Source organism: Mastigoproctus giganteus, chromosome 4 (genome assembly GCF_048544385.1).
Source record: "Mastigoproctus giganteus isolate SK-2022 chromosome 4, ASM4854438v1, whole genome shotgun sequence".
NCBI classification, from domain to species: domain Eukaryota; kingdom Metazoa; phylum Arthropoda; class Arachnida; order Uropygi; family Thelyphonidae; genus Mastigoproctus; species Mastigoproctus giganteus.
The window spans coordinates 71900456-72188813 of NC_143578.1; the positions used below are offsets into that span (position 1 = coordinate 71900456).

Sequence of the window (288358 nt, forward strand, 5' to 3'; positions counted from 1 at the left end):
CTTACTAGTATAGTATGAAATTCTCTTATTTGAATTTTTTATGAAACCAGTTATAATGTTAATATAATATTCAACATAAAAATTAACTATTTTATGAATAAAACAATATGTAATACTAATTCAAGTACTTTTAATAGTTGTATTTGGTAACGTACTTTTAATATGCTAATCTCAATAACAAATACATTTCCATAACTTCAATATTTCAACTGGTTTGAACAAAATTCTATATATTTACAATACCATACCGAAAATACACATTTAAATCCTTGCAATTTATTTTACATTACAAGAAACAGTTCTCTTCCTGTATACATATATCTACATGGTTATGTAGAGCTTGTAAATCATTGAAGCCTAGGTTGCACCTAGGACATAAAAGGGTGTTTTCTTCTGGAGACTGTGGATGGTGGACCTAGAAATAAAGGGATGGAGAAGAAAAAGTTAGGCTGGGAAATATATAATCTAAACTTACGAGATGTTATATGCATATTTTATTAATCAATTTATTGGGGGGAGGGGTGAAGGGCTTTGCCAGAAGCCCAAAATCAGCCAAACCATAAATAAATGAATATATTAAATCTCAACTGTTGAAAAAGTTCTAAATACACAATTGAAGCTCTTTATAGCGACCTTCTTTTTAACATCCCAACACATTATAACATCCTATGTGGTTGGAGCTAATTTCTCATTACCCTAATGCCATTTTACATTCATTCAGTATAATGACATTGAAAAAAAAAAATTCTCTATAACAAACATTACTTTCTGCCTCTTAATCTGAATTTTTAATTACAATATTTGCATTTAAAAATAATAGAACGCTTCAAATATACTGAAGTAATTTACGAGCTTGCAGCCTGACCTCAAGAAATCATCTGTTAAGATTCCCTCTGTCTTTTCTCATAGTGTAGTAATGAAATGAACATCTGCTAGAAGTTAATTTCATTAGTTATAGTGAATGTTTATCGATGTGGTTCCTAGAAAGCAGATAGCTTTTAATGGTGTGAAGAGTAAAATTACAATGCAAATCCATAAAGTTATTGTATAAGTATAGCTTCACTTTTGTGCTTGGGGTGACTTTTTAGTTTATCAAGGTTCTACTGTACTGCCTTCTCAGAATAACTTGGGGGGGGGGAAGAACATTTTTACTTGAAAATGAAAGTTATTCCAACAGTAAATTTGACTGGAGAAAAGATTTCTCATATCTGTTGTTTAAATCTGCACCCTTTCGTTGCATGTTGCACATCAAAATGAGAAAAGATACCATTGGAGTATAATTAACTTTTTTTTGAAACCTCTTAATTATCTCCCAGTCAAGTCATCCTGTGCAGTATTACAACTTACAGAGCCAGAGGTCATCCCTTTAATAATGACTTTTTATAACTGTAAGTAATTGGTAAAATCAGATGTGCTCAAACAGCATCAACTTGAAAGCCGAATGAGTTAAACTTTTTGTTGTCAGTAGCTACAATTTTTCATTGTTACATGCACCTAACTAGCTATCAAATCATATTAAGTGTAATATTACTGGAGTTCTGTTTTCACTTTCCATATTTTCTAAAATTCAAAAAACATTTATTCAAAATAAATATGAATTTATCATTACTTGTCATACATTTCTTTGCAAATTTCAAAAAAAAAGAAAAATTATTTTTTTAATTCTTAATGCAGAGTATTTAAGAATTAAAGAAATGATTCAAAATTATACCACTTGGCCATTAGTTAATGATATTCAGTTGTCACAAAATACAAACTGCATTACCAAGGAGAACCAGTTTGATTGTCCTTTTCAAACCAATAAAATTTGTCCCTAGCAAGTGTGGTCGACTTTCAGATCCAAAACAGCTCTGGGTGGGATTGCAAGCTCATGTATTGCAAGTAAATTTTTGACCAATGGTCTAAGGAGGCACCTCACATATAAGAATAAAAGTTAATAACAGAGAAATTTGAAACTTAATTTTTAAGTGCCAAGTGTCCCTTTGTTCATATCATACACTAGCAAACATTGCCAACTTCACAAGCAAAAAAGCTTCAATGTAAATTAGAAAGTATATATACCATTTGGAAATTTTTGAAAATGTCCCATGGTGATATCCTACACAGAGGAACAAAATTTAAAAGCTGAGTATTCTCTTATGCCACTAGTAAGCAGAATTTCCCATGATGGCAACTTGATTATACCATCCACCAGCAAATGCAGTCAACTTTCACACCTGGAAGCACCTCCAATGCAAATTAGAGTCAATGTATTCTTTGGTTAAAACCTAAATATTCTTTTGTTTCATTCAGTATATCACTTTGTCAAAAATCAGGTGTGTGACTGGCAGAATGGGTGCCAATGAGTTGCAGAAATTTGCTATGAAGTATATACTGCCAGAAGCTCACTGCACAAACCATGGCTGTAATGTATAGGAGGAGAAAGACAGATAAAATTCAATTTCAACATATTAACAGAATGTACTCCAAAAATAAATAAAATGTCTTTATTGAATAAACATACCAGTCCATAGAACAACATGAAAAACTGATTATTTGGCAGTCAACTATGATTGGACGGACAATGGCCATTGCAAAGAAAGCAACTTACTCCAATGAGCATAACTGTAAATAAAGCTGCTAAGTTTTGCAATATCACATTTTTCAACTTTACCAACTATTCTTGTTCTATTTTCCATCAACAAACAGAAATTGTTATTATTAGCATCAGTAGTGGCAAATGAAGCGAGAAAGCAAGCTCATATGTAAAAAAAAAAAAAAACAAACTTCCCATTTCATCTATCTATTCCCTACAATACAGTTGCAGACAAAAAAACTGCATCACTTATGAATTTTGCATTGTGGTTACAGAAATGTTCAAAATGCATTTGTTAGATGGTACGTATATCTCTGTGAATGAAATCCAATAAAAAGACTCCACCTGATATACCTAATTGCCATAAATACCTGCCAAAGGGTAAAATGCGTAATTAATGAAAATATGAGAAATCGCGCAAATGGCAATCATGACAACCAAACATACATTTTATTGCATTTACGTGTACAAACTGAAATGACAAGTTAAGGCAATAGTATTATGTACTGTAAATCAGCAAAATAAGTCCTCAATATTTTGTTGTTAATCAACTTCTGGATATATGGTTGCCCAATTTCATGGTACCACACTCTTAACAATGCTCTCTTGCAGCTGAATCTTACTTATTGACTTCTTCTGAGCAATTTTAGATGACATTATGTACCAATAATTTTCAATAGGGTTCAGTCTGGACTGTTGCCGGGCCAGTCCAACACTGTAATGCCAGCATTTCTGAGGTATGATTGCACCTTGAGGGAAAACAATGGTGTAAGCACGTTTTAAGCCTTGTGAGACAAGAAGACAAACTCCTCTTCATTAAATCTAAATAGCATAAACTTACCAATTTTGCTGTGTGGCAAGGTGCTGAGTCCTGTTGAAAATAAATGCAGTTTTGGATGTAGTAGTAGTGGCATGTGATGCAAGAAAGCAAATGTATGAGCTTATGCAGCATGAGCCAAAAAAAAAAAAAAAAATTCACACCATTCCCTCCAAATGCCTGTCCAGTTCCTCCTTAAATTTATTCAACCTATCAACTTTCACGACAGATGGAAGTTTGTTCCTGCAATTAACCACCCGCTGGCTAAAGGCAAATTTTCGCACATCTATTCTACCTCTGTCCTTTCTTAATATGAATTTATGCCCCCTTAGGTTCGTAATCTGAACAAGTGGAAGGATCCCATCAGAATTCAGCGTGCTGAACCCATTCAAGGCCTTATACACCTCAGTCAGATCACCGCGCAGGTGCCTAGTCTCCAGCCACTGCAATTTGCAGAACTTAAGCCTCTCTTGGTAAGAGGATCCCTTCATTCCCCTCACCAATCTTGTTGCCCTTCTCTGTACACGTTCAAGCAAATCTACATCCTTCCTAAAATGAGGCCTCCAGACCTGTACGCAGTACTCAAGGCGTGGCCTGACCATTGCCTTATACAGAGGGACAGTCACCTCCTTTTCCCTGCTAGCAAAATTCCTATATATCATTGACATAACCCCATGACCTGCCCTGGCAGCCTGTCTGCATTGCTCAGAAAACTTCATATCTGACTGCAAAATTACTCCCAGGTCTTTTTCATTTTCTACAACCTTAAGTGTAGTACCACACAGTTGGTACATTTCTCTGAGGTTACTTCTACCCATATGCAGTACTTTGCATTTGTCAAGGTTAAACTTCAGTTGCCACTTCTTAGCCCATCTGCCCAAATTATCTAGATCCTGTTGCAGTGCACACTGCCATTAACAACCCTGCCAACCTTTGTATCATCTGCAAACTTCAACATTAAGCCTGATATACCTTCATCAATATCATTGATAAATATACAAAACAACAGTGGACCCAACACCGAACCCTGTGGGACTCCACTAATAACATTAGTCCACGAAGAGCAGCACCCATTGATTACCACCCTCTGTCTTCTCCCACTTAACCATCCTTTTATCCATTGTAGCAACTTACCCTTAATACCATTCTGCTCCAATTTGTACAATACTCTTTCATGCATCTTACAGTGTCAAAAGCTTTCCTGAAATCCAAATATATGATATCAAAATTATTTTTTGCATCCAGTTCCTTTGAAACCACATCGTAATATCCTATCAAATTTTTCAGACAAGACTTTCCCTTAACAAAACCCCTGCTGTGTCTGAATTATTGCTGCAGTCTTGTCTAGATGATTCTGCAATGCATCTTTAACCAGTGACTCCATTATTTTACCCGGAACAGAAGTTAAACTAACTGGTCTGTAATTACTCATGTCCCCCTTCGATCCCCCTTTGTGAATTGGGGATACATTTGCACATCTCCAGTCCATGAGAACCACCCCTGAGTCCAAGGATGCTCTCATAATTATGGCTAAGGGTTTGCTTAGTTGCTTTGCTGCCTCCTTTAATATAACTGGATACATCCCATCCACCTCAGGTGCTTTTCTTATGTTTAACTTTAACAATTTCTCCTCCACTTTGCTCTCAGTTATTACAAAATCATTAAGTATCCTGCTACAATTTGATAACCTTCTGCCATTTTGAAACCTTAATAATTCCTCATATGTGAATGTAGATGCAAAATACTCATTCAGTTTGTTTGCTATCTGAGCAGGATCTTTTTTTTTTTTTTTTTGATTTGGTAGTTGTTGGCACATCGGCTTCTGTGGCCACATTGCACCTCCCAAGGTTTTTGCAGTACTTTGATCCAAGCCCAAGGCGGGAATCGAACCTGCGACCTTTGGGTTGCCGGGCAGGTACTTTACCCACTCGGCTAGCCCGGTCAGCCTGAGCAGGATCATCAACAGTCAAACCATCGATGTCAAGTGAACCAATCAGATTCATCCCCTTCCTTTTAGAGTTTATATAAGTAAAGAAATCCTTGCTGTTTTTCTTAGCATCTTTTGCCAAATATTTCTTGTAATCTGCCTTTGCCTGCCTAACATCCTTTGTGACCTGATTACAGACTAGCTTATATCTGCCATAGGCTTCTGAGTAGTTTAATAATTTATATGCATCCCATGCATTTTTCTTCTCTGTTACGAGTCTCATTAGTTCATTTGATAACGATTTAGGCCTAAACCTCGAACAATATTTCTTAATAGGTATGAAACTTCTAGTAGCATCCACGATTAATTCCTTGAATGCTTCCCACTTAGAATTTACTGTTGGTAACATCGTCAGTTGATCCCACTGTACAGAATTTAAAAACTTTATGAGACCACTGTACTCACCTTTACGGAAGCAAAAACCCTTTCCTTTACCCCTGATGGTAATTAAATCTTTAAGTAAATCCCACATCAGTACACTGTGATCACTGCCACCTAGTGGTTCCTTTATCTGCAAATTCTTAATATACAAATGATCACTGCTGATAACCAGATCAAGAGTATTACTCTCTCTCTCTCTCTCTCTCTCTGGTTGCCTCTCGAACATGCTACTGCAGAAAACAATCATCCAGTAAATCCACAAAAGTCTGACTAGTGTGTGAGTGACCAACCCACAAGTTCCTGCCAATATCTGGGAAGTTAAAATCCCCCATTATAAGACATTCTGATTTACTAGCCCACTCTATTTCTCTGTAAAAATGTTCATTGTACTCATTCGAGTCATTAGGCCTATAACACACTCCTACTCTTATTTTTGCTTTCACAGTGCACACCAAATGTCACACTTATGTCACACCAAACTGACTCGACAGTGCACTTCTTTTGATTTTATGTTTTTCTTAATTAACAGTATAACACCTCCTCCCTTTCTATCCTTTCTGTACACATTGTACTCCCCAAATTCCAGTTCTGCATTCCTTATACCTGTGTGACACCACGTCTCTATCCCAACCATATCCGCCTTTGATGTCTTGACCAACACTTCAAATTCATCAAATCTATTTACTATACTTCTAGCATTGGTATACATGCTCTTATTCCTATTCACCCTAACACATCCCATATACCCACCTATTTCACGATGACTGCCATCCATCCCTGAAACCCCCAACACCCCTCGCTCCAGGTCGCTACTTATTCTAATAGAAGTTGTGCAAGAATCGCCTTCACCTCTGCCTGCGGCTACTGTTAAACTATTAGTCCTTGTATCCCCTCCCCGAAGCTAGCAGTTTTCCAACCCACCTAACACTGCCTTGATAGCATCAGCAAATATTCTTGCACTCTTTCTATTTAAGTGTATCCCATCCCTGTAGAAGCAGTCTCTCCTGTTAACAAGTACAGACGAGGCTGAAAAAAATTCTATCCCTTGAGCCTTGCACAATCTTTCCAGGGCCGAATTGATCGACAATGCTTTCATCGTATACTCCCTTCTATCGTGTCTGGACAGAATTGCAGACACTTTCAAATTCAACCCTAATTCCCGGCTTTTTTTCAACAGTGACCTGTACTTGTTAAGTAATTCTGCCGGTCTCCTACTCTTAATATCATTAGTGCCAGTGTGTACAACTATATCACCTTTTGTGCCCTTAAAAGATGATATCCGCTCTAAAACATCATCAACCTTTACCCCTGGCAGACATACCCTGGTCCTGTTCCACCTATCCTTTTTACAAAGCATGTTCCCCGTTTCCCTGACAATAGAGTCACCAACAACTACTAGTAGTTCCTGTGGGCCCAGCGCATTCTGCCCTGGGGTTTGTTGCTGTGTCGCGTTGATGTGGTGTTGATGTGGGCAGCTCTGGTGTTGATGTGGGCAGCTGAGAGCCTGATAGGCCCCTCAATTTAGATCCTTTGAGGGCATCCAACCTGTCCTTCAAGCTCTCATATAGGCCCATAACAATGCTGAATTGTCGCCTGATTTCCTTACATCGCGCACACACAAAGACATCCCCCTACGGCAATATCATGTTCCGTTCCAGAGAGTTCTGCAAACATTTCACAAGTTGCACATTTTTTTAGGCTGTGATGCGTTGGAGAATCATCCCCCTCAGTTCTTCCCCGAGTCACAGCACTCCTGCCACTTTGTGCCCGTTGCTTTGCTGCTCTAGTTTGGGTCATGTTATTTTAAATTAATAAGATTAATAAAATGTCACTACTAGGGTATCTAATAGAAACAGTGATGCGTATTACACTATATAATTATATGTTAGAGCTACCTAGTTGCCTCAATTATTAGGGATCACCATGTCTGTCGTGATCCCTAATAACGAGTTTCAGGCACTCCGCCAAGATAGCAGTGTGGTTTCTGTATTCTCCGTTCCGTTAATAAACTTAATTCGCCCCACCCCATTTGCTTGTTTTGCATCCCCAGACCATCTGACCAGTGGGGAACTTTACAGTCAGTGTTATGCAGGTAGGATGGTATACCTCCGATTTGTCTTCTGACATATCTCTTCTGAACATCCAGGTTGAATTTCGATTTGTCAGAACAGATGACGATGTACCATGAAACATGCGTTTTAGCCCAAGCAAGTCGCTTCTTCCTAATTTGTTGGGTCAACAAAGGTAAACTAATTTAAGCTATCTTGGGACACCAGAGACCATCTCAAAGTCCAGTTTTAGATCAGGAACACTAGCGTGCCGATTATGAAGGCATAGCCTTTTAAAATTTTGATCTTGGGAAGGCATAGTCACTCTCTTACGGCCTGATCCAGGTCTTCTCTTCACATCACTGGTTTTGCGCTTTAATTTCAGCACCTGGGATACTGCTGACTGGTAGCAGCCTATTTTATCAGTGATAGCATGCATAGAAAGCCCTTCCTGGGACAGAGCAACATCTACACTTTTTTTTTCTTGGTGTCAGCTGAACATATGGAGCAATGCATGATACTAATACTAACTCCACAAAACATGATACTAATGAGCATGTATACCCTTCTAATGCCGTATTTATAGAGATGGCTGATGCAATACCTTGCAATTACTATTACTGTCTGATGCAATACCTTTGCTTTGTAACAAACAAAACGACTGTAATCAAACTATCTTATGTTTCACTACAAATGTTACTTTTTTTAAGGTGATGCAGTTTTTTTGTCCACCACTGTAGTGTCTAGTTCTTCCTTGAATTTATTTAAGCTATCAACTTCCACTACAACAAATAGAAGTTTGTTCCAGCAATCAACCACACGCTGGCTAAAGGGAAACTTCTGTACATCTATTCTGCAACTGTCCTACCTTAATTTAAATTTGCGCCTCCTCATGTGTGTAGTCTAAGAAAGAGGAAGAATCCCATCAGCACTGAGCTTGCTCAATTCATTCAAAGCCTTAAACACCTCAATCAGATCATTGTAGGTGCCTAGTCTCCAGACACTGCAATCTGCAGAACTGAAGCCTTTCTTGGGTAGAGCACTTCCTTTTAGGCTATACCGTTATGCTTGAAAGTTATAAGATAATTATAATATATAATAAAATTATCCAACTAATGCCAACCATATAAATACAGCATTGGAAGGGTATACATGCTCATTAGTATCCTGTTTTGTGGAGATGTAAGCATTGCTCCATATGTTCAGCTGACACCAAGAAAAAAAAAGTGTAGATGTAATTTGAACTTTTGAGCTACCTATTTACCACAATAAAAACACTACAATTCTCCTACCACTCACTCTATAATACTATAACAATGGTGGCAAAATTCAAACAATACAACGGTTCTATGTATATTAAGTAGTAAGTTACAAAATCGATAGCTAAATTTAAAAATAAACTAACAAACATGACTAGGACTATAAAGCTATTTATAGAATATGATTTAATATGGCAAATAGGTCAATAAAACAGCAAATTTTTTCCATTCCCATGGGCTGAAAATTCTTTCATTCATTCTGATTTTGATTTCTCATCTCACAATTCATTCTTTTTGTGTCTTTTTCACAACAAACAGAAATTATTTTTTATTATTATTATTTGTTAATACATATATTAAAATTTTTGACTGGTAAGAAAATAATTACTTGTGGGAACATGGCCCAAGCAGTGAACTCTGAATTCATCAAACATTACTGCCAGGTGTCCTTTCTCATCTGGTGTGGAGACACTGACTTCACGTCAAAAGGTGTTCACGTAAGACACTCAATCAAAAGCAACAAGACTGTAGGTAGCATGCAAGTAGTTTTACATTTTCTAACCATGGCTGAAGATCTCAAAAAAGATAATGTACAGTTATGTTATTATCCAATTTTTCTATTGTTTCTGTTGCTAAATTGAATAAATATCTGTTATTATAACAAGTATTTCTCTTACTTTGTTCAATTGACCTGCAAGATAGTATTAGAATATAATAATATCAGTAGTAGCAAATGATGCAAGAAAACAAACTTATAAAGCGTCAGTGAAAAAAAAAAAGAAAAAAAAACCTCACATCACCTGTCCATACCATTCAATAATTTGTCTTTTGTCTAGTTCTTCCTTCAGTTTATTCAGATATCCACTTCCACAACAACAGACAGAAGTTTGTTTAGCAATCAACCGTACCTGGCTGAAGGCAAAGTTCACACATCTATCCTGCAACCATCCTTCCTCAATTTGAATGTATTCTCTCAGCACTGAGCTTGCTCAGTCCATTCAAAGCTTTAAACACTTCAATAAGATCATCTTGCAGGTGCCTAGTCTCCACATGCTGCAATTTGAAGAACTGAAGCCTTTCTTGGTAAGACTACCCTTTTGTTCCCTTCACCAATCTCATTGCCCTTCTCCGCACCTATTCCAGCAGATCTATATCATTCCTAAAATGAGGCCTGCAGACCTGCATACAGTACTCAAGATGCGGCCTAACATGGCCTTATTAAAAGGGATAATCGCCATTTTTTATCCTTGCTAGCAAAGTTTCTGTATATCATTGACAAAACCCCATGAGCTATCTTGGCAGCCTGTCTGCACTGCTCAGAGAATTTCATGTCTAACTGCATAATCATCCCCAGGTCTTTTTCATTCTCCACTACCCTGAGTGATGTAACACATAGTTGGTATGTTAATCTGGGATTACTCCTACCCATATGCAGTATCTTGAATTTGTCAAAGTAAGAAACTTTAACTGCCATTTCTCAGTCCATTGGCCTGATTTTTCTAGATCTTGTTGCAGTAACTTACCTTGAATATCATTTGTAAATTCAGACATTAAACCTGATATATCTTCATCAATATCATTAATAAAAAAAGAAAAACAATGCTTTATGGCTTGAAATGCTGAAAGTTAATATGGAAAATATGCACTTTAGTCAAGGCTTAAATAAAACCGGCACTCACCTCATGATCTGTTTAGTTGCAGGAATTAAAAAAAAAAAGGGGGGGGGGGAGGCCTCAGATTAAAAACTATCATAAGTTAAAAATCTTGGGTTAAAAATTAAAATTAAGCTCAGAGGAGGAAGAGGTGCACTGCGTCAGACTCTAGTTGTCAATTTTAAAACGTAAAACTGTAAAGTTATAATTAAATGATAATAAGGCCAATAGTCGTGAACAATGAACTTTTGTTAAAAACATCTTCAGTTGGCACTAAGGCAATGAAGGACAGAGGAAAAAAACAAACAAGCAAATACCAACATTTTCATTCGCATTACCCCCTTTGTATAAAAAAAATCCGTTCTTTATAATCAAGTCTTTAATGCCTTAAAATATTGCCATTCACAATATGATTTTGATTTTTTTGATGTTTTTGAGTTAAAATACCTCACAGAAAAGTTTACAGCTAGGAAATATCCAGTCAAATTAATTCAACAAACTATTCTAGCAGTCCAGGATAAAATTCATAACCCTAACAATCCTGTTATAAAAAAGCCTAACATTTCAAATACTTGTGTTGTCCTCCCTTACCATTGTCAAATCGCCTGACGTTTACGTCAAGTCTTCACTAACACAGATATTTCCTTAATTTTCTCCACTTATAACAAATTAGGAACTCCCTTTAACAAATACAAAGAAACCCACATATACGACATGGAAGACATTAATAATGTAATTTATCTAGTCAATCAAATCAGATTGCAACGCGTGTTACATTAGGAATACTACCAACAAATTTGGATCATCTACTACTGCAAATACACATGCATACTACCATGTCAATAGTTTCTGAACACGTCAAGGAAACACCAAGCTCTCTCTCAACACGTGCATACTCACAACTATAACCCCTCAGTTGATGCTGCAATCTGCAATTACCATTATTAAATTAAATTCAAGCTACAAGCTCCTTCAATACAAAACTCTCATAATAGAATGGTGTCGGCTTAATAGTTTGGTGTTGACATCCTCAACACCAAACTTCCAGCTTCCCTTTCCCCAATTTGGAATCTTGCACACATTAAAATATCATGTATTCAGCAAAACATTTTAGGTACTTAAAGTTCACACTGATTCTCTGTCCTTCATTTCCTTAGTGCCAACTGAAGATGTTTTTAACGAAAGTCCATCGTTCACGACTATTGGCCTTATTCTCATTTAATCATAACTTTTATAGCTCTGATCAACTGAAGCTTTTGCTCTAAATTGTATTTTGGTTTCATATTTGTTCAGATCAAATCCTTTTATTGTTTGTTTGTTTGTTATTTGGGTTTTAGAAGCATTAGCAACTAAGGCCATATTTCTCCAGGATATGCAGTGGTCATTCCCTGACCTTTCCGCATCCTCCGTATTTGGTGGTGACGGGGCTCGAACCCCAGTCTAATCAAGAAGTGTGTGCTACGCATTGCTGCTCCTTCCCACCTGGCTACGGAGGCGCCTCAAATCCTTTTATAACAGTTAGCCATCAGAGGTAATATCATTCACAAAGAATTAAACTTACGGAATCAGGCTCTTCTCTCCTGTGACGATTATGCCTATAAAAAAAAAGAAAAACAAAATGATTTTAACATGATTTACATCATTTTTAAGTTAATAACAATGATATTTCATGATTTTTTTTTTTTAAGTTCCCAAATTATTGCATAATTTTGGAACTTTACAACAATTAATTGTTAGCAAGCACACAAAACTTCCTTTTTTTGTGGATCAAAGCATTAGAAAATGCACTACATGCAAAGAATCAACCAGAACAGACAAAAAATAATGGAGGGGTTTCAACAAATTTGATCCAGATCTAGAAGTGATCATACTAAACCAAAAAAAAAAAAAAAGTCTTCTATATACTGCGTGACCGTACACTACTGAAACTGATCCAATAACAGTAATAGGATTGATTAATTTTTTTGGCAGTTGCATTCTAAAGAATGCTTGTTTCTCATTGTCAATCAGAAAGATTAAGTGGCATGTGTCGCATTACATGGCAACCAAACTCCACATAATTTTGCACATAATTTACAATTTGGGTAGATTTGTCCTGGCTACATATAAAATTAAGGCTTTCTTTAACTTATATATAATTTAATTTTATAGCTCTGATCAACTAAAGCTTTTGCTCTAAATTTATTTCAATTTAGTCGGTTTGGTGAATAATAGCATAAATTGTATTTTGGTTTCATTTTTGTTCAGATGAAATCCTTTTATAACAGTCAATCATTTGTTGTCAAAGTATAATTCTCCACTCACCATATGAAAGTGAGCACTGCAGAGGATTTCCACAACATATAACATTGTTGCAATAACAAATAACATTTTAGGTGCTAAGCTACTGCAGGGGAAATTGCTCAGTGGTACAGAAGGTATTCCACATTACAGGTACACTATTTCTTAAGTGGGGTTTTTTTTTTAAAAAACAAAATACACAATACACGTTTTTTTTTTTTTATCTAATTCTGCATGCAGACTCGGTGAATTTTTTTTATATCATAATTCTGATGACAATCTTTCAGTTTAATTGCCAATCAAATTGTGTCAAACAGTCTGACTGAGAATTAAATCAGTCTGACTGACTTGGTTGCTCTCGACAAAATTTCAACTCTAGAATCAAAGTATTTGGAGTGACTTGGAATGAAACACCAAAAATAGATTTTCATTAGAAACTAAAAAATTGAAAACTAACTATACATTAAAAACTACTTTTAAATGAAAGAATGTTGGAAAACATATCAAATAGTAGTAGGATCATCAAAATTTAGATATACATTTAAGCAAACGAACAGTGTTGGCCCGCAATTTTCATTTTTGGTGTGTGTGTGTGTGTGTGTGTGATGGAGTCTCGGTAACCTACTAAGTATTAAAAATATGAAACAGCATATTATCACAGCCCAGGCACTCCTATGCTTATGACATCTGCATGCCCTTTAGTAGATGCCTTCAGCTGGCCCTGTAAATAAATTATTAAATTATCATTGTTCTTTTCTAAGTCATCTCCTCTTGGCCTTTACTACAAGTGTCTCTTCATCCCCATCGTCTGCTATGGTGGGGCTTCAGAATTCTTAATTCACTGGTCCAAAAATACCTTCTGCAGGCGCAGCAGTCCTTCCTTCTGTATACTTGCAGGGCATGTAGAACTGTTTCTACTGATGCCCTGCTTGTTATTAATGGTCGTCTCCCTATCTACCTGGAAATTATATTGCATTTCTTGTCTTACCATAGGAAATCTCTCTCTCCTGCCTCAGTGGGAGATTTTGCTAATAATTATGAGAACTCTACAAATGTTGATCTGGCCAGGCTTTCCAATCTTGCTTTGGAAGAGTGGCAACACTCTTGGGATGATTCCTCTCTCGGCAGAGTCACATACTCTTTCCTTCCTCGTGTTTTTATTAAAGATCAAAATTTTAACTGGCTTCAACTTGGGTTATTTCCCACTTTCTTAATCACGGGACATGGAATTAATTCTCTAACTAACTATACAAACTAATTAATTAATTAGTTTGTATAGTTTTAGACTTGTCCCCTCCCCTCTCTGCTCTTGTGGCTCTGAGGAGACGGTTGAACATATTGTCCTACATTGTAATTTATATGTGGATTTAAGACAACAATTGTCTATCTGTACAAATGTATATAATTTAGATGATTTTTGGTGCCTGGTTGAGTCGGCGGACTCTCTTTCTGCCTTCTCTTCTTTTGCTAATAGTGTCTTCCGGAGAAAAGCGGCTTTATCAAGGAATAACCCTTGATTTTGTTATTTGTTCTTAATATTTATATATATTATTGTATTCTTTTTTTCCTGAGACGAGTTTCTTCCTTGCCTAAATTACTTTGTGTTTTGGATGCAGAGTTTTTGCGTCTTTTCCTGGAGACTTGTTTCAGGTTTCGCCTGGCCGAGTGGGAGAGATGGACCTCCCCTCTCCCACTTCGAACTCTGTCCGGGCTGCCTGAAATGATTTTCTGTGAATTGTATGTATTTTGTAAATACTGTAATTATCTTGTTAATATCATGGTGCTTTTGTTTGATTTGCTGTTTGCTCTCAGAATTGAGAGTAACTGATTTTATTGTGTTTTTGAATCAGCAGTTGTTAATCTTAAATGTTTATATTGTACATTACTTGTGTAGTTAGCTCATTATTATGTTGAAGAGATAGTTTTTCTCTTCTTGCGTTGTCTGTTTGGCTCTGAGGAGTGGGATGGACCTCTCCCTGCTCCCTCAGATCCAACCTTCAGTTGGCTGTTCTGGTTGAGTGAGATGATTTTCCTCTCTAGACTGTTTTACTGCTTCTCTTGCTGCTTGTGTTTTGATTTAATTTTGTTTTCCTGCGGGGCTGATTATTTGTTGTATTTTTCTTTCTTGCCTGATTGCAGCTGCAATCAGTTGAGTTTTTGTTAGTACCGTATAGTTCTTGGTCTAGCATTTTTAGTTGTAAATGGGTTTTGGTTCTGAAGGGTGAGATGGACCTCTCCCCGCCTTCTCAGATCCAATTGCTTTGTTGGCTGACTGGTTGGAGGTGTTGTTCTCCTCCTCCAGTCTTGCCATTATTTTCTTTTCTACTGCCAGTTGCAGTGGAAATGTATAGTTTTAGCTTTTGTTCAGCCCTGCAGGTTGAGTTTTTTTTTTTTTTTTTTTTTTTTAATGCTTATCTATGCATTATTGTTAATACTACGTGTCTTGTTATTTGAAACAAGTTTTGTTTTTCGCAGCTTGTGGTAGCAGCTTTGCACTTGCTGATTATGTACATATGTATATAGATTAGATTACTTGTGCAGAGACATTTTCTCTGCATATTCATTAATTATTGTTTAATACTTAACTTATTATTTTGATTTGTTGTACTTAGATTTAAATTTAGAATTGCTTTTGATTTGGTTAACTAATTTATTTGTACAGTATTTATTGGTTTTGCCTTTGGCATATCTTTGCCATGGGTGAGTTCTGTTTGTCTCTTTGTGTTTTGTATATATGTTTCTGCATTTCTTCTGGTTGACTATTTCTGTTAATTTTTTGGTTGACTGGTTTTTCAGCTAAGATTTTAATTACTTATTTTGTAAATATTGTATATTTTACTCTCTGCTTATGCAGTGTAATTTGTTAATATGTTTACTGCTATGTTTCATATCGGTGACATAAGTATTTATTATTTATCTTAATTTATTCTTTTAAGTGGCTATCTAATAGCCACTTGTACATTACCTATGTTCTTTCCTTGAGACTTTTCTTTTTCCCCTTGTCGGTGCAGGTTGGGCTTCCTTCCTGGCTAGGAGAATCTTTCTTTCAAAATTACAAGCCTTGAGGCTTCAAAATTTTACCTCTTCAAGCTCTCTCGCTTGTTAGATTTTCCAACTAGTGTTTTCCTCTTTCCTATTTCTTCTTTTTCCCGAGAGAATGTTTTGCTCTCTTTTCTTCTTCTACTTTCTTTTCTCCTACTTTCTCCTCCCTATTCCTTATTTATTATAACTGGGATTCCACTTGTTGGAATCCCGGTTATAATAAATAGGAGTCGGGACGCAGGTAGCTTGCTCCCTGCCTCTCGGCTGCTAAGACTCCAGGGGCGGCAAACAACACACATATATACTTACACACACTTACACACACTTGCTGGCTATAAATAACCTACAGATGCTACAGTGGTATATAGGGGTAACCCTGGAGGCCGCAATCAATACAAGAATACCTTGTTCCCTTGTTCTTTTCTGAAGAGCTTTCCAATGCACTCTGTAATGTTATTCTTTATTTTAACATATAGGCTTTTAATATTTCCTCTTTAGACACATCCAAAAATAGAAACAGTGCACACTTGTTACCTGATTTTCCAAGGGCCATACTTCTTCAATGATACAGATCAAAAGACAAAACTATACTGAAGGAATATTAAAATTTACTAAAATTCACCATCATTCTATCAGAAATTTAAATTTCTAAAGTGTTTCTAATATCTAAAGGGTGATGCAGATAGTTAAGTGTTTGTAAGACTTATACACATAAGCACTTCATTTTGGGTTTGAAAAAAACATTTTGTGTGAAGCCAGAAAAACTTTAGAACAATACTGTAGAAAATATTAGGTATCATTATAAAAATTTGGGATGGACACCACTGTGACTGGGATTTGTTATAGAAGATTGTCTTGTATGCCATATCAGATTACTATAGTTAACAAATGTAAAAATCCATTCTCATGTTCTGTGGTCCAATAAATCTTAACTTATTTTTCACTCTAGCATTCCAGTGCTTTGAAAAAAAAAAAAAAATATATGAACTGTTGGAGTGAAGAGTGTTATTCTACATTTTTTTTTTCTCTAAATGTGTGATATATACAACCAAATTCATACAATTTAAACATATTCTTGGTATGATTATAAAAATAAGTAAATTACCAAGGTGCACTGTGATATTATTTTACTTCTTTTTTTTTTTCCTTCTCCCAGTGAGATATTTCACATTTTATGTATAAGCCTGTCAACATATACTACTACAAATGTGTAGTGGAAAAGAGATAACTTCACTGGATGTCAACTAGGATATTGTTAATTTAAAGAAATTTATAAAAAATCAAAATAAAACTGCCAAAAATTATGATTTCTGTCTTTAAATCTTCAATGGAGGCTAACAAAACAATATCAATTAAACTGAATAGACTTTCATGTTGTGGTCAAAGTAAGAGACCTGCTATACAAAGGAAGAAAGAAACAGTTAAGGCCACATGTTGGATGCTTTCTCTGGCTAGGAATCTGATTATGGGTACTGATAGGTTGGAATAGGGTTGAGGTCATCCTTGGACCGAATTACAAACTTAGCTGATTCTGACATTGCTGGCGTAGGAATTATTGCACCCTTTCTCTCTTGCTGCTCTGATGGGAAAGTCTTGGAGATCTGAACAGTTTTGTCTTATAGATTTGAAAGGGGAGGTCATTCTTATACCAGAAAACTGGCAGTACCAGAGTTTCTTTGTTCATCATTCTTGAACTGAATTAAGTTCAGTTCAAGAATGACATGAACACTACAAATGAGTTCCCAACCAGAGTGCAAATATCCAACACTACCTTGTGAAAAAAAAAAAAAAAACCATGCACGTTTGGTCAAATTTGATTGTTTTTTTTTTTTTTTTTTTTTTTTTTTTTTTTTTAACAGTATCACACATTTTGAATTTGTTTAGAATGGTCAGATGGTAAACCAGGCCTATTTATAGAGAAGTTCTGATTCAACTCATGGAAAAATTTTGTAATTAATGTCACCAGTTATTTGAAAATGGTGACTGGTTTTCTCCACAATAACAAAAGCACTCTCATTCAAGAAATTTTGTTGGGGGGGGGGCTCTCAAAATGAAGCTGAAAGGGTGAAGATAAGATAGCATTCCAATCTTATTAGAATTCCAATTTTGTTTTGCTATTGCAAAACAAAACTGGTTCACAGTTGAAGACTGTGATGCTCCCAGAAGGCAGGAACATTGACACACTGATATATATTGGGGGGGGGGAGAATCACTTATGACAATGTAATTGTGCTTTTTTTCCTTTTTTCTTTTTTAAGAAAAATAAAATTAGAAGTTTCTGAGCAGACCTCATATGTAACAAGTTAATGGAAATGCATGCAAAAATGCTGCTCAGTCCTGAAATTGCAGGAGGACAAAGTTAGAATACTAGTATTGCCAAAGAGGTTAATAATAGTTATTGAATCAGGAAACCAGAAAACTGTTTCTCATTTTAAGTAATCCTAGAACTAAAATACTTCTGTTGGCATCTGGTTAAAAATTTAACCATTACTAAACAGTTATAAGAGCCACAAAAATATACCTAGATCTTCTTATCCTATCTTGCTCTCCAGCAGATAAATCTCTAGGTGTCTGAGACTGTAACAGCTGTTTTGTTTGTATCCAAAGGCTTGCTACTTCAGCTTTCAATCTTTCCACTTCTCTTTCTGCAGCCACTCTAGAGGCCCGCTCTGCATTAAAGTCCAGTTTATATACTTCAACCTGAAGCCATATATATTTTAATTATTTAGGTAAAATTGCTAAATATTCATTAAAAATTGCAGTAATATCACAATACACAAAACTTAATATATTCAAAACAAAATCTCTTAATTCTTTAGTTTTAGAAAAATTATGAAAACCATATAGTGGAAATAATATACCTCCCAAATAAATTCCAGATTGTAATATCTGGATGATTTTATATCTTTCCTCCCACCCATATTTACAAACCAAGATTTCCATAAAAGGGAAAAAAAAATTTTTTTTTCTGAAATCAGTTTAGATTTTTATACACACACACAATCGGAACTCTCTTTAACGAACTTCCATATAGCAAATTTTTTTGATTTCCCCCTAGTCATTACATTGAAAATAGTTTCCATATAATGAAAAAAATTTACATATAACGAACAGATTTCGAGAGACCTCGGGGCACATTGTTCGCACCTCTGGCCTTTAAGCAATAGAGCTGATGCTCTAGAAAGCACAAATTAAGAGCTAAAGCATTCTGCAATTTAATGGTTCCCGTAAAATCTACACAACTGCCTCTACTGCACCAAGAAGTCATGCTGGTCAAGGATTATCTATGTGTCCATTGGCAAAGATTGAGGCATATTCCTGATGTGGATATTGGCTCTGGTCAACCTGTTTTCTACTGTAAGTACCATATTAAAGAATTAGAAGAGAGTGATTTTCCTTTATCCCAGAAATTAAGCTGTTGTTTTGCAGAAATGAGTCATCCACACTTTTCCAAAATTTCATTTGTCTCTTTTTTAAATGGGAAGTACAAGTGATCTCTAAATCAGTCTTGTTTTAGCTGTTGTGTAACTCTACAATTCCAAGGGGGAATCCTCGAGTGTAGTGGAAAAAATGGAAGTGCATTTAAAAAAAAAAAAAAAAAAAAAAAAAAAAAAAAAAGAAATCGCTTTAAAATTTGGTATCCCTGCTAGTAGCGTGTTAACCATTCTGAAAAACCATGTTTTGATTCTCAAACTGTTTGAGGAAACAGAACCCAGTCGGAAGTTTGCGAAATTATGCCCATATGAAAATGTAGATGAAGCAGTTTTTAAATGGGTGAAATTGATTTGAGACCAAAACATGCTGATATTAGGGGACATTAATAAAATAAAAGGCTATGGCGTATGCATAAAATATTCCAAGCCAGTTCTGGTTGGCTAGAAAATTTTTAAAAGCTTCCATGGCTTACTCGAAAAAGTTATTTCTAGTGAAATTGGAGTTGTAATTGAAGAAGACTGTACCCACTGGAAAGAAACACTTTTGAAAAAATTATGGAGGACTATGAGCCGAAAGACATCCAACACTGATGAGACAGGTCTATTTTTTAATTGTTTGCCAAACAAGACTTTCAAAGGTGATAAATGTTTAGGTGGTAAAAAGAGTAAGGAGAGAATTAGTGTTGGTTAGTGCAAATATGGCCGAAAAACTGAAGCTTTTGGTACTAGACAAAAGTAAACAACCCTGATGTTTCAAAGGAATAAAGTCGTTAGAGTTGGACTACAATTACAACAAAAAGATTTGGATGACAAGTGAAATTTTTGAACAGTAGATTTTAAAATCCGAGACAAAAGAAAACATAAAAATCACGTTAGTTGTCAACAACTGCCCTGCCCACCTTTGCTCGGTAATTTCAAAACTTACAAGTGTGAAGCTTGTTTTCTTCCTTCTGAATACTTTGTCTAAATTGCATCAAATGGGCATTATCAAGAATTTTAAAATGCACTACTGAAGGTGCACCTGAATATGAGAATAGAAACCAGCCAACCAATCTATAGATTCTGTTATAGATTTGCAGATGTGCATATCAGAGTTGACAAGCATGTGGAACCAAGAAGTGAAGGAAATAATGATTAAGAATTGTTTCATAAAAGCAGAATTTGCTAAAATGCAAATTTAATAATTTGATCAGTAAAGAAATTGTTCTTAATGAATTTTTAGGCATTGATAATGATATTGTAGCTGAAAATCCAAGTGACCCCAACATTTTGGAGAGTATTCAAAATTTTTATTCTATTAAATGGCGATTCTAATAACGAATGAAGGAGGAATATTATCCACAGGCTATAAAAATAAAGATCACAAATTTACACTTTATTACATTACCAATTAACAAAATTAAATGATATGTGAAAATCAGAAAAATATTTTCCACAGGTTGACAAAAACAAAAATAAATTTACGCTTACATACATAGCTTAATTAAAACTGTAATATGTACATACTAACTAGTTGATAATTCTGTTCACTGTTTTTTTTTTTACTGGTCGTAAAATTAAAAACAGTAAAAAAGATGAGCAATTAATAATAAAGAACACAGCATGCACAAATTGCAACTAACATGATATGCACAAGTGAAATACGGAGCAACAAGTTTATGAAACTTAAAAAGTAGAAATGAAGAGAAGATTCTGAATATATGTATTTTATATGATTGAAGATTTCATGGAAGGAGAAATACATTTCATCATAATAACGTAAAAATCCACAGAATTCCAGCTATCAGTATTATTGCAAATGCAATAAGATCGAGTTTACTACCCGTTTATAATAGATTGTACTAACAGAAAAGCCCAATAAACTGGAAACTGCAAATTGTTTTTATGGTAGTGGCCTTCAGAAATGTGCTTAATCCAAAATCAAATGCAGTAAATCTTGAAAATTTTATAATTTCAACAACTGTGTTGAAATATCTGTTCTGCCCACACACCACTGTATTGTTCTACACAGAACTGGATTATGTGGGCAAACACAGCCTGGTTCTTTGAGGTGGGGGAAGAGTAAAGGTTGACATAACAGTTATTGTTTCAATGGTTACTTTCATGGATCGCTTGGCTGTTCATTTAAACAAAATACATTGTTCACAGTTCAGCATACATTCAATAATAGGATCACCTGTGAGATAAGAAGCTGGTAAGCTGTTCTGGTGGCATCTTGGATTTTTAAGTGTATAGTAAATTCAACTTTTCATTTGATGCTATATAATCAAAAATGTATTAGCAATTTAGGCAGATTCATGGATAATGATATTTGTTTCAAAGATGAACATAAGCTCAAGCCTTAATGCAGAGTTTGTCCTTAGTCTTCACTGGGGGCAGAATGATCCCCATTATTGAAAATCAAATTCAGTAAAGTGTACAAAATTTGATTTGATTTCAAATATTGAACTGAAATATCCCTCTGCAATCCCATAGTATTGTGCTGTCTGAATTACTTTGGTTTCTTCAAAAATTATATTTTTTGTTGCAATCACCATATAGAAAATTGAGGTGGTTTATATCCAATAACAATAACAAAATACATTGTTGAGGATGTCACAGACATTCTCTCAGACATGCCAGACAAGCTGTACTGGCTTGTCTAAAACGCTGATGGAACTGATATTCGGGTGACATTCAAGTCAAGTAGACCCAATTTCGGTGAAGTCCGGACGGTCTGTGACAGCCAAACCCTTGCTTGCACCTTCACGATGGTGGGACTGTTAGTAATCCTGGGTATAACCTCCATGCACAAGCACACTGTGGGTGACCACCCAGGTATGAACCAACGTAAGCAGGGGTCAAGGTGTGGCGCTCACACCACATGGAGGAATGCCGCCCTTCTGTGTTACCAAGCAATACTAGGTGGTAGATGACTCTCATCAACCAGTGCAATACCACCACTTTGCTTATTGGAGGCTTGAAGTGGTGGCTGTTGTTATTGGGATTAACGACACAAGGGCTACTGAGGCCAAATTGTGTCTGTTCACAGTTTATTTACAGGCAACATATCGTTAGAGATGTTAAATTATATGCTCCTGTACAGGCCAATATATTTTAAATACATGAAAAGTTCTTGTATATCGGCTTCATTTCCTAATATATGAAATAAATTAGATGAGATGTTCAACGTTAAGAGTGACTGGAAAGTGTTTGATCGAATGGTTGAATATATGGGACACTCAACTAGAATATGACGAACCGTATGTTGCGTCTGACAGGATGCAACATACGGTTCGTCATATTCTAGTTGATGGGTACTCACCATACCCATCTCTTCCTGCTACTAGGAGAAAACCCACCTCAGTGTGTCCAATTCTGAGCCTTGCCAATACCACTTCTTCTCGTCTGTTTCATTCGAAGCTAGAGAACCACATATTTGGATCTTCTTTTATCTGGTAAAGTTTATTGTTAATGTTACCTTTCCAGATCTGTGACCATTTATCATAGCATGCTTTAAGAATGGCAGACTTATAGTCAGTGTAAGGAACCTGAAGATATTGTGAGAGCGCGCTTTGAGAATATTTAGCAGCACAGTCAGCACTTTCATTTCCAGGAATGCCAGAATGGCCAGGGATCCAGCAGAAACTGATCGACTGATTGGACACACTGCAGCAGAATAGCTGGGAATGAATCTGTTTCAAGATAGGATGAGAATATGAGAAATTCTTTATGGCAGGTGCCACTGTAGCCAGGTGGGCAGGAGCAGCAGTGTGTAGCAGAAGCTTCTTGATTAGACTGGTGTTCAAGCCCGTGACCACCAAATACGGAGGATGCAGAAAGGTCAGGGAATGACCACCGCATATCCCCAGAGCAATATGGCCTTAGTTGCTAATGCTCCTAAAAACCAAATAACAATAACAACAATTATGGCAGAAACAGCACTGAGGGAGTCGGTGTAAATTATGGCAGGTGAGATGGAGAGCTCAATAATCTTACTAAGCACTAACTTAATGGCATATAATTCAGCTGTGAAGACGCTGCAAGCTAGCAGTAGGGTGGCTGAAATCGTACATGAAGGAAAAACTGCAGCAACACCTACTATTTTGGCAGTTTTGGAACCATCAGTATAAATTTTATAGGCATAGTTGTTCATAGTAGCATGAACTGAGTAACTGTCTGATATTACAGGGTGGTATAATATTTTTCCCCCACTGGAGAAAGTGCACATCATGAGAGACAGACACACAAGTCCAAGGTGGAACAGGTCCTGAAAAATTTCATATATGAAAAATCTTCCATCATGCAGCATGACTGATGACTTTTTTGTTATGATGATCATGGCAAGATTCAATCTTCCTTACATTTCGAGGGTACAGCTCTAAAATGGTGTTTGCAGGCCGGCCACTAGTTAGTACACTGGACCAAACCTATTGGTAAGTCTTTAGGAGGCTTCCGGATCAGCTAGTCTATAATCTTGCTAACTCTACTCTGCCAGATAGTGACTGGAGGGAGTCCGAGTAGTCTGTATGCACAGGGGCATTGTTGAGGCCACGTTATGTCAAGGATCTGGGAACATGCTTTGTAAAAAAGATAGGTGGAACAGGACCAGGGTATGTCTGCCAGGGGCAAAGGTTGATGACGTTGTAGAGCGAATATCATCTTTTAAGGGCACAAAAGGTGATATAGTTGTACACGTTGGCACTAATAATATTAAGAGTAGGAGACCGGCAGAATTACTTAACAAGTACAGGTCACTGTTGAACAAAAGCCGAGGATTAGGGTTGAAATTGAAAGTGTCTGCAATTCTGCCCAGACACGATAGGAGGGAGTATATGATGAGAGCCTTGTCGATCAATTCGGCCCTGGAAAGATTGTGCAAGGCTCAAGGGGTAGAATTTTTTTCAGCCTGGACTGTACTTGTTAACAGGAGAGATTGCTTCTACAGGGATGGGATACACTTAAATAGAAAGGGTGCAAGAATATTTGCTGATGTTATCGAGGCAGTGTTAGGTGGGTCGGAAAACTGCTAGCTTGGGGGGAGACAAAGACCAATAGATTGACAGTAGCCACTGGCAGAGGCGAAAGAGATTCTTGCACTGCTTCTATTAGAATGAGCAGAAGCCTGAAAAACAAGATGCATGGTATTTCAGAGACTGCTGGGAGCCATTGCGGTACAAGTAAACACATGGGTTGTGTTAGGGTAGCTAAGAATAGAAACAGGTGCAGGTATACTTGCGTGTACACCAATGCTAGGAGTTTATAAATAAATTTGATGAATTTGAGGTATTGCTCAAAACATCAAAGGCAGATATTGTTGGGATATCAGAGACGTGGTGTCACACAGATATAAGGGATGAAGAACTGCAATTTGGGGAGTACAACGTCTACAGAAAGGATAGACAGGATAGGAAGGGGTTATGCTATTAGTTAAGAAACACATAAAAACCAAGGAAGTGAAGCCAGTCGACATCGCTGGACAGTGCAGTGTTGAGTCAGTTTGGTGTGACATAAGCATTGGGAGATCAAAATTGAGAGTAGGAGTGTGCTATAGGCCTCATGACTCTGATGAGTGTAATAAGGAACTGTACAGGGAAATAGAGTGGGCCAGTAAATCAGAGAGTCTTATAATGGGAGATTTTAATTTCCCAGATATTGACTGGAATTTGGGGGCTGGTTACTCACACACTAGCAGGGCTTTTGTGGATTTATTGGATGATTGTTTTCTACATCAGCATGTTCGGGAGGCAACTAGAGGGAGTAATACTCTTGATTTGATTATCAGCAGTGATTCTTCATGCATTAAGAATCTGCAATTAAATGAACCACTAGGTGGCAGTGATCACAGTGTGCTGAAGTGGGATTTACTGAAAGAGGTAACTACCATTAGGGGTAAAGGGAAGGGTTATTGCTTCCGTAAAGGCGACTACGATGGACTGAGACAGTATTTAAATTCTATACAGTGGGACCAACTGATGATGTTACCAACAGCAAATTCAAAATGGGAAGCATTCAAAGAACTTATCTTGGAAGCTACTAGGCTTTACATACCAACTAAGAAATATTGTTCAAGGTTTAGGCCAAAATGGATGTCAAATGAACTAATGAGGCATATGGCAGAGAAGAAAAATGCATGGGATACTTACAAATTAACACATGACACAGAAGCCTATGATAGATACAAGTTGATATGCAACCAAGTTACAAAGGAGGTTAGGCAGGCGAAGGCAGATTACGAGAAATCCTTGGCAAGGGATGCAAAGAAAAACAGCAAAGAGTTCTTTACTTATGTAAACTCTAGAAGGAAGGGGATGAATCAGATTGGTCCACTTGATATCGATGGGTCAACTGTTGATGATCCTACTCAGGTAGCTAACAAACTAAATGAATATTTTGCATCGACATTCACACATGAGTTATTCAGCAAGGGGAATGCCAGAGGTGTATTCAACTCTAGCAGTAAGCTACAGAATCTTGAAATAACTGGGAGTAAAGTGGAGGAGAAACTGTTGAAGATAAACACAAGAAAGGCACCCGGGGTGGATGGGATCTATCCAGTTATATTAAAGGAGGCAGCGAAGGAAGTAAGCAAACCCTTAGCCATAATTATGAGAGCTTCCTTGGACTCAGGGGAGGTACCCATAGACTGGAAATGTGCAAATGTGACCCCAATTCACAAAGGAGGATCAAAGGCTGACACAAGTAATTATAGACCTGTGAGCTTAACTTCTGTTCCAGGAAAATTAATGGAGGCACTGGTTAAAGAAGCACTGCAGGATCATTTAGACAAGACTTCAGTTATAGCTCAGACACAACATGGTTTTGTTAAGGGGAAGTCTTGCCTGACCAACTTGATTGGATACTATGATGCAGTCACAAAAGAACTGGATGCAGGGAATAACTTTGATATTATATACTTGGATCTTAGAAAGGCTTTTGATACTGTTGCACATGGAAGACTGCTACACAAATTGGAGCAGTGTGACATTGGAAGCAAATTGCTGCTATGGATAAAGTGGTGGTTGAGGGGGAGAAGACAGAGAGTGGTAATCAATGGACACTGCTCATCGTGGACTAATGTTATTAGTGGAGTCCCTCAGGGCTCAGTGTTGGGTCCATTATTGTTTTCTGTATTTATAAATGATATTGATGATGGTATATCAAGCTTAATGTCCAAGTTTGCAGATGATACAAAGGTTGGCAGGGTTGTCAAGGACACTACTGACACTATGCTGCTGCAACAGGATCCGGAAAGGTTGAGCAGATGGGCTGAGAGGTGGCAAATGAAGTTTAACATTGACAAATGTAAAGTACTACACATGGGAAACAGCAACCCCAGAGCAACGTATCAACTCTGTGGTACTACACTGACAGTGGTAGAGAATGAAAAGGACTTGGGGGTGATTGTGCAGGCAGATATGAAGTTCTCTGAGCAGTGCAGACGGGCTGCAAGAGTAGCTCATGGAGTATTGTCAATGATATACAGGAATTTTTCCAGCAGGGATAAGGAGGTGATTATTCCATTGTATAAGGCAATGGTCAGGCCACACCTAGAGTACTGTATACAGGTCTGGAGGCCTCATTTCAAGAAGGATGTAGAGCTGCTGGAAAGAGTACAGAGAAGGGCAACAAGATTAGTGAATGGAACAAAGGGGTGCTCTTACGAAGAAAGGCTTAAGTTTTGCAAATTACAGTGTCTGGAGACTAGGCACCAGCGAGGTGATCTGATAGAGGTGTATAAAGCCTTGAATGGTTTAAGCATGCTCAATGCTGATGGGATTCTTCCTCTAGCTCAGAAAAATCACCTGAGAGGGCATAAATTCAAATTGAGGAAAGACAGATGTAGGATAGACGTGCGGAAATTTGCCTTTAGCCAGCGGGTGGTTGGTTGGTGGAACAGACTGCCATCCCTTGTGGTGGAGGTTGATAGCCTAAATAAGTTTAAGGCTCAGCTGGACAGGTATTTTGAACGAACAGAGGGGTGAAGTGGAAGTGGGTTTTTTTTTTTTTTTTTTGGCTGATGCTGCATAAGCTTGCTTTCTTGCATCAAATGCCTCTACTAATGCTAATGCTAATATTCTTACCACGTGTACGCCATATCCAAAAATTTCATTACTTCATATAGCATGTCCCCCCCACTTTTTCTTATTATTGAATACACCATGAATTGTCAAACTAATAGAGTAAGCTTATCTGCAAAAAGATCTAAATCTCCCAAACACATCCTACTTCATTTCACACAAATATACATGGTCTCAATTCTAATCTCAACGATGTCCATTTCCACTTGCAGTCTGCCAAATCCCATGTACTTTTTCTGACAGAATCTCAGTTATCGGTTAATTCAACTACTGCTCATCTCGGTTGCCCAAATTATTCACTGTATGATTCCTTTCGCCACAAAGGTGGTACTTGTGCATATGTCCGTTCCGATATTCCCTGTCAGAGAATTGGTAATTTGGAATCTCCTTTTTCGATCTTCTCTGGCTTAAAATCTCTTTACCTCACTGTGTCAAATTCATCTGTTGCCTCTACCATTCTCCCAATTCCGCTAATCACTTGGAGCTCTTTGACTTTCTCTCTTTGCAACTTGACTTCCTCCAGTCCAACTTTCCTAACGGTGAGGTAATTTTTCTTGGTGATTTTAATGTTCACAACTCCAGCTGGCTTCTGTTTTCTAGTCACACCAACCGAGCACGTCGAGAGGCTGAGGCTTTTGCAATTTCTAATGACCTTGCACAGATTGTTCATTTACCTACAAGAATACTGGACAATCCTAACCACACAGCCAACACGTTTGATCTTTTTCTCACAAACAACCCTTCTAAGTACATGGTCGAAGTGAGCGGTCTTTTAGCCACCTCAGATCACAACTTGGTGATTGTCTCTTCTCCATTGTAGGCTTTATCTCATGGCTATTCCCAACCTCGTATTGTTTGGCATTACAAGAATGCAAAATGGGATGACCTGCGAGATTTCTTTTCTTCTTTTCCTTGGTCGGACTACTGTTTCAAAACTTCTGATGTCAATGTTTGCTCAGATCATGTCATGAAATTATTCTTCTAGGAATGGAATCCTTTATTCCACACTCACTTTAAAATCTCGTCCTTTATCTAAACCTTGGTTTTCCAATAAATGTGCTAAGGCTGTTCAAGAGAAGAATGTTGCATATCATAATTGGCTTGTTTCCAATTCTTCAGTTTCATTTTCTGCCCACACCAAAGCTCGCAACAATTGTAAAGCAGTTATTAATCAGTCCAAACTAGATTTTGAACAAGCTAAGAGCAGAAAACTTGCTTCTTGCCCTAATGGTAGCCGAGCATTCTGGTCTCTTGCCAAAGCTATTGGCCACAACTTTTGCCCCTCTCTGCTCCCACCTCTGTCAAAACCAGATGGTTCTGTTGTCACTTCAGCCAAGATAAAGCTAACCTGCTAGCATCCCATTTTTCTTCCAACTTGTGTATTAATGATCTTGGTAAAACACCTCCCACCATTCCCAACACACTCCATTCAATGCCTCCTGTGGTCTTCCGTCAAAAGGATGTCAGAAGGATTTTGACAAATCTCAATGCTAAGAAAGCTCCAGGTCCTGATGGTATTTTTTCCACTTGTTCTCAAAACCTGTGCTCCTGAACTTACTCCTGTTCTTTGCCGCATTTTTTTCACTTTCTTATTCCAAAGGTGTTTTTCCTTGTGCTTGGAAATTTGTTCATATCCAGCCAGTTCCTAAAAAAGGTGACAAGTCCCTCCCATCCAATTATCATCCCATTGCAATTACTGTTTTGTTTATTTGGTTTTTAGGAGCATTAGCAACTAAGGCCATATTGCTCCGAGGATATGCGTTGGTCATTCCCTGACAGTTCCGCACCTCTGTATTTGGAAGTCACGGGCTCGAACCCTGGTGTAATCAAGAAGCGTGTGCCACGCACTGCTGCTCCTGCCTACCTGGCTACGGAGGCGGCCTTGCAATTACTTCTACTCTTTCCAAACTAATGGAGAAATCAATTAACCACCAACTCTTAAACTACCTAGAAACCTTCCGTCTGATCAACGATCGCCAGTATGGATTCCGTCAGTGTCGATCCACTGGTGATATTCTGGCTTATGTTACCCATTTATGGACAAATTCAATGGAAAAGTTCGGTGAAACACAAGCAGTTGCTCTTGACATCTCAAAGGCTTTTGATCGTCTATGGCATAAAGGTCTTCTAAACAAGCTTCCATCTTATGGTTCGACAACTGTTTTTTGTAATTGGTTGTCCAGTTTTTTTCTCTGATCGCTCACTGAGAGTGATGGTAGATGGCTCTCTGTCTTCTAACTTCTCCACTAATGCTGGTGTCCCCCAAGGTTCAGTTCTTTCCCCCACTCTTTTCCTCTTGTATATTAATGACCTTCTTCCATTGACTGGAAATTCTATCCCTAGTTTTGCCGATGATAGCACATTACATTCCACTTTCCATTTTGAGAAAACATGTCCTGCTCAATCAGCTTCAACTTCTCGAAAATCTGCTACCAATTCCTTAAATTGCCAATCTTCAGGTAATTCTCCAGTGGGGCAAAGATAACTTAGTTGATTTCAATTCTTCTAAAACTCAGTCTTGTCATATCTCGCAAAAAGAATTCTTCTGCTCCTATGCTTATCTTTGGTGACACTCCGATTTCTACACAAAATGATATATCTCTTTTGGGGATTACCCTGACTTCTAATCTCTCTTGGCACAAGCACATTACCAATATTGCTTCCTCTGCAACTAAAAAACTTGGTTTTCTCTTTCGCTCTCGGCGTTTCTTTTCTTCCAAACAGCTGTTCACTCTGTACAAATCCGCCTAACCATGGAATATTGTTCCCACATCTGGGGCGGTGCCCCCAAAACCTCTCTCAGGCTTCTAGATTCCATTTTGAAGAGGGCAGTTAAGTTAATTAATGACTCCTCTCTAACAGAGTCTCTCCACTCTCTGTCTCATAGATGTACTGTTTCTGGTGCATGCAGATATTTCCACAGATACTTCCATGATACAGATATTTCCATGGGTGCTGTTCTTCTGAATTGGCTTCTATAAGTCCCACTCTCTCTCTTTCAAAACAGTCCAAACACGTGCCATCACCAGCCAACATCCATTTACTGTCCAACTTCAAACTCACAGAACCAACTTTTCATCTTCCCCGTTTATTCATTCAACTGACGTTCTTCCCAAATCTGGGGCGGTGTCCCCAAAACCTCTCTCAGGCTTCTAGATTCCATTCAGAATAGGGTAGTTAGGTTAATTAATGATTCCACTCTAACATACGTATTTCCTGAAAATTACAGTCTACAGAAATTGAAGTCTAATATCAACAAATATCTTCTTTCATCTTCTCAACCTCCAACCCAAGTATGGTACTAAGTACTATAGGTTCTAATACCTCTCGTGTTTGCGGTTTTCATATAAAAAAAAAAAAAAAAAAAAAAAAAACAAAACCACTCATATTGAAGACACTGAGTGGCACCAGATGAACATATCATTCGGTCTTGCAAAATCTGAATGACAAATGTCACTGTCCTAAACTATAAATATATTATATATTCTAGATGAGTTTAAAAATTCTGAGAAAGCATATCCAGATGCAAGAAGTGAAGTTGCAAATAAATTTTATCCATCTTCAAACAACTGGTTTTGATTTAATTACAGCTGTGATTTTTCTTAAATCTTTAATTACATATATTTCAACTTTAAAGGGTCACGTTTATAGATACTAATGGGAAGACCAAAAACTGTTTTCGTAAAGTATTTACAAAAGTGTGACAGAAAACTGATCTTCTGAGAATAACATAAATCATGTGAGAATTATTAATATGTACAATTAACCACTCTTTTACCACATGGAGTTTTTAATATATATTTTATTAAGCATAGCCTAAACTAATATATACAATAGTATTTGGGTGTCTTGCCCATCATCAAACCGTTCTGCTGACCGCCCTCAGACCTGAATAGAAAATGCAAAATGTAAAAGAGTGGTTAATTATACATATAATTCTTAATGGATAACAACCACATAACGTCCTTCCCCAACTATATTAAATCATGTGAGATTATTCTGATAAATCATTCAAATAATAGTTGATCAATGACATTCAAAATAAAATAAGAACTTAAGAACTTACTTCTTCCACTTCTAATTTAATTCCCAAGCTAAACAGAGAAGTTCTTGACAAAAGCAATGCTGATGCCTAAAGCACATACACACAAGATGCTGAAGAAAACTTAAGTGATTTAGTATCGTTCTCCAGCTATGTGCTTAAATAATTTTCAGGAACTTTTTGCAATATACAAACATGCATGACAAACTGTTGGAAAGGTTTCCAAACATGTTTGTTGCAACAAGACTGTACCTGACGTAGCTGAGTGGTCAGGAGCGAGAACGCATAGCACATGTTCCTTGAGTGGACCAGGGTTCAAGCCCATGACTACTAAATACAATAAATATTTGTATTGATGATTTATTGTAAATCTCTACTGACTTGGTTGTCATGCCGGAGTATAAACAGAAAATTTATTTACCTAATGCTACATAATTCCAACTGTGAAGCCAAAAGCTCAATTTCAAAGGTATTGCTTATAAAAAGCTTAAAGAGATGAAAAAGACAAGCCAAAATCTCTACACTGTTCTCATAAGAACAGGTCATTATGTTTGAATTTTTCAGGAACTGAATTTTCTACTGCAAAAGCTAGGAAAAGGACCACATAAATGTTAAGCTATATCTATGTTTCATTTATACAACTTCACATTTTTTAAAACATATTTTGATAATAAGCAGAGAGTTCATTATACTGTTTTTAGAAAATGCAAATATTAGTTTTAGTTATACAGTTCATGTATTTAAAGTATTTTGTTTTTAATATTTTCTGTTTAAACCCCTACTGTCATCACTACAAAAAGCATTATGTTTGTTTACTTTATGATAAATCTCAAAATTAAAATAATTCCATATAATCCAGGTCCACAAATTTGCATCCAGATCAGGCCCTGAGAGTGCTTAAATGAGTTCTGTTGATTCATTTAAAAAGCTTGGCAACTAAAGCCTGTCCACTGACAAGCACAGGCAAAGTTTGTGGTATTTTGTGGATATTCATATGATTAGCAGGTGATCAATGCACACAATACTTAAAAACCTCTATGTTATATGGATAAAATAACTGCATTCAATATTTAGAAAATTTCATTAACTAAATAAAAATTACTAAACTATCAATATGAAGCAAAGTCATTGAAACACCATGATTTATGACTTCACATTAGTTATAACTTCGTATTGTAAACATGTGCTTTGTTTGTAGACAGGGTTGCCTGAGTGTAACAGATGCAAATAATACACAACGGCACAATATGGCCTTAGTTGCTGAAGTGCCTAAATATGAACAAAAAGTACCGTGTATCATTATTTGAAAAAATAAATAAATAAAAAGATACCTGAGCATTAAGTATTGGGATATCCTCATTTTTCTGCTTCAAAGCAGAAATTTCTCCCTTCAAATGAGCAATTTCATTCTTTCTATCAGCTAGTTCTTCTTCTAATGTAACCAGGTTTGCAGTTACTACATCAAGCTTTTCCTGATTTTTCCGTTCTTCAATTTCTTTCAGAGCTTCTGTTTGTTGACTCTTAAAAATCAGATAACCAGTATAATCAGTGACTAGAATATTTACAAGTAGAAGATAGAGAATGCATTTGATTTGAAAAGAAAAGAGAACCTTTATTTGCAGGAAATTTTTCTCTCAAATAACAGTTTAATTTTGGCAATTAATTAAAAAGCGAAAAATTAAAACACATTATCAAACATTTATTTCTTTGCTGACTCAAATTTTCAGTTAGCAAAGTGCTCTTATGGGGTTGCCAGAGATCAGATTCCTCCACCCTTTCTCAGAACCAATAATTTCAGAAGGCTGCTATCTAAAATTTTATATTCCTCAGAAACACCTGATCCAAAAGGACAGATAACTTCCACTAAGTAGGAGTTGTAGTGAACTAATCAAGTTTCAGTCTTAAAGGTTTAATTTAAAAAAAATATATATTTAATTTCTGTTCAAGAATACTATGTACAATTTATAATAGATTCAAAAGACAGTCATGTATATTACTTGTTTCCATATTTTTTTATAATCACCTGTCTACAATTCTTGCTCTTAGTTGCATATTTTTGGTTTGCACTGCTACTTTGTTACAATTCATAACTATTCAAAAGATGTAAATCTCTCTCTATTTTGTTTGTTTCTCTCTCTCACTCACTCACTCTCTCTCTCTCTCTCTCTCTCTCTCTCTCTCTCTCTCTCTCTCTCTCTCTCTCTCTCTCTCTCTCTCTCATTTTTTATTTTTTTTTTTGTGAAAACATATTTGGCGGCACCTACTCAATTTCGGACTAAAGTAAAACCAATTTGTCACAAAAATGTGAAAAGGAAATGATGTAATGACATCACAAACTGAATGGCCTAACGGAGACGGTGATGTCACTAATGCAGATTCGGTCGAGTAAGCAGCGAGCGCAATCATAAAACATTACATCGTTCAGTACTACATATTTCGGACTGAAGAAAAACAACCGACTTCACTTCATGCAGTAAACAGTATATTAGCAGAAGCATACGATGCAAAAAAGCAAGCTTATACAGCATCAGCTGAAAAAAAAAATAATAAATAACTCCAATTTCACCCATTCACTAGCTCCAAAGAATTTATTTAAGCTATCAACTTCCACAGTGACAGATGGAAGTTTGTTCCAGCAATCAACTACCTGCTGGCTAAAGGCAAATTTCCACACATCTATTCTACAACTGTCTTTCCTCAATTTGAGTTTATGCCCTCTCAGGTTCGTAAATTGAGCAAGAGGAAGAATCTTATCAGCATTAAGCCTGCTTAAACCATTCAAGACCTTATACACCTCAATCAGATCACCTCGCAGGTGCCTAGTCTCTAGGTTCTGAAATTTGCAGAACTTAAGCCTTTCTTTGTAAATGCACCCCCTTTGTTCCCCTCACCAGTCTTGCTGCCCTTCTCTGTACTTGTTCTAGCAACTCTACCTAAAATGAGGCCACTAGACCTGTATGCAGTACTAAAGGCACATCTTGACCATTCCCTTATACAAAGGGATAATCACCTCCTTATCCCTGCTAGCAAAATTCCTGTATATCATTAACAAGATGCCATGACCTGTTCTGGCAGAATGTATGCACTGCTCAAAAAAAAATTTCATATATAACTGCATAATTACCCCCACGGCTTTTTCATTCTCCATTATCCTGAGTAGTACCACATCATTTCGTACATTACTCTGGGGTTACTGCTACATAGGCAGTACTTTGCATTTGTCAATGTTAAACTTAAGTGGTCACTTCTCAGTCAGTCTGCCCAACTTTTCTAGATCCTGTTACAGTAATATACTGTCATTAACAACACTGCCAACCTTTATATCATTTGAAAACTTCAACATTATGCCTGATATACCTTCATCAATATCACTGATAAATATACAAAACAACAATGGGCCTAACACTGAATCATAGGGACTCCACTAATAACATTAGTCCATGAAGTGCAGTGTCCATTGATTACCACTTTCTGTGTTCTCCAATCAACCATCCTTTTATCCATTGTAGCAACTTGCCCATAATGCCAAACTGCTCCAATCTGTACAGTAGTCTTCCATGTGCAACAGTATCAAAAGCTTTCCTGAAATCTAAGTACATGATATTAAAATTATTTTTTTCCTTCAGCTCTTTTGTGACCACATCACAGTATTCACATCAAACATTATATATATGTCTATGATGGTTTGTATTTGATTTGTATATATTGATTATGAAATAAGAACTTTTGTATTGTAAATATTTTATTAATCATTCAAAAATTTCCATAATTTCAACTGGAAGACAAGATATAATGGATTTATGATAACTAAAGTAAGAGACTTATACTTGTAATTGCAACGTATCTAAATGTCTCTGGAAAACAGCGCCAATTGAGGTACGTGATCTTATAGTTGAAATTGAGGGATTAGTTTTAGAGTCTTACGTTTCTTGCAGGAAAGTAATTAACGGCAATAATTACCTTCCTGTAGTAGTAACTGCAGGAAGTATGATTGTGACATCATACCATTCAACAAATGGCTAAAATCAAATGGGGATTTTAACTTCCCAGATATAGACTGCAACTTGTGGATTGGCTACTCACACACTAGCAAGACTTTTGTCAATTTATTGGATGATTGTTCTCTACAGCAGCATGTTAGAGAGTCAACCAGAGGGGTAATACTCTTGATCTGATTATCAGCAGTGATTATTCATGAAATAAGAACCTGCAAATAGAAGAACCACTAGGTGGCAGTGATTACAGTATACTAATATGTGGGATTTATTCAAAGATGTAACTATCATCAGGGGCAAATGGAAGGGTTTTTGCTTTCGTAAAGGTGACTACAGTCGTCTCAGACAGTTTATAAATTCTATATTGTGGGACCCACTGAAGATGTTACCAACAGCAAATTCTAAATGGGAAGCATTCAAGGAATTAATCTTGGAAGCTACTAGGCTTATCATACCAACTAAGAAATGCTGTTCGAGTTTAGGCCTAAATGGATGTCAGATGAACAAATGAGACTCGTGCAGCATAGAAAAATGATTAGGATGCATATAAATTATCAGAAGACACAGATGCCTATGATAGATATAAGATAGCCTATAATCAAGTCACAAAGAAATCTTTGGCAAAGGATGCAGAGAAAAACAGTAGACTTATTTACTTATGTAAACTCTAGAAGGAAGGGGATAATTCAGATTGGCCAACTTGATATCTACAGTTCGATTGTTGATGACAATTGAACGAGTATTTTGCATCTACATTCACACATGAGGAATTCTGTAAGGAAGTGGAGGCCAGAAGCTTATCAAACTATAACAAGGAGTTAACTGATTTTGTAATAACTGAGAGCAAAGTGGAGGAGAAATTACTGAAGTTAAACATAAGGAAGGCATCTGAGTTGGATGGGATCTATCCAATTATATTAAAAGAGATAGCAAAGGTAGTGAGCAGGCCCTTAGCCATGATTATGAGGACATCCTTGGACTCAGAGGAGGTCTCACAGACTGGAGAAGTGCAAATGCATCCCCAGTTCACAAAGGGGGATCAAAAAGTGATACGAGTAATTACAAACCTGTTAGTTTAACTGTTCTGGGGAAAATAATGGAGTCACTCTTTAAAAATGCACTGCAGGCTCATCTAGACTAGACTGCCATTATAGTTCAGACTTAGCATGGGTTTATTAAGGGGTAGTCTTGTGTGACCAATTTGATTGGATACTATGATGTGGTAACAAAGGAATTGGATGCAAAAAATTATTTTGATAACGTATACTTGGATTTTACGAAAGCTTTTAATACTGTTGCACATGGAAGACTACTATACAAGTTGGAGCACTGTGGTGTTAAAGGCAAGTTGCTACAATAGATAAAAGGATGGTTGAGTGGGAGAAGACAGAGTGGTAATCAATAGACACTGCTGTGTGGACTAATGTTATTAGTGGAGTCCCCCAGGATTCGTTGTTGGGATCCATTGTTGTTTTCTGTTTTTATCAATGATATTGATGAAGGTATATCAGGCTTAATGTCCAAGTTTGCAGACAATATGAAGGTTCGTAGGGTTCTTAATAACAGTAAGGACGGTTCACTACTGCAACAGGATCTAGAAAAGTTGAACAGATGGACTGAGAGCTGGCAACTGAAGTTTAATGACAAATGCAAAGTACTGCATATGGGTAGAAGTAACCCCAGATTAACATACCAATGTGCGAAACTACACAGGGTTGTAGAGAATGAAAAAGAACTGGGGGTAACTGTGCAGTCAGATATGAACTTTTCTGAGCAGATTAGACCAGTCTGCAAAAGTAGTTCATGGAGGCTTGTCAATGATATATAGGAATTTTGCTAGCAAGGATAAGGAGGTCATTATTCCCTTGTACAAGGCAATGGTCAGGCCACACCTTCAGTGTCTGGAGGTGTGGTCTGGAGGCTTTATTTTAGGAAGGATGTAGAGCTGCTGGAACGAGTACAGAGAAGGGCAACAAGATTGGTAAGGGGAACAAAGGGTTGCACTTACGAAAAAGGCTTAAGTTCTGCAAATTGCAGCATCTGGAGACTAGGCACCTGCAAGCTGATATGATTGAGATGTATAAGGCCTTGAATGGTTTGAGCAAGCTCAATGCTGATGGGATTCTTCCTCTTGCTCAGATTCCACACCTGAGGGGACATAAATTTAAACTCAGGAAAGAAAGTTGTAGAATAGATGTGCAGAAATTTTCCTTTAGCCAGCGAGTGGTTGATTGCCGTAACACACTCTTCCATCTGTCGTTGTGGAGGTTGACAGCTTAAATAAATTCAAGGCCGAACTAGACAAACTTGTGGATTGAATGGATGGGTGAAATGGGAGGGGATTTTTTTTTTTTTTTTTTTTGGCTGATGCTATATAAGCTTATATAAAGGCCTCCATAGCCAAGTGGTCAGGAGTAGGAGTGCAGAAACACATGCTCTTTGACTAGACTGGGGTTCAAGCCCCTGACTACTAAATACAGTTGATTTGCCGACCCGCACTGACCAGCGTGTAAATTATGGTCCATTTCCCTCAACATAAATTTTTGAGGAGGGTTGCATCCTGCAGTGGGTTGATAATGGCTGCAGATTTATATATTTTATATAAGCTTGCTTTCTTGCATCATATGCCTCTACTAATGCTAAAAATATATATAACTGAGTAATTAGGTTATTGGCTTGTATTTCGCTAACCTCTTCAAAGCCAAGGATGTTTTCAAATAAAATATCTTTCATACATATTTTACAATCACTCAGTTGAACTCACCAAATGCTATACTGGGCATAAGTATGAGGCCCACTCATATTTAATGTCCTGTATTGATCAAAGTATTCATTGTCTAATGGCCCCAGGAGTTCCCCCCATTTCCGCAGGTTTCAAGTATGATAGCCACTGATCAATACTGGAAATTAAACCAAGAGAGATGACTATTAATCTTCATACGAAAACAAACACCTGTCCATGCAGTTGATTTAGCAAATCTTGTCACCTCATCAGTAGTGGTAAGCATGAACAGAAAGAACTAAAATGAAGACAATCATAGATAATATCCTTTTATCCAGATTGGACACAACTATTTTTTGACTCAGGATAAACTAATCCCTATTAATAGTAGTTTTAGAGGCATGTGATGCAAGAAAGCAAGCATAAACTCATATGCTGCATAAGCATATGAGCTTATGCAGCATCAGCCAAAAAAAAAAAAAACATAACAATTAATTCACACAACCATTCCTTCTAAATGTTTGTCCAGTTCCTCCTTGAATTTATTTAAACTATCAACTTCCACAAAGACAGATGGAAGTTTGTTCCAGCAAATAACCACCCACTGGCTAAAGGCAAATTTCCGAACATCTATTCTACAATTGTCTTTCCTCAATTCAAATTTATGCCTCCTCAGGTGCAGAATCTGAGCAAGAGGATCCCATCAGCATTGAGCTTGTCCACACCATTCAAGGACTTATACACCTCAATCATATCAGCTCACAGGTGCCTAGTCTCCATAAGCTGCAATTTGCAGAACTTAAGGCTCTCTTGGTAAGAGGACCCCTTCGTTCCCCTCACCAATCACATTGCCCTTCTTTGTACTCGTTCTAGCAGCTCTACATCATTCCTAAAATGAAGCCTCCAGATCTGTATGCATTACTGAAGGTGTAGCCTGACCATCGCCTTATACAAGAGAATAATGAACTACTTTGCAGACTGTCTGCACTGCTCAGAAAACTTCATATCTGCCTGCACAATTTCTCCCCCCTCAGGTCTTTTTCATTCTCTACTACCTGAGTGTAGTACCGCACAATTGGTATGTTAATCTGGGGTTACTGCTACCCATATGCAGTACTTTGCATTTGTCATTAAACTTCAGTTGCCAGCTCTCAGTCCATATGCCCAACTTTTTTAGATCCTGTTGCAGTAGCATACCGTCTTTACTGTCATTAACATCCCTGCCAACCTTTGTATCATCTGCAAAATTGGACATTAAACCTAATATACTTTCATCGATATCATTAATAAATACACAAAACAACAATGGGCCCATCACCGAAACCTGGGGAACTCCACTAATAACATTAGTCCACGTAGAGCAGTTTCCATTTATAACCACTCTCTGCCAACTCCCACTCAGCCATCCCTTTATCCATTGCAGCAACTTGCCTTTAATGCCACTCCCATTTGTACAGCAGTCTCATTCCATGTGCAACAGTATCAAAAGCTTTCCTAAAACCCAAGTATATGATATTAAAATTATGTTTTGCATCAAGTTCCTTTGTGATCACATTGTAGTATCCAATCAAATTGGTCAGACAAGACTTCCCCATAACAAACCGAGGTGAAGTAATTGTATCGTGTCTAAAGGAAAAGGAATGCTGACAAGAGGTGTCTTATAAGTAACTACAGACCAGTCAGTCTGACTTCAGTGGTTGAGAAAATTTTGGAGGCGATGATTAAAAGTACAATCCAGGGACATTTAGATAGAAATAGCATTCTGAAGGACACAATATAGTTTTAAGGAAAAAATACATTTCACTAACCTGTTTAGCTATTTTGGCACAGGTAGATGTAGGGAATAATTTCAATACAGCTTGACTCAGTCTCTTGCAAAAGATCAATGGGATCATGGGCAAGATTCTAGGATGAATTGCATAATGGCTGCAGAGCAGAAGGTGGGTAATTAATGGATATTCTTCAGATTGGCATAACGTTAGAAGTGGTGTTTCCCCAAGGATCGGTTCTGATTTTTATAAATACATCAATGAGGAGACAGAGCATGATAAAAAATTTGCAGATGATGTAAAGATCTGGAGAGTGGTTAATGACCAGTGCCAAGTGGTGCTTCTTTGGGGACTTGACCAGGCTTCAAGGATGATCAGAAAAGTGACAGCTATGTTTTAATGTAGCAAGATGCAAAGTCTTGCACTTGGGGAATTGCAACACCAAACTAACTTATACACTTGGAGTTGAATTAAAATCAGAAAAGGAAGAAAGGGATCTGGCAGATATTAAGTTCTCTGAGCATTGTAGATACACAGCCAGAAAAGCCCAGTGTCCTACTGATGATTTATCAAATGGCAGCCTGTACAGACTGCCATAGTCACACTGCATAAGGCATTTGTAAGAACACATTTGGAATAACACATCCAAGTACAGAGACCTTACCTAAAAAAAGACATTGAACTTCTTAAAAGGATACAAAGAGGGGAATTTGTATGAGGAGAGATACTGATTATGAGGGTTACAGAAATTGGCAACCACGCAACTGAAAGTAGGGGGGCCTGATTGAGGTCTATAAGGCTCTCAGAAGTGATAGTAAAATGAATGAAGCTGAAATTTTCCCTGTTATAAAAGATATAAATTCAGATTGCACCAGAATCACAGGGAGAGGTTTAGACTGGATTGCAGGAAGTTTTCTTTTATCCAGCAAGTTGTTGTTGATTACTAAAAGAAGCTGCCTCCATTGGTAGTTGAGGCTGACAACTTTATCGAATTTTCTCTATTTTTCTACTTTTTTTTTTTTTAATATATTTTCTTTTTTTATGAATTTATTTATTTTTTCGTTACTTTTTGATTTATTTATTATTTTTATTAGTATTGTCTTTATTATTACTTGTTTAATTCATTTTATTATTTATTTATTTTTTTGGCTTATGCAGCAAAGCCTCTGCCTTCTCTGCACTATATGGTTAACAGCAAATACTAGCAGCAGACTTTTCAATTATCATTTATGGATTTTTAGAATGTTGAGCAACATCAAAGGAGTTACTCCTCAACATTCTGAAAATTATAGTACATTGGATACACTCTCAAATATAGGTGACAGTGAACATTTTAAGAATCCTAAGATCCTCCAAATCTCACACAGAGAGAGAGAGAGAGAGATTGCAGAAGCCTGGTCATCTAACAGCCAGGGTGCCAATGTCAATAGAAACATTGGCAGATTCACTGTCTCACCCCCAACTTCCTGAACTATCCCCCCAACCTCGGATGCTAACCAAGGGGGAATACACCTCAGTCCCATCTTGGTACTCTTCCCCACCCCTAACCCCTCCCCATTTCCAGGTCCCAAAGAATTTATGACAGACTTTCCAGACAGCTTATAGCCAGCCAACAAAACTAGCCCTGCCTATTCAATTCCCCATCCTACACAGATTAAAACAGATAGGTCAGGGCTAATCAGCTTTCTCTCAGGATCACAAACACAGTCTGTCTTCACTCCAGGAAATAGTAATTTTTGAGAATATACAGTTCCCACAGATGCTGACATGGACCAATTACAAATTTCTTCCTTTGTATAAAAGGTATGCAGCAGCCATTATCAATCCACTGCAGAATGGAAGCCGCCTCAAACAATTCACGTTGAGGGAAATGGACCATAATCTGCCACACTGGTCCAGTGAAGGTTGGCAGATCGACAGTATTTAGTAGTCGGGGCTTGTAGTCAAGTCTACTAAAAGAGTGTGTGTGTGCTACTGCACTCCTGCTCTAGACCACTCGGCTACAGAGGCCTTCTCTTCCTTTGTAGCCACTATCAAATCACTCTGTAAAGATGAATACATCATGTGAATAACCCCCCCCCCCCTCTAAAAACTGACAAAAGCACACTGTTGAAGACTAACATTTTAGCTGTAATATTCAATAATCTCCACCTCCAACCCAATTTACCATTTTCTATTTCAGGTTTTGTCAACATTTTACATAATTTATTTAGTTTATATTTATTTGGCCTGTACAGCAAAATAAATTATATTTTAATTCATGCAGAGTGGCTTGGCTGCAATGCAGAATGCTAGAGGAGCATTTACAAGGATTAAAACCTTCAGTTAAAAGCTGTTGCAAACATTGCAATTCTTGAATTTATATTTTAACTGCATCAGCAGTGTGCCTAGAAAAAGTTATAAATTCACTATATGTTTCAACTTTGGTATAGCTTAAAACAGTTCCATGCTCAGTCCAGTGCTTAAAGTATTATATCCCAAGGCATTTCTGTGCAATGTAGTAACTTTGTCCTGAAATCACTGCATCAGTTTTTTTTTTTTTTCACTATTATATATTTTAAATACATAATAATGTACTATTAATATGTATCACTGATACATATTAATGTACTGAAAACAGCAAAAGTTAATGTGCACAAAGCATATGCATGAGTACAGAGATAGAAAGTTAATCATATTATGATATTAGTTTAAGAAAGTGAATTTTAACCTGATTTTTGCAGTGGTAGTGTATATGGGCAAGATTTGGCTTGAAAGAATTTTCTTGAATGAAAATCAAGAAGGTGGAAGGGAGAAGTTCGACTAAAAATACCACACCAAAGGAGAGTAAAAACCTTCATTTTGATAATATTTGTTTGTAACATTTCTAGAACTGAATATTACTAATAAAAAAATTTATATGCACCATTATGTGAAAATTGTATTCCAAAAAAAAAATGGCCTCCATAGGGCAACAAAAGTAAATTTTAAGTCACTGCTGAAGGAGGTTTACCTTAAGCAAAGAAAACTAAGCCAAGTCATTAATGAAACTAATGACGACAAACAAGATTGTACAAAAACTGCTACTTACAACAGTTACACTGTTCAAGTGTCTATTATCAGTTTAACACATTGTATGTTCAAGCAAAATCTTTACAATAAGTAATTTCTTGTATGCAAAACAGTTTGTTTGTTTGTTTGTTTTTGGATTTTTATGGCACAAAAACAACTATGGTTATAATGTGGCATGTCACAATTAAAATTAAAAAGGTCGAGATTTTGGTAACCTTTAAAAATGTTACGTCATCAAAAAGTTATATTTTTACATCAGTATATAAAAATCAATATAGCAATAAAACAAACTATTTACATTATATGAGTGTATACATTATATGAGTGTTTTTAAAAAATTAAAAACTGCTGACATGTGGTCATTGTCAGATAAAATCTGACAGTGTATAAGGCTCAGCCAAATGATTAAAAAATGCACATTAAAATGTGCATTTCTAAAAATTGGAACACTTGGCAAAAATATGCTTAATGGGCAAAACAGTATCCCATGTACGCAAAATGGTGAATCCCTAGAGAATCATTTAGCATGTTGTGCATACATGCTAAATAATTAGAAGTGTGTGTGTGTGTGTGTGTGCACGCACATACTCATGCGTGCGTGCACGTGCAGCCTTTCTTTGATGTTTTTATCTTATAGCCTCTGTGAATTAAAAATGATTCACACATTTATTCTGTATAACATAACATTTTCATTTTTAAAAATAATACTATTCCCTTTTTTTCAGTAACAATGGTACCTTCCTTTCCTGATCTGTTCGATCCTGCTCCCACATTGAACTCAATTTCTGGTACTCAGCTCTCATTTTATCCAAATGATTCTTCAGTTCCAGAATACACTTTCTAAAATAAGAGAAAATGTGAGAATAAATAATTGATTTTATTGTTTTAATTTAAATTATTATTTATAAAATAATATTACATTAAATACCTTTCAATTTCAGATTGGCAGACAGTCTAAGCCTAATTTTGAAATAAGACAAAAATCTGAATTTAAGAGAACTTGCACATTTTTTTTTTTTTTTTTTAAACAAAAAACAGTTAACAGTACACAGAACAGCAGAATATATACCAAAACATATCAGAATATCCTATATAAAACTACACGTAACAATCCATTAGTTTTACTTAATATTATTTTATCAAAATCTTATAATTATGTTTCATAAACATATTTATGTACTTTCCTTGTAAAAGACTGTGGCTGGTTCAGTACACATGAGATTATTGCAGTCTTATAATTTTAGTAATCTGACTTAGAATACATAAATAGGCCTAGTTAAACATAAATCAGCCATTAAACTTATAGTTCATAAAGACTAGAATAAAAAAGATGATTAGACCACTCTAACAACTGGCACTGAAGAAAATGAGTTTGATCAAAAGATATCAAATATCATTCCAAAAGTTGATAACAAGACGTCAAACCCTCATTCATAATGAACTCGTGGTTAGTGATTAAAACCTGCCAAAGAAACAGTACCCTGACTATCTTAATTCAAGGTTGAGTAGCAGTGGGCCTTTGAATTTATTTTATTTTCTGATAGAATAAAAATTTTGCTTTCAGAATATATAATTCCAAGTTAACTATATTTTTTTCAAGATATAATTTTTTTAATATTTTTTTCAAGATATAAATTTTTTTTATATTTTTTTCAAGGTACAAAATTTATTTGTACAAACGAATAATTTTATGCAAGGAATTACACTCTGAATAAACGAATGCCATTTACTCAAAAACTTAAAAGCAGTCAGCTTGAGAGCACTTTTGTTTCATAACAAACAAAATATATTCAATCCTCTCAGTGTAAAATAGGTTTATTGCATATCCAAATTTTCTCAGCCATAGTGTTTTTCATCTGTACCTGTTAGTACTAATGATATTAAGAGAGTAGAATATCAGAGGATTTAATTAACAAGTACAGGGCAATGTTGAGAAAAAGTTGCAAATTAGGACTGAGGTTTGAAAAATTCTGCCTCATGACTATGCAAGGTAGAATGGGATAGAATTTTTCTCACCATGATGTGTGTGTGTTAATGGGAGACACCGTTTTTACAGGGATGAGATAGACTTAAATAGAAGGGATGTAAGAGCATTAGCTGATGTTATTGAGGAAGCTTTAAGTGGATCGAAAAATTACTAGCTAGGAGATACATGAATCAACAGCATCCACAAGCAGAAATGTTTCTCTTACACTTATTATACTGGAACATGCAATAATCTGGAAATTAAAGTGTCAGGATTTTCAAGGCTTGCTGGGGGTCCTCATGGAACCAGAAAATACATGGACTGCATTAGTTATAACCAAGAGTAAAAACAGGTGCATGAATACTTGTGTATAGACTAATGTTAGAATAATAGTAAATAAATTTTATGAATTTGAAGTGCCGATCAAGTCTTTAAACACAGGCATTATGGGAATATCTAAGAGTGGTGCCACTCAGATATAAAGAATTCAAATATGGAAGCACAAAATGCACAGAGAAGCAGCATATAAAATCTAAAGCAGTACATCCAGTTGACACAGGTGGCCAGTGCGATGTTGAGGCAGTTTGGCTTAAGCACTGGGAAACCAAAAATAATAGTAAGAATGTGGTGACGAGATGAAAAAAATTGTATACAGACATATAGAGCGGAACAGTAATCAGAATGTCTTATAATCGTAATAGTAGCATGTGATGCAAGAAAGCAAGCATATGAGCTTATGTAGCATCAGCCAAAAAAAATAATAATAATAAATTCACACAACCATTCCCTCTAGATGTTTGTCCAGTTCCTCCTTAAATTTATTTGACCTATCAACTTCCACAATGACAGATGGAAGTTTGTTCCAGCAATTAACCACCCGCTGGCTAAAGGCAAATGAACGAACATCTATTCTACATCTATCTTTCCTCAATTTGAATTTATGCCCCCTTAGGTTCGTAATCTGAACAAGTGAAAGAATCCCATCAGAATTCAGCGTGCTCAACCCATTCAAGGCCTTATACATCTGAATCAGATCACCTTGCAGGTGCATAGTCTCCAGCCGCTGCAATTTGAAGAACTTAAGCCTCTCTTGGTAAGGGGATCCCTTCATTCGAGGGATCCCCTTATCTGCGAAAGCAAAAATAAGAGTAGGAGTGCGTTATAGGCCTAATGACTCGAAGGAGTACAATGAACAATTGTACAGAGAAATAGAGTGGGCTAGTAAATCAAAATGTCTTATAATGGGGGATTTTAACTTCCCAGATATTGACTGGAACTTGTGGTTGGTCACTCGCACACTAGTAAGACTTTTGTAGATTTACTGGATGACTGTTTTCTGCAGCAGCATGTTCGAGAGGCAACCAGAGAGGGTAATACTCTTCATCTGGTTATCAGCAGTGATCATTCGTGTATTAAGAATTTGCAGATAAAGAAACCACTAGGTGGCAGTGATCACAGTGTACTGATGTGGGATTTACTTAAAGATATAATTACCATCAGGGGTAAAGGAAAGGGTTTTTGCTTTCATAAAGGTGAGTACAGTGGTCTCAGACAGTTTTTAAATTCTGTACAGTGGGATCAACTGACGATGTTACCAACAGTAAATTCTAAGTGGGAAGCATTCAAGGAATTAATCGTGGATGCTACTAAAAGTTTCATACCTATTAAGAAATATTGTTCAAGGTTTAGGCCTAAATGGTTATCAAATGAACTAATGACTCGTGGCAGAGAAGAAAAATGCATGAGATGCATATAAATTATCAAGTGACTCAGAAGCCTATGGCAGATATAAGCTAGTCTGTAATCACATCACAAAGAAGGTTAGGCAGGCGAAGGCAGATTACGAGAAATCTTTGGCAAAAGATGCTAAGAAAAACAGCAAGGATTTCTTTACTTATATAAACTCTAAAAGAAAGGGGATGAATCTCATTGGTCCACTTGATATCGATGGTTCGACTGTTGATGATCCTGCTCAGATAGCAAACAAACTGAATGAGTATTTTGCATCTACATTCACACACGAGGAGTTATTAAGGTTTAAAAATGGCGGAAGGTTATCAAATTGTAGCAGGGTGCTTAATGATTTTGTAATAACTGAGAGCAAAGTGGAGGAGAAATTGTTGAAGTTAAACATAAGAAAGGCACCTGGAGTGGATGGAATCTATCCAGTTATATTAAAGGAGGCGGCAAAGCAACTAAGCAAACCCTTAGCCATAATTATGAGAGCATTCTTGGACTCAGGGGAGGTCCCCATAGACTGGAGATGTGCAAATGTATGCACAATTCACAAAGGGGGGATCGAAGGGTGACACGAGTAATTACAGACCAGTTAGTTTAACTTCTGTTCCGGGTAAAATAATGGAGTCACTGGTTAAAGATGCATTGCAGGATCACCTAGACAAGACTGCAGCAATAATTCAGACACAGCATGGGTTTGTTATGGAAAAGTCTTGTCTGACAAATTTGATAGGATATTATGATGTGGTTACAAAGGAACTGGATGCAAAAAATAATTTTGATATCATATACTTGGATTTCAGGAAAGCGTTTGACACTGTTGCGCATGGAAGACAATTGTGCAAATTGGAGCAGAATGGTATTAAGGGTAAGTTGCTACAATGGATAAAAGGATGGTTGAGTGGGAGAAGACAGAAGGTGGTAATTAATTGGTGCTATTCTTCATGGACTAATGTTATTAGTGGAGTCCCACGGGTTCGGTGTTGGGTCCTCTGTTGTTTTGTATATTTATCAATGATATTGATGAAGGTATATCAGGTTTAGTGTCGAAATTTGCAGATGATACAAAGGTTGGCAGGGTTGTTAATGACAGTAATGGCAGTGTGCTACTGCAATAGGATCTAGATAATTTGGGCAGATGTGCTAAGAAGTGGCAACTGAAGTTTAACCTTGACAAATGCAAAGTACTGCATATGGGTAGAAGTAATCCCAGAGAAATGTACCAACTGTGTGGTACTACATTTAAGGTTGGTAGAAAATGAAAAAGACCTGGGAGTAATTGTGCAGTCAGATATGAAGTTTTCTGAGCAATGCCGACAGGCTGCCAGGGCAGGTCATGGGGTTTTGTCAATGATATATAGGAATTTTGCTAGCAGGGAAAAGGAGATGATTGTCCCTCTGTATAAGGCAATGGTCAGGCTACGCTTTGAGTATTGCATACAGGTCTGGAGGCTTCATTTTAGGAAGGATGTAGATTTGCTTGAGCGTGTACAGAGATGGGCAACAACATTGGTGAGGGGAACAGAGGGATCCTCTTACCAAGAGAGGCTTAAGTTTTGTAAATTTCAGTGGCTGGAGACTAGGCACCTGCGCAGTAATCTTATTGAGGTGTATAAGGCCTTAAATGGATTGAGCACACTGAATTCTGATGGGATCCTTCCACTTATTCAGATTACAAACCTAAGGGGGCATAAATTCAAATTAAGAAAAGACAGATGTAGAATAGATGTGCGGAAATTTGCCTTTAGCCAGCAGGTGGTTAATTGCTGGAACAAACTTCCATCTGTCGTTGTGGAAGTTGATAGGTTAAATAAATTTAAGGAGGAACTGGACAGGCATTTGGAGGGAATGGTGTGATTTTTTTTTTTTTTTTGGCTGATGCTGCATAAGCTCATACACTTGCTTTCTTGCATCACATGCCGCTACTACATGCAACAGTGTCAAAAGCTTTCCTGAAATCCAAGTATATGATATCAAAATTATTTTTTGCATCCAGTTCCTTTGTGACCACATCATAGTATTCAATCAAATTGGTCAGACAAGACTTCCCATGGCAAACCCATGCTGTGTCTAATTTATTATTGCTGTCTTGTCTAGATGATCCTGCAATGCTTCTTTAACCAGTGACTCCATTATTTTCCCTGGAAAATGGGATGATGACAGGGAAGGCATCATCCCCCTGGTGAGTGTGAAAAATAAACCTAAAGTGAGTGGGAGCCCTGAAGAAGGGTGGGATAGGGTGTGAATAAAAGTAAAAGGACAACAGGGGGGAAAAAAAAAAAAAAAAAAAAAAAAAGTAAAGGTGGTGAGATCGCGAGCATCTGTGGAAAAGTGCACTTGGGGTAGTGCAAGCAGGCAGGCACTAAGTGTTCAAAATAGTTGCATTCACTATGGATGTAGTCTTTGCCTTTGAAAGGTGCGCCGTTAGAAGGCTTCTTTGGATACAATAAGCTGATGTTCGTTTTGCATTGTTGTGATATCCAGTGCTTGCAGTAGGTTCAGTCTAAGGTCAAGATAGATTGGACAAATGTTCAGGATGTGGTGCTGCCAAGTTTCCTCATCCTCACAAGACAGCACACTTCCTGGATTCCCATATCATGCAATTTACTGTTAAAGGCTCCATGTCCTGTGTGGAGAAAAGTTGTCTGTAGGTTTGGATTCAGCCATGAAGTGGTTATCTTATTCATAAAAGTCAAGTTAGAAAAAAATGTCCTGGTAATTTCAACTTTAGGACTGACTGTAAAACCTGTCCTGCCACAGGCTGACAAGAGCCTCCCAGATATGTTTTTTCTCCCGACGGGTATCGATGCCTGTCTTGGTTCTGATATTGAAGATCTCTGCAGTTCAACTGTGTTTAACAGCATAAGAGTCCACAGTAGGCAACGTGGAGGTCGAGGGGAAATTTTCCTACTAGGACTTGAAGGGCAACAGTGGAAGTTGTCCAAGACACCACTGAAAGTTGAAGAAGGATGGTTCTGTGCATGCAAAGAAGTTGTTTAACTGCAGCGGTTTTATTTGTGTGATGGAACCAAACTGCCGCTCCGTATGTGCCAATAGGGATGAAAACAGCATCATACATCAAGTGACGACTCTGCCCTTAAAACCCCAATTGTTTCATATGCTGCTGGTATTTGGTATAGGAGGGCAAATATTGTTAGCATAAAAAATAAATTAAATTCCATACAGAGGGTGACATTAGCAATTAATCCAGTATGTAGGACGGTTGTGACGAATGCCCTTCAGGTGATAGCTGGGGTGTTAACCCTGGATTTGCATGTGTATAGAGAGGGATGGTGTATCATTTAAAGAGGGGTAGGGAAGTTAATAAATAATAATAAATTTCAGGATTATACTCCAACACGACAACCAAGTCAGTAGAGTTTACAATAAATCGTCAATACAAATATATTTATTGTATTTAGTAGTCACGGGCTTGAACCCCCGGTCCACTCAAAAAACGCGTGCTATGCACTCTCGCTTCTGACCACTTGGCTACGTCAGTTAGCTTTATGGGAATAACTTCTAATACATCTGTTAATATGAAAATTGAGACAAAAAGAATTTTAAATGAATTATATAATATATGGCAATGTAGGTGGAACGACAGTACGACTGGTCTAGTCACCAAATACTTTTTGCCAAAATTGAAGAAGATTGGAAACATGTATTATTAGATTGTAATCTGTATACTGAAGAAAGATCTCTGTTGTTTCAAACAGTTTTAATAAGTAATGTTAGTGAATTACACTTGTTTGTCTCAGATAGAGATATTTAATGCTTTTCAATGTTGTCTTAGTGTCTTTAGAAAAAGAAGACAATTGCTGCAAGCCACTCAGTAATATCTCACTCCCCTTTTTTTTTTCCTTGTACCCATAGTTTGGGTTTTTTTTTGTTTTTTTCAACCCATAATTTGCAGTTTTATTTTAATTTTAGTTATTTTTAATATTATTTTTTTTCTCTATATATAGATATATTTTTTATCTATATAAAAAGATATTAATTTATCTATATAAAAAGATATTAATTTATCTATTTTAATTAATTAATTTATTTATTATTTTATATATATACATACAGGAATCCCTCGATTAGCGCAATTAATTGGTTCCGCAAAAATGTCACGCTATACGAAATTGCGCTAATCGAAGTTAATAATCAATACAAAATAGCCTAATTCGTTCCAAGACCTACACAATATACCAATCAATATTTTTAAAAATTGTTTTTTTATGGCAATTTAATGTACAGCAGTATAAAAGCAAAGGATAATTATAAATATTTGCAGTACAGTAATCAAAAGTTTATTGTAATTAAAAAATTACAATATATAACTCACTTTATTTCTTTGTAAAATATTTCAAAAGGCAGATTTGCGCAGACTTTTTTCTTCCTTTCATCATAAATTTGCTTGTATGGATACACATCTTTTTCAATGTTCCTGTGAATTTGCATAATTCGCTCGATATCTGGGTTGCATCCATGATTAGTTGTTTCAAATTTTCAGCTGCGCAAAATATTCGTTCAAGTTCTTTTAATGTCAACTTCTTTTCTTGAAGATTTTCTTCCTTGCAAATTTCCACCTCATCATATGCTCATTGTTCATCAATATTAAAAAAATGTTCTTGTTTATACTCCGGCACAACCACCAGGTCAGTGAAGTTTACAATAAATCAATCAACACAAATGTTAATCGTATTTAGTAGTCACGGGCTTGAACCCCGGTCCACTCAAAGAGCATGTGCTACTGCACTCGCGCTCTTGACCACTCGGCTACGTCAGGCCTAGGAGGTCAGAATCACTTAATTGTTCTGAATGTGATTCCAGAAATTCGCAAACATCACTGTTGTTGATTTCATCAAAGCCTAGATCTCTTCCAATATTTGCTATTTCATCAATGGCAGTGTTGATATGAGTGAAACTACAGAAATCATTTGCACAATGTGGCAAAATATGCTTCCAAACTGTTCTCATATTGCTGGGTGTTACTTCAGACCATGACTGATTTTTATTATTTTTTTTTTATTTGGTAGTTGTTGGCGCATCGGCTTCTGTGGCCATAATGCACCTCCCAAGGTTTTTGCAGTACTTTGATCCAAGCCCGAGGCGGGATTCGAAACCACGACCTTTGGGTTGCTAGGCAGGCACTTTACCCACCCGGCTAGCCCGGTCGGCCCATGACTCATGAATATTGTCTATTGCTTTCCTGATGTAATTTCTCCAAAATTCAACTAAAGAAACTGCACCATCTCCAGTTGTTGCTTCAATTGCTTGCATAAACGTTCTTCGTAAATAATAGGCCTTAAAAGTAGCGATTATGCCTTGATCCATGGGCTGTAAAAGACTTGTTGTATTTGGAGGTAAAAAAATAACTTTCGCATTTTCACACAAATCAGAAAGTGCTGGTGTGTGGCCCTGGGCATTGTCTTTCTTTATTTTTTATTCTAACAATAATTAAAATTTTGAATGCAAAATTATTTTCTTCACAGTAGGCCTTAACTTTCGGACAAAAGTAGCTAGTGAACCACTCTTCAAATAAAGCTTTTGTGACCCAAGCTTTTCCATTAGAGTGCCAAACAACAGGTAGGCTTGCTTTATTAAAAACCTTTACCGAAAGATCTGGGAGTTTCATTTATATAGATAACCATGGGTTTTAATTTCAAATTGCTTTCTGCACTGCCTCCCAATAAAAGTGTTATTCTATCTTTTCTTTTTTTTGCTAGAAAGGTTTTTTTTTTGGCATTCGTTTCCAAAAAAAGGCCTGTTTCATCAACATTAAATATTTGTTGATCTGTGTAGCTGCCATCATCAACAACTTTCTTTAAAATTTCGGGATATTTCGTGGCTACATCTTTATCTGCACTTGCCACTTCTCTAGTCAATGCAACATTATGCAGTCCTGTTCTTTTCTTAAAACGTTCAAACCAGCCTTTACTGGCAGTGAAATTTTCTTCCGTTTCCGCTTCAATCACTTTTTCTTTCGAAGAACTTGCTTGAACATTTTCTTCAGTTACCCGCTCTACCCATGTTTTCTATTGTTAACTTTTCCTTTAACATTGCAAAAATACTCAAGGCTTTTGTTTTTATGGTCATTGTGCAGATTGGAATTCTTTTTTGATTGCAGTCTTCTATCCAAATGGCTAAAAGACATTCCATCTCAATCATCATAACACTTCTATTTCTTGTGGTTTGTGTGCGTGCTGATGATGAAGAAAGCTTACCTTTTTCCTTATATGCACTGGTTTTACTTAAAATCATCCAAACCATTGATTCAGGCATTCCAAGATGTCGAGAAATTTGTATTTTACTCTCACCACTTCAAATCTTTTTATGACTTCAATTTTTTCATCTAACATTATCACTTTTCTTTTCTTTTTAACAGAGGCACTATCAGATACACTTTTCCTTTTATCCATAGTTAATAATTACATAATATATAAAAATTTTAATAGAAATTAATGTAATTAATTAGTATGCACAGTAATTAATGGCGGGAGATACAGGGGAGTCTGCACATTAACACGCAATGCAAGAACAACTGAAAGCAACTGATCTGCATGTATGTAATAAATGCGGTGCGGCCGGTGTTGTCCTTCAAAGTGCATAATATTAGAAAATATTTCAATTGTTGTAATAATACATGTTTGAGATAATCCGTTTCCTTTTTATTTTCTTATGGTAGAAAAACAAACTAGCTTCACACACTGTATCTTGCATTTGTTTTTGTTTATTTCTCGATAATGCATCTCGATGGAAAAGGTATGACGTGACGCGATGTGAAATAAACAGTAACTCCCTTTTGTGAACAGAGCCGCACACTCACTAAGAAAACAAGCGATGTGTTTCTATAATGTCTCTAATGTTATGCATACTTTAGCAGTGTATTTACATTCGCAGCTTAGTACTGACTTTTGTAGCATCACCAGCTTCAGTTTCTTTAGGCGAAGCCAAAATACCGAATCGAAATTTTGATTCTTGCTAATCGAAAATTGGTAGCTAAATATAAACTGTGTTAATTTGAGTCTTGTGCTAATCAAGAGATTCCTGTGTGTGTGTGTGTGTGTGTACACATATATATATTTTATTTTTTTTTTTTTTTTGCTGGTACTCAGGATTGGGCACCCTGAGTACAGGATTTGCTGGTGTAAACTGGTATGGCACACCTGCCAGTGGATGCGGGACTTTGTGCTATAGCACAGACTATTGGAACAGGCCCGACTCCACATGCTGTCGAATGGGCGCCAGGAGACAGCTGCTACCTGGTGGCAAAATGGCCTGACACGGTAACACATACTACAGTATTGTAGTGTGTGTTAATAATATGTCAGGCCCACTGTACAGAGATTCTTCCTTCACAGAGACATTAGGTGGAGATAGACACATGCCTGGGGGCCGCCATAAACAGGGAACATAGAAAAAAAAAAGGGAACATACACACCCTTAAAACTCCAATCCCTTGTTGTAATTCTGGTGAGAAGAGCAGTGTACTTCTTCGCTTTTTCTCTGAGGTGTTGGACACACAGCATGAAAGTGAGCTTGTTATCCAAGATAATGCCAAGATGTTTTACAGAGTGGCAGTTTTGGAGAGACCTGTCTTGGAAGCGAATCATGAGAGGCCTGTGCACATGATTCGCTTCCAAGACAAGATGGTCATTTTCCTGTTTGAAAAATAACTCTGGAGATAGCAATATATCTCTGTAGAATAGATAGTTTCGCGTGCCCTCTGGATAACACTGGGCCATCAGACAGTCGAACACACCTTGGAAATTGATGAAAATTGCACATACATACTTGGAAGTAGAAGCATGGCATTCTGTAAGATGTTATTCAAGGCCTGGGCAGTGGAGCAGCCTTTCTTAAAACCAAACTGATGGATATTAGGCAACTTATCTGCAGGATATTGATGACTCAATCTGGTAATCAGGAGCCACTCCAGAACATTTATAAGATTTATAACTGGAATAAGAGAGTAAAAAGTCAACACAAGAAGCAGCAAGATTGGGAGCCCTGGTTCTAAGGACAAGAGGAAAAAAGCTATCAAGAAATGGAATCCAGCTAGTTTGCAATTTTCTAATGTCCTTCAGGACATTAGAAAATTGTCAGGAGACCACATGAGGCATTCAGTGGGCTATGTTATTATGATAGGAGATGATTTCTCAAGGCCATCAATTCAAGAATTAGAGGAAAAGCAGAGTGCTAACATGTTAGTTTCATTTTTAGATGAGGATGCAATACAATCTTCAGGATATAACAGAAGTGGCAGTATGAATAGACATGTTGTAGCCAATGATTTTGGAGAAGACTTGACTACCATTTGAATAAGAAGAAAGTTTCTATGCTTAGCCTGTTGAAAATCAAGTTTCGATTGATTAGCAATGATTTTTTACCACTATTGTGAGCTTTAGTGTAGGCAAAAAATGAAGCCAGAGATTTTGATACCAGTCCATTCCAATATGATATGCCCTTATCTGAAACAGCCTTAGAACATTTATTGTAAACTGAAGGTTTATATAAAGGATGACAGTTCAGAATGAAATGTGTTATACGGATTTCATTCCTAGAAGAATAATTTCACTGACATGATCTAAGCCAGCATTTCCCAAACAGTGTTCCGCAGAAGATTAGTGTTCCATGAGATGTGAACAAGTGTTCTGCGAAAAATCATAATTAATAATTAAAAAAATTAAAATAAATAAATTTTGCATATTTGTAGCGTACACCACTTTTGTATCATTATAATATTTAACAATATTTTTTGGTTATTAATATACTGGCCTAGACTAATAATCAAATAGGCCGCTGAACACTTTATTTGGGCGGGCTCTGCATAGAAGTAATGTTTGTTTGTTTGTTATTTGGGTTTTAGGAGCATTAGCATAGAAGTAATGACATCTATGAAAAAGTAGCAATGTTGTGATCTAGTATGCCATTCGTATGCGATTCAGCCTGGAGTACATGGGTTGAAGGAGAGGAGGAAGCGAACCAATATCATAACTAAACTCACTTCCTTGTACACATTTTTTTTATAATTATTAGTATTTTGAAATATTATTATTAAAATATGTGACCTTGGATTTGTGGTTGAAAAATGGAACTTTAAAACAAGAAGCAAAGTACAAAGGGTACTAGGAAAGTTTTGCAATATGACGCAACAATGAATCACAGGAAGCTGCTTGTTGCTGCATGTTGAGACATGTTCATACGTGCATAGTAGCCGCCGCGCCAAGTCGATGGGCTCAGTTATTCATTAGTAGTGAGAGTGTAAAGTGCTTGCGATGGCATCGTGGTCACGAAATGAGATGAGGACAGTTTTGCGGTATAATTTCGTGCGTGGTTTAACCATAGACCAGTGCTTAGAAGAAATGACTCTTGCACTAGATGATGATTGTCCACATCGTACAACGATATTCAGGTGGTATAGAGAATTCCAAAGGGGAAATTTCACTCTGGAGGATTCTGAGAGGCCGGGAAGGCCACGAACGTCAGTTACGGAGGAAAACGTTACTGCTGTGAGGAAAATGCTTGACGAAAACAGGCGAGTGACCTACCAACAGATAGAGGATACTTTGGGCCTAAATGCACCAGCAATTCGTTCGATTCTGCAAGATCATTTGCACGTGAAGAAACTTTGTTCTCTCTGGGTGCCGCATCAACTGACTGAAGAGCAGATGACACGATGTGTGACTTGGTGCCGGGAGATGTTAAAAAAAGTTTGATAAGGGACAATCTCGGTATGTGAACAACATCGTGACAGGTGACGAGACTTGGCTGTACTATTACGATCTGCCGACCAAGGCTCAAAACAAAGTTTGGGTCTTTGATGATGACGACACACCCGTAATTGTCAGAAAATCCCGATCTGTAAAGAAGAAAATGATAGCTGTAATTTTCAAATCAAGTGGAATTGTGGAACGTGTCGTTTTGGACACGCAGAAGACAGTCACAGCTAAGTGGTATACTGAACAATGCCTGCCTAAAGTCATTGGATCTATGAAGAACCTGCGGCCAAAGTCAAGAATGGACACCTGGTACCTCCATCACGATAATGCTCCAGCTCACCGTGCCAAAGCCTGCACCGAATATTTGACCACGACAGGACTGAAACTTCTCGAGCACCTTCCCTACAGTCCAGACCTTGCTCCCTGCGACTTTGCACTGTTCCCGCATGTGAAAATGAAGCTAAAAGGGAGGCGGTTTTCCAGTGATGAGGACCTTCTACGGGCTTGGGACAACGAGTGTGCTTTACTCCCTAGTGAAACTTGGCAGAACTGGTTTAAAGATTGGTTTCGGAGGATGGAGATGTGTATTGAATGTAGAGGAAATTACTTTGAAAAAATTAAATAAACAAAGCTGTATTGCAAAACTTTCCTAGTACCCTTTGTACTTCTAGTAGTGCAACTATGGTGGATGAAAACTAACAAAATATTGTCACACTTCAAAGTGAGGATGAACAATCGCAGCCTTTTGTTCCCCAAAAATCCATAGTGAAAAAACAGGAACCAACTAATAAAAGACCAAAACAAAAGTATAATGACAGTTATTTGAATTTTGGCTTTACATGTGTTGGAAATAGGGTGCTTAGAGGGGAACAGGCATTCTGTGTGTTATCAGACACTCAGTCTAAAACACTGATGGATCCAATATCTTTCTATTTCAAAAGATTTAGGAGAAGTCCGGTTGGCCTGCCTCCCTAAAATCCACTTATGCACACATTCTTAATGTTAAGCCCTGTTATGTCACTTAGGTGGCAATGAATGTGTAGAGTGGTTCTCTTCAAGATGCCTGGTCAGTGTGAAGAGGAAAAGACCAAATCCTCCAGCACATGACAGCATGATGAAACAAATGGCCCTCAGTCCACAGCGGCTTTCACTCCCCCTCTTACGGCAGCGAAAGGATCAGAGTGAAAGCAGAGTATGCTAAGAATCTCTGGGTACGACCAGGCTGCCATGCATGGAAACTGAACTTGGCCTGCTACAATGTAAGATCGCTCATCAGTGAAGACAGGATATTAGAGCTAGAAAAGGAATTAGAAAATGTGAATTGAAATATCATTGGTTTGGCTGAAACAAGAAGAAGAAGAAATGAATCACTTATAAGTTTATCAATTAGAAATCTGCTGTACACCAAGGGAAACAGTAAAAGGAGCGAAGGTGGAGTTGGCTTTCTGGTCCATAAAGATATAAAAAACAACATTTCGGAATTCAAAAGTACATCACCAAGGGTTTCAAGACTACTACTCAGGATTTCTAAGAGGTATAAGCTGATTTATACACCAACATCGAGCCATGATGATGAAGAGGTTGAAGAAATGTACACCGAAATTGAGAGTCTTCTAGATGAGCAGAAAACCCACTACACTATCATTATGGGGTACTTCAATGCTAAGGTTGGAAAGAAACAGAACAGTGCAGAAAGGGGAACTATAAGGAATTTTGGAATTGGTGAAAGAAATGAAAGAGGTGAAAGACTTGTGGAATTTGCAGAATCTCAAGGATTGTCAGTAATGAACACTTTTTCCAAGAAAAGGGTGAACAGAAAGTGGACATGGAAGAGCCCAAATGGATTAGCAACTAATGAAATCGACTTCATCCTCACTAACAGAAGACATATCATGAATGATGTTACCGTCCTGAACAAGATAAATGTTGGAAGTGATCACAGAATGGTAAGATGCACACTGACTGCACAAAGAAAAAACTGACTCGAGTAAATAATACGAAGGTCTTTGAGATAACAGAAGAGGAGAAAAAGTAGTTTGTACTGGAACTTAAGAACAAGTTTGAGCTTCTGCAGACGGCTCAGGACCAAGATATCGATGAGGAATGTTACAACTTTCTGAAAGTGATAAAGCCCAAGAAACCTATAGGTAAAAAGAAATCCAAAGAAGAAAAATTAGTGAAGAAACACTTGTCATGATGAACCAAAGACGACAAATGAAGACAAGATAAACACTGACAAGGAGAAAATTGACTATATTGTGTTATGCAAAGCCATTAGAAAGAGACTCAGAGAGGACATAAGAAGATTTAACACAAAAAAAGTAGAACAAGCATTAAGGAAAATGCAAAGGATTCAGCAGCCATGAGCAATAATACAGAAAGACAAATGATACTGAAACTGAAGAATAGCAATGGTGTACTTATAAACAGCAGAAAAGGCATAATTCAAATAGTAGAAGACTACTATAGAGAATTATACAAGGATCGAGGGAATGATGCCCGCAGTGGGGAAGATGGATCACAAATTAGTAACACATACAACATGCCCAATATCCTTCCTGATGAGGTAGAACATGCATTGAAGAAAATGAAGAATCAGAAAGCCCCGGGGGAAGATGACATTACTGTAGAGTTGTTAAAATTGGGAGAAGAGACATGGCACAAAAACTGGCAAGGCTCTTCACAAAGTGCATTAGAAAAGGTGTGATGCCTAAGCAGTGGAATAATGCAATCATAGTTTTGCTGCATAAGAAAGGAGATAAATCAGAAATTGGAAATTATAGACCAATTAGCTTGTTATCCCATATCTACAAGTTGTTCACAAGGGTCATTAATAACAGATTAGAAAGAATACTTGATGAGAATCAACCGAAAGAGCAAGCTGGCTTTAGGACAGGATTCTCAACTATGGATCACCTTCACGTAATATCACAGCTAATGGAGAAAGCAAATGAATATAAAACACCATTATGCCTGGCATTTGTGGATTATGAAAAGGCATTTGACTCCATACAGCATAAGGCAATGTTTCGGGCACTGGAAAGACAAGGCATAGATACTCCATATATTATGATTTTGAAGAAAATATATGAGAGTGCTACATCCTTTATTAGACTAGACAAAGACAGTAGCAAATTTAAAATCGAGAAAGGAGTTCGACAAGGAGACACAATATCTCCGAAGCTGTTTACTGCTGCCCTTGAGGAAGCTTTCAGAAGATTAGACTGGTCGCAGAAAGGAGTCAATGTGAACGGAGAGTACCTAAACCATTTACGATTTGCAGGTGACATTGTGGTCATAAGCCACGATCCCAAAGAATTAGAGGAAAATCTTAATCAGTTATGCACAGTTAGTAAGGATTTTGGACTAAAGATGAATATGGCTAAAACAAAAGTAATGATGAACAAGTATGCCACGGAAAGGGAAATAATGATTGAAGGAGCAGTAATTGAAAAGGTGGAGTCATATACTTATCTGGGACAAGTTATTAGCTGTAATAATGATAAATGGCTGGAAGTCAAGAGAAGAATAAATTTTGGATGGACAGCATTCAGGAAAATTTAGTCACATAGTTAGGAGCAATATTCCAATTTGTCTGAAATGTAAAATAATTAACCAATGTATACTCCCCACCATGATTTATGGAAGTGAAACTTGGGCACTCACCAAAAGAATGGAAGAGAAGCTGAGAACTATACAGCGAAGAATGGAACGAATTATACTGGGAATCAGACTATTAGATAAAAAGAAAAACACATGGATTTGGCAGCAAACTCAAGTAAAGGACATTCTTATCAAAACTAAAGAACTAAAATGGTCTTGGGCAGTACACATGGCTCGAAGACATGATGACAGATGGACTAAGAGAATAACAGAATGGTACCCATGAGGAGCTAAGAGAAAATCTGGAAGACAACAACAGAGATGGTCAGATGAAATTCATAAGATTGTGAGTAGTAAATGGATGGCCATTGCACAAAACAGAAGGAACTGGAAAGTTGCTGGAGAGGCCTTCATCCTGCAGTGGACTGAAAATGGCTGATGATGATGTGTTGGAAATAAAGATGCTCCTGATGCACAGTGCATCGTCTGTAATAAAATATTAGCAAACAGTTCTTTGGCCCCTACTAAACTTGTGTTTTGTAAGTGTTCCGTGACTATGTTGTGAGATGAAAAGTGTTCCGTGACTAAAAAAGCATGGGAAATGCTGATCTAAGCAAACACTGGATAACAATATCAATACTCCAAACAAGAAAAAGAGAAATAAAAAAATAAATAAACATATCATCCCATTTTGCATTCTTGTAATGGCAAATGACAAAGCTGAAAATGGCTATTGGGAAAAGGTGCCACTGGAGAGGAGATCATCACAAGTTGTGATCGGACATACCTCAGATATATGGACCTGAGGCCTCTCACAGACATTCTCTCAGGCATGACAATCTAAGGCTTGCTACATGTAAGTCTAAATAATGATGTAAATAAAATTGTGGTGACACTCGTGAGTCAAGTGAACCAAATTTCAGTGAAGTTTAGTTGTTCTGCAGCAACCAAATGCTCTACTTTCACCTTCATGATGGTGGGACTATTAATAACCCTAGGTATACCCACCTCATGGGCAAGTGCTGAAAGACTGCACCTAATATACTAGAGGCGACTACCCAGGTGTGAACCAACATAAGCAGCTGCAACATACAGAGGAAAGCTGCTCCTCTTTGAGAAACCAGGGAATGCTTAGTGGCAGATAACTCTCATCAACCAGTGTAATATGGTGAAACTCATTTTTAGTCTCCAGAGCAAATCTCCAGCATCTAATTCTCTTCCATTATGCAGTAATGACTGATGTCTTAAGGTTATGATGGGCACCATGGCAATATTCAATCTTCCTTTCATTTTGAGGGTACAGATCTAAAACAGTCCAGATACTATCTTCACAGGCCAGATACTATATAATCTTGCTGCCACTACTCTGCCAGCAAATTCGTGGATGGAGTCCAAGAATGTGTATGCAGGGGGAACATTGTTTAGACTACGTTATGTCAAGCATGCAGGGTATATACCTGCAAAAAAGTCCAAAACTCCCAAAAACTTTCTCATTCATTTCACAAATATACATGGTATCAGTTCTAATCTAAATGATGTCCATTTCCATCCACAGTCTGCCAAGCCCAACTTACTTTTTCTGACAGAATTCCAACCATTGATTGCCTCAACTACTGATCATCTCAGTTGTCCTAATTATTTTCTGTATAATTCCTTTCTTTTCAAAGGTTGGGCTTATGCATATTTCTGTTTCTGATATTCCCTTTCAAAGGCTAATTTGGAATCTCCACTGGCTTAAAATCTCTTTATCCCATTCTGTCAAATTTATCTATTGCATCTAAAGTTCTCCCAAATTCTCTTATCACTTGGAACTCTTTGACTTCTTTTTTTTTTTTTTTTGAAACAACTTTTTCCAGACCAACATTCCTACCAGCATTTTTCCTTGGTTTTGATTTTAATATTCAAAACTCCAGCTGGCTTATGTTTTCTAGTCACAGTGATCCAGCTGGTTTCGATGCTGAGGTTTTTTCAATTACTAATGATCTCATACAGATTGTTCATTTACATACCAGAATGCCGATAACTATACACCCAGCATCCTTGATTGTTTCTCATAAACAGCCCTTCAAATACATGGTCGAGGTGAGTGGTCTTCTAGGCACCTCAAATCAACTTGGTGATAGTCTCTTCTCCAATGAGCCTTTCTCTCATGGCCATCATGCCTTGCATTTGGAATGACAAATGTAAAATGGGATGGTCTGTGAGATTTATATTCTTCCTTTCCTTGGTTGGATTATGTTTTAAATCTGATATCAATGCTTGCTTAGATTGTGTTAGTGAAATTATTCTTGTAGGAATGAAATCCTTTATTCCACACTTTACCTCAAAATTGTGTCCTTTATCTAAACTTTGAGCTTTCCAATAAATGGCTACGGCTGTTCAAGAGAAGAATGTTGCATATCACAATTGATTTGCATCCAAATCACCAAGTTCAATTTCTGCCTACACTAAAGTTGCAACAACTATAAAGTAGTTATCAATGAATCCAAACTAGATTTTGAACAGCCTAAGAGTAGAAATCTTGCTTCTTTTCCAATTGGTAGTTCAGCATTCTGGTCTCTTGCCAAACTATTGATTGCAACTTTTTGTCCATCTATTATCCCACTTCTGTTAAAATTTAAATGTTTCTATTGCCTTCTCAGCTAAAGATAAAGCTGAGTTACTAGCAGTCTACTTTTTTTTCTAACTCTTGTATTGACAATCTTGGTAAACCACCTCCTATCATTCCCAGAACACTCCATTCAATGCTTCATGTGGTTTTCTGTCAAAGGGATGTTAGAAGAATTTTGATCAGTCTTGATGACAAGAAAGCACCAGGTCTTGATGCTATTTCTCCACTTGTTCTCAAAATCTGTGCTCCTGAGCTTACTCCTGTTCTGTGTCACCTTTTTAAACTTTTTCTAAGGTTTTTGACATAAAGATCTTATAAACATGCTCCAATCTTATGGATGGATTGCTGACTGTGTATCCAGTTCTCTCTTTCTCTCTCTCACAAGAGAAATCACATTAAGACAGTATAAATTCATAGCCTGCAGGATATATAGCCACCTTCTCCTGCACAAACTTTAATCTTCAGTTTCTGAGTCATATTGTGCCACAAAACAATCAACAGATGCCTCTCAACTCTCTTCTCAGGAAATTATCAGTTTATCACATATATTTAATTTTCATGAAAGATTTTGAGGGCACTGACAAATAAGTTACCTTCATACATGGAGATAAATCAATATCTCACACACACACACACACACACACACACACACACACACACACACACACACACACTTGACTTGATGTACTACTTTTGGTTGCCCAAATGGTACAAGAACTCTGGGAGAATAATGCCTCAAACCTTTTTTGCAGAGGCAGAAGAAGCCTCTGCAACTGTAAAATTTATAGGGTTCTTAAATTCCATTGCTGCACTCAGTTTGGAACAAATGTCAGCCTCGGGTACTAACAACATGACCCTCCCCAGCATCCAAATGAGAATCCGAGTATCCCCCAGAGAATAGTCACTGTGCCCATGTTGGGACATACACAGAATCCCTGGCACTTGGCAGGTTAAGATGGAGCCTACTCTTCTAGAGAAAGGAAACTATGAGCACCAGTTCAGCCATCTCTAACAATGATTTTGCAACCAGAATTAAGTGTCATCAGATTACAGCAATGTGCTGAAATGGTTATTCTTGATTTTCACAGCTGCACCTCGAAGCATCACTTAGGAGCAACTCAAACTAGACAGCTGAAGAGAACAGGGATGAGGGAAAACAACTGATTTATGCTGCATCTCACCTATGCACACTCAACATTCCTCAAAGGATTCCCATAACTTATATGGTTTCACATGCCTATCCCTAACCTATCTAAGAGTGAAGTAATCTATTGTATTCCCTGCCTGGATTGTAGGGTGGATTACATGATTACATGGTAGGGTGGATTACATGCCTCGTTAAAATTATGGATTTGACTCTGGCTAAGCATTTCAAGAGGACCAACAATAACACTACTCCAGATAATGCACAGGTGCTCTGAATTTCCCAAATTTTATTTTTATCATAGATGATGGCAGGAAAGCACTTTTTATAAAGATAAAACCAATGAATATTAATCAAGATGAGGGTGTGACTGATTTCACTCTTTTTTTTTTTTTTTTCCCCTATGTTTCACATTCCTCCATACTTTCTGCTGACATGTTTGACCCTCTGTTATGTGCTCCTGAGATTTTATTGGTTCTACCCTTAAACTTTTGATGATAAAGAGCTCAGCCCCTAGTTGAGAGACTTGAATGTTTTTTTATTTCTTTTTTAATTTTATCGCTATAAAATCGTAATCATAGGATTTTGTAGCAATAAAATCCTATCGCTATACCATATTTTATTGATATACTATATTTTATTTGTACATAATCATTGTCTACAAAGAGTTCTTGCAAGTTGGGGAATAAAAGGGAAGCATCTAAATATGCTGTATGAATGTTTATTTATTCCCATAATAACTTATATGGCAGGAGCATGGAGACACAGAGATAAGCTCTACTGAGTACCACTAAGGCAAACAGAACTTTGTCAAATGATTCCAGATTTGTTAGTGGCTAAAACGAATTTTGAATATGCTGTAAGGAAATAAATCATAGCAACACTAATGGGGGGAATAGAGGTGGGAGAGTTGGAGCATTACTATGCATCAGGATAGCTAGTAAAAAATTTCACAAAATATCTTTACATTATGCCAGGATTGCTGGAATAAAGCAGATCAGGAAAGAGGCACTTACAGATTCATCCTTAAGCTGATAGCATCAATCTTAAGAACAGGCCATAGTGTGTATTTAAGGCCAATGTGGTGACTTTAATAACTGGTCAAACTCAAGGATTCTTGCATTCCTCATATTGTAACTGTTGCACAGCGACCTGCTATTGAGCCCATACAACACGCTGTGCTCTTTGCATAATCTTTTACAGTTTTATCAGTGGAAGGTGGTTCGAAACCATTTTGTGTACATTTTAACCACAGTGGGGCATGAGACAAGCCATTTCAATATGGAAGCAACCAATGCACAAGCTCCCACCATCATGTCCTTTTGAAACTCTGCGATATCTTTAATACATCCCATAACTGTTACTTTATCAGTTTAACTTGTACAACTAGATGCAAATTACCACTGCAACAGCGCAGGAAGCTGTTCGGCTTTTCATATTGCAAGCTATGCAGCACAGTCCATTACAGATGGGGTGTTTATAATTCAGGGATCGCTGTGTGTATGCATGTGTTCACAAACGTTCTCCTATCAGGTCTCCCATTTTTTTTTTTTTTTTTAACTGGTGTTTTCAGTGATGCTTTTTTTTTTTTTCTGGCACCCACTGGTATAGCACTACTTTCAGTGGGTGTGAGATAATGGCCATCCACGGACAGTTAGATAGTAGACCTGGCTCCTTATATAGACACTGGAAAGCAGCTTTCCTGGTCATTGCTGCTTCCTTGTGACTAAGAAGCCAAAACAACACAACCTACATTATTCATACAAAAACAACATTTGGCTTCTTTTTTTAACACTTTTTCTGCAACACACACACACACACTTTTTTTTTTTTTTTTTTTCTTTTTTTACAGCCTGTTGTACCACAGAATATACAAGGCAGAGTTGAACTGTAGTTCCAGATGCTGCCTTACACCCCTTAGACATATACATACTTATAGTATGTATAGCAGTTTTATAAACTGCTAAACACTAAAATAAATAAAAAAAACTGCTACACACCACTATAATATGTATAGCGGTGTGTAGTAGTTTTTTTATTTATTATAAAATCTGCTGTTTGGTATAATTACTCTAAAATGAATATCCTATTATTATAACTCACCTATCTTCCTGTTTGGACACCTGCTCTTGATTTAAAAGAGCTTGTAAATTAATACTCTGATTCTGCATTTGCTGAATAGTTGCTTGATCAACTGCTTGTAGGTTTTCAAACTTCTCCTGATATTCCTTCACAGCTTCTTGTAAGCAGTCACATCTAAAACAAGTATAGGTCAAACTTTTAAACATAATGCTATAAATAAACAACCTTATTCAAATAGATGATTTGCATGAAGTTTAACCAACAGTTTTTAATAAACTTTCACAGGCACCTACAGATATAACAGGCAATGCTAGAAGAGGTTGGCGGGTGTTGTGTATAATTGTTTGTTATTTGGTTTTTAGGAGCATTAGCAACTAAGGCCATATTGCTCCAGGGATATGTGGTGGTCATTTCCTGACCTTTCCGCATCCTCTGTATTTGGTGGTCATGGGCTAGAACCCCGGTCTAATCAAGAAGCATGTGCTTCGCACTGCTGCTCTTGCCCACCTGGCTACGCAGGCACCGTTGTGTATAGTGTTAGTAAACATGGTATATATTTTATAATGGCAGTAAGAAACCTGTGAACATCCAGGTTATCTAGTGCTACTTGAAAATAAATTCTACCAATTAAATATTAAGAACATTAGCTCAAAACATACTTCCAAAAAAATTTAAAAATAAACAATATACCTTTTTCTTCTGAAAAAGGCCATTTCACAGAGTGATTCAAATAAAATAGATAACTGCTCTAATGAGTTTAGATTTGTAAAACTACATGTTTTGAGACAGCTGAGAATAAAATTACAAAAAAATAAACAAATAGTTGCTATACATTATAGTCCAATTTTTAGGAGTTCTTGTCGCTTAAAGTTAAAGCAACAGGAAAAAAGGTTATGTTATATGCATTTTTAGATGTGAATTATTAGATGTGGTCACAAACATGAAAAAAATAATAATTACCATATTTTTTCTGCTAAAACTTTTAGTTATTTGTTTATCTTTAAGCTCCAAGAAGACCTAGCAAAGTAGACTTAACACTGTAGCCAGTACTTATCTATTTATTTTATTATTTTTTTTCCCTTAAAGTTTCACTTCAGCTGTTTCGAAATTCTAGAGCAATGTAGTTTTATAAGTGCAAGCTCACTGGAGCTTACATTATCCATTTTTTATCTACACACACACACACACACACACACACACACACACACACACACACACACACACACACACACACACACTTTACGATCCTTTTTTTTTTTGAAGATTTATACATGTGTGTTTCGATACTTTTCAACACACATATCAGGCATTTTTCTCTAAAGAAAGAACTATATTCTTTTTTATTTTTGTATACCGAGATTTTTTTGAAAAATAAAATTACAAATAGGGGCCTATTATATGGAAAGAATATTATCAATTAAATAAGCCCATACAGTTAAAGGTATGATTAAAACAACAAAAATTAATCAAAATAAGAAACAATTAAAATGTGCTAGATGCTCAGAGTCCATAAAGCTAAACTGGAGTCCAACTTTTAAGCTTCATTTCTTTTGGCTTTCTAAAGATAAATTTTCCCTTGTGCGCAAAGCACAAATGCCGCCAAAAATCTTAGCATGGCCACAAATGCCAGTGAAATTTTATTTTGAGTTATGACCACCAAAAAAATATATTTTTGAAGAACCATGTTTTTTATTGTTTTTGTTAATAAAGAGGAATGCTATGTTTTTTTCTCACAATGATGTAAATAACTTCAGTGGTGTTCATGCCATACACTACTGGCAACTACATTCTAGAAATAAAAAGGACAGAACCAAAAAATATGAACAGCATATAACTTAGAATATATAACCTACAGTTTGTTTATTTTAAACATATGTGCCTCCAATGGTCATTCCAGGTACGCAAATGCTGGTAGACTTCTTACTACCTACTTGAATAAATCTGAATCAATCTAATGCAAAAAAACCTAGCATATAAGTTTGTGCAATGGCATCATGTCTACATGTAGCCAACTACTAAGTAGTTACAAAATGTTATCATTTAAGTATATCTCATATTGTGAATACCTTCGCAAGTTATCATGATATTGAACTACCTCAAATATGTAATGCTTCACCAATGGAGAAGACTACTGTTACTTATTCTTGGTGGATGCCACCACCCAGATGGAACCATTTCAGGACTTATTGGCTCTTCATCATTGGTTGGTATCCGCAACCTGAAAAGGTGCCGCCTGGCTGGTGGTATCTGCCAAGAATAAGTAACAATAGTCTTCTCCATTGGTGAAGCATTAATTATTCGAGGTAGTGCAATATCATGGTAACTCGTTGTGAAGGTATTCACAATATGAGATATACTTAAATGATGCCACTTGGTAACTACTAAATAGTTGGCTATGTGTAGACATGATGACATTACACAAACTTATACGTTAGTTATGTTCTTCATAATCTGAGGCTATTGCCCTAAAAGAATTATGTAATTTTAATTAGTGTACCAGGCATCTCTCATATTAGCATTAGCAAAGGCACATAATGCTAGAAAGCAAGCTTTCTAGCATTATACAGCATCAGCAAAAAAAAAAAAAAAAAAAAAAAACCACTTACCATTTCACTGATCCATTCATTCCAAATGTTTGTCTAGTTCTGCTTTGAATTTATTTAAGCTATCAACTTCCACAACAACAGATGGAAGTTTCTTCCAGCAATCAAGTGCCCACTGGCTAAAGGAAAGCTTCAACACATCAATTCTACAACTGTCTTTCCTCAATTTGAATCTATGCTCCCTCAAGTTTGTAATCTGAGCAAGAGGAAGAATCCCATCAGCATTGAGCCTGCTCAATCCATTTCATGGCCTTATACACCTCAATCAGATCGCCTCGCAGGTGCCTAGTCTCCAGAAATGGAAATTTGCAGAACCTAAGCCTTTCTTCATAAGAGCACACCTTTGTTCCCTTCACCAGTCTTGTTGCCCTTCTCTGTACTCGTTCTAGGAACTCTACATCCTTGCTAAAATGAGGCTTCCAGACCTGTACGCAGTACTCAATACTCAGGGTATGGCCCGATCATTGCTTTATGCAAGGAAATTATCACCTCCTTATCCCTTTTCGCAAAATTCCTGTATGTCATGACCTACTCTGGCTGCCTGTCTGCACTGCTCAGAAAACTTCATGTCTGACTACACAATTACCCCCAGGTCTCTTTCATTCTCCACTACCTTGAGTGTAACACCACCAAGTTGGTACATTTCTCTTGGGTTACTGCTACCCACATGCAGTACTTTACATTTGTCAATGTTAAACTTCAGTTGCCACTTCTCAGCCCATCTACCCAACTTTTCCAGATCATGTTGCAGCAGCATACTGTCATTAACAACCCTGCAAACCTCTGTATCATCTGCAAACTTGGCCATTAGGCCTGATATACCTTCATCAATATCACTGATAAATATACAAAACAACAATGGGCCCTGCACTGAACCCTGGGGGTCTCTGCTAATAATTAGCAGAGTCCCCCAGGGTTCGGTGCTCAGCCACGTAGAGCAGTGTCCACTGATTACCACCCTCTGTCTTCTCCCACTCAACCATCCTTTGTAGCAACTTGCCCTTATTGTCATACTGCTCCAATTTGTACAGTAGTCTTCCATGTGCAAAAGTATCAAAAGCTTTCCTGAAACCCAGGTATATGATATCAAAATTATTTTTTGCATCCAGTTCCTTTATGACCACATCACAGTATCCAATCAAATTGGTCAGACAAGACTTCCCCTTGACAAACCCATGCTTTGTCTGAATTATTACTGATGTCTTGTCTAGATGATCCTGCAATACTTCTTTAACCAGCGACTCCATTATTTTCCCTGGAACAGAAGTCAAACTAACAGGTCTGTAATTACTCGTGTCACCCTTTGTGAATTGGAGATACATTTGCACATCTCCAGTCTGTGGAGATTTCCCCCGAGTCCAAGGATGCTCTCATAATTATAGCTAAGGGTTTGCTTACTTCCTTTGCCACCTCCTTTAATATAACTGGATAGATCCCATCTAACTTAGGTGCCTTTCTTATGTTTAATTTCAACAGTTTCTCCTCCACTTTGCTCTCAGTTATTACAAAATAATTTAAATCCCTGTTAGAGTTTGATAAACATCTGGCCCTCTCATCCTTGAATAACTCTTCATGTATGAATGTAGATGCAAAATACTCATTTAGTTCAGCAGCTATCTAAGAATAATCATCTACAGTCAAACCACAGATATCAAGTGGACCATTCTGATTCATCCCCTTCCTTTTAGTGTTTATATAAGTAAAGAAATCTTTGCTGTTTTTCTTTGCATCCTTTGTCAAAGATTTTTCATAATCTGCCTTCGCTTACCTAACCTCCTTTATCACTTGATTAAAGACTAGCTTGGATCTACCATAGGCTCATTGTCAGCCTATGGTAGATCCAAGCTAGTCTTTAATCAAGTGATAAAGGAGGTTAAGTAAGCGAAGGCAGATTATGAAAAATCTTTGACAAAGGATGCAAAGAAAAACAGCAAAGATTTCTTTACTTATATAAACTCTAAAAGGAAGGGGATGAATCAGAATGGTCCACTTTATATCTGTGGTTTGACTGTAGATGATTATTCTTAGATAGCTGCTGAACTAAATGAGTATTTTGCATCTACATTCATACATGAAGAGTTATTCAAGGATGAGAGGGCCAGATGTTTATCAAACTCTAACATGGATTTAAATTATTTTGTAATAACTGAGAGCCTGACAATTTATGTGCATCCCATGCATTTTTCTTCTCTGCCACGAGTCTCGTTAGTTCTTCTGACATCCATTTGGGACTAAACCTAGAGCAGTATTTCTTAGTTGGAACAAAAAGCCTAGTAGCTTCCAAAATTACTTCCTTGAATGCTTCCCATTTAGAATTTGCTGTTGGCAACATCATCAGCCGGTCCCACTGTATAGAATCTAAAAAATCTGAAACCACTGTAGTTGCCTTTACGAAAGCAAAAACCCTTCCCTTTACCCCTGATATTAGCTACATATTTAAGTAAATCCCACATCAGTACTCTGTGATCACTGCTACCTAGTGGTTTCCTTTATCTGTAAATTCTTAATGCATGAATAATCATTGCTGATAATCAGATCAAGTGTTACTCTCTCTTGTTGCCTCTCCAATGCTGCTGTAGAAAACAAACATCCAATAAATCCACAAAAGCCTTGCTAGTGTGCTGGTGACCAACCCACAAGTTAGTCTATATCTGGGAAGTTAAAATCCCCCATTATGAGAAACACTGATTTACTGGTCCACTGTATTTCTCTGTATAATTGTTCTTTGTACTCATTCGAGTCATTAGGCCTATAACACACTCCTACTCTTATTTTTTCTTTTGCAGTGCTTATGTCACACCAAACTGACTCAACATTGCGCTGTCCATCTATGTCAACCGGATAAACTTCCTTCGATTTTGTGTTTTTTAACTAACAGCATACCCCTACCCCTTTCCTATCCTGTCTATACTTTCTATACACATTGTACTCCACAAATTCCAATTCTGCATCCCTTATATCTGATTGATTGGCACCACATCTCTTATATCCCAACAATATCTGCCTTGGATCTTAAGCAGCACTTCAAATTCATCAAATTTATTTACTATACTCCTAGCATTGGTGTACATGCAAGTATACATGCACCTGTTCTTACTCTTAGTTACTGTAACACAGCCCATGTATTTACTTGTTTCATGATTCCCAGCAGTTCAAGAATCATTTCCACCTCTGCCTGCAGATACTGTTAATCTATTAGTTTGTGAATACCCCCAAGCTAGAGGTTTTCCAACCCACCTAACATTGCCTCATAGCATCAGCAAATATTCTTGCACCCCTTCTATTTAAGTACATAAGTACACCCCTTCTATGTATCCCATCCTTGTAGAAGCAATCTCTTCTGTTAACAAGCACAGACTACACTGAGAAAAATATTGTGGAGTTATACTTCACAACCGGGTTGTCATGATTGCAACACCAGAGTACCTGCCTGCCCACTGACAAAGAGCCAATAAGCTTTGAAATGGTGCCGTCTGGGTGGTGGTATCCGCCCAGAATAAGTAACAGTAGTCTTCTTCATTGGTGAAGCATTACTTATAGTGAAATATCGTGGTAACTCAGTGTGAAGGTATTCAACATATGAGATATACTTAAATGATGCCATTTGTAACTACTTAGTAGTTGGCTACTTGTAGACAAGATTCCATTGCAGAAACTCATGTTAGTTAACTTCTTTGTAACCTGAGGCTATTGCCCTAAACAAATTATGTAAAAAAGGGGATTAATCTGATTGGTCCACTTGACATCAATGGTTCCACTGTTGATGATCCTGCTCAGATAGCAAACAAACTGAATGAGTATTTTGCATCTACATTCACATATGAGAAGTGAAGGTTTGAAAATGCCAGAAGGTTTTCAAATTGTAGCAGGGTGCTTAATGATTTTGTAATAACTGAGAGCAAAGTGGAGGAGAAATCGTTGAAGTTAAACATAAGAAAGGCACCCGGGGTGGATGAAATCTATCCAGTCATATTAAAGGAGGCGGCAAAGCAACTAAGCAAACCCTTAGCCATAATTATGAGAGCATCCTTGGACTCAGGGGAGAGTGCCTCCTTAGCCAGGTGGGAAGGAGCAGCAGTGCGTAGCACACGCTTCTTGATTAGACCAGGGTTCGAGCCTGTCACCACCAAATACGGAGGATGCTTGTTTTTGGTTTTTTTTTAGGAGCATTAGCAACTAAGGCCATATTGCTCCGAGAATATGCGGTGGTCATTCCTTGACCTTTCCACATCCTCCGTATTTGGTGGTGACGGGCTCGAACCCCGGTCTAATCAAGAAGCGACGGAGGATGCGGAAAGGTCATTCAGGGAATGACCACTGCATATCCCGGAGCAATATGGCCTTAGTTGCTAATGCTCCTAAAAACCAAATAACAAACAAACAAACAACTCAGAGGAGAGTTGATTTGCACATCCCCATGGACTGCAGATGTGCAAATGTATCCCCAATTCACAAAGGGGGATTTAAGGGTGACAAGTAATTACACACCAGTTAGTATAACTTCTGTTCCGGGTAAAATAATGGAGTCATTGGTTAAAGATGCATTGCAGGATCATCTAGACAAGACTGCAGCAATAATTCAGACACAGCAAGGGTTTGTTAAGGGAAAGTCTTGTCTGACAAATTTGATTGGTTATTATGATGTGGTTACAAAGGAACTGGATGCAAAAAATAATTTTGATATCATATACTTGGATTTCAGAAAAGCTTTTGACACTGTTGTGCATGGAAGACTACTATACAAATTGGAGCCGAATGGTATTAAGGGTAAATTGCTCCAATGGATAAAAGGATGGTTGAGTGGGAGAAAACAGAGTGGTAATCAATGGGTGCTGCTCTTCGTGGACTAATGTTATTAGTGGAGTCCCACAGGGTTCGGTGTTGGGTCCACTCTTGTTTTGTATATTTATCAATGATATTGATGAAGGTATATCAGGCTTAGTGTCGAAGTTTGCAGATGATACAAAGGTTGGCATGGTTGTTAATGACAGTAATGGCAGTGTGCTACTGCAAGAGGATCTAGAAAATTTAGGCAGATGGGCTGAGAAGTGGCAACTGAAGTTTAACCTTGACAAATGCAAAGTACTGCATATGGGTAGAAGTAACCCCAGAGAAACGTACCAACTGTGTGGTACTACACTTAAGGTGGTAGAAAATGAAAAAGACCTGGGAGTAATTGTGCAGTCAGATATGAAGTTTTCTGAGCAATGCAGACAGGCTGCCAGGACAGATCATGGGGTTTTGTCAATGATATATAGGAATTTTGCTAGCAGGGAAAAGGAGGCGATTGTCCCTCTGTATAAGGCAATGGTCAGGCTACATCTTGAGTACTGTGTACAGGTCTAGAGGCCTCATTTTAGGAAGGATGTAGATTTGTTTGAGCGTGTACAGAGAAGGGCAACAAGATTGGTGAGGGGAATGAACGGGCCCTCTTACCAAGAGAGGCTTAAGTTCTGCAGATTGCAGGGGCTGGAGACTAGGAACCTGTGAGGTGATCTGATTGAGGTGTATAAAGCCTTGAATGGGTTGAGCATGCTGAATTCTGATGGGATTCTTCCACTTGTTCAGATTACAAACCTAATGGGGCATAAATTCAAATTGAGGAAAGACAGAGGTAGAATAGATGTGTGGAAATTTGCCTTTAGCCAGCGGGTGGTTAATTGCTGGAACAAACTTCCATCTGTTGTTGTCGAAGTTGATAGGTTAAATAAATTTAAGGAGGAACTGGACAAACATTTAGAGGTATTTGTTTTGTAATTTTTTTTTTTGTCTAATGCTGCATAAGCTCATACACTTGCTTTCTTGCATCACATACCACTACTAATACTACTAATATTCTGTGGTAGGGCAGATCTGAGATTTGTACAGAGTGAGTGGCTGTTTAGAAGAAATGTAACACCAAGAACAAAAGATATGAGTGTGGTAATCTTCAAATCATTATGAAAACAAATCTGAAATATATTCAAGAAAAATGTAAACATTAGTCAAACATGAACATGTACTGAGAGGTAGCACTGAGGACAGACTACACTGGTTACCAAACTGTGCAGTGTGTCGTAGCACAACAAGGTGCCAGGACCTTGTTGTTCGATGACCTTGTTCAGTGTGCCAGAGGGTTAGAAAAAATGCCACTGAGTTAGTAGGCAATCACTCTTTAGGTGTCATGAATATCAAGCCCTTTAGCTCCTTTAGCTTTTGTCACTCAACTTGATGTTGTTATTTTGGTTTTTAGGAGCATTAGCAACTAAGGCCATATTGCTCCGGGGATATGCGGTGGTCATTCCCTGACCTTTCCACATCCTTCGTATTTGGTGGGAAAGGGCTCGAACCCAGTGCATAGCACACGCAAGAAGCGTGCGCTACGCACTGTTGCTCCTGCCCACCTGGCTACGGAGGTGCCACACACTCACTCAACTTGAGTGACAAAAGTTTTGGAATTGGGATAGAGTGCAAACATGACAATTATTGCTCCCCTCCTCCACTAGAGGAGGTGGGGAGCAATAATTGTCATGTTTGGTTAAGGAGATGACTGAATCACACACATATATAAGAAAAACATGAATTGTAAAATTTTAATATACAAATATAAAACTGTGCCATCTTAAATCAATGGTTTGGGAGGGATTACTATAACTGCTGGAAGAATGGCCTTAACAAATATCAGTTAAAAAAAAAAGATGAAGCTCCCATGTGTGTGTGTGTGTGTGTGTGTGTGTAACACCATACAAATAAATTAGAATGAGAGTTAAAAATAAAATAATGCCAGTAGTATGGCAAGCCAAGAGCGAAAATAGTCGAAATGACTATTTTCGCTCTTGTCTTGCCATACTGCTGGCATTATTTTATTTTTAACTCTCATTCTAATTTATTTGTATGGTTATATTTCAAGCATCATGTAGAGGAATATGCTCTTTGCTGCCTCTGATGTTTGCTGTACCTTTTTATTTTATTTTTTGTCATGAAAGATTCAGTTTCCAACTATTTTAAACATTATTCAAATATATATATATATATACATATATATAGTATATTGTATGTAGAAAGTGTGAAGAAGATTTTGGTTTAAACCTATTGAATATACGGTATACACTGTGAGCTCGACTAAAAGGATAATGAATGTAGGGATATATGGTATGAAAAAGAAGAAGAAATAGACAGGAAATTAAAAATAATTTGGCAATCAATGTTTCTTCCTTTTCGTACAGTCACATTCCACCCTCCGTGATGAATTAGCTTCTTAATACAATTATTCTTTACTATATATATATATATATATATATATATTTTTTTTTTTTTTTTTGAATACTCCATAGCCAATAAAATTCTAATATCTTAATAAAATAAAATCTAAACGAGAGTAAAATTTGGCTCATAGGCCATAACTGAGTACCATATTAGAAAACAATAATGAAACAATTTCGAAAATATTAAGCAAAATATTTTATTCAACTTATATAGGGCAGCACACAAAATACTGATACAGTTAAATGTTTCCTAAGAAACTCTATTCATTAATTGTTACAAACATTATGAATTTTCATGCTCAGATTGGATAACACTGTTAATTTACCACATATTCAACATGTCCTCCATTTTGACAAACAAGTTCCTGAAGGAATATACCAATATCTGCGTGATGGCAAATGCCTTCATCAATTTCATGATACATCTGAACAACTATGGCTCACAATCACACAAGGGTCAGGTTTCCTGTGGAACAACTTCACTTTCAAGAAAACACCAACGAAAAGTCACAAAAAGACCAAAAAAAAAAAGTGTGCAAAAAAACTAACACAACATCAGTTATATATGGTATAGCACCATATCACATAAACTACTTGATGTTCATAGGAAGCTTAGCACCCGTGACTTGTGGTAAAAAATTATGCAGGTACTGCTTGAAGAGGAGTCCAATTAAACTCCGACTCATTTTCAGAAAGTTTATACAGCGTGCTGTGATCGTGTGGAAACATTTTTATATCCAAATTAAGCTTTCATTGCACAAAATGTTGATATATTCGAAGTTCACAAGCTGCATTTTTGTAAACTTGATTATATGTAACCTGGAGAGTTTCAGTATTTTCTGGAGAAAAACATGGGCTGCATAAGGTTTTCATTCCTTTATACTTCTCTTTAGATTGCTGAGTTAAATTGAAGAAATGGGTTTCTTTCTGGTGTTAATGAGCTTAAAAAAAGGTCATTTGTGCCTTGTTTGATTGTGAGGCTTGACTTTTCTAAAATTTTACTTAAATACAGGATCTTACGGGATTCATGAGCACGTATAAGTTTCTAGTGGGGTAAAGTGCTGTGATTTATTGTTGATGTTTATAGCAAATTTTCCAGAAACTATGCAGACTACCACCAACTTTAAATAAAATTCAACTAATGGTTCAGAAACAGATGATAATATGAATGTGTCAGCATTTCATGTGCTGCCTTGTATGACTGACTAATTATTTTGAACTGACTAATTATTTTCCACTGGGGTAAAATTTCAATACTTCAAGACAGAACATGATTATACTGTATACATATTACCGTTCTTTATACTTCTGGATATAGGACGTTGATATCTGAAGCTGCTCCTGAAGTATGTGTAATTCTTCTTTGAAATTATCTTCTTGCTCCTCCACAGTACTAGTAAATTTATCCTGTTTTTGTAGCTGTTGGGATTCTGATGAACACAAAGAAGAAAGTAACTGCTGTTCAAGTTTCTTAATCACTGTATCCTTTTCTGCAACCTGATTTCTTAAATAGGCTACCTATTATAATTTTAAAACATATAACTCTTAATTTAAAAATGACTGTAATGTAACACTCTTATTTCACTTTAATTTATAAAATTTCAAGATGTTATATACAAAATGCAAATAATATTGCAATTTATTGTTTATAGTTTTTGAAAACGTTTCTAGAGACATTGCTACATAAATACAGCCAACCTGATCCCCTGCAAAAATTATTTATTGACAGACGTGTAATAAACTCCTAATTCTTACTGCATTCCAGGAGTACTGAGTGATTTTATTCTTCTAAAAATAGAGTAAGCCTTTACTTTAATGGACTATATAGGAGTAAGGCCTGTCCAGTAAATCCAATTGCCTGTTAAACTCAAAAGAAATAGTCACAAAGTTGCTAGAATGTTATGAAAAAGGGTTGACATAAAAAAAAAAAATTACACGCTGTAATACTGTATTTACTGTATGTAAATGCAGTAAAATACAGTGTTATGCAGTATGTGTGCTCTCACATATCCTTGCTAGAGGTTTGGATGACTCCCAGCCAACGTCTAACATGACAGACAGGGTACGAGGAAGGATGTCAGTTAAACTGTTGGTCTGCTGTATACTACTATAATGTAGGGGTGTTTGAGGTGTTTTATGTTTTTTTCCTTAATGTATCCAAAACTTAATATCTTGCCACAATTTCTATGCGTATTGCTGTTCAACAGTGTTATATGCAAGAATGTAAAGTGTAAAGTTATAATAAATATTAAAAACAAATGACCAACTAGCACTCAGAAACAGTAAATAAGATAAATAAAATTAAGTACTGACAAATTACAATGCAACTGTAAATTGCAATATTCAAGATAAACTTTCTTCACTCTGTAGCAAAGAACAAAAGTAGCTTCAACAAGCTTTCGCAAAAATGCATATTCATCAAGCTGAAGTACCAAAATGTTTATATTTCACAAACCTGACTAAAGTCAAAGATTGTTATGAATGTATCCTTGAATGTTGCTGAATTTTTTCCCTTTTAATTATTTTAAAGAAAAGCTAGGTATCATCATCACACCTACAATTCTATATAGAAAAGAGCATTCCACCAACCATGTTAAACCAAGCTGTACTGAGTAACATGCAATTTTAAATTATGAAAAATTACTTTTCTTCAGGAAACAAAGCATAATTTCTTCTCTGAACAGTTCATGAATTATTTTAAACACTTTGAAATTAATCATGCACACAACAGTTAAACAATCTTCTGATCACTGACACTTAACCTGAAAATAATACAAAAAAATCCAAAAGTAAAGACACAAACTCAATATTATAATAACACTTATATTCCATCCATAACTTCTAGAAGACCTCTCTTGTATTTTTTAGCATTCCAAATTTCTCCACACAACATATTCAGTTCTATCATATGCTTTAAAATTAGTGTGCTGTACTTATTTCAGGTGATATAAAAGCTCAGCTGTACACATATTTTAGACTGCTATTATGTGAGAATATGTAGTGAAATAATATTTGAAATTCTTATGTGTAAAAAGGGATAATTACAACAAAATGTTAATGTACTCAATTTAAGTTGCATTCAGAAAGCTTTGTAAACTTACATAGATATGCTTTGAGTACATGGCTGGCACACAACCCAGAATCTTCACAGATTTTTTATAGCTATAAAATAATAGTTATATGTTTTCCAATTAATATAATAGTTATAATTTTCCAAATAAAATAAATTAATGATGCAGATCTAAACCAAAGATCATACTAGAGCCATGTTAAAATTCCCACATACAGAAACTCCCCGACTTACGTAATACTCAACTTACACAAATTCAACTTTACGCAAGTTTTTTCCAGCCAGTGCAAACTGAAAAAAAAAAAAAAAAAAAAAAAAAAATGAAAACGTATTTTGCATCTGTAGGGATAAATGGAGGTATTGTGAAAATATTGTAATGTGAACCCAACAACACATCCAAGTCCTTGGAAGTTGAAAGTTTCGCTATATTACTAAGCTATTTATCTCTCTAAAAGGTCATATGGAAATTGCACTACAATTTCATTGTTATCATATGTTCTGTTATAAGAATCAATTTTGAATGCCTTTGTGATATTTTTCTAAAACACATTTCTGGAGGTAACTACCATAAAACAATAAAAACAATTTGCACTTTCTGGTTTATTGGGCTTTTCTGTTAGCACAATCTATTATAAACAGGTAGTAAACTCAATCTTATTGCATTTGCGATAATACCGATAACTGGAATTCTGTGGGTTTTTACGTTATGGTATTATGGTGAAACGAGTTCTCCTTCACTGAATCTTCAATCTTATAAAAAACAAATAAATTTTCAGAATCTTCTCTTCATTTCTATTTACTTATTACAATGGTGAAGGGAAAGGGACCAACGGAAAGCGCAATTGCTGGCAGTGCCAGGAAACGAAACAAAATTGATTTAGAAATGAAGATGAAAATGATTAAGAAGTACGAAGCAGGACAAAGTCTGTCATCTATTGCAAGGTCTCGCTGCTTCAACAGTGAATATTATTTTAAAGGACAGTGAGCATATAAAAGAACATGTCAAAGGATAAATGCAATTAAGATCAACAGTGATCACAAAATAGCGTTCAGGTGCTATATCTAAGATGGAAAAGCTATTAATAATATGAATAGAAAATCAGATTCAGAAGTGAGTGCCCCTGAGTCCAACGGCCATTCAAGCAAAAGCAAGAAGTACTTCTGAAGATATTAAGGATAAGTATGGCGAACCCCAAGCCAAATTTGTGGCAAGCAACAGGTGGTTTAACAGGTTCAAGCATCATGCTGGTTTCTAAAACATTAAAGTATGCGGTGAGTGAAGTCACCAGTGCCAATTCTGCAGCTGCAGAGAAATTGTGATGTGTTGGAAAAAATTATTGATGAAAGCGGCTATTCAATGCAGCAATTTTTTAACATTCACGAGACTGCTCTGTATTGGAAAAAAATTGCCAGATCGAACATACATTGCCAAAGAGGAAAATACAATGCCAGGTTTCAAGGCTTCAAAAGATAGGGCCATGCTCTTGCTTGAGGCTAATGCAGCGGGAGATTACAGATTAATACCACTGCTTGTGTACCATTCTGGAAATTCTCATGCATTAAAGGGCATCAATAAAGCCACCCTACCCGTGTTTCCGATCGAACCAGAGAGCGTGGTAACAATATCTCTCTTTGAGGATTGGTTTAAATGTTGCTTCATTCCCAAGTTTGAAAAATATTGTAAAGACAACTACATTCCTTTCAAGATTTTGCTTCTATTAGGTAATGCTGCTGGACATCCTACATATCTAGATGATTTCAATTCGAACATGAAAGTTATATTTCTACCACCAAAAATGACATCACTCATCCAACCCATGGATCAGGGTGTTATTTCGAATTTAAACGCATACTATTTACACATAACATTTGCTCAGGCATTGTCAGCAGTAGACAGAGAAAAATTTTACACTAAGAAACTAAGTTTCTTAGTGTAAAATTTAAACACTAAGAATGATAAGAAACTTTTGGAAATCTTACAATATTTACCACGCCATCTTAAACATTAATAAGGTCTGAGCAGAAATTACTAAAAGTTGTTTAAATCGCGCATAGAAGAAAATATGCCCATGGCACGGTAAAAGGCTTCGAAGGATTTGAAAAAGACGAATCATATAAAGAGGTTACAAACAAGATTGTAAAGGTTGCAGAGCTACTTCAGTTGGAGGTTGTTGCCAAAGATGTAGAGGAGTTAACAGAGGAAGAAGAGAAGGAATTATCTAACGAATAACTTACTGACTTGCAGGCAGCGATAGTGAAAGTAGAAAATGCTGACAAAGCTCAAGATGAACAAAATGAGGAGCCAATCACCAGAGAGATGACAATGGCATTTCATGAAATTGCATCGGAAATGGCAAGGTTTGAGAAGATAGATCCTGATAGCGAATGATTCTTAAAAGTTAAGAGGGGTGAATGATATGCTTGCTTGCTACAAAGAAATCTACGGTGAAAAGAAAAAAGCCACCATCCAGTCATCCATTAATATGTTCTTTCCTAAGGTTGAGCAGCTGACCCCTTCTAAATCTCCACAGCCCTCAATGTCCGCAGAGGCATACTTATCAGCTAAAGACCGATTCTCGCAATGATGCACGAGAGGTAAAACTTACTGACGCTAGGCCTGTCCCATCTCTTTTTTTTTTGTAATTTTATAATTTTGAAATTTTTCCTGCACATGAAATAAAAAATTGAACAAATACAATAAATGATTCTAATCACATGTTCGTTGAACATTTCTTTTTTGATTCAATCAATTCAGCTAGCACAGCTGCGAGTGCTGCACAAGCATGGGGGAAATTCCGACTTACGTAGAGTTCTGTGGAATGCAACCCATACATTAATTGGGAAGTGGCTGTAATTTAATATTTAAAAATATCTGTTAGATTTCTTGCATACCTGCAATGTTCATTTTACATAGCTTAATTTAAAGTGCCGTGGAATCATTACTAAGTTTACTGAACCAATTTAGAGAAATAATGCATTGCACTTACCAGTATTCAAAAGTGAAAATAGAATAAAATGCCATTTTAATAAATGAATGTTTTTAATATTAATTTTTTTTCTTTTTTTTCATTCTGAGGATTATATGTAGTGCAAATTCAGCAAACATTCCAAATGATTCTAGGACAATGGTAGTAGTGGCATGTGATATTTAACCTATCAACTTCCACAACGACAGGTGGAAGTTTGTTCCAGCAATTAACAACCCGCTGGCTAAAAGCAAATTTCCGCACATCTATTCTACATCTGTCTTTTCTTAATTTGAATTTATGCCCCCTTAGGTTCGTAATCTGAACAAGTGGAAGGATCCCATCAGAATTCAGCGTGCTCAATCCATTCAAGGCCTTTGGTTCTAGCATGATCTGAATTAGTTTCTTCAGAAAAAAGATACTTCACTCTATGATTATAAAATGTGAACATAACTTTTAATAAAATAAACTGGATATTACTCTAATGAGCTTATACTTATCAAGCACACAGTATTTTACAAATGCTTCAATGAGAATTTAGATATTTTTTTAGAAAACTAGGTGAATATATTAACACTCTCCATAAATTACAGCCTGCTTTTCCAGGTCTTTTTTTTTTTTTTTTTGTGTGTGTGACTTAACCCAGTGGTGGCAGGGCATTTCACAGGTGCCCGAAAAAATAATGTTCCCCATTAACCAATGATTAAAAATCTGAAATTTTTTCTTACTTCCTAAACTTTTATTGGAATAGTTTCTGAAGTGATTTTCATATGGTTTTCTTACAGAAATTGTGAGTGAGAGCATATCAGCCCTGATACCATTTTGACAACTATTGGGATTTTGCTTGAAGAATAGCATGGTACTGGACAAGCACCAATGCTGTGTTTTTATAAAGTTTCAGGTTATTGGTTTTCCTTTTCCACTTTGGGAGAGGAAACCAGATTTTGGCAACTATTTGGATTTTGCCACATTTTGGCACTATTTTGATTTTGTTTGAAGAATGGCATAGTACCGGACAAGTGCCGATTCTATGTTTGTTTAAGGTTTCAGGTTACTTGTTTTTCCTCTCCCACTAGGTCAAACATCTATTGTCTTACACTAGTTTTTTGAAAATTTTTTTTTTCTGTTTTCACAGCATGAAGATAACATGAAACCTAGTATTCTCTCAAAATGGCTGCTAATCTACAGCTATATAATTTCAAATTTCATACGCTGTGAAAAGCACCAAATTTGAAATAAGCCTGAAAAGGAAAGTAACTAATAGTATCAAATATACATAAGTTTTTTTTTTTTTAATAATATTTAATATATAATAAAGCAGAAATGTATGTGCATGCATAGTTTGAAATTTCTTGCACTTAAGTCTTTTAAATTAGAAAATGGAAGAGACTAAGAGATTCAGGCTTCTATTTTGTCTAATATGTTTTCGTGATTTTTAGCAAAATTAATTTTTTTGTTTTTTTGAAAATAAAAGATGTAAAACACAGCTTGTTTTTAAAATTTTAATATTTTTTTAACACTTAAAAAGTTACAAGCATTGCAATCCATTAATAAAAAATGAAATATCGGCACTTCATGCAAAATTCAAAAACAAATATATAGGGAGGTGCCACTATATGTTTTGCAAAAATTACAAAGAAAATAGGTACCTGTCACGTTCTGTGCCACCATTTTTGCTAAAAATAGAGGTGCCACCATTGCCAGGTTAAAGTTGAAAAAGCCAAATGTCTTATGTGGTTTGCTCTTTCTACCTGGGTGCAGAGCTAGGGACACCACTATGGGCATGGTCATAAACAAGAAAACAGCTGTTTTTCATAATGGATCAAAGAGGTTACTACAGAGTAGATCTGCAGGTAGTGGCTCTCTGCTCACTGGCCACACATTATAGCCTTTCTTTTTGTGACTTAAAGCTGAAAAAATCAAGTCAACAAGGTCCATGCTCTTTCTTCCTGGGTGCAGAACTAGAGACAGCACTACAGTCGGTCCTCGTATAACACGTGTTTACATTACACGAATTCGATCATACACGATTTATAAATAGGGGAATGTTATCTTATATAACACGAACCGAATTCGCTTATGCACGATTCGCCTTTGTGTTTACAAGAAATGGCAACCGAACGCGGAATCACCCCAACCGAACGCAACACGATAGGAATGAAGAAGATTCTGAAAATGTATTTATGCGTTTTATATCAGTGAAGGGGAAACACATTTCACCATAATAACGTAAAAACCCACACAATTCCAGCTATCGATAATTTGCAATTGCAATTAGATCGAGTTTACGACCAGTTTATAACAGATTCCACTAGCAGAAACGCAACTGGAAATTGTTTTTATTGTTTTATGGTAGTAACCCCTAGAAATGTGCTTTAGTAAAATGTGAGGTGTTAATAGTGTATCTCGGCCTTTACAGTGTTGTTTATTCAGTTGCTACACGCGCGCAGCTTTGTTTATGTGTATTAAGCGTGCCTCCTCGTTTTGTAATTGTGCTTTAAAAATGAGTAAAATACTTAAAAGGTGTGAAAAGGAAGCGTCCTGGCGAAGACACTGCAGATTCAGAGAGAAAAAGAAAACAATATCGATAAACAGAGGCGGACTGGATCAAAAATTCTTACCCGGGAAAATTTATAGTGGCCTCATACTACGGTTTATGGCCAAAATCACACCGGCCTCCGGCCCACCGGGATTTCCCGGATAAGGCTTATGGCCAGTCCGCCTCTGTCGATAGAGAAAAAATATGAAATTGTGAAACGCTTTGAGCGAAATGAAAGACCATGTGGTATTGCACGTGCTACAGACCTAAATGAGGCAACGCCGAGAATTACAAAGAATGCAGAGAAAATAAAAACAACTTTCATAGCGGGAACAACTCAAAGTATAATTAAAATCCATTAGATTAAGACACAAGAATTGGAAGAGATGGAACGGCTGTCTTTTCTATCTGTTTTTCGATTTTCTATCTGTTTGGATAGAAAATCAAACAAAAACAAGTTTGCTTACGATAGAAGCAAAAGCATTAGCAATATTTTATTACATAATAGTCGTAATAAAATACGTAAGCATTTTATTACGACTTACGTATTATAATTTTATTACGACTATTTTATTTAATATAATAAATTTACGAATAAAATACGTATTTTATTCGTAAAAAATACTTTAGTATTAAAAAATACTAAAAATACTTTATTATAATATAATAAAAAAATATTTTTTATTATTTATTATATTATAATAAAAAAATATTATATTATTTTTTATTACGTATTTTAATCGTTATAACGATTAAAATTACCCGATTATTTATTGTGTTTGGTAATGTTTTGGTTCCAAATGTGTGTTCAATCTTGGGTGGTCGGCACCTAACCCCACTTTTCCCATAGGGCCTGTTGTTTATATTGCACGATTTTGCATTGCACGAGGGTTTCTAGGAACACAACTATCGTGCTATACGAGGACAGACTGTATATGGTCACAAACAGCAAACAAGAAAACAATATCGATAAACAGAGGCGGACTGGATCAAAAATTCTTACCCGGGAAAATTTATAGTGGCCTCATACTACGGTTTATGGCCAAAATCACACCGGCCTCCGGCCCACCGGGATTTCCCGGATAAGGCTTATGGCCAGTCCGCCTCTGTCGATAGAGAAAAAATATGAAATTGTGAAACGCTTTGAGCGAAATGAAAGACCATGTGGTATTGCACGTGCTACAGACCTAAATGAGGCAACGCCGAGAATTACAAAGAATGCAGAGAAAATAAAAACAACTTTCATAGCGGGAACAACTCAAAGTATAATTAAAATCCATTAGATTAAGACACAAGAATTGGAAGAGATGGAACGGCTGTCTTTTCTATCTGTTTTTCGATTTTCTATCTGTTTGGATAGAAAATCAAACAAAAACAAGTTTGCTTACGATAGAAGCAAAAGCATTAGCAATATTTTATTACATAATAGTCGTAATAAAATACGTAAGCATTTTATTACGACTTACGTATTATAATTTTATTACGACTATTTTATTTAATATAATAAATTTACGAATAAAATACGTATTTTATTCGTAAAAAATACTTTAGTATTAAAAAATACTAAAAATACTTTATTATAATATAATAAAAAAATATTTTTTATTATTTATTATATTATAATAAAAAAATATTATATTATTTTTTATTACGTATTTTAATCGTTATAACGATTAAAATTACCCGATTATTTATTGTGTTTGGTAATGTTTTGGTTCCAAATGTGTGTTCAATCTTGGGTGGTCGGCACCTAACCCCACTTTTCCCATAGGGCCTGTTGTTTATATTGCACGATTTTGCATTGCACGAGGGTTTCTAGGAACACAACTATCGTGCTATACGAGGACAGACTGTATATGGTCACAAACAGCAAAACAGCTGTTTTTCAGAATACATCAAGAGGTTAATAGGAAACAGGTCTGATTGATGGTTATCTACCCACATGACACTGGGATCACGTGAATAGATTGCTGGTTGCATTTATGTGTTGGCCTTCTGGCTATTATTCTCAGTGACTGTTTCAGGTCAGAGGGCACCAGAGTGTAATGGGAGAAATTAGTCTCCTTCACTGCAGTTTATGCTAGGGCATGGGCTGTAAAATCCTTCTTTGAAATGTTGGCTGGTGCAACAATGGTTGATTTTCAGAATTCAAGGCTGTTGAACAGGTTAAAACAATGTAACTTCTGTTCCCCCCCCCCCCCCACACACACACCAAAAAAAAAAATTTCCACTCTGGTCTCTCTTTTGTGCTCATCAATTCAGAACCCCCAACTTATAAAACAAATGCCCTGGGAAAGGGGGGATACATGCCTTTCAAAATTTACTTCAATTTTCAATTACTAATAAAGATGTGTGTGTTGCAGAAGTGCCAGATATTATTTCATCCATCCTTGGATGCCTGGTTGATACAGAAAAGTTTACAAAAAAAGAGATGCTAAAATCAGATTACAAATACAGAAAATTCCTCCTATATTTTAAGGATGAACTAAAATTGGTAAAATAAAAATGGTTGATGTTGACAATCTAATCAAATTTAAGGGACAGCTGGATACCTTCAGGTGCTCAAAAGAAGGAACTTATTCTTTTGAGTACCTCATTTGCTTTTCTGGCTGATGCAGCAAAAGTCTGGCTTGCTTCAACTTATGGCTTTTATTAATAATAACAACACATGTGGAAAATCCTACTCCCTTCTCATAAGATCAGCTGACTACAACCGTAACTCAAGAGGGCTTTAAGAATTTGATGAGATTCAAACTCTCTCTCTCTCTCTCTCTCTCTCTCTCTCTCTCTCTCTCTCTCTCAATGAGTGCCATGTGATTTTCAAGCAGTGATGCATTGTTCAAATTTTTGTGAACATCACAATTTCAAATGCCTTTTACCAAATATTTCATCAATGAACAACTAGCAACCTTTAAGATTAGACCAGCAATATTATACAATACAGGCACTGTATGACTTAAGTTTCTGCATCACGCAAGTGTAGTTCCTGGAATTTAAGGCCTCTAGAAGAAAAAAAAAAAAAAATCTTTTAATAATTTTTTTTTTTCCCTTCTAGAGAAAACTTTTTAACCAGGTAAGTATAAATTCCACTATATGGTAGCCATGTGAAGGCTATGTGGTAGCCTTCACATGGCTACCACATAGATGTCTACCATGCAGATGTGGTAGACATCTGCATGGCTACCACAAGGGAAGGGCAAGACATCCAGCCCAAACAACTTGAAGTGCTTCCTGCATAACTGCACTAGTGACCACCCATGAAGGAAGAAAAAAGCCAAAGCACAAAGTGGAGCATCAAAATGAATATGTTCACCATGATGAGCATACCACAAAGTAATGAAGCTAGAGACCAACATGACAATGTAAAGGAAGAAACTGCACACAAAGTGGTTCAAACTGTTTAGGTCATCAAAGAGCAAATAACAGACCAGGGTCAGTAAACATGATAGCTCCTGCAATCTTGGAAAAAAAAAAAAAAAAATCAAGCAGTATGTGAGCAGCCAACTATAAAGAACAAAGAATACAAGCACAAAATCAGAACTGAAGAAGGAACACCAAGTATAAAAACAACAACCCAGAGCAGCCGAAGTAGAAACAAACGATGTCACAATATCCAGAATAGAAGAATGGAAGAAGGCCCTAGCAGAATTCCAGGGAATGGACCCCACAAAGACTTATAACATACTGAAGCTGAGACCCAACAGAATTCTGTGGAAAGTCACAGACTACCTCAATCAGGAAATGATTATATTACATATATTAACAACTTCATCCCAGATTTAGGTGGTCTGTGACTTTCCACAGGATTCTGTTGGGTCTTGATACTGGATTACAACACAACAACAAGGAAGTAACACTAAACACCATCTGCACAGTCATTTACTCTGCAGCTGTAGTCATTTACTCAGCCACCAGGATGAATGGAAGAAAAACCAGAGAACAGGAAACAAAATGCAAAGACAATGAACCACCAGCCTGGAAAAGAAAACTACAGCAGAAGATAGAAGAGATGAGTGAAGATAGGCCAACTGACACAGTACCAATGTGTTAACAGAAGTAAGAAGCTGACCAGAAAAGTGAATACCGTCCTCAAGAAAGACGACATCCATTGCAAACACGAGACCTATAATCAAAGAATTGAAGTATATGAGATCCTCAAGCAGAACCTCATTGCAATCAGTGAAAAATCATCTATATAGGACAGTTCTGAGAAGAAAACAGACAACTGGACATTTGATGAAAACCAGAGCCTTCTACAGAAACATTGGACAACAAAGGACACCAGATCCCCTGACCAGAAGGCACTCAAGGAGGTCTGAGGTAACCTGTGGAGCAGTAAAGTTAGCCATAATGGCTGTGCTCCCTGAACAGATCTAGAACAGAGGAAAATCAAGGATGTACAAGAGATTAAACAATGGGAGATCCAGGAGGAAGAAGTACAACAGTCAATCAGAAAGTCCCACAACAGGTGAACCCGAGGAATAGATAACATCCACAACTACTGGTATCCAAGAAGTTAAGTTGCGCACACACAGTCTGCTGCATGCCTTTTCTACAGATATTTCCATGGGTACTGTTCTGAATTTGGTTCTGTAATTCAGCTCTCTTCCAAACCAGTCAAAATGCTTTTATACTGTCCAACATCAAACTCACAGAACTAACTTTTCTTCTTCCTCATTTATTCCTTCAACTTCTGTTTTCTCAAAAAACCTTCCTTCGTACATATTTCTGGAAATTTACAATCTATAGAAATTCAAGCCTAATCTTAACAAGTACCTTCTTTCATCTTCTCAACCTTCAACTTATGCATGGTACAAATACTATAGGTTCTAATACTGCACGTGCTTGGGGCCATAAAAAAAATAGGGAGGGTATGGAACCAGCGTTATTTTGTTCTTGGCTAAAAACTGCTAAACTGCCAAAGCCACGTGGACTGTCACATTGTCGTGATACAGAAGCCAATCCTGAGTGCACCATTAGTCTGGATGTTTTCTCCTGACATCATCCCTCAAATGCCTTAGGATCCCCAATGTAGAATTCATGATTTCCAGTTTGGCCTGGTAGTAGGAACTTCCTCTTGACATTTGATTTGACCTACCTTGCCCTTTTTTTGGATACAGAGTTGAATGGACTTTTCCATTGGGAAGCCTGCTACTTTGTTTCTGGGCCATAACCATAAACCTAGCTTTACTCCTCTAATACCAGAGGATGAAAGTTTGTGTCCTTTCCAGCCTGTGCTTGCAGGTCTCGGCACACAGAAAGCCAGTTCTGTATCTGTTCATTACTGAGCCAGCAGGGCACAAATTTTTCAGATCAACCTCTTGTTTATATTTTTAGTCTGAAGCCATCAGCATGTACCGTACAATAGGCCTAGAATATCACAAATATTATTCATAAGCCATCTGTTCTCATGGATAACTTAATGAATTTTTTTAACGTTTTCATTAGTCCAACTTGACGGTGGATGACCCAAGCATTCAAAATCTTGAACAAAATTTTGGCCACCTTGGAAACTTGAATACCACTGACAAGTTTGTATTCTACCCACAGCATCATCACCAAATGCTTGTTTTGGCATTTTGTAAGTCGCCAAAGCTGTTTTCCTAATTTAATAACACAATGATGCAAGTTTGCCATTCCCCAACATCAACCTTCTTGCTCAGCTACAACAATCACAAGATACATTCAACAGGAACACATTTAAACATCAATGGCACAAAAGTACAATATTCTATTGGTGTGAAATACTCTACACTAACTCGCAATGAATTAGTTCAGTGGTATCTAATGGCACAATGCTATACTTCATGTGGTTAGCAATCTACACAGCCAGTCTGGAAACTTTTGGCTTTCATTTTGTATCATAGCATGCTGATCACCAATTCAATATTTTTGGAAAAAAAGGTAAGAATCAAAATGCTTTCTTGTCACTATTTTTGATATAGTGATAACAACAAATGGCAGCTAAACACAAGACAAAGATACAGAAGCCAGAAATTACAGAGTAACCTGAAAAGTAATTTCAAGTAGGATTTAATGTTATTCTCATGCATTTTTTTTTAATTCCACAATACTTATTACATTTCCCTTATGTGGTGGTGACTGAGGTGTATAAGGCCTTGAATGAGTTGAGCAAGCTGAAGGCTGATGGGATTCTTCCTCTTGTTCAGATTAAGAACCTAAGGGGGCACAGTTTCAAATTGAGGAAAGACAGTTGTAGAACAGATGTGTGGAAATTTGCCTTTAGCCAGTGGGTAGTTGATTGGTGGAACAGACTTCCATCTTTTGTTGTGGAAGTTGATAGCCTAAATAAATTTAAGGCTGAGCTGGACAGGCATTTGGAACGAATGGAGGGGTGAAATGGGAGAGGTTTTTTTTTTTTTTTAGCTGATGCTGCATAAGCTTGCTTTCTTGTGTCGTATTCCTCTACTAATACTACTAATATTCAATTTACAAGAGAAATATAAATGCTGTGTTGAAAAAAAATAATTTAAGATCTACTGAAATCTAATAAATATCACAAACAACTGCAAATTTCACAACACTCACTTCAGAAATATCAGTTTCTGCTTCAGCCAATTTAGGGGAGAAGGAACTTTCATGATCACTGTTTTTCTTACCAGGGTGGAAAATTAGTGTATAGCCTTGTTCAATATCTTCTAATATTACAGGAGAATCTTCTTTTTTAGGTACTTCCTTAAGGAGAACATAAATACATTAACTGTTATTTAGCAGAATTCAGTTTAATAGTTTTTAAGAAACCAGATTAAAAAAAAAACAAAGCCAACAAAACAAAGTTCATTAGAAATTAAGATACTATTAGACAAAGTCAATTAAATGCCTTTCAGCAATTTGCACATTTATTTTAACTTATGTAGGATTCTCTTCACAAAGAAAGAGAAGATCAGGAGTATTTATACAAGGTAGTATCAGGTTTCAGGACAATGTTTATTTAAATAAATATAATATTTACATATAATCACATCAAAATTATGATGTCTTCAATATCTTGACTAAGTATCCTCTTTTTCCAATGGTTATATAATTACAAAAAACTTTTCTAAAATCCTTTTCTGAAGGTTCATGGATTATATTTATTGCAACTGCCATAAATTCTGCTTCATCAGAAAACTGTCACATCCTTTTAATCCTTTCCAGTGAGTTTTCTGCTAATACCTGGCTAGAATTAGTTTCTTTGTGAAATTTTGAAAATTCATAAAAATGACAACTTTTTACATAAATGGTTTTAAATATTAATTTGTTCTTATTTTGACTTAGCTGCCCAACATTAGAGTGAAATTATTTCGAAAAATCAAATCAAAAAAGGTAAACAATGCAAAAAAAAAAAAAAAAAAAAAAATACAAATTTGAAAAAAACTTTAAATTATAAAAATATTGCTCAATTCTTCTTTAAATTTATTCAAATACCTACTCCCACAAAACTAGATGAAAGGTTGTTCAGACAATCAATTACTCTAAGGCCGAAGGCAAATTTCTGCCCATCTGAAAATTACTGATGGCAATTTCGTGACTGTTGTAGAATATGTATATTCTTTTTCAATTTAAATTTATGCTTTTATGTATCATCTGAGAAAGAACAAAGATACCATGAAAATTCAGTTTACTTAATCATTTTAAAGCCATTACAATTGACATTATAAACTCCTCTATAGTTTAAAAAAAAAGTAACATGCAAAACACAAATTTATACACTAATGCTGACAATCAATAGGCCTAAGCCAAATGTAAATATGCAAATTAATCTTGAAAACCAAATCATAATTAATAGAACTAATATAAGTAAATATATGAAATCGGTGATAATCAAGTTCATTAATGGTAAAATGCGAGAATAAGTTAAAACAATGAACAAAACATGGGGTGAATTACCCAAACTAAGGACAGAATACTGGGGCAGAAGAAACATAAATCAAAGAGGGGACACAAATAAAATGCAATGAATCATGTTATATCCATGTAAAAAGCAACTGACACAAAAACTAATGTGGTAATGTCTCTGAGATCATTGTGGTAAAAAGAAACTATTCATGCCATGACACTAATGCAAAAATTAGGAGTATACTTTGGCAAGGAACAGTTCTACTATCTGAGTAACAAGATACACTAACAATCAAATAATGACCCCCCGATCAAATCACTTTACAATGGATTCTCCATAATAAAATACCATTCACTATATGATATGTAGTAAGCACCAGTCATTGTGATTGTGTTTCCAAATTTAATTTTAATTCATTAAAGCCGATTCTAATAAGTGAAAATAGGAGGAATATTATCCACAGGCTATAAAAGTAAGGATATAAAGCACAAAATTACACTTTATTACCTTACCAATTAAGAAAATTAAATGATACATGAAAATCAACTAACTAATTGTTATTTCTGTTCACCCCGATTTTTTTTTTTTTTTTTGGGAGGAAGGGGGTTGTAAAATTTAATAAGGAATCAATAACAAAGAACACGGCACGCACAAATTGCAACTAACACAATAGTAGTTGCAAGTGAGAGCGAGAGCAAGATACGGAGTAACAAGTTTACAAAGCTTAAAAAATGAAGAGATGATTCTGAAAATATTTCTTTTTTTTTATATGATTGAAGATTTCATGGAAGGGAAAACACATTTCACCATAATAACGTAAAAACCCACAGAATTACAGCTATTATCACAAATGCAATAAGATAGAGTTTACTACCCATTTATATTAGCACTAACAGAAAAGCCCAATAAACTGGAAGCTGCAAATTGCTTTTATTGCTTATGGTAGTGACCTCAAGAAATATGCTTTAGAAAAAAATATCACAAAGGCATTCAAAATTGATTCTTATAACCAAACATATGATAACAAAAGTGTAGTGCTGTTATTTATTTGTTATTTGGTTTTTTTTTTAGGAGCATTAGCAACTAAGGCCATATTGCTCCGGGGATATGCGGTGGTCATTCCCTGACCTTTCCACATCCTCCGTATTTAGTGGTGACGGGCTCGAACCCCGGTTCAATCAAGAAGCGTGTGCTACGCACTGCTGCTCCTTCCCACCTGGCTACGGAGGCACCAAAGTGTAGTGCATTTCAATTAATGATCTGAAGCGGTTTTTAGAAATTTGATTCTATAAAGCGGCTAATTCTATTAACCAGTGCCTACTTATTTCACTTTATGATTGTCTCTGATCTATAATTATCAATTATCATTTTAAACAACATTTGGGGGGTGGGGGGTAATAAGTAAAAATGTGGCACCATCATCATTTTTTTTATCTTTTTTCTTTTTTAAATTTGTATCATGTTTTAATGTTTATTCTAGTGTATAAGACACACCACAATTTTATGGCAACTTTTTTTCAGATAAAAGGTGAGTGGTATATACAGGTGGTACGATATTTAGTATTCTATATAAAATACGATATTTAGTATTCTATATAAAACTAATACAATTTCCATTATAAAAACCACCTTTTAGAGAGATAAACTGTTTAGTTATATAGTGAAAATTTCAACTTCCAACATCTTGGAAGGAATTACTAAAAAACAATCTGTTATTGGGTTCACAATAAGATATTTTCATGATACAATGGTGTTTCTGGAATGGATTAATATCATAAAGCGAGGGTTCGCTGTATTTAAATAATATTTAATTGAAATAATTGTATATTTAAATTTAATTATCCAAATAATTTTAAAAAATAATAATAACACAATTCTGGAATTTGCAAATGCTGATATATCCTAAATAAGTGCTATTTATGGGTAACTATTTTATTTATTGTAAATGTGACACAACAAATAAAACTTACTTTGACAGATGTGAGGGTGTCTCCCCTTCACTTTGTCAATCCTAACTCTTACATTCGTTTCTTGGTATAATTACTCCTTTTTTCTACAAGTCTCATCATAACCATGTTAGTCTTTGTAGTAAAAATATTCAAAGGGTGCTCATTCGTGAAACCATTATACTATTTATCTTACAGAGCTTTGTTTATGCACACAATTGTTATAAGTTGGTGACTCAAAGCAGTAACCCTAGTAATTTTTTTCATCTTGTGCATTTTCAATTTGTGTTTCTTTAGTAAGCTGTTTTGTTTGTTTGTTATTTGGTTTTTAGGGGCATTAGCAACTAAGGCCATATTGCTCCGGGATATGCGGTGGTCATTCTCTGACCTTTCCGCATCCTCCGTATTTGGTGGTGACGGGCTCAAACCCCGGTCTAATCAAGACGCGTGTGCTACGCACTACTGCTCCTTCCCACCTGGCTACGGAGGCGCCTTTTAGTAAGCTAATACATCATTTACGTACATATCTTCATTGCAATAATATGGGGTTACATAGAGGACTAATGCAATACCCATAAAAGCAATAATGCTAGGGATTAAAAAAATATGATACAATAATTTTAAAAATATCCAATACAATATTATCATTAATTAAACATACAGATAAAAGTTAATCACATAAACAAATTGCAAGCTTTTAATTCTCAGAGGGTTTATTTATCCATGGACCATCCCATATCATGGGAGGTTGATTGATGTCAGCTGCATCAGGAAGTTGACATTACATGAATTTAATAATAACAAGCAAGATAAACACTGTTTTCACCTCATCATGACTCGAGTTTACAGAATAATGGCTGTTCTAGTATTTTTTTTTTTTTTTTTTTTTAAATGATGTTCCCCCTTCCAACTAGCAATTAACTTTTGACAGTAGTGTCAAATCATAAACAAATTTGTCAAAGGCAGCTCACTTACATATATTTAATTTGTCAGCAGAAGTGTGTGTTCAAAGATCGATTTGCATATTGTGCAGGCTGCAAGTCCTGGAATAACTTATGGAGGAAAGTGTGTTACCTACACCAGAGATTGTTAACTACCGCTTCAATTGAAGAGAACTTCAGAAAATTCCTACAGTTATTTAGAGAGGATAGGGGGATCAAACCCAATCCTCTCTAAATGAGAGGCAGATGATTCGTGCCAACCAAGATGCCACTGATAACAGTTAACAGAGGTGCCTTTGCTACTCCTACTGGTATGACGACATCTCCCGTCTTCCCCAACCTCATACGCTTGACACAGTCACAAAGGGTAGCCAGGAGAGCCAACCAACAGCTAGTTCCTCATCCACATGACCCCAGTGCTAAGCCAATTATATTCTAGTCAGGTCAACAACAACCACCTCAAACCTTAACACACCAATGAACAGCCACTTTCCTTTTGTGTCAATGTGGAGCAATCCAAAATGTACACCAGTACTGTTATGTTTGTTGTTAGTTATTTGGTTTTTAGGAGCATTAGCAACTAAGGCCATATTGCTCCGGGGATATGCGGTGGTCATTCCCTGACCTTTCCGCATCCTCCGTATTTGGTGGGCACGGGTTCGAAACCAGTCTAATCATGAAGCATGTGCTACGCACTGCTGCTCCTGCCCACCTGGCTACGGAGGCGCCCCACAGTACTGAAAGAAGTCTAACTATGTAAATCTGGTTTATTTTTAATTTAAACCACAAGGATGTCTGGAAAGGCCAGCCATAATAATGTATGGCCATTGTATTCATTAGGGTCTCAAAGTATGCAAACTAAAAGTACATGATCCTGCTCATATGTGAATGACCTGATTTATGCTTATGTTCATAACTCGTGATGTAGAAAACCCCAAGTTTATATCTGTAGATGTGCCTTTGAGTGGGTGTTTGTGCTTGACTGGCTTTGCTTGGTACCTTGTCTTGGCTGGGGCCCACTTTCCAGAATGTTTTTGGAAATACAGCCCTTTCTTATAGTCAGGAGGACCCTCAGGTCACCCCCCCCCCAGAACATAAAACTTTATCCAGAAAAATGGACTCCAACTCACCCACCTTTTCACATAACCTCCCTTCCTTCCTTTCCCCTCTCTTGTGGGGGTCTTTGGGAGTACCTTGTAAAGTTGCCTGATGAGGGAAAACCAAATCACCTTTGGCTCCTGGGAAGAAGTTTCCAACACTAATTAGCCCTTAATGTTCTCCCACCCCCACCTCTGGCAGCTACCGATGGTTATACCAGATGGCCCTCTCACTGGAGCTGGGATGGAACTGGTGGCTGCCCACCAAAACCAAAACTCCGCAAAAACAGACCTCCATTAGACCGAACCCACAATTTTATAGGTGATTACCTTGCCACTCCTGGTCTGGTAAAGACCCTGATGAGCTGGCTGTTTCTGCTGGACAGCAAGTCAGTATCTGTGGCTGGGGCAACACCCCCCCCCTCCATAACTGTTGTAACCTAAGCATGGGGGGGAAAAGTGTCCCACATTCTTATTCAGAAGGCTGTCACAAGTGAGAATTGAATGAATGTGAAAGAGGACATAAATGTCCCACTTACATACATGCATAAATATTCTCTCTGAACACAAGTCTAATAAAAAAAAAATAAATAAATTAAAAAAAATCTACAAATAGTATATTGGCGGACTAAGATTATATCTATTCACTGAATGAGGGCTCACGTGTGTAAAACTTGCAATGGCCAGTGAATGCTATGTGCAATGCTAACAAAAAAAAAAAAAAAAAAAAAGTAATTCAGATGCTATCTTGTTCTCTTGTATATTGTCTGCATGCATGAGCGAGAGAATGATGGGTGGATGCTAAATGTACCACCCCTTGTTCGTGCACCTGAATTTGTGAAAAAAAAAGTCATGTTGTGACCATCTGCACGGGTTAGGTATGATAGGTTAGCATGAGTATATTATAACCATGCGATGAACAGGTGTCCCCTTGGACCTACTGCAGTGAAGGAAAACTACCATGGAATGCTCCGCCACTGCCCACGTCATGCTAACTCACCTTGAGGGCATGTCATGGGATTCTGGCCAGTGTGGGTCTATAGTCTATTCACTGCTAGCCAAATAGCAACCACCTCCACATAGAGCACCCTGCCCTTATGACTTTTTTTTTTTTTTCTCTCCCATTCTTTTCCCATTTTTTTCTCTTGTCAAGGGCTCTTCCTCACCTCACCTTTCTCCTGGTTGGCTAGAGTTAGCTAAATGCTATCACTGCTCTTAACAGTCCACATTGAGGATGGGTTTCCTCTGCAAGGGTGCCCCTCTATTTTCTGTTAGAAGCCCCCCTATCATCCACCTCTTTACCTTTCCCTTTTATCCCTAAAACTGTTACCCCCATAGTCATTTCCAATAAAAAATTCTTCCCTTCCCCCAATCCTCCTTTGAGCTCTTCCTGCCTAGGCAATGCCAGAGTTTGCCCAGCTAGAGACTTATGTAACCCTACTGCCTGGCCCATCTCCACAAGGTAAAGAACAAGCAACAGCAGCACCTTGTTCTCCCAAGCACCCAACAGCAAAGAGGCCACATGAACAATGGACCAACACACCCCAACAGTAAACTACGCAGCCTAGACTATAATCTACATTTTTTTAAGCCTTTACATTTTTTTAAGTCTGCACTGCATCACAAAAGATCACTGCAGCGTTGGGGAAGGGGGGGCTGGAGTTGCAAAACCTGTAACACTATACGTATGTTCGTAGCTCATAAATATGGCTTGTTCATTTTATGATGGCAATTGGCAATGTGTGAGAAGGGAAAGGAAGGGAAGGAGGTGTCAAGGCAGATGCACACTATTCGTTGAGTTCAGATGAATGAAGATCTGTACTTGAACTAGATGATACTCTATGGATTAAGGTTGATAATGTGTCTTTTGCCTAACCATGGTCTTCCTAAAGGGGTGCAACCTTTATGAGAATGTACTCATCCTGATTGCACTTCATTTAAAATGTATGTACAATTTACAAATTCAGTTTATAGGGTTCATCTAGTTTCACCTTACAACAGTTTTCTAGAGGGAGAACATGCACCTTGAAACTACTGTATTATTCCAAATTTACGCATTCTTGTTATGTCTTCAAATACCAAATAAATACAGTTCTGAAAAGTTTAATGCATTTATTTTATTTCCCTTATTACATTTTATTTTTATATTTTCCATTCATGCAGTGAATTCCATCTACAAAAAAAACATCCTTATGGCTATTAGCATTAGTAGTGGCAAATGATGCATAGAAGCAAACTTGTACAGTAACAGCCAAAAAATAAATATAAAACCACACCTATACATGCCCTCTTGTTCCTGCTAATGCAGTTGGCAACAAGCCTTAGTTATTTTTCTTGGATTTGATCCTTCAATAACACATTCTTCCAGCTTGGTTTTGCTGGTTAATATGAGTAACTTCTGTTGAGCTCTTTGGCTGCTGGTAGATGGCTGTTCGTTGAACTCTGTCTTTTGGAGAATACCGGCGATGATCAATCTCTAGGATGTGATGCTTGTGCTTATCTGTGGACAGTGTCTCTTCATCAGTTACTTGTCCAGCTTGTGATGATCAGTCTCTAGGATGTGATGCTTGTGCTCATCTGTGGACAGTGTCTCGTCATTGGTTTCTGCTGTAGCCTACTTGCTAGGTTGCTGTACTGTAGCTGAGGGGGATGACCACTGCACAGTACAGTTGATTTGTAATGTGAATGTGAAATTTGTATTGTAAATAATTGTATACTGTACTATACTATATGTATGGCAGATTTGCCAGATATTTTTTTGGCTAGGGGCCACTTTACTCAATAAATGAAAAAAAAAAAAAAAAAAAAAAAATGAATCCCCTCTTAACAATGTGTTATTGTTCCTGAAATTAATTCAAACTATCCATTTTCACATCACCAGATGGAAGTTTCTTTGAACAATTACTTTCTGGCTTAAAGCAAATTTTCACACGTATCCTGCAATTATCCTTTATCAATTTATGTCCCCATCTGTTTCTTGTCTGAGAGAGAGAGAGAGAGAGAGAGAGAGAGAGAGAGAGAGAGAGAGAGAGAGAGAGAGAGAGAGAGAAGATGGCATCAGGATTTAGTTTAAATACCTTAACCATTCAACATGTCTCTTTGCAGGTGCCTACTTTCCAAATGGTGCAATTTGCAGAACTTCAGTCTTTCTTGGTAAGAGTATTCTTTCATGTCCATGACTAATTTAGTTGCTTTTCCCAGCATCCATCCCAATACATCACACCCTAAAATAAGGCATGCAAAACTGCATACAGCACTGAAAGCTTTGCCTAATGATTACCTTATATAGTGGGATAATTATCTCCTTGTCTCTGCTGGAAAAATTCCTGTATACCATTGACAGAACCCCCATGAGCTGTCCTAGCAGCAAACAGTGTATTATTCTGGAATTGTTGTTACCCATATGCAGTATCTTTCATTTATTAATGATAAACTCAACTGCCACTTCTCAGCCCATCTATTTAATTTTTCCATGTCGACTTCTGCAGTAGCCTTGATTCTTGTCACTAAAAATCCAGTCAACTTCGGTATCACCTGCAAATTCAGACAATAAGCTTGATATGCATTCATCAATACTGTTAATAAATAGCAAAAACAGGAGGGCAGCACTGAACTCTGAGGGACTCCACTAATAACTTTAGTCAGTATGAAGAGCAATGCTCATTTATTCTTTGCTTTTGTTAATATCAGAAGGAAAGAGATGAACCACACTGATCCATTAGATATGAATGGCATAATTATTGATGATCCTGTTCAGGTTGCTGACAACTAAATAAATAAGGCTGCATATATACTCACAAGTGAGTTTAGATGCAAAATACCAATATTTAACTGAGAGCTAAATGACTATGATAATTTAGAAAAAAGTGGAAGAAAAACTGTTGAGGCTAAAGGCTAATAAAATAACTGGGGCAAATGAAATCAATCCAATTTTATTAAAGGCAAAAGCAAAAGAGATAAGCAAACCTTTAGCCAGCATTATTATGAGAGCATCCTTGGATTTAGAGGAGATCACTACAGATTGGAGAGATGTACAAATGTCTCTCCTATTCACATGGGGGGGGGAAATCTAAGGGTGAAGTGATTAATTACACCTACCTTCTGTTCCAGCAAAACATAATGGAGTATATGGTTAAAAAAGAAATATGGTCATCTTGACAGGAACACAGTGAAGGCAATCCTAGCATGGATTTGTTAAAAGATCTTGTCTAATTTCATTAACTATTATGATACACTAATAAAGGAATAGATGAAAAAAATAATTTTGACATCACATACTTTTTTTTTTTTTTTTTTATGTGAACCCCAAACACGAGAGGTATTAGAACCTATAGTACTTAGTACCGTGCTTGGGTTGGAGGTTGAGAAAACGAAAAAAGATATTTGTTGACATTGAACTTGAACTTCTGTAGATTGTAATTTTCAGGAAATACGTATGAAGGAAGGTTGTTCCAGAAAATGGCAGTTGAAAGAATAAATGAGGAAGATGAAAAGCTGGTTCTGTGAGTTTGAAGTTGGACAGTAAACGGATGTTGGCTGGTGGTGGCACGTGTTCAGACTGTTTTGAAAGAGAGAGAGCGGGAATTATAGACGCCAATTGAGAAGAACAGTGCCCATGGAAGTATCTGTAGAAGAGGTATGCAGCAGAAACAGTATGTCTATGAGAAAGCGAGTGGAGAGACTCTGTTAGAGATGAATCATTAATTAACCTAACTGCCCTCTTCTGAATGGAATCAAGAAGCCTGAGAGAGGTTTTGGGGGCACCACCCCAGATGTGGGAACAATATTCCATGGCAGGGCAGATTTGCGATTTATACAGAGTGAGCAGCTGTTTGGAAGAAAAGTAAGGTGAGAGCGAAAGAGAAAACCAAGTTTTTTAGATGCAGAGGAAGCAATATTTGTAATGTGCTTGTGCCAAGAGAGATTAGAAGTCAGGGTAATCCCCAAAAGAGATATATCATTTTGCCTAGAAATCAGAGTGTCACTAAAGATAAGCAAAGGAGCAGAAGAATCCTTTTTGCGAGATATAAGACAAGACTGAGTTTTAGAAGGGTTGAAATCAACTAAGTTGTCTTTGCCCCACTGGAGAATTACCTGAAGATCGGCATTTAAGGAATCGGTAGCAGATTTTCGAGAAGTTGAAGCTGATTGAGCAGGACAAGGTTTCTCAAAATGGAAAGTGGAATGCAATGTGCTATCATCGGCAAAACTATGGATAGGATTTCCAGTCAATGGAAGAACCTATAGTGCTTAGTACCATGCATGGGTACTAAGGTTGAGATGATGAAAGAAGATAGTTGTTGACATTAGGCTTGAATTTCTCTAGGCTAATTTTCAGGAAATATATATGCAGGGGGACTGTTACAGAAAACAGAAGTTGAAGAAATAAATGAGGAAGAGAAAAAGTTGGTTCTGTGAGTTTGAATCTGGACAGTAAAAGAATGCTGACTAGTTGCAGTGCATTACTGAACTGGTATGGAAGAGAGAATGGGAATTATATATAAGCCAGTTCAGAAGAAAAGTGCAGTGGAAATTTCTAGAGAAAATGCATGCAGCAGAAAAAGAACATCTATGACATAGAGAGGGGTCATTAATTAACCTAACTAAACTGTTCTGAATGGAGTCTAGAAACCTGAGAAGGATTTTGGGGGAACCATCTCAGATGTGGGAGCAATATTCCATCATACCGCAGATTTGAGATTTGTACAGAGTAAGTAACTGTTTGGAAGAAAAGTAACACAAAGAGAGAAAGAGAAAACCCAATTTTTTAAATGCAGAGGAAGCAATACTGTGACATGCATATGACAAGAGAGATTACAAGTCAGGGCAATCCTGAATAGAAATTAGCAATCTTGTCTAGAAATCTGAGTGTCATCGAAGATGAGCACAGGGGTAGAAGAATTCTTTTAACAAGATATAAGACAACACTGAGACAGAACTTGAGTTAAGACAACACAGAGCGAAAGAGAAAACCCAGTTTTTTTAAATGCACAGGAAGCAATACTGTGACGTGCATATGCCAAGAGAGATTAGAAGTCAGATTAATTAGAAGTAATCCTGAATAGAAATTAGCAATCTTGTCTAGAAATCTGAGTGTCATCAAAGATAAGCACAGGGGCAGAAGAATTCTTTTTGTGAGATATAAGACAACACTGAGTTTTTGAAGGATTCAAATCAACTAAGTTATCTTTGCCCCACTGGAGAATTACATGGAGATCAGCATTTAAGGAATTGGTAGTGGATATGCAAGTTGAAGCTGTTCATGCATGGCAAGGCATTTTCTCAAACTGGAAGGCAGAACACAATATGCTTTCATCAGCATAACTATGGATAGGATTTCCAGCCAAAGGGAAGAATGTCATTAGCATACAAGAGGAAAAGAGTGGGAGAAAGAACTGAACCTTGGGGGACACCAGCATTAGTAGCAAAGAGCCATCTACCATCACCTATAGTCAGAGAGAAAACTGGATACCCAATTACAAAAAACAGTTGGCAAACCATAAGATGGAAGTTTATTTAAAGGACTTTATGCCAAACATGATCAAAAGCCTTTGAAATGTCAGGAGCAACTTCTTGAGTTTCACCAAACTTTTCCATTGAATTTGTCTACATATTGATATAACAAGACAGTATATCACCAGTGGATCCACACTGGTGGAATCTTACTGGTGATCATTGATCAGATGGAAAGTTTGTAGACAGTTTAGGAGTTGGTGGTTAATGTATTTCTCCATTACTTTAGAAAGAGTAGAAGTGCAATGGGATAATAACTGGATAGGAGGAATTTGTCACCCTTTTCAAGAACTGGCTGGATATGAGAATTTCCAAGCAGGAGAGAAGACAAATAGCATAAGAAACTGTAAAAAGTAGACAGGAGCACAGGTTTTGAGCACAAGTGGAAAAATACCATCAGGACCTGGTGCATTCTTGGGAATGACTATTCAAAATTCTTCTGACATCCTTTTGACGGAAGACCACAAGAGGCATTGGAATGTACTGGGAATGGTAGGAGATGGTTTACCAAGTTCATCAAAAACTGAATTAGAAGAAAAGTAGGCTGCTTGCAGGTCAGCTTTATCTTTAGCTGAGATGACAATAAAACCATTGGGTTTTAACAGAGGTGGGAGTAGAGATGGACAAATGTGACCAATAGCTTTGGCAAGAAACCAGAATGCCCAACTACATTTGGACAAGAAGCAAGTAAGTTTTCTACTCTTAGCATATTCAAAATCTAGTTTGGACTGATTAATAACTGCTTGTTAATTGTTGCAAGCTTTAGTGTAGGCAGAAAATGAACCCGGAGATTTGCAAACAAGCAAGTTACACAATGCATTATTCTTCTGTTGAACAGCTTTAGCACATTAATGGAAAAATCAACATTCAGATAAGGAATGAGATTTCAAGGTGGAGTGTGGAATAAACAATTTCATTCCTACAAGAATAATTTCACTGACATGATCTGAGTAAACATTGATATAAGATTTAAAACAGTAATCCAACCAAGGAAAAGAAAGCTTGCAGATTTTCATTCATTCTTGTAATGCCGAACCACATATGCCTTTTTCTCATGAACATTCCCAACATGAGTTTGAGAATGGCCATGAGAAAAAAAGATCCACTGGAGAAGAGAACATAACCAAGTTGTGATATGAGGTGCCTACAGGACCACTCACCTCAACTGTGGTGAAGTGAGTGATCCTCTACTTGTACTTGTTCCTGTACTTGAAACGGTTGTTTGTGAGAAAAAGATCAAGAGTGTTGGCTTTATGGTTGGGAATGTCAGGTATTCTGATAGATAAATGAACAATCTGTGTGAGGTCATTAGTAATTGCAAAAGACTCAGCATTTTGACTAGAAAACAGAAGCCGGCTGGAGTTGTGAATGTTAAAATGACCAAGGAAAATTACCTCACTGTTAGGAAAGTTGGATTAGAGAAAGTAAAATTTCAAAGCGGAAGTTAGAGTTCTAAGTGAATCGTGGATTTGGGAGAATGACAGAAGCAATAGATAAATCTGACAGAATGGGGTAGAGAGATTTTAAGCTTCAGATGATCAAAAATAGGAAATTTCAAATTACTGTTTCTGATAGGTAATATCAGAGTGGACATATGCACTGCCTTTGAAGCAAAAGGAATCATATAGCGAATAATTACGACAACTGAGATGAGCAGTGAATGAATCAACCCATAATTGGGATTCTTCAGCAAATGTATGTTGTTGTAGTAGTGGCATGTGATGCAAGAAAGCAAATGTATGAGCTTATGCAACATCAGCCAAAAAAAAAAAAAAATCACACCATTCCCTCCTAATGCCTGTCCAGTTCCTCCTTAAATTTATTCAACCTATCAACTTCCACAACAACAGATGGAAGTTTGTTCCAGCAATTAACCACCCACTGGCTAAAGGCAAATTTCCGCACATCTATTCTACATCTGTCCTTTCTTAATTTGAATTTATGCCCCCTCAGATTCGTAATCTGAACTAGTGGAAGGATCCCATCAGAATTCAGCGTGCTCAACCCATTCAAGGCCTTATACACCTCAATCAGATCACCGCACAGGTGCTAGTCTCCAGCCACTGCAATTTGCAGAACTTAAGCCTCTCTTGGTAAGAGGATCCCTACATTCCCCTCACCAATCTTGTTGCCCTTCTCTGTACACGCTCAAGTAAATCTACATCCTTCCTAAAATTAGGCCTCCAGACCTGTATGCAGTACTCAATGCATGGCCTGACCATTGCCTTATACAGAGGGACAATCACCTCCTTTTCCCTGCTAGCAAAATTCCTATATATCATTGACAAAACCCTATGACCTGCCCTGGCAGCCTGTCTGCATTGCTCAGAAAACTTCATATCTGACTGCACAATTACTCCCAGGTATTTTTCATTTTCTACAACCTTAAGTGTAGTACCACACAGTTGGTATGTTTCTCTGGGGTTACTTCTACCCATATGCAGTACTTTGCATTTGTCAAGGTTAAACTTCAGTTGCCACTTCTTAGCCCATCTGCCCAAATTATCTAGATCCTGTTGCAGTAGCACACTGCCATTACTGTCATTAACAACCCTGCCAACCTTTGTACTATCTGCAAACTTCGAAACTAAGCCTGATATACCTTCATCAATATCATTGATAAATATACAAAACAACAGCGGACCCAACACCGAACCCTTGTCTAGAAACCACAGGACTCCACTAATAATAACATTAACCCACGAAGAGCAGCATCCATTGATTACTACCCTCCGTCTTCTCCCACTTAACCATCCTTTTATCCATTGTAGCAACTTACCCTTAATACCATTCTGCTCCAATTTGTACAATAGTCTTTCATGCGCAACAGTGTCAAAAGCTTTCCTGAAATCCAAATATATGATATCAAAATTATTTTTTGCATCCAGTTCCTTTGTAACCACATCATAATATCCTATCAAATTTGTCAGACAAGACTTTCCCTTAACAAAACCCCTGCTGTGTCTGAATTATTGCTGCAGTCTTGTCTAGATGATCCTGCAATGCATCTTTAACCAGTGACTCCATTATTTTACCCGGAACAGAAGTTAAACTAACTGGTCTGTAATTACTCGTGTCACCCTTCGATCCCCCCTTTGTGAATTGGGGATACATTTGCACATCTCCAGTCCATGGGAACCTCCCTGGGTCCAAGGATGCTCTCATAATTATGGCTAAGGGTTTGTTTAGTTGCTTTGCCACCTCCTTTAATATAACTGGATAGATCCCATCCACCCCAGGTGCTTGTCTTATGTTTAACTTCATGTGAGGCATGGCAAACTGCAAGTGGAAATGGACTTAATGGAGACTGGAACTGAGACCACACATTTGTGAAATGAGGAAGCATTTGGAAGGTTTAGGTCTTTTCGTAGATAAGTTTGTCCTATTAGTTTGATTAATCATGATGTACTCAGTAGTAAACAAAGGTGGGGAGGGCATGTATATGACATACACACACAGCAAAAATATACCCAATAGATTAGTTCTGCTGGAATATGTAGCAGCCAGCCTGTGAACACTATTTTAGAGCAGTCCCTCAAAACGTAAGAAAGATTGGATCTCACCAGGATGCCATCACACCAAGACGGTCACCTCCAGTATACTAGGTGCCAAATTTCATGACTTGCACATGGGTATTATACACAGGGGTACTAATAGTCCCATCATTGTGAAGGGTGCAAGCAGAGGATTTGGTTGTAGCAGAACAAATGGACTTCTCCCAAATTCGATCCAATTGACTCGAGTGATATTTACTGGATATGTGTGTGATTTTATTCCAGACTACTCTAGTGTCCATGCTTCTAGTGATGTTACTGGCAAAAGATATCCAAGATATCTTTTGCCATCAAATGTTAGATATCCAAGATATCTAACATTTCTGACTGATATATATTTTTTTTTTTATTAAAATGTGAACAGTAGATACATTTTCAACAACAACTATTTACATTCTATGTACAAAGCAAAAAAAAAGGAAAGATAAAGAAAACTTTTTAGAATGAAATACAAACGTTTCAACATTTCAATTTCAGGAATTAAGAAAATAGTTTCTTGGTGATGGATCATTCTCATATTAAGTGTCACACGTTGAAGGTGATGGACTGTTCAGTGATGGTGAAGAAGTGACTGCCACTGTTCCATTCGCTGTTAAGATGATCCACAGTTTCTGGTTTTTTGCTGTGGAATTCGAGTAGAAGTCTGCTCTGCAACTTCCTCCGTAGGCTCCACTTCAGATGTTGCGCCGATGTGTCGACAGGAGGCACGTCGTCACTGCTTCTTGTGTGCTTCAAGTAGAAGTTGTAAATGACGGCCTTGGCCGCACTGAATAGGAAGTTGCAGGTGGCGTGTGCTGTCTGCTCAGAGTGAAGTAGGTACCAGTAGTCCTCCGGAGTGTGGGCGTGGTTGCAAGCAAGCTTTGCTGCATCCAAAGCGTATTTGACGAGTTTCTTGTTCACAGGGCATGCCAGGTATATGTGTTCCAGGGTACCTGGAGTGGCGCAGAAGAGGCAGTAGTTTGAGGAGCGTAACCTGAAGATTTGTAGCTTGACTGGGGTGGGAAGGATGTTGTGCCACAGTCTCCACTGGATGTCTGCACCCGATTTGGAACATTGTCTTGTATGGAAAGTTCCACTGAAAATTTGATGGTGGCTTGTGGAGAGGAGTGTAGGGACAGTGTAGAGAAAATCGTGGTTGTATGGCAGACATGATTAGCTGACAGACTTTTTTGGAGGGTGCAGGAGACAGAGGTACCGTGTTTTCTGGAGATGTGATGATGATGAAGGTTGGTGTAGGCGAGGATCCAGTGACATTTCTAATCCCTTTAGTTGTAGTGATGTCTGGAAGAGCTTGTATTATTGCTGATTTTAGATGTATGTGTTGCTGCTTTGCATTTATGGTTTTAATGGGCAAATCTTCTGATCCTTTCCATTCAAGGCTTTGTGTCAGGAGGTCGCCTATGGTTCTTATTCCTGCCCAGTTCTACATAGGGAAGAAGAGAATATCATCATTTGCAGGGTCTATTATTTTATTGTAGAAGAGCGGTTCTGAAAGTATTCCGGGAAGGGATGTTCTCTCAAGATTATGGTGAAGGTTTAGCTTTTTACAGCAGTATAGTGCGTCTTTATAAAACGGCAGTAGTCTGAGTGGTGCTGGTGCCATATCCATTCTCAATATTGTTGAAAGAGATAGTCCTCTAGTGGCTATCGCTAGTAGTTTATCCGTAGTGTCGGAATGTGGGTATTTTGTTTGCAGTGTCTTAAGAAGAAAGGTGATCCGGAATGCTGTGATTCTGTCGTCAAGAGAGACCAACCCTTGACCCCCATGAGTAAGTGGCTGGCTAAGTGTGGAGCAGGACATCCAGTTGGTTTTGTTCCAAAGGAAGCTTCGGACAGATGCCTGGATTTGGTGGAGGAAGTCAACAGGTGGAGTGAGAATTTTGAAGGTGTGCCAGAGAACGCTTGCCGCCATATGATTGACCACAAGCACTCTCCCTCTCAGCGAAGATGTGGCGCACACACTTCTCCATTTCACGAGTACTTTGTTGAAATGACTCAGTAATTCGGGCCAGTTCTTCTGAGAGAAAAGAAGGGTGTTGCCGAGGTACACACCTAGGTATTTCTGTCCCTCGCTGGACCATGTGCCTTGGATGGGGGAGTCGGTTCTAGTTTTCCAGTTGCCAGCCCACAAGCCGCTGGTCTTACAGTGGTTGAGTTTTGCGCCTGATGCTTGAGCATAGAGATCAAATTCAAATTCGCTCTCGTGGCGTATTGCAATTGTGACGTCATCTGCGAATGCTGAGTAGGTTATATTTAGGTGGGGTTCTGGTAGCAGCGTTCGTCGGGATTGTATACTGGTGGCAATTTTATTAAGGAATGGTTCTATGACAATTGCATAGAGTTGTCCAGAGAGTGGGCAGCCTTGTTTTATCCCTCTGGAATACGGAAAGTGGCAGGTGAGCTGGTTGTTGAGTTTCAGGCAGAATTCGACTTCCTTGTATAGCAGATGGATTGTTCCGATGATGTAAGGTCCATATCCAAAGGCTTTCAAGGTTTGAAATAGGTAGCTGTGTTCAATGCTGTCGAATGCCTTTTTCTGGTCAAGGCTAATTAGTGCTAGGAATTCTCTTTGGCTGTTTGCAGTGGAGAGGAGGTCTCGGATCAGATGTAGATTGTCGTGAATCGGATCTTCCAGGTACAGAGTATGTTTGTTGGTGATCGATGATATCGGGAGAGTGGCTTTTAATCTATTGGCGATGGCTTTGGAAATGATTTTACAGTCCGTATTCATTAAGGAAATCGGGCGCCAGTTTTGTAAATTGGTGCGATCCCTTTTCTTGGGAATCAGTCGAGCGACAGAGGTGGTGACCGAAGCTGGTAGTCCATGGGACTGAGCTTCTTCAAGCATTCGAAAGAGTAGCACTCCAAGTTGATCCCAAAACGTTTGGAAGAATTCAGAAGTCAGTCTGTCCAGACCTGGTGATTTATTTTTGGAAAGGGCTTTGCATGCTGCTGTTAGTTCTTGTAGGGTGATTTGTTTCTCCATACTGGCAGTGGTAGGGGTGCCTTCAGAATTGTGCCCATTCCTTATTTTACTCTTTTTTTTCTTTTTTGCCATACTGCATTCATCGTTTCACCAATGTTTGTACTGTTTACGATATTTATTGGAAACCTGTGGAATTGCAATATCTACTGTGGAGATTATGACTGATCTTACCATGTGTGCTTTGGGAAATTTCCCTTTATTGCCATTGTATTTTGTGGTACATCATTCTGTAATATTTTGCAAATGATTGGGTAGTTGCCACTGTCGTATGAATTACAGTCATTTGAGACTGACCAATCAAGAAGCAGAAAAAAGGTTGGTGAACAGATGACAAGGTCTATTGCTGAACTTGTTCCTGTCAGTAACTGCACATTCGTGTGAGCTCCTGTGTTTAAGAGTGTTAGATTTTGTTCACCTAAGAGTTTTTCAGTCACCTTTTCCCTTTTATCTAGGTGAAGAGATCCCTATAAAACGTGATGCCCATTGAAATCTCCAAGGAGGCAAAAAGAAGATGGCAACTGATTTGCTAGATCTTATAATTCTTGGTATACAAGGGAACAGTTTGGTGAAAGATAAAGAGAGACTACTGTAAGTGCAATTCCTGCCATGACTTGTGCTGCAACTGCTTCAAGGGATGTCTGGAACTGGATATGCCCAGAAGGAATTCAAAGATTTACCAGAATGGCTACCTCCGTGAGAGTCGTGTTTATCCCACCTTGTCTGTACATATTATAGTGCTTCATGTAATATTCATTTGTGGTGTTAGGTTAGTTTCTTGTAAACTAAGAAGAGGCAGGATTGTAAGCATGAAGATCTTTAACGTCACCAATATTGCTTCGGAGACCACAATTATTCTTTTTTGGGAAAGACTGACCGATCATCGGTGTCCATATTATCAGTTGCATGCAAGAATATCTTCACCTTGACCTTAATCATCTGCATCCATAAAATTAGTATTATACCATGCTTTTCGATCACTTTGAGGTTCTGGCCATTCATATTAAGGCTTCAGCACTTGACAAAATTATTAGCATAAGAAGAGGCATATGATGCAAGAAAACAAGCTCATGTAGCATCAGCCAAAAAAAAAAAAACTCCCACTTCACCCCTCCGTTCATTCAAAATACCTGTCCAGCTGAGCCTTAAATTTATTTAGGCTATCAACTTCCACAACAAGGTATGGAAGTCTGTTCCACCAACCAACTACCCGCTGGCTAAAGGCAAATTTTCGCACATCTCTCCTACATCTGTCTTTCCTCAATTTGAATTTATGCCCTCTCATGTGATTATTCTGAGCAAGAGGAAGAATCCCATCAGCATTGAGCATGCTCAAACCATTCAAGCTTTATACACCTCTATCAGATCACCTCGCCAGTGCCTAGTCTCCAGACATTGTAATTTGCAAAACTTAAGCCTTTCTTCGTAAGAGCAATCCTTTGTTCCATTCACTAATCTTGTTGCCCTTCTCTGTACTCGTTCCAGCAGCTCAACATCCTTCTTGAAATGAGGCCTCCAGACCTGTATACAGTACTCGAGGTGTGGCCTGACCATTGCCTTATACAAGGGAATAATCACCTCCTTATCCCTGCTAGAAAAATTCCTGTACAGTCGGTCCTCGTATAACATGTGTTTACATTACACGAATTCGATCATACACGATTTATAAATAGGGGAACGTTATCTTATATAACACGAACCGAATTCGCTTATGCACGATTCGCCTGTGTGTTTACAAGAAATGGCAGTCGAACGCGGAATCACCCCAAATAAATGCAACACGATAGGAATGAAGAAGATTCTGAAAATGTATTTATGTGATTTATATCAGTGAAGGGGAAACACATTTCACCATAATAACGTGAAAACCAACACAATTCCAGCTATCGATATAATCGCAAATGCAATTAGATGGAGTTTACTACCAGTTTATAACAGATTCCACTAGCAGAAACGAAACTGGAAATTGTTTTTATTGTTTTATGGTAGTAACCCCCAGAAATGTGCTTTAGTAAAATGTGGGGTGTTAATAATGTATCTCGGCCTTTACGGTGTTGTTTATTCAGTTGCTACATGCGCTCAGCTTTGTTTATGTGTATCAAGCGTGCCTCCTCGTTTTGTAATTGCGCTTTATTCCCTAAAAATTAGTAAAATACTTAAAAGGTGTGAAAAGGAAGTGTCCTGGTGAAGACACAAGCAAAACATCGATAAACAGAGGCGGACTGGATCAAAAATTCTTACCCGGGAAAATTTATAGTGGCCTCATACTACAGTTTATGGCCAAAATCACACCGGCCTCCGGCCCACCGGGATTTCCCGGGTAAGGCTTATGGCCAGTCCGCCTCTGTCGATAGAGAAAAAAATATGAAATTGTGAAACGCTTTGAGCGAAATGAAAGACCATGCGATATTGCACGTGCTACAGACCTAAATGAGGCAATGCCGAGAATTACAAAGAATGCGGAGAAAATAAAAACAACTTTCATAGCGGGAACAACTCAAAGTGTAATTAAAATCCATTAGATTAAAACACAAGAATTGGAAGAGATGGAGCGGCTGTCATCTGTTTGGATAGAAAATCAAACAAAAAACAAGTTTGCTTACGATAGAAGCAAAAGCATTAGCAATATTTTATTACGTAATAGTCGTAATAAAATACGTAAGCATTTTATTACGACTATTTTATTTAATATAATAAATTTTTTACGAATAAAATACGTATTTTATTCGTAAAAAATACTAAAAATACTTTATTATAATATAATAAATAATAAAAAATATTTATTTTTTATTATAATATAATAAAAAATATATTATATTTTTATTACGTATTTTAATCGTTATAAAATACGTAAGTATTTTATAACGATTAAAATTACCCGATTATTTATTGTGTTTGGTAATGTTTTGGTTCCAAATGTGTGTTCAAATGTGTGTTTGAACACACATAATCATTTGGAACGACCTAACACACATTTGGTTCCAAATGTGTGTTAGGTCGGCACCTAACCCCACTTTTCCCATAGGGCCTGTTGTTTATATTGCACGATTTTGCATTGCACGAGGGTTTCTAGGAACACAACTATCGTGCTATACGAGGACAGACTGTATATCATTGACAAGACACCATGATCTACTCTTGCAGCCTGTCTGCACTGGTCAGAGAACTTCATATCTGCCTGCACAATTACCCCCAGGTCCTTTTCATTCTCTACCACTGCAGTGTAATACCACAGAGTTGATACGTTGCTCTGGGGTTGCTGTTTCCCGTATGTAATACTTTACATTTATCAATGTTAAACTTCATTTGCCACCTCTCAGCCCATCTGCTCAACCTTTCCAGATCCTGTTGCAGCAGCATAACGTCAGTAGTGTCCTTAACAACCCTGCCAATCTTTGTATTGTCTGCAAACTTGGACATTTAGCTTGATATACCATCATCAATATTATTTATAAATACAGAAAACAATAATGGACCCAACACTGAACCCAGAGGGACTCCACTAATAACATTAATCCACGATGAGCAGTGTCCATTGATTACCACTTTGTCTTCTCCCCCCCCCAACCACTCCTTTATCCATAGCAGCACTTTGCCTCCAATGCCACACTGCTCCAATTTGTGCAGCAGTCTTCCATGTACAACAGTATCAAAAGCCTTTCTAAGATCCAAGTACATAATATCAAAGTTATTCCCTGCATCCAGTTCTTTTGTGACTGCATCATAGTAACTAATCAAATTGGTCAGGCAAGACTTCCCCTTAACAAAACCATGCTATGTCCGAGCTATAACTGAAGTCTTGTTAGATGATCCTGCAGTGCTTCTTTAACCAGTGCCTCCATTAATTTTCCTGGAACATAAGTTAAACTCACAGGTCTATAATTACTTGTCAGCCTTTGATCCTCCTTTTGAATTGGGGTCACATTTGCACATCTCCAGTCTATGGGTACCTCCCCTGAGTCCAAGGAAGCTCTCATAATTATGGCTAAGGGTTTGCTTACTTCCTTTGCTGCCTCCTTTAATATAACTGGATAGATCCCATCCACCCCAGGTGCCTTTCTTGTGTTTATCTTCAACAATTTCTCCTCCACTTTACTCTCAGTTATTACAAGATTATCTAGCTTACTGCCAGAGTTGAATACACCTCTGGCATTCCCCTCGCTGAATAACTCCTCATGTGTGAATGTCGATGCAAAATATTCATTTAGTTTGTTAGCTACCTCAGCAGGATCATCAACAGTTGAACTATCGATATCAAGTGGACCAATCTGATTCATCCCCTTCCTTCTAGAGTTTACATAAGTAAAGAACTCTTTGCTGTTTTTCTTTGCATCCCTTGCCAAAGATTTCTCGTAAACTGCCTTCGCCTGCCTAACCTCCTTTGTAACTTGGTTACAGATCACTTATATCTATCATAGGCTTCTGTGTCACATGTTAATTTATATGTATCCCATGCATTTTTCTTCTCTGCCATATGTCTCATTAGTTCATCTGACATCCATTTAGGTCTAAACCTTGAACAATATTTCTTAGTTGGTATGTAAAGCCTAGTAGCTTCCAAGATAAGTTCTTTGAATACTTCCCATTTTGAATTTGCTGTTGGTAACATCATCAGTTGGTCCCACTGTATAGAATTTAAATACTGTCTCAGACCATCGTAGTCGCCTTTACGAAAGCAATAACTCTTCCCTTTACCCCTGATGGTAGTTACCTCTTTGAGTAAATCCCACTTCAGCACACTGTGATCACTACCACCTAGTGGTTCCTTTATCTCCAGATTCTTAATGCATGAAAAATCACTACTGATAATCAAATCAAGAGTATTACTTTCTCTAGTTGCCTCCCGAACATGCTAATGTAGAAAACAATCATCCAGTAAATCCACAAAAGCTTTGCTAGTGTGCGAGTGACCAACTCACAAATTCCAGTCAATATCTGGGAAATTAAAATCCCCCATTATAAGACTCTCTGATTTACCGGCCCACTCTATTTCCCTGTACAGTTTCTTATTATACTCATCAGAGTCATTAGGCCTATAGCACACTCCTACTCTCAATTTTGATCTCCCAATTCTTATGTCACACCAAACTGACTAGACCCTTCACTGTCCAGCGATGTATGTCGACTGGCTTCACTTCCTTGGATTTTATGTGTTTCTTAACTAATAACATAACCCCTCCTCCCTTCCTATCCTTTCTGTAGACGTTGTACTCCCCAAATTCCAGTTCTGCATTCCTTATATCTGTGTGACACCAAGTCTCTGATATCTCAACAATATCTGCCTTTGATGCTCTGAGCAATACCTCAAATTCATCAAATTTATTTACCAAACTCCTAGCATTGGTGTACACCAAGTATACATGGACCTGTTCTTTTTCTTAGCTACCCTATCACAACCCATGTGTTTACTTGTACCGCAATGACTCCCAGCAGCCTCTGAAATATCATGCATCTTGTTTTCCAGGCTTCTGCTCATTCCAATAGAAGCAGTGCAAGAATCACTTTCACCTCTGCCAGTGGCTACTGTTAATCTATTAGTCCTTGTATCCTCCCCAAGCTAGCAGTTTTCCGACCCACCTAACACTGCCTCAATAGCATCAGCAAATATTCTTGCACCCTTTCTATTTAAGTGTATCCCATCCCTGTAGAAGCAGTCCCTTCTGTTAACAAGTACAGACCAGGCTGAAAAAAAATTCTACCCCTTGAGCCTTGCAGAATCTTTCCAGGGCCAAATTGATCGACAAGGCTCTCATCATATACTCCCTCCTATTGTGTCTGGGCAGAATTGCAGACACTTTCAAATTCAACCCTAATTCAGGGCTTTTTTTCAACAGTGACCTGTACCTGTTAAGTAATTCTGCCGGTCTCCTACTCTTAATATCATTTTTGCCAACATGTACAACTATATCACCTTTTGTGCCCTTAAAAGATGATATCCGCTCTACATCATCAACCTTTGCCCCTGGCAGACATTTATTTATGTCTGCCAGAAAGACATTATGGCATTTATTTGATCCAAGTTTTGTTTTTTTGGTTTGAAAAGGAACATTCATTCCCAATCTGCTATCGAGATGCTCTTAATTCTTTTGGTTTCTGTGTTACGTAGCTGCAGCAGCAGCTGCGTCAGTTTGTGTGGTGGACGATAGTGGAATCTGCTTTTTAGCTTTCTTACAAAACTGTGTACAGTCATATTTTTGAATTTGACTTTGTCTTTTACACTGGGTGCAGTCTTTGGGGAAAGTGATGTGGTCTCCTTTACAGTTGGAGCAACATGGATATTTCTTGTTGCATTTGTTATAGGAGTGTTCCTTCAAGCAACAGGTGGCACACACAGATATTCCTCTATATGCTGTTTATGAGTGGCTAAACGTCTAGTAGTTGTAACATCTAACTGGATTGGGAATATAAGGTTGTACTTGACAGTTTAGATATCCAGCTTTCACGGATTTTGGTGGAGTTGGGGTGTAAAGGCAGGTATGAGAGTGTGTGTTTGGACCAGTTCTTTTTTTTTTTTTTTTTTTTTTTAATAAGTATTCTCTTGATCTGTGTAACATTTTAGTCTTCAGTTCTTGTGCAATTTCTTACAGATCCCATCCTCTGAAGATGTCTTTTGAAGTATTCAGTGTAGCATGTGGAGTGACTTTAATGGGAATTACACAAGCACTGTCATTTTCAGAAATAGTCTGAATGTTGATGATGCATGGTTTTTACAAGCAGATTGCCAGATATTAAATGGTAAACCATTTTTGGAGAACCTGCTGCATGTTCCAGACATCTTTGTATAACAAAGGGAGACAGTCTGCTGATAAGCTGGTCTGTTAGTGAGTGTATGATCAGAAAGAATGAAAAAGCATTTTCATTCATCTTTTTCTTTTGCCAGTAGATGAATAAGAATCATCTATCTGCCAGTAGTGATGACTGATCCGCAAGTCCAGATGGAATCTTATCTACGAAGTCCATTGTTGCTCTGTTTAGCTCTGGAGGATAACTTTTTTCCTTTCTGGCTTCCAGCCCTGCCACGTGGAAGTAGGAGCAGTGCCAGTGATCAGAAGGAGAAAACAGCAGTACATTGCTAGCAGGAGTAGCAGTAACATTGCAGGTGGGTGTAGCCGTAACGTTGGAAGTGGTCAACAGTAACATTGTGAGTGGAGAAGGGTTTATAAAAGACTAGTACTTGTACTAAAAAGATACCAGTAAATCACACTTGGAAACTATCACTTGGGATTGTTATTACTGGACACTGCTCTTCTCGGATTAATATTATTAGTAAAATCTCTTAGGGTTCAGTGTAGAGCCTGATATCGTTTTCAGTATTGATTACTTATATCAATGAAGGAATATTAAGCTTAATGTATAAGTTAAAAACCCTGACAACCCAGTTTGTCAAGGTGGTTAATGACAGGAATCAAGACATGCTACTGCAACACGACCTGGAAAATTAGGCACATGAGCTTAGAAGTGGCAACTGACATTTAACACTGATGAATGCAAAATGCTAAATATGGGTAGCAGTAATCCAGAATAACAAAACAATTGGAAGATACCAACACTGTGTTACTCATTAGTAGACATGAATAACACAATGAAAAAGAAATGGTAATCATACATTTTCTGCCAGCAGGGACAAGGTCATATGGGTCCATACGCCTCATTCTAAGAAGGATGCAGATCTGTTGGAAAGAGTGCAGAAAAGAGCAACAAGATTAGTCAAGGGTACAAGAGGAAATTCTTATCAAGGAAGACTTCAGTTATGCAAATTGCAGCATCTGAAACTAAAATTTTGAGGATACCCAATTGAAGTGTTTAATGTGCGCTGTGCTTTTCTTTGTAAGGGCTGAGTATTTCTTACAAAGCATCAAAATGAATTTGTGTAGCTCGGACTAATATATATCTCCCAAGTTATACTCTTAAGTAGAGTCTGGCCAAGCAAAGATAACTTCAGTAGAAGGATACACAATGTGATACACTTTTTGGTTTCACCAATCTTGAAAACCAATGTTTTCAAGGTACATCAGTTCAAGTCAAATATCTTTATACATACAAGAGTTTGTGTATAGCTTCCCATACAATAACTTGACACACTGATAACATATTTCAACTCGTGCAAAGTTTACATGCACATTACACATCTGTAAACAGTATAGTTCTAAACATTCTTGGAAAGTACTGGTAATTTTCTGTCCCTGACAACTGCATATTAGAATCAAGCATTAGTTAAAAATTTCAAACTCTTATTCATGCATATTAATATTAAGTTCTAGCATGAATAACAGTTTGAAATTTTTCAAAAAAAATTAAAATTGAAACACCACCTTCACTGTTATTGAAAATTTTCACGAAAAGTGAAGGTGGTATTGAAATAAAGTTCCTAGACTGGCACAATAAAAAGAACACAAAGCATAGGAGCTCAAAAATGGTTTTATTTTTATTCAAAGAAATCACCACCTGGCTGAATGCACTTAATACACCATTCTAAAAGTTTCTGAAAAGAGTCACTGAAGGTGCCCACAGTTCAGTTTGGCAGTTTTTCTTTATATCCTCAACATCATCCTGAAATATCTTTCCTTTGACAGTAGTTTTCACCTTAGAAAAGAGGAAGAAGTCCGCTGGTCCTAGATCAGCAGAGAAGGGTGGATGGTTGATCTGTACAATGCCATGTTTCACCAGAAATGTCTTCACAACAAGTGTGGAATGGGTGGGGACACTGTTGTGCAACAAGAATTAGCTGCCTTTCTCTCAAAATTGTAGCCTCACCTGCTGGAAAATACACTTCAATAGTCTCTGAATCACCTGTACATAGAACACAGAATTAACTCGCTCGCTCTCTCCCGTCAGGCATAAATTCCTTGTGAATCACACCATCTGTTGAAAAACATGATCAGCATAGTCTTGATCTTGGACTTCTGTAAACAAAATTTTTTGGGCTTTGATGATGATTTTGAAGTCTACTGCATGCACTGACACTTCATCTCTCGGGGGCATACTGAAACACCTAACACTCACTTCCAGCGAAAATACAGTCACAGAAATTAGGATTTTCTTGACAAGTCTGAATGAAATATTCAGATGATGGTACTCTTTATTGCTTCTGCTCATTTGTGAGGCTGTGGTGCAAATTTTACACAGCCTTCCTTTACACTAAATCTCATGCAGAATTTGATGAATCATCTCATTTAATATATCCATTTCAATAGTCATCATTCTGAGGGTCAAACCACGATCTCTTGCAACAATTTCCCAAGCTTTTGCAACTCTGTTCTCATTTCGAGAGGTGACATGCCCACTTCTTGGGTCATCGTGAACATCCTTACATCCATCTTTGAACTGCTTATACCATTAAAACACACTGGTATGACTTAATGCTTCATCACCATAAAGGTTTTAAAATTTCATAGTTTCTGTTGCACATTTTCTCAGTTTAAAGAAAAATTTGATATTTGTTTGTTGCTCCATTGCAAAATTGTGACACAGAGTATTAATGCTACTAAAAAACTGGAGGTTATTTGCAACCTGTCAGCCTACTGAACGATCTCTGTATCAACCATGTGCCAGAGTAAGTTTGTACTACAACACACCACTTCAGTTTATTTTCAAACTCATTGAACATGGCCACAACAGTACCAGTCTTGGAACTTTATTGCCACACCTTGTGATTAGTTCATTACCTACTTTGTAATGCAATTACTTTTGCAAATAACATTTCTATGTATGAAGTTTACGACAAATACTATTAGTAGAAATACACATCTAATAAACTTAACATAGTTTGCAACTTTTTCTATATTAACATATGAACTGTCTCTTGATTTTTTAAGGAGTCCTTATGTGCTGGAATGTAATAACTAGATCATATGTATAGCTTAGCTTAATTTTCAGCACTCACCTATGTGCTGAAAATTAAGCTAAGCTATACATATGATCTACATATGAACTGTTTAACAAAGACTTTAAATGAACTGAGTAAACTAAATGCTTATGGCATCCTTACTCTTTTTCTCAGACAACACACACACAAGGGAACATAAATTTAAATTGAAAAAGGATGATTATAGGACATGTGTGAAAGTTCGTTTTCAAAAAAGGGTAATTGAAATTTACTCTCTTCAAAATGTTTTACAAACTGAACTCACTCAGTTGTGTAAAAGTAAAAATGTTCATTCAGATGTTCTAAAATTAAGCCATAATTTAGAACACAAGAGCAAATCAACTTCATAGAAATAGTTCAGTATTGGGATCAGGTGATATCTCAAACACATTCATTGTTTCTGAGTGGCAATGAGTAATCAACCTTTCTCCAGAGGTGCTGAAAAGCCCAGTATTGAATGGCTATTATTTTTAAGTGCTAAACAGATCTGACCAATGGGCAAGATCTGATGATACCAGAAGTACTATATGACAATACTTCTTGGTAACAGCCCTTCCCACATGCAGGACTAAAAATTAACCAAAAGTTCAACCTTTTGTTAGAAAGTACTGAAGATTTCAAGGAATGATTAACCATTTTATTCCTGGGAAAAGGAAATGGTTTTGTAACTGAGAGGTTTAATATCAATTAAGGACTTTTAAGTAGGTCCACCATGTACTTGCTTGCAAATTATATGCTTCATAAAAAGAAGAAAGATAAAAATAAGTATTTTATTATAAAATACTTATTTTTATCTTTCATGTTTTTAACTACTGTTATTAAAAAAATCTTCTGAAACAATTCTAAAAAATATACTAACTCCATGAATACTAGACAGGCAAGCCTGTAGTTCATTATTTATAGCTGTCAGTTCTTGTTTTTCAAGTTCTAATTGTTTGTAACCAGTATCTAGATTACTAAAGTCAGAGGTTAAATGAAACAGACTTTTTTCTAGATGAAGGCACATTGCTTCCTGCTGCTGAAGTTTTAAATCATTATCTTCTTTCTCCTTTTCTAACTCTTCTATTCTTTTAACAAGCCTTTCAGTTTTATCCTTCAAATTGTGACACTAAAATCAAGAGGGAAAAAAATAAGACAAATAAAAAAAGACTGAAGAGCAGTGTATACCAGGGTTACTATTATCAGTTATTATAAAATGTTACCTATCACAGTTCTCTTTTATGTACAAAAATGTACTTGGTAACTAAGTTCTAGGCTAAGTCTACAACTGATTATTACAATCAACAAGTTAAATAATTTTTACACAAAAAAAAACACAGTATAATTCAGCATAAGTTATATTACTGTATAAAAATTGGGTTCTGCTAGTACAGAGTACAGTTTATATATAGAATGCTTATATTTTAAGTACTGTAAATGATGAATACCATGTTAATATAAAACAACAAAAAAATATTATAATAAGGATATTTCTCCCTATTAGGCTGTTTGATTTTATTTAAACTTTACAAAGCATTAATAACAGCCTTAAAAAGGCATTCCAATTTTTCTTCAGAGATGAAATTAACTTAAGAAAAAATTTTTTTCAAAAACTCATAGGCAGGTACAGTTCTTCTAACAAAGATGTTTTGGTTTTTAGGAGCATTAGCAACCAAGGCCATATTGCTCCACGTTATGCGGTAGTCATTCCCTGACCTTTCCGCAACCTCCGTATTTGGTGGTGACGGGCTCGAACCCCAGTCTAATCAAGAAGTGTGTGCTACGCACTGCTGCTCCTTCCCACCTGGCTACGGAGGCGCCCTTCTAACAAAGAACAATTAAAGTAAAATCTAAAGTGTAAAAGGTTTCGGTTTTTATCTTTATCACACTCGAGAAATTTTGATTAGTATTCATTTCAAAAAACAAGATATAAACTAAGATGAGAATTAGTGCTGTTGAATCTGTAAGAATGTCCTCCACAAGGCTGATTATTTTATAAACTTGGAGTCAACTTAGTAGAGCGACAATTCACAACACAGGGAATCATTCTACTAAACCAGAGATTCACAAAGTATGGCACGCAGGCCATCTGCGGCCCATGAGCTTTTTGTATGTGTCCCACGTCCATTTTCTGATTTCATTTCCACCCAAATAATTCTCTCTCTCTCTCTCTCTCTCTCTCTCTATATATATATATATATATATATATATATATATATATATATATATATATGTGTATATTTGAATAATGACAAAAGTTAAAATAAAATAAATAAATAAATATTGAGCTTTCATTAGAGGCAGCGACAAGCAAATCCTCCATATGAAGCCAAGATATATTAATTTTAAAATATTGGATATATATATATAAAATTTTTTTTTTCTTGATAATTTTTATTTGCATATCATAAAATACATAAAATGAAATTATTATAAAATCAGTACTTGATTGCAGATCAGAAGCACATAAAAAAATTGTCAAAGTAATAAGCCATAAAAAGAGTGGATACTCCTATTTTGGTGCAACTCCACAGACCCCTGAATCAGCATTTGAAATAAAATAAAAAAAAAATATATATATATATATAGTCAGCAACTTAAATAAGTTCAAGGTAAAACTAGACAAACATTTGGAGTGAATGGATTGGTGAAATGGGTTATTCATTTTATTTTATTTATTTATTTTTTTTTGCTGATGCTATATAAGCTTGCTTTCTTGCATCATAAGTTGTCCAACAGCTTTGGAAAGAGACCAGAATGCTCTGCTACCAGTTGGACAAGCAAGTTTTCTACTCTTAGCCAGTTCAAAATCTAGTTTGGATTGATGAATAATAAACTACTTTACAATTGCAGCAAGCTTTAGTGTAAGCAGAAAATGAACCTGAGATTTCAATCACCAGAAAATAATATTTAGTGGTCACAACTTTTCCCCACTGATCAATGTGCCTAATGCATCTTTTGTTTTATAATTGAATTATAATGGATATCATTAAATGTTAACTATGTTTTCTATTAATGTTTAAAAAAATAAATAAATAAAATGACATTATTTAGGACACAAGTTAAATTTAAGTAATTTGCAAGTTATCACAAAAGCTGAAACCTGGAATTTAAGGCAGGACTGCTTTAGCATTGATGCTTACACAATACCATTAAATCATGAGGTTGGCTGGTTGGCTGATGTGAGTTCTAGTGGTGCATTAGCAACAAAGGCTATGATGTCCTAAAACGAGGTCAATATTTACTTTTGACATAGTGATGGAATTAGGTCACTATCAAAAGTGAAACGGTTAAAATCCAGCAAAACAAATATAAAAGGCAAATTTTAAATAAATGTAAACAACCATAGGGATTTTAAATAGTAAAAATTTGCTTACACATGATCAAAAAGTGCTTTAAGGGCTTAAGTCTTGGGCTGAAAAAGAATTAGACAACATACAAGTTTATGCAAAAGCAGCATATTAGTATGCAGCAATTCAAAAAAAGCTAAAAATGGCATCGTTTTAGTTACATCTCATATTATGAATACCTTCAGTACAAGTTGCCATGATATTGCACTACTTTGAATAGGTAATGCTTCACCAATAGAGAAAACTATTGTTACTTATTCTCGGCAGATACCACCACCCAGACGGTGGTATCCGCCAATGGGTAGGTACCCTCATTGCATCACCAGGGTACCTCCCCCCCACCACTGAAGAAGGGCCAAATAGCACTGAAACAGTGCCATCTGGGTGGTGGTGGTGGTATCCGCCAAGAATAAGTAACAATAGTCTTCTCCATTGGTGAAGCATTACTTATTTGAAGTAGTGCAATATCATGGCAACTCATTGTGAAGATATTCACAATATGAGATAACTAAAACGATGCTGTTTTTAGCTTTTTTTTAGAATATGCTGCTTTTGCACAAACTTGTATGTTACATGTTCATTGTTGAATAAAATCTAAACAAGTATATAAGGCTCAAGTCAGGTGGATAAAAATGGTGTAAAATAAACTGCATTCACTGTAGAAAGGGGACATTGTGATGAAATACACCACACAGTTAAAATGGTGTTACAGTTCTCACATAGGAGCATTATCAGCCCCTGGCAGAAATGATTGTGAAGATGACTATGCCCTATGTGAAGGTGAACAAAAACAACTTCCTCTCTATGGTTCCTGTACAGACTAGACTGACAAGTCTGTACAGACAAGACTAGACTGCCATAACTGATTACATGTTTAATCAGATATAACTTTATGACCTGTCCATTCCATGGTTCTTGCCCCTGGGAATGTAATTTATTATGTATTACTAGCCTGCAATCTTTATAGAGGAAATAACAAGCTCCAAACATTCTAGCATTGTGCTAATCTGGTTACAGAATCAGCCAAACCATTACCCCCTTATTCCAATGTGGTATGGGATCTAGGAGAAGCAGATATCAAGTGAGCTTTCAGAAAGAAAATGTAACACTGCCAAACTTGCACAAATACGGAGGATGCGGAAAGGTCAGGGAATGACCACTGCATATCCCGGAGCAATATGGCCTTAGTTGCTAATGCTCCTAAAACAAAAACCAAAGCCAAGCCAAACTTGCAACAGGACTGGATGGGAATTATATCACATAGCTAATAAAGCCTGTAATATGCTTAAAAATCAGTATACATACCCCACACCTTAGATAACTAAGTTTTAATGTAATCCAAGGCCAACTCTATAATGCACCACTTCTGTGTGCTGCATTCATGGGAAATTTTCCTGGATACAGTACTATCTAGTAAAATGATGGATCCCACAGATGATTCTAACCTTGAGCCATCAGTAAAGACAGGCAAGAAGTCAGGATATTCAGCTCAATGGGCAGCAGCATATGACTTGCAATGGACTTGCAGGTAGACAGAAAATGGAGTGCTGCCCTTTCCCAGTTTTAAAGGAGAAATTACATGATGATAAATAAGCATGTTAAGGCAGAAAGGATTGCCTTGGTGACTGGGCAAAATTGTTTACCATGATAATAAATGCTCTGAGTAGCTCTTGGATACGAATATTAAAGGAACAGTTGGCAATCTGAGAGATGTTAAAGAGATTTTCCTATCAAGGCTCAAAAACATGAGGTAATCTGGCAAGGATTTTAGTTTATAGGTATATTGTAATGACAACTGCTTTTGTTGAAGGAAAGAGGAGGTTCAGTAGCTTCAACATATAGACTCTCGACAGGAGATGTTCTAAATGCACCAGTTAGCAATACAGGGATAGCCTAATGGTGGATTGGGTCTAGCCATTGCAACATGCTGTTTCTGGCTGAGGTGTATACCTGGGACCCATAATCTAGTTTGGGCAAGTGCACAATAGATTCAGAGTAAAATGCAAGAATCTGCACCCAGTTATAAAATGATATGGTATACAGTAAGTTGCACTTATCTGCAGTTGACAGATATTATTATTATTAGCCATATGGTGCAAGGAAGTTTATGCTGCACCAGCCAAAAAAAAAAATTTCCCGCATTAACCTGAGAGAGAGAGAGAGAGAGATAGAAGGGAATCGCCAAGAATATGTTAGAGGAATGTCAACTTCAACAAACTACATTTTGTCCAAGGTGGTTGCATGCAAACAACCTTTTGAGATAAGAACCTGAAACCATTAGCCATTTCCCAGGATTTAAGACTCAACGGTTTGCTAAAATTGCCTCGGTGCATGACTGCGTAAAAATGCTAGTCATCAACAAAGAGACTACTGTTACAGCTGAAGGAAGCTGTTCAGTAATAGAATTTACTTTAAGAAAAAAAGTGTAACACTTAGAACTGATCCTTGGGGATTGATTGATTTAGCAGTTAGTGCCCTCCTCTTGGAACAGTGGCTGAGAGAGAGAGAGATTTTGGTTTTTTTTTTTAGGAGCATTAGCAACTAAGGCCATATTGCTCCGGGATATGCGGTGGTCATTCCCTGACCTTTCCGCATTCTCCGTATTTGGTGGTGACGGGCTCGAACCCCAGTCTAATCAAGAAGCGTGTGCTATGCACTGCTGCTGCTCCTTCCCACCTGGCTATGGAGGCTGAGAGAGAGAGAGAGAGAGAGAGAGAGAGAGAGAGAGAGAGAGAGAGAGAGAGAGAGACCTACATAAATTTGGAATGACAGCTTTGACAGGAAGTTTTTTAATAAAAATTGCAAGGTGCCTCCTCCCTAAGATAAAAGTTTCATGTCTTTTAAAATTCCAAATTTCCAAGCCATGCCATACACTTTTTCTATATCAATGAAAACTAAGAGATGCTCACATTTGAGGAAAACATCTTGGAGAGATGTTTCCAGTCTTATTACATGGTCGAGCATGGATCTTAATGTTCTTGTTTATACTCCGGCATGGCCACCAGGTCAGTAGAGTTTACAAAAAATCATCAATACAAACAATTAATTGTATTTAGCAGTCACAGGCTTGAACCCCGGTTCCCTCAAAGAGCACATGCTACTGCACTCTCGCTCCTGACCACTCAGCTACACCATTCAGAAGCCACACTCTGTCCTGGAAAGGAGATTATTAGCTTCTAAATACCACATAAGATAAGCACTGACCTTTCTTACCAGGACCTGCACAAGCAGCTGGTCGGAGCTGGATGGTAATTGTACAGGATTTATGGATACTTTCCTGGCATGGGAAGAGGATGATATCCTTATGTGAGGAGTCCAATAGCTAGCCTGCTGTAAAGAGACAGCAGGCCAGCCATTGATTCTGATGAAATATGGATGCTATTGGTCTGACAGCACTTGCCTTGGCAGGGACAGCCATTTTAAGTTCCCACATTGTAAATGGCTGGCTGTAAGCATTAGAGCACAGCTTTAATGGTTGCAGTTCCAATATTTGTTTCAGAGCCAGAAACTCTCAGGAGTATCATCTATTTGCAGGCACTTTAGCAAATGTTTCCCTGAGAGTATTAGCAATTACACTGGGTCTACAACTGCACATCCATTATGTTCTAGGATTGGCAAAGAACTTCATTTTCTGGGTTTTGTTCCAGACAAACTTAGATTTGTAAACCTGGTGGTCTGGGTAATTGAAGATGTGAAGCAGATCCAAGATTCCTTCTGACTCTTATGTCTGACATAATGCACTTTGGCATGGGCATATTTGAAGTCTATTAGATTATCTGTGATAAGCTATTGTTAAAATATCCTCCATGCTTTGTTTTGTGCCTTTCTTGCTACTGTGCATTCTGCATTTGACAATGATTTTCGAAATAGTGAAACTGAGTGGATGTCTTTGGAATTGCATTTGCTGCTGCTTGGACAACCCTTTCTGTGATGTACTTAGCTGCATCATTAATTGACTTATGACCGACTGTGACCTGCATCATTAATTGACTTATGACCGACTGTGACCTGCATCATTAATTGACTTATGACCGACTGATTGATTTATGACCGACGTTCAATTTTGCCCAATATTTAAAGGCATTCCAGTCAGTCTGATCAATCTTCCATTGCAAACCCCTGCCGGATGGGCTTCCATTAAACAGGGTGGATATCATGGGAAAGTGATTTCCTCCACAGAGATTTTATTCAACCTGCCATGTAAAAACAGGGAACAGAGAAGGGAAACAGATGGAAAGCTCAATGGCAGTAAACAAACAGGTAGGCATGATGACAAAGGAACCAGACCCCATACTTAGAAGGGTGAGGTCATTATTTTCAAGCATGCATGCTATAATCCAGCCCCTCCAACTGACATCTGCACTGCCCCCAAGACATTATTGTCCACTGAAGTCTCTTGGTAATAGAACAATGGATGGCAGCTGCTTTAATGTGATCATCAAAGTCTATCTGGCAGTGTCATTTCCAGATGGCAAAGAGATGGAACAAATAATTAGGGAGAACCCTATAGTGAGATGAGTTGTATTACCTCTGTGTTAGTGGTTAAGTGACGTAAGCTAAAAGGGGAGTATGGTTAACTACATGGGACTCCTCCACAGCCAGGTCCATTGCCAGTTTTGTGTTTTTAGATAACTGTACAATTATGAAGGGAAGGGTTCTCATTTTCCTTAAAATATATCTCCCGTAAGCAGAAACATGTTGGCTCATACTTATGCAGGAGCGGGCTTTGGTGTCTTCACTGTTTCAGCATAACCCACAGCAATCCCACTGTAAGAATTTGGATGTGGATATATTTAGATTTGATGGATCGTCTGTGGACTTCTGAGGGATTGGCTTTCTGTCTTGGGAAGTATGGATGTTGTCCTGTGTCCATATTTTCCTCTGCAAAGAACTCCAAAATTGTGTTCAGTTGCCACCTCATTCAGTATCCATTTTTTAGTTTTCATTATTTAGTTTTCTCAGAGGCTGTGCAGAAAGAGATATTGATATAGAAGTGGCTGAATGAGTATTTTTAACTGGCTTTTGAGAGCTCAATAAGTAGCGTGCAATGGGAGGAAAAGAGCACTTCCCTTCTAGAATAAGCAGGATAATCACCTTGAGTACAAATTTGCTCTCGTGGTCTTTTACATTGCACCAAGCATAGGCTGTTTTGTTCGGTGCAATGCAAAATGTCCATACTTTTTACATTTGCGAAATCACAGAGTTTAAGACATATGGCCTTACTGATACCCAGTCATTATCAAGTTAGGAGACAGTGTGGAGGTTAAATGTGAGGATGAGGTTTCTGGTTGCTCATCAGATGCACAAAAATTGTTTTTTACTACTGTCACTCCACCCCCATGACTTTAGTTTAGAACCGATATCCTCCTTCTCACAAACCTCAAAGAGGTTCCACTCTGAAATGACACCTTTTGATGAATTTAGTGTTTTGTGAGATCTCCCAATGATCATTATTTTTCCAATTGAAGTTGAGAGGAGTAGCTGCTCAAAGTGTTATTTTTTGTTTCAATCTTCATCATCATATATCATCTTGTCCCCAGAATGAAGCCTCCTCTTAACTGATATTGATCCTGCTAACCTCTCTAAACTCTTCTGTATGAAAAAGGGTGACATTTTTCCCAATCTTGAAGTAAGGCCTGAAACTGAAGTCATTTCAAGTTCCTGAAACTTGAAATAGTTCAAGGTCTCTTTGCTCTTCCACTCACAAAAGCCCAAAAAAGAAATGCTCGATACCTGGCAAGCAATAAATGAACTTATTAGGAGTTGGATGCCAAGGCTATGTAGGCATCACACTTGCACCTCTGCCAGCCTGAAACCTTTCACGCAGACCATGAATGGTACAATCAAGGCTGATCCTTACAAGTAAACCCACACTAGCCAACTGAACCTCGACAATTCATCCCAGTCCCGCCCCTTTATTGAAGTTGGACCCCCTCAACCATCAGGAACCCTGCTCCAAGTTTCTACAGGTTACAGCACATGGCAAACTTTTTTTTTTTTTTTTTTATGAAACCCCCAAACACGAGAGGTATTAGAACCTATAGTACTGTGATTGGGTTGGAGTTTGAGAAGATGAAAGAAGATATTTGTTGATATTAGACTTTAACTTCTGTGGACTGTAATTTTCAGGAAATACAGTATGAAGGAAGATTGTTCCAGAAAATGGCAATTGAATGAATAAACGACGAAGATGAAAAGTTGGTTCCGCGAGTCTGAAGATGGAAAATAAATGCAATTTGATTGCACTGTTCGGACTGTTTTGAAAGAGAGAGCGGGAATTATAGAAGCCAATGGGGCATTTTAACTTTCAAATATTGACTTACAACTTGAGTTACCCACTCACACACTAGCAAGAATTGTGGATTTATTGGATGACTGTTTTCTACAGCAGCATGTCAGAGAGGCAACAAGAGAGAGAGCAATACCCTTGATCTGATTATCAGCAGTGATCTTCAAGCACTAAGAATCTGCAGATAAAAGAACCACTAGGTGGCAGCAATAAGTGTACTTCTGTGGGATTTACTTACAGTGCCCATGGAAGTATCTGTAGAAAAGGCAAGCAGTAGAAACAGTACATCTATGAGACAGAGAGTGGAGAGACTCTGTTAGGGATGAGTCATTGATTAACCTAACTGCCCTCTTCTAAATGGAACCTAGAAGCCTGAGAGAGGTTTTGGGAGCACTGCCCAAGATGTGGAAACAATATTCCATGGTAGGGCAGTTTTGCAATTTGAAGAGAGTGAACAGCTGTTTGGAAGAAAAGTAATGCCGAGAGCAAAAGAGAAAACCAAGTTTTTTAGATGCAGAGGAAGCAATATTTGTAATGTGCCTGTGCCAAGAGAGATTAGAAGTCAGGGTAATCCCACAAAAGAGATATATCATCTTGTCCAGAAATTGAAGTGTCACCAAAGACAAGCATGGGAGCAAAAGAATCCTTTTTGTGAGATATAAGACAGGACTGAGTTTTAGAAGGATTGAAATCAACTAAGTTGTATTTGCCCCACTGGAGAATTACCTGGAGAACAGCATTTAAGGAATTGGTAGCAGATATTCGAGAAGTTGAAGCTGATTGAGCAAGGCAAGGATTCTCAAACTGGAAGGTGGAATGCAATGTACTATCACCAGCAAATCTATGGATAGGATTTCAGGTCAATGGAAGAAGACATTAATATACAAGAGGAAAAGAGTGAGGGAAAGAACTGAACTTTGTGGGGCACCAGCATCAGTGGAGAAGTTAGAAGACAGAGAGCTATCTACCATCACTCTCAGTGAGCGGTCAGACAGAAAAATGGATAACCAATTACAAAAAATAGTTGGCAAACCATAAGATGGAAGCTTGTTTAGAAGTCCTTTACGCCAAACATAATCGAATGCCTCTGAGATGTCAAGAGCAACTGCTTGTGTTTCACCAAACTTGTTCATTGAATTTGTCCATAAATGGGTAACAGAAGCCATAATATCGCCAATGAATCGACATTGACGGAATCCATACTGGCAATCATTGATCAGATGGAAGGTTTCTAGATAGTTTAAGAGTTGGCAGTTAATTGATTTCTCCATTACTTTAGAAAGAGTAAAAGTAATTGCAATGGGACAATAAATGGATGGGAGGGATTTCTCACCCTTTTTAAGAACTGGCTGGATATGAGCAAATTTCCAAGCAGAAGGAAAAACATCTTTGAAATAAGAAAGTGAAAAAAGGCAACAAAGAACAGGAGTAAGGTCAGGAGGAGCCAGTGAATGGGGTGTGTGCTAGGAATGGTGGGAGGTGTTTTACCAAGATGTTTAATACATGAGTTGGAAGAAAAATGGGATGCTATCAGGTCAGCTTTATCCTTGGGTGAAGTGACAATACAGCCATCTGGTTTTGACAGAGATGGGCAAAAGTTGTGGCCAATAACTGCTTTACAATTGTTGTGAACTCTGGTGTAAGCAGAAAATGAAACTGAAGAATTGGAAACAAGCCAATTATGACATGCAACATTCTTCTCTTGAACAGCCTTAACACATTTATTGGAAAACCAAGGTTTAGATAAAGGACAAGGTTTTAAGGTGGAATGTGGAATAAAGGATTCCATTCTTACAAGAATAATTTCTCTGACACGATCTGAGCAAATGCTGACATCAGAAGTTTTGAAACAGTAATCTTACGAAGGAAAAGAAGAAAAGAAATCTCGCAGGTCATCTCATTTTGCATTCTTGTAATGCCAAACAACACGAGGTTGGGAATAGCCACGAGATAAAGGCTCCATTGGAGAAGAGACAATCACCACTCACTTCAACCGTGTACTTAGAAGGGTCGTTGGTGAGAAAAAGGTCAAGCATGTTGGCTGTATGGTTAGGATTGTCCAGTATTCTGGTAAGTAAATGAACAATCTGTGCAAGGTCATTAATAATTGCAAAAGCCTCGGCATCTCGAACAGCTGGGTCTGTGTGACTAGAAAATGGAAGCCATCTGGAGTTGTGAACATTAAAATCACCAAGGAAAATTACCTCACTGTTACGAAAGTTGGACTGCAGAAAGTCAAGTTGCAAAGAGAGGAAGTCAAATAGTTCCATGTGATTAGTGGAGTTGGGAGAATGGTAGAGACAAGAGATGAATTTGACACAATGAGGTAGAGTGATTGTAAGCCAGAGAAGATTGAAAAGAGGAGATTTCAATTCAAATTACCAAGTCTCTGACAGGGAATATCAGAACAGACATATGTACAAGTACCACCTTTGATGCAAAAGGAGTCATACAGCGAATAATTTGGACAACTGAGATGAGCAGTGGTTGAATCAACCGATAACTGAGATTCTGTCAGAAAAAGTTCATGGGGTTTGGCAGACTGTAAGTTGAAATGGACATCATTGAGATTAGAACTGAGACCATGTATATTTGTGAAATGAACTAGGAAGTGTAACATGCTGGATTCCGAAATATTAGCCTTGCTATGGGTATTGGATCCCAGTGATGCTAATCTAGAGCACCAATAGCATCACCATACACAGGTGCTCATGTTGAGGGGAAATCATAAGGAGCACTATAAATTTACAAAAAAATATATTACTGAATAAAATCATTACAAAACAAACTTTTCCAATTAAAAATGATACAACCGTTTTATACCTGAGAGCAAGCTTGCAGAACATCGCACGTTTTGCCTTCTAATTCTGTTATTCTTTCCTGAAAGTTTTTATTTTCTTCTTCAAGAAGGGCAATCTTCTTATGAGATGCATCAATGATTTGTTTTTGATGGCTGTTTGTCTTGGACACTTGATCTTGCCATATTAACAAGGATTGTAACTGCTCTTTAATCTTCTGATTATTTTCTCTCATCGAATCTATAAAAACATTTAGATATACAATCCTAGCTTTCAATATTGTGTATTACTTATATATAAAAAAAAATTGAAATCCAACTTACTTTTAGTCAATGTTTTCATTCCAACCATGCCTTTCTACTGGTTCAATGTAGAAAAGCAATTAGATAAAGTCTAACTGAAGATTACTACTCATAGTGAATTGGTATCCTAAGTGAATAAAAGTCACGCAACATGCATAAAGTAAAAAAGTTACTCATATGGTAACAGAATGAATCCATTAATAGCTGAGAAACAAAAAATTTCCATGTAATTAAATAAACTTTTAAAAATATTACAACAGACTTTCAGAATAATGGCACCTTCGGGGATTCAAAGGTGCCATTATTTCGATTTTTCCGTTATATAGAAAGTTTTATTTTTAATGTATTTAATGCAGAAATAATGAGGCCAAATAAGAAATAGAGGGATTAAGAATGAAATTTTATTAACTGCACATAAAAAAAAAAAAGTTGGCAATTCAATGTTATATTCTGCCATTAATACACTTCTGTTTTTGCCCCGTCTATTTACTTGATTATATCAAGTTGTCTGTGTGGGTAGCAAAAGCACAGTGCTATTGTCACCATCCTCCCGCCAGGTAGAAAAGGCCCGAGTTTGAATCCCATCGATGATGCAAGGAACTTTTATAGGCTTTTTTCACTTCGTGGCTGAGGTGGATCTCGGGTGTAGATAGCAAGTTCCCCCCCCCCCATCACCACCACCATAATGCCTGCAGTAGCAATTTTGCAATGGTGAAACAACAATACCTAACCAGGTATGCCATTAAGAAGGTGCCTAAAAATTTAGAGGATCCAACAGTTGGTTTGGTGTGGACATTAAACAACACAGACAGTCTAAGTATCTTGTGTGGAGGGGACTCAACAGAATTTGTGGTTTTCTTTAAGTGTGCTCTGATAGCAATACAACCACAAAGTAAGATCATTACTTAAAAATATCAAGCATAGTGCATTCAATTTTTCCATCAAGGTGAGGTTTTTTGCTTGATTAACTGTCCATTCCTTGAATACCGTTCCTTATAAACACATTTAAGCATAGGCATTTTACTGAGTAGGAAATAAATAAAATATCTGATGCTCTATTTCATTGATAATTATAGCAGGCTTCTTCTACTTGCTAGTTTATTTAAAGGCATAGAAACAGTACAAGTGGAAATTTCCACTCGTACTGTTTTTTCACTTGTAGAAGCGAATTTCCACTTCTACTGATGCTTTATTGCAATATCCTAGCATTTAGACAATGTTAGATGTAAAATATACAAATCTATTATGATAATTATTTATTAAATTATTTAACTATATATTACAATAATGTGAATTGCCGTGCTAAATTAACAAAATAATATATTATCAATTTTAATATTGTACTAGGGGGCTTCGCCCACCGCCACAAACACACACACACTTTTCTATGCAATATGTAGAGGTATACGGAGTAAGTCAAATCTTTTCTATGTAAAAAACACGCCTGTCAAAATGCACTGGTCGATATCTAATCAGGAAATGACCTATGTAATTATTTACCTATACATTTGTAGTGCGGGGCATTCTCAAGGTCAAATAAACATCACGGTAAAACTCCAGAATGGTGTACACCTTCCAACATGGCGGCAAGCAAAACAGTGGGAAAGCAGTGATTAACAAGTTGTGACTCCCATATTTCGACAAACAGACAGGAACAAAGCAGTTATTGGCAGATGCCACTGCTTTCCCCGCTCATCCTGGGTTGATATGCCTGTAGGGTGTTTTTCCTCACATCTGCCACTGTTTTTAAATTTTCCCATTTTAAAACAGCAGGATGGAGAGATAAACACCCTGCCTAAGCTAAGCCGCCCCTCCTCGACGACACAAAACAGTCAGAAAAGGGAGGTGCCTTCACCTGTCAATTATCGCAGTCTTCCTCACTTTCATCGAACTACCTGCCTGTGTATACTATCCTGGACTTCAGCCAATATCACTATGTAATTACTTACCTGCGTTTACACAGTTCACTTAGGAAAAGGTCCTTTGCTTCGGGTTCCATAATGCATGAGGAATATTGTTGCATCCGAAAGAGCAGGACTAAAATATGTAACATAAATATTTACAAACTATACAAATATTTAAAATATTTACAAAATACTAAACCATAGTATTTACAAATATACAATATTCATTGATATACAAAAAACGTTACAATGGAACATCAAATATTAGACAGAGAATCACCAACCTCAAGTGCATGAGGTTGGTGAATGTCATGGAGGCAGTTGTCAATAATTAATTGCATTTGTAGTGACGTAATTGCCTCGTCCTCTTTTCCCATTGGCTCGAATAAATATCACTAGGAGGAAAACTTTTAATGATAGATAGATATTTAGTTCATAAAAGTAGCTTCACATGAAAACTGGGACAAATCAATATCACTGAAACCTTTTTAGGGACACTGGCACATTATGACCAAAACTAGGACAATCCCAGTTTGGGAGGAGGGAAAAAAAAAAAAGTCTCAGTTTTGGGCAAAAAGAAAATCAGGATGTCTGGTCACCCTAGCAATACCACAACCATTTATGCAAGCAGAACAATTTCTATCAAGGATTTGCCATGTAATTGTACTTTCCTATTACCTCTAACTGATAAAGAAAACAGATTTATATTAGTCACTGTAAACATGATACTTCACTGGGCACTGCTAATTCACATAGGCAATAAAACGGATGGCACTTACCTTGTGAAATAAACTGCATAATAGTTTAAATCAAACAGATATACCAAAGGTCACCTGTATATGCAAGACACCCTCTTACAGCCATTACAATAGGAAAGAGAAACAGATATTTTGCATCTGTATTCACACATGAGGAATTCTTTAGGGTGGTAGATACCAGAAGTTTATCAAAGTTACTTCCAAGAAAAGTACTTTTTCCAAAAGAGGACCTTAGCATGAAAGACTACAACCCCCCTTTTTCCTGCTGATGGAGTATACAGTGTCTTAAAACAATTGCCCCTTCCCAAAATAATTATTTTCCTAAGCCAGAGATCTGCTTCATTAATGACATTTCCCTCATCATCTCTGAGAAAACCATGAGATAACATTCAACATCAGTAATATTCACAATTGTGTATAGAATATTCATAAACAGCCCTTATAAACTATAGATCCTTAACCCTTTGCCTGTCCACATATATTTCGCATGTACTAAGCCGTACATTCGTTTGAAATAGTTACTTTTATCATGTTGCGTGGCTCTCTAGAGTAATTTTTTACGTATCTAGGGTACGTGTAACGGACCAAGGATATGCAAGGATGTGTGCATCCCATATGATGCACAGAGCTTACCCAGAAACATTTATTATCTGCGCGCTTTGTGCATCACATATGATGCATGTTAGAATTACCGCCGCCCCCCCACTTCTTTGTATTATATTCGCACCAAACTGTTAGAACACGTGCACAAGTGGTCCAGTGTTTGTTATTACCTCGCTGTAATAAGTTCTAAATATGAACCCTGCAATGTTTTATGGGAAAAGAAAACAACCGACTAGCGATAAAGAAAAATAGTTCTGAGGATGAGATTTTTTATGATGGCCAATGTTCTGACAATGGCAGTGAAGATGAATATGTACAGTCTAATGAAGAAAGTAACTCAATTCTTTCTCTTCTTCGGAGTCATCTGTAGATGAAAATGTATAGCCTAACCACAATAATCCACAAAATATGGCTACACAGGAAAGCAATTTTCAAGAATCACCAAGAATTAATTTCATGGGAAATTCTTGTTTGAAAATACATATTTCTCCAACCAATGGTGTCATGCAACCAATTGATGTTTTTGAGCAGTTTATCGACGAGGAAATTATAAAACTAATGATGATCGAAACAAATAAGTATGCACAGCAGCATTTAGCAAGATATCCTCTTCGACATACATCACGTGTGCAAAGATGGTCCGATGTAACAGAAGAAGAAATGAGATCATTTCTTGGCGTGATTTTTGCCACAGGCCTTATTAGGTATCCAAATCTAGAAAATTACTGGAAGAAAGATGAGTTTTATTATCATCCTTGTTTGCACAAAATTGGTACGAGCTATAACAGATTTACCTTGATTTTGAAAAACTGGCATGTTGCAGACAATCAAGCAGCGTTCCCAGGTGACAGGTTATATAAAATTTCTAATTTCACAAAACTCTTTATAAAAAAAAAGTCAAGAAGTTTATACCCCCGATGAAGAAATTTCCATCGATGAAACTATGATTTCCCACAGAGGCAGACTTCAGTTTCGTCAATATAACCCAGGAAAAGCCCATAAATACGGGATTAAATTATTCAAACTGTGTGAAATGATGGGTTATATATGGAATTTCTCAGTTTACTGCGGCCAAGGAATACCTTCTAATTTATTACCAGGTCTGGATCATTCCGGATCTGTAGTCGTATCCTTAGCTGAACCACTGCTGAATGAAGGCAGAATTTTGGTTGCAGACAACTGGTACAGTAGCATACCTTTAGCAACTTACCTGAAGAACAAAAATACAGATTATTGTGGAATCTTTAAAATCTAATAGAAAAGGGCTGCCCAATGAAGTAAAGTCAAAGAAATTAGAGAAAGGAAAAGTAGTAGGAATGGTAAATAACGATGGAATACGTGTTATGAAATATAAAGACAAGAAAGATATATATATGATTTCAACTTACCATGGTATAAATAAGAAAGCTGTTGAAAAAGGAAGAAATGCAGGAGAGGCTGTTGAAAAGAAAAACCGATAAGGAGAAACTATTTCAAAACCTGCAGTTATAAAAGAATATAACAGAATAAAAGGAGGAATTGATCTTTCAGATCAAATGATCTCATATTATAGTCCGGCCAGAAAGAGTGTAAAATGGTATCGAAAAGTCTTGTTTGAATGCTTAGAAATTTCTGTAGTGAATAGTTGGGTTATCTATAACAAGTTTTACTCAAATAAAACAATCCAGCTAGCAGCATTTTCAAAAGCTGTTACGATGTCTCTGCTGGGTATGGCCAAAAAAAAAATTTATTTTATTTTTTTTGTTAGTTGTTGGCACATCGGCTTCTGTGACCATAATGCACCTCCCAAAGTTTTTGCATTTTACTCTGATCCAAGCCCGAGGAGGGTTTAAACTCGTGACCTTTGGATTGCCAGGCAGGCACTTTACCCACCTGGCTAGCCCAGTCGGCATAGCCAAAAAAAGTTCTATAAATAAACCAATTAAAAAGGCCCACACATTACGAAACATACCAAGAAGAGAAGACGGAAAACTCGTTTGAAGAAGGTGTCGTTGTTACACAAAAATCATATTGAAGGAAAATCACAAAGAAGCAATGAAAAAATCTAAACAAATCTCAACAGAATGTGTCAAATGTGACAAAAAAAAACCATTTTGCCTACCTTGTTTCAATGAATACCATAAATAATATTATGTAGTGTATTGAATGAGAAATAAAAGCTACTTTATTTATATTTGTGTGTTTTTTATATATTTAGTAACTCCACCATATTATTTCAGATAATTCACATTCTTGCACTTTGTGAATCAGATGTGATGCACACTGAGTTGGAAGACAAACTATAACAGTTTAGATCGAAAAACTGAGTAAGTTTCAGACGTTTATCGAAAATTTATTGTATTTAAAACTCCAGTAAGTGTGTATCACATGCGATGCACAAGCGTATAGAAAATACGTTGTGCGTATCACATGTGATGCACAGGACAGGCAAAGGGTTAAGTCCTTATTTAAGGAGTTGATAATAAAATTAATTTAAATTCCTTAATAATAAAACTGTACTTGAAGTTCTTAAAATAAGGTCCTTAATAATAAAATTAAGTCCTTAATTTTTCACTCCAAAAACCTCAGATAGTCCAGAACTTCAATTACCGTGACTCTAGGATTTGGAACTAGACTTTTCTAGGCCAGACACATTCTAGGCAGAATGGCTAATATTATGGAAAAATATTATGGAAAAAAAACAACCACCCCAATATTTCCCCAACCCATCTACCCCAGCTTTTTTCCTGTCCTTACCAGCTTTTCCCAACACAGGTAAAAGCTGGTAAGGATTGGCAGGAAACAATGTAAAAACTTATTTAGAGTATATCAAAAACCCTACAATGGCAATAGCCCTCCTCCCAAGGTTAGCCATTCTGTCTAGAACGTGTCTGACCTAGAAAAAAGAGGGGGGGGAGGTAATCTCTCATGCTAAGATCCTCTTTTGGAATACTGATATATTATTATATACTATTGGTAGATTGACATGTGACTTCCTTGTCAGTTAGTATAGGTCAGTTTTACAGAAAAGTTAAAGGCCGCATAGGACTCCAAAAATAATGTGGGGAAAATGCTTTAGCCTACCACACCATTACTGCAACCACGTATTGAGCTCAACAACTCAAATTTTTGATAATGGGACCCATCTCTGTTTTATTCCCAAAAAAAAAAAAAAAAAAGAGACAGAGCATGTGAGTGTCTTAAACTCTTCAATACAGATACAATTAGATACCAACTAATGACATACATATCCACATATTACTCGAAGAATTTTGAGCTGCTGGGAATGGATAAGTTTTTGAACAATTTTGAGTTTTATTGATGTAATTAGCATATAAATCATATTCTATAAAAAGCTTTATAGTCCAGTCAGGTTTGTTAGTTTATTTTTAAATTTAACTAGAGATTTTGTAAATTACTACTTAATATATGTAGAATCTTTGTATTGGAGATTTTGTGCATATATCATATCTCGTAACTTTGTACCATAGTGCATGGTAGAGACTTAAATGTGGTAAATAGGTTTGAATCACGTATGTTGGTGTTAATAGTTAATTTTATTAGCTATTATAATTAACTGTAACTTTACAAGCATAATGGTAAAGTGTAAACGATAATGTAATACACATAACGTAAACTTGAAATGTTATATATCTTTTTAATAACTAATACTATTTTAGGGCAGAAAACCTCAAACTGACATTTGTTAGTGCATTTGCATCATTACTACATGGTTGAACTTTCTGGACAAACCAAAGTTTGTATATTGGCATCATTATTGTAATATCTCATATTGTGAAATTCTTCACAAGTTGCCCCCCTCCTCTTCAAATAAGTAATGCTTCCCCATTAGAGAAGAGTGCTGTTACTTATTTTCAATTGAACCCCCCACGACTTACACAGCACTATTTCGAAACTATTTGGATTCTTATCAGTGAGCAGGTAGGTAGCCAGTAGTACAAGTGTCGATAAACCAGTTGTGACTTATTTACACAATATGAGGCCACAAAAGCTGTGCTTCTTAGATTAACAATATTTTAGGGAACAAAGTCTCAAACTATGTAAAAGTCATACTAGTTTATGAATTTTACATAGTTTTACATAGTTTGAGGCTTTCTGCCATGAAAATTCAAATCTAGTTTGAATTTTCAAGCAGAAAGCTTTAAACATATTCTTTGTAGAATGCTCTTAGTTAAGAAGCACATAAAATCTAAGGCAATCATCCAGTTGACATGAGTGGCCAGTGCAATTTCGAGTCACTGGGGTGTGATCCAAGCATTGAGAAAACAAAAATGAGAGTAGGAGTGTACTATAGGCTAAATGACTGTGATGAGTAAAACAAAAAAAACTGTACAGAGAAATAGTAGACCACTAAATCAGAATGTCTCATAATGGGGCATTTTAACTTTCAAATATTGACAGAACTTGAGTTACCCACTCACACACTAGCAAGAATTGTGGATGACTGTTTTCTATAGCAGCATGTCAGAGAGGCAACAAGAGAGAGCAATACCTTGATCTGATTATCAGCAGTGATTCTTCAAGCACTAAGAATCTGCAGATAAAAAAACCACTAGGTGGCAGCAATAAGTGTACTTCTGTGGGATTTACTTAAAGATGTAACTACCATCAAGGGTAAAGGGAAGGGTTTTTGCTTTCATAAAGCAGGTGTAGTCTCAGACAGTTTTTAAATTCTACACAATGGGACCAACTAATGATTTTACCAACAACAAATTCTAAATGGGAAGCATTCGGGGAAATAATCACAGAAGCCACTAGTCTTTTCTTACCGACTAAGAAATACAGTGCAAGACATAGACCTAAATGGATGTTAGATAAACAACTGAGACACAGGGCAGAGAAGAAAAATGCATGGGATGCATACAAGTTATCAGGAGATACAGAAGCCTATGGTACATATAAATTAGTCTGTAATGAAGTGACAATGAAGGTTAGGCAAGCCAAGGCAGATTACGAGATGTCTCCCGCAAAGCATGCCAGAAAAAAGCGGCAAAACCTTCTTTACCTATAACTCTAGAAAAACAGCAAAACTCTAGAAAAACAGCAAAGAGTTCTTTACTTATGTAAACTCTAGAAAGAAGGGGATGAATCAGATTGGTCCACTTGATATTGATGGGTCAACTGTTGATGATCCTGCTCAGGTAGCTAACAAACTAAATGAATATTTTGCATCGACATTCACACATGAGGAGTTATTCAGCGAGGGGAATGCCAGAGGTGTATTCAACTCTAGCAGTAAGCTACAGAATCTTGACATAACTGGGAGTAAAGTGGAGGAGAAACTGTTGAAGATAAACACAAGAAAGGCACCCGGGGTGGATGGGATCTATCCAGTTATATTAAAGGAGGCAGCAAAGGAAGTAAGCAAACCCTTAGCCATAATTATGAGAGCTTCCTTGGACTCAGGGGAGGTACCCATAGACTGGAAATGTGCAAATGTGACCCCAATTCACAAAGGAGGATCAAAGGCTGACACAAGTAATTATAGACCTGTGGGCTTAACTTCTGTTCCAGGAAAATTAATGGAGACACTGGTTAAAGAAGCACTGCAGGATCATTTAGACAAGACTTCAGTTATAGCTCGGACACAGCACGGCTTTGTTAAGGGGAAGTCTTGCCTGACCAATTTGATTGGATACTATGATGCAGTCACAAAAGAACTGGATGCAGGGAATAGCTTTGATATTATGTACTTGGATCTTAGAAAGGCTTTTGATACTGTTGCACATGGAAGACTGCTACACAAATTGGAGCAGTGTGACATTGGAGGCAAATTGCTGCTATGGATAAAGGGGTGGTTGAGGGGGAGAAGACAGAGAGTGGTAATCAATGGACGCTGCTCATCGTGGACTAATGTTATTAGTGGAGTCCCTCAGGGCTCAGTGTTGGGTCCATTATTGTTTTCTGTATTTATAAATGATATTGATGATGGTATATCAAGCTTAATGTCCAAGTTTGCAGACGATACAAAGGTTGGCAGGGTTGTCAAGGACACTACTGACACTATGCTGCTGCAACAGGATCTGGAAAGGTTGAGCAGATGGGCTGAGAGGTGGCAAATGAAGTTTAACATTGACAAATGTAAAGTACTACACATGGGAAACAACAACCCCAGAGCAACGTATCAACTCTGTGGTACTACACTGACAGTGGTAGAGAATGAAAGGGACTTGGGGGTGGTTGTGCAGGCAGATATGAAGTTCTCTGAGCAGTGCAGACGGGCTGCAAGAGTAGCTCATGGAGTATTGTCAATGATATACAGGAATTTTTCCAGCAGGGATAAGGAGGTGATTATTCCCTTGTATAAGGCAATGGTCAGGCCACACCTAGAGTACTGTATACAGGTCTGGAGGCCTCATTTCAAGAAGGATGTAGAGCTGCTGGAACGAGTACAGAGAAGGGCAACAAGATTAGTGAATGGAACAAAGGGATGCTCTTACGAAGAAAGGCTTAAGTTTTGCAAATTACAGTGTCTGGAGACTAGGCACCAGCGAGGTGATCTGATAGAGGTGTATAAAGCCTTGAATAGTTTGAGCATGCTCAATGCTGATGGGATTCTTCCTCTAGCTCAGAATAATCACCTGAGAGGGCATAAATTCAAATTGAGGAAAGACAGATGTAGGATAGATGTGCGGAAATTTGCCTTTAGCCAGCGGGTGGTTGGTTGGTGGAACAGACTTCCATCCCTTGTAGTGGAGGTTGATAGCCTAAATAAGTTTAAGGCTCAGCTGGACAGGTATTTTGAACGAACAGAGGGGTGAAGTGGGTTTTTTTTTTTTGGCTGATGCTGCATAAGCTTGCTTTCTTGCATCAAATGCCTCTACTAATGCTAATGCTAATTAATAGTTAAAGGAAGAGGTTGAATTCCACTTTGTGTTAATGGTTTAAATGTTAATGATCCTGCTCAGGTTGCTGACAAGCTGAACAGGTATTTTGCATCTGTATTCACACATGAGGAATTCTTTAGGGTGGCGGATACCAGAAGTTTATCAAAGTCTAACAGACAGCTGAATGTTTTTTTTTGATAACTTACAGAGGAAAGTGGATGACAAATTGTTGAAGTCAAACATAAAAAAAGCACCTGGGAGTGGATGAGAACTATCTAATTATATTAAAGGATGCAGCAAAGGAGGAAAGTTAACCCTTAGCAATAATTATCAGTGCATCTTTATATTCAGGGGACTGCAGATCTGTAAATGCATCCCCAATTGACAAAGGCAATCTAGAGAGGGGTTCAGTTATACTTCAGTCACAGCATGGATTTGTTAAAGGGATATCTTGTCTGACCAATTTAATTGGATATTATGATGCAGTGACTAAGGAACTGAATGCAAAAAAAAAAAAAAAAAAAGGAATTTTGATATTTTACACTTGGATTTCAGGAAATCTTTTGAAATTGTTGCACATAAAAGACTGCTGTACGAATTGGAGCAGCATACATCAAGGGCAAGTTAATGCTCTGGATAAAGGAATGGTTGAGTGGGAGAAAACAGAGTGGTTATCAATGAGCACTGCTCTTTGTGGACTAATGTTATTAGGGGAGCCCTACAGAGTTCAGTGCTGTGCCATCATTGTTTTCTGTATTTAAAAATGATATTGATGAGGTATCAGGCTTAATGTCTAAGCTTGAAGAACATACAAAGATTGGCAAGATGGTTAATAACAGTAATAAAGGTATGCTGCAACAAGATCTAGAAAAATTAGGCAGATGGGCTAAGAAATGGCAATTGAAGTTTAACATTGACAAATGCAATGTATCCTAGTTCATTTCACAAATATACATGGTCTCAGTTCTAGTCTCAATGATGTCCATTTCCACGTACAGTCTGCCAAACCCCATGTACTTTTTCTGACAGAATCTCAGTTATCAGTTGATCCAACCACTGCTCATCTCAGTTGCCCAAATTATTTGCTGTATGATTCCTTTTACCTCAAAGGTGGCTTCTATAATTCCTGTTCTCTCTTTCAAAACAGTCCAAACAAGCCACCACCAGCCAACATCCATTTACTGTCCAACTTCAAACTCGCAGAACCAACTTTTCATCTTCGTTGTTTATTCATTCAACTGCTATTTTCTGAAACAACCTTCATACGTATTTCTTGAAAATTATTCTACAGAAGTTCAAGTCTAATATCAACAAATATCTTCTTTTGTCTTTCCAACCTATGCATGGTGCTAAGTACTATAGGTTCTAATACCTCTCATGTTTGGGGGTTTCATAAAAAAAAAAAAAAATTTCATACGGGTAGCAGTAATCCCCAAGTAACGTATCAACTGTGTGGTACTACACTCAGGTAGGTGGAAAAAGAAAAAAACCTGGGTATAATTGTGCCCATGAGGTTTTGGCAATGATATACAGAAATTTTGTAGCAGGGATATGGAAGTGATTATCCCTTTGTATAAAGCAATGGTCAGACCACATCTTGAGTACTGCATACAGGTCTAGAGACCTCATTTTAGGAAGGATGTAGGGTTCCTGGAACAGAAGAAGAACAATGAGATTGGTGAGGAGGAACAAAGGGATGCTGTTACCAAGAAAGGCCTCAGTTCTGCAAATTTCAGCATATGGAGACTAGGCACCTCTCCAAGGTGATCTGAATGACCTGAAAGTTGTTTAAGGCTTTGAACGGCTTGAGCAAACTCAATGCTGATGGGATTCTTCCTCTTGCTCAGACTGTGCATGAGAGGGCATAAATTCAAATTGAGGAAGGATTGCAGATGGTTGATTGCTGGACCAAGCTTCCAGCCATTGTTGTGGAAGTGAATAGTTTGAAAAAATTCAAGGAAGAACTAGACAAATTACTGGATGGGATGAATAGGTGATTTTTTTTTTTTTTTTTTTTTTGGCTAGTGCTGTACAAGCTTGCTTTCTTGCATCATTTTCCAATATTGATACTAATGCTAACTCTCCAAAACAAGTATTAGTATATTACACTTTCACATCTCTCTCTACAATAATCATCAGTTATCTAGCCAAGCAAGTTCCCAGAATGATTTTAATATACCTGGAGAAAATGAAGTCCGTTTTCTCCTGGTACTGAAAGCAGAACAGGATAATTTGAAAGAGCCAGATCAAAACATAGAGATGTGCTTATCCTCCCTGGAATTTTATTCATAAGAATAAAGAGTACAAAAATATTTATTAATAGTCTAAATTCAAACCTACAAGCTTTCGGTCATGAATTTATACAGTATGCGTGGTCATTAATCTGTTTTTCTCCTGAGAGGGGTGGGCAATATCTGTGAGTGGCAGTAATCGAATTAATATCATAAAGAACAGTATTTTTTTACTCAGGATATGGAAGTGGGATGGGATCATTCATCCCAAACTGGATATGCCATTGGGCCTATAGCAACAAGTGACTTCAGACTGAAGAACCACCAATCCATTCATTAAAAAAAATTATATTTGTATAACACTAACAACATTGACCCTTTCATGTACTGTTTCCATTTAATGTTGAATTTTAAAAAAAAACTTGGTTAAATTTTTTAGCTAGTTTCTTGCCATACACATCTTGTTTCCTTACTGCAAAGTACCACTAGAAGAATTTAATTATTCTCCAAACATGATTTTAGAGTTTCCCCATTTTGACTGTAGGCCAATAGTACTAAATCCAAGTAAAAGGATTGTGATGTAGAAGGAAGTTTAAAGAAAATGGCATGGTCAGAAACAGCTGTGAATGAAAATGAGCAGTCTGATGTAATAGTGTTCTAGTTCTGATGATTATTTTGCCCTTTAAGAGTAGAAAGCAGGGTGCTAATTTATCAAGTAAAGTTTCCAATAGATTAGAATATTTTAAATGAAGTTTGTTGTCTCATGAAAACTGCAACAATTTGTTTTTATCAGCAAAAAAAAAAAAAAAATCTTAAAATGTGAGTGTCAACACCTCAAACCCTGCTTACGTTGGTTTGCACCTGAGGTGTTGGGGGAAGTCACTTCCAATATACCAGGTGCCGAAACCAGGGGATTTGGATAATACATAATGATCACACTTTGCTGATCATACTGGTTTACTGGGCTTTTCTGTTAGCGCAATCCATTATAAACAGGTAGTAAACTCTATCTTATTGCATTTGTGATAATCCCGATAACTGTAATTGTGGGTTTTTACATTTGTTTTTTTATATGATTGAAATCTTCAATCATGTAAAAAACAAATTTTCAGAAACTTCTCTTCATTCCTATTTACATATTACAATGATGAAGGGAAAGAGACCAATGGAAAATGCAAGTGCTGGCAGGGCCAGGGAACGAAACAAAATTAATTTAGAAATGAAGATAAAAATGATTAAGAAGTATGAAGCAGGATAAAGTTTGTCATCTATTGCAAGGGAATTAGGTCTCACTGCTTCAACAGTGAATACTATTTTAAAGAACAGTGCAAGTATAAAAGAACGTGTCAAAGGATCAATGCACTTAAGATCAATACTGATCACAAAACAGCATTCAGGTGCTATATGATCTGTGCTTGTTGACAGGAGAGACTGCTTCTACAGGGATGGGGTACACTTAAATATAAAGGGTGCAAGAATATTTGCTGATGCTTTCGAGGCAATGTTAGGTGGTTGGAAAACTGCTAGCTTCGGGAGGATACACAGACTAAAAGTTTAACACTGGCTGCATGTAGAGGCAAAAGTGATTCTTGCTTGCACTGCTTCTATTAGAATGAGCAGCAGCCTGGAAAGCAAGGTAATGGAGATTTCCAGGACTGCTGGGAGTCAGAGTTGTATTCTGAAATGAAAAAATTGTAACAGATGTTTTTAGCAATTTATTTCCTTTTGCTTGTTTTTAATTAAGATGGAAGTTAACAATGATATGTTCTATAAATTGTAGTAGAATACAGTAATGAGTTATGACATTTCTGAACTGAAAGCGATTTGTGGGTTAAGAAAAAGTTAAGCAGTGGACTTAAAAAACATTACATTGTATACCTCAACATAGACAACTGGTTATATTGGAAACAGCAGATGGAATGGTCCAAACGTTCAGCAACCTTCGTGAAACTGGAGAATTCGAAAGATGGGTGTGGAAATAATGAAGCCGAAACGGACGCTATTCCGATGAAATCACAAAATAATGCTATTGATTGTAACGCTGAGCTTATTCTTCCTGAACAGTTGAATGAAGTAAGCAAAAATTGTTACGAAATTAAAAATGGCTCGATATCGAACGAAAGCGATGGTTTAACGAACGCTGGTGTTACAGGTAGGGTTAATGCTTCCTTTCCTTTTCTTGCTTACTTTGTTTATTTGCTGAGCCTGTTGCCATGAAATCCCGATTACTTTCTCCCCATAACCCAATTTTTAATCGACATACACGAAAATGTTAGTGACTTAGTATGCACATATTCAGACTTAATTGTGGTTGTTTTATCATATTTACCATTATTGTTCATTAGCTCTAATAGCCCTGCTACCCTTCCGTTTGTAAATTACTTTTGAATGGAATAGAAAAAAATAAACAAATTGGCATTGAAAACGATTCAATGTTTATTCACATTTTATATCCACATGAAAATGTAAAGAAGTTGTGATCAGGTCAAAGGAACAGTGAAAAAATGAAAGGGGCCGATATCCATATCGGCATATTACTTTTCTATATATTCACTGATTACAGAAAGTTCGTACCAACTGCAAACATTAAACAGTGACAAAGTTAGAATTTACATCAGTAGCAGCAGCTGATCTGGTTGACCAAGAAGAGCCTTTGGGAAAACCATCTGTGACCAAGTGCAAGATAAGGAAGCCATAAACTTTGGTAAATCAGAATATCACTGACATAACAGCATATCCTAAGTGAGCATGTGCACCTTTAAAAGGAAAGAGTACCTCTACAGTGTAATGTCTGTTAGACTCAGTTATAAAAAATTAACTTTTAGTGTTTTTCGTTGAATTGAAAATAGTTTTATTAATTATTATATACATAATGCAAGTAATTTACAAAAAAAGGAATGTATGTCTTGTTTGTAATTTCTTGTGTTGGATGCATTTTTCATTTATCTTCTATTATGCATCCCACTTCCTTCACTTACTAGTTTTTCATCTAGTTAACCTCTCTTGAAACTGTTTTCAGAAAAATATAGAGTGTATATTAGTTGTAATTTATATCGTCACTTCAGTAGCAAATGCAACTTCTGGGCCTCTTCTGAAAGATTCACAAATGCTCCACCACCATCACTCCTTTGTGCTCAGTAACAACTGTATCAAGATTGTCCAGGCCCCCTTCAGTGCTTAACCACTATGGCAAATCCAGCTGTGTGGTTTGATGCTCCTTCGCCCACCATTACAGATTCGGTAACTCTTGCCCATACCTCAAGAGTTCTTATCTGTTACCCCAACTGGACATTTTATCTAGATGTTCTGGGGACAGAAACGTTTCAAGTGAGCAGGTAGCTAATGCCAGGGAAGAGAGCCTAAAAAACTTTAAGGGTTGTGTTAGGGTTGTTAAATATACAAGAACGGTAAGTCTTAATTGTTTATATAGTATTGCTAGCAGTGTTGTCAATAAAATGAGCGAATTCGAACTGCTGGTTAAAACAAGCAACGCGGACATAACAGGGTTTACGGAAACGTGGTGCCACCCGGAAATAGGGGATGAGTTTCAGTATGGCTTGTATAATGTATTTAGGAAGGATAGGGTAGATAGAAGGGGTGGTGGGGTAATGCTTCTTATCAGAAGCAGCCTGAGTGCGACGATGGCTTTCCCGGATTCAGACGTTTCACATACTAGTATAGAATCTGTATGGTGTGAGATAGTTGGAAACCAAGGTATAATGCGAGTAGGAGTAATCTACAGACCAGATGATTGTGAAGATTTTGACGAAAGCCTCTACATGCAAATGGAATGGGCAAGTAAGCGTCAGTGTCTTATTATATTGGTGATATCATTTTGCCTCCAATTGATTGGAGTAAATGGGAAGGAAACTTGACATGGGGAACAATTTTCAAATCAACTAGATGACTGTTATTTGTATCAACATGTCAGGGAAAGTGCTAGAGAAAAGAATATCTTAGACCTCATCATCACCACCCATGAATCAGATGACATAACAGGGCTGACAGTAGAGGAACCAGTAGCAGGAAGTGATCACGGAGTTCTACATTGGATGATGAAGAGAGAGGTAGCAGTAGTAAAAGGCAAAGGAATGAGTTATAATTTCAGAAAAGGAAATTACAATGCCTTAAGGTGCTACATGGCCTCTATTAACTGGGTAGATATTGCACAGAGAATGAATACAATTGAACTGTGGTATGCTTTTAAAACATTAATCACAGTCGCCTTGAATGCGTATTTTCCATTAAATGTTGGATGAATAGTGAAGTTGCCACATTACTTGAGCAGAAAAAGGTGGCATGGAAAAGTTACAGAGCAATAAAAAGTACTGAAGCCTATAACAACTACAAGATGATCTGTAATAGAGCCACAGAAAAGGTTCAACAGGCAAAGGCAGTTTATGAGAAATCGCTAGCAAACAGAACAAAGAGGGGGGGGGGGGGGAATAAGGAATTCTTCACATGTATAAATGCTAAGAAGAGGAGGATAAACCAGGTCGGATCTTTACTTAAGGGAAAGGGGATAGTATTAAATACACCAGCTGCCGTTGCAGATTAACTGAACAGTTATTTTGCATCGATATTTACAGAATAAAAACCTTTTGTGGCAATGGGAAATTGTGGGAGCGAAGTTGAAAAATATGTAATTAATGATATTGAAATTTCCCAAGATTATTTAATGAAAAAACTTTCGAGCCTACATGCCAGTAAGGCTCCTGGAGTTGATGAAATATACCCTATAAGCTTAAGGGAGGCTGCAATTGAGTGCATTGGACCATTAAGGCTAATTATGCGAGCATCACTAGACTCTGGGGAGATTCCGTTGGATTGGAAAAGTGCCAATGTATCTCCCATACATAAGGGTGGTTCTAAGAGTGAAGTGGGAAATTATCGACCTGTCAGTCTGACTTCAGTGGTAGGGAAAATCATGGAGACAATGATCAAGGGTGGAATTCAGGATCATTTGGATAGAATTGAAATTCTCAAGGATACTCAGCATGGTTTTGTAAAGTGAAAATCATCTTTAACAAATCTAGTTCACTATTTTGAAAGGGTCACTCATGAGCTGGATTTAGGGAATAATTTCGACAGTGTTTATTTAGATTTCAGCAAAGCTTTTGACTCAGTCCAACATGAGCAGTTGCTTTATAAGCTGGAACAGGTTAGAATCACTGAGAAAATCCTTAGATGCATAGCAGGATGGCTTCAGGGCAGGAGGCAGTGGGTTGTGATAAATGGCTATTCCTCAGAATGGGTTGATGTAAGAAGTGGGGTTCCCCAAGGATCAGTATTAGGACCACTGTTGTTTTTAATTTTCATAAACGACATTGATGAAGGGATAGAGGGCGTGATGTCTAAATTTGCAGATGATGTTAAAATTGGTAGAGTAGTTAATGATCACTGTCAAGCTGAGCTTCTTCAGAGAGAAGGAGTGGTCAGAAAAATGGCAGGTATGCTTTAATTCAAAAAAGTGTAAGGTATTACACCTGGGAAACAGTAATCCCAAAATAACTTATTCACTTGGAGTTCAACTAAACCCAGTACTGGAGGAAAGGGACTTGGGTGTTACGATACGGTCAGACATGAAATTCTCTGAGCATTGTAAACAGGTTGCAAGGAAGGCCCATGGTGTCCTATCGATGATCTATCGAACTTTTGAAAGTAGAGATAGGGACGTGATAATTCCATTATATAAGGCTTTTGTTAGACCACACTTGGAATACTGTGTTCAAGTATGGAGACCGCACCTAAAGAAAGACATTGAGCTTCTTGAAAGAGTGCAAAGACGGGTAACTCGCCTGGTGAGATCGGCAAAAGGGCGTACTTATGAGGAAAGACTTCGAATATGTGGGTTGCAGAGTTTGGAAACTAGACACCTTAGAGGAGATTTGATTGAGGTGTTTAAGGCTCTGAGAGGCATCAGTAAAATGAATGAGGACAAAATTTTCAAGATTATAAATGATGCTAGAACTAGGGGACATAAATTCAAGTTACGGGGGGGAGATGTTTAGATTGGGCCACAGGAAGTTTTATTTTAGCCAGCGAGTTATAAATTACTGGAATAAGTTGCCTACATAGGTGGTAGAGGCTGACAGTTTGGGGAAATTCAAACGTCATCTGGATAATACCTTCGGGCGAGGGAAACACATAGGATGAGATGATAGGTTTAATTTCCTTTTCTTTTATTAATTATTAGGGGTTTTTTTTTTTTTTTTTGGTTGTGCAGCATAAGCCATAGGCTTTCTTGCACCATGCGGCCATTACTAATACTAATACTGGAACAAGTAAATACATGGGTTGTGTTAGGGTCACTAAGAGTAGAAACAGGTGCATGTATACCAATGCTAGGAGTATAGTTAATAAATTTGATGAGCTTGAAATACTAGTCAAGACATCAAAGGCATATATTGTTGGGATATCAGAGATGTGGTATCACACAGATATAAGCAGTGCAGAATTCGAATTTACAATGCATACAAAAAGAATAGACAGGACAGGAAGGGAGGAGGGGTTATGCTGTTAGTTAAGAAACAAAATCTAAAGAAGTGCATCCAATTGATGTTAGTGGACAATGCAATGTTGAGTCTGTTTGGTGTGACATATGCACTGGGAAAGTAAAAATGAGAGTGTGTGTGTGTTATAGGCCTAATGAATCTGATAAGTATAATGAGCAATTATGCAGAGAAATAGAGTAGGCCAGTAAATCAGAATGTCTTATAATGGGAGATGTAAACTTTCCAGATACTGACTGGAACTTGTAGATTTGGTCACTCGCACACTAGCAGGACTTTTGTGGATTTACTGGATGACTGTTTTCTACAGCAACATGTTCGAGGGGCAACCAGAGGGGGTAATACTCTTGATCTAATTATCAGCAGTCATTATTCATGCATTAAGAATTTGCAGATAAAGAAACCACTGGGTGAGAGTGATAACAATGTAATGATGTAGGAATTACTTAAAGATGTAACTACTATCAAGGCTAAAGGGAAGGGCTTTTGCTTTCATAAAGGCGATTACAGGGATCTCGGACAGTTTTTAAATTCTGTACATTGGGATCAACTGATGATGTTACCAATGTTGAATTCTAAATGGGAAGCCTTCAGGGACTTAATTTTGGAGGTTACTAAGCTTTTCATTCCAACTAAAAAATACTGTTCAAAAGGTTTAGGCCTAAATGGATGTCAGATGAATTAATGAGGCTCATAGCAGAGAAGAAAAATGTATAAGATGCATATAAAGTATCAGGTGACAGAGAAGCCTACGGCAGATATAAACTAGTCTATAATCAAGCCACAAAGGAGGTTAGGCAGGTGAAGGCAGATTACGAGAAATCTTTGGCAAAGGATGCAAAGAAAAACAGCAAAGAGTTCTTTACTTATGTAAACTCTAGAAGGAAATGGATGAATTGTATTGGACCACTTAACATAGATGGGTTGACTATTGATTATCATGCTCAGGTAGCTGATAAACAATGAGTATTTTGCATCTACATTCACACATGAGAAGTTATTCAATAAGGGGAGTGCTAGACATTTATCAAACTCTAACAGGGATTTAAATGATTTTGTAATAACTGAGAGCAAAGTGGAGGAGAAACTGTTGAACTTAAACATAAGAAAGGCACCTAGGGTAGATGGGATCTATCTAGTTATATTAAAGAAGGCAGCAAAGGAAGTAAGAAAATCCTTAGCCATAATGATGAGAGTTTCCTTGGATTCAGGGTAGGTCCCCATGGACTGAGGGTGTACAAATGTATCACCAATTCAAAAAGAGGGTTCAAAAGGTGACACAAGTCACTAAAAACCTGTTAGTTTAACTTGTGTTCTGGGGAAAATAATGGAATCACTGATTAAAGAAGCATTGCAGGATCATCTAGACAAGACAGCAGTAATAGTTAAAATACAGCATGGGTTTGTTAAAGAGAGGTTTTATCTGACCAATTTGATTGGATACTATGATGCAGTCACAAAGGAACTGAATGTCAAAAATAATTTGCATATCATATACTTGGATTTCAAGAAAGCTTTTGATACTGTTGCACATGGAAGTCTGCTGTACAAATTGGAGAGGTATGGCATTAAGGGTAAGTTGCTACAATGGATAAAGAGATTTGAGTGGGAGACGACAGAGAGTGGTAATCAATGGACACTGCCCTTTGTGGAAGTTTAACATTGACAAATGCAAACCCATACTGCATATGGGTAACAATAACCGAAGAGAAACGTACCTTGAAACAAATATGAAGTTTGCTGAGCAGTGCAGACGGGCTGGTCATGGCATCTTGTCAATTACATATAGGAATTTCACTTGTAGGAACAGGGAGGTGATTATCCCATTATACAAGGCAATAGTCAGGCCACACCTAGAAGTGCCTAGGAGGCCTCCGGACCTGTACACCTGGAGGTCTCATTTTAGGAAAGATGTAGAGTTGCTAAAACGAGTACAAAGAAGGGCAACAAGGTTCGTGAGGGGAACAAAGGGGTGCTGTTACCAAGAAAGGCTTAAGTTCTGCAAATTGCAGCTTCTGGAGACTAGACAACTGGAAGCTGATATGATTGAAGTGTATAAGGCCTTGAATGGTTTGAGCAAGCTCAATGCTGATGGGATTCTTCCTCTTGCTCAGATTCTGCACCTGAGGAGGCACAGATTCAAATTGAGGAAAGAAGTTGTAGAATAGATGTGCGGAAATTTGCCTTTAGCTAGTGGGTAGTTGATTGGTGGAACAGACTTTCATCTTTTGTTGTGGAAGTCGATAGCCTAAATAAATTTAAGGCTGAGCTGAACAGGCATTTGGAAAGAATGGAAGGGTGAAATGGTAGGGGTGCTTTTTTTTTTTTTTTTGGCTGATGCTGGATAAGCTTGTTTTCTTGCATTGTATGCCTCTACTAATGCTAATATTGAAGATGGAAAAACTAATAATAATATGAATGGAAAATCAGATTCAGAAGCGAGCGCTCCCAAGTCTAATGGCAATTCAAGCAAAAGAAACAAGTATTTATGAAGATATTAAAGATATCTTTTTTCCTAGTGTTGCCATTCATGGTGAGCAGATGTGCCTATTAGAACTCTTCATAGATACAGTACTAAAATATAGATAGGAGGGGATTACAGAAGTACAGCAGGATTTCAAAAGTTATTTAGTATATTGTAAAGTTTATTTTTAAAAGTTTTTTTTCTTTTCATGTAATAGTTTGATTTTTTTTAATATTATAAATATAATTATTTGAAAGTTTCTTTTATTAATAATTAGTAAATTTTATAATGGTTATTACAAGATCTGCCTTGAATTTCGTCAGAGGGTATCATGACTCATACGGAAATAGCCGATAGCGATTCTCGGGCGAGTAATGATTTTATCCCTTGCAGAACCTGTGGCATGTATTCCAAGGTCAAACCTAGTAGATAATCCTAGCTCAATTGGAGATTCTTTTCTTTGTCACCATTGTAAGGAGTGCACCAATCTTAAGTTACAATTTGGTGCATTGCTAGAACAATTTGAGTCATTCAAAAAATGGGTGTTTGCCCTCGAGAATAATGTAACTGGGAGCTCGTCAGGGACTCAAGACTAACAACATACCAAGTGATGCACTCCCAATTTGGACCCCAGAACAAAATAACCAGGCACAAACTACTCTGGTTCGAAAAGACTTAAGTTTTATTAGGGGACTCCATTGTCAGGGAAACCGGAAATATTTTTTGCAAAAAGGATAGGTGGACTAGAACCAGGGTATGTCTGCCAGGAGCAACTATTAATAATGTCACCAACAGATTGTCAGATTTTAAGGGGAGTAAAGAGAATGTTATTATTCATGTGAGGACTAATGATATTATGCATACACGATCTGACGATTTGTTAGACAAATATGCTGAAGAAATGCCACGAGTTAGGTCACAATGTCTGTGTCTGCAATTCTAACCAGGCATGACAGGAGGGATTATACACTGAAAGCCTTGTGGATTAACTCAAGACTTGAACTCTGCAAGGCTTTTGTGGGGAAATGTCTATTAGCTTGGCGCGCACTTGTAGGTAGAAGGAATCTGTTTTGTAGAGACGGGATACATTTAAACAAAGGTGGTGCAAAAGTTTTTGCACCACCTTTGTTTAAATGTATTTGTTGAGGATACATTAAAGGTTCAGGGAAACTGCTAGTTTGGGTGGACAAAAGTAATACAGATATGCATTTATATGATAATACGGGTCAAATTAACACTTGCACATACCTCAAGAGTTCTTGTTTGTTACTGCAACAGAACATATTAGCAAGGTGTTCTGAGGGCAGAAACATTTCAAATGAGCGAGCAGCTAATACCAGGGAAGCGAGCTTAAATAACTTTAAGGGGCGTGTCAGGGTAGTTAACTATACAAGAACACTAAGTCTTAATTGTTTGTACAGTAATGTCAGAAGTGTCGTAAATAAAATGAGTGAATTCGAACTGCTTGTTAGGACAAGTAACATTGACGTAATAATGCTTACGGAAATGTGGTGCCACCAGGAGATAGGGTATGATGAGTTTTGGTATGGTATGTACAATGTATTTAGGAAAGATGGGGAAGATAGAAGGGGTGGTGGGGTCATGCTTCTTATCAAAAGCAGCCTGAGTGTGATGAAAGCCTTCCCGGATTCAGATGTTTCGCATGCTAACATAGAATCTGTATGGTGTGAAATAGTCGGAAGCAAAGGTATAATAAGAGTGGGAGTAATCTACAGGCCAAGTGATGGTGAAGATTATAATGAGAACCTCTACATACAAATGGAATGGGCAAGTAAGCGTGAATGTCTTATTACGGTTTAATTTGCCTCTAACTGATTGGAGCAAATAGGTGGGAAACTCCACATTAGGGATAAAATTTTTAAATCAACTAGATGATTGCTATTTGTATCAACATGTCAGGGAAAGTACTAGGAAAAACAATACTCTAGACCTCATCATCACCCATGAACCAGATGACATAATAGGGCTGACAGTACAGAAACCAGTAGCAGGAAGTGATCACGGAGTTCTACAGTGGACGATGAAGAGAGAGAAAGGTACCAGTAGTTAAAGGCAAAGGAATGGGTTATAATTTCAGGAAAGGAAATTACAATGGCTTACGATGCTACACGGCCTCTATTAACTGGGTAGATATCTCACAGAGAGTGAATACAATTGAACAATGGTATATCTTTAAAAGATTAATCTCAGAAGCCTTGAATGCGTATATACCATTAAAAAAAAAATACTCCACGAGGAGGATTCCAAGTTGGATGAATAATGAAATTGCCAGATTACTTGAGCAGAAAAAGACAGCATGGAAAAGTTACAGAGCAATAAAAAGTACAGAAGTGTAATACAGCTACAAATTGATCTGTAATAATGCCACAGAAAAGGTTAGGCTGGCAAAGACAGATTATGAGAAATCGCTCGCAAAGAGAGCAAGGGTGGGGGGTAAGGAATTCTTCACATATATAAATGCAAAGGAAGAGAAGAACAAACCAGATTGAACCCTTATGTAATGGACGTGGGATAGTATTAAATACCTCAGTTAAAGTTGCAGATGAATTCAACAGACAGTTACTTTGCATCGATATTTACAGAAGAAAAACCCTTTAAGTCAATAAGAAATTAAGGGAGTGAAGTTGAAAAAATTGTAATTAATGATGTTGAAATTTCATGTTTATTTAATAAAAATAACTTTTGAGCCTACAGGCCAGTAACGTTCCTGGGGTTGATGGCATATACCCTATAATTTTAAGGGAGGTGGCAAGTGAGTATATTGAACCATTGAGGCTAATTATGTAAGCATCGCTGGACTCGGGAGTGATTCCGTTGGATTGGAAAAGTGCCAACGTGTCTCCAATACATAAGGGCGGTTCTAAGAGTGAAGTGGGAAATTACTGGCCAGTTAGTCTAACTTCAGTAGTAGGGAAAATCATGGAGACAATGATCAAAGTTAGAATTCAGGATCATTGAGATAGAAATAGAATTCTGAAGGATAGGATATTCAGCATGGTTTTGTAAGGAAAAATCATGTTAACTAATCACGTTTAGCTATTTTGACAGGGGTCACTCAAGAGCTTGTTTATTTGGATTTCAGCAAAGCTTTTGACTCAGTCCCACATGAGTAGTTAGTTTATAAGCTGGAACAGTTTGGATAACAGGGAAAATCCTTAGATGGATAGCTGGATGGCTTCAGGCAGGAGCCAGAGGGTTGTGATAAATGATTATTCCTCAGAATGGGTTGATGTAAGAAGTGGGGTTCCCCAAGGATCAGTATTAGGACCACTGTTGTTTTTGATTTTCATAAATGACATCAATGAAGGGATAGAGGGCATGATGTCTAAATTTGCAGATGATATAAAGATTGGTAGAGTAGTTAATGATCGCTGCCAAGCAGAGCTTCTTCAGAATGACCTAGATATATTTCAGGGATGGTCAGAAAAATGACAGCTATGCTTTAATCCAGCAAAGTGTAAGGTATTGCACCTGGGGAACAGTAACTCCAAAATAACTATTACACTTGATGGAGTTAAACTAAAGCCGGTATGGAGGAAAGGGACTTGGATGTTACGATATGGACTATAAGTTCTTTGAACATTGTATACAGGTTGCAAGGAAGGCCCATGGTGTCCTATCAATGATATATCAACAATTGCTAGTAGAGATAAGGATGTTATAATCCCATTGTATAAGGCTATTGTTAGCCTACACTTGGAATACTGTGTTCAGGTATGGAGACTACACCTAAAGAAAGACACTGTGCTTCTTGAAAGAGTCCAGAGACGGGTAACTTGCCTGGGTGAGATAGGCAAAAGGGCACCCATATGAGGAAAGACTTCGAATATGTGGGTTGCAGAGCTTGGAAACTAGACACCTTAGAGGAGACAAGATTGAGGGGTTTAAGGCTCTGGGAGGCATAAGCAAAATGAATGAGGATGAAATTTTCACAGGGGGCAGATGTTTAGACTGGATTACAGGAAGTTTTATTTTAGCCAGCAAGTTATAAATTACTGGAATAAATTGTATATATGGGTGGTAGAGGCTGACAGTTTGGGGAAATTTAAAGGTCACCTGTATAATTACCTCCTGGAGGAGGGAAAGGCTTAGGTTGTCCATTTCCTTTTCTCTTATTTATTAATTATTATTTATTTTTTTTTATTTTCTTCTTATCATTATTACTTTATTCTTATCATTTTATTTATTTTTTTGTTCTTTTATTATTATTGTTATTTATTTTTTTTGTTCTTTTATTATTATTGTTATTTATTTTTTTTAATTATTTATTTATTTTTATTTTGGCTGGTGCAGCATAAGCCATCAGCTTATTTGCACCATGTGGCCATTGCTAATACTAATAAGTATGGCAAACCCCAAGCCAAGTTTGTGGCAAGCAATGGGTGGTTTAATAGGTTCAAGCATCGCACTGGTTTCCAAAACATTAAAGTATGCGGTAAAGTCGCCAGTGCCGATTCTGCAACTACAGAAAAATTTTGTGATGTGTTAGAAAAAATTATTGATGAAGGCAGCTATTCAATGCAGCAAATTTTTAACGTTGACGTGACTGCTCTGTATTGGAAAGAAATGGCAGATCGAACATACATTGCCAAAAAGGAAAAGACAATGCCAGGTTTCAAGGCTTCAAAAGATAGGGCCACCCTCTTGCTTGGGGTTAATGCAGTGGGAGATTACAGATTAAAACCACTGCTTGTGTACCATTCTGGAAATCCTTGTGCATTTAAGGGCATGAATAAAGCCACCCTACCCATGCATTTCTGATTGAACCAAAGAGCATGGATAACAATATTTCTCTTTGAGGATTGGTTTAAATGCTGCTTCATTTCCGAGGTTGAAAAACATTGTAAAGACAATGACGTTGCTTCTATTAGATAATGCTCCTGGACATCCCATGCCCCTAGATGCACCATGATTTCAATTTGAACATGAAAGTCATATTTCTACTGCCAAACATGACATCACTCATCCAACCTATGGATCAGGGTGTTATTTTTAATTTAAAAGCATACTATTTACGCACAACATTTGCTCAGGCATTGTCTGCAGTAGACGGTGAGCAAAATTTTACATTAAGAGACTTTTGGAAATTTTTACTACATCTTAAACATTAATAAGGCCTGGGTGGAAATTACTAAAAAGTTGTTTAAATCGTGCATGGAAGAAAATATGCCCAGGCACGTAAAAGGCTTCAAAGGATTTGAAAAAGATGAATCATATGAAAAGGTTACAGATAAGATTGTAAAGGTTGCAGAGCTACTTCAGTTGGAGGTTGATGCCAAAGACGTGGAGAAGTTAATAGAGGAAGAAGAGAAGGAATTATCTAACGAATAACATATTGACTTGCAGGCAACAATAGTGAAAGAAGAAAATGCTGATGAAGCTCAAGATGAACCAAATGAAGAGCTGAGACACTTCATCACCAGAGAGATGGCATTTCATGAAATTGCATTGGCAATGGAGAGGTTTGAGAAGATGGATTCTGACAGCGAATGATTCTTAAAATTTAACAAAGGGGTGAATGATATGCTTGCTTGCTTGCTACAAAGAAATCTACGATGAAAAGAAAAAAGCCACCATCCAGTCATCCATTAATATGTTCTTTTGTAAGGTTGAGCAGCCGACCCCTTCTAAATGTCCACAGCCTTCAACCTCTGCAGCGATGTACTTATCAGCTGAAGACGTTGATTCTGGCAATGATGCTCGAGAGGTAAAACTTACTGACGTTTTGCTTGTCTCCTCTCTTTTTTTGTAATTTTTAAATTGCACGCTTTTGTAATTTTTCCTGCATGAGATAAAAAATTGAACAAATACAATAATTAATTCTATTCACACGTTCGAATATTTCTTGTTTGATTCAATCAATTCAGCAAACACAGTTGCGAGTGCTGCCCAAGCATTGGGGAAATTCTGACACTTAGAGTTCCATGGAACTCAACCCTTACATTAATTGGGGAGTGGCTGTACTTAACTTGGGATTAGAAATCTGCAGATATTGTTCTATGTGCTTTCCTTCACTTAAGATAACATTCTAAAAATGGAGGACTGCGTGCGATGCAGTTTCGCATAGCATGTCATTGAGGATGTTGGCTAAATGCTGTTTAATGGTTTCTTTCAAATCTGTATGCCGCCTCAGCAAACTCTGTCTTTCAGGTATAACCATAGCCAGAAACAACAGGGATTGAGATCTGTTGATCGGGCTGGCCAGAACTGCAGAAAGTCTCTAGAAATGATGCGATCATTTCTGAATGTTGAACGGAGTAGTTTCTCCACTTGTCAACCAAAGTGGGGAGGGGCACTATCTTGCAGGAACACTACGGTCTCCAATCATCGCAGAGCAGGAATAATGTGATCTCTTAGAAGAGCGCAGTACCGTGCACTAGTTACCTTACAGGGCCACGAGGTGTAGACTCTTCAAAGAAAAATGGTCCGATTATAAACTCCGCTGTGAATCCACACCATACTGTAACGTATAGACTTGGTAGTGGTCTTTCATGCACAGCAGATGGATGAGAAGTTTCCCATATTCGGCATTTTGTGCATTTACAGCCACATGAAGATTGAAATGTGCCTCATCAGACCACAAGGTCATTCAAGCCCATGTATCATCAAGTTCCATATGAGCCAGAAATCGTACAGCAAAGTCTATTCATTGTTACTCATCACAAGACTTTAGTTCTTGCACTACCTGAATCTTGTACAGGAACCAGCGTAAAATTATTCGAAGCACTTTATATACAGTAGACCAAGGAAGGTTCAAGTCTCTTGACACATCTCTGGCACTACTGACTGGTAGTGGTTTGCATTCTGACCTGGAGGCCATTGCAACCACCCAGAGAAACGTACCAACTATGTGGTACTACACTTAAGGTGGTAGAAAATGAAAAAGACCTGGGAGTAATTGTGCAGTCAGATATGAAGTTTTCTGAGCAATGCAGACAGGCTGCCAGGGCAAGTCATGGGGTTTTGTCAATGATATATAGGAATTTTGCTAGCAGGGAAAAGGCAGTGATTGTCCCTCTGTATAAGGCAATGATCAGGCCACGCCTTGAGTACTGCGTACAGGTCTGGAGGCCTCATTTTAGGAAGGATGTAGATTTGCTTGAGCATGTACAGAGAAGGGCAACAAGATTGGTGAGGGGAATGAAGGGATCCTCTTACCAAGCGAGGCTTAAGTTCTGAAAATTGCAGTGGCTGGAGACTAGAAACCTGTGAGGTGATCTGATTGAGGTATATGAGGCCTTGAATGGGTTGAGCATGCTGAATTCTGATGGGATTCTTCCACTTGTTCAGATTACGAATCTAAGGGGGCATAAAATCAAATTAAGGAAAGTCAGATAAGGTGGTAGATGACTTTCATCAACCAGTGAAATACCACCACTTTGCTTATTGGAGGCTTGAAGTCTCTAGAGCAAAGTTTCCAGCATCCCCCTCCCCCCATACTTCTCCTTCAACCCATGCATGGTACTAAGTACTACAGGTTTTGATACCTTTCGTGTTTGGGGTTTTCATAAAAAAAAAAAAAAGAATAGCTGTGCGGAAATTTGCGCTTTAGCCAGCGGGTGGTTAATTGCTGGAACAAACTTCCATCTGTCATTGTGGAAGTTGATAGGTAAATAAATTTAAGGAGAAACTGGAGAAGATTGTTTTGTACATTTTTTTTTTTTTTTTTGGCTGATGCTGCATAAGTTCATACACTTGCTTTCTTGCATCACATGCCACTACTACTACTACTTCATCCACTACCACCATTCCAATACATGGTCGTCCCCTGCCTGAAATTACACCTAACTCCCCTGTCAGTCACTTCAAATTTCTTTGTTGTTGTTGCTTGTTTGTTTGTTTGTTTGTTTGTTTGTTATTTGGATTTTAGGAGCATTAGCAACTAAGGCCATATTGCTCCGACAAATTTCTTTATTAGTTTTCGAAGCCTCACTGATGTCAACGGTCCTTTACGCAGACCTTTTAAGTTTCCGATATTCACGTAGTGCGGCATTAGCATTACTACTATTCTGGTAGAACAGTTTTACTAAAAGAGCACATTCTTTTTTTTGTAAGAGCCATAATGGTTATTGACAGTAGTGTTGGCCTTTCTGCTTTTATCTAACAGGATATCATTTGCATAAGCAGCATGTCTTGAAGTAAATGACAACTTTTATATATGTGCAGGGCCATTTTCCTGGTGGCAGAAATTTGAACTAATTTTTTTTTATTCTACAAATCTCTTCCCCATACCCTAAAATGACATACCCACCGATTTTCACAGCACTAACTGTAACCATTTTGACACTAGGGTCTCCTGAATAGGGAAACTTATTTTATAACCACCCAGTATAATAAAAAGAGACTAATATAAAGCCTGAATGGTAAAGATTTCTTTCTCCAAACTCTAAGACATGTTTTATTTTAGAGAAAATTCTGTATTCCTGCATATAGAGTTTTACATAAGGAGGATAAACATCTGTGATTGAAATCTTTACTATTGAAGATAACTTCTATAATAAATATAAATGCAACAAGGCATAATACTATAAGAGCTTAAAATACTATAGATACACCATAGAGCTCTTAAATGAAAACTACAAATGTAGTGTAAAGGCATCGTTTCAATTGTATCTCGTATTGTGATCATCCTACAATGAGTTTCCATGTATTGCATTACCTTGAATAAGCCACGCTTTACTAATAGAGAAGACTGTTGTTACTTATTATCGATGAGCACCATCACCCATTTCAAACCTTGTTGGCCTTTCATCAGTGGGCAGGCAGGTATTGCAATCACGACATCCCAGTTGTGAAGTTAATCCCACAATATGAGAGATGCCAGAAGGTTTATGTAATAATACTATAACAACATAATACACCTTCTGTGTATGTTATTATAGTATTATACTATTACATTTACATTATATGTATAATACTATTACATACACCTTCTGGCATCTCTCATATTGTGGGATTAACTTCACAACTGGGTTGTCATAATTGCAATACCAGGGTACCTGCCCACCCACAGATGAAAGGCCAACAAGCTTTGAAGCAGTGCCATCTGGGTGGTGATGCCCAACTGAATAAGTAACAATAGTCTTCTCCATTAATGAAGGGTTACTTATTCGAGGTAGTACTGGTTACTTAGTATCAGTAAGGGTATCCAATCCACATATTTCACAAGTTTTTGCAGCTCCGGCGAAGGCAAAGTTTTTAGCTATATTTAGTCACTTTATTGACTTAATTGTTATATTATTTTCTATAAGTAGCTTAAAGACCTAGTCAAGATCCTTGGTTTATAATGAATTTAGATAGCGAGATTTTGGAAGTTAATTAATATTTAAGTGTCCATAGATTTACCATTCGTAACTTGCCGCCATTGTTATACAATACAACGTTACATCTCGTACTAGACAGAGTTAGCTTAGTTCAGTATATAGTATTATCGATTAATCATTAAAATTTATTAATCTTGTTAAATTCATAATCAATTAAATTGTACTTTAACTAAATACATATAACGACTTAGATTTTACGAACATAACATTATTAATTAATACATAACTTGATACGGAAGTTATATAACGAAACTCCAAGATAATACTCGATACTGAAAAAAAAAATAAATAAATAAAAAAAAATACATATAGCGTTATAACTGCATTGGGATATAAGTTTAGGGTTATAATTTTGTACTGAAATTGAATCAAAATCATGACTCAGACCAGAGCAGCAAAGCAAAAGGCTCAAAGCTAATAGGGATGCTGTGGCTGGGGGGAGGGGGGGGCGGTTGTCCTTTGAATCACAGCCTTTTGAAATGTACTACTTGTTTGATTTTGGGGAGCAATCAGGAATGGGATATGATATTGCCAAGGGAATGTCTTTGTGGGTGTGTGTGTGTGTGTGTGTGTGTGTGTGTGTGTGTGTGTGTGTGTGTGTGTGTGTGTGTGTGTGTGTGTGTGTGTGTGACAACTCAGCACTGTTATGGGCCTATATGAGAGCTTGAAGGACAGGGTGGGTGCCTTCGAAGGACCTAAATTAAGGGGCACATCAAGCTCTCAGCTGCCCACATCAACACCACAGCTTGCACTTGAACATCATGTAACACGGCGGCAACCCTCAAGGTAGAACGCGCTGGTCCCACAGGAACTAGTAGTTGTCGGTGACTATTGTCAGGAAAATGGGGAACATACTGTGTAAAAAGAATAAGTGGAACAGGACCAGGGTATGTCTGCAAGGGACAAAGATTGATGACGTAGAGCAGATATCATCTTTTAAGTGCACAAAAGATGATATTGTTGTATACGTTGGCACTAATAAGAGTAGAAGACTGGCCAAATTACTTAACAAGTACAGGTCACTGTTGAAAAAAAGCCATGAATTAGGGTTGAAATTTAAATTGTTTGCAATTCTGCACAGACACGATAGGAGGGAGTATATGAAGAGAGCCTTGTCCATCAATTCGGCCCTGGAGAGATTGTGCAAGGCTCAAGGTGTAGAATTTTTCTCAGCCTAGTCTGTGCTTTTTAACAGGAGAGAATGCTTCTACAGGGATGGGATACATTTAAATAGAAAGGGTGCAAAAATATTTGCTGATGCTATCGAGCCAGGTGGGTCAGAAAATTGCTACCTTGGGGGGATACACGGTCTAATAGATTAACAGTAGCCGCTGGCAGAGATGAAAGTGATTCTTGCATTACTTCTATCAGAATGAGCAGTCATTCTGCTGATTGTGGTACAAGTAAACACATGGGATGTGTTAGGGTAGCTAAGAATAGGAACAGGTGCATGTACACCAATGCTAGGAGTTTGGTAAATAAATTTGATGAATTTGATGGTTGGTCAAAATAACCCCAGGGACTCAAATCTGGTAAGTATAGGCTTGGCACGCCCAGGGTCCTGAGCTGACTATCATCATTCTTCTCTTTCTTGGTGATATTCTCTCTCTCTCTCTCTCTCTCTCTCTCTCTCTCTCTCTCTCTCTCTCTCTCTCTCTCTCTCTCTCTCAAGGTAATTCAGAATTTTTTTTTTTTTTGGCTGGTGCATCATAAGCCTCAGGCTTCCTTGGACCATAGGGCTAATAATAATAATAAAATACATCAAAGGCAAATATTGTTGGGCTATCAGAGATGTGGTCTCACAAAGATATAAGGAATGCAGAACTGGAATTTGGGGAGTACAATGTGTACAGGAAGGATAGACAGGATAGGAAGGGAGGAGGGGTTATGCTTTTAGTTAAGAAACACAAAATCCAAGGAGGTACAGCCAGTGGACAATGATGGACAGTGCAGTGTGGAGTCAGTGTGGCGGGACATAAGCACTGGGAAATCAAAATTGAGAGTAGGAGTGTGTTATAGGCCTGATGACTCTGATGAGTATAATAAAAAACTGTACAGAGAAATAGAGTGGGCCAGTAAATCAGAGAGTCTTAATAATGAGGGATTTTAATTTCCCGGATATTGACTGGAATTTGTGGATTGGTCACTCACACACTAGCAGGGCTTTTGTGGATTTATTGGATGATTGTTTTCTACATCAGCATGTTCGAGAGGCAACTAGAGGGAGTAATACTCTTGATCTGATTATCAGTAGTGATTCTTCATGCATTAAGAATCTGCAGATAAAGAAACCACTGGGTGGCAGTGATCACAGTGTGCTCAAGTGGGATTTACTCAAAGAGGCAACTACCATCAGGGGTAAAGGGAAGGGTTTTTGCTTTTCTAAAGAACACTGTGGTGGTCTGAGACAGTATTTAAATTTTATACGGTGGGACCAACTGATGACGTTACCAACAGCAAATTCAAAATGGGAAGCATTCAAAGAATTAATCTTGGAAGCTACTAGCTTTACATACCAACTAAGAAATATTGTTCAAGGTTTAGGTCTAAATGGATGTTAGATGAACTAATGAGACATGTGACAGAGAAGAAAAATGCATGGGATACATATAAATTAATGGGTGACATGGAAGCCTATGATAGATATAAGCTGATCTGTAACCAAGTCACAAAGAAGGTTAGGCAGACAAAGGCACATTATGAGAAATCTTTGGCAAAGGATGCAAAGAAAAACAGCAAAGTGTTCTTTACCTATGTGAAATGTAGAAGGAAGGGGATGAATCACATTGGTCCACTGGATATCGATGGTTCAACTGTTGATGATCCTGTTCTGGTGGCTAACAAACTAAATGAGTATTTTGCATCTACGTTCATACATGAGAAGTTATTCAGGAAGGGGAATGCCAGAGGTGAACTAAACTCTGGCAGTGAGCTTATCTGCAAAAAGATTTAAACCTCCCAAACACTTCCTAATTCGTTTCACAAATACACTTGGTCTCAATTCTAATCTCAACGATGTCCATTTCCACTTGCAGTCTGCCAAACCCCATGTACTTTTTCTGAGAGAATCTCAGTTATCAGTTGATTCAACTACTGCTTATCTCAGTTGCCCAAATTATTCGCTGTATGATTCCTTTAGCCTCAAAGGTGGTGCTTGTGCATATGTCCTTTCCAATATTACCTGTCAGAGACTTGGTAATTTGGAATCTCCTCTTTTCAATCTTCTCTGCCTTAAAATCTCTCTACCTCATTGTGTCAAATTCAACTGTTTTCTCTACCATTCTCCCAACTCCACTAATCACTTGGAGCTCTTTGACTTCCTCTCTTTGCAACTTTTCTCCAGTCCAACTTTCCTAACAGTGAGATAATTTTCCTTGGTGATTTTAATGTTCACAACTCCAGCTGGCTTCCATTTTCTAGTCACACCGAACCAGCTGGTCAAGATGCTGAGGCTTTTGCAATTACTAATGACCTTGCACAGATTGTTCATTTACCTAAAAGGATACAGGACAATCATAACCATACAGCCAACACACTTGATCTTTTTCTCACAAACAACCCTTCTAAGTACACGGTCGAAATGAGAGGTCCTTTAGGCACCTCAGATCACAATTTGGTGATTGTGTCTTCTCCAATGGAGCCTTTATCTCATGGCTATTCCCAACTTCATATTGTTTGGCATTACACGAATGCAAAATGGGATGACCTGCGAGATTTCTTTTCTTCTTTTCCTTGGTCGGATTACTGTTCCAAAACTTCCGATGTCACTGTTCGCTCAGATTGTGTCAGTGAAATTATTCTTGCAGGAATGGAATCCTTTATCCCACACTCCACTTTAAAATCACGTCCTTTATCTAAACCTTGGTTTTCCAATAAATGTGCTAAGGCTGTTCAAGAGAAAAACGTTGCATATCATAATTGGCTTGTTTCTAATTCTTCAGTTTCATTTTCTGCCTACAACCATAGCTCGCAACAATTGTAAAGCAATTATTAATCAGTCTAAACTAGAATTTGAACAGGCTAAGAGTAGAAAACTTGCTTCTTGCCCTAACAGTAGCCGAGCATTCTGGTGTCTTGCCAAAGCTATTGACCGCAACTTTTGCCCATCTCTGCTCCCACCTCTGTCCAAACCAGATGGTTCTGTTGTCACTTCAGCCAAGAATAAAGCTGACCTGCTAGCATCCCATTTTTCTTCCAACTCATGTATTAATGATCTTGATAAAACACCTCCCACCATTGCCAAAACGCTCCATTCAATGCCTCCTGTGGGCTTCCGTCAAAAGGAAGTCAGAAGGATTTTGACAAATCTTGATGCTAAGACAACTCCAGGTCCCGATGGTATTTCTTTCAATGGAAAAGTTCAGTGAAACACAAGCAGTTGCTCTTGACATCTCAAAGGCTTTCGATCATGTTTGGCATGATAGAAACAAGCTTTGGCATCTTCTAAACAAGCTTTTATCTTATGGTTTGCCAAACTGTTTTTTGTAATTGGTTATCCAGTTTTCTCTCCGATTGCTCACTGAGGATGATGGTAGATGGTTCTTTGTCTTCTAACTTTTCCACTAATGCCCGTGTCCCCCATGGTTCAGTTCTTTTCCTCTTGTATATTAATGACCTTCTTCCATTGACTGGAAATCCTATCCGTAGTTTTGCCGATGATAGCACATTGCATTCCACCTTCCATTTTGAGAAAACTTGTCCTGCTCAATCAGCTTCAACTTTTCGGAAATCTACTATCAATTCCTTAAATGCCGATCTCCAGGTAATTCTCCAGTGTGACAAAGACAACTTAGTTGATTTCAATTCTTCTAAAACTCAGTCTTGTCTTATATCTCGCAAAAAGGATTCTTCTGCTCCTATGCTTATCTTTGGTGACACTCCGATTTCTAAGAAAAAATGATATATCTCTATTGGGATTTACCCTGACTTCTAATTTCTCTTGGCACAAGCACATTACAAATATTGCTACCTCTGCATCTAAAAAACTTGGTTCTTTTTCGCTCTTGGCAGTTCTTTTCTTCAAAACAGCTGTTCACTCTTTACAAATCGCAAATCCGCCCTACCATGGAATATTGTTCCCACATCTGGGGTGGTGCCCCCCAAAACCTCTCTCAGGCTTCTTGATTCCATTCAGAAGAGCGCAGTTAGGTTAATTAATGATTCATTTGTAACAGTCTCTCCAGTTGCTGTCTCATAGGCGTACTGTTTCTGCTGCATGCCTCTTCTACAGATATTTCCATGGGCACTGTTCTGAATTAGCTTCTATAATTCCCGCTCTCTCTCTCTCTCTTTCAAAACAGTCCAAACATGTGCCGCCACCAGCCAACATCCATTTACTGTCCAACTTCAAACTCACAGAACCAACTTTTCATCTTCCTCGTTTATTCATTCAACTGCCGTTTTCTGGAACAACCTTCCTTCATATGTATTTCCTGAAAATTATAGTCTACAGAAGTTCAAGTCCAATGTCAAAAAATATCTTTTCATCTTCTCAACCTCCAACCCAAGCACGGTACTAAGTACTATAGGTTCTAATACCTCTCGTGTTTGGGGTTTACGTTTAAAAAAAAAAAAGATTTTTTAATAACTAACAGGAAAGTGGAGGAGAAATTGAAGATAAACATAAGAAAGGCACCTGGGGTGGATGGAATCTATCCAGTTATATTAAAGGAGGGAGCAAAGGAATTAAGGAAACTCTTAGCCATAAGAGTTTCCTTATCAATAATTTTTTTTGGAAGAGTTTCCTTTAATCAATACTATCTTCAATTCTTCTTCCGTAATTAAACTTTCGATTTCCTGCTCCTCCACATATTCATCATTTAATTTCCTGATTTGTCTTTGTTCTCTACTATCCAAACTTATTTGATCTATAGGAAACAATGAGGAGAGCAAACCACGCATGGAGGACTCCCAGTCCCTCGTACTCTGATTTTCTATTTTAATAGTACTATAAACTTGATCAACTTTCATTCTATCAAATAATAATTTGTATGGTAATCCCCCATACATTCTTATTCATTTCCTCTTTTACATAGTTTCGCCATGCTTCTCTTCTCTTTTTGAATTCTACCAACATATTCCCGTCTCATTTGTTGGTATTGCCTCTTTAAATCCTCCATTTGTTCACTTATTCCTCTTCTCCGTACCCTCTGGAAATTGCTCCTAGCCCTGTTCATCCTCCTCATTACCGCTAATATCCCATTCCATCAAGGAACAACCCTTTTTAATTTTGTGCTCCTCCTCATAGACCTGAAGCAACTTTCATATATAATACTAACTATTTTCTCAGCCCTTTCTCCAGCCAGGCTGATATCTATTTCTTGTCTATTATCTCTAAGTCTTTTTGTAATCTCTTCTTCAAAACACTGCCAGTTCGCAGAACTCGTTGCAAACCTCTTTTCAAACTCTGTATTACATTCTACCCTCTCATCTCTAATCTCGAAACTGATACATCTATGATCGCTGGTAGTCCAGACCTCCCTAACCCTCCAACACCATATCTTATTCCACAAGACTTCTGTAGCTAATGTTAAATCTATATTAGATTCTCCTTGTATAGTACTGAAGGTAGAGATCTGGCCCAGCTCATTTACAATATTAAGTCTCTGACTTATCAACATTTCCTCTAATATCAGTCTCGCGACTTCCCCAAGTTGTTGAACTTGCATTTGAATCAATACCAATTACAATTTTCTTTCCTTGTAAGACATCTACCACTTTTTCAATATAGTTTAAATAAGGCTGCAGTTCACCACGGAACTGGCAGTACACACTTACCATATATATACGCTACCAATCTCACTCAAGATCTCAGCACAGACTCCATGAGTAAAACACAACTCATCAATTTGTGTTACCACACAGTCTGCATTTCTCACTATGACAGCAGCCTGACTGTTTACTCCAGACTGCACAATTTTATCAGTTATTTTATAACCTTTAACAAGGTTCCCAACCACGTTTGGCTCCTGAAGAAGGAGGACATCATAGTCTTTTTCGTCCATCCCATGACTTAACTGCAATGCAACATTATAGGATCTTTGCCCATTCACTTGCAGTACCTTTAGCGTTTTCATTTCTATTTCTCTCCTATCCATAATCTAATCTAGTCCTATATTGTTCATAATACTTCTTATATTCACTGCATTCCTTGCTTCTAATTGAATGGCAAAAATCCCTATTTTTTCGCTTACAATTAATACATATAGCACTTTCATTTTTCTTTTTACAATCTTTAAAAATGTGTCCCTCTTCTCCACAATGTCCACACTTGGTCTTCCCCTTACACTGATAAGCCACATGGCCATAAGATAACCATTTAAAACATTTTGGAATGAGGACAATATCCTTCACCCGAAATGAGGTCCACTGGCAATAGACTCTTCCTTTATTTATTAATAAATCTCTCAACTCCTTGGGCACTTCCAAAATCCAATTACTTCCTTTCTTACTTGAAGAAATAGACCTCACAATCACTTCCTTTTTAACCCTTTCCAAACTATATCCATGATCAAACAAATTTCTATCCCAAAGTTCTTGCATAAACTGTTCCTTCTGTATATCCTTATTCACATCATATACTATTATCTTTAAATCAGGTTTCTTTGGAACTTCGACTTTAAGACCAGACTTTTCCAACCTCTTATTATTCTGTAATTCACATAGATCACTCATAGAATCAACTTCAACCAATATTCCTCTATCTCTAATCTTTCTTGTACTCTTTACTTTAACTTTCTTCATTAAAGCTCTTATATCCTCATTCACCACTGCTTCAACTTGTTCACTCGTAGTATATATTTATCTGTATTCGCCTTAATGAAGGCAAATATAGTCTCACCCCCCTTTTTAACTTCCTTCACTTTTTCTCTTCCCTTCTCTAATACAGAAGCATAACTTTCAAATTGTTGTTCTTTATCCTGAATTAACTGTCTACAGTCTTTTACTCTAGATACCATTACTCAATTTTCCACAAACAATCTAATAGCTCTATCTTCCAATGAATCCCACATTGAAAGAATCTTGTTCATGGCAGCTCTAGTTACTTTATTTGCATCACAAAATAGAAATTTCTGGAGCCTAGTCCGTACTTGTCTTATTTCCAAAAACTTCTCACAAATATCTTTTCCTATACCCATATGTTCACTATCTCCATTATCTATCTCTTCATCTTCTACTCTTACCCTTTTCTGTGCCCTTCTTTCCTTATTCTCTTCTCCACCTTCCCCTTTTTCTTCACTTTCTATTCTCACTAGACTACCAATTGCCATCTTTAACTGTTCTTGAAACCTCATCTCCTCCAACTCTTCGTCATCCATCGCCAACAAATCCTCCTCGGATGAGGATTCCTCACTCCTTCTATGAGCCATAATAACTCAAACAATACAATTTTAATACTAAGCAATCAAACTTAGCAATCTAAATATTTAACTAGTTGGATTTATTCCAGGACTGGAAATTCTCCTGTCCCAAAAAACAAACACTGATTACTAAATTCCAAAGCACTCGGGTGCGTATATAGTAATTATTACCAGACCACACCTACAAAAATAATACAGTAAAACTTTTAAAATTCTACCAAAACACTGAAATTCACAACAGCCCAGACAATTGGAACTTGTCTACTATACTAAAAACATTTATTCATACACACTTATAGTGTCCACTTATCCTTATAATTCTCACTGTACAAATCTAGTTCTGACTCCACTTCGCCGACCAGGACTTGCCTGACTGCCCACCCCAGGCCACGTAGAGGCAGAAGCCTTGGCAATTGTATCTGACTGCTTCCTTGTAATTTTCTGCACTAAAAACAGTAAAAATATAAAACAGTCCTTGTATATCTCTCACTAATAGCACTTTATAGTTCACAAGAATCACAATCCAATATATACACTTGCCCTGGGGCGGTACTACACTGACAGTGGTAGAGAATGAAAAGGACCTGGGGGTAATTGTGCAGGCAGATATGAAGTTTTCTGAACAGTGCAAACAGTCTGCAAGAGTAGCTCATGGTGTCTTGTCAATGATATACAAGAATTTTTCTAGCAGGGATAAGGAGGTAATTATAATAATAAATAAATTTTCTGTTTATACTCCGGGATGACCAAATGATCAGAGGAGTTCACAAGATAAATAGAATACAAGAAACAGCACCGTATTCAGCAGTCATGGGCTTGAACCCCGGTCATTCAAGGCACGTGTACTTATGCACCCACGCGCCTGACCACTAGGCTATGGCGGCCTCTTACCATTGCCTTGTATAAGGCAATGGTCAGGCCACATCTTGAGTACTGTATACAGGTCTGGAGGCCTCATTTTAAGTAGGATGTAGAGCTGTTGGAATGAGTACAAAGAAGGGCAACAAGATTAGTGAATGGAACAAAGGGTTGCTCTTATGACTTAAGTTTTGCAGATTACAGTGTTTGGAGACTAGGCACCCGCGAGGTGATCTGAATGAGGTGTATAAAGCCTTGAATGGTTTGAGCATGCTCAATGCTGATGGGATTCTTCCTATTTCTCATATTGTGAATGCCTTCACGAGTTACCCCGATATTACACTACTTCCAGTAAGCAACATTTCACCAATGGAGAAGACTAATGTTACTTATTCTCAGATATCATTACCACCCCTGGGCGACGATATCTGCTGATAATCCAAAGTGTTGAATATGCAAAGTTCTCGAATAGGCAACACTTTGCCTATTCGAGAATCCAGTGGCGAAGCTTTGCTTATTCTAGGTAGTTCAATATCATGGCAACTTGTTGTGAAGGTATTCACAATATGGGTGACAGCAGCATGGTGCAAGGTGGTGAAAGTGCACTACCTTTGGATTTCAAAGTAATACACAATTTTTAATATTTTCATTAAATTATTGAAACATTAAAACAATACAAATTCTTTCTTTCAAAATACAAGTACTTTCTGCCACCAATCACGAAACGTTGGCTCAGCTGTACACATAAATCAGCCAAACTTAATTAAAATATTGCATGTACTTGAAAATTTGGTGAATAAAAAATTTATTCCCACATGCACCACCTTGCAAAATATCTTGCTGGCACACATGATTCACAATATGAGATATCACAAAAATGATGCCTTGTTCGATTAGTGAATTTTCCGTAGACTGAGGCTTTTGGTGCTAAAACCTTTTGGTACCAACATTTTGATATAACTGAAGTGACATATTGAAATTGTTTACATCGATATCCATAATTGGATAGTGTCGACCAAGTGCAGCACAGTGATGTAATTGCTGTTGAGTTCTCATTTTTCTGAACTGTTCTGAATACTTAGTGGATTGTTGCTCTGTCTTATCGTAACTTTTTAAGGTATTTTGAAACTCCAAAGGAGCTCACTTCTAACTTCGTAAAAATTAGTATTATTATCAATTTATTTCTCTGTTGAGGAGACACCCCGGGACAGCCATTGGCTAGAAGGGTGTGAGTTACATTCTGAGGTGTGAGTATTTGGTAATGAGTTTAATGAACAGAATGTTAAGCAATTAAAAATCTGCAGTTTAAAAATGTTTCCCATAGGCATAGTGAAATATTTATAAATTCTGAAATGGAACTTAAAAATGACCTTTAACTTATACATCTTTTCATTTTTATTTGTGTAGTTAATATTTCGTACCCTTAGGTCATTTTCCCTTCTAAGAAGTTTTCCCGCGTAAGAAGTTCTAAATCTAAAGTCCCTCGGAAAACTTCTTATCCGGGTTCTACTGTATATACCTGATTAATAGTGTCATTTGTTATTGCTACTGGGCACATAATCTCCCTCTCTTTCTGTCCAGAAAGAAAGTTACAGATCTAATAATTTTCCTTCTTTTTAAGGAACTGATATCACTTTCTTTCTTTTGACAGAGCTGAGTACTTCCAATCAACTTTTGAAGTACTGATAAAGTCCACTTTGTCAGCCATTTCTTCCAAACAAAATCGAGCAATTGCAATTGAACTAGTTCTAATATTCCTGGTTCACTATTTGACCATGCAAGATAAATTCATACAGAACAATCCCCTGCCAGTCAAAACCAAAAATGGAAAACTCCACTTTTCCAAAGCCCAAAAAGCAAGGCAATGTCTTGCTTTTTTTTGGGTTTTGGATATGTGGAGTCTTCCACTGAAAGGGCTAGGCCTCTGTTTCTAGGCGATCGCCACATACAATTCATCACCAGTAATGATGAAAGAAACGAAGTGTTGGTCAACAGCAGCACATTGGTGAAGATCCTGTTATATAAGAACTCACACTGTTCTGATTATCACTGTTAAAACTGACATGTCCCATAAGAAATACCAACTTCATGGACAGTTAAACTTCAAAAAAGTTAAACATTCTGATTAGATCGTTAACATAATTAATTGAACAAACATAATTAATTGAATCATTGGTTTTTGAAGATGAAGGGTAGTCAGAATGAGGATCATCTTCAACATAAACAGCTCTCTTTAAACTTTGCAAACCGTTGAAAAGTCTTAGAACAACATAGCATCTTCTCCAAAAGCTGTTTTTAACATTTTAGAGATTTCTATTGCACTTTTCCCTAATTTAACACACAAAATCTAATTTAGACTGACTACAGGTAAACAAGTAATTCATGCAATACTGTCTAGACGAGTCACTGAACACGGTGCTATAAGTCAACTCACCATGATGCCACAATTTCAAGGCAAAACCAGTCCCTGAAATTTTTGATCATGCCTCATAAACCCAAAAAAGGTAATTTATGATAAAAACATATAGATAGGCTAAAGACTTCAGTATCACGTCTTGAATCCAGACAACCAGATCACATCATTCTTCTTTATCAGCCATCAGATAAATCTTAATTTTCAAGGAGTTCAATTTCAGCCACCTTAAAGGACATCAGCAGTCAAGAAAGATGTCCAAACAAGTTGTTCTCCAGTATGTAACAGTGAAAATAAATTTTCACCCTCATTCATTTCACTTTCTAATACTTTCTCCTATCACTGTCTTATACACCTCAATCAGATCTACCCTAAGTTATCAAACTTTGCAGCTCACATATCTGAAGCCTTTCCACATACAGATGTCTCTCTGCTGATCTCACCAGGCATGCTGCTGTTCTTTGAACCTTCTAAAGAAGATCCATGTCTTTACTTTAGGTGATCTCCATTCTTGGAATAGAGTATTCCAAGGCAAGCTTTACAATTGCCTTATACAGTAGGAAGTCATCAATAGGACACCACAGGCCTTCCTTGCTACTTATCTACAATGTTTGGAGAACTTGCTATCTGAACATACAGCAACTCCCAAATCCCTTTCTTTCTTTCCCTATTATTTTTAACTCAGCTTTACCAGGTATCAAAATTTTCAGATGATGTAAAGGTTGGCCAAGTAGTTAATAATCAATACCAAGCAATGCTTCTTCGGGATGACTTGGAATGTCAGAAAGTAACAAAGTTTTATAAGTCACTCTGGGACTGTTAATTTCCCAAGTGTAAGACCTTGCATTTTGCTGCATTAAAACTTCTTTGCTAACTTTGTATAGTTGCCACTTTTCTATTAATTACGCTATCGATCTAGACATCATCTGAAAATTTTGACATCATTTCCCGTATCCCTTCACTGATGTCATTTAAGAATATCAAAAAAAAAAAAAACAAATGGTCTCAATACCGATCCTCGGGGAACCCAATATGGCAGTCCAATCTGAAGAATAACTATTAATCACAACTCTCTGCCTCCTACCCTGCAATCCATCTAAGGATTTTTCTTGTAAGGATTTTTCAGTAACCTCTAATGTGGGATGGAAACAAATACTATGCTAAAATACAACTAATGTTCAAATTATTCTCTATAACCAGCTCATGAGTGATTCTATTAAAATAGCTTATTAGGTTGATTAACATTGTTTTCTCTTTATAAAACCTTACAACAGTTCCTTCAGAACTCTATTTTTATTTAAATGATCCTGTACCACATTCCTGATCATTGATTCAATGATTTGCCCTAACACTGAAGTCAGAACTACCCATCAGTAGTTACCCACTTCACTCTTAGATTATATGGATGCAGGGAATAACTGATATTGTATACTTAGATCTTAGAAAGGCTTTTGATACTGTTGCACATGGAAGACTGCTGCACAAATTGGAGCAGTGTGGCATTGGAGGCAAATTGCTGCTATGGATAAAGGGGTGGTTAAGGGGGAGAAGACAGAGTGGTAATCAATGGACACTGCTCATCATGGACTAATGTTATTAGTGGAGTCCCTCAGGGTTCAGTGTTGGGTCCATTATTGTTTTCTGTATTTATAAATAATATTGATGATGGTATATCAAGCTTAATGTCCAAGTTTGCAGACAATACAAAGGTTGGCAGGGTTGTTAAGGACACTACTGACGCTATGCTGCTGCAACAGGATCTGGAAAGGTTGAGCAGATGGGCTGAGAGATGGCAAATGAAGTTTAACATTGACAGATGTAAAGTACTGCATATGAGAAACAGCAACCCCAGAGCAATGTATCAACTCTGTGGTACTACACTGACAGTGGTAGAGAATGAAAAGGACCTGGGGGTAATTGTGCAGGCAGATGTGAAGTTCTCTGAACAGTGTAGATGGGCTGCAAGAGTAGCTCATGGTGTCTTGTCAATGATATAAAGGAATTTTTCTAGCAGGGATAAGGAGGTGATTATTCCCTTGCATAAGGCAATGGTCAGGCCACACCTTGAGTACTGTATACGGGTCTGGAGGCCTCATTTCAAGAAGGATGTAGAGCTGCTGGAACGAGTACAGAGAAGGACAACAAGATTAGTGAATGGAACAAAGGGTTGCTCTTACGAAGAAAGGCTTAAGTTTTGCAAATTACAGTGTCTGGAGACTAGGCACCAGCGAGGGGATCTGATAGAGGTGTATAAAGCCTTGAATGGTTTGAGCATGCTCAATGCTGATGGGATTCTTCCTCTTGCTCAGAATAATCACCTGAGAGGGCATAAATTAAAACAGATGTAGGATAGATGTGCGGAAATTTGCCTTTAGCCAGCGGGTAGTTGGTTGGTGGAACAGACTTCCATCCCTTGTTGTGGAAGTTGATAGCCTAAATAAATTTAAGGCTCAGCTGGACAGGTATTTCGAACGAACGGAGGGGTGAAGTGGAAGTTTGTTTTTTTTTTTTTTTTTTTTTTGGCTGATGCTGCATAAGCTTGCTTTCTTGCATCATATGCCTCTACTAATGATAATATGGTAATAAATCCAGTTTCAATGCAATGAAACATTGCACATTCATTAACTTTTTACTTTATATAAATGACTGCCTCACAGAATAACAAAATTCTATTATAATGATATCTTGCAAAGTTTAAAATTTTAATACTTCATAAAGGCAATAAATATATACACACACTCAATAACCAGTCTATTAGGCACACCCAACAATCAAGGAATCGACCTCTGTCAGAGATTGTGCCAGGTGTCTATACCAACTAACATAAATGTGGTAGTCAGATACTGAAGACAAGAGTATGTGTATGAGCAATTCAGCAAAAAAAAAAAAAAAAAAAAAAATGGTGGTATGACACTCATCACCAGATGTGTCAGTGTAAATATCATGAATACTGCTACACTAGGATCATTGTTGCGGGCTCCGGTGTTTCCCTCCATACACTTCTCACCCACACACAAGCAGGCCCAGAGTGCATCAATAATGGTCCAACAACCCAGAAAATATCTAGCCAATGATTATGACTATGTACAGCTCAGTCTGAAAGGGCAATAAACAGTGAAAAGAATTGTGCACTCTTAAGAGATGGGCCATAATCAGGCAAATGACAGTGCAAATGAATAAAAGTGGTATACAGGGATATACTGGAATGCACAATGCATCCCTCTGTCACAGATAGAGTACAGCAACAGCAGATAACCTTACTATTCTGCTACTCTTGACAATAAAAAAAAAAAAAAAAAAAAAAGTAGCTATTGGACAGCTGGCACCAGAATATAGCCACTGGGCATCTGAGAAATGGAAAAAGGTCACCTGATCTTATGAATCTCAGTTGAAGCAATTCCACACTGACAGCAGAGGATCTGAACATAACAGCAGCACGACAATGGACTGATCCATGCCACATGCCAATGCTGCAAGCTGATTGCAAAAATGTGAAAGCGTTTTCATGGCACACAATAGGTCTCCTTATGCCAGTAGCTAGATATCAACTCCAGAGACTACTTCAACACTGTTACCAATCAAATGCATCCCTTCGTGCTCAGTTTATCCATCTGGTAATTGTTATTTTCGGCAGGTAATGCACAAAGTAATAAGGAATGGATCATTTTGGAAAGGAAAGTCACTGAAGAGCATAAGGGTGACTTTATCATACATATTTCACTGGTCCAATAACACAATGGATCTTAAACCAACTGAGTATCTGTGGAATAAAGTTGACAAATGTTTGCATGATTTCAGTGGCTAGAAGTCTTATGCAACTGAGACCCTCTGCTATCCAATCCAAGGGAGCTGCAGAATATAATCAGGTCAGAATGACAAAGTATTCCTGTGAAACATCTTCAACATGCAGAGTTGAACTGACATTCAGAAGCCACTCCCTAGTCCACAGCACCATTATGTGATCCTGCACTGAAAGGAGTACCGCTTACTATTAGGTTAGTGTACATAATAAACTGGTCACTCAGTTTATACACCTATATATAAATAAAACAATAAATAAATTTAGCAATCTGAGTGGAGGAAGCAAAAAAAAAAAAAAAAAAAATTTTTAAACATACCTCTTAGTTCTATATTTTCTTTTAGAAGCCCATGTATCCATTGTTGGAGATCTTCTGGTGATGAATCTGGTGTAGCACTCATTAAATTCAAGTGTAACTCATTTAAGTGACCATTGATATTTTCTATATGTGACTGTGGTTGAGAAAGCACCACAAATCCTGAAGACATATCATTTTGTTCTGGAGAGCAAAGTTTTGTTTCCTGAGATGACTCTTCAGAAGAAGTCATATTGACCATTGCAACACTTCCAATTCATTAATTTTATTTTAGCACAAGAAAAGCAGGCTCTACATTATTTATTGCATAATGGTCCTTTCCAAATATAAGGTTTTTTTTGGGAGATGACACAATTCCTGCATTAAAAAATATATTTTTTTAGTATTAGTAAAGGTTATATGGTGCAAGGAAGCCTAAAATAAAAAAAAAGACTAAAATAATAATAATAAATAAATAATAAAAGAAAATTAAATGGAGAACCTATGCTTTTCCCCTCCTCCCATACATGTTACATCCAGCTGACCTTTGAATTTCCCCAAACTATCAGCCTCTACCATCAGGGCTGGATTTAAACTTGTGGCCTTAAGCTATAACATGTACGAGGCCCCTTCTTTCTTACAGTTCACCCATAACAATATTAAAAAAGGGTTTTTTAAGAAGGAGCGAGGCCCCTTGTAACGTGAGGTCTTCAGCTGTAGCTTGTTTAGCTCATATGTAAATCTGGCCCCATGTGGATTCCAGTAATTTAGATGTTTTAGATGTTTCCACTCTAAACATCTCTCCCCATAACTTGAATTTATGGCCCCTAGCTCTAGAATCATTTATAACTGTGAAAATTTCATCCTCATTCATTTTACTGTTGTCTCTCAGAGCTTTAAACACCTCAATCAGTCTCCTCTAAGGTGGCTAGTTTTCAAGCTGTGCAACTGACATATTAGATGGTATCCTCATATAGACACCATTTGGCCGATCTCACCAGGCAAGTTACCAGTCTTTGGACCCTTTCAAGGAGCTCGAAGCATTTTTTTTTGGTGCAATCTCCATACATGAACACGGTATTCCAAGTGTGGTCTAACAATAGCCTTATATAACAGAATTATGACATCCTTATCTTTACTAGCAAATGTTCTATAAATCATCAATAGGACACCGTGGGCCTTCCTTGCAACCTGTCTACAATGCTCAGAGAACTTCATGTCTGACTGTATTGTAACTCCCAAGTCCCTTTTTCTTCCACTACTGACTTTAGGTCAACTCCACCAAGTGTATAAGTTATTTTGGGGTTACTGTTTCCCCAAGTGCAAGACCTTGCACATTGCTAGATTAAAGCATAGCTGCCACTTTTCTTGACCATCCCTAAAGCTATCTATCTAGGTAACTTTGAAGAAGCTCTGCTTGGCAGTGATCATTAACTATTCTACTAATCTCTACTACATTTGCAAATTTAGACATCACACCCTCTATACATTCATCAATGTCATTTAAGAAAATCAAAAACAACAGTGGTCCCAATACCGATCCTTGGGGAACCCCCATTTCTTACATCAACCCTGAGGAACAACCATTTATCACAACCTTCTGCCTCCTGCTATGCATTTAAGAATTTTCCCAGTGATTCCAACCTGTTTCAGCTTATTAAGTAACTGCTCATGTGGGACAGAGCCAAGTGCTTTGCTGAAATCTAAACAATGCCAAATTATTCCCTAAATCCAGCTCATGAGTGACCCTGTCTTTTTACCTAACCAGATTAGTTAAACATGATTTTCCCCTTTACAAACCCATGTTGAGTATCCTTCAGAATTCAATTTCTATCTAAATGATCCTGAATTCCACCCTTGATCATTACCTCCATGATTTTCCCTACTACTCAAGTTAGATTGATCAGTAATTTTCCACTTCACTCTTAGAATCGCCCTTAATTAGCCTCAATGGTTCAATGCACTCACCTGCTGCCTCCCTTAAAACTATAGGGTATATTCCATCAACTCCAGGAGCCTTACTTGCCTGTAGGCTCAAAAGTTTTTTATTAAATAAACATGTGAAATTTCAATATCATTAACTACATTTTTTCAACTTCACTTCCATAATTTCTCATTGACATACAGGGCTTTTCTTCTGTAAATATAGATGCAAAGTAACTGTTCAGTTCATCTGCAACATCAGCAATAACAACAATATTAGCCCATGTCCATTACATAAAGGTCTGATCTGGTTTGTCCTCTTCTTTGCATTTATATATGTGAAATATTCCTTATTCCCACTCTTTGCCAGCAATTTCTCATAATTTGCCTTTGCCAGCCTAACCTTTTCTGTGACGCTATTACAGATCAATTTGCAGCTGTTATAGGCTTCAATACCTTATATTACTCTGTAGCTTTTCCATGCCATCTTTTTCTGCTCAATAATCTGGCAACTACATTATTCCTCCAAATTGGATTCCTCCTCAGGGAGTATTTTTTTAATGGTATATACACATTCAAGACTTCTGTGATTAATGTTGTAAAGGTATACCATAATTTAACTGTATACACTCTCTGTGAGATATTTACCCAGTTAATAGACTGGGTAAATATCTCACAGAGAGTGAGATATTTACCCACAGAGAGTGAGATATTCACAGAGTGATATATTTACCCTGATTAAGGTGCTACACGGCACCTTAATCAGTCGTAACTTCCTTTCCTGAAATTATAACCCATTCCTTTGCCGTTAACTACTGCTACCTCTCTCTTCATCGTCCACCATAGAACTCTATGATCACTTCCAGATAGCTACTGGTTTCTGTAGTGTCAGCCCTACTGTTTCATCTGGTTCATGGGTGATGATCAAGTCTAAAATATTCTTTTCCCTAGCATGTTGATACAAATAACAATAACGATCTAGTTGATTTAAAAATTGTCCCCCGTGTAGAGTTTCCTTCCCATTTTCTCCAATCAGAGGCAAATTAAAATCACCCATAATAAGACATTCATGCTTACTTGCCCATTCCATTTGCAAGCAGAGGCTCTCATCATAATCTTCACGATCATCTGGCCTGTAAATTATTCCCCCTCTCATTATACCTTTGCTTTCAACTATCTCACATGCAGATCTATACTAGCATATGAAACGCCTGAATCTGGAAAAGCTTTCATTATATATATTCCATATCAATAGTTTAAAAAACACAGAGACAATACAGTACACCTGATTTGAAAATGAAAGAAAATATATATAAAAAATTTAGAATATTAGTAATAGTAGTGGCAAATGAAGCAAGAAAACATAAGCCAAAAAATAAAATAAAATAAAATTCCCATTATCCCTGCCCATCCTCTGTTTGTTTGTTATTTGGTTTTTAGGAGCATTAGCAACTAAGGCCATATTGCTCCGGGGAAATGCAGTGGTCATTCCCTGACCTTTCCGCATCCTCCGTATTTGGTGGTCATGGGCTCGAACCCTGGTCTAATCAAGAAGCGTGTGCTACACACTGCTGCTCCTTCCCGCTTGGCTACGGAGGTGCCTGCCCATCCTCTGTAATAGTTGTCTAGTTCTTTGAATATATTCAAACTACCCACATCTAAGATACCAGATGGAAATTTCTTCTAACAATCAACTACACACACAGAAGACAAATTTGCACACAATCTATCTTACAATCATCATTCTTCAATTCAAATTTATTCCCTCTCGTGTATAGTCTAAGCAAGAGGAAGGATGCCATTAGCATTGAACTTACTCAATCTATTTAGAGCCTTAAAAACCTCAATCAGATCCCCTCACAGGTGCCTAGTCTCCAGATTCTTCATTGATGTCATTTATACAACATGATAATCACTTCCTTATCCCTGATGGAAAAATTCCTGACATCATTGACAAAAGCCCCATGCATTGTACTGTCTGCACTGCTTAAAGAATTTCATAACTTGCTATAGAACTACCCCTGGTCTTTTTCATTCTCCACTACCCTGAGCATGGAATCGCACACTTGGTATGCTAATCTAGGATTACTGCTGCCCATATACAGTCCTCGCCAACATTAAACTTCAACTTCTCAGCCCATCAGCCTAATTTTTCTAGATCTTGTTACAGTCGAATACCATTAATTACACTGCCAACCTTTGTACATCCACAAATGCATAAGAAATCATTGACAGGACACCATGGGTCCTCCTTGCTATCTGTCTATAATGCTTGGAGAGCTTTATACCTGAACATATAGTAACTCCAAAATCCCTTTTTTCCCCTATTAATTGTAATTCAATCCTACCAAGTGTATAAGTCTTTCTGGGTTGTATTCAACCTGCAATATTTCCACCTTTCTGATAAGAAAATAGAAGAGGAAATGATAAACAAAAAAATGAAAATAATCCAGATATCCGGAAGGGCAGTTCACATATAACCCCCTCCAGACCCCAGAACCAGTTATGTCCAGAGTATGAGAGCAACGGTCAACGCAGATTTCTACTATACAAAAACCACTGGATCCAGGACTGAAAACTTGGCACCATTCTGGCTAATGGACTTAATCTCTCACCTATAAATTATCCATTTATCTTGAGTCCTTCATTATCCCAATTTACCTTTCAAAAAATTTCTTCAAAACAACAAAATTGCCTCTCTTGTCAGATGCCTTTTTCGATGTTGATTCGAATTTTATCATTGTTGACCCATATTGATGCAGTTGCCTTTTTATATATTGATTAGAGAATATTGATGTAAGCTCCATCTATACCTTGGTTAATCAGGGCGTTGTTTATTGTTTGTTTTGTGACACAGTTGAATGCTTCTTCATATTCGATGATGGCTATACATAATGGAAGGTTGTATTCATTGTGTCGCTCTATAACTTGCTGCACTGTTTGGATGTAATCCATTATACTAAAGCCACTTCTGAAACCTGCTTGTTCTTTGGGATGTGCTGCATCAAGTATTGTGCCTATTCTTCTTGAAATTATCTTTGCGGACACCCTGTAGACAACTGGCAATAGCCTTACTGGTTGGCAGTTTTTTTAAATTCTGCCCTGTCACCTTTGTGCAGTAGGATGGCTTCTGCATTTTTCCATACTACAGATACTTTAAGTAGAAGGCATTTTGACAATAGTTTGGTTAGAGATTTACATACCAGCTAGCAAGAAGCTATCAATATTCCATCAGACTTTATCAGGTCCTGCTGCTTTGCCATTTTTCATTGATTTTACAGCATCATCTACTTCTTTGGCCAAAATTTCTGATATGGCATCTGCATCCGATTTGGATCTAGTTGTCCTTTTTCCTTAAAATGATCTGAACAGAATCCTTCCACTCATTTTAGTATTTGTTGTTGGGTTTTTGTTGTTGTGCCATCCTCAAGCTTCAAAGTAAACATTCGGCTCTTGTGTGTAACCATTTTTCGTTTTTCTTTCTTTAGCACTTGATTTTCTCTAGTGTTCTTCTGAGATCAATGTTCAACTGGTGCATTTCTTCTTTTATACATTTTTTTATGGTATTGCACATTTCTACATATTTTATCTTGTTTCTTATGTTATCACTTTGCTTCATTTCTCGTCTCTTTTTCATCAGGGCAATTGTTTCTTTTGATTTTCTGGTTGGTTTTTCTTGTTTTACAGTAGGTGCAAGAGCATAGGCATTGTATACAATAGTCTCAATGACTTTGAAATAGCCGACTAGGCTAGTCAGGTGGGTAAAGTGCCTCCTTGCCTGGCAACCCAAAGGTCGCGGGTTCGAATCCCGCCTCGGGCTTGGATCAGAGTAAAATGCAAAAACTTTGGGAGATGCATTATGGCCACAGAAGCCGATGCGCCAACAATTAACAAAAAAGAAAAAAACTTTGTCATTATCAGTCAAAATATCTGTATCAGAAGGATTGTGCAGCACATGAAAACGATCAGACAGTTCAATGTCTTGATTTTTCGTTAGTTGGTTAGTATCAATCTCCTTCACTTTAGTTGACTTGACCAATTTTTCTTGTTCTTTCTTGCAATCAATTCAGTTTTTTTTCTGTCAGTCGCTGATGGTCGCTGCCAACATTAAAATGCTTCAGGACTGAGCAGTCAGTGAATACTGTTTTACTGTTTGTCAATATTAAGTCAATTTCACTAGTATTTCCAAGAGGGCTCTTTCATGTATCTTACATCTACATTCACAAATGAGGAATTCTGTAGGGAAGTGGAGGCCAGAAGCTCATCAAACTCTAACAGGGAGCTAAATGATTTTGTCATAACTCAGAAAAAAGTGGAGGAGAAATTACTGAAGTTAAACATAAGAAAGGCAACTGTGGTCGATGGGATCTATTCAGTTATAATAAAGGAGGCAGCAAAGGAAGTAAGCAAACCATTAGCCATAATTATGAGAGCATCCTTGGACTAAGGTGGGCCCAATGGATAGGACATGTGAAAATGTATCCCCAGTTCACAAAGCAAGTTCAAAGGGGGGGCGACACGTTAAAGAAGCATTGCACGATCATCTAGACAAAACTGCAGTTATAGTTCAGACACAAAATGGGTTTGTTAAGGAGAAGTCTTGTCTAACCAATCTGATTGGCTACTATGATGTGGTCGCAAAGGAATTGAATGGAAAAAATAATTTTGATATCATATACTTGGATTTAGGAAAGCTTTTGATACTGTTGCACATGGAAGACTGCTGTACAAATTGGAGCAGTTTGGTATAAAAGGCAAGTTGCTGCTATGGATAAAGGGATGGCTGAGTAAGAGAAGGCAGAGTGGTAATCAATGGACACTGCTCTTCGTAGAGTGGAGTATAAGTGGAGTCCACCAGGGTTCTGTATTGGGCCCATTCTTGTTTTTTGTATTTATCAAAGATATTGATGAAAGTAAATCAGGCTTAGTATCCAAATTTGCAGACAAATACAAAGGCTGGCAAGGTTGTTAATGACATTAACTGCAACAGGATCTACAAAAATTGGGCAGATGGGCTGAGAAGTGGCAATTGAAGTTTAATATTGACAAATGCAAAGTACTGCGCATGGGTAGCAGTAACCCCAGAGAAGTGGACCAACTGTGTGGTGGTACTACACTCAGGGTAGTGGAAAATGAAAAAGACCTGGGGGGTGATTGTGCAGGAAGATATGAAGTTTTCTGAGCAGTGCAAACGGGCTGCCAGAGCAGGTCATGGGGTATTGTCAATGAGGTATTGTCAATGATATACAGGAATTTTGCTAGCAGGGATAAGGAGGTGATTATCCCCTTGTATAAGGCATAGTCAGGCCACACCTTGAGTACTACATACAGGTCTGGAGGCCTCATTTTAGGAAGGATGTAGATCTGCTGGAATGAGTATAGAAAAGGGTGAGATTGGTGAGTGGAACAAAGGATTGCTCTTACAAAGAAAGGCTTAAGTTCTTCAAATTGCAGCTTCTGGAGATTAGGCTCCTGCGAGGTAATCTGAATGATGTGTATAAGGCCTTGAATGGATTGAGCAAGATCAATGCTGATGGGATTATTCCTCTTGCTCAGATTACAAACTGAGGAAAGACAGTTGTAGAATAGATGTGCAAAAATATGCCTTTAGCCTATGGGTGGTTGACAGTTGGAACAAACTTCCATCTGTCGTTGTGCAAGTTGAGGGCTTAAATAAACTCAAGACAGAACTAGACAAATGTTTGGAGAATGAATGGATGGGTGAAATGAGAAGCGTTTTTTTTTTTTTTTTTCATTTTTTTGGCTGATGCTGTATAAGCTTGCTTTCTTGCATCATATGCCTCTACTAATGCCCACTTTCGTTAGGCCTTTTTCTTGAAGGAGTTCATGACAAACAGATTTTGTTCCTCCACAAATTCAATTAGTATATTGCCTCTATCATCTCTTTTTCCAGTTCCATATGGGCCAAAAGATCTTTGTCCATTTTGGACCTTGCTAATCCTTGCATTGAAATCCCCCATTACAATTTTATAGTGGTAGTTGTCTCGCTTGTAATACACAATACATCTTCATAAAATTTGTCAACTTCATCATCACTACAGCTACTTGTAGGAGCATAAGCTTGAATAAAGCCTTGAATGGTTTGAGCATGCTCAATGCTGATGGGATTCTTCCTCTTGCTCAGAATAATCACCTGAGAGGGCATAAATTCAATTTGAGAAAAGACAGATGTAGGATAGACGTGAGGAAATTTGCCTTTAGCCAGCGGGTGGTTGGTTGGTGGAACAGACTTCCATCCCTTGTCGTGGAAGTTGATAGCCTAAATAAGTTTAAGGCTCAGCTGGACAGGTATTTCGAACGAACAGAGGGATGAAGTGGAAGTGGTTATTTTTTATTTATTTATTTATTTTTTTTTTTTTTTGGGCTGATGCTGCATAAGCTTGCTTTCTTGCATCAAATGCCTCTACTAATGCTAATCTGAAGAGAATAGTGACTATTTAGTTTAATAACATGGCAAGCAATCCTTTCAGTAATACTTTCTACTTTTTTCAGTTGAATCTGTTAGTCTTTTGATCAGGAACCAAATTCCACCACACCATGCATTATTTGTTCTTTTGTAGCACGGCCAATATCCATCGTCCAGTTTAACCAAATCTTCACCGTTTCTTTGAATCTCACATAAATCGATGATGTCCCAATTGATATTTTTCAGCTCTCGTAACAGTTCTTCTAGGTGGGAGTCTGTACCCATAGACTAAATGTTAAGTATTTCAATGTCTAAAGTCCAACGGCAGACATTGAGCCCAGTTATTTTTAGCACCCTATGCCATTGAGCTGGTTAGAGCCAGCCACAAGCATGTTCACCCAGTTCTGCTGAACAGAGCTCACACTCAAATGGTCTAAATAATATTTTCATCCACTTCTTTTTGCACATTTCTATCAATGAGCCTACTGCCGTCTTAATGTCTAGTTACCCATATTATCGCCACTCCAAGAGTGTGTGTGTGTGTTATGGAGGTTTATCGGCACATAAGCTGCTGTGGCTATAATGCGCCTAACACTCCAAGAGCACTTGCGCAGTTGACTTGAAAATTGCTAGAAGTAGAGAGTATACTTCTTTCTCAATGTGTATGTTACGTTTGATATCGAACATAGAATGTTATTTAAAAATGTAATTTTTATGTTATTCTCACTTTCAATAATATCTGTATTGTTTTTAACTTCTGGAGGTAAGAAAATAACCAACAGGACCTGCAAGTAATTCCTGAACAGGGCTCTGCAAGAAATTCTTGAACCCCACAAATTTTGGGGCCGGCCCTAGAGTTGGTCTTCCTGCTGTTGTAGGTAGTAGCTTGCAGGCCTCCAAGGAATAAGAGCCATTTATTTTGTTGTGAAGCCATGTTAAGGAAATGGACCATAAGCTACCACACTGGTCCAGTGGGCTATGATTTTGGATTGATTTAGTCTGGTGTCTTAGCTTTGATCTGTCCATCATAGGGCAACCCTGACAGGAGGTATATGCTCCCAATGGCATAGTTCTCAGCTTCACTGACACGCGCAAACACTCCAGCCATGATAAGGCATCTATCTATGGAAATGATATACTGTATATGCATATTTTTTTTTTAAATATTTATATAGAAAATATATATAAATAAAAATATATACACATTAGTAAAACATCATGCATTGGAATACTCCACGCACAATTCATTTTTTTTTTTTTTTTTTTTTTTACATTTTTCGTTACAATTGAATATGACCTTCAAAGCGAATTCAAAATGTCTTTATTGGGCAAGATTAATTGAAAATTCCTTTTGTTGTTTAAATTATTTAAATTGAAAGAAATTATAATGTCTGTTTATAAGCATGATTCTCCGTGTTTCCATTTTGTGATGTTTAGTCCTGCTTAAACCTTTCACAAGATTCAAGAAACTCAAATTATTTTTAAAATAAAAATGACTTGACAGTAAAAATAAGAGGCAATATAAGAATTCATGTAGCTTCATATTTATTTTAAATCAGTTTATAAAGTTATAATGGTGTAAAATTGTTTTATTTTTTTATAATGGCACATTTCCAAAAATTCACTGGTTTCAAATTTATAAAATAATTGATGCAAAGTCTCACTGGAATTATATGAAGTTGGAAGGTCTATCGTGTCCTTTCATCTGTTTCTGGAGTGAGTAAAATTTAAACAGCTTAGCTAATAGTTTTAATTATGCAGGCAAAGTTTTGTAGCATTAAACTGATTGAATTATCCATAGTCGGTAACGCGTCGCCTGGGGTACTCGGTTTTCTGCCTTCCCGACTACATCGCATTAAATCAAATTGCATTAAATTCTAGCGACTGGCGCAGGTGCTTAGGTCACGAACACCTCGTCTCAGCTCTGTAATTATCTTATGGAATCAAATTGTTTATTCGACAAAAAAAAAAAAAAAAAAAACTTGGTAAGAAAAAAAAATATTGAAATGAATGATACACTGAAGGCTGAATTGTTTTGATCAAAAAACTGAAACAGTCATTCATACTTACAGCTGCTTTCGACTAATTTAGCCATCAATAAAAATCAAAAACCAAAAATACGTCTAAGAGACGAATTGGAATGGAAGTTTCTTAATAAATAAAAAAATTTTCTGTTCCATTACACAAGTGACTGGGAGCACAAAATGTATCCGTATTCGCAATTTCAATGGTATTCAATCCGTATACACTGTAAACTACGAGTTTACCATCAGAGGACATTTCCAATGCAGGCACGTTTTAAATAAATAAAACACTAAATTTGAGGAGGTACACTATAATGAAAATAACAAGTAATTACCTTTTTCATTTTTTCTGATCAATTAAACTCGAAGCGAAACCATGCCAAAACAAAACACAGTTACCCACATATGAATCGCATGATGTACCAATAAAAACATTGCCAGCTCAACATATACTGTAATTCACACACCTGCGTTAACCACTGATGTCATTATGACGCTTACATTGCCAACTCAACATATACTGTATAATGTATTTTACACCCCTGCGTTAACCACTGACGTCATTATGACGCTAATATATAGCCAATTCAGTACACAGACAATAGAATACGTATTCTGGTAGGCCGTGCGCAACAGCATAGCCAATTATATACACAGTACTCTGGTAATAAGATGGATCATCGGTTAAATCCCAGTAAGACTAAATGGACAGTAGTTGGCCCCAAGAAGTATACAAATCTCACACTTATGGTGAATGGGACCATAAGTTATGTCTATTTAGGAAGGGAAATTAATGACAAAGGGGATGATTCTACTGAAATTTAAAGAAGAATTGAAATAGCAAGATCCGCCTTTTGAAAAATGAATGGTTTTATGTAATCTGCAATTGGATCTAAATCTTTGACTAAGGGTAATGGAATGCTACATCTGATCTACACTACTCTTATGGTTGCGCACCTGGACTAGACGCATTATAGCCTAAGCTGCTCTTGAGCCAATAGCTCTCAAACAACAATAACAACTTATGGTTGCGAGACTTCGACATTAAAGAAAGCAACAAGTAAGAAATTGGAGGCATTCGAGATGTACAGGAGAATATTACGTGTTCCATGGACACATGGCCGCGTTAACGCTACGGCGAAACAGGCCATGGCCTCACCCGAAGAGGGACGTCATTTTCAGTGTAAATATTTTCTCAAGTAGTGATAAAATTTTTTAATAATAATAATAAACCAAGTAAACGTGTAATATAAAAGCATAGTTAACCTTATATTGTTAAGTGATTAAATCTTATTCTTATACATAAATAGACATAACCGGTCCCATTTATTGTACAATAAATAAGTTAAAAGTTTTTATTAAAATTGTTTTTATTATTACTTTATGTTTCAAGTCAAAAAACATAAAACATTTTTGACCTCTTATTTTATATTTTTATCAAGGAACTATTCTTTACAATATAAATATAAAAACCTATGAAGTATTTATATTTATATATATATATATATTTCTACAAGAAACTTCTGGAAAACAAATTTCTTTCCAGCAGCTTACCTCCACTTTCATTTCAATAAATCTCTCCACATTTTATATTACAAAAAACTTAGTCAGCCACCCTATAGATATAAATAGTATATTATGAAGAAGTCATCCTTTCCTATCAGGCTGTGTAAATATGTACAGTATATATACCCCTTACCACTTTGGTGTCCTCACAGTCTGATAAATTTGTGCCCACCGATTCACTACACTAGAGGGGTATCTTTATTTTATTTTATGTTATATTTTTCTTAATGCTTACTTTACACATTAAAGGTTATAACTTTTAATAGAATATCTGGTAACCCTACTATCTTAAAACAACAGACTTAAACACTTGTAATTTGATCCCAGAACTTCGTCCAGGGTCCTATTAGACTTTACACATTAAAGGCCTACAGAGTGGCTACTAACATCGGTCGCAAGCGAGGAGTACCCTACCTCCTCGGGGTGTGGGCCGAGCAGGTTGCCTGGGTAAACAGTACACACCATTCCTCCCAATCGCGGCTACCTCCACTGCTTGGACTACTTGAATATTGGTACTAGAAAGAATGAAGGAAAGAGAGATGAATTTGGGACCACCTGTCTCAGGTCATTAAAGACCACCGCCCACACTCCTGCCAGCTTCTACAGGGGATGATAAGCCACATAACTCAGCCTCCGAGCACTTGAAAAAAAGCCGTGAAATAGGGTTGAATTTGAAAGTGTCTGCAATTCTGCCCAGAACGATAGGAGGGAGAATATGATGAGAGCCTTGTCGATCAATTCGGTCCTGGAAAGATTGTGCAAGGCTCAAGGGGTAGAATTTTTTTCAGCCTGGACTGTACTTGTTAACAGGAGAGATTGCTTCTACAGGGATGGGATACACTTAAATAGAAAGGGTGCAAGAATATTTGCTGATGCTATCGAGGCAGTGTTAGGTGGGTCGGAAAACTGATAGCTTGGGGGGGAGACAAAGACGAATAGATTAACAGTAGCCACTGACAGAGGTGAAAGGGATTCTGGCACTGCTTCTATTGGAATGAGCAGAAACCTAAAAAACAAGATACGGGATATTTCAGAGATTGCTGGGAGTCATTGCGGTACAAGTAAACACATGGGCTATGTTAGGGTAGCTAAGAATAGAAATAGGTGCATGTATAGTTGTGTGTACACCAATGCTAGCAGTTAGTAAATAAATTTGATGAATTTGAGGTATTGCTCAAAACATCAAAGGCAGATATTGTTGGGATATCAGAGACTTGGTGCCACACAGATATAAGGAATGCAGAACTGGAATTTGGGGAGTACAACATCTACAGATAGGATAGACTGGATAGGAAGGGAGGAGGAGTTATGCTATTAGTTAAGAAATACATAAAATCCAACGAAGTAAAGCCAGTGGACAGTGCAGTGTCGAGTCAGTTTGGTGTGACATAAGCATTGGGACACCAAAATTGAGAGTAGGAGTGTGCTATAGGCCTAATGACTCTGATGAGTATAATAAGAAACTGTACAGGGAAATAGAGTGGGCCAGTAAATCAGAGAGTCTTATAATGGGAGATTTTAATTTTCCAGATATTGACTGGAATTTGGGGACTGGTCACTCACACACTAGCAAGGCTTTTGTGGATTTATTGGATGATTATTTTCTACATAAGCATGTTCGGGAGGCAACTAGAGGGAGGAATACTCTCGATTTGATTATCAGCAGTGATTCTTCATGCATTAAGAATCTGCAGATAAATGAACCACTAGGTGGCAGTGATCACAGTGTGCTCAAGTGAGATTTACTCAAAGGGGTAAAGGGAAGGGTTATTGCTTTCGTAAAGGCAACTACGAGGACTGAGACAGTATTTAAATTCTATACAGTGGGACCAACTGATGATGTTACCAACAGCAAATGCAAAATGGGAAGCATTCAAAGAACTTATCTTGGAAGCTACTAGGCTTTACATACCAACTAAGAAATATTGTTCAAGGTTTAGGCCTAAATGGATGTCAGATGAACTAATGAGGCATATGGCAGAGAAGAAACATGCATGGATACATACAAATTAACACATGACACAGAAGTCTATGATAGATACAAGTTGATCTTTAACCAAGTTACCAAGGAGGTTAGGCAGGCGAAGGCAGATTACGAGAAATCTTTGGCAAGGGATGCAAAGAAAAACAGCAAAGAGTTCTTTACTTATGTAAACTCTAGAAGGAAGGGGATGAATCAGATTGGTCCACTTGATATCGATGGGTCAACTGTTGATGATCCTGCTCAGGTAGCTAACAAACTAAATGATTATTTTGCATCGACATTCACACATCAGGAGTTATGTAGCGAGGGGAAAGCCGCTCTAGCACTAAGCTAGAGAATCTTGTAATAACTGAGAGTAAATTGGAGGAGAAATTGTTGAAGATAAACACAAGAAAGGCACCTGGGGTGGATGGGATCTATCCAGTTATATTAAAGGAGGCAGCAGAGGAAGTAAGCAAACCCTTAGCCATAATTATGAGAGCTTCCTTGGGCTCAGGGGAAGTACCCACAGACTGGAAATGTGCAAATGTGACCCCAATTCACAAAGGAGGATCAAAGGCTGACACAAGTAATTATAGACCTGTGAGTTTAACTTATGTTCCAGGAAAATTAATGGAGGCACTAGTGAAAGAAGCACTGCAGGATCATTGAGACAAGACTTCACTTATAGCTCGGACACAGCATGGTTTTGTTAAGGGGAAGTCTTGCCTGACCAATTTGATTGGATACTATGATGCAGTCACAAAGGAACTAAATGCAGGGAATAACTTTGATATTATATACTTGGACCTTAGAAAGGCTTTTGATACTGTTGCACATGGAAGACTGCTGCACAAATTGAAGCAGTGTGGCATTGGAGGCAAATTGCTGCTGTGGATAAAGGGGTGGTTGAGGGGGAGAAGACAGAGAGTGGTAATCAATGGACACAGCTCATCGTGGACTAAAGTTATTAGTGGAGTCCCTCAGGGCTCAGTGGAGGGTCTATTATTGTTTTCTGTATTTATAAATGATATTGATGATGGTATGTCAAGCTTAATATCGAAGTTTGCAGACGATACAAAGGTAGGCAGGGTTGTCAAGGACACTACTGACACTATGCTGCTGCGACAGGATCTGGAAAGGTTGAGCAGATGGACTGAGAGGTGGCAAATGAAGTTTAACATTGACAAATGTAAAGTACTACACATGGGAAACAGCAACCCCAGAGCAACGTATCAACTCTGTGGTACTACACTGACAGTGGTAGAGAATGAAAGAGACCTCGGGGTGGTTTTGCAGGCAGATATGAAGTTCTCTGAGCAGTGCAGACGGGTGCAAGAGTAACTCATGGTGTATTGTCAATGATATATAGGAATTTTTCTAGCAGGGATAATGAGGTGATTATTCCCTTGTATAAGGCAATGGTCAGGCCACACCTTGAGTAATGTATACAGGTCTGGAGGCCTCATTTCAAGAAGGATGTAGAGCTGCTGGAACGAGTACAGAGAAGGGCAACAAGATTAGTGAATGGAACAAAGGGGTGCTCTTACGAAGAAAGGCTTAAATTTTGCAAATTACAGTGTCTGGAGGCTAGGCACCAGCGAGGTGATCTGATAGAGGTGTATGAGGCCTTGAATGGTTTGAGCATGCTCAATGCTGATGGGATTCTTCCTCTCGCTCAGAATAATCACCTGAGAGGGCATAAATTCAAATTGAGAAAAGACAGAAGTAGGATAGACGTGCGGAAATTTGCCTTTAGCCAGCGGGTGGTTGGTTGGTGGAACAGACTTCCATCCCTTGTCGTGGAAGTTGATAGCCTAAATAAGTTTAAGGCTCAGCTGGACAGGTATTTTGAACGAACAGAGGGGTGAAGTGGAAGTGGGTTTTTTTTTTTTTTTTTGGCTGATGCTGCATAAGCTTGCTTTCCTGCGTCAAATGCCTCTACTAATGCTAATGCTAATGCTACTTCCTGGGCCTGCAATTATTGTGAAAGAACTTTTACAACAAATGGAAGGGGTGGGCACATTAGGCCCACCCATCTTATTGAAGCCAATGTTGCAATCAATATCAGAAGGCTCAAAGCGAGAAGTTGTCCTGAAGACATTGTAATGTTAGCCCATGCGGTAGTTTCCATTTTCAAACATCAGGGCTGAAGAAGAATATTAATCAAAAACTTCAGATTAAGTTTCCACATTGAACAGTTGATGCGATAAAGGGAAGAAGGAAGATGGAGTCCTACATCAATTTGGTGCAAGGTATTCTATTGGGTAGTGACCTTGGACCATCAGGTGTCACTATAGACCCTGGACTAGCGGGATACTCTATTACTTTAGACAGTGCCCCTGGACCATTGGGGAGCACGTCTGTGACCTATCCTGGCTCACTAGTGGATCTAAGCCATCTTGAACTTAAGATATTGTTTGATTAAAGGCATTTGGTTTGTCGAAAAATTTGGTTTGATTAAAGGAATTTGGTTTTGCGTCAGATAAGAAGCGTTATCTGACGCAAAAGTATTGCATCAGATAACGCTTCTATTGCATCAGATAGGTATTGCAATCGGTATTAAATACGGCGTTGACAGGGTCATGGGTGTAGGTATGTTTTTGGCGCCTTTGGAAAATTCTTGGCTACGCGCCTTTTTTACGATAAATAGTAAAACCATCGTAAAAAGATGCGTAAATAAAAAAATTAACATTAAAAATAATAATAAGTACATTGTGACATTTGTTTAACGAACTTCTTTATACCAGATTTTTCAGTATAACGAATATTTTTTTGAATATTTTATTTTTTAATCAAACATTTAAATTAGTGTTTGTAGACCAAAAAAAAATTACTTTATGAGATTACGTGGTTAAGGCATTACGACAGACTTAACTGGGTGCGCATTATTCGCCCCTCTCGCCTTCGAGAAATTGAGGCAAGAGTGCTGTTGCTATGCACAGTGGTAGCTTCTTTGGCTTAGAAGATTACCATCGGCAACTTAGGGATCCTTAAAACCTATCCAACTTCCTGTCCCACATTTGATTGCATATTGCGGAGATGGGAGAAATCCCAGGTGCCGTCTGACACGAACATACCTTATTTGATTGCATACTATAATGTGATCACAAAGGAGCTGGAGGCAAAAAATAACGTTGATGTGATACACTTGGATTTCAAGAAAGCTTTTGATTCTGTTGCACTTGAGCGGGAGACGACAGAGAGTGGTAATCAATGGACACTGCTCTTCTTGGACAAATGTTATTAGTGGAGTTCCCCAGGATTCGGTATTGGGCCCAATCTTGTTTTTCTACATTTATCAATGATATTGATGAAAGTATATTAGGCTTAATGTACAAGTATGCAGTTAATACAAAGGACAGCAGAGTTGTTAAAGACAGTAATGGCAATGTGTTACTGCAACAGAATCCAGAAAATTTGGGCAGTAATCTGCACAATTACTTCAAACCTGGGGGTTATTGTGCAGTCAGATATGAAGATTTCGGAACAATCCAGACAGGTTGCAAGAGCAGATCATGAGGTTTTGTCAATGATATACAGGAATTTTGCTAGCAAAGAAAAGGAGGTGATTGTCCCTGTACATAAGACAATGGTCAGGCCATGCCTTCAGTACTGCGTACAGGTCTGGAGGCCTCATTTTAGGAAGTATGTAGAGCTGTTGGTGCAAGCACAGAGAAGAGCAACAAGATTGGTGAGGGGAACGAGGTGCGCTCTCTCTCTCTCTCTCTCTCTCTCTCTCTCTCTCTCTCCCCCTCGTACCAAGAAAGGCTCAAGTTTGCAAATTTATATTGCAGAACTTGAGCTTCTGGAGAGTGGACAATTGCGAGGGTGTGATCTGATTGAGGCGTATAAGGCTTTGAATGGGTTCAGCAGGCTTAATTCTGATGGGATTAAGTTCCTCCTACTGTTCAGATTTCGAGCGTCAGTGAGCATAAATTCAAATTGAAAAAGACAGTTATAGAATAAATGTGCGGTAATTTGCCTCAGCCAGCGGGTAGTTAATTGGTGGAACAGACTTCCATCTGTCGTTATGGAAGTTGATAGCTTAAATAAATTCAAGGAGGAACAGAACAAACTTTTAGAGGGAATGGATGTGTGAAATGGGTTTTCTTTTTTTTTTTTTTTTTTGGCTGATGCTACATGAAAAAAGAAAAAAAAACCAAACTATTATTTTTAGGCCACCCGAATAATTAAATTCATCTGCCGTGCTGTGTGCTGTGTCTTTTGTCTGTTAATTGCGTGTGTTTTATGGTCGATTTGTCTGTTTTGCTGGACAAAAAACCCAAGATTCTGGGGGGGGGGGGAGCCTCTTTGTTATCTACGCCTGAGACCGACTAATCAGCCACGGAGTGAAATGATGCTACATAAGCGTGCTTTCTTGTATCACATACCTATACAGAACAAAACTGAACACTATTGCATACCGAGAAATCTGAACACTACTACATACCGAGAAGTCGAGCTGGTCAACTACTTTCTATGTATCCATTGCCAGTGGGCAGATTAAAGGTATTCCACATTCGGACAATAGGCTCTGGTCGATCTTCTACTGTAAGCACCCTGTTAGTTTTAAGAGAGAATGACTTTCCTGTACCCCAATAAAGGGTGATCTGCTGTTTCGCTGAAGTGAATAACGACAATTTTCCATAAATTTCTTCCCTTTCTGTTTATATGGTCCTTGTAATTGAATATCCGAGTGTTCCCGATATTTGGTACAGTTAAAAAAAAATAATAATCATAAAAAATAAATAATTATAAATAATAATAATAATAATAATAATAGTGAATAACGACAATTTTCCATAAATTTCTTCTCTTTCTGTTTATATGGTCGTGGTAATTGAATATCCGAGTGTTCCCGATATTTGGTACAGTTAAAAAAAAAAATAATAATCATAATAATAAAATTCAAATTTAAGCCAGGTTTGTAAACAATTGGAATGTTTTTTCTTTTTTTTTTAATTTCCTCTTTATCAAGTCTTTCCACGCGATATGCGTTTCTTTTCTTTGGTGGCAGGTATAAAACTGATTGGTGTTTTGTTGTTTTGTTTAGCATTAGCATTAGTTGAGGCATATGATGCAAGAAAGCAAGCTTATACAGAATCAGCCAAAAAGAACCCTTCCCATTTCGCCCATCCATTCGCTCCAAATGTTTGTATAGTTTTGCCTTGGATTTATTTAAGCTGTCAACTTCTACAACGACAGATGGCAGTTGGTTCCAGCAAACAACTACCCGCTGGCTAAAGGCACATTTCCGCACATCTATTCTAGAACTGTCTTTCCTCAATTTGAATTTAAGACTTGTCACGTTCATAAATCAAAGCAAGATGGAGAATCCCATCAGCGCATTGGGCCTGCTCAAACCATTAAATGCTTTCTACACCTCGATCGGATCACCTCGCAGGTGCCTAGTCTGTAGACCCTGTAATTTGTATAATATAAGCTTTTCTTCGTAAGAGCAACCTTTTCTTCCATTCACTAATCTTGTTGCCCTGCTTTGTACTCTTTCTAGCAACTCTACATCCTTCCTAAAATGAGACCTCCAGACTTGGAATCGATACTCAAGGTGTGGCCTGACCAACTTCAGTGCTGTATACAGGGATCTGGAGTAGATTATCCCCATATATCATTATAAAAGGGGACTATTGCCTCCTTATCCCTGCTAGCAAAATTCCTGTATATAATTCAAAAGACACCATGAGCTACTGTTGCAGACCGTGTGCACTGCTCAGAAAACTTCATATCTCACTACACAATTATCCGCAGATCCTTTTCATTCTCTGCCACCCTGAGTGTAGTACCACACAGTTGATACGTTACTCTGGGGTTACTGTTTCCCATATGCAGTACTTTACATTTTCCAATGTTAAACTTCGGTTCAAACCTTTCCGCCCATCTGCTCAACTTTTCTAGATCCCGTTGCAGTAGCGTACTGTCGTTAGTGTCATTAGCAACCCTGCCAACCTTCATACTGTTTGCAAACTTAGACATTTAGCCTGACCTGATACTCCTTCATCAATATCATTAATAAATACATAAAACAACACTGAACCCTGGGGAGCGGACTGCACTAATAATATTAGTCCATGAAGAGCAGTGTCCATTGATTACAACTCTGTCTTCTCCCGCTCAACCATCCCTTTATACAAAACAACAATTTGCCTCGAATTCCACACTGCTCCAATTTGTTCAGGTGTCTTCCAGGTACAACAGTATCAAAAGCCTTTCTAAGATCCAAATATATCATATCAAAATTATTCTTTGCATCCAGTTCCTTTGTGACTACATCATAGTATCCAATCAAATTGGTCAGGCAAGACTTTCCCTTAAGAAAACCATGCTGTGTCCAAGCTATAATTGAAGTCTTGTCAAGATGATTGTACAGTGCTTCTTCACCAGTGCCTCCATTAATTTCCCTGGAGTAGAAATTAAACTAAAAAGTCTATAATTACTTTTGTCGCCCTTTGATAATCCTTTCTGAATTGGGGTTACATTTGCACATCCCTAGTCTATGGGTCCTCCTCTGAATCTAAGGAAGCTCTCATTATTATTATTATTATTAACCATATGGTGCAAGAAAGCCTGAGGCTTATGCTGCACCGGCCAAAAAACCAAATTCACTATTATCCTAAGAGAGAGAGAGAGAGAGAGAGAGAGAGAGAGAGAGAGAGAGAGGAATCACCAAGAGAGGGAAGAATGATGATATCCAGCTCAGGATCCTTGGTGTGCCAAGTCCATACTCACCAGATGTGAGCCCCTGGGGGTTATAAGTTTGTTTATTTCCTTTGCTGCCTCCTTCAATATAACTATACAGATCCGATCCACCCCCAGTGCCTTTCTTATGTTTACCTTCAACAATTTCCGCTCCACCTTGCTCTCAGTTATTACGAAATCATTTAGCTCATTGCCAGGGTTTAATACACCTCTGGCATTCTCCCTCCCAGAATAATTCCTGATTTGTAAATTTAGATACAAAATGCTGATTCAGTTTGTTAGCTACCTAAGCAGGATCATCAACAATTGAACCCTCGACATGAATTAGACCAATCTGATTCATCCCCTTCCTTCTAGAGTTTACATAAGTTACTCTTTTCATCTTTTGCCAAAGATTTCTCGTAATCTGCCTTTGCCTGCCTAACCTCTCTTTTGACTTGATTACAGACCAGCACATATCTACCATAGGCTTCTGTGTCACCAAATTAAAAATCACAATATTCACGATCATTTGTTTACATAGCACAAAAACAGTATATAGACATTTGTAACTTCAAACTTATTCAGTATCTCAGAACCTACACAGTTCTTGAATTGCGAAGTGCTGTGCATTCGAGCATGTACCGATGAAGCGGTCGCCTGATTGGTCCTTTAAAAATTTCGTTCTGGACGGCAAATAGATGTATGCTGCTATGCAGTATGTACTTGAATCGCCTTCTGTAAATACGTCATTTGGCAAAAATTAATTTGCTCCCCGCACTCTGCTCTCATCCTGATGCGACATCTAGAGGCGCCATTTCGTCAGCTAGCCTCGGGTGTTGAAATAGCTTGACACGGAAATAATAAGGTTTGTCAGTGACGCCCCTCTGATAACAGCGCCCTTGGCACCTGCTCCAATGCCAAGGCGTTCCTACACCACTGTTTCCAGTTAACGCGATCTTTATTTTTTATATGATAGTTGAAACAGATTTGAATCGCGCGTTAAGCTTACCGCGCGTCGGACGGGCAATAAACAAACGTCTGCCTGCTGCCCGCCTCAGTGTGTTCCATCAACCATCGGAAGAAGACGTGTTACTTGTTTGTCTCCCGGTAATAAAGTCAATGCCGTCTTGCATTTAAAAATTCTAATTTTTAAATGCAAGTCTGCATTGAAAATGTTACCGCGAAGGAGATAACGGTAAAAGAACTAGATGAAATCTTTCGTATCGCAGAGAACCTCAAACAAAAGGTTTGATGTTCTCTGCGATATTTATTTCGCCAGGGCCCAGAGAAGATTGTTGTCGGCTATCGGAAATTGATTGATGAAAAGAGAAAGTCAACACTGTTCAAATATTTCCGCAACAGTCATTTCTTCATTGTGTATTTTATATCAGAAGTTCCCAATCTTTCTAGGTTAACGGCGCCCTTAGTGTCTCAGTAATTTTTTTCACGGCACACCTAGACCAAAAGAAATACCTAACAGTTCCGTTTATTAAGTAGTTAGGTCCAAACAACTTAATAAGAAATGTTGAAACTGTGAACTACCTCAAGCTAATAGTTCGCACGGTGTCCGACAGATGTCGAGTATCGCTGTGCTTCCCTCGAAAATTTAAAATATTCCGCGGCGCACACTTAAGGAACCGCTGTTTTACGCAATAAACATTTAATTCCATAATTATTTTCATTATCTTTTTCATTGTATACTGTTAAAAAGTCATTCAAAAGGTATTTTTAAAATTCTTTCTGGACATTCGAGAATGTCAAAGACCAATAATAATTTTTCCTATTGATTATTATTTTCGATTAACGCCTTTCCGTTTTTTGCGACGCGCTCGCGGGACGAATTAATCGAAGCCCGCCTGTATTGTATTCAGAAATGCGTGCGCGTTTCTCCGCTTCTACCTTATGCTGCTACGCACGCGACTAAACTGACTGCTTTTGTTTCAATTCGGGCCCTTTCCTCACGAGCTATCGCCGAACCCTTGTCTTATCTATAAATGCCAACGAACATTTTCGGGTTTTTTCATTTTCATTCACTATAAATACAGTAGACTCTCGATTTTCCGGGATAGATGGTAAAAAAAAAAAAAAAAAAAAATTCCCAGATAATCGATTTCCCGTTTAATCCAAAAATACAGTGTATCTCTTACGACATACGTAAGAGATACGTTCCAGGACTTCTCACGTAAGTCGAGTTTTACGTAACTCGGGAATGACTAATAAAATATTGCTACTATATCTCTGATATGCCAAAATTACAAAAACCACATAATATCCTCAGAAGAATGAAGAAAAATAGTTATTTTTTTAAATTTGTTTAATTAAAAACTATTATTATTATTAGCTATATGGTGCAAGGCTATTTTGGCTGGTGCAGCATAAGCTTATGCTGCACAAGCCAAAAAAAAAAAAAAAAAATTCCCCAGTTACCCTAAGACAGAGGGGGGGGGGGAGAGAGAGAGAGAGACATAAGTAGAAGGAAATCACCAAGAAAGAGAAGAAAAGAGAAGAATGATGGTATCCAGGGTCCAGCTTGGACCCTGTGTGTGCCAAGCCCATACTCACCAGATGTGATTCCGTGGGGTTATTTGGGAACAGCGGTGAAGTAGCCTGAGTGGCACATAAGAAAAGAAAACATAAAAGGAAGAAAACACGCATGTTATTGTACTGTAAAAATTGATATGTATTTCGTAGCCTTGTTTATTATAGTTGACTTCATTGGTGCCGATCGCTTCACCACTTCTTGTATTGTCTTTCTCCTTTATTGTGTTCACCGTTGCCACTTACAAATCTGAATTCCGTGTGATACTTGTTAATGTTTGGCCATTTTCATACATCCTTATTATTTTAATTTTCTGATTGAACCTGATCATTTTCCTTTTCTTGATAGATTTACTAGTACCGTTGTCACTTATTCTCTTAGTGGGCACCATGATAACAGACAAAATTAAATTTTCTGAAAAGAACTTCACAGGGTTAAGGCGAAAACTCACTATTATCACCCCATGTGAGCTCACATTTTACTAAAGCCTATACTGCTGTCACTTATTCTGTTAGTCAGCACCATGATAATACACGTAGTTCTCGCTTTACGAGTTTTTTTAATTTTTCAAGTATCAGTTATCAACAAAATCGAAAATATGAACATTAATTGTAAAAAAAAGAATGTTAAACATTCATAAATACCGCATTCCAAACCACGTGCATAGCTATACAATACAGTGTTCCTCATTTTACGATATTAATGTTCCAGAGACACCATCGTATCGTTAAAATATCGTAATGTGCACGCAAGAACACTGTTTTTTGGTAATTCGTTTCAAGATTTCGAAAGTTGAAAATTTCGCTGTATAACTAAGCTATTTATCTCTCTAAAATGTCATATATGGCCTTAAGGTCACGAGCTGACCTTATGGCCATATAAAAGGTCGTGAGCGTGGTTTGTAAATTGTATTAGTTACCAATTCAAATCATTAAAATGCTAATCAATTTACACTTTCTTCGTTATCATATTTTCTGTTATAAGAATCAATTCTAAACGCTTTGTGATATTTTTCTAAAGCAGATTTCTGGGGGTCACTACCATAAAACAATTTGTGCTTTCCACTTTATTGGGCTTTTCTGTTACTGCAATCAATCATAAATAGGTAGTTTGTTTGTTATTTGGTTTTAGGAGCATTACAAACTAAGGCCATATTGCTCCGTGGATATGCTGTGGTCATTCCCTGACCTTTCCGCATCCTCCGTATTTGGTAGTCACGGGCTCGAACCCCAGTATAATCAAGAAGCGTGTGCTACGCACTGCTGTTCCTGCCCACCCGGCTACGGAGGAGCCTGATAAACGGGTAGTAAACTCGATCATCTTGCATTTGTGAAAATACCGATAGCTGGAATTTTGTGGTTTTTACATTATTATGGTGAAATGTTTCCCCTTTACTCTAATCTTCAATTGTATAAAAAACATTAATAAATCTTCAGAATCTTGTTACTCCATGCGAATTGTGTTAGTTGAAATTTATGTGCCGTTAAAAAATGCTTATGCATGCAATCGTGAAATTTTTAATTAAAAGGGAAGATTATCTTTGAAATAAACGCCTCTTGAAACATTTCTGTAGAAGACGACTCCTTGTGCAACAAACCAACCAGTGCCGAGCCAATAATGAGTGATCAACGAGTGTGCATTTTAGTCAATTTAGATGAAGAATAAACATTTTAACATTCGTATGTCGTAAATAATTTCTCTATATTATAATTTGCTTGATTTTACAGGCTACCTTTTTATTCCTTTCGATAAATCAATCATTGTTTAAACATAAACTAATTAGCTAAGTAATTTCATTGTTGAGAACGTAACCACTATTTTTAACCTTATGTTTTTGGGAAATAAATTCCCGCTTTATGAGTGTGCGCTAGGAACGGATTAACTCATAAAGTTGAGAACTACCCAATGTCAAAATTAAAGGCTCAATTCTGGAGGTCGCTGCCATAAAACAATAAAAGCAATTTGCACTTTCCGGGTTATTGGGCTTTTCTGTTAGCATATTATAAATGGGTATTAAACTTTTCTGTTAGCATATTATAAATGGGTAGTAAACTCGATCCCATTGCATTTGCGATAATACTGATAGCTGGAATTCTGTGGGTTTTTACATTATTATAGTGAAATGTGTCCCCTTCACTGAAATCTTCATTCATATAAAAAACGTAACGTAAGTCCGAAGCTACGTAAGTCGGGGACTTACTGTATCAAAATGCTCAGCAACCTACGTAAAAAGTATGGCGATAAATAAAAAACGAAAAAATTTACCATGCACTACCGCATGTCCAATGCAGTGCTTCCCTTTGTAAGATATGGAAACTTACAAAAATAATTTTTTTATAAAGACTTAGGAAGTTAGTTTTTTTAAAAGATTCTTGCTGCTAGTGGGATAAGATGGTAATATCATCTATATCACTAATAAGATTATTCAGTAAGAAATAAAGGCAGGGTCCGTGCTTTCAACTTCCGTTGTACTCGGGGATATAAAAAGAGGAATCTACGGCAAAGCATCATGGGGTCTGGTGCAAACAGGCGAATTAAGGTTTATGCGGGGTTGTAAACAGGAAGTGGGTTCTTGACCAGCATATAAGTTTCCAAAGATAGATGCTGTGGTCACTAGATGTGAGTTTCGTGGTTTTAGAACGCTACAGGGACAAGACATTAGAGAGAGGGCATTGTTGTTTTTTGGATAATTGGCTAACATCTAAGGGCACACATTATGGGAGTGGACCTGGTAAAATTGTAAAAAAGGGGAGTATTGGAACACGTGTTACTGGGTGGGCTGAGTAAGGGTTTTCCAACAAATGAAAGGAGAAGAAATCCGAGGATGAGCATAGGATTGGAAGGAGTGACTGGTAATAGGCATGGCGGACTCGGGAGTAAGACGAAGGAAGGGAGAACAAAAAGGGAGTGGAAGGGTTGGAAAGAGTCTGTCAGAGTTGAACAAGTGCTGACCAGTTTAAGTTGGAGTAGTTAGTTGAGAAAGGGTAGATAAGTTTAAAGTGTAATTAGTTGAGAAAGGATAGATAAGTTTTAAGATAGAAGAATTAGTGAGAGAGGCAGTTGAGTAAGTGGAGAGAATAACTTAAGATGTATTAGTCAGTCAGTTAGTAAATCCGTCAGTAAGTCAGTAGCAGACAGTATTTTTGAGTGAAAGGGATGGAGAAAAGTGCCATAGAGAAAAATTAAAATTGTTGGACAATAAAGGAAGCCCGACGTATTGTCAGTAAAGTGCAGAAGGCAATTAAAATAGTTGAGGAGGCAGAATACGGTAGAAGTTAGTTCATTGAAGGATCTCTCAAAAAGGATGATTGAGAAGAAATCAAATCCATTATCGAGTAACGAGATGTCTGATACCCAGGAGATAAATGGTGCTGAAGCCGATAAAGTCCAGAGCCAAGCAAAAGTGAACACAACCGTTCTAACAAGATGAAATGAATCGCTTTTAAGGAGCAAAGGTACTCGAAACCCAAAAACTCCTGTCAAACTCTCCAAGGGTTTGTGAGATGCGTTCCAGATGGAATGGACCTGCTATTCACCGCGAGACAGATGAAGGACATGCTGCAGAGCCCTTCAAGATAATTAAGTAAGTGATTAGTTCTCTTAAGTATTCTCATTCACACAAAAGAATGTAGATATCCTGATAGACAAATTGGTAGAACTTTTAAACAGAACACTGAGATAGGTATAAGAATTACTCAGTTGTAAGGGTAGGTTATTGTAGGATATGTGCTGAAGGACAATAACCAGAGCATGTTAATAAGTGTATAGAAGTCTTTTAGTTTATTCGAAGTAATTGATGCCTTGTTTATAATTGTTTGTTAGGCTACAATTAAATATGTTTTGGATGGGAATTAGAAGTGAGTGATACCTGTTAATAATCATTGTAATAAGTAAATGAATAAGTATTGAATTTTGGAAAGGAATTAGAGGGAATAAGAAAAACAATGGTAGCCCTCAAATGTTCAGGTTGTTATTTGTAAAAATTGGCAGTAGCATGATTACCTGTATTGAAGAAGGTTGTAAATTATAATCTCTTATAAAGGGGGAGGGGATAACAAATTTTTCAGAAATTAAGAGCATAGAAGTTTAATCTTATTTTGGAGTAAGAAATTGATTTGTAAAGGAGAGAGAATGTTAACAGATTTTTGAAAGTTATTTGAGCCCAGGTGTAAGGAAGAAGAAATATTATCAGTTCTTAAAAGGGGAATTTTGATTATGATATATATATATAAGTAGACGAGATTAGAATATTTTCTCATGTGTTTGAGTTTAATCAATTTGGTTTTGATGTATTCATGTAAATATGTACAATAAACTAAATTTTATATACAACTTTTGTGTATTTTTTGTTGTTCTGAGCACCAGCCTATCCGAAGGGCATTAAATACATCCAAAGAGCTTTTCCCCTTGAACCTAAAATTTTCTGTGAAGTTAATAGTCAGATGCGCAATTGAGGAGTTATTTAAAAGGGGAACTAACCAAAAGGATATATAAATATAATTAATAAATAATAAAGAATAAATCCCCGACCCCCATACCTTTATCTTATACAGTGTCGCATATGGTTTCGTCACCAACATTATAATGGTTCTTTAGAGAACGGATGCACCGTTTTCAAACTATTGAAAACGGTGCATCCGTTTGAAGTTTCAAGTTCAATTTCAAGTTTTTGTTCAATTGAAAGCACAACTTTTGCTAGAAGCTCGCCATAGCCAAGTGGTCATGTACGTGGGTGCATAACTACACGTGGCGTGAATGACACGGATTCAAGCCCGTGACTGCTGAATATGGTACTGTTTCTTGTATTATCTCTACCTTGACTTGGTGAACTCCTCTGCCCGTGTGGTCGTCCGGGAGTATAAACAGAAATTTTATTTATTTATTTATTATTATTTTGCCCATCATTTTGGCGATTTCTAAACAAAAAAAAAATAAATAAAATAAAAATAATAGTTACTATAAAAAAAAAAAATCCGACATAAATACAAAATTTGTATTTTTTGCGGTGCTACGGCACATAACAATCAACGCGACGCGCTAAAACAAACTAAGTAAAGTGGATTGTGGTTATTTGGGCCACCGGTTAATCGGGGCAGCCGTTTATTTGGGACAAATCTTAAAAAACAGAACCCAATCGAGAAAACAGCCAGGGTTTTATGAAAATGCAACCATTTTCACTTATGACGGGACGTTCATGAAGAGAACAAGTGCTCCATACTTTTGTGACTATGCTGTATATTTGGAGCAACACCTGCTCGCGGGGAGAAGGCAGAAATATTTCTGGTCCCCGCACGTGCAGTGAAAGTCACCCCGTGGAGCGTCAGCCCTCCGCCGGTCGCCTGTTGTCTAACAGCCGGAGGTCATTTGTCCGAGCGGAGTGGACAGGCGTCCGGGTGCATTTGTTGACAAAAACAGCAAAGGAATGTGACTCTCGTTGGAGATGCGAGAGTACATCTTCCAAATGATACTTTTGGGGTAAACAGAATAAGACGTCCACTGGAGGTTTGTTTTTTTGAAAATCTTGTGTGAGGAAGTGAACGAACTTGTGGCCATCAGGCCTTTGTCCAGTCTGGAGGCACAAACCCTACCAAAATAAAGTTTCCTCCGCACCACCTCCATAAATCCAATATTTTATGTGAGCAGAGCTCCAAAATCGACAGTCCCAAAGTTGTTGTTGAACCGTTGAAATTAACCAGAACAAATACGCAGGGGAAAGCAAAAGGTGAGGGGGAGATATATATACGAACCTAGGGGAAAGGCAAGGGGGAGTTAAGAGTTTGGGAGTTCAGAGTTCGGCAGTTCGGAGTTCAGAGTGAGTTTTGTTGGAGCCAAGTCTGAGAGTGGCAGAAAAATTGTGAACCAGAGAAAAAGAGAGACGGTGTTTGAGCTCCTGAGAGAAAATACAGAATCCTGTTCAGCGAGAAAGCAGACAAGTAGGAGGAGCAGATCCAATCACGGAGATAGGAGTAGCAGAAATGACCGAGATTGACGATCTCCCCAGAGTATCAACTCCTGAAGATGTGCAGATTGAGTCTGGTAAGTCAACTTTCCATGTCCCATTAAACAACTGAACTAGAGTGTGTAAAAGGCGATCCTATTTTCCCTTACATAGACTTCTCTCCTCATAATAACCTATCTTGTTAAGTATAGAGAATAAGCGATATTTTGAACTTAAAGAATACACATCACATTATAAGTTAATCATTGTGATCACTTTATAATTGTTCTGCTACAAACGTCATTAGTGTCTTACATGAACCACTGAGATGTTTTTGCCTCGACGGAATGTACTTGGAGTTTCCTACAACAGACAGCAAGCACGAAACTACACGAAGAACAACACTACCACTACTATTCAGCTGGTAAATTTACATTAAGAGGCTAATTATATATTAAAGTAAAGAGGAGTAAGCCTAATGTTACATGCCCTATTCTAAAAACTATACTTGTTTACTGAGTATACTTATTTGTCTTATTTGTTTTGTGTAATAAACCATGTTTTGTTTAACAACCTTTGCCTCATGATTACTCTCTGATGACACATGATTCCTTGAATGGATTACTGATAAAGAACTATGTTAAAGCGGCGCTTTTGATTCTAATCAAATAGAAAGGAGTCAAAGGTGAAAATCACAACGCAATCTTTGATGTTGCAGACTAGCTCAACGTCCATCTGGGTTAGTTTTCAGAACACGGGATTTGTCCTAACTAACTGCTAGACGATTACATGAAAGCCAGGTTTCTCAGGATGTAAATATTAGTGTAACTCTTGCAAATAACATTTAATTCCTAACTGACACATCACACCATAACTGAGAATTTTGGAACACTAGCAAGTATATACTATAACGGAGAAAAGTCTGCGCAACAGTTTACTTCACTTAATTGGGAGAAAATGTAGTTTAATCGGGGCAGGAGAATTGCAGCACTGAAGATTACCCTATGATTGTCTCTGACCGAACTATGTAGTTCGGTCAGATTTCTGGAGATCACAACCATAAAACAATAAAAACAATTAGCAGTCATCTGTTTATTGGGTGTTTCTGTTAGTGGATTCTATCATAAACGGACAGTAAACTCGATCTTATTGAATTTGTGATAATACCGACAGCTGGAATTCTGTGGGTTATTATGGTGAAATATGTCTACTTCCATGAAATCTTCAATCATACAAAAAAATTAATTTTCAGATCTTCTCTTCATTCCTTTTTAAAGCTTTGTAACTCGTTACTCCATTCTCACTTGCGCATATTGTGTTACTTGCAATTTGTGTGTGCCGTGTGCTTTGTTATTGATTGCTTACTTTTTACTGTTTTAAAACTCACAAATGTCAGTGAATAGAAATGTCAACTAGTTTAGTTGGTATGTACATATTACAGTATGTATTAATTATTCCGATTATCACGTATCATTTAATTTTTTAATTGATAAGGTAATAAAGGGTAAATTTGTGCTTAATATATCTTTGCTTTTATAGCCTGAAGATAATATTCAGTATAATCTTCCAATGACGTGTTCCACTGGACTTATTTTCTCCCGTTATAGCGGAGGCATGCTGGGAACTCTTCACTGCTATAACTACAACTTTCAGGCACGCTCAACACTAAAATAATTGTCCAGAGAGTCCAGGTTAATCATGGTCATCTACTAGTTTAGATTAGGACATATAACTCATGTGTTCTTCAATTTTACTCATGGAATAAAACTGGCAACATCAGGAGGCGCTGTGTTCTTCTCTCCGATTCTCTATTTAAATAACAGAGCCTCGAGGTGGCCGCAATAAAGGTTCTTCCTTAATTCTATTTCAGTGGTCCGTGTTCAACCAGAAAATGTCCTGCGGCAAAGTTAGCAAACAAACATGATTTATTATACAACATTATTACATATAACAACATTACATACAAAAGTACAATAAACCTAACATAATGTATTCAAGGTACTTGCTCAGCTGTTAAGCTATTAAAGGGAATTTGTAGGTACATTAATCTGTGTCTTCATATAGTCTAGGCAAGCAGTAATTTCTGTTCTCATGAAAGGTTCTTTCTTATCAGCATCGAATAAGTACCAAAAGTAGTTATGGGGTCAAGTAATAGTAAGCAAAATAGTTTTACTTTAATAGCATTACTTTAAGGTTAAAACACATCAAGATACATTTTTTAAAACTACTTTCAGGAGAAGAAAGGTGGGTATAACATGATTGATAATTGTAAAGGGAATGCGACTCTCTAATGATTCAATTTAAGCAATTCTATTGGTTAAGATTGGGTAAACTTACCAAAAAGTTCCGAGATATGCCTGGGCGTAGATCTTGCCATCTCTGGGATCATCGAGACCAAGGCTTCTTCTCTTAATCAACGAAAACAGCTCTCTTCACTCTTCTTTCTCCTAGGACAAACCCAACAACGACGACTCCGACGAGCAATGCAATCGTCAAACGACAAACTAACTCCTTTCTTTGTTCTTCATCTTTACATATATGTTTTTCCCCTTTTCTGCTTTTCCCTCTCATAAGCAGGTGTTTATTTTGTCGGACAAAAAAAAGGTTCTTGCCTGACATTTTTAGGGCCTGACTCAACCAGAGATATTTATGAAGGGGTAAGGAGAGCTTGCCTATTCGTGTAGGGTTGCTTGAGGGGAGTTTTATGCGACATACTCTTCTCCCCTTTTAGTCTCCCTACTACCAAACATTCTGCTGATACGTGATTCAGCCGGCATCAGAAGTATGACTCTAATAGTGCGACTTTTCTCTGTAAAAGTGTCACATCTCTCTGTTTCTCTTCCCGTTTTTTGTAAACAATGCGTCAGGACACTGCCCTGGCCAAATAATGACCACTCTCCGCTAGCCGGCAGCAAATGATGGGCGATACTGTTTCACGGGTGCAGTGTCACCCGTGAAAGTATTGGGTGTTCTGAGACAAGATTTACTTATTAAAGATAAGTCGAAGGGAGTAAAATGAAGTCATTTTATACACCTTATTGCTGCCAGAAGATTTTGCGCAAAGTGAAAAGTTAATTTCACATGCTGAAAATTTAAAGCGTGGTATGTACTCGTTGATCGAGCATGGGCTCCTTGGACCAGGGAAAAACACACATTTCTTCTCTTACAAAATTGGGTTGCTCTTAACTAATCTATATAATAGCTAAAATCAACATACATATAACAACTTTCTATGTGTTATGAAGGTTACCAGAGAATAATTATCATCAATGTGATCCCGTTTTTTTTTTTTTTTCACACAGAATTAAAACAATAAATGTTCACATGTTTTGGTAGTTCAAATGTTCTTTGATGTATATATTAATGTTTTTTCTTTTTTTTTGTTTTGAGTTCACTATTCTTCTTTACTACTTATGCTGCATCACCTTCTATTCGTAATTGTTGACTCCGGACAACCATAGTCTGGACGAAACTGTCTAGCACTTGTACGGAGGTTCTGTAAAAGTTTCTTCTCCGGATCTACTGAGGATGTAGCTGGTGTGTGACACTCATCACTCGTTGTTATTTAAAGTGGTGACACAACATGAAACAAAGGAACACAGTGTTAATATTTGCTCCTATTTCTATTACGATTTGCTAAATACATATGTAATTGATATTAAAAACATTATACATTACAATCAGTATATAAAAACAATACATTACATATGCACTGCTATCTAACAACTTGGATAGTTATATAATTTTGATTAAATACCAAATTAGATAGTCATTCCTTAAGATATATGCTCAGGGTTTAATAGTAAAAACAACACAATAAATACTTAATATGGTTACACTATAAAAAGAATTGGGTAACCTACTTGACCCATTAATAAAGCAATTATTACCAAAAAGTGCAAAGTTGTTTCTGACAGGTGCTACACCCTGCCGGTTATCCATACAACTAGAACAATAACACAGACATTTACATCTTATAAAAAGGTAATTTATGCATACCATTTTTTTTTTCATATGACCCTTAGTATATAGTTGGTCACAATTATATCTAAATAGTATTGAAAGCTAAATATTTTGCAAGTTTTCAAGTAATAACCATAACTTACAATATTTTTTTTTCCCTTCTGGAATAACTACTTTCCAGTCCGGCAAAAGTTACTCTCACCACTCAGTGAGACGTGGCAATTCTCAACGGAATCAGGCCCTCAAACTCTGCCCATTGAGCGAGGACACCGACCGAGTAAACTGCAGAATACTTCTCCTGATGACAACAAGGGCACAAAAACTGGTGGTCTCTGACCACAGGGAGACGGTCTTTGGTGGGGCAGGAGAAATCCCTAATATTTAGCACTGTCTTAAAGGGAAGGGATTCCTGGAGAAGCCAAGCCTTTTCCTTCCCATCAGTCAGGACCACCTGGTAGCTACTGAGAAGCTGGTTAAGCCAAGCCTCAAAACCTGGGGAGAAAAGGTTTCACGGCTGGAGGAGGAAGGCGCAGTCTTGGTTGTCAATGGTTACTATGGCGATTTCTTCAAGTGGCCACGATTCTTCCTGAGCTCTGTAAAACGGGCGTCCAGAAATGCCCAATTATCCAAAGGAACATCGAGCGTTTTGAAGTGACGATCTGGGACTGGGAGAACCGGATCATAGTGGGTTGCAAATCAACTAAGTGCTGCTCTGGGGCATGATGGGGGAAACATCCTTCCAAGGGGCTATCAGCTTCGCGTTTTCTTTTTACTATGCGCCTCCTCACTGCCACATGTTTTTGGCAGTACCTGGAAAGTTTACTTGGCGTCAACACCAGCTCTGCTCTGGTATGCTCTTGGCAGGGGCGTCTCCGTAGCCAGCTGGGAAGGAGCAGCAGTGCGCAGCACACGCTTCTTGATTAGACCGGGGTTCGAGCCCATCACCACCAAATACGGAGGATGTGGAAAGGTCAAAGAATGACCACCGCATATCCCGGAGCAATATGGCCTTAGCTGCTAATGCTCCTAAAAACCAACAAAACAAACAAACAAACAGCTCTTGGCAGGCACTCCGAGAAGTGGAAAATGGTGCTGCACTACTCCAGAACCGACGCAATGGAGTGCTGAGGAAGATCCTCAGGCGGCTCATTAGACTTATTACGAGCTTGGTAATTACTGAAACCGTAAGTGGGAAGAAATAGAGAAATAGGTGATAAAAATAATTCCATATATATTTTTTTTCATTTTTACTTCTCAGTCTTCCCTTTTAGACTAGGATTTGCTTCATTCACCCTTCGGTTCTCCTCTTATTTTGGCATAAAAAAACACATTTACTGTCATTTACACTTCACATTTATACTGTCCATTTACTGTTCTCACTTGAACTTCCTTTCATTCCTGTTTCATGTAAAAGTTTATTTATTTAATTATTATTACCCCTTTTTTTATTTATTTGTGAAAACATGTTAAGCATGACGAGACAACAAATGATCCTAATAAGGCCATGGAAAGGAGTAAAATAGGTATTGTAAACCAAGAAATGAGGCCTCCGTGAATTAATTGATGGAACCACACTGTCCATGGTGACTGTCCTGATGCGAAACTTGATATATGTGAAACTTGTGAAAAGTTTGGGTGATTTACTTGTAATGCTGGGTCTTCTAAACTGAATTCCATGTCCTTACAGGCTGTAATAGTTCGTGAAACTAGGCAGAAGTTCTCATTATGACATTTAATATCTGTCTTGAATTGAATAGTGTACGTACTTGTTTCCTGGATTAGCTTAACTGATCTTGTGGCCACTAATATGCTTTGGAAGTTTACAGAAACTGTTCCAGAAAGACGTTGAAAATGCTTGAAAAGTAAGTGTAGCCGTGTATCACATTCAAAACATCTGATCGGTTTGGTAATCTCATCAACAAATTTTGGACAAACTCTATGTTTCCAGGTGAATTTCGAAATCAAGGAACAAAAAGTCTAATGTCAATGGAGCTGATTGCAGCATTTTCAATGTGAGCCTACCAGAAGGCTCAACTTCTAATTGATGTGCAACTTGCGTTTTGGGGAGCTTGTTAATTTTACTGGCTACCATTTGTTCTAAATAGGACTCGCTTTTTTGACAACGAACCTTCTCTTCATAGTATTGATACTGTATCATCCTGTCATCAAAAATAAATTGTTTTGCCAAGCTATAATTCGCTTGGGTGTCACCAATCTCTCCATATTTTGGTCTAGATATCAAAGCTGCTTGGTCTAGGTAGGCTTGAGCACTATCACCAACTCTCAGAATTAAATGATGTTCGAGAAAGTCGGTGAGTTGATCAAATGCTCCGAGAACTTGAATTTCAATGTTATTTTGTGTGATAGCGAAATTCTTTAATGATAACGTCTCAACAGTTGCATTTGCATGTGACTGAACTTCCATTATGTATCTACAGGTAACTCCTTCAATCTTTCGGACTTCATATACACGTGTGAAGTTGGGAACTAGCCAAACTCTATAATGTGGTTACAAAGGAACTGGATGCGAAAAATAATTTTGATATCATATATTTGGATTTCAGGAAAGCTTTTGACACTGTTGCGCATGGAAGACTACTGTACAAATTGGAGCAGAATGGTATTAAGGGTAAGTTGCTACAATGGATAAAAGGATGGTTAAGTGCTAGAAGACAGAGGGTGGTAATCAATGGGTGCTGCTCTTCTTGGACTAATGTTATTAGTGGAGTCCCACAGGGTTCGGTGTTGGGTCCACTGTTGTTTTGTATATTTATCAATGATATTGATGAAGGTATATCAGGCTTAATGTCGAAGTTTGCAGATGATACAAAGGTTGGCAGGGTTGTTAATGATAGTAATGGCAGTGTGCTACTGCAACAGGATCTAGATAATTTGGGCAGATGGGCTAAGAAGTGGCAACTGAAGTTTAACCTTGACATGTGCAAAGTGCTACATATGGGTAGAAGTAACCCCAGAGAAACGTACCAACTATGTGGTACTACACTTAAGGTGGTAGAAAATGAAAAAGACCTGGGAGTAATTGTGCAGGCAAATATGAAGTTTTCTGAGCAATGCAGACAGGCTGCCAGGGCAGGTCATGGGGTTTTGTCAATGATATATAGGAATTTTGCTAGCAGGGAAAAGGAGGTGATTATCCCTCTGTATAAGGCAATGGTCAGGTCACGGCTTGAGTACTGCGTACAGGTCTGGAGGCCTCATTTTAGGAAGGATGTAGATTTACTTGAGCGTGTACAGAGAAGGGCAACAAGATTGGTGAGGGGAATGAAGGGATCCTCTTACCAAGAGAGGCTTAAGTTCTGCAAATTGCAGTGGCTGGAGACCTGCGCAGTGATCTGATTGAGGTATATAAGGCCTTGAATGGGTTGAGCACGCTGAATTCTGATGGGATCCTTCCACTTGTTCAGATTACGAATCTAAGGGGGCATAAATTCAAATTAAGAAAAGACAGATGTAGAATAGATGTGCGGAAATTTTCCTTTAGCCAGCGGGTGGTTAATTGCTGGAACAAACTTCCATCTGTCGTTGTGGAAGTTGATAGGTTGAATAAATTTAAGGAGGAACTGGACAGGCATTTGGAGGGAATGGTGTGATTTTTTTTTTTTTTTGGCTGATGCTGCATAAGCTCATACATTTGCTTTCTTGCATCACATGCCACTACTACTACTACTACTATGTAAACAGGGCTGGCTATCGACAATGAGACAATTCGAACCACTATCTCCTGCAATGCAATTTGTAATTCCTGGCCAGCTCAAAGATTCCTTAGTCAACACTTCAAAATTATAGCCAGGCACGCAATGCTGGCCCCATGCACAGAAAGCGTTTTCGGGCATTCCACTTGACTAATCAGATGCAGTTCAGTAGGAAAAGTGTAATACATACGTTTCGTTTGCCAGTGGCACTGCACTTGTTTAAATGTCAACTGTAATTGAAAGAGCGTTTGATCAGTGTCGGAAACAAACCACATACACTGCTTGTATTCTAAATTTAATAAAGTCACACGGACTTTTGTGGAGGTCTTACATGGTTGAGAGATGTCTGCTTGACATTCCTTTCCTTTATCTTGGCATGTAAGATCTGATGATTGGTACAGGTTGAATCAATTACAAGCATAAGTGTTGACAAGTATAAGAGAATCTGCAAGGGTGTGACTCTTAAAAGTGGTCTAGGCTCTATGGGAATATGTTCTTCTAAATACTCCTGCATTCTTCCTGTAGTTGTCCTAACAACTGTGCCTGCAGAAAGGCCTTCCAGGCTCGTGAGGCGCCAAGCAGTTCTAAAGATTCTCCACCTGGCACTAACAAGTGCGAAAAATCCTTTGACTGTTTGTGCTACTGATTTGATGACCATTTAGAGTACCAGATGATTATTACTGCCATGATACCCAGAATTATGTATATTGCATAAGTAACAAAAGGAGGAAAACAGTGTCGGTTGTTTATCACCTTCCAACAAAATGTGCAAAGCATTCTCTTGCATTCATCCCTTTCTGGCAAATGTATTGTACCTTGGATCACTTTACCTTGCTGAGATACAAAGAGAAACTTCAATGGTCCTGAGGCTAACAAGAACTCCCTTGGTACCTTTGCCTGCAAAGGTTCCTTATCAATTACATAAGTCCTTTCATTACCAAACTTTCTGATAATCAAAGTACCTTTCTCTAAGGTGGTAAAAACTGGGTCGGTAAACATAACCTGCAATCCTTGCTCTTGAAAATTAGCTTGTTCGTCAGCTAACATATGTCTCCCATGTCTAATCCTATCCATATTCTCCATCTGCGGTCAAACACATTCTGTAAGAAACAATGGGTGGATTCCTAACAGTGTGAAAACCGAATTCTGCTAGCTAATACAGCCACTTGTCTCTGACATACACATGAAGCCTGCTGGTTACATTCAGTTTCGTAACAATATTCAATACTTCCTTTGCAGCGCTCCTTGCTGCATTGGCAACTCTCTTCTCCTCTCTGGCATTCAAAAATGACAGAAGTGCCATTTTCTTTTAATGACTGTTTCAACATAAAATGCTCTGGTGGAATCAAAGTGCCATTCTTAGGAAGAATTCTGGATACCCACTGTTTAAGGCAATTTCCACAATTGGTAATAGAGCAACTATCCTGTGGAATTAATTTGCACAAAGACAAAGAGGGTTTAGTCATGTCACAAACATACTCCATGTTTCACCTGACACAGTTCCACATCAGTTTCAGAGAACCGCAAAAATATTCCTAAGATCATCAATCTCAAGAGAAATCTCAGGTTGGCCGTCGTACCTGTTCCAGACTGCAATCGTGAATCTAAAAGATAGAAAATTAAAAGAAAATCATTCTAGCATATCCTTCGCATTCCTCAATTGATTTTTTCTCCCTTTTTTTTATCTCTCCAAGCATCTCTGAGGAGACCTGTCCAATCAAAACTCTTGTCACTGTCCTGTGAATCTATCCTTGACGTAAGTGGTCCAAGCATCCACTGTAACATCCTCCCAAACCCTCTTGGTGGTTCATTTTGATCAGTACTACTGAGGTCTATGAGATTTTGCTCTTCAGGTTCATCTCTCGGGATCTCTGTTTCAAGAATGGGATTACTCTGTTCCGTTTCCTCTCTTCCACTGGGGACTGACTTGGGAACCAACACTTTGTTTTGTGGTGGGGGAACGTTAGTCACAACATGCGAAGTATGAGTCACTCGATATTGGCTAGCAAGTTGTAACCGTGAGTCTGTGTTGGCACATGGGCGGCTTCAATTGATTCCTCAGACTGAATATTTTGATTCCTATTTGGGAGATATTTTAAGGGAATGGATACTGGTAGAGTTGTAGATCGAACTGGTCTTGACATCGCAGGGCAAGGGTCAATTGGTCGGACTAAATCACAAACTTCCACCAAGCGCTCATCAAATATCCAAGTTTCTTTAGGCACTGTCTCTGTACATGTTTGGTCCACTGGTTCATTATCTTTGGCTTCTTCTGTCTCTTCTACTCTAAGTTCGGGGAAAACTTTACGAACAACTACCTTTGTCAATCGGTCCACATGCACTAACTGCTTGTCTCTTGAGTTATACAGATTCTGTATCTCAAAGTTTACTGGCGAAGTTTGGTTGGTTACTTGGTAAGGACCTGTACTCAAGCGAGCCAGTTTCTTTGTAGTGCCTTTATCTTAGGAATAAAAAGGTAGACAAGACTTCCCACATGAATACCCTTGTCTACAGCTACTGTAGCTCTTCGTTCTTCTTGTTTCTGCACTGCCTCTTCTAAATGTTGAGACACTATCTCATAGGTTCTCCTAAGTCGCGCACACATCTGCTCAGAATAATTTTCTAAGGATGCATATGATTGCTTTTCTTTTGTGTGCCATAGATCAGAAGGCAACACTAAGTCTCTACCATAGATTAAAAAGTTAGGTGATTCCTGAGTAGCACTATGAGTTGCTGCATGGTACACAGCTATTGCTAATGGTACCATTTCGACCCAGTCCGATTGGGCCTCATTCACCACATGTGACAAAATATTTGCTAAAGTGCGATTTAAACGTTCAACTTTAGTATTGCATTGAGGGTGAAATGAAGATGTGTGAAGTGATGGATGTTCAGCTTCTCACACACTTTTCGTACCAATGAAGACATGAAGTTAGTGCCTTGATCTATAAGAACATACTTAGGTATTCCATGTCTTGTGATTACATTATTAATAAAAGCTGCAGCAACTTCATCCGCTTTTTGAGTCTGGAGTGGGATCACTTCAGTGTAACAGGTAAAGTTATCTACTGCTAACAACAGATACTTGTTTCCTTTCAGAGTCATGGGAAGAGGTCCCAAAATATCTAAAGACACTCTTATCCAAGGTTTTCCACAGGAACTCTCATCAAGGCCGCTTCAGCCTTAGGATTGTATCCTTTTCGCTCCATACAAGAAGGGCATGACTCAATATAATTTCTCACATCTGCGTACAGGCCCAACCAGAAGAAATCTCCCTTGTTCTTTTCCAATGTCTTCTGTAATGCTAAGTGTCCTCCGGAGAGAACATTGTCATGGCATGACTTTAAGATTTCCCCCTTCAGACCTTCTGGAACGACCAACTGTTAATTTGGGTCATCACGGGTATTTCCAGGGCCTGACAGAGTATAGTGAAATAATAATCCATCATCACTCATATAGAAGGAATCTGGCATTCTAGTTGATGCCTGAAGTGTTCCTTCTAATTCTTCAATTAATTTACGTAAACTTGGATCTTCTCTCTGTAGAGTTTTAATCTTTGGTTTTCGCCTCAAAACCAAAGCTCTGGTTTGGTTTTGAGGCGAAACCGCTGATTCCTGACCTGCCTCTGCTGATATTGGAGCGACTACCTCCGTATTTCTTGATCTCTTGGGCCTTTTCTGCATCTCATCTTCCTCTAACACAGGTCTAGAAAGGAAGTCTGCATTTAAATGCCCTCTACCAGGATGGTAGATTATTTTGTAGTCATATTCCTGCAGTATCATGCTCCACCGGGCAAGATGCGGGGTTGGATTTCTCAGATTGAGCAGAAAGCTCAATGGTTGATGATCAGTGATTAATGTAAAATGATTTGACACTAGAAAAAGTCTAAATTGCATGACCGCAAAGATTACAGCCAATGCTTCTTTCTCTGTGGTACTACAGTTCAATTCTGACTTCTTTAATAGTCTAGACGCATAGGCAACTGGCTGTCTAGAATTCTCATCTACCTGTACCTCCAAGCACGCTGCAACACCATACGAAGAGGAGTCAGAAGATACCATAAAAGGTTTAGAAAAATCAGGGTAGACCAGCAAAGGGGGTGTGGTCAGAACAGTTTTTAACTGGTCAAAAGCCTGCTGTGTTGAGCTGTTCCAGACGAATGGTGTTTCTTTCTTCGTCAAGTTTGTTAGAGGTCTTGCAATCTCCGAAAAATTAGGAATAAATTTCCTGTAGAATCCCGCCATTCCTAGGAAAGATCGAACTTGTTTAACAGTCCACGGACACGACACTCTTAAACGGTAGCTACGTTCTCGGGATTCGGACGAATACCTTCCGAACTGACTAAATGCCCGAGATACCTTAATTGTTCTTTTAGAAACTCACATTTCTTAGGCTTAAGCTTCAGATCATATTCTCTTAGGCGCTGGAAGACTTTTCGCAACCTCATGAGATGTAAATCAAGGTCATACGAAGCTATAATTATATCATCAAGGTAAGCGAAAACTGATTCTTTCCCGATCCTATGAAGCACTAAGGATATGGCTCTCACGAATGACGAAGGCCCATTTTTTAACCCAAACGGCATTCGAGAAAATTCAAATAGGATTCTCCAGTAGTGAAGGTGGTTTTGTGACGATCAGCTGCGTGTACCTCAATCTGGTGACACCCTGATTGCAAATCTAGCAAAGAGAAATATCGCGCCTGTCCGAGAACTTGCAGTATTTCATCAATATTAGGGAGAGGATAATTATCTGAAAGAGTTTTAACGTTTAATTTCCGAAAATCCACACAAAGACGATAACTAGAATTCTTCTTCTTGACTAGAACTATTGGCACTGCATATGGGGAATGGCTTGGTTGTATGATGTTGGATTCCAAAAGTCCACTTACCTGCCTTCGAACTTCATCTTTTAACAAAAATGGAACTCTATAAGCTGACTGCTTGACCAGTATGTTATCAGTTAGTCTAATTCTAGGCTTAAACACTCTTGAATTTCCTAGCTGAGCTGGGGACTTAGCGAATACATCTCTATACTCATATAACAAATCCGATAGTTTATGCCTTTGATCATCTGTCAAGTGATCGAGGTCAAAATCTTGTAAAGTCACAGAAGATGTCCCTTTCTTATATATTCCCTCACCTGCAAAAATAACTGGATCTATAAAGTATTACTATTAATACTTTATACACTAGCAATTCCCATCCCGTTTGGAAGATGAAGGGGCTCGGTTGTCAGATTCACAACGAGCACGGACGCTGTCCCATACTTTATCCACCGAGCTTCTGACAACTAAACCATCACGATTCAAGTTAGAATTATGTTCTGTTAAAACTAGTTGTTCTGTGGCAACAGCAAGTTGGTTACAAAATGCTATAACTACCCGTTCTGAAGAAGCTGGGATCAATTGCTTACAGGTTAATTTAGCTACAGATGGTTTGGAATTTATAACTTGATCCCTAATTCCTTCTTCCCGTATTCAAATCCTCAGTGGAACTGAGCATACCATCGCTTTTCCTAAGTCTATGGTGAACGAAAAACGTCTTAAGACATTTAACCCCAATATTACATCATATTGTCCCTTAAAATTTCCTGAAGCTACTAAAACACTTTCCTGAAAAGTTGCATCATCTAACTTAAAACTTGCTGTAACCTCGGTATGAATGGGAACAATATAGCCAGAAACTCCGGTTATGGTTATCTCTGGTGTTCTCGAATTTAATGACTTATCATGCTTAATTTTATAAGTCTGTGCTCATAAGCATTATACTAGCTCCTGTATACACCAGAAATTTAGCCGAAACACCTTGAATAAATCCACCAATTAATGGCAATTTGCAATTGTTATCTAATATATATATATATATATATATATATATATATATACCCCCTGTTGTACGTTTTTACAATGGGCATATGATTTAGTGACTCCGTTTAAATTTTGTTGCAATGAGGTGGTTCTATAACGTGGAAAATTCCTTCTATTTTTTCCAGGAACTGGTCTCTGTCACATATTTCTCTCCCTATCTGGTTTCTAACTTACTTGATTTATAGGCCTTCCCAGAATAGCTTCAGGTTGAGTTTGTTCAAAAATACGCTCGTTTCTATTTATGCCCTTTCATTCCCTATTATAAGAGCTCATATCACTCTTATTTTGATTATTATAATACGTTCTACTAGCTATTGTGTCTCTATTTCTGTTAGAATTGTAACCCTGACCATTAGCATAGGGCGTCCCATTTTTTGGTAAAGTAGTGTACTCGTGCGCGGTGTACCTCGTGCACTGGGGAGGAGAACAACTTGGCGCCAGGCAAGAATTGCATCGGCAGCCGCATTGAGCAAAACAACAGCCCCTGCCTTCTGTAGCACTAGCTTGGTTATGGAATGCTTGCTTCCCGGCATAATTCGGTTCGCCGTAACGCCTGTAATTGCGAGTATTGCCAGCATCTCTTGGCAACGCCCTGTTCGACTGTAAGTGCTTTACAGGGAACGCTTCGTGGTCACAAGAAGGGGAAGACGCATAAACTCCAGTGCTCCAGTTTTGACATGGATTATTCCCATTGTTAGTTGTCCCTTGCGTTTCTAACTTATTTTGCATATTATTTACTGATAGCATATATAACGATTGTTGTAGGTCTCGTATCGGTTCTTGTAGTGGCTTAAGAATTTCTTTAAAATAGTTTTCTTGTTGATTCAGGATTTTTCCATCACTGTTAGTTTGCCCACAAAGGGTGTTAACAGACTTACGTTTTGAGTCAGATATGGTATCATTAGTTTCTTCACACTTCGCTACTGTAATTGCTTGTGAGAAGGTTAGGGGATTTTGAGAGAGTACCATCCTTCTACTTTTATTTGATACCCCCCTGAGAAATTGGGCCAACATTGCTTGGTTTAATATTGGTAATGCCTCGGGCGACTCACTTTGGGTTTTAAATGCTAATTGTGCTAAGTTTTTGACTCTGGCACCAAAATTTGCCACATTTTCGGCGGGCCCTTGCACAGCATTTGAAAATTGTTGTAAGCATGTAATTATAGGTTCCGTTTTTTCAACCTGGGCTACAAAAGCATTCTTGAACACCCTATAATATTTTTTCTTACGTAATTCTAATGACTGTGTTAGGAATTCTGCAGCAAGAGAGCGAAATTTAGAGTTACAGACTGCCAAAAGTTTGCTAACCAGCCAAAGAGCTAGTTCCCCTACGCTTTCCAGCATTTCGAAAAAATATTGAACAGAGGGGCCTTCATCAGGCTTACCTGAAAAAACTAGTACTAGGCCAAGATAGCCTGCAATATTAGCCAAACGTGGCCTAGCTGCTTCGGGAGGAGATCGAGTCTGTTGTGTTCCAAATAACGGAGCGGAAAGTTCGACTTCAACTTCTGTTGATGTTTGTGGGATTTGTCCTTCCATTTTGGATTTAATACTGTTTATGTGAAATTCGGTGACCCTATTAATTTTCCAGTAAAAATTTTGGAGTTAGCCTATCTATATTCTGTGGGGACCCGTTTTTCCAAAATGGTGTGACCTACCTTTACGTTGCTGAAACAGAATTATGTAACGTTAGTAACCAACAATCCTAAAACAAAAGTGTTACAACATATAGCAACTATATAAATTAAAAATTTTTTTTTTCCTAGAAAGTAAAAATATTACTAGTTGCTAACTGTCATTCAATATGGGTGTTCCTGAAGACGTCCGTGTTGTTTGTGCTGTTTGTTTGTTTGTTTGTTTGTTATTTGGTTTTTAGGAGCATTAGCAACTAAGGCCATATTGCTCCGGGATATGCGGTGGTCATTCCCTGACCTTTCCGCATTCTCCGTATTTGGTGGTGACGGGCTCGAACCCCGGTCTAATCAAGAAGCGTGTCCTATGCACTGCTGCTCCTTCCCACCTGGCTACGGAGGCGCGTTGTTGTTTGTGCTGAAAAACAAAATGCTTCTATCATTCTCTGCAAACACACCCACAGTACTGGTGACTTTCTTTCTACTACAACAGTAGTAATTTTACTCCTTCTATACTCTCGTTGGTTTTACTGTCTCTTCATTCATCAGTCTACAGCAATCGTAGTTACTTACAGGCACTCATATAAAGCGGCTTTTCATCCCGAAATGACACATCCGATCCTGGTCACGATTAGCAACAGCGTTCCACCGGATTTATTTTCTCTCCATTATAGCGGAGTCATGCTGGGAACCCTTCACAGCTATAACTACAACTTTCAGGCATGCTCAACACTAAAATAATTGTCCAGAGAGTCCAGGTTAATCATGATCGTCTACTAGTTTAGATTAGGACATGTAACTCACGTGTTCTTCAATTTTACTCATGGAATAAAACTGGCAACATCGGGAGGCATTGTGTTCTCCACTCCGATTCTCTATTTAAATAAACAGAGCCTCGAGGTGGCCACAATAAAGGTTCTTTCTTAATTCTATTTCAGTGGTCCATGTGCAACCAGAGAATGTCGTGAGGCAAAGTTAGCAAACAAACATGATTTATTATACAACATTATTACATATAACAACATTACATACAAAAGTACCATAAACCTAACATAATGTATTGAAGGTACTTGCTGAGCTGTTAGGGTATTAAGGGGAATTTGTAGGTACATTAATCTGTGTCTTCATGTAGTCTAGGCAAGCAGTAATTCCTATCCTTTGGACCACGAAAGGTTCTTTCTTATCAGGGTCAAATAAGTACCAAAAGTAGTTATGGGGTCAAGTAATAGTAAGCAAAATAAGGTTAAAACACATCAAGATACATTTTTTAAAACTACTTTTATGAGAAGAAAGGTGGGTATAACATGATTGATAATTGTAAAGGGAATGCGACTCTCTAATGATTCAATTTAATCAATTCTATTGGTTAAGATTGGGTAAACTTACCAAAAAGTTCCAAGATATGCCTGGGCGTAGATCTTGCCATCTCTGGGATCATCGAGACCAAGGCTTCTTCTCTTAATCAACGAAAACAGCTCTCTTCACTCTTCTTTCTCCTACGACGAACCCAACGACTCCGATGACAACTTCAGCGAGGAGAGCTCCGACGAGCAATGCAATCGTCGAACGACAAACTAACTCCTTTCTTTGTTCATCATCTCTCTATATATGTTTTTCCCCTTTTCTGCTTTTCCCCCTCATAAGCAGGTGTTTATTTTGTCGGACAGAAAAACAGGTTCTTGCCTGACATTTTTAGGGCCTGACTCAACCAGAGACGATATTTATGAAGCGGTAAGGATAGTTTGCATATTCGTGTAGGGTTGCTTCAGGGGAGTTTTATTTGACATACTCTTCTCTCCTTTTAGTCTCCCTACTACCAAACATTCTGCTGATACGTGATTCAGCCGGCATTAGAAGTATGACTAAAAGTGTCACATCTCTCTCTCTCTTCCCGTTTTTTGTAAACAATGCGTCAGGACGCTGCCCTGGCTGAATAATGACCACTCTCCGATAGCTGGCGCGACATGACGGGGTGATACTGTTTCACGGTTGCGGCATTACCTGCACACTAAGGGGGATAGCGACGCAGTCCTATCCGATGGGAGGGGAAGTAAGTTTTACTTAAAAAGACCGTGGAAAAGTATTGGGTGTTCTGAGACAAGATTTACTTATTAAAGGTAAGTCCAAGGGAGTAAAATGAAATCATTTTATAGATGACTTATAATGCCGCTTCTTGTTGCTTATTTATGACTTGAAAAACATTTGTTTATACCTATTCTAGTTATTACTTGAATTTTATGATTTCTGGTTGATTTTTTTTTTTTTAATTTGGAGTCTTTTAGTGCCCCATTAATCCGATCCCGGTAAATCGAGAGTCTGCTGTATACAGTATTGTATTGCAATTTGGCAGCACACACTAGAGGTCTACCCGAGCTCGGTTCCGGTACAAATAATTGTAATGAATTGTAATTTCCAAACATTTCGGACTGTTTTCTATATTTATATATATATATTTTAAATGTTTTGTTATGCATTTAAATTCGTAAAGTTTTTTAGAAAAAATTGTGTGTATTAGTTGTCTGTGGGCACTTTTAATTGACCAATAAGGCGCACATCGCCAAAGTCTCCAAAATTCAGCGAAATTTGTACTCTTTCGTGGAAATGGCCCGGTTTGTATTTTTACTCAGTAAAGTAGCCTTTAGTTGCATAGTTGCAATTTACATTACATCATGGGTATATGAGTCATTATGTCCCTCCCGGTAATGCGTTCCTTTTTTAGTTGAAGATGTATAGTATTTAAAAACTGCAAGATACTGTTAATCCCTATTTCTACTACACCTAAGATTTGCGTTGACCTACTAACAGTTCTAAGAACATTCGCTTGTAACACTTTCTAATCGTTCCTTTGCTATTTCCAATACTGACCATTAATTTATAAATACAGGTAAGGGGAATGCATGGACATCATTCATACAGTGAGTATTGCCAGTGACAGTCAGTTCAATTTTTTTTAATTTAGAGGTGAATATCGATATTCGTATTGGGTTTATATTAAATATGGTAACTTGAAAATTTAATACATTTACGTTTTTTATATAATTAATATTGATAATTATTTTGGATAAATAATATTGTTATATCTATCTATACATTAAAAAACTTTCCTTCAAGTTATATTTATTTATTTATTTTAGCCAATGGGAGAAGAGGGCGAAGCAATTACATCACTACAAATGCTTTCGGCACCTCCATAGCCAGGTGGGCAGGAGCAGCAGTGCATAGCACACGCTTCTTGATTAGACTAGGGTTTCAGCCCGTGACTACCAAATACGGAGGATGCAGAAAGTTCAGAGAATGCTCACCGCATATCCCAGGAGCAATATGGTCTTAGTTGCTAATGCTCCTAAAAAAAAAAAAAAAAACCAAAACAACAAAAAAAACAATAAATGCATTTAATTATTGACAACTGCCTCCATAACGTTCATCAACCTCATGCACATGAGTCAGTGTTCAACATTTGTTGTTCCATTGTTTCCTTTTTTGTATATTAATGAATATTGTATATTTGTAAATACTGTAGTTTAGTATTTTGAAAATATTTTAAATATTTGTATAGTTTGTAAATATTTCAGTTAAATATTTTAGTCCTGCTCTTCCGGAAGCAACAATTTTCCTGAAGCATTATGGAACCCGAAGGAAAAGGCCTTTTCCTTAGTGACCTATGTAAACGCAGGTAAATAATTACATAGTGATATTGGCTGACGTATAGTATACACCAGCAGGTAGTTCGATGAAAGCGAGGAAGATGGCGATAATTGACAGGTGAAGGTACCTCCCTTTTCTGATTGTTTTGTGTCTTCGAGGAGGGGGGCTTAGCTTAGGTAGGGTGTTTATCCTTCCATCCTGCTGTTTTAAAATGGGAAAGAGTTCCTGATTTAAAAACAGCAACTTAATAATAATAATAGCAATAAGAGCTTAATTGATGGTATTCACCTCAATTGATCTGCTTAGTTACATGGTATTGAAGTGTAAATTAAGTTTAAAATAAGTTAAAATAAATAAAGACAGAATTGTTAGAAACCTTTAATTAGAATTTGCTCCAGGAAGAAGAAGTGTACTACCTTGTTCCTGGTTGTCATTTATAAACTATTAATATGAGAATAAGGTGAAGCTAATAGTCAAGAATTATCAGGGCTAGAATACGGGTTTAACTTTGCAATAAGCGACCAAAATTATCCCATGAAGGACCGCATAATTGAGTTCCAAACCAAATTGGAAAATTGCCCAGACAAATGGCAGATTATGCATGGAACCAACATTATTATTAATTCACAACTGGTACCACAACCTAATATGACTAAACAACAGCTATCAAATATATATCAATTACGAAAAAACCCAAGCATTATCGTACAAAAAAAGCCAACATAGGTGATACTATCACAATTTTAGATAAAAGTGCTTATATCAATAAAATGCAACAAATACTCTCTGACAAAGATACCTACAAAGTTGACAATACATATAAACATCTCCAGATTAAAGAACAAACTTGATGGTATTTTGAGATTAGGATCTGATAAAGAAATCAAATTTCACACACTACAACAAATTGCCATACGCAGTAACATCCTTCCACACATGTTTGGCATTACTAAATTACACAAACCTGGCCACCCCCTATGGCCAATAGTTTCTTTCAGCAAATTCGCTTTTGCCAACCTATCCACCTTTTTGGTTAAAATTATATATCCCTTATGAGATTTTTAAAATTTAGAGTTAACAACACCAATCAAGCATTATGGAATCAAGCTTTTGAATATATAAACACCACCATAATTTCTGGGGAAGACATCCTAGCCTCCTTCATTGTCGTTTCTTTATTAGCATTAGCATTAGTAGAGGCATTTGATGCAAGAAAGCAAGCTTAAGCAGCATCAGCCAAAAAAAAAAAAAAAAAAACCACTTCACCCCTCTGTTCGTTCGAAATACCTGTCCAGCTGAGCCTTAAACTTATTTAGGCTATCAACTTCCATGACAAGGGATGGAAGTCTGTTCCACCTACCAACCACCTGCTGGCTAAAGGCAAATTTCCGCACATCTATCCTACATCTGTCTTTCCTCAATTTGAATTTATGCCCTCTCAGGTGATTATTCTGAGCAAGAGGAAGAATTCCATCAGCATTGACCATGCTCAAACCATTCAAGGCTTTATACATCTCTATCAGATCACCTCGCTAGTGCCTAGTCTCCAGACACTGTAATTTGCAAAATTTAAGCCTTTCTTTGTAAGAGCACCCCTTTGTTCCATTCACTAATCTTGTTGCCCTTCTCTGTACTTGTTCCAGCAGCTCTACATCCGTCTTGAAATGAGGCCTCCAGACCTGTATACGGTACTCTAGGTGTGGCCTGACCATTGCCTTATACAAGGGAATAATCACCTCCTTATCCCTGCTAGAAAAATTCCTATATATCACTGACAATACACCATGAGCTACTCTTGCAGCCCGTATGCACTGCTCAGAGAACTTCATATCTGCCTGCACAATTACCCCCAGGTCCTTTTCATTCTCTACCACTGTCAGTGTAGTACCACAGAGTTGATACGTTGCTCTGGGCTTGCTGTTTCCCATATGTAGTACTTCACATTTGTCAAAGTTAAACATCATTTGCCACCTCTCAGCCCATCTGCTCAATCTTTCCAGATCCTGTTGCAGCAGCATAGTGTCAGTAGTGTCCTTGACAACCCTGCCAACCTTTGTATCGTTGCAAACTTGGACATTAAGCTTGATATACCATCATCAATATCATTTATAAATACAGAATACAATAATAGACCTAACACTGAACCCTGAGGGACTCCACTAATAACATTAGTCCACGATGAGCAGTGTCCATTGATTACCACTCTCTGTCTTCTCCCCCTCAACCACCCCTTTATCCATAGCAGCAATTTGCCTCCAATGCCACACTGCTCCAATTTGTGCAGCAGTCTTCCATGTGCAACAGTATTAAAAGCCTTTCTAAGATCCAAATATATAATATCAAAGTTATTCCCTGCATTCAGTTCTTTTATGACTGCATCATAGTATCCAATCAAATTGGTCAGGCAAGACTTCCCCTTAACAAAACCATGCTGTGTCCGAGCTATAACTGAAGCCTTGTCTAGATGATCCTGCAGAGCTTCTTTAACCAGTGCCTCTATTAATTTTCCTGGAACAGAAGTTAAACTCACAGGTCTATAATTACTTGTGTCAGCCTTTGATCCTCCTTTGTGAATTGGGGTCACATTTGCACATCTCCAGTCTATGGGTACCTCCCCTGAGTCCAAAAAAGCTCTCATAATTATGGCTAAGGGTTTTCTTACTTCCTTTGCTGCCTCCTTTAATATAACTGGATAGATCCCATCCACCCCAGGTGCATTTCTTGTGTTTACCTTCAACAATTTCTCCTCCACTTTCCTCTCAGTTATTACAAAATCATCTAGCTCACTGCCAGAATTTAACTCACCTCTGGAATTCCCCTTCCTGAATAACTCCTCATGGGTGAATGTAGATGCGAATTATTCATTTAGTTTGTTAGCCACCTGAGCGGAGGCACATCCGTTGCCAGGTTGGCAGGAGCAGCAGTGCGTAGCACACACTTCTTGATTAGACCAGGGTTCAAGCCTGTGATCACCAACTACGGAGGATGTGGAAAGGTCAGGGAATGACCACTGCATATTCCCGGAGCAATATGGCCTTAGTTGCTAATGCTCCTAAAAACCAAAAAACTAACAATAACAAACAAAGAAAGCCACCTGAGCAGGATCATCAACAGTTGAAGCATCAATATCCAGTAGACCAATCTGATTCATCCCTTTCCTTCTAGAGGTTACAAAGGTAAAGAACACTTTTCTGTTTTTTTTTTCCATCCTTTGCTAAAGATTTCTCATAATCTGCCTTTGCCTGCCTAATCTCCTTTGTGACTTGGTTACAGACCAGCTTATATCTATCATAGGCTTCCATGTCACCCATTAATTTATATGTATCCCATGCAGTTTTCTTCTCTGCCGTATGTCTTATTAGTTCATCTGACATCTATTTAGGCCTAAACCTTGAACAATATTTCTTAGTTGGTATGTAAAGTCTAGTAGCTTCCAATGTAAAATCTTTGAATGCTTTCCATTTTGAATTTGCTGTTGGTAACATCATCAGTTGGTCCCACCATATAGAATTTAAATACTGTCTTAGACCACCGTAGTCGCCTTTACGAAAGCAAAAACCCTTCCCTTTACCCCTGATGGTAGTTACCTCTTTGAGTAAATCCCACCTGAGCACACCGTGATCATTGCCACCTAGTGGTTCCTTTTTCTGCAGATTCTTAATGCATGAAGAATCACTATTGATAATCAGATCAAGAGTATTACTCCCTCTAGTTGTCTCCCTAACATACTGATGTAGAAAACAATCATCCAATAAATCCACAAAAGCCTTGCTAGTGTGTAAGTAACCAACCAGGGGCTCACATCTGGTGAGTATGGACTTGGCACACCCAGGGTCCTGTGCTGGATATCATCATTCTTCTCTTTCTTGGTGATTCCCTTCTACTTTTGACACTCTCTCTCTCTCAGGGTTACTTGGGAACTTTTTTTTTTTTCTTGGTGCAGCATAAGCCTCAGGCTTCCTTACATCATATGGATATTAATAATAATAATAATAACCCACAAAATCCAGTCAATATCTGAGAAATTAAAATCCCACATTATAAGATTCTCTGATTTCTGGCCCACTCTATTAACCTGTACAGTTTCTTATTATACTCATCAGAGTCATTAGGCCTATAACACACTCCTACATTCAATTTTGATCTTCCAATGCTTACGTCACACCAAACTGACTCGACACTGCACAGTCCAGTGATGTCGACTGGCTTCACTTCCTTGGATTTTATGTGTTTTTTAACTAATAGCATAACCCTTCCTTCCTTCCCTATCCTGTCTATCCTACCTGTACACATTGTACTCCCCAAATTCCAGTTCTGCATTCCTTATATCTGTGTGACACCATGTCTCTGATATCCCAACAATATCTACCTTTGATGTCTTGATCAATGCCTCAAATTCATCAAATTTATTTACCAAACTCCTAACATTGGTGTACATGCAAGTATACATGCACCTGCTCCTATTCTTAGCTGCCCTAACACAACCCATGTATTTACTTGTACCGAAATGACTCCCAGCAGTCTCTAAAATACTCTGCATCTCTGTTAATCTATTAGTCCTTGTATTCCCCCCTCCCCAAGCTAGCAGTTTTCCGACCCACCTAACACTGCCTCGATAGCATCAGAAAATATTCTTGCACCCTTTCTATTTAAGTGTATCTCATCCCTGTAGAAGCAGTCTCTCCTGTTAAAAAGTAGAGACCAGGCTGAAAAAAATTCTACTCCTTGAGCCTTGCACAATCTTTCCTGGGCCAAATTAATCGACAGGACTCTCATCACATACTCCCTCCTATCATGTCTGGGCAGAATTGCAGATACTTTCAAATTCAACCCTAATTCACGGCTTTTTTTCAACAGTAACCTGTACTTTGCTACAATGGATAAAAGGATGGTTAAGTGGGAGAAGACAGAGGGTGGTAATCAATGGGTGCTGCTCTTCGTGGACTAATGTTATTAGTGGAGTCCCACAGGGTTCGGTGTTGGGTCCACTGTTGTTTTGTGTATTTATCAATGATATTGATGAAGGTATATCAGGCTTAATGTCGAAGTTTGCAGATGACACAAAGGTTGGCAGGGTTGTTAATGACAGTAATGGCAGTGTGCTACTGCAACAGGATCTAGATAATTTGGGAGATGGGCTAAGAAGTGGCAACTGAAGTTCAACCTTGACAAATGCAAAGTACTGCATATGGGTAGAAGTAACCCCAGAGAAACGTACCAACTGTGTGGTACTACACTTAAGGTGGTAGAAAATGAAAAAGACCTGGGAGTAATTGTGCAGTCAGATATGAAGTTTTCTGACAGTGCAGACAGGCTACTAGGGCGGGTCATGGGGTTTTGTCAATGATATATAGGAATTTTGCTAGCAGGGAAAAGGAGGTGATTGTCCCTCTGTATAAGGCAATGGTCAGGCCACGCCTTGAGTACTGCGTACAGGTCTGGAGGCCTCATTTTAGGAAGGATGTAGATTTGCTTGAGCGTGTACAGAGAAGAGCAACACGATTGGTGAGGGGAATGAAGGGATTCTCTTACCAAGAGAGGCTTAAGTTCTGCAAATTGCAGTGGCTGGAGACTAGGCACCTGCGCGGTGATCTGATTGAGGTCTATAAGGCCTTGAATGGGTTGAGCACGCTGAATTCTGATGGGATCCTTCCACTTGTTCAGATTACCAACCTACGGGGACATAAGTTCAAATTAAGAAAGGACAGATGTAGAATAGATGTGCGGAAATTTGCCTTTAGCCAGCGGGTGGTTAATTGCTGGAACAAACTTCCATCTGTCGTTGAAGTTGATAGTTTAAATAAATTTAAGGAGGAACTGGACAGGCATTTGGAGGGAATGGTGTGATTTTTTTTTTTTTTTTTTTTTGGCTGCTCCTCTGCATAAGCTCCTACACTTGCTTTCTTGCATCATGTGCCACTACTACTACTACTACTACTACTACTACTACTACTACTACTTGTTAAGTAATTTCGCTGGTCTCCTACTCTTAATATCATTAGTCTATTTCAGGACTAACTGGTCCCTCATCACATAGTAGGTGGTCTTTGATAACAACAGTAATGCAGACAAAACAGTTGAAAAGAAGTTGCTTAATGTCAGCTATCATGAGGTATACAAAATCAGAGTTTTCAAAATTGTAATACAGTCAGTCTTCGTATAGCACGATAGTTGTGTTCCTAGAAACCCTCATGCAATGCAAAATCGTGCAATATAAATAACAGGCCCTATGGGAAAAATAGGGTTAGGTGGACTACCAAAGATTGAAGACACATTTGTAACCAAAACATTATAATCGTAATAAAATACTTATGTATTTTATTATGACTATTACATAACAAAATATTGCTAATGCTTTTGCTTATATCATAAGCAAACTTGTTTTTTGTTTGATTTTCTATCCAAACAGATGACAGCCGTTCCATCTCTTCCAATTCTTTTTTGTCTTGATCTAATGGATTTTAATTAATTAACTTTGAGTTGTTTCTGCAATGAAAGTTGTTTTTATTTTCTCTGCATTCTTTCTAATTCTCGGCGTTGCCTCATTTAGGCCTGTAGCATGTGCAATATCACATGGTCTTTCATTTCGCTCAAAGCGTTTCACAATTTCATATTTTTTCTCTATTGACAGAGGTGGACTGGCCATAAGCCTTACTGGGGAAACCCTGGTGGGCTGGAGGCCGGTGTGATTTTGGCCATAAATGCTAGTATGAGGCCACTACAAATTTTCCCAGGTAAGAATTTTTGACCCGGTCCGCCTCTGTTTATCGATATTGCTTTTCTTTTTCTCTCTGAATCTGTAGTTTCTTCACCAGGATGCTTCCTTTTCACACCTTTTAAGTATTTTACTCATTTTTAGTGAATAAAGCACAATTACAAAATGAGGAGGCACGCTTGATACACATAAACAAAGCTGTGCACATGTAGCAACTGAATAAACAACATCGTAAAGGCAGAGAGACACACTAGCTCACATTTTATTAAAGTAAAACACCTCAACTAGCTCACATTTTACTAAAGCACATTTCTGGGGGTTACTACCATAAAACAATAAAAATAATTTCCAGTTGCATTTCTGCTAGTGGAATCTGGTAGTAAACTCGATCTAATTGCATTTGTGATAATACCGATAGCTGGAATTGTGTGGGTTTTTACGTTATTATGGTGAAATGTGTGTCCCCTTCACTGATATAAAAAAACATAAATACATTTTCAGAATCTTCTCTTCATTCCTATTGTGTTGCGTTCAGTTGGGATGATTCCGCGTTCGACTGACATTTGTTGTAAACACAAAGGCGAATCGTGCATAAGCGAATTCGGTTCATGTTATATACGATATTGTTCCCCTATTTATAAATCGTGTACGATCGAATTCGTGTAGTGCAAACACGTGTTATACGAGGACTGACTGTATTACTAAAGTGCAACTCTAGGGAAACTGATTACAAAGGTAGGTTTGTTCTGCTGTGAAAATTAATATCATTGCATTATCCATGCAGTTTATATTCTGCTTGCAAAAACAGATAAACAGTCAGGTCAAGACAGTCATCATAAATGTTTACCCATGTGAATAAATTTAATTGTATATGTTTAATATTCATTGATGTATACTCTCCAAAATCTGGAAATTTTCAAAATCTGGCACCTCTCAATTCCTAAGTGTGCATGATTTTAAAGATTACATAAAAATGTATAACGCTGATGGACATTCTATAATTTTAATGTTTTCTGTACATAATTAAATAGGAAAAGAGTTTATTATTAATCAGATGACACAACCAAAGGATATACATTACTAATTTACTTTATTATTGATGTATTACCAAGATACTTCACTGAATGTATTTCGAAAATACTTACAGAAATATCCTTTCTAAAAAAAAAAAAAGTTGATATAAAAGACCCAGCTACACCAACATGGCATTTAAAATATCTTCAAACATTTCAAATTAATATTATTCACCTGTGAAAAGATCTACAAGCATGAAATATCTTCAAACATTTCAAATTAATATTATTCACCTGTGAAAAGATCTATAAGCATGAAGTATTCATGCTTATAGATCTTAAATAGGAAAAGAGTTTATTATTAATCAGATGACACAACCAAAGGATATACATTACTAATTTACTTTATTATTGATGTATTACCAAGATACTTCACTGAATGTATTTCGAAAATACTTACAGAAATATCCTTTCTTAAAAAAAAAAAAAAAGTTGATATAAAAGACCCAGCTACACCAACATGGCATTTAAAATATCTTCAAACATTTCAAATTAATATTATTCACCTGTGAAAAGATCTATAAGCATGAAGTATTGTTTTATACATATATATCCAAAAATATAATTCTTATAGGTATTTGCTTAATAAAGTTATCTTCTCTTCTTCCTTTTTTATATATTAATTTAGATTTAATTATTTGGCTAAGGTAAAGAAAGCCAACACAAGAATGACGAGAAACGTCAGCTAACTTACGTGGAAAATTAGTTTCCTGACACCAGACTCTAGTGCTGCTCACTCGGTAAACAGATGGTAGGTGTTATCGGTCTGGAGCCGAAATCGAGAAAGATATATTGATTGAGGGGTAGGTGTGGCAAATGATGAAATGATTGGTGGTGGTGGGCGTGACAGATGACAAGCTACTGTGTAGTCATTGGTTGGCATTATAATGTGTATTTATGAGTAAAGAACGGTGCATAATAGTTTTGTGATGAACAGGAAACAGGTAATAGTAGCGATGAATCTTTTAAAGATGGAAGAAATTTGTAAGGAAAATAAAACGTTGGTTGATATTTTGATGAAAACTAAATTAATAAAAGTTTCGTTCGGTTCATTTTTATGTTCTTCATTATGTTTTTTTCTCATTATTAAAAGCAGATTTTGGGAGTTCATGAGTGTTTTTACTATACTGTTCATTTAGGCTTGGTTACGAAAAAAGGAAAAGATTTCTTTATTTTTCATTGTATTTTGTAACCTGACCTTAAAAATAAAAGTACAGTAATAAAAAATTAATATTTTGTTAATAAACAATTTATGCACTAGTCCACTCATGATTCTAAAGAAAACAGTTTAGATTACCCCCTCCACTTTGGGAGGGGGTCAAGCTCCCATGGGATTCAAGTGGAGGTAACCTGACCTTTTTTCACCATTATGGAAACCGTTCATTAGGGCAAGTTACCATTAGTGCTACTAAAGTGACTCTAAACCGATGTTATCGTGTTCGTGCACTAATCAGCACATCATTTGCCATGCCTACCTGTCAATCAATATATCTTTCTCGACTTTGCTCCAGACCGATAACACCTACCGGCTGTTTACCGAGCGAGCTGTGCTAGAGTGCTGTATCGGGAAAATAATTTTCCGCAAAAATTATCCGACATTTCTCATCGTTCTTGTGTTGGCTTTCTTTACCTTCGCCAATTATTTATACATAACTTTGTTCATTCTATAAGCTGCATCAGTTCTTCAAAAATCATGTTTTGATATGTCTATCATGATAAATGCTAAATGGCGTGTTAATGCAGCTGGCACAGGATAGTTTTCTTTTCGTAATTCAATCAGCATCTCTAACTTCAAGTGGAGTTCTTTAGGCCCTATAATTGGCTTCACCAATCTTAAAGAACCTAAAGAGAATAGATAATCAAACTGTAAACTTGTCAATATTAAGACTTTCAATAAGTATACAGGCTGTCTGTAGAGAACTTACTTTACAAAACTTATTTTATATTAGATTACCAAATATTATGATAAGACAGAATTCCTTAGCTCATAGTACTCATACAAATCTCAAAGGTGCATAGAGGAGTATTTCTCAAAGTTTAATAAAAAAAAACAGCATTAAAATCTTTTCTTGAATGGTACTGTAAGTTAAAGTATTTAATAAAGGTAAAGGCATTTTATGCTCTAAAGCCATTTTGTTCATACAGTGGGTTAATCATTTTTTTTTCTGATAATTTACATTTATTCATATCTGAAGATACATTTGGAATCAATCAATATTTTAGTGTTTTTTTTTTTTTATTATTCTAAGCAAGGGCAGACAGATACTGCAATAACCTGCATTTGGAATGGTTCCCCCCCCCTTTATTAATCATATTATAATATTGGCCTCATGCAACTTGTCTCGGGGTTCGACCCCGTCACCACCAAATACGGAGGATGCGGAAAGGTCAGGGAATGACCACCGCATATCCCGGAGCAATATGGCCTTAGTTGCTAATGCTCCTAAAAACCAAATAAAAAACAAACAAACAAGCAACTTGTCTGTAGGGGTTTAACATCCATATAACATAACTTACATTTTAATCAGAAGTTTCCTACTGATCTACTGCTTGGCTACTTGTTTATATTGTTGATTAGGGCTACCTGCTGTCTGATGACTGAACCAATAATTTGGAAAACCAGTCACAGCAGTGCCTTGAGTTTTTAATGGATAACAGATTTGCCTAATGGATGTTGTTATCCAATTAAAAGCAATATTCAAAAAAGATCAGGGTTTTGTTCTTTTATTTACTTCATTGTCTTATTATATGTACTTTATAAATAGCTTTATAGTTCTAGTTATGTTCGTTATTTTAATTTAGATAGAGATTTCGTAGGTTACTACTTAATATACACAAAACTGTTGTTTTGTTTGAACCTTGCAGCTGTTTTAGCATTAGCATTAGCATTAGCATTAGTAGAGGCATTTGATGCAAGAAAGCAAGCTTATGCAGCATCAGCCAAAAAAAAAAAAAAAAAAAAAGTAACATAAATAAATAAAAATAACCACTTCCACTTCACCCCTCTGTTCGTTCGAAATACCTGTCCAGCTGAGCCTTAAACTTATTTAGGCTATCAACTTCCACGACAAGGGATGGAAGTCTGTTCCACCCACCAACCACCCGCTGGCTAAAGGCAAACTTCCGCACATCCATCCTACATCTGTCTTTCCTCAATTTGAATTTATGCCCTCTCAGGTGATTTTTCTGAGCTAGAGGAAGAATCCCATCAGCATTGAGCATGCTCAAACCATTCAAGGCTTTGTACACCTCTATCAGATCACCCCGCTGGTGCCTAGTTTCCAGACACTGTAATTTGCAAAACTTAAGCCTTTCTTCGTAAGAGAACCCCTTTGTCCCATTCACCAATCTAGTTGCCCTTCTCTGTACTCGTTCCAGCAGCTCTACATCCTTCCTGAAATGAGGCCTCCAGGCCTGTATACAGTACTCTAGGTGTGGCCTGACCATTGCCTTATACAAGGGAATAATCACCTCCTTATCCCTGCTAGAAAAATTCCTATATATCATTGACAATACACCATGAGCTACTCTTGCAGCTCGTCTGCACTGCTCAGAGAACTTCATATCTGCCTGCACCACCACCCCCAGGTCCCTTTCATTCTCTACCACTGTCAGTGTAGTACCACAGAGTTGATACGTTGCTCTGGGGTTGTTGTTTCCCATATGTAGTACTTTACATTTGTCAATGTTAAACTTCATTTGCCACCTCGAAGCCCATCTGCTCAACCTTTCCAAATCCTGTTGCAGCAGCATAGTGTCAGTAGTGTCCTTGACAACCCTGCCAACCTTCGTATCGTCTGCAAACTTGGACATTAAGCCGGATATACCATCATCAATATCATTTATAAATACAGAAAACAATAAAGGCCCCAATACTGAACCCTGAGGGACTCCACTAATAACATTAGTCCACGATGAGCAGTGTCCATTGATTACCACTCTCTGTCTTCTCCCCCTCAACCACCCCTTTATCCATAGCAGCAACTTGCCTCCAATGCCACACTGCTCCAATTTGTGCAGCAGTCTTCCATGTGCAACAGTATCAAAAGCCTTTCTAAGATCCAAGTATATAATATCAAAGTTATTCCCTGCATCCAGTTCTTTTGTGACTGCATCATAGTATCCAATCAAATTGGTCAGGCAAGACTTCCCCTTAACAAAACCATGCTGTGTCCTAGCTATAACTGAAGTCTTGTCTAGATGATCCTGCAGTGCTTCTTTCACCAGTGCCTCCATTAATTTTCCGGGAACAGAAGTTAAACTCACAGGTCTATAATTACTTGTGTCAGCCTTTGATCCCCCTTTGTGAATTGGGGTCACATTTGCACATCTCCAGTCAATGGGTACCTCCCCTGAGTCCAAGGAAGCTCTCATAATTATGGCTAAGGGTTTGCTTACCTCCTTTGCTGCCTCCTTTAATATAACTGGATAGATCCCATCCACCCCAGGTGCCTTTCTTGTGTTTATCTTCAACAATTTCTCCTCCACTTTGCTCTCAGTTATTACAAGATTCTCTAGCTTACTGCTAGAGTTGAATACACCTCTGGCATTCCCCTCGCTGAATAACTCCTCATGTGTGAATGTCGATGCAAAATATTCATTTAGTTTGTTAGCTACCCGAGCAGGGTCATCAACAGTTGACCCATCGATCTCAAGTGGACCAATCTGATTCATCCCCTTCCTTCTAGAGTTTACATAAGTAAAGAACTCTTTGCTGTTTTTCTTCGCATCCCTTGCCAAGGATCTCTCGTAATCTGCCTTCGCCTGCCTAACCTCCTTTGTAACTTGGTTACAGATCAACTTGTATCTATCATAGGCGTCCGTGTCACGTGTTAATTTGTATGTATCCCATGCATTTTTCTTCTCTGCCATATGCCTCATTAGTTCATCTGACATCCATTTTGGCCTAAACCTTGAACAATATTTCTTAGTTGGTATGTAAAGCCTAGTAGCTTCCAAGATATGTTCTTTGAATGCTTCCCATTTTGAATTTGCTGTTGGCAATATCATCAGTTGATCCCACTGTATAGAATTTAAATACTGTCTCAGTCCATTGTAGTCGCCTTTACGAAAGCAATACCCCTTCCCTTTACCCCTAATGGTAGTTACCTCTTTGAGTAACTCCCACTTCAGCACACTGTGATCACTGCCACCAAGTGGTTCATTTATCTGCAGATTCTTAATGCATGAAGAATCACTAGTGATAATCAAATCAAGAGTATTACTCCCTCTAGTTGCCTCCCGAACATGCTGATGTAGAAAACAATCATCCAATAAATCCACAAAAGCCTTGCTACTGTGTGAGTGACCAGCCCCCAAATTCCAGTCAATATCTGGGAAATTAAAATCCCCCATTATAAGACTCTCTGATTTACTGGCCCACTCTATTTCTCCGAACAGTTTCTTATTATACTCATCAGAGTCATTAGGCCTATAGCACACTCCTACTCTCAATTTTGATCTCCCAATGCTTATGTCACACCAAACTGACTCGACACTGCACTGTCCAGCGATGTCGACTGGCTTCACTTCCTTGGATTTTATGTGTTTTTTAACTAATAGCATAACCCCTCCTCCCTTCCTATCCTGTCTATCCTTTCTGTAGACATTGTACTCCCCAAATTCCAGTTCTGCATTTCTTATATCTGTGTGACACCACGTCTCTGAAATCCCCACAATATCTGCCTTTGATGTTTTGAGCAATACCTCAAATTCATCAAATTTATTTACTAAACTCCTAGCATTGGTGTACACACAAGTATACATGCACCTGTTCTTTTTCTTAGCTACCCTAACACAACCCATGTGTTTACTTGTACCCCAATGATTCCCAGCAGTCTCTGAAATATCCTGCATCTTATTTTCCAGGCTGCGGCTCATTCCAATAGAAGCAGTGCAAGAATCACTTTCACCTCTGCCAGTGGCTACTGTCAATCTATTAGTCCTTGTATCCCCTTTATCCTATTTTCATATAGAATGAGTGGTAGGGAATTCAAATTTTTAATTGTGGTAAATAGCTAGCTCTAATGTAAAACTAGATAGCGTAAAACATATCACTGCATTTAGGAATCTATTAGATAGTGTAGTATTGATAATTAATTAATTAATTAAATTTATTAATCTTATTAATTTTCATTGTTAATTTCAATATCATGCCCCAGACTAGAGCAGCAAAGCAATGGACACAAAGTAGCAGGAAGGCAGTGACTGGGGGGAGAGCCGAGGGGGGGGTGATTCTCCAACGTATCACAGCCTAAGAAAATGTGCAACATGTTAACTCTCTGGAACAGGACATGACTTAGCCAATTAGAATGTCTGTGTGTGTGCTAGGTGCAGAGAGTGTAAAGAAATTAGGCACCAACTCAATGTTCTGATGGGCGCTTATGAGAGTTTGTAGAGTCGGGTAGATGCCCTTGAAAGTATTAAAATGGGGGCCCATCAAGCTCTCAGCTCTCTAACTCAACACTAGAACTCACTCTTGTGCATCAGGCAACATAGTGGCAATCTCAAGGCAGAATGCACTGGTCCCACAGGAGTTAGTTATTATTGGTGACTCTATTGTCAGGGAGATAGGTAATATATTGTGTAAAAAGGATAGGTGGAATAGGACCAGGGTACATCTGCCAGGTGCAAAAGTTGATGATGTTGTAGGACGGATATCATCTTTTAAGGGTACAAAGGGTGATATTGTTGTACATGTTGGCACTAATGACATTAGGAGGAGATCTGCATATTTACTTAACAAGTATAGGTCAATGCTGAAAAAAAAAGTTGTGAGTGAGTATTAAATTTGAAAGTGTCTGCAATTCTGCCCAGACACGATAGGCGGGAGTATATGACAAGCCTTGTCAATCAATTCATCCCTGGGGACATTGTGACAATGTCTCCAGGGCTGAATTGATTGACAAAGCTCAAGGGGTAGAATTTTTCTCAGCATGGTCTGTGCTTGTTAACAGGAGAGACTGCTTCTACAGGGATGGGATACACTTAAATAGAAATGGTGCAAAGGTGTTTGTGGATGCTATCAAGGCAGCATTAGGTGGGTCGGAAAACTGCTAGCCTGGGAGTGGATTCACTGACTAAAAGGTTATTAGTAGCTGCAGGTAGAGGTGAAAGTGATTCTTGCTATGCTTCTATTAGAATGAGTATTGGCCTGGAGGGCAGGGTGCTGGGGGGTTTCGGGACTAGTGGGAGTGATCATGAAACAAATAAATACAGGGTGGCCATAATTTAAGTATCCCTATTCAGAGCTCTCTGTAGCTCTAAGTAATAAGTGGAATGCCACCAAAATTGGTAAGTAAACTATGCAAGGCATGGGGAGAAGGATCCCGTGAAAAAAAAAAAAAAAAGTTAAAAAATCTGCCGATAAGGGATAATATGGCACTGTAAAAGAGGAAAGACATGAAAAAGTACCAATAAATAAATAAATAAGACAAACCTTAATGAAATTACAAATTTTTATTTGTGCTCTTTGCAAAAAAACAGAAAGAAACTGCCCTAGGATGAAATTTGAAGTCACACAGACGGTGATTTTCAGCAAGTGCAATGGGATTTTCTGAATAGCATGCGGTGCTTCTGAAGCCCATATTTGGCAGTTTTGAGTGCTGACAGTCCATCGAGATAAAAATGGGCCTCATCTCCCAAAGAATGTTCCATGGCCAGGCATCGTCCACTTCCATTCTGGCCAAAAACGTTAGAGCAAATGCCATTTGTTATTCAGGATCATCTCTTTGCAGCTGCTGCTGGTGACTGATCTTGTATGGATAATAATGGATTAGTTTCTGAAGAATTTTCCAAACAGTGGAATATGGGACAACAAATTGCCTTGCTACTCCCCATGCACTGCTACTAGTTCCAGCAGCTGTATCCATGGATCGGTTGATGATAGCCGTTACAACTTCCTCTGCTACCTGAGGTGAAACAGGCTTCCTTCCTCTTCCAGGCTTAACAACAAAGGACCCAGTTTCCTCAAATTTGTTAATCATCCTTCTATCTGCAGCAAATGATAAAGGACATTGACATAAGTTCTTACAGCATCTAAATTCACGCAGAGCGGTGCTGCAATGCATCCATTAACGTAGAAGAACTTTACAATTAAAGCACGATCGGGCAGAGTAAGACGCATTGTAAACAGTAAACTTACAGAATACGCTTGCAATGTCTGAGTTGTGCCTTTCTAACTCTCTGCTGCTGGAAAAATTTAAATTAACTCAGATTTATGCAAATTTTCTGCTCTCTTAGGTGTCTTATTTTTTAGTTAGGATTTAAAACTTTAGTGCAATTCAGTTTCTTTCTGTTTTTTTGCAGAGCACAAATAAAAATTTGTAATTTCAATAAGGTTTATCTTAGTTATTTATTTGTTAGTACTTTGTTGTGTCTTTCTTCTTTTACAGCACCATATTATCGACACATTTTTGAACTAATTTTTTTTTTCATGGGATCCTTCACCCCATGCTTTGCATAGTTTACTTACCAATTTTGTTGGCATTCTACTTATTACTTAGAGCACAGAGAGCTCTGAATAGGAATATTTAAATTGAGGCCACCCTGTCCATGGTCTGTGTTAGGGTAACTAATAAGAATAGGTGCATGTATACTTGCATGTACACCAATGCTAGAATTATAGTAAAATAAATTTGATGAATTTGAAGTGCTGGTCAAAACATCAAAGGCAGCTACTGTTGGGATATCAGAGATGTGGTGTCACACAGATATAAGCAGTGCAGAATTGGAATTTGGGGAGGACAATGTATACAGAAAGGATAGGAAGGGAGGAGGGGTTATGCTGTTAATTAAGAAAAACATAAAATCTAAGGAAGTGCATCCAGTTAACATAGATGGACAGTGCAATGTTCAAACAGTTTGGTGTGATATAAGCACTGGGAAAGCAAAAATGAGATAAGAAATGTGTTATAGGCCTAATGACTCTAATGAGTACAATGAACAATTGTATGGAGAAATAGAATGGGCCAGTAAATCAGACTGTCTTATAATTGTGCATTTTAACTTCCCAGATATTCACTGGAACTTGGGGGGGGGGGGTTGTCATGTGCACACTAGCAAGACTTTTGAGGATTTATTGGATGACTGTTTTCTGCAGCAGCATGTTTGAGAGGCAACAAGAGAGTGTAATACTCTTGATCCAGTTATCAGCAGTGATCATTTGTGCATTAAGAATTTGCAGATAAAGAAACCACTAGGTGGCAGTGATCACAGTATACTCATGTGCGATTTACTTAAAGATATAATTACCATCAGGAATAAAGGGAAGGGTTTTGCTTTCGTAAAGGCAACTGCAGTGGGACTCCACAGCAAATTCTAAATGGGAATCATTCAAGGAATTAATTGTGTAAGCTACTACCAGGCTTTTGATAATGATTATGAAATATTGTTCACGGTTTAGGCCTAAATGGATGCCAGATGAACTAATGAGACCCATGGGAATAAAAATGCATGGGATGCATATAAATTATCAGGTGACACAGAAGCCTACGGCAGATATAAGCTACTCTGTAATCAAGTCACAAAGGAGATTAGGCAAGCAAAGATAGATTACGAGAAATTTTTGGCAAAGGATGCTAAGAAACACAGCAAGGGCTTCTTTACTTACATAAACTCTAAAAGGAAGGGGATGAATCAGATTTGTCCACTTGGTATCGATGGTTCAACTGTTGATGATCCTGCTCAGGTACCTGATAATCTGAATGAGTATTTTGCATCTACATTCGCACATGAGGAGTTATTAAGGGAGGAAAATGCCAGAAGTTTATCAAAGTGTATCAGTGTGCTTAATGATTTTGTAATAACTGAGAGTAATGTGGAGGAGAAATTCTTGAAATTAAACATAAGAAAGGCATCTGGGGTGGATGGGATCTATCCAGTTATATTAAAGGAGGTGGCAAAGGAAGTATGCAAACCCTTAGCCATAATTATAGTGCATCCTTGGACTCAGGGGAAGTCCCTGTGGACTGGATGTGTGCAAACATATCCCCAATTCACAAAGGGGGATCAAAGGGTGACACAAGTAATTAAGACCTGTTAGTTTCACTTCTGTTCTGTGGAAAATAATGGAGTCACTGGTTAAAGATGCACTGCAGGATCATCTAGACAAGACTGCAATAATAATTCAGACACAGCATGGGTTTGTTAAGCATGGGTAAGGCAAAATCTTGTCTGACAAATTTGATTGGATAATATGATGTGGTTACAAAAGGAACTGGATGCAAAAAATAATTTTGTTATCATATACTTGGATTTCATTTTAGGAAGGATGTAGAGTTCATGAAGGGTCTTTGGTTCCTTTCTGACAACTGCAGATTCTACACAATGCCAATAGTTCTCTATAGGATTCGGGTCTGGGCTGTTTTCTAGCCAGCTAAGAGTTGTAATGGACTATTCTTCTAACCATTTTTTTTTTCCTGTAACAAATGCTTCAGTTTATCATTTTACATTATTGTTGAACCTCTAATGCAGAAATGATGCTAAAGTAACTACAGAAGTGCCTTTTTATGCTTTTCGCCCGATGACAAGGCGCAGAGTCTTTCCGAAAGATTCAGTTACTTGGCAGGTTGAAATGTTTGGCAGCAATTTGCCTTCCAATATAGCCAGGAATCCATTGGCATTTACGGAACCTTTTATAAACTGCAGGTGACCTACTCCGCGGTACGAAATGCACCCCCATATCATTTGGCTGGTAGGGAATTTCACTGTAGACACCATACAGTCTGGATGGTATTCTTCACCATGTCTACGGTGAATCGTTTGTCTCCCATCAGAGCCATGTAGGTTGAATTTCTTCTCGTCCGAGAAAATAACTGACTTCCACTGCGCGGGGGTCCATTTTACACGCTCCTTACACCAAATTAATCGGGCCTTTTTCATATTTTGTGTGAGCAGGAGCTTCTTATTAGGATGACGGACTACAAATCCATTTTTGAAGATGTGTCTTCTGACTGTTACTGCACTTGCTACCACTCCTGTATATTCTTCTCATTCTTTTGTCAGCTCAGACGAAGAAGCTTTACAGTTTTTAAGGCATAAGCGCTTCAAAAGCTGAAGTCCTGTTTTGGTCCTGTTTTGCTGTAGAGACTCGTTTGCATCTGGTTCCTTTTTTCCTATCAGCAGAACCAGTATTCTTAAATTTGGAAAGAAATCTACTCACTGTCAGCTGATTTCAAGACACTCTATAAACAATATGATGTGAAGAACATCCTTTCTCACATAAAGCAACAATAGCACTCTTTCTTTGTGGCATCAACTGCACTAACTCGCCATCCTGACACAAGCAAGGAATGACTGCAACTCTTGAAGAGCATGCTTATATAGCTGAACGTAACAGCTGATGCAATATTATGTCATCACCTATGTAAATCTTATCCGATGCAATCTGTAAGAAATATTGCCATATACTTACGTTATTCGGACAACAATTACAATTTTAAGGGGTGATGTACTTTCTTTGATCACCAGTGTATAGTAACTTTTTACTTAAATATGACTAATAGCTATAATATACTTATATAATATCTTAACAGTTGACTTTTTTTATAAAAGAGGAAATTAAAGCAACTTACCAACTCCTTTTCCATAGGAAATATCAAAATATTCTTCAGAATTACCTTCTAAAATGGCATAGTCAGTATCAAATTTTAGAGGACTGCCAATTGTTACTGCTCTCATGTTTGTTAATATCAGAGGTGAAGGAAGCAAATACAAGGTGGGCAAAGCAATTCCTTGAAATGTGATAGTCTGTGTATTATTCAATATGCAATCAGCATCATTTGATTGGCATCTTTTCTTGCACAGCACGGTGTCATCTTTTTGAGCCCTAGATTGAAATAAATATCAGTTTATTGGCATAATAAAGTGAATGGCAAGCCAACAGCACAAGTCCAATGAACTAGATCATAGCCACTCATAAATAATTTAAAATATAAAATAAGTATTATACAAAGACAAATTTATTTTATGGTGTATTGATAAGGTGATTTTTTAATTTTAGAATTTTTTTTTTTTTTTTGTGGCACACTAAAAGTTTTAAATGGTAGTATCAGTACTGAAAAAGAATGCAAGGAAGTAAGCTTATCCAGAACTCTTTGCTGTTTTTCTTTGTGTCCTTTACCAAAGATTTCTCATAATCTGCCTTCGCCTGCCTAACCTCCTTTTTGACTTAGTTACAGACTAGTTTATACCTGCCATAGGCTTCTGTGCATCTTTATATGCATCCCATACATTCTTCTCTGCCATGAGCCTCATTAATTCATCTGACATCCATTTAGGCCTAAACCCTGAACAGTATTTCTTAGTTGGAATGAAAAGCCTAGTAGCCTCCAAAATTAAGTCCCGGAAGGCTTCCCATTTAGAATTCAACATTGGTAACATCATCAGTTGATCCCACTGTACAGAATTTAAAAACTGTCTGAGACCCCTGTAATTGCCTTTACGAAAGTAAAAGCCCTTCCCTTTAGCCACGATGGTAGTTACATCTTTAAGTAATTCCCACATCAGTACATTGTGATTACTGTCACCCAGTGGTTCCTTTATCTGCAAATTCTTAAGGCATGAGTAATCATGCCTTTTGATCTGCTGATAATCAGATCAAAAGTATTACTCTCTCTGGTTGCCTTTCGAACATGTTGCTGTAGAAAACAAGTCATCCAATAAATCCACAAAAGTCTTGCAAGTGTGCGAGTGGCCAACCCACAAGTTCTAGTCAATATCTGGAAAGTTAAAATCCCCCATTATAAGACATTCTGATTTACTGGCCCACTCTATTTCTCTGCACAATTGCTCATTATACTCATCAGATTCATTAGGCCTACAACACACACACACCTACTCTCATTTTTCCTTTGCCAGTGCTTATTTCACACCAAACAGACTCAACACTGCATTGGCCACCAACATCAACTGGCTGCACTTCCTTAGCTTTTATGTGTTTCTTAACTAACAGCATAACCCCTCCTCCCTTCCTGTACACATTGTACTCCCCAGATTCCAATTCTGAACTGCTTATATCTGTGTGACACCACGTCTGATATCCCAATACTATCTGCCTTTGATGTCTTGACTAGCACTTCAAGCTCATCAAATTTATTAACTATACTCCTAGCATTGGTGTACATGCACCTGTTCCTACTCTTAGTTACCCTAACACAGCCCATGACTCCCACTATGACTCCCAGCAGAAACCTTGCCCTGCACAAACAGCTTAAACTTCTCGACTGTTTACTACCAGTTCCTTTAATGCTGATCTCCAAATAATTCTCTAGTAGTGCAAAGATAAGTTAATTTAAATCCTTCTAAAATGCAGTCCTGTCTTGTATCTCGCAAAAAGATTCTTCTGCTCCTATCCTTAACTTTGATGACACTCTGACTTCTAGGCAAGATCACATATCTTTATTGGGGATTATCACGACTTCTAATCTCTCTTGGCATAAGCACATTACAAATATTGCTTCCTCCACATCAAAAAAACTGGGTTTTCTCTTTTGCTTTCATCATTACTTTTCTTCCAAACAGCTGCTCACTCTGTACAAATCGCAAATCTGTCTTACCATGGAATATTGCTCCTGCATCTCAGGCTTCTAGATTCCATTCAAAAGAAGGCAGTTAGGTTAATTAATGACTCATCTCTAACAGTCTCTCCACTATCTGTCTCATAGATGTTCTGTTTTTGCTTCATGCCTATTCTATAGATACTTCTCTGGGTACTTCTTCTGAACTGGCTTCTATAATTCAAGCTCTCTCTTCCAAATCAGCCTGAACACATGCCTCAACCAGTCAACATCTTTTTACTGTTCAACTTCAAATTCACAGAGCCAACTTTTCTTCATCATTTATTCATTCAACTTCTGTTTTCTGGAACAACCTTCCTTAATACATATTTCATGAAAATTGCAATCTACCGAAGTTGAAATATAATGTGAAGAAATATCTTCTTTCATTTTCTCAACCTCTAACCCATGCAGGATACTAAGTACTATAGATTCTAATACCTCTCATGCTTGGGGTTTTCATAAAAAAAATATGCTTCCTATAGACATAATTTTCTAGTAAACCATTATGAAAATTTAAACAGTAAACAATATTAATAAAGACTCTAAGACACTAGTTTCTCTTTCATTAAAAAAACTATGGAAATTGCAATTTCAAAAAGAATGGAAACACTTTTTTTGTTGATATTTAGATGTATAAAAACATTTTTTAAAAATTATATACCTTTTCTAGTAATTCTGTGTCACAGAAGAATTTTGAAATAATTTAGGTTGATTTTTTATTTTATAGCAGAACACTACTACAAGATGTAAGCTGGTGATCTGTGTGATTCACATTATATATGACAAAATATGTAATATTAAGACCACTAAATTTATATTTAGATGCATAAAATAAAAAAAATGCAAACAGATTTCTTTCTAGTGATTTTCTGAATCATTTAGGCAGATTTCTTTTATTGTAGAATAAACATTTATATATTTGTACTGTAAAACCAGTACAAATGTACAATTTGGACAAATCTCTAATTGGCATCATAAGAATTAGTAGTAAATGCTGAAATTAATACTTGAGTACTGATTTCATATAATTGACTAATTATATTATACGAATGAAAACTCTTTATTGACTAAACAGCAATGTTCAATATTCAGTTTCCTTTAAATAGATTTTTCTATATTCAGCATGCTTAATTTAAAAAGTCCCTCAGGATCATTAGTTGGTGAGTATGAGGCTCTTAGCACCCTTTGCTGCTTAGCTGAACTTTCTTTTATAGACTTAGTTCCTTTTTCTTGTTTCTTTCTTTCTTTATTTTTTTTTCAGTTCTTAACTTCTCTAAGTGAGCAGTGGGAGGCTGCCTCTCACTGCATGTTAATATATGGTAGCAACATGAAACTACCATAGCCATTTTATATTTTTCTTGTACTATATACGAGGTGTGACAATAAAGTTTCCAGACTGGGGCTGTTGTAGTCATATATGATGAGTTTGAAAATAAATGGAAGTGGTATGTTGTAGTTCAAACTTACTCTAATGGTGGTACAAGAGATTGTCCAGTAGGCTGACAGGTTGCAAGTAACAACCAATTTTGTTAGTAGTGTTAATATTCTCTCACAATTTTGCAATGGAGCCACAAATGAATTCAACTTTTGTTTTAAACTGGGAAAATCTGCAACAGAAATGTATGAAATATTAATAACTGTTTATAATGATGAAATGTTAAGTTTTACCTGTGTGTTTAAATGTATACTGAAATTAATACTTCAGTACCAATTTCATATAATTGACTAATTATATTATACGAATGAAAACTCTTTATTTAAACAGTTCAAAGACAGAGGATGTTTGTAATGATCCAAGAAGTGAGCATCTATCAACTTCTCGACATGAGGACAGGGTTGCAAAAGTTCAGAAATTGTGAAAGAGATTGTCTTTGACTCTCAGAATGATGACTGATGAGTTGGATATGAATAGAGAGACGATTCATAAAATTCTGCATGAAGATTTAGGGAAAAGGTCTGTGTAATCTGTGCAAAATTTGTGCTGCCAGCCTCATAAATGAGAAGATGCAACAAAGAGTGCTATCATGCAAAGACCTCATCCAGATTTATCAAGACAATCCTGATTTCCTCAACTGTATTGTCAGTGGAGATGGGTTGGGTGTTTCAGCATGATCCAGAGACGAAGTATCAGAGCATGCAGTGGATTTCAAAATCATCACCAAGGTCGAAAAAATTTTGTTTACAGAAGTCCAGGATAAAAGTGTGATTTACAAGGAATTGGTACCTGAAGCAGGTGAGGGGGTGCATTCTATGTACATGTGCTTCAAAGACTACTGATGCATATTTCCCAGGTGAAGCAGCAATTTTGAGAGAAAGGCAACTAGTTCTTGTTGCATGACAATGCCCCACCCATTCGCCTTAGCCTAGTGGTCAGGCGCGCAGGTGCATAAGTACATGTGCTTTGAGTGACCGGGGTTCAAGCCCGTGACTACTGAATGCGGTGCTGTTTCTTGTATTCTGTCTATCTTATGAACTCCCCTGACCGTTTGATCGTCCCGGAGTATGTATAAACAGAAAATTTATTTATTTATTTATTTATTCCACACTTGTTGTGGAATGGGTGGGGCAAATATAAAGATTGTGCAGATATTTCTGAAGAAATATGGCATTGTGCAGATCAATCATCCTCTCTACTCTTCTGATATAGGACCAGCGGAATTCTTCCTCTCTTGTAAGGTGAAAACTGCCAAATGGATGTTGAGGACATAAAGAAAAACATAACCTCTGAAATGAACATCACCTCTTTGGAAGTCTTCACTGACTCTTTTCAGAAACTTTTAGAATGGTGTAATAAGAGCATTCAATCAGGTGGTGATTACTTTGAATAAAAATAAAGCCATTTTTGAGCACCCTCACTTTGTTTTCTTTTTTTTGCACCAGTCCAGGAACTTTATTGCCGCACCTCATATTATGGCAAAGAACTGAAAGGTTATAATATTAGTGATGGGCTTGACATTGGCAAGAGGGTCAACCTCACCACGGAATGAGATGAGGCCTTCCAGGTCATCAAATTTTGAAATCCTCATTGGAGACAAAGTTGTATGAATAGGAAAAAAATAAGGATAGCAATATGGAATGTGAGGATGTTGGAGGGACATCTTCACATTCCACTGGAATACTTTAGAAGAGGAATGGATTAGAGTAAACTGGATGAAGTAAGATTGTGTGAGATCAGGCAGGCGGGAGATGTTGGGGGAAGGAGAGAGAGAGAGAGAGAGAGAGAGAGAGAGAGAGAGAGAGAAAAGAAATGTGTTGAATAATGAAGTAATGGAATGAGTAGAAGTGGTTCAATATGTAACTGATATGAAAATGACTGTGAGGATAACAGCAAAACTAAAAGCCATATATCTACTGCTGAAAAATTTTGTATTTAAAATTTAAGAAATAAATAACAATATACATATATAAAATTATAATGATTTATTGCTTAGAGTCACACTATATTCATTTATTATTGCATTTGTTTTTTTATTTTTTTTACTATTATTATTGACAAATGATGGAAGGAAGAAAACTTATACAGGCCAAAAAAGAGAAAAAAGAAAAACACTATCCACCTCATCTGTCCATTCCCTCTAATAATGTCTAGTTCTTCCTTAAATTTATTCAAACTACTCACTTCCAGAGCACAAGATTGTAGTTTGTTCCAACAATAAGTTTTTAGAGTAAATTTTTTTGTTCTCCTTGACTAATCTGGCTGCTCTTCTATGCACCCATTTGCAAGAAATTCACATCTTTCTTAAAAAATGAATTTAAAATCAACTTAAATTTATGCCATCCCATATGTGTTGTCTGAGCAAAAGTAAGGATGCCATCAACATTTAGCTTACTCAGTCCATTCAAAGCTTTAATGACTCAATCTTAAAAACTCAAATCTCAAATTCAATCTCAGTAATGCAATCAGATCTCCTTGCAGGTGCCTAGTTTCCAGATGCTGCAATTCACAGAACTGGTCTTTCTTGGTAAGAGTATCCTTTTGTTCTCTTCACTAATCTCATTGCTCTTCTCTGTACCCATTCCAACAGATCCACATTTCTTTCTAAAATGGAGCTTCCAGACCTGTGCATAGTACTCAAAATGTAGTGAACCATTTTCTTATACAATAGAATAATCACATTCTTATCCCTGCTGTTAATTCTTATATATATCATTGGTGTGCTGTTCCCACATGCTTTCTCAGCAGCCTGTCTGTACTGGTCAGAGAACTTCATGTGTGACTGTAAAATTACCTCACAAGTCTTTTTCATTATCCACTACTTTTGAGTGTGATATCGGACCCAAGTTAGTATAATGGTTAGTATATTCTGGGATTACTTTTACCCATATGCAGTACAGTGGGAAATGCTATGTATTCAAACATTTGTAAACAAATGACCTAAGGACAGAGTGCAGTGCAAAGAAATAAATAAAATAATTAATGTGGATGATATCATAAGTGCTGAATGGTTATCTGCATCTTTTGTCTAAAAATATCGACTTCTGAGTTATGATGATTATGCAGGCTTGTTGTTGAAAAATGTTTCACAACTGTATTCTTTTCAAAAAAAAGTGAAAAGAATACAGTTGTGGAAGAATGAAAACATGTACTGTTAGCAAAATTGCATGGATAAGGAAAGAAAAAGTAGTGATGGTTCTGAAAAATGGATAATTTTTTGATTGTTGCAGGTGAATAGACTTGTCAAAGATTGCCAAATGTCACAAAATTGAAAGTATAACACCCAGCTTCTAGTTGGGTGGGGCATTAATGTTCAAAACCAGTTCAATTCAAAAGCTTTGAAAAAAAAGGGGCTCACATCTGGTGAGTATGGGCTTGGCACACCCAGGGTCCTGAGCTGGATATCATCATTCTCCTCTTTCTTGGTGATTCCTTTCTACTTCTCTCTCCCTCTCTCAGGGTAATAGGGAAATTTTTTTTTTGGCTGGTGCAGCATAAGCCTCGGGCTTCCTTGCACTATGTGGCTAATAATAATAATAATGACTCAGGGAAAAAAACTATTATACCACAAACTTCTAGTGAAAGCAATCCTATATAGTCCAAGCAAGCAAGCTGATAATTCTAGACATGTTATCCTCACTCATGCAAAAAGTCTGTTCTGGCTTGAATAAAACAATTTGCTTGTTTCTTTTAAATAATATGCAAACATTTGAAAATCCAAACATAGACCTTCAGTTTTTAAATTAAAAATTTTTCATTTTTAACAGTTTTTAAATTTTACATTTGCATTTGGGAGTTGATTACCACAGCAGGCTAAACTAGAGGATTGATTCTGATTTAGTCACAGGCATTTCTTGTTCTGACTTAGTCACGGAGAGACTAAAACAAAAGGAGATTCTGTTTTTTGTTTAGTGAGGAAATACTTTATTGCTATATGTGACTATGTTGTGCACAAAGTTTTCCATTGAAAAATGATGTTCTCATAATTGCTAAGGTAGCACAAATTTCATGAATTGGGGCAGTGAATCATTTTCAGATTTGAATTTTTTTGTGGAGAGGTTTCCAATACTTGTTAGCACTGTTAAAGATAAAGAAATAGAGTAAGCAACAGATTTGCAGAAATTTGCAGATCAATTTCAGTGTAGGAACCTAAGAGATGCTATTATAAAAGAAAAAAGCACTGATTTTTTTTTTTTTTTGGTAGTTGTTGGTGCATCAGCATCTGTGGCCATAATGCACCTCCCAAGGTTTTTGAAGTACTTTGATCCAAGCCTGAGGCGGGATTCGAACCCGTGACCTTTGGGTTGCCAGGCAGGTACTTTACAAGTACAAGTAAGCTTGAATATAACAAATTATCCTAAATCATGCTTGGCATTTTAACAATTCCTCATAGTAGTGCTGAGTGTAAGAGAATATTCAGCTTGGGTAAAAAAACAAAAACTGAGTTTAGATCTCCTTCTGCAAGCTTTGGAAATGCTCCTTATAGCCAAGTCTAGACAGCAGGGCCATTTGTCACTTACAAACTTTGACTCAAAATTTCATTTCTGAAGAAAACAAAAAAAAAATAGAGAAGAAAAAAAATATATATATAGGACAAAGTCTATAACAGTATCTTTCTTGAAATGATCAAAATCAGTTGATGGCCAACAGAAAATTCAAGCAAAAATTCACAGTCAGAAAAATTTAATTTATACCGTATTGGTATAAATTAAATTTTTATATTAAATTTTAAATTAAATAAACAGTCCTATATGTATTTTAATATATAATGTATATGTAGTCAGTGAAATTTAATTTCTACTGCAGTGTGAAAAATTTAATTTATACTGTATTGGTAAAACAGTTCTATATTTGTATTTTAATAAATAATGTATATGTTGTCAGTGAAATTTAATTTCTACTGCAGTGTGAAAAATTTAATTTATACTGTATTGGTAAAGCAGTCCTATATTTGTATTTTAATATATAATGTATATGTTGTCAGTGAAATTTAATTTCTAGTGCAGTGTGAACTTTAAAAGAAAAAACCCTGCTTTTTTCCAAAAAATCTGTTTTTTTTTGTTTTCTTCCTGCTTACAATTAACTGATTTCCAGCTTTTTTTTTTGAAAGTAAAAATTTGGTAGTTACGCACATCAGCAACCTTTCTTGCTGGAACTGTGCTTTATATGTTCCTTTTATGGAACTGTACTTCATGTTAATCTCTATCTTAAAATCCATTGTGGCAGGTGTTATTGAAAAATTTGAGGCTATACATTGTACCTCAATAAAAGGGGTGTACATAGTCTTACAAACCATGGAATGTATTTGACAAACTGTAAAGAGGATAGTATGTTCCTCAAGCATGTCATCTGTGGAAAACAGCAGAGTAAGTCCAAGAGTAGGGCTATTAAACAACCCTGAATTGACTATTTCTAGAACATCCCCAATTTTTAGAATATGTCCCCAGACAGCTGATTCATTAGAATTTCAAATAAATCATATACTTGCGACTGCTCACTTTTCAGGTAAATATTCTGTATACTGTATTATATCACAAGCTCTGTCAAACAACTGTCAACAATGACGTACAGTTAACACTCATACTATGACTGCACGAGTATGATTCTCACTGGTTTTAACTAGGGTATGGAAAAGTATGACAAAATAACATGAAGTCTCTGAATAGAATTAAAATAAATTATGATGTTTATTCTCTAAATCAATTATTATAAAAATCTCTGGTTTTTATATAAAACTGTCGAATTTTGGATAACAGTTTAATAATAAAATAAAATAGCTAATGCTATTTGGTCTTATTGAAATTATATGGATTTAGAAGGCCCATCCTATCCTCTCATTTTTTTTTTTTCAGCCAGTAGGATTTAAATTGCTCAATTAATACAATGGTTTTAATGCTCATAGAATAAAAAAAAACAAACCCCATTACCTTCACAATAAGTTGTTCAGGTATTGCATAACTTGCAAACACATTTGTTTCAAAGTTGTGTAATTGGCACACTGACTTTTTTTTAGTGATGCTATGACAAGGCAAAAAAGGTTAATCTGTCATTTAACCGTTATCTCATCTTATCTCTAAACAACAGATTAAGCTTTGGCAATGCCATTTGTATTAGTACAGTATGGGGGCATATGAGGATAATCCTCCTAATTCCATATAATTTAATAATTATTACTATTAATTAAAATTACTAACATTATTTATCAATTTCATTTGTTTAATTACATAGGCCAACATGATTTTTATCTCCAGTAATATATCAGCTGTTTTCAGTCAATTTTTATGAGTAGATTTCAAAAATAATTCTTAAAATTTCACAACACATCACAATTTCTACTTATACAGGTTTTTGTATTTAACCGTAACACATATATCTTATTACAATTCAGGGAAGATATGACACTGATCTGTTTTATTACCTACAAATAATAATGTTTGCATGTACTCACAGATGGTAGTAATGTTGGGGTGGGTTAATATGTTTAATCTTGTCTGTCTGCCTCCTACCTCTCTCTCTCTCTTTCAGTAATGGCAAAAAAAAATATTGCACATTATTCATTTATTCTGCGTTTTGCTTACCATTTTATTGTTAAAATATTTATTCAGGCACAGGAAAGGTGTCTGAATAAACCCGACAACTTCTCTTTTGTGTGTGGATGTTTACAACAAAAATTCAGGGTAAGAAATCTATTACAAAGAATATGCATGTTTAATATTACTAAATGTGCATATTCTTGTATTTTGGTTGTATGCTTGTTGATCAGGCAAAACTTGGGCTCGATATATGTGCTGTATTACCTGCACTACAATTCTGAGGTTGCAGATAATTGGGAAAATTAAAAGAATGCCTTTTACTGTTCCTATGGTGTGACATGCTATTTCTGCATGACAGTATCAGGGATGTGCAGAAAGAGCATGCACAACATCAAATATCCTAACATATCATCTCCAATATCCCCCAAAATGATGGGATAAAGGAAGTAGTGAAGAATTAGCATTCTTGTGTTGTAGACTTTGCTGGACCAACTACTGTATTTAGCAGATTATAACTACCAACCATAAAATTATAATGAACTGCACTTAATTAAGCAAGAAGTGTTCAGTGACTTAGTTCATGATTTAAGATTATCTAAAGAGTAAGCAGAAATCCTTGGTTCTAGGTTACAACAGTGGAAGGGTTAATATGAAGCAGGAAATAAATTACAGTATAATGAAAACATCACAAAATGTTTTCAAAATATTTCATTATGGAAGAAGATAGGTATTTCTGCAAATATATTAGGAGTCTTTGCATGAACTGGGCACTGAACACAATCCTAATGAATTGTGTATATTTATTGATTCCTCAAAATTGTGTTTAAAAGTAGTTTTGCTACACAATGAAAATGCATTCCCATTGGTTCCTCTACTTCATGCTGTTGGCTTGAAACATATGAAAGTATGTCCAATATCCCGAGTATAATAAAGTACCATGACTTTATTTAGAATGTCGTGATGATCTTAAGATAACTGGAGTATTCACTGGTCTACAGGGAGGTTTCATGAAATACTACTGTTTTCTGTTTGGACAGTGATGCAGCAGTAAAACATTTATTGTGCAGCAGTGGGAAAAGAGGAAAGAATTTTTAACAGTAATATAAAAAAAATTATATAAAAGTAATATAAAATTTATTCCGCTGGTTGAACTAAAAGAGATTCTTCTTTCACTTTTTCTTATAAAGCTTACATTAATGAAGAATTTTGTTAAGGCTCTGGATGAAAAAAGGAAGTGGGATCTGTTGCCTAAGGAAGGTGTTTCCCAAATTCACAGACACAAGACTGAAAGAAAGAATTTTCAGTAGGCTTTAGAGAAACTCCCCAAAGATTCTGAAACATTTGAAACAATGATACAGAATAATGAACTAGCTTAATGATCATTTATTATTATTATTATTATTGCTCTTATATTATTTCTCCCTGATTGGGGGTTCCACCTCGTGACAGGTATTGCTACCAAGTACACAGGGTGGTTGTTGTTATATCTGGTGTTACTGTTGGTCGAGGAACTCTCTGGCTATCCTACAGGTTAGCCAGAACCTGTCAGAACCAGTTCAGGATTGTGACTTTCTGGAGTTTCTTGTAAGTGTTCGCTGGGAGACCTATTGCTGTTAGGCTGTTATGTAGGGTATTTGGCACCATAACTGTGGTTGACACAATGATTGGGATGGTCATTACTTGTTGTTGTTGTTTGGTTTTTAGGAGCATTAGCAACTAAGGCCATATTGCTCCGGGATATGCGGTGGTCATTCCCTAACCTTTCCGCATCCTCCGTATTTGGTGGTGACGGGCTCGAACCCCGGTCTAATCAAGAAGAGTGTGCTATGCACTGCCGCTCCTTCCCACCTGGCTACGGAGACGCCGGTCATTACTTGTTGCATATGCCACATCTCTTTGAGCCACGCATTGGAAACAATGTTATTGATATGATCTTGATGGAGGTCATTGTAGTGTCTGCCATGGAGTGTCTTCTTTGCCCATCTTTCTAACTTCGCTTCTTGTGCCATCTCGGTGGGTGGGGGTTCCTCGCTTTGGTTGAGTGGGTATACCACTTATCTATCTTCCTTATGGCCTGGTGGAGTGGTGCTGTGTTGTTCATGAAGTAATCCTTCAGGTTAACTATCGCTGTTTTCTGTTGTTCTATCAGGTCTATCAGGCCCCTTCCTCCCTCTTTCCGAGCTATTGTTAGTCTCTCCACTGCTGACTTCGGGTGGTGTTGGTGGCTCTTGGTCATCATTGCCCTTTTATTTCGCATGATATCTTCTAGCTCGGTGTTAGTCCAATCTATGACGCCAAAGGTGTATGTTAGTACTGGAGCTGCATAGGTGTTTATGGCTTTAACTGTGTTCCCTCCGTTCAATTTTTCTTTAAGCAGGCTTCTGAGTCTCTGATGATATTTTTCGGTCAGGCACTTCTTGATTTCCTTGTGCTCTAACTGCTGAACTTGCATCATCCCTAGGTATTTGTAGGTCTCTCCTTCTGTCATAGCTTTGATCTCTTTTCCAGTCAGCAGCTGGTAGTTTCGGCCAACTAATTTCCCCTGGTATAGTGTGTGGGTCTTGCATTTGTCTAGACCAAATTCCATCCTGATGTTCTTGATGAATTCTTCGGTGATCCGGAGCAGCTGCTGGAGTTGTTTCTCGGTTGCCGCATAGAGCTTGATGTCATCCATGTACATCAGGTGGGTGGGGTGTACAGGTTCTTTCTTCCTTCTTTGAGGTTATATCCATACTTGTTGTCATTAAACATGGTGGATAGGGGGTTGAGTGCTAGACAGAACCACAGTGGGCTCAGAGCATCTCCCTGAAAGATTCCTCTTCTAATGGGGATTGGCCTGGTTATGATGTTCTCGACATTAATGGTGGTACTACATTTCACCATTGTTGTTCCTAGGAAGTTTGTCACTATCTTATTATTATTATTATTAGCATATGGTGCAAGGAAGCCTAAGGCTTATGCTGCACCAACTAAAAAAAAAAAAATAAAGCAGTTCATGGATCTTTTAGAAGAAGGAAAGAAGGTAATTATAAATCTCTGGTAAATTTTACTGCAATGTTATAAAGATATGGACTATTGAATGTCTTGAAAATTCATTTTCTTCATTCACACCTCAAATTTTGAGAAATGTAAATAATGAGTAAGGGGAATGCTTTCATCGGGAAATTTCCCCAATGGAAAAGTGGTGCCAAGACTAGTGGAATACTGCCACAATGGCATTACTGCTGATTTCTTAAGTGTTAAATCAAAATTCATTATAAGAAAAATTCTCTAAATAGGAATCATTTCTAAGAAAACAGAATGTATGTAGTGCATTATATGTTGATTAAAGTATTATAAATTGAATTGGATTCATTTTAAGATAGCATATCTATTATTGTATATTTTAAATTGGTTGTTCATCAGTTTACTAAAATTTCAGTATATCATTCAATGGAGATGTTATAGAGACATAATTTTCTGGTGTTTTTGGAATCATTTTATCAATTTCCTTTATAATCTGAAACTTTTACTTTTGAGGTACAATTTTTTTTTTTTTTTTACCAGTGTAATTCTGTCTCCAGAAATACTGAGTAGTATATATTTTCCATATTCTTTATGTTTTTTCTTTGAAATCCCTGGATTTCAAGTAAAAAAAAAGATGGTCCTATACAGGAGGCCACAAGAACATCTATTAATAAGTCAGTCATTAATGGGGATCTGCACATCCTTGAGTCCACTTGTAGGGCAGTTGTAATATAAAGTCCAACAATAATGATCACTAATGCAAAAGAGTGTTTGTTTGGAAGTTTAGAATCAATCCTATGAACTCTATAACAATGACAGAAGGTGGGGTGACTAATCTTGCTTCATGTTTTGTTCCCATTGATGTGTTTTGTTATGGAGATTGCCCGGAAGACATTTCCTCAGAGCATATTGTGGCAACTATGAAGTTTGGCAGAGATGGTCTGAAAAACAAGAAACACTATACACCACCAAAGACCCAAGTCTTTGGTGGTGTATAGTGTTTCTTGTTTAGCGGCAATGGGGGTTTCTCCTACAAACCATGAAGTATGCTTTGTGACACAGTACAAACTCTGTAAATTCCAGAGATAGTGTAACTATTTGTGTTGGTTTGCATAGTGTAGTGTGAGGTTATGTTGGTCTATTGTTCCTCTGGCATTTAGCAGCCAGGGCCTTTAGTGGGATCCCATGTTTCCGTCCACTGCCTCGGGGAGGCAGCTGGGTACTGTAGAAGAAAGGCTCTGGCAAGGGCAAACCCTGGACTGCACCTGAGCTTGCCAAGGAGGGCCCACTGTAAAAAAAAAAAACCTCTTGAGGGGAAGAAGTGAAAGTGGTAACAGCAGAAAGGGATGGAGCAGAGCAAGGTTTGGGTGGATGATAAGAAGACTGTCCACCAAGAAGTAGTAAGTTAAAGAAATAGAGGGGCAAGCCTGTGGAAGAAGCCCATCATCCACCAGGGGGGGGGAGAGACAGACAAGAAAAATAAAAGATTTGTAGTGGTAGGGTCCACCAGCCGAAAAATAGGTTTGGGAGGTGGGGCAAGGGAGTAATGGTAAGTTGGTGGTAGCACCTGAAAGCATTAAGTCCATGACCTAATTGGACATTGTGGACAATTAATTATGCACTACCTGCAGTGTGGGTTAATTAGGCTGTGGCCTTCTTACAAACTAGTGCACTTACATCTGTTTTTCACGAGAAATGGAGATAAATTCTGGTCATCATATACTGTAAGTTGGTAAGAAGTATTCTTCCTGATGAGGTAGAACATTCATTGAAGAAAATGAAGAATCAGAAAGCCCCGGGGGAAGATGGTTACTTTAGAGTTGTTAAAATTGGGAGGAAGAGACATAACACAAAAACTGGCAAGGCTCTTCACAAAGTGCATTAGAAAAGGTGTTATGCCTAAGCAGTGGAATAATGCAATCATAGTTTTGCTGCATAAGAAAGGAGATAAATCAGAAATTGGAAATTATAGACCAATTAGCTTGTTATCCCATATCTACAAGTTGTTCACAAGGGTTATTACTAACAGATTAGAAAGAATACTTGATGAGAATCAACCGAAAGAGCAAGCTGGCTTTAGGACAGGATTCTCAACTATGGATCACCTTCACGTAATATCACAGCTAATGGAGAAAGCAAATGAATATAAAACACCATTATGCCTGGCATTTGTGGATTATGAAAAGGCATTTGACTCCATACAGCATAAGGCAATGTTTCAGGCAGATAGGCATTGATAGCCCATATATTATGATTTTGAAGAAAATATATGAGAGTGCTACCTCCTTTATTACAGACAAAGACAGCAGGAAATTTAAAATTGAGAAAGGAGTTCGACAAGGAGACACAATATCTCCGAAGCTGTTTACTGCTGCCCTTGAGGAAGCTTTCAGAAGATTAGACTGGTCGCAGAAAGGAGTCAATGTGAACGGAGAGTACCTAAACCATTTATGATTTGCAGATGACATTGTGGTCATAAGCCATGATCCCAAAGAATTAGAGGAAAATCTTAATCAGTTATGCACAGTTAGTAAGGATTTTGGACTAAAGATGAATATGGCTAAAACAAAAATAATGATGAACAAGTATGCCACGGAAAGGGAAATAATGATTGAAGGAGCAGTAATTGAAAAGGTGGAGTCATATACTTATCTGGGACAAGTTATTAGCTGTAATAATGATAAATGGCTGGAAGTCAAGAGAAGAATAAATTTTGGATGGATAGCATTCAGGAAATATAGTCACATACTGAAGAGCAATATCCCAGTTTGTCTGAAACGTAAAATAATGAATCAATGTATACTCCCCACCATGACTTATGGAAGTGAAACTTGGGCACTCACCAAAAGAATGGAAGAGAAGCTAAGAACTACACAGCGAAGAATGGAACGAATTATATTGGGAATCAGACTGTTAGATAAGAAGAGAAACACATGGATTAGGCAGCAAACTCAAGTAAAGGACATTCTTATCAAAACTAAAGAACTAAAATGGTCTTGGGCAGGACACATAGCTCGAAGACATGATGACAGATGGACTAAGAAAATAACAGAATGGTACCCAAGAGGAGCTAGAAGAAAACCTGGAAGACAAAGGCGGAGATGGATAGTTGAAATTCATGAGTTTTTGAGTAGTAAATGGATGGCCAGTGCTCAAAACAGAAGGAACTGGAAAGTTGCTGGAGAGGCCTTCATCCTGCAGTGGATTGAAAATGGCTGATGATGATGATGATGATGCCCAAGAAGGTTGAGGCTGTGTCATATACATGCCTAAGAGTCTAAAAGTAGATTGTCTTATTCTGTATTAGGTTTCTGAATTAAAAGCTCTTTGCAACTATACCTGAATGTTTCTGATATACAGTGTACATGTCCATTTAGTTATTGTTCAACAATATATTTTTTGTGCATTTTTAAATGAAACAAATTTCACCTTTTTTTAATGTATTCATTTATTAGTACAAAATAATTAAAAAATAAGTTGGGTATAGTAGGAACTGAAATTAAACTTTTCCTTCGATTTTTTAAGTTTGTATTTTATGAAATGTATCATCTAAAGTCATTTTTGGTGATGTACTTCATACAACAGAAAAGGAGATTTAAAAAAAAAAAATTAAATCAAGCAGAATACAAAACTGAAATTTATGAAATAAAAAAAATTTATATTTTTTGAAAATATTTACTAATTCTCATTTTCCTGATATGGGAAAAAAGTTTTGATATTGAAAGGTCTGTTCTGTTCTAAAAACTATAAAGTAATTAAAACTGTATTTTAAATTTATATACACATATAAACGTGTATAAAAATTTATGTGTACAGGCAGTTCTTGCTTTAAGAGTTCCCGGTTTTACGAGTATTTTTTATTATTATTTTTTTTTCAAGTATCAAGTATCAACAAAATCAAAAATATGAACATTAATTGTAAAAAATGAATGTTAAATATTCATATATACCTCATTTCAAACCACGTGTATAGCTAAACAATACAGTGTATCCCGCTTTATGATATTAATCTGTTACCATCGTACGCAACGTTAACCCAATAACACACTGTTTTTTGGTAATTCATTCCACGACCTCGGAAGTTTAAATTTTCACTATATAACTACCTAAGAGGTTGATTTTATAGTGTAAATTGTATTAGTTACCAATTCAAATCATTAAATGCACTACACTCTCATCATTATCATGTTATAAGAATCAATTTTGAATGGCTTTGTGATATTTTTCTAAAGCACATTTCGGGAAGTCACGACCACAAAACAATAAAAACAATTTGTACTTACTGGCTTATTGGGCTTTTCTGTTACTGCAAGCAATTATAAACGGGTAGTAACCTCAATGTTATTGCATTTACGAAAATACCGATAGCTGGGTTTTGTGTGTGTGTGGATAGTGTGGGTTTTTATGTTATTATGGTTAAATGTTTGCCCTTTACTGAAATCTTCAGTCGTATAAAAAACATAAATAAAATTTCAGAATCTTCTCTTCATTCCGCCTTTTTAAGCTTCGTAAACTTGTTACTCCATGCAAATCACGTTAGTTGCAATTTATGCATACTACTGAAATTTATAAAGAAAATAGATGTAAATGCCTCTTGAAGCATTTCTGAAGAAGACGACTCCTTGTGCAACAAACTAACGAGTGCCAAGCCAATAATGAGTGATCAACGAGTGTGCATTTAGTCAATGATGTTTAGCATTAGTAGAGGCATACAATGCAAGAAAGCAAGCTTATGCAGCATCAGCCAAAAAAAAACCAAAAAAACACGTATTTCACCCCTCCATTCGTTCCAAATGTCTGTCCAGCTCAGACTTAAATTTATTTAGGCTATTAGCTTCCACAACAAAAGATGGCAGCCTGTTTCATAATTCAACTATCCGCTGGCTAAAGGCAAATTTCCACACATCTATTCTACAACTACCTTTCCTCAATTTGAAACTGTGCCCCCCCTAAGGTTCTTCGTCTGAGCAAGAGGAAGAATCCCATAAGCATTCAGCTTGCTCAACCCATTCAAGGCCTTATACACCTCAATCAGATCACCTCGCAAGTGCCTACTCTCCAGGCACTGCAATTTGCAGAACTTAAGCCTTTCTTGGTAAGAGCACCCCTTTGTTGCCCTTCTTTGTATTCATTCTAGCAATTCTAACATCTTTCCTAAAATGAAGCCTCCACACCTGTACACAGTACTCTAGTTGTGGCCTCACCATTATCTTGTATAACGGGATAATCACCTCCCTGTCCCTGCTAGCAAAATTCCTATATATCATTGACGACACTCCCTAGCAGCCCGTCTTCACTGCTCAGCAAACTTCATATTTGACTGCACAATTATCCCCAGGTCTTTTTCACTTTCCACTTCCCTGAGTGTAGTACCACACAGTTGGTAAATTTCTCATGGGTTATTGCTACCTGTATGCAGTACTTTGCATTTGTCAATGTTAAACTTCAGTTACCACTTCTCAGCCCATTTTCCTTCTTATCTAGAACCAGTTGGAGTAGCATACTGTCATTAACAACGCAGCCAACCTTTGTATCATCTGCAAACTTGGATATTAAACCTGATATACCTTTATCAACATCATTGATAAATATACAAAACAACAATAGGCCCAGTCCCCAGCACCCTGGGCAGGAGACTCTGCTAATAACATTAGTCCACATAGAACAGTGTCCACTGATTATCACTCTACCTTCTGCCATCCCTTTATCCATTATAGCAAATAGCCCTTAATGCCATACGTCTCCAATTTGTACAGCAGTCTTCTATGTGCAACAGTATCAAAAGCTTTCCGGAAATCCAAGTATATGATATCAAAATTATTTTTGGCATTCAATTCCTTTGTTACCACATCATAGAATTAGCATTAGTAGAGGCACATGATACAAGAAAGCAAGCTTATGCAGCATCAGTCAAAAAAAAAAAAAAAAACTCACTCCCATTTCATCCCACCATTCATTCGAAATACCTGTCCAGCTGAGCCTTAAATTTATTTAGGCTATCAACTTCCACAACAAGGGATGGAAGTCTGTTCCACCAACCAACTACCTGCTGGCTAAAGGCAAATTTCCGCACATCTATCCTACATCTGTCTTTCCTCAATTTGAATTTTTGCCCTCAGGTGATTATTCTGAGCAAGAGGAAGAATCCCATCAGCATTAAGTATGCTCAAACCATTGAAGGCTTTATACACCTCTATTAGATCACCTCACGAGTGCCTAGTCTCCTGACACTGTAATTTGCAAAACTTAAGCCTTTCTTCGTAAGCACAACCCTTTGTTCCTTTCACTAATCTTGTTGCCCTTCTCTGTACTCGTTCCAGCAGCTCTACATCCTTCTTGAAATGAGGCCTCCAGACCTATATACAGTACTCCAGGTGTGGCCTGACCATTGCCTTATACAAGGGAATAATCACCTCCTTATCCCTGCTAGAAAAATTCCTGTATATCATTGACAAGACACCATGAGCTACTCTTGCAGACCTTCTGCACTACTCAGAAAACTTCATATCTGCCTGCACAATTACCCCCCAATCCTCTTCATTCTCTACCACAGTCAGTGTAGTAAGACAGAGTTGATACGTTGCTCTGGGGTTACTGTTTCCCATATGTAGTACTTTTACATTTGTCAATGTTAAACTTCATTTGCAACCTCTCAGCACATCTGCTCAACCTTTCCAGATCCTGTTGTAGCAGCATACTGTCAGTAGTGTCCTTAACAACCCTGCCAACCTTTGTATCGTCTGCAAACTTGGACATTAAGCTTGATATACCATCATTAATATCATTTATAACTATGTATATAAAGTGCTTAGCATCATAATACACAGCCATTTCTGAATAAACAGAAAAATTTTTTTTTTTCTGTTTGCCTAAATGCGCCTTAGTCTAAATATATCATTTAAAGCCCTAAATGCGCCTTAGTCTAAATATATCATTTATAACTTCATATCTGCCTACACAAAATTCCCCCAAGATAAATACAGAAAACAACAATGGACCCAACACTGAACCCTGAGGGACTCCACTAATAACATTAGTCCATGATGAGCAGTGTCCATTGATTACCACTCTCTGTCTTCTCCCCCTCAACCATCCCTTTATCCCTAGCAGCAATTTGCCTCCAATGCCACACTGCTCCAATTTTTGCAGCAGTCTTCCATGTACAACAGTATCAAAAGCCTTTCTAAGATCCAAGTATATAATATCAAAGTTATTCCCTGCATCCAGTTCTTTTGTGATTGCATCATAGTATCCAATCAAGTTGGTCAGGCAAGACGTCCCCTTAACAAACCATGCTGTTTCCAAGCTATAACTGAAGTCTTGTCTAGATGATCCTGCAGTGCTTCTTTAACCAGTGCCTCCATTAATTTTCCTGGAACAGAAGTTAAACTCACAGGTCTATAATTATTTGTGTCAGGCTTTGATCCTCCTTTGTGAATTGGGGTCACATTTGCACATCTCCAGTCTATGGGTACCTCCCCTGAGTCCAAAGAAGCTCTCATTATTATGGCTAAGGATTTGCTTACTTCCTTTGCTGCCTCCTTTAATATAACTGGATAGATCCCATCCATTAATTTTTTATGTTTATCCTCAACAATTTCTCCTGCACTTTCCTCTCAGTTATTACAAAATCAACTAGCTCACAGCCAGAGTTTACTTCATCTCTATTCCTCTTCGTGAAAAACTAATCATGTGTGAATGTAGATGCAAAATACTTGTTTAGTTTGTCAGCCACCTGAGCAGGATCATCAACAGTTGAACCATCAATATCCAGTGGTCCAATCTGATTCATCCCTTTCCTTCTAGAGTTTACATAGGAAAAGAACTCTTTTCTGTTTTTCTTTGCATCCTTTGCCAAGGATTTCACATAATCTTCCTTTGGCTGCCTAATCTGCTTTGTGACTTGGTTACAGCTTATATCTATCGTAGGCTTCCATGTCACCCATTAATTTATATGTATCCCATGCATTTTTCTCCTGTGCTATATGTCTGATTAGTTTCTCTGACATCCATTTAGGCCTAAACCTTGAACAATATTTCTTAGTTGGTATGTAAAGCCTAGTATATTCGAAGATAAATTCTTTGAATGCTTCCCATTTTGAATTTGCTGTTGGTAACATTATTAGTTGGTCCCACTGTATAGGCGCCTCCGTAGCCAGGTGGGAAGGAGCAGCAGTGCGTAGCACATGCTTCTTGATTAGACCGGGGTTCAAGCCCGTCACCACCAAATACGGAGTATGCGGAAAGGTCAAGGAATGACCACCGCATATCCTGGAGCAATATGGCCTTAGTTGCTAATGCTCAAAAAAACCAAATAACAAACAAAAAAAAAAACAAACAAACAAACCACTGTATAGAATTTAAATACTGTCTCAGACCATCATTGTCACCTTTACGAAAGCAAAAACCCTTCCCTTTACCCCTGATGGTAGTTACCTCTTTGAGTAAATCCCACTTCAGCACACTGTGATCACTGTCACCTAGTGGTTCCTTTATCTTCAGATTCTTAATGCATGAAGAATCACTACTGATAATCAGATCAAGGGTATTACCCCCTCTAGTTGCCTCCCGAACATGCTGATGTAGAAAACAATCATCCAATAAATCCATAAAAGCCTTGCTAGTGTGTGAGTGACCAACCCAAAAATCCAGTCAATATCTGAGAAATTAAAATCCCCCATTATAAGACTCTCTGATTTACTCTCCCACTCCATTTCCCTGTAAAGTTTCTTATTATACTCATCAGAGTCATTAGGCTTATAGCACACTCCTACTCTCAATTTTGATCTCCCAATGCTAATGTCACATCAAACTGACTCGACACTGCACTGTCCAGCGATGTCAACTGGCTTCACTTCCTTGGATTTTATGTGTTTCTTAACTAATAGCATAACCCCTCCTACCTTCCTATCTTTTCTGTACACATTGTACTCCCCAAAATCCAGTTCTGCATTTCTTATATCTGTGTGACACCACATCTCTGATATCCCAACAATATCTGCCTTTGATGTTTTGAGCAATACCTTAAATTCATCAAATTTATTTACCAAACTCCTAGCTTTGGCGTACACGCAAGTATACATGCACCTGTTCCTATTCTTAGCTAACACAACCCATGTGTTTACTTGTACTGCAATGAATCCCAGCAGTCTCTGAAATATCCTGCATATTGTTTTCCAGGCTGCTGCTCATTCCAATAGAAACAGTGCAAGAATCACTTTCACCTCTGCCAGTGGCTACTGTTAATCTATTAGTCCTTGTATCCCCGCAAGCTAGCAGTTTTCCAACCCACCTAACACTGCCTCGATGGCATCAGCAAATATTTTTGCACCCTTTCTATTTAAGTGTATCCCATCCCTGAAGAAGAGGTCTCTCCTGTTATATTATCCAATCAAACTGGTCAGAGAAGACCTCACTTTAACAAACCCATGCTCTGTCTTAACTATTAGTGCAGACTCATCTAGATGATCCTGCAATGCTTCTTTAACCAGTGATTCCATTATTTTCCCCAGAACACAAGTTACACTAACAGGTCTGTAGTTACTTGTGTCACCTTTTGAATTGGTGATACATTTGCACACCTCCAGTCCATGGGGACCTCCCCTGAATCCAAGGAAGCTCTCATAATTATGGATAAGGGTTTGCTTACTTCCTTTGCTGCCTCCTTTAATATAACTGGATAGATCCTGTCCACCCCAGGCGTCTTCCTTATGTTTAACTTCAACAAGTTCTCCTCCACTTTGCTCTCAGTTATTACAAAATCACTTAGCTCCCTGTTAGAGTTTGATAAATTTCTGTACTTCACTCATTGAATAAATCCTCATGTGTGAATGTAGATGCAAAATAATCATTCATTTTATCAGCTACCGGAGCATGATCCTCAATAGTCAATCCATCTATGTTAATTGGTCCAATCTGATTTATCCCCTTCCTTCTAGAGTTTACACAAGTAAAGAAATCTTTTATGTTTCTCATTGCATCCTTTGCCAAAGATTTCTCTTAATCTGCCTTCTCCTGCCTAACCTCCTTTGTGACTTGATTACAGACTAGTTTATACCTGCCATAGGCTTCTGTGTCATCTGATACTTTATATGCATCCCATATGTTTTTCTTCTCTGCTATGAGCTTCATTTATTCATCTGACATCCATTTAGTCCTAAATCTTGAACAGTATTTCTTAGTTGGAATGAAAAGCCTAGTAGGCTCCAAAATTAAGTCCCTCCCTGAAGGTTTCCCATTTAGAATTCAACATTGGTAACATCATCAGTTGATCCCACTCTACAGAATTTTAAAACTGTCTGAGACCTGTGTAGTCACCTTTACGAAAGCAAAAGCCCTTCCCTTTAGCCTTTATGGTAGTTACATCTTTAAGTAATTCCCACATCAGTACATTGTGATCACTGTCACCCAGTGGTTCCCTTATCTGCAAATGATGATGAAGAATAAACATTCTTTAACATTTGTAAGTCATAAATAATTTCTGTATTATTATAATTTGCTTAATTTTACAGGCTACATTTTCATTTCTTTAGATAAATCAATCATTGTTTAAACATAAACTAATTAGCTAACTAATTTCATTGTTGATAACGTAACCCCTATTTTTAACATTATGTCTATGGGAAATAAATGCCCGTTTATGAGCACGTGCTAGGAATGAATTAACTCGTAAAGTCGAGAACTACCTGTATATGTTTGCTAGGCTGATATCCTTTTTTTTATCACTTGGAACTCTTTTTTTTTTTTTTTTTATTAGTATGAAGTTAAATGAACAAAGACATTTAAGTATATTTATAAGGTTTATAGACAATTCCATGATAATCATAAATGTTTGTCTCATGTTGAATTTTATTTTATTTTATGTAAACTGCATTTAAAATAAAAAGGATACAATTCTTTAATACAGATATTCTTTATTATAATGAATTAGGATTACTTAATTTTTCTTGCAATAAATTTGCAAGAAAAATATAAATAAATAGGCAACATATTAAAAATATTTATAACCTCATATTTAGTAATAAAATTAAAAAATAAGATAAATAAATATTTTCTTTCAAAATTGCTTGAATGAAGTATCCTGAGAAATAAATAACTAGATTGTACTAATGAATCCAAGAACAACTGACCACTACTAATTTAAGATGGTTCTATTAATATATAACTGATCATATGTTAATAAAAATCACAATTTCTTCAAAAATATTATCATGAGCTAAATTACAAACAGAACTTAACTATTTTGATTCTCAAAAAAAATCAAAAAATAAAACCAGTTACTGAAAATAACATAGCAAAAAAACAGAGGGGACAAAAGAGTTATGTTTACATGTTTTAAAGTTGAAAATTAATATTTAAATTAAAATTGTTTTTAACAATTGTCTGTCTGCAGGGAAGAAATTCAAAGTCATATCTAAAGAAATTTTCAGTAATAAAAATCAAGCTAATATTTTAAATTTATTCTCTTCTTATTGTTAGTGTTTGAATAATGTGATTGGACTAGGCATATTCAAAACAGATAAGAATTTATTATTTAAAACGACTATTTTATTTGTTATTTAATCCCATGGTAATCTGTTTATTAATTTATCAATTAATTCATAAATCACTTTCATCTAAACTGAATTATTAACTCCCCTTTTATAAATTTCTAGCTGCTTATTATAGTGTGGCCAAGGGTAGTCAATGCATGAGCCACAAAAAAATTATTTTCAAAGGTTAGAGAGCTAATTCAAGTCATTTAAAAATCACAAGTAATAACTTCATTTTAACTATGTTTAACATGCTGAGTAATAAATAAAATTGCATATTATGAGAAAATATTTTGATAAACACAAAAATATATAAGGAAGAAGACGAAGAAAGGAAAAGATTATTTCTTTTCCTCACTGTCCAACACCATTTATACCCCCAAGGACTTACATGCTGTTTTTAACCAATTTTTATGTGTAGATTTCGAAAATCACCACAACAGTTTCACATCATGTCAGTTATTAAATATAGAGGGAGTTAAGTTTTACCAAAATATGCCAATTTCACATAATCTAGCCAGTAATGTATGATATATACTGGTTTATTTTAACAAATATCAGCTAATTTTCTCTTAATTTTAGAAATCGATTCTGGCCTCGGTTTTCTTGTAATAAACATAATCAGACTTCTACCTATGGTTCTTAGGTTCAAATTCTGATAAAACAATTTACAATTTGAAGAGAGCACACTTAGCATTTTTGGTGAGGATTTTTGTAGGCTGTGCCAAGATTTTCCAGGTATTAACTGACCATGACATGTTCTCAGGATTGTAAATCTATCCTCCAAACATAAATATTATGAAGCAGTTTTGCTTCATAATGGCAACAAATTTCCATCAGTTCCTGTGCTTCATTCAGTTGGACTTAAAGTCATGAAAGCATGTTTAAGGTTCTACATGCTATAAAATACCAGGATTATGGTTGGAACATATGCAGTGGTCTTACTGTTATGGTTTGCTTATTGGTTTGCAGGGGGGTTTCACAAAATATTGTTGTTTTTTGTATTTGTAGGCTAGCTGTGCGACAGAAGAACATTATGTTGTGCAACATTGGGACAAGCCGGACAAGCTCATACCTGGATAGTGTAATGTAAAATATATTCCTTTAGTGCAATCAAACAAGGTCCTTCTTCCGCTCCTGCATATCAAATTTGGATTGATGAAAAATTTCGTGAAGGGACTAGATAAAGAAGGTAACGGATTTGCATACTTGAGAAGTGTGTTTCCTAATTTAACATACGCCAAACTTAAGGAAGGAATTTTCATAGGACCCCAAATTAGGAAACTCCTGAAAAATGATGTGTTTGAAACCCAGTTAAAGGAGGTTGAATTGGCAGCTTGGCAAACATTTAAGGTGGTAGTAGATGGTTTTTTTGGGTAATAGGAAAGAAGATAACTATGAAATGTTGGTGTGTATTTTACTCAAGTGCTATAAAAACACGGACTGTTGAATGTCGTTGAAAATTCATTTTCTTCATTCCCATCTTGAATTTCCCCCCGAAAATCTGAGATATGTGAGGGATGAACAAGGAGAGCAGTTTCATCAAGATATTTCCATGATGGAAAAGCAGTACCAAGGTTGCAGGGATCCAGTAATGATGGGGGATTACTGCTGGAAAGTAAGCAGGAATACAAGAGAAAATCTCTCAGTAGCAAACATTTTTAAAGACAATTAGAAGTATGCTGATTATATATTATTGAAATATAACTATTTCGCAATGATTTATATTTTTTCCGAAGTTAAATGAGTTATAGAGAATGTATAATATTTTGTTACACTTGTATTACAAACTTGACTTATATGTATATCGACATTAAATGTCGATAGACACTTTTCATGGTGATTTTCAGAATCATCACGTTTATTTCCACCAGAATCACACATTTTCATTGTGGAGGTATGACAAAAAATACTATGAATGGGTGACTTTAACGGTCATCTTGGAAATCTCAAACAGTTTAGGTTTTGCTATTATTTCCCTAATCATGACTCATTTAGAGTCATGATTAGAGAAACTACTCCCTTAATAGAAAGGGAAAACCTTTCTATTAACCAACGATGGGAAATGAGATCACAAGACCAATTGATCCATGACTGCAGAGAGACCCTATCCTACCCAATAAAGATCAGTTCTCTTGTATTTATGTACACGAAATCTAAATCTTCAAGTAAAAAAAAAAAAAAAAAAAATCATTATAAATTCATATTCTGATGCCAAAAAAAGATGCATCCACATAATGCACCTATATTCTTCCCCGTATTTCTATTTGTTATTTTATCTTTAAACTTTCTTATATACATAACTTCTTTTAACTTTTCTTTTGATAAATCCCGAGCAAAAAAATATGATACATTTTTTTTTACTTGGGGTTTAAAATTCCCCCTACCCAATAATTTTGCAATTTTTTACATTAAAAGTGTGTGAGCATCCAGAGGGATGCTCTGCTATCTCAGATTTCCTGGTATTCCCCTTTTCTACATGGCGAATATTGTAAACATGTAGAAAGGGGAATACTGGGAAATATGTTATTTGGTTTTTAGGAGCATTAGCAACTAAGGCCATCGCTCCGAGGATATGTGGTGGTCATTCCCTGACCTTTCCGCATCCTCCGTATTTGGTGGTCACGGGCTCGAACCCAGTCTAATCAAGAAGCGTGTGCTATGTACTGCCGCTCCTGCCCACCTGGCTACGGAGGCGCCCGGGAAATCTAAGGTACCAGAGCATACTTTTTTGAAATTGGTAGGAGGGGAAGAAGAGATTTTATCAAAAAAGAAATTAAAGAAGCTGTATAAAATAGGACAATTTAAAGATAAGATAAATAAACAAAACTGTGGGGTGGGATACAGATGCATTATGGATGGATCTTTTTTTGGCAACAGAATATAAATTTATAATTTTTTTTTTTTTTTTTTACTAGGGACTATCCATGCATATAAATACAAAAGAACTGCTCTTTAGAGAGTGAGATAAGTTACTGGGTCTCTAGTTATAATCAGGGATCAATCACTCTCTTATGACATCATCTCCCTTATCTTATTTGCCTAGACATTTACAGAGACCACTGAGAGGAATTGCACATGTGATTAAGAACCAGTATAGGTTCTTGATCACATGATGCTCTTTAGAAAGGTAATTATCATGAGTAATAGTGGTTTAAATTGTAGTTATCTTGCAATTGCTAATCATTATTTGAAATTGGTGACAAAGAAAGCAGCTTATCAGTGAGTACCTAGCCTCTTTTAAATGGCCACTATTTATACTCTTGGCATGTGAAACTGCCTACTGATAATATAAACTTTGTTATATCCGCATAACAAGGAAAGCTTTTTCTGATATCATAATTGTACAGCCAAGTCCTCTATAGTTCAAATAAATAACATCTGGAAAAATGAAATTTCAATAAGTTACTAATTTTATAAAATTCTAAAAAGGGAATTTAATTAAAAGATGAAGAAAGCATTCTGAAAGTCAGATTTCAAATGAAAATATGAATCTAAAAAACTATAGAAAAGATTATAGTCATGTAAAATCAAGAAAAACATACATTTTTCCTCATCATTTATGTGAAACTAAGTTCAAAAGATAGAAATTAGGATTTCCACATAATAAAGTTGGAATTTCCTTTAATGTACATTAACCACTAATTTCTGTCTTATACTAAAATATTTTATTTTTGGAATACTTAGTGGTTGTATTAAGAGAAATAAAATGTTATCACTGTTTACTTAAAAGGATAACAAGCCATAAAAGTAAACATAAATTACAGAACAATAAAGTTAAACATAAAGAATGCCTAATTACCAATCAAAATTGCCTTTTAATCACACAAAAATGTCAAATGAGTATAAAAGACATGTTTTTTTAAGTTGATTATACATTTTGATTTAATTATGAAGCCCCATGAACATATAATTTAATTCTCACACAGGAAAAGATGATGAGGTAAAGTGATCTAAGTTTCCAAATCTTTTTCTTTCATAGCTAGCCCAAGAAAGAAAGAAAGAAAGAAAGGAAGTTAAAATTCATATCTAGTAACAAATATGTAGACTTTTGCTACTGCACTACCACCAAAAAGACCATTGTGGTACATTTTCATAGTTAACTCCAATTCTATTTCCTGAGGACCTGGAATTGGTCTGGCAAGAGAAATCATGGCTTCATTAAATGATGTTCTACGCAGATGAAAGTAATCTCGAGTTGCTGGAGTGATGCCTTCAGGAGACCGAGAATCTTTAAGTCCAAGATCAAATTGCACAGTTGTAATTGTAAATCGTGGACCCCTCATGGTGAAAAGATCCAGCTGACCAGATGGAGGGATCCGCATATTAGAAACAAAGGTGATGTAGTTATAAGAAAATGATAAAGGTTTATTCAGACATTCTGTATCACCTCGCTGACAATCCAGAGTACTTCGCTTGCAACGACTGAAAGAGATGGGAATAGGAATTCATTGAGAAATCTGCACTGAATAATACAACTGAAATTATATCTATTATAATCAGAAAAATCATGGAGGACAATTTTTAAATTAACGGAAAGCTGTTCATAGAGATAATGCTATTCAATATGAACAAAGCTAAGTTTATTTTGCACTAAATGGGAACTATAACAGTTACATGAACTACTTCATTTTGATCCCTTTGCAGCTGTAAAATAGACAAAAAAAATAAATAAATAAAAAAATACTTACCTGTTTGGTTCCTATTTGGGCTTACGTGATTTGTGCTAACTATATGTGATTTATGTAACGTGATTTTATTTAATGTTCATTTCTATGTGTATGAGTAATATTAGTGATGGTTGTGTATGAGCGCTTTCCACCCCCTTCTCATATTGTTATGGTGTAGTGTGTACATCTTTCTGATTGGCCTGATGACAGAAATAGAAATTTTTTCATCACAGGTGGCTCAGTGTTTATTTTAAGCTACCATATGGTATACAGTCACCAGAGATATTTTGGGGGAGATAGAGAGGGCAGGAGGGAGGGATAATAGGAGGATAGTGGATGAAAGTAAAATAGGTTGGAACCTAGTATTGTGTTGATTTGGAGCCAATGTAACCCAGATGGAATGTCATTGTAGCAGGTGACAATTACAGGATTTGTTATTGTGACTATAGCTGTATTTAATGGTCTGTTAGTCATTTTTTTCTATACTGAAAATTCTGAAAGACAGTAATACACTGGTGAGTAAAACTTAAGGACCAGTCAGGTTTACTGGTGTGCAAAACTTAAGGACCAGTCAGGTTTTCACCTGTAGCTTCTCATAGGAGTGGCCTGGATATGAGAAAAGCATACCAAAGGAACCTCGTGAGGTACAGAAATGATGAAGGAAACAACACCGACACAACAACGGAAACAAAACGGTAGAGAACTTTATTCAAAAATGGCAGCATAGCACTGGCTGCCATGATGCAGATGCATCATTGCCAAAGATGGAACAAAGGGAAGAGGTTGTCCTCAGTAGGCGATATGGTGTCGATGCAGGCTTTGCACCACCTGTCCATACTTAGAATAATGTTGTTGATAAGTTCTTGTGGGAACATCGTCACCATCTTCAGCTGGTGAACATTTTCTGGTGGGTGTGGACTTGTGCCGCTAGGCATCTCCCTAGAGCATCCCATATGTGTTCGATGGGATTTAGTCGGTGGAACGGGCAGGCCAATCCATATGAACAATGTCCTCACTTTCCAAAAGCATATCAATAGCTGCAGTGCGATGGGCTGCGGCGTTATCATCCATAAACACGAACTCAGAGCCAATGGCACCTCGGAACAGACGCACAACATGGGGGTGGATTACCTCAGTACAGTAGCGTGCACCGGTTACAGTACCGCCATATCAATCCCTTTCACTGATCAGTTGCTGTTGAGACTGAATCCACTCTCATCAGTAAAGAGTACCTTTCCCCATTGCACTGCTGTCCAGTCTTTGTGTTCGATGCACCACTGTAAACAGTGTTTCCAATGGGCAGGTGTTACAGGGACACAGTGTATTGGCCGTCGGGCAAACAGTCCACTTTTGTTGAGTCACCTGAAATACACCTGGCCACAGTAAACTGCAATATCCTGCGTCATGTGCAGCTGTTTGCAATGGGTCCCGCTGTCTGGTGTCATTAGCATTAGTACAGGCATATGATGCAAGAAAGCAAGCTTATGCAGCATCAGCCAAAAAAAAAAAAAAAGAAAAAAAAAAAACACACTTTCACTTCACCCCTCCGTTTGTTTGAAACACCTGTCCAGCTGAGCCTTGTAATTTATCTAGGCTATCAACTTCCACGACAAGGGATGGAAGTCTGTTCCACCAACCAACTACCCGCTAGCTAAAGGCAAATTTGCGCACGTCTATCCTATGTCTGTCTTTCCTCAATTTGAATTTATGCCCTCTCAGGTGATTATTCTGAGCAAGAGGAAGAATCCCATCAGCATTAAGCATGCTCAAACCATTCAAGGCTTTATACATCTCTATCAGATCATCTCGCCAGTGCCTAGTCTCCAGACACTGTAATTTGCAAAACTTAAGCCTTTCTGCATAAGAGCAACCCTTTGTTCTATTCACTAATCTTGTTGCTCTTCTCTGTACTTGTTCCAGCAGCTCTACATCCTTCTTGAAATGAGGCCTCCAGACCTGTATACAGTACTCAAGGTGTGGCCTGTCCAATGCCTTATACAAGGGAATAATCACATCCCTATCCCTGCTAGAAAAATTCCTGTATATCATTGACAAGACACCATGAGCTACTCTTGCAGCTCATCTGCACTGCTCAGAGAACTTCATATCTGCCTGCACAATTACCCCAGGTCCTTTTCATTCTCTACCACTGTCAGCGTAGTACCACAGAGTTGATACGTTGATCTGGGGTTACTGTTTCCCATATGTAGTACTTTACATTTGTCAATGTTAAACTTCATTTGCCACCTGTCAGCCCATCTAACAAACCTTTCCAGATCCTGTTGCAGCAGCATAGCATTAGTAGTGTCCTTAACAACCCTGCCAACCTTTGTATCGTCTGCAAACTTGGACATTAAGCTTGATATACCATCATCAATATCATTTATAAATACAGAAAACAACAATGGACCCAACACTGAACCCTGAGGAACTCCACTAATAACATTAGTCCATGTTGAGCAGTGTCCATTGATTACCACTCTCTGTCTTCTACCACTCAACCATCCCTTTATCCATAGCAGCAAGTTGCCCCCAATGCCACACTGCTCCAATTTGTGCAGCAGTCTTCCATGCGCAATAGTATCAAAAGCCTTTCTAAGATCCAAATATATAATATCGAAGTTATTCCCTGGATCCAGTTCTTTTGTGACTACATCATAGTATCCAATCAAATTGGTCAGACAAGACCTGCCCTTAACAAAACCATGCTGTGTCTGAGCTATAACTGAATTCTTGTCTAGATGATCCTGCAGTGCTTCTTTAACCAGTGCCTCCATTAATTTTCCTGGAACCGAAGTAAAACTAACAGGTCTATAATTACTTCTGTCAGCCTTTGATCCTCCTTTGTGAATTGGGGTTACATTTGCACATCTCCAGTCTATGGGTACCTCTCCTGAGTCCAAAGAAACTCTCATAATTATGGCTAGGAGTTTGCTTACTTCCTTTGCTGCCTCCTTTAATATAACTGGATAGATCCCATCCACCACGGGTGCCTTTTTTATGTTTATCCTCAACAATTTCTCCACCACTTTCCTCTCAGTTATTAGAAAATCATCTAGCTCACTGCCAATGTTTACTTCACCTACGGCATTCCCCTTCCTGAATAACTCCTCATGTGTGAATGTAGATGCAAAATACTTGTTTAGATTGTTAGCCACCTGAGCAGGATCCTCAACTGTTGAACCATCAACATCCAGTGGACCAATCTGATTGATCCCTTTCCTTCTTGAGTTTAAATAGGTAAAGAACTCTTTTCTGTTTTTCTTTGCATCCTTTGCCAAGGATTTCTCATAATCTGCCTTTGCATGCCTAATCTCCTTTGTGACTTGGTTACAGACCAACTTATATCTATCATAGGCTTCCCTGTCACCCATTAATTTGTATGTATCCCATGCATTTTTCTTCTCTGCCATATGTCTCATTAGTTCATCTGACAACCATTTAGGCCTGAACCTTGAACAATATTTCTTGGTTGGTATGTAAAGCCTGGTAGCTTCCAAGATTAGTTCCTTGAATGCTTCCCATTTTGAATTTGCTGTTGGTAACATCATCAGTTGGTCCCAGTGTATAGAATTTAAATACTGTCTCAGACCATCATAGTCGCCTTTACGAAAGCAAAAACCCTTCCCTTTACCTCTGATGGTAGTTACCTCCTTGAGTAAATCCCACTTCAGCACACTGTGATCACTGCCACCTAGTGGTTCCTTTATCTGCAGATTCTTAATGCATGAAGAATCACTACTGATAATCAGATCATCTCACCCGCACATTGAATTGTCCAAAATTCAAATCGTTTTTCTGCCACCAAATACATCTGCAGAGTGTCAGCCCTTGGATCAAGGGATAATAAAAAATTTTAAACTTCACTACAGAAAACGTGTTTTAAGACATCTCATTGCAAACATGAACGATTGAACATGTGCGAGTGACCTTGCAAAGAAAATCAGCATCCTGGATGCGATTCAATGGATTTCCTCTTCAGTAAACGCAATTAGAAAACAAACTGTTGTGAACTGTTTTGTAAAGTCTGGCTTCTCAAACGCAAAAATTGAAGTTGTGAAGAGCAATGTGGAGCACCAAGAAGAACAAGAACTTCGACATTTATTGATAATGTACGATACTTCGGCTACAAGTAATCTTGGCTACAAAAGATATAGACTCGAACCTCACTACAGAAGATGGTGCTCTAGATATCAACGACATTATCATCGATATTTTTCAAGAAGTTCCTCATGAGGATGAAGAAATGGAAGGAGGTCATTCTGTCGAAGAACATATTAACGACAAACTACCGATGAAAATAGAAGAAACGCTCATACAAATCAATCGTTTAAAAATGTTTTTCGCCACTGAAGAAGATACTGAAGGACTTTCGATGGTTTCTTCACTCCAAACAAATGTTGAAAACAAAATTATCAGCCGGAAGAAGGTGCAGAAGAAAATAAGTGATTACTCTATGTATTTTTCTTAAAATAAAGTCATAATATGCATAGCACAATTGTATGTATATTATTTACAAAAATATTGTGCAAAATCTGTATATAATTTAATTTAATTTTACATTAAATGTTTAACGATTTTTTTTTTTTTTTTTTTTTTTTCTCCCTCAGACTTCTTGTTAGCGGACACTTCTCTCTAACGGACAGATTTTCGTTCCCCATGGCTGCCCGTTAAAGGGAAGTTTCACTGTGTATATATATATATATATATATATATATATACATACATATTATGGATGAATTTATTTGACAACTGAATTTATTATTACAATTAAATTTTATTTTAATTTAATTGTAATAATAAAGGATTGCACTGTACAGAATGTTTCTATAATTAAATTGTTACCGAACTACATTCTAGAGGTTAGTGTTCAGGGTAAGCTGGGCATACCTGATTCTCTACTGGACAATCAGTGACCTCTTATGATGTCATCTCCCGTAGTTTATAACACTTAGATATATTGATCACTAAGATTAAGTGTGATGTAACCAAGGAATTTGCAAAGGTTGTGGATTGTGATACTGATGAAAAAAATTATTATTGCATTATAATAATTTATAGTTAATGCTTAATGGAAATAAAACTGAAATTAATGACTCATTTAAAGTCATATACGGTAAACCTTATGACAAAGCTAATCAGGATAGAAAAATAAATGGAAAGGTTTGCATTTAAACAGTGTATTATTTGTATGCAACATGCCACATCAACAGTACTTATTTTATTATTATCTTATTGTGTTTGCAACAAAAAAAATTATATGATTGATGTAAGATAAACATGAATATACAAAAGATTTTTTTTTAAATTTCTTGTTTATTTCAGCATTTATTGTTTTTAAATAGTACTTTGGTTATATCAAGAATCCATTATAATAAATTTTCTCTGATTTTTCTCAACTCCTTTTATAATGGACTTTCACTGTATATACATCTTTGTTCTGCTGCAAATGCTTGCTCTGATGAAGAAAATGTGTTTCAAGACACTTTCAAGAACATGAATGGCTGCATTTCTGTTCTATTTGTGCTGTAATTTTAATTTCAAGATTATAGTTCTTTTTAGTACAAAATAAAATTAGCTTATTAACATGGTAATTATCTTCAATGAACATCAATCTATTCATATGCTATGATTTTCAACTTCTAATTAACAAGCAGCAATATATAAGAATCAAAAAAGGAAATTGCTAATCCCATTTAGAACAAGAACTGCAAAGGAGGCTAAGTTCATTAAATGCAGATTTCTTAATATGCCATTCCTTCTCTGCAGTCAAAAGCATATATGTCCTATTTCTTATTTTTAAAAATTTAATATTAAGATAAAAATAATCAAGAATTTTCTAAGCTATTTGTATTACATATTAAAATAATTTAGCAACAGACTACAAAACAATTTTTGCATACATTATTTCTTGCTTATATTTAAATTGTTTTAATAATATACATGAAATAAATGCAGAAAATACAAGTGTTATCCCAAAAGTAATGCACACTGTGCAAATACACCTCACTCCATATGCCTGGCTGACTGACATTTATCAGGATAATAATTTGAAGTTTAACCTCAACATTAGTGTGCTTGAAACAGAGCTCCTTCTTTGAATGTTTATGTAGAGCCTTTTAAAAATGGATGTTAATATTGTTTCAGGTCAGATTACAGTTCAGAGAAAAGATCTTTTATCAAAATTGAAACTTTGCATGGTCAAAAATTCATCATAAATTTGTGTCAGCAAATTTATGATGTAGTCATTCATCAGTAGTACTCATTATTACCACAAATTTGGAGGAAGATGTGTTATGACTTGTGAAGGAACAGCCAATGAAATTGGAATATCAAAATGTAAGATCACTGTCTGACAGGACCCACACTTGTTGTCAGATAAGCAAAGTGTAGAGAAATTGCAGTGCTGTTACTTGCACATTGCCAACAATAAGGTGAAGAGTTTTTAAAAGTGACTGCCAATGATGAGACAAGGACATATCACTTTGTACCTGAATTGAACTGAAATCACAATTAGCAGACTGGATGTATCCATTTTTTCACACATTTAAATGATACTGGCAACAATCAGGGGTGAAATAAATGGGCATTATGGCCTATGATTATAAGCATTAATTAGCAGAGGCATATGATGCAAGAAAGCAAGCTTATGCAGCATTAGCCAAAAAAAAAAAAAAAACACTTCCATTTCACCCCTCCGTTCTTTCGAAATACCTGTCCAGCTGAGCCTTAAATTTATTTAGGCTATCAACTTCCACAACAAGGGATGGAAGTCTGTTCCACCAACTAACTACCCGCTGGCTAAAGGCAAATTTCTGCACATCTATCCTACATCTGTCTTTCCTCAATCTGAATTTATGCCCTCTCAGGTGATTATTCTGAGCAAGAGGAAAAATCCCATCGGCATTGAGCATGCTTAAACCATTCAAGGCTTTATACACCTCTATCAGATCACCTCACCAGTGCCTAGTCTCAGACACTGTAAAATCACCTCAGGGGCTCACATCTGGTGAATATGGACTTGGCACACCCAGGGTCCTGAGCTGGATATCATTATTCTTCTCTTTCTTCGTGATTTCCTTCTACTTCTCTCTCTCTCTCTCTCTCTCTCACGGGGTAACTCGGGAATTTTTTTTTGGCTGGGGTAGTATAAGCCTCAGGCTTCCTTGCACCATGTGACTAAGTAGTAGTAATAAGTAGTAGTAGTAATTTGCAAAACTTAAGCCTATCTTCGTAAGAGCAACCCTTTGTTCCATTCACTAATCTTGTTGCGCTTCTCTGTACTCGTTCCAGCAGCTCTACATCCTTCTTGAAATGAGGCCTCCAGACTTGTATACAGTACCCAAGGTGTGGCCTGACCATTGCCTTATACAAGTAAATAATTACCTCCTTATCCCTGCTAGAAAAATTCATCTATATCATTGACAAGACACCATGAGCTACTCTTGCAGCCCATCTGCACTGCTCAGAGAACTTCACATCTGCCTGCACAATTACCCCCAGGTCCTTTTCATTCTCTATCACTGTCAATGCAGTACCACAGAGTTGATACGTTGTTCTGGGGTTGCTGTTTCCCATATGTAGTACTTTACATTTGTCAATGTTAAACTTCATTTGCCACCTCTCAGCCCATCTGCTCAACCTTTCCAGATTCTGTTGCAGCAGAATAGCATCAGTAGTGTCCTTAACAACCCTGCCAACCTTTCTATCGTCTGCAAACTTGGACAATAAGCTTGATATATACCATCATCAATATCATTTATAAATACAGAAAACAATAATGGACCCAACACTAAACCGTGAGGGACTCCACTAATAACATTAGTCCACGATGAGCAGTGTCCATTGATTACCACTCTCTGTCTTCTCCCCCTCAACCATCCCTTTCTCCATAGCACCAATTTGTCTCCAATGCCACACTGCTCCAATTTGTGCAGCAGTCTACCATGTGCAACAGTGTCAAAAGCCTTTCTAAGATCGAAATATATAATATCAAAGTTATTCCCTGCATCCAGTTCTTTTGTGACTGCATCAAAGTATCCAATCAAATTTGTCAGGCAAGTCTTTCCCGTAACAAAACCATGCTGTGTCCGAGCTATAACTGAAGTCTTGTCTAGATGATCCTGCAGTGCTTCTTTAACCAGTGCCTCCATTAATTTTCCTGGAACAGAAGTTAAACTCACAGGTCTATAATTACTTGTGTCAGCCTTTGATCCTTCTTTGTGAACTGGGGTCACATTTGCACATCTCCAGTCTATGGGTACCTCCCCTGACTCCAAGGAAGCTCTCATAATTATGGCTAAGGGTTTGCTTACTTCCTTTGCTGCCTCTTTTAAGATAACTGGATAGATCATCCGCCCCAGGTGCCTTTCTTGTGTTTATTTTTTATTTTTTAATGGCCATGTGATGCAAGGATGCCTGAGGCTTATACTGCACCAGGAAAAAAAAAAAAAAGTTCCTGAGTTACGCTGAGAGAGAGAGAGAGAGAGAGAGAGAGAGAGAGAGAGAGAGAGAGGCAAAAGTAGAAGGGAATCGCCATGAAAGAGAAGAATGATGATATCCAGCTCAGGCCCCTGGGTGTGCCAAGCCCATTCTCACCAGATGTGCATCCAGTTCTTTTGTGACTGCATCAAAGTATCCAATCAAATTTGTCAGGCAAGACTTTCCCGTAACAAAACCATGCTGTGTCCGAGCTATAACTGAAGTCTTGTCTGGATGATCCTGCAGTGCTTCTTTAACCAGTGCCTCCATTAATTTTCTTGGAACAGAAGTTAAACTCACAGGTCTATAATTACTTGTGTCAGCCTTTGATCCTTCTTTGTGAACTGGGGTCACATTTGCACATCTCCAGTCTATGGGTACCTCCCCTGAGTCCAAGGAAGCTCTCATAATTATGGCTAAGGGTTTGCTTACTTCCTTTGCTGCCTCTTTTAAGATAACTGGATAGATCATCCGCCCCAGGTGCCTTTCTTGTGTTTATTTTTTATTTTTTAATGGCCATATGATGCAAGGAAGCCTGAGGCTTATACTGCACCAGGAAAAAAAAAAAAAGTTTCCGAGTTACCCTGAGAGAGAGAGAGAGAGAGAGAGAGGCAAAAGTAGAAGGGAATCACCATGAAAGAGAAGAATGATGATATCCAGCTCAGGCCCCTGGGTGTGCCAAGCCCATTCTCACCAGATGTGCATCCAGTTCTTTTGTGACTGCATCAAAGTATCCAATCAAATTTGTCAGGCGAGACTTTCCCGTAACAAAACCATGCTGTGTCCGAGCTATAACTGAAGTCTTGTCTGGATGATCCTGCAGTGCTTCTTTAACCAGTGCCTCCATTAATTTTCCTGGAACCGAAGTAAAACTAACAGGTCTATAATTACTTCTGTCGGCCTTTGATCCTCCTTTGTGAATTGGGGTTACATTTGCACATCTCCAGTCTATGGGTACCTCCCCTGAGTCCAAGGAAACTAAATACTGTCTCAGACCATCGTAGTCGCCTTTATGAAAGCAAAAACCCTTCCCTTTACCCCTTATGGTAGTTACCTCTTTGAGTAAATCCCACTTCAGCACAGTGTGATCACTGCCACCTAGTGGTTTCTTTATCTGCAGATTCTTAATGCATGAAGAATCACTACTGATAATCAGATCAAGAGTATTACTAGCTCTAGTTGCCTCCCGAACATGCTGATGCAGAAAACAATCATCCAATAAATCCACAAAAGCCTTGCTAGTGTGTGTGACCAACCCACAAATTCCAGTCAATATCTGGGAAATTAAAATCCCCCATTATAAGACTCTGATTTACTGGCTCACTCTATTTCCCTGTACAGTTACTTATTATACTCATCAGAGTCATTAGGCCTATAGCACACTCCTCTTTTTTTTTTTTTTTTTAGGAGCATTAGCAACTAAGGCCATATTGTTCCGGGAATATGCGGTGGTCATTCCCTGACCTTTCCGCATCCTCCGTATTTGGTGGTTACGGGCTCAAAACCCGGTCTAATCAAGAAGCATGTGCTACGCACTGCTGCTCCTTCCCACCTGGCTACGGAGGCGCCAGCAGCACACTACTAATCTCAATTTTGATCTCCCAATGCTTATGTCACACCAAACTGAATTGACACTGCACTGTCCAGTGATGTCAACTGGCTTCACTTCCTTGGATTTCATGTGTTTCTTAACTAATAGCATAACCCCTCCTCCCTTCCTATCCTGTCTGTACACATTCTACTCCCCAAATTCCAGTTCTGGATTCCTTATATCTGTGTGATATAAGGAATATCAATGTCTCTGATATCCCAACAATATCTGCCTTTGATGTTTTGAGCACTAACTCAAATTCATCAAATTTATTTACCAAACTCCTAGCATTGGTGTACACACAAGTATACATGCACCGGTTCCTATTCTTTGCTACCGTAACACAACCCATGTGTTTACTTGTACCACAATGACTCCCAGCAGTCTCTGAAATATCCTGCATCTTGTTTTCCAGGCTGTTGCTCATTCCAATAGAAGCAGTGCAAGAATCACTTTCAGCTCTGCCAGTGGCTACTGTTAATCTATTAGTCCTTATATATCCCTCCCCAAGCTAGACTGTCTCGATAGACTCTTCTCTGCACCCTTTCTATTTAAGTGTATCCATCCCTGTAGAAGCAGTCTCTTCTGTTAACATAAGGGCATTATTGTCATGGATCATGGCCACTTGGAAGATCAGCAACTGGAGACCATTACGCAACATTTCTTCATCAGAAATTATGCCCAAAAATTTGTATGTGGCCATGGATGTTGGAAGCTGGTGTGCTCATACTCCATGACAATGCAAGACTTGCTTTCACTGAGTGAAGTGAGAAGTAGGATTACAAGTGGAAAGCACCAACAAACTTCTCTTATTAGTCCAGATATCAACATTTAGCACTAGCTTTAATAGAGCCATTGATACAAGAAAGCAAGCTTATACAGGATCAGCCAAAAAAAAAAAAACCCTTCCCATTTCACCCATCCAGATCCTAAAAAATTTGTCCAGTTCTTACTTGAATTTATTTAAGCTATAAACTTCCACAATGACCAATGAAAGTTTGTTCCAAAAATCAACCACCCTAAATCAACCTCACTAAAGGCAAATTTCCACACATCTATTCTACAACTGTCTTTGCTCAACATGAATTTATGCCCCTTCAGGTACACAATCTGAGCAGGAGAGAGCATCCCATTGGAACTGAGCTTGTTCAAACCAATCAAGGCCTTATACACCTCACAGGTGCCTGGTCTCCAGATATTGAAATTTGCAGAACTTAAGTCGTTCTTGGTAAGAGCAACTCTTAGTTCCCCTCGCCAATATCGTGACCCTTCTCTGTAATCGTTCCAGTAGCTCTACACCCTTCCTAAAATGAGGCCTCCAGATCTGTATGCAGTACTCAAGGTGTGGCCTGACCATTACCTTATAGAAGGGTATAATTACCACATTATCCTTGCTAGCAAAATTCCTGTATATCATCGACAAGATCCCAGGAGCTGCTCTGGCAGCTTGTCTGCAGTACTCAGAAAACTTAATATCTGACTGCACAATTACCCCCCCCCCAGTCCTTATCATTCTCCACTACCCCGAGTGTAGTACTACACAGTGGTAGGTTACTCTGGGGTTACTGCTACACAGTACTTTGCATTTGTCAATGTTAAACTTCAGTTGCCACCTCTTAGCTCATCTGCACAAATCTTTTCTAGATTCTGTTGCAGTAAGCATACTGTTATTACTGTCATTAACAACCCTGCCAACCTTCATATCGTCTGCAAACTTGGAAATTAAGCCTGATATAACTTAGCATTAGCATTAGTAGAGGCATTTGATGCAAGAAAGCAAGCTTATGCAGCATCAGCCAAAAAAAAAAAAAAAAAAAAAAAACCCACTTCCACTTCACCCCTCTGTTCGTTCAAAATACCTGTCCAGCTGAGCCTTAAACTTATTTAGGCTATCAACCTCCACCACAAGGGATGGCAGTCTGTTCCACCAACCAACCACCCGCTGGCTAAAGGCAAATTTCCGCACGTCTATCCTACATCTGTCTTTCCTCAATTTGAATTTATGCCCTCTCAGGTGATTTTTCTGAACTAGAGGAAGAATCCCATCAGCATTGAGCATGCTTAAACCATTCAAGGCTTTATACACCTCTATCAGATCACCTCGCTGGTGCCTAGTCTCCAGACACTGTAATTTGCAAAACTTAAGCCTTTCCTCGTAAGAGCACCCCTTTGTTCCATTCACTAATCTTGTTGCCCTTCTCTGTACTCGTTCCAGCAGCTCTACATCCTTCTTGAAATGAGGCCTCCAGACCTGTATACAGTACTCTAGGTGTGGCCTGACCATTGCCTTATACAATGGAATAATCACCTCCTTATCCCTGCTGGAAAAATTCCTGTATATCATTGACAATACTCCATGAGCTACTCTTGCAGCCCGTCTGCACTGCTCAGAGAACTTCATATCTGCCTGCACAATCACCCCCAAGTCCCTTTCATTCTCTACCACTGTCAGTGTAGTACCACAGAGTTGATACGTTGCCCTGGGGTTGCTGTTTCCCATGTGTAGTACTTTACATTTGTCAATGTTAAACTTCATTTGCCACCTCTCAGCCCATCTGCTCAACCTTTCCAGATCCTGTTGCAGCAGTGTAGTGTCAGTAGTGTCCTTGACAACCCTGCCAACCTTTGTATCATCTGCAAACTTGGACATTAAGCTTGATATACCATCATCAATATCATTTATAAATACAGAAAACAATAATGGACCCAACACTGAGCCCTGAGGGACTCCACTAATAACATTAGTCCACGATGAGCAGTGTCCATTGATTACCACTCTCTGTCTTCTCCCACTCAACCACCCCTTTATCCATAGCAGCAATTTGCCTCCAATGTCACACTGCTCCAATTTGTGTAGCAGTCTTCCATGTGCAACAGTATCAAAAGCCTTTCTAAGATCCAAGTATATAATATCAAAGTTATTCCCTGCATCCAGTTCTTTTGTGACTGCATCATAGTATCCAATCAAGTTGGTCAGGCAAGACTTCCCCTTAACAAAACCATGTTGTGTCTGAGCTATAACTGAAGTCTTGTCTAAATGATCCTGCAGTGCTTCTTTAACCAGTGCCTCCATTAATTTTCCTGGAACAGAAGTTAAGCTCACAGGTCTATAGTTACTTGTGTCAGCCTTTGATCCTCCTTTGTGAATTGGGGTCACATTTGCACATTTCCAGTCTATGGGTACCTCCCCTGAGTCCAAGGAAGCTCTCATAATTATGGCTAAGGGTTTGCTTACTTCCTTTGCTGCCTCCTTTAATATAACTGGATAGATCCCATCCACCCCGGGTGCCTTTCTTGTGTTTATCTTGAACAGTTTCTCCTCCACTTTACTCCCAGTTATTTCAAGATTCTGTAGCTTACTGCTAGAGTTGAATCCACCTCTGGCATTCCCCTTGCTGAATAACTCCTCATGTGTGAATGTCGATGCAAAATATTCATTTAGTTTGTTAGCTACCTGAGCAGGATCATCAACAGTTGACCCATCAATATCAAGTGGACCAATCTGATTCATCCCCTTCCTTCTAGAGTTTACATAAGTAAAGAACTCTTTGCTGTTTTTCTTTGCATCCCTTGCCAAGGATTTCTCGTAATCTGCCTTCGCCTGCCTAACCTCCTTTGTAACTTGGTTGCATATCAACTTGTATC

The 288358-nt window shown here is 37.4% G+C and overlaps 2 protein-coding genes across 7 annotated transcripts in view; both read right to left on the reverse strand.

Moving 5' to 3' along the window:
- Positions 1-256: 256 nt before the first annotated feature.
- On the reverse strand, positions 257-189036 carry LOC150086828 (optineurin-like). 6 transcript variants are annotated; one of them, XM_090371602.1, is made up of 12 exons: positions 188930-189036; positions 178245-178598; positions 131576-131790; positions 119994-120242; positions 90945-91091; positions 77115-77338; positions 65995-66147; positions 43852-43954; positions 32909-33097; positions 18563-18741; positions 12281-12314; positions 257-415 (listed from the first exon to the last, which is right to left on the reverse strand). In XM_090371602.1, the coding sequence occupies exons 2-12, from the start codon at positions 178480-178482 to the stop codon at positions 287-289; spliced, it is 1860 nt and encodes a 619-aa protein (XP_090227728.1). In that variant the 5' UTR covers positions 178483-178598; positions 188930-189036; the 3' UTR covers positions 257-286. The 6 variants fall into 6 exon arrangements, with proteins under 6 accessions (XP_090227728.1, XP_090227729.1, XP_090227733.1 ...); XM_090371603.1 differs by lacking the exon at positions 188930-189036 and adding an exon at positions 188235-188339; XM_090371607.1 differs by lacking the exon at positions 119994-120242.
- An 84951-nt stretch (positions 189037-273987) lies between these two features.
- LOC150086829 (uncharacterized) overlaps positions 273988-288358 on the reverse strand; it is a 641413-nt gene continuing 627042 nt past the window's right edge. Inside the window, exon 27 of the mRNA XM_090372286.1 lies at positions 273988-274396. Within this exon, the coding sequence (XP_090228412.1) occupies positions 273988-274396 (409 nt within the window). The remainder of the gene's footprint in view (positions 274397-288358) is intronic.

Bases quoted from the DNA above. Each gene is read 5' to 3' on its own strand.
- LOC150086828 (XM_090371602.1), bottom strand. From the start codon at position 178,482: ATGGTCAATATGACTTCTTCTGAAGAGTCATCTCAGGAAACAAAACTT. The intron at 43,955-65,994 runs GTGAGTTATAAT...CTCTTATTTTAG, and splicing joins GTGTCCAAACAGGAAGATAG to AAAGTGTATTCTGGAACTGA. The intron at 416-12,280 runs GTAAGTTTAATT...CTTTATTTCTAG, and splicing joins GGAGAGAAGAGCCTGATTCC to GTCCACCATCCACAGTCTCC.